General features: G+C 41.5%; 19 protein-coding genes and 1 pseudogene across 30 annotated transcripts; 8 read left to right on the forward strand and 12 right to left on the reverse strand.

Moving 5' to 3' along the window:
* The first annotated feature begins 211 nt into the window (after positions 1-211).
* LOC146690457 (gamma-crystallin M3-like) lies at positions 212-975 on the forward strand. The gene is made up of 3 exons (XM_085435542.1): positions 212-271; positions 364-606; positions 697-975. Exons 1-3 carry the CDS (start codon positions 239-241, stop codon positions 973-975), a joined length of 555 nt encoding a protein of 184 aa, XP_085291668.1. The 5' UTR covers positions 212-238.
* Positions 976-2,686: 1,711 nt separating this feature from the next.
* Positions 2,687-3,430, forward strand: LOC146690458 (gamma-crystallin M3-like). Its single transcript, XM_085435544.1, has 3 exons — positions 2,687-2,716; positions 2,830-3,072; positions 3,155-3,430. Exons 1-3 carry the CDS (start codon positions 2,687-2,689, stop codon positions 3,428-3,430), a joined length of 549 nt encoding a protein of 182 aa, XP_085291670.1.
* Positions 3,431-4,441: 1,011 nt separating this feature from the next.
* On the forward strand, positions 4,442-5,518 carry LOC146690459 (gamma-crystallin M3-like). The gene is made up of 3 exons (XM_085435545.1): positions 4,442-4,453; positions 4,560-4,802; positions 5,243-5,518. The coding sequence occupies exons 1-3, from the start codon at positions 4,442-4,444 to the stop codon at positions 5,516-5,518; spliced, it is 531 nt and encodes a 176-aa protein (XP_085291671.1).
* A 2,579-nt stretch (positions 5,519-8,097) lies between these two features.
* On the forward strand, positions 8,098-8,875 carry LOC146690460 (gamma-crystallin M3-like). Its single transcript, XM_085435577.1, has 3 exons — positions 8,098-8,112; positions 8,242-8,481; positions 8,597-8,875. Exons 1-3 carry the CDS (start codon positions 8,098-8,100, stop codon positions 8,873-8,875), a joined length of 534 nt encoding a protein of 177 aa, XP_085291703.1.
* A 2,399-nt stretch (positions 8,876-11,274) lies between these two features.
* Positions 11,275-11,996, reverse strand: LOC146690461 (gamma-crystallin M1). Its single transcript, XM_085435576.1, has 3 exons — positions 11,988-11,996; positions 11,653-11,904; positions 11,275-11,550 (listed from the first exon to the last, which is right to left on the reverse strand). Exons 1-3 carry the CDS (start codon positions 11,994-11,996, stop codon positions 11,275-11,277), a joined length of 537 nt encoding a protein of 178 aa, XP_085291702.1.
* Positions 11,997-13,975: 1,979 nt separating this feature from the next.
* LOC146690462 (gamma-crystallin M2-like) lies at positions 13,976-14,747 on the reverse strand. Of its 2 annotated transcripts, none has more exons than XM_085435020.1 (3): positions 14,727-14,747; positions 14,350-14,592; positions 13,976-14,248 (listed from the first exon to the last, which is right to left on the reverse strand). In XM_085435020.1, exons 1-3 carry the CDS (start codon positions 14,733-14,735, stop codon positions 13,976-13,978), a joined length of 525 nt encoding a protein of 174 aa, XP_085291146.1. In that variant the 5' UTR covers positions 14,736-14,747. The 2 variants fall into 2 exon arrangements, with proteins under 2 accessions (XP_085291146.1, XP_085291145.1); XM_085435019.1 differs by having other exon boundaries at positions 14,353-14,592; positions 14,727-14,735.
* A 1,417-nt stretch (positions 14,748-16,164) lies between these two features.
* Positions 16,165-17,203, reverse strand: LOC146690463 (gamma-crystallin M2-like). Its single transcript, XM_085435547.1, has 3 exons — positions 17,140-17,203; positions 16,797-17,039; positions 16,165-16,489 (listed from the first exon to the last, which is right to left on the reverse strand). Exons 1-3 carry the CDS (start codon positions 17,146-17,148, stop codon positions 16,214-16,216), a joined length of 528 nt encoding a protein of 175 aa, XP_085291673.1. The 5' UTR covers positions 17,149-17,203; the 3' UTR covers positions 16,165-16,213.
* Positions 17,146-19,851, reverse strand: LOC146690464 (gamma-crystallin S-1-like). The gene is made up of 4 exons (XM_085435546.1): positions 19,729-19,851; positions 19,288-19,530; positions 17,915-18,196; positions 17,146-17,204 (listed from the first exon to the last, which is right to left on the reverse strand). Exons 1-3 carry the CDS (start codon positions 19,849-19,851, stop codon positions 17,924-17,926), a joined length of 639 nt encoding a protein of 212 aa, XP_085291672.1. The 3' UTR covers positions 17,146-17,204; positions 17,915-17,923.
* Positions 19,852-20,559: 708 nt separating this feature from the next.
* On the reverse strand, positions 20,560-22,222 carry LOC146690465 (gamma-crystallin B-like). Its single transcript, XM_085435084.1, has 3 exons — positions 22,196-22,222; positions 21,733-22,017; positions 20,560-20,832 (listed from the first exon to the last, which is right to left on the reverse strand). Exons 1-3 carry the CDS (start codon positions 22,220-22,222, stop codon positions 20,560-20,562), a joined length of 585 nt encoding a protein of 194 aa, XP_085291210.1.
* A 774-nt stretch (positions 22,223-22,996) lies between these two features.
* LOC146690466 (gamma-crystallin M2-like) lies at positions 22,997-24,880 on the reverse strand (annotated as a pseudogene). The gene is made up of 2 exons (XR_014915813.1): positions 24,036-24,880; positions 22,997-23,272 (listed from the first exon to the last, which is right to left on the reverse strand). The product of XR_014915813.1 is annotated as a gamma-crystallin M2-like (transcript).
* A 1,884-nt stretch (positions 24,881-26,764) lies between these two features.
* c9h2orf80 (chromosome 9 C2orf80 homolog) lies at positions 26,765-31,435 on the reverse strand. Its single transcript, XM_085435548.1, has 8 exons — positions 30,986-31,435; positions 30,817-30,898; positions 30,645-30,727; positions 30,324-30,414; positions 30,108-30,185; positions 29,914-30,001; positions 28,862-28,962; positions 26,765-26,982 (listed from the first exon to the last, which is right to left on the reverse strand). Exons 1-8 carry the CDS (start codon positions 31,024-31,026, stop codon positions 26,914-26,916), a joined length of 633 nt encoding a protein of 210 aa, XP_085291674.1. The 5' UTR covers positions 31,027-31,435; the 3' UTR covers positions 26,765-26,913.
* Positions 31,436-35,065: 3,630 nt separating this feature from the next.
* Positions 35,066-47,524, reverse strand: sgo2 (shugoshin 2). 3 transcript variants are annotated; one of them, XM_085435555.1, is made up of 9 exons: positions 47,276-47,524; positions 42,615-42,731; positions 42,345-42,520; positions 42,128-42,202; positions 40,959-41,032; positions 38,544-38,686; positions 36,629-38,455; positions 35,413-35,533; positions 35,066-35,329 (listed from the first exon to the last, which is right to left on the reverse strand). In XM_085435555.1, exons 2-9 carry the CDS (start codon positions 42,697-42,699, stop codon positions 35,224-35,226), a joined length of 2,607 nt encoding a protein of 868 aa, XP_085291681.1. In that variant the 5' UTR covers positions 42,700-42,731; positions 47,276-47,524; the 3' UTR covers positions 35,066-35,223. The 3 variants fall into 3 exon arrangements, with proteins under 3 accessions (XP_085291681.1, XP_085291682.1, XP_085291683.1); XM_085435556.1 differs by lacking the exon at positions 47,276-47,524 and adding an exon at positions 47,141-47,261; XM_085435557.1 differs by lacking the exon at positions 47,276-47,524 and adding an exon at positions 46,883-46,933.
* A 2,924-nt stretch (positions 47,525-50,448) lies between these two features.
* pikfyve (phosphoinositide kinase, FYVE finger containing) lies at positions 50,449-82,837 on the forward strand. 5 transcript variants are annotated; one of them, XM_085435554.1, is made up of 43 exons: positions 50,449-50,571; positions 52,963-53,159; positions 54,715-54,870; positions 56,953-57,062; positions 57,935-58,106; positions 58,343-58,550; positions 59,919-59,945; positions 60,169-60,258; positions 61,461-61,617; positions 61,720-61,877; positions 62,386-62,497; positions 62,728-62,875; positions 63,112-63,276; positions 63,671-63,730; positions 63,814-63,943; positions 65,302-65,482; positions 65,612-65,686; positions 65,818-65,925; positions 66,011-66,151; positions 67,193-67,319; positions 67,400-68,277; positions 68,378-68,785; positions 70,759-70,859; positions 70,946-71,017; positions 71,118-71,289; positions 71,525-71,703; positions 72,930-73,043; positions 73,310-73,418; positions 73,490-73,644; positions 73,759-73,855; positions 74,373-74,430; positions 75,722-75,853; positions 75,936-76,056; positions 76,529-76,624; positions 76,720-76,800; positions 77,531-77,625; positions 77,724-77,783; positions 78,039-78,215; positions 79,916-80,019; positions 80,094-80,222; positions 80,463-80,724; positions 80,809-80,883; positions 82,329-82,837. In XM_085435554.1, exons 2-43 carry the CDS (start codon positions 52,976-52,978, stop codon positions 82,442-82,444), a joined length of 6,300 nt encoding a protein of 2,099 aa, XP_085291680.1. In that variant the 5' UTR covers positions 50,449-50,571; positions 52,963-52,975; the 3' UTR covers positions 82,445-82,837. The 5 variants fall into 5 exon arrangements, with proteins under 5 accessions (XP_085291680.1, XP_085291676.1, XP_085291677.1 ...); XM_085435550.1 differs by lacking the exon at positions 50,449-50,571 and adding an exon at positions 51,025-51,147; XM_085435551.1 differs by lacking the exon at positions 50,449-50,571 and adding an exon at positions 51,025-51,147 and having other exon boundaries at positions 68,378-68,776.
* A 2,412-nt stretch (positions 82,838-85,249) lies between these two features.
* Positions 85,250-119,003, reverse strand: ankrd44 (ankyrin repeat domain 44). Of its 3 annotated transcripts, none has more exons than XM_085435570.1 (28): positions 118,421-119,003; positions 110,293-110,376; positions 109,043-109,121; positions 108,562-108,632; positions 105,431-105,631; positions 104,852-104,939; positions 104,501-104,643; positions 103,563-103,775; positions 102,532-102,610; positions 102,326-102,440; positions 102,151-102,233; positions 99,208-99,271; positions 98,685-98,753; positions 98,186-98,326; positions 97,032-97,097; positions 96,271-96,382; positions 95,350-95,421; positions 95,054-95,255; positions 94,144-94,231; positions 93,929-94,046; positions 93,460-93,682; positions 93,198-93,285; positions 93,001-93,084; positions 92,767-92,912; positions 92,597-92,679; positions 92,347-92,429; positions 91,995-92,086; positions 85,250-89,516 (listed from the first exon to the last, which is right to left on the reverse strand). In XM_085435570.1, the coding sequence occupies exons 1-28, from the start codon at positions 118,445-118,447 to the stop codon at positions 89,257-89,259; spliced, it is 3,174 nt and encodes a 1,057-aa protein (XP_085291696.1). In that variant the 5' UTR covers positions 118,448-119,003; the 3' UTR covers positions 85,250-89,256. The 3 variants fall into 3 exon arrangements, with proteins under 3 accessions (XP_085291696.1, XP_085291695.1, XP_085291697.1); XM_085435569.1 differs by having other exon boundaries at positions 99,208-99,316; XM_085435571.1 differs by lacking the exon at positions 118,421-119,003 and adding an exon at positions 111,102-111,208 and having other exon boundaries at positions 99,208-99,316.
* A 4,996-nt stretch (positions 119,004-123,999) lies between these two features.
* sf3b1 (splicing factor 3b, subunit 1) lies at positions 124,000-140,463 on the reverse strand. Of its 2 annotated transcripts, XM_085435558.1 has the most exons (24): positions 140,380-140,463; positions 138,849-139,021; positions 138,537-138,638; positions 138,296-138,410; positions 134,931-135,010; positions 133,423-133,608; positions 132,874-133,336; positions 132,678-132,790; positions 132,385-132,582; positions 132,192-132,293; positions 131,473-131,652; positions 131,287-131,373; positions 130,674-130,944; positions 130,258-130,403; positions 129,855-130,001; positions 129,493-129,618; positions 127,636-127,857; positions 127,366-127,548; positions 127,170-127,281; positions 126,459-126,579; positions 126,250-126,381; positions 125,858-126,130; positions 125,482-125,698; positions 124,000-124,618 (listed from the first exon to the last, which is right to left on the reverse strand). In XM_085435558.1, the coding sequence occupies exons 1-24, from the start codon at positions 140,405-140,407 to the stop codon at positions 124,460-124,462; spliced, it is 3,936 nt and encodes a 1,311-aa protein (XP_085291684.1). In that variant the 5' UTR covers positions 140,408-140,463; the 3' UTR covers positions 124,000-124,459. The 2 variants fall into 2 exon arrangements, with proteins under 2 accessions (XP_085291684.1, XP_085291685.1); XM_085435559.1 differs by lacking the exons at positions 138,537-138,638; positions 138,849-139,021; positions 140,380-140,463 and having other exon boundaries at positions 135,356-138,363.
* A 2,039-nt stretch (positions 140,464-142,502) lies between these two features.
* coq10b (coenzyme Q10B) lies at positions 142,503-155,957 on the forward strand. Its single transcript, XM_085435560.1, has 5 exons — positions 142,503-142,720; positions 147,368-147,523; positions 148,764-148,956; positions 151,736-151,837; positions 151,975-155,957. The coding sequence occupies exons 1-5, from the start codon at positions 142,623-142,625 to the stop codon at positions 152,140-152,142; spliced, it is 717 nt and encodes a 238-aa protein (XP_085291686.1). The 5' UTR covers positions 142,503-142,622; the 3' UTR covers positions 152,143-155,957.
* Positions 155,958-163,183: 7,226 nt separating this feature from the next.
* hspd1 (heat shock 60 protein 1) lies at positions 163,184-172,127 on the reverse strand. Its single transcript, XM_085435561.1, has 11 exons — positions 172,065-172,127; positions 170,245-170,420; positions 168,115-168,450; positions 167,940-168,035; positions 167,735-167,828; positions 165,788-165,956; positions 165,570-165,669; positions 165,238-165,483; positions 164,985-165,159; positions 164,714-164,892; positions 163,184-164,595 (listed from the first exon to the last, which is right to left on the reverse strand). The coding sequence occupies exons 2-11, from the start codon at positions 170,416-170,418 to the stop codon at positions 164,437-164,439; spliced, it is 1,728 nt and encodes a 575-aa protein (XP_085291687.1). The 5' UTR covers positions 170,419-170,420; positions 172,065-172,127; the 3' UTR covers positions 163,184-164,436.
* Positions 172,128-172,603: 476 nt separating this feature from the next.
* hspe1 (heat shock 10 protein 1) lies at positions 172,604-176,251 on the forward strand. The gene is made up of 4 exons (XM_085435564.1): positions 172,604-172,738; positions 174,643-174,798; positions 175,883-175,972; positions 176,053-176,251. Exons 1-4 carry the CDS (start codon positions 172,619-172,621, stop codon positions 176,101-176,103), a joined length of 417 nt encoding a protein of 138 aa, XP_085291690.1. The 5' UTR covers positions 172,604-172,618; the 3' UTR covers positions 176,104-176,251.
* Positions 176,252-177,565: 1,314 nt separating this feature from the next.
* On the forward strand, positions 177,566-186,125 carry mob4 (MOB family member 4, phocein). Its single transcript, XM_085435563.1, has 8 exons — positions 177,566-177,678; positions 178,351-178,413; positions 180,102-180,202; positions 180,658-180,700; positions 180,999-181,085; positions 181,182-181,261; positions 181,931-182,042; positions 184,294-186,125. The coding sequence occupies exons 1-8, from the start codon at positions 177,619-177,621 to the stop codon at positions 184,426-184,428; spliced, it is 681 nt and encodes a 226-aa protein (XP_085291689.1). The 5' UTR covers positions 177,566-177,618; the 3' UTR covers positions 184,429-186,125.
* Positions 186,126-186,163: 38 nt separating this feature from the next.
* rftn2 (raftlin family member 2) lies at positions 186,164-212,645 on the reverse strand. Its single transcript, XM_085435565.1, has 9 exons — positions 212,181-212,645; positions 197,709-197,889; positions 195,452-195,560; positions 195,048-195,222; positions 194,634-194,852; positions 191,561-191,667; positions 190,257-190,360; positions 190,088-190,169; positions 186,164-189,179 (listed from the first exon to the last, which is right to left on the reverse strand). Exons 1-9 carry the CDS (start codon positions 212,317-212,319, stop codon positions 188,994-188,996), a joined length of 1,302 nt encoding a protein of 433 aa, XP_085291691.1. The 5' UTR covers positions 212,320-212,645; the 3' UTR covers positions 186,164-188,993.
* Positions 212,646-250,342: the final 37,697 nt, after the last annotated feature.

Below are 250,342 nucleotides of genomic sequence, written 5' to 3' on the forward strand. Positions count from 1 at the left end.
GTTGAAAATGCATTCTGTAAAAAGAGAAAAGGCCTTTCTAAAGACTGCTGGTGCCCAGTGTCTATAAAAAAAATGGACCTAACCTTTGCTTTCTGTGGGCCTCACTAGCAAGTTGCTGAGTAATGGGTTCTCTGGTGTAGGGGAGGGGTTTCTTTACGTTTGGTCAGGTATAAAAGAAAAGGGTTAAACCAGGTAGAGAACAGGACAGAACAGGAGTAACTACTCACTTGCAGGCAACATGAGCAACACTGGCATGAACATGAGGGGCAAGGTACAGATTTCTTTCTTTTTTAATCAACAGTGATTACTGCTTCCAAATAACTGCTGCTTTTTAAAGAAGGATTTTATTTTGCTGTTTTTCAGATCATCTTCTACGAGGACAGGAACTTCCAGGGTCGCTCCTATGAGTGCATGAGCGACTGCTCTGACATGACCTCCTACCTGAGCAGGTGTCACTCCTGCAGGGTGGAGAGCGGATGCTTCATGGTCTATGACCGCCCCAACTACATGGGAAACCAGTATTTCATGAGGAGGGGCGAGTACGCTGACTACATGAGCATGATGGGCATGTCAGACTGCATCAGGTCTTGCCGTATGATCCACATGGTAGGAAAGCTGTGCTGTGGATATAATTTTCCTCCAGATAGGCTTGAATTATATATTCAAATTCTTTGTTGTGAACTGTTTCCCCTACAGCACAGAGGCCAGTTCAGGATGAGGATCTATGAGAGGGAGAACTTCGGTGGTCAGATGTACGAGCTGATGGACGACTGCGACAGCATCATGGACCGCTACCGCATGTCCGACTGCATGTCCTGCAACGTGATGGATGGCCACTGGCTGATGTACGAGCAGCCCCACTACAGAGGCAGGATGATGTACATGAGGCCCGGAGAGTACAGGAGCTTCAGGGAGATGGGAATGAGCGGGATGAGGTTCATGAGCATGAGGCGCATCATGGACTCCTGTTACTAAATGTTCACTGTCCAATGCCACTAAATAAAATAATTTTACAGTACTTTGACCTTTGTCGAGATTATTAATTAACTCATCATGAAAAAAATGATACATTGTTGTGATACATATATATACTGAAAATATTTGAAGTTTTATAATTTTATCTGCAACAAACACAATAGCAAGCAAATATTGATTCTAAATTGTATTCAGCTGATGATACCTGATAATATAAAGTGTGATCTTGAATAGAATACCAATTAGCATTTTCAAAAACTGAAAGATAAAATCAAAATAAGGGAATTTTCAAACAATTGTCAAAGTAACATGTTTTCTGTTTATGTCATGTGTAAGTGTCATCTGACTGACACTAACTTGGTCATAAAAACATCTGATGATGCTAATCTAGGTTAAATTTTTTAGCTTAAAATTTGGTTTTATGCATCATTAATAGTTTAAGTTTCTTTTATTCTTATTTTCTTATTTTTAATCACTAAATGAATTCTGAAACTATCTGTCCAGTATTTAGCTACAAGCTACAAGTGCTTAAAAATTGCTTGAGGATACGGTTGAAGTGACTCAGACCTACACCCTATAATGAAATTGTAAATACTGTGACATGTTGTATATTTATTAATAAAAAATTTGTTGCCATCATATACATGTATTGGGGTTTGTTTGTTTTTTCGTTTTAAAGGTGATGTGTCTAATATAAACAATCCCAGAAATTATTCAGTTTTTAACAATGACTCTGTTTGCATCAGGAACAATACAGACAGTGAGTCATTATTTACTGTGTTTGGATAATTGGTCATTGTGTTTTTACTCCTGAAGTTAAAAACAAGACACTTTAAAAAAATCAGACATTTATTTAGATTGTTGTACTGTGAAAGTTAATTCTAACATGTTGCATATTAAGAAAATACTGATTGTGCCATCTGTTTCCACTTGTATTATTATTTTTATTTATTATTTGGTGCAAGAAAAGACAATGGTTGCCATAAGCTCAATTCATAAATAAAGAGCCAAAAGGTTCTAAAAGGCTAAATCTAAATACAGAGTATTTAGATTTAGCCTTTTTACAGAGTAAAATACAATTATCAATTTGAGAAATATTTATATTATTTAAGAAGGCAATCAAATCAGATACTACAAGAATCGAACACTGCAAAATTATGCAAACATAATGTTAAAAACAGACACATAAACCATGCTAAAACTGAATATATCTATAATCCTCCAAATAAATGATCATGATGATGACAATTAATAGTGCAAATTCTACAAAATGTTTTTCAGTTTCTGAGTTGCTGATTTTAACTTATGTCCAGAAAAAAATGTGCAATAAACATCTACATTCCATTAGCATGCACTGTGAGTTCTTTCTACTTTACAAAACCTTAATCAATTATTTTTATGTTACTCTGATTGAAGGTCTCTGGTTTAATGCATCTAAATGGGCACGACAACCTTAGAGCTGAGAATAGAGGCTTTGTGTTACTCGTCAAAAGGTCAAATTTCTAAAGTCTTCGCTTGCCCAATCATGTGATTATATGACACAGTACCGCATGCTGGTACAGCTCTCTATACCATGTTGCTGGGTCAGGGGTTTAAACAATGGGGGCCCACTGACTCTGTAGGGTTTGGTCAGGTATAAAAGCAAGGGTTAAACCAAAGAGGACAGCAGTGCAGCAGTAGCAGTAGCAACAGCAGCAGCTCATCATTAAGTATGTCCACCACTGACATGAGCATGGGCAAGGTGAGCTTATGAACATCATGAACGTCATATGCACTGATGTTGTAGAGCATACAGAATATAGATCGTATTATTTCGGTGAACTCTAAATGAACTAATGCACTCCTTTTTTCCAGATCATCTTCTACGAGGACAGGAACTTCCAGGGTCGCTCCTATGAGTGCATGAGCGATTGCGCCGACATGTCCTCCTACCTGAGCAGGTGTCACTCCTGCAGGGTGGAGAGCGGCTGCTTCATGGTCTATGACCGCCCCAACTACATGGGAAACCAGTATTTCATGAGGAGGGGCGAGTACGCTGACTACATGAGCATGATGGGCATGAGCGGTGGTATCAGGTCTTGCCGTATGATCCCCATGGTAGGTAGAATGCAGCATGAAATCCTGTTTCTAGTACAAGTGCAAACTCCATAACACATTATTTTTCCATTCTCTCTAACAGTACAGAGGCCAGTTCAGGATGAGGATCTATGAGAGGGAGAACTTTGGTGGTCAGATGTACGAGCTGATGGACGACTGCGACAGCATCATGGACCGCTACCGCATGTCCGACTGCATGTCCTGCAACGTGATGGATGGCCACTGGCTGATGTACGAGCAAGCCCACTACAGAGGCAGGATGATGTACCTGAGGCCCGGAGAGTACAGGAGCTTCAGGGAGATGGGAATGAGCGGGATGAGGTTCATGAGCATGAGGCGCATCATGGACATGTGCTAAACAAATTCACAAAAAATAAAAGATAAAGACAAAATCTTACATCAGTGACTTTTTGTGTTGTTCTTTATTATCTCCTCTAATATAGTGAATAAACGATCATTAAAGGGGTTTGAAAGGGGAAAAACACAATGAAATGGTTACATTATTCTCTAGAGACACACACCATCACCATCAACTTAATAAAATAATAAATACACCACATGAACTTGGGGGAAAAATTTAATTCTCTATAAATAATCAAAAAGTGTGCCACAGTTTTATAAACTAATCCCAGTATTATACACAGCACACATTAAATATTGTTGTTCTATTAAACCACGTCAAAGTCTAGTTTTGATTAAAAACCTCTTTATTGCAGATCAGTAAGTTATTGAGCAGTGTTAACTTAAAACCCCAAACAAAGTAAATATAATATTTAATTTAATCGTTTTTTCCACTTAAACTTTCACTGAAATGTTATATTATAGTATGCCACATAATACCTTCAGATTACGCCTGAAATGAATGTTAAATACAAACCAAAGAAAAGCACCACCTTGTTATAAGTAAGCATGTGTGTATGTGTCTAACATCAACCAATTATTTGCTACAGTATAGATAAAAAAAAAAAAAACATGAACCTTTATAAATTAGCTTAAGCACCATTGCATTACCATTTACATACATTCAGGGTGTAGTATCAGTTTAACAACAGCATTTGTGGTACTAGCACAAATAACTACATTTAAATACGGCTCTACTACTTTTTGAGTATATCACCACAAAATAAAAACACTAAATCATTTTCAAGGTAATCACAAAGAAACTCTTTTGATCTAGAATAATAGAGCCTGTCAGAGGATGCATAACAACCCTTTGCCATCAGCATTCACAGAGGGACTAACATTGGATGCTGCTGACTCATGGTTTCCATACAATGGTGACATCAACTGTCTGGATGTCACGTTAGCTATAAAAAAGGCTTAAATCTGGGATAGGATTGCTATAGCGTCATTCAGTCTATCAGCCACGATGCACGGCAAGGTACGTGTATTAGAGAAAATAGATCAAAATTTTTATCTTTCTGACCTAAAACAAAAGCTATGATTTTAAAATGTTTACTGAATTCTGCCTCGTCTGTTGGATCCAGATCATCTTCTACGAGGACAAGAACTTCCAGGGTCGCTCCTATGAGACCAGCAGCGACTGTGCTGATATGTCCTCTCACCTGAGCAGGTGTCACTCCTGCAGGGTGGAGAGCGGCTGCTTCATGGTCTACGACCGCCCAAACTTCATCGGAAACCAGTATTTCATGAGGAGGGGCGAGTACTCAGACTACCAACGTATGATAGGTTTCAGCGATTGCATCAGATCCTGTCGTATGATCCCCATGGTACAGTACCGAGATTGCTAAACTTTCATATATAAACTAATACGGCCTAATAATAATAATAACATATGTGTCATATGTGATATGGCTTTTGCAAAATGTCCATCAACATAGTTCACAGAATGAATAGTATATCAAAGCCTTCGTCTCTTACATACGCTGGTCTGGGTTCCTTAAATTGGTAATAAGGCTTAGCTGGTTTGGGGCCTCTGTCATTAACTCTCTCACACTGTGGAACAGTTCGTCCATTGAAATCAAAATAGCAACTTAAATATTTTCTTGAAGCACTATTTTAAAACTTTTAGGAAATTTTTTTATGTCTCTCTTTTCAATTTCTTTCTTTGAAGCACTTTGTAACTTGGTTTAAAGAATACTTTATAAATAAGGTTTATTGCTAAGATTATTATATAAAATAATTCATCCTTACATTGTAATATTAACAGCACAAAGGGTCCTACAGAGTAAGGATATATGAGAGGGAGAACTTCGGAGGTCAGATGTATGAGCTCATGGACGACTGCGACAACTTCCAAGACCGCTACCGCATGTCCGACTGCCAGTCCTGCAACGTGATGGATGGCCACTGGCTGATGTACGAGCAGCCCCACTACAGAGGCAGGATGATGTACCTGAGGCCCGGAGAGTACAGGAGCTTCAGGGAGATGGGATATGACGGAATGAGATTCAGCTCCATCAGACGCATCAATGAATCCTGTTAACAACAAATACATTTTAATCTCGTAAAGAAATAAAAGAATTTTCATGCACCAGATGGCATACACAATTTGTAATAGTGGTAATCAATTAATGTGATTTAACTATCCTTTTACATTGTGTTATGTGATTCCAAAATTGAAATAAACAGTAGAAAATAAGATTTGGTAAAGTCTTGCTCCCCATCATTATTTTCTCCTAGGCATTATTCAAATATACATACATCTTCCAGGTTTTCCAGGCGACCTCGTCTCTTCTGAAGATTATTGTAAATATGGTTGGAGTTATTGATGATTTTTAAAAAGTGATTAAGAATATTTTCAAGTATCTTTGAACATTTTCAGTTAGACTCATATAGTTATTTAATTATGCCTGATTTGTTTTGTAGCATATAATGTAGTGACTGATCAGTTCTTAAAGGCACAGTCCATGAAGCGTTCATTCTACCTTAACATAACGGACTCCATCAACATGTGCTAACACAGATTTGTGGCATGTGAAAAAAATGTCCTTCTCTTTCCTTGTACTGCACTTTTAATATAATGGCAATATTCAAGTCTGTACACATATTCATTTGATAGCATCAGTTGACTCAGAAGTTAGTTATTTGTTTTGACGTGACCATCAAAAAGGAAACTTGGTCTTTGTGACTCCAATTAAAAGCCAAAGGTTGTTGCACGAAAGTATTTTTCACATCAAAAAATGAAAGATGTTTTTCTTGCGACTTGCGACATCAGATTTCTTCCAATAAATATTCACAGTAAGAGCACTGTTTCGGTCATTCTTGTCACTTTCAGAAGAAAATACAATCTAGTTCTGATCCAGTTATATGGCCATGTATCAACATTGGCCTTATAACAAACCTTGTTTTTCACATCATATCCGAGAGCGAACACTTATATCTGACCCATCTGTATCAGACTGCCTGAAAAAGGCAAACAATGCTTGTTGTTGTCTAAAAATTATTATTATAAGTCAGAAATAATCTCATAAGAAAACAGCAGCTGGAAATGTGTTAAACTGTAAAGAAAACTAAAATATGTAGAATTTAAAGCTAGGAAACCTTAAAAGAAGAAAGCAATAGTTACTCTACCTCACCGAGGATCTTACTATCTTACTTTGATTTTTAGAGATTTTGATTTATTGTTTTAATGGCTTAAGTCAAAGAGTATAACTCCAGATCGTAACAACCTACATCTATACCCAGTGTATTGTTTTTATGTGAGAAATTACAGTAATATAGAAAAAGTCTTTTTTTTTCTCATACAAACATATGAAGGAAAGTCATGGGAGGACTGCATGGACATCCACTGTTAATTTGTCAATGACAATTTCATTAACAAATAAAACATTTCATCAGCTATAAAACATTAACATTTCCACTTTGAGGTCACCCACTGGTTTTGGAACACATTTTAAGACGTTAGTGCTAATGTTTTGGCCAATGTTTGTTTGTTTGTTTGTTTGTTTGCTTGCTTGCTTGCTTGCTTGCTTGGGGAGCCAAAAGTGACCAGGTTTGGATGACAGAGTGGAATCCTAAGCCAGGTAGAAATGTGGAAAAGCCTGGTTAGCATGCTGTACAAATAATTCAATTTCAGTTCAGTTCAATTTTATTTATATAGCTCCAAGTCACAGCAGCAGTTATCTGCTACTCAGTGCTAACAGCCTAATAAAGCACTATAACTTCCCTCATCAAAATGCCCACATTTAATGGAAGTGAGACCATACTGTACATCACATGAAAACATTTGCCAAGTAATTCCATTAAAAAAGCTCCAGAAGACACCAACAAAACAAATGCAGTTGAGAGGTCCAGTTCAGACAACAGCCATTGTCTACAGCTAATAGTGTCAAGAGACATGTCAATCACACAGCCATGCATATAACTCCAGTATTCAAGTTAATGGGTTAAAAAAGAAGAAATCACCTGCAGTACACTTGTTATGAAAGGGCTTGAATATCATCTACAAATTATGTAAGGATTAGCTTCATGAATAAATCACCATGATATCCATGAAATTCATTGGCAACATCTCATTCATTACATTAAACTAAATGAGGGCCAAAAAATACTTGATGGAGACATATTTAGACTAACATATCAGTAGATTATCTGTCCCTTATAGGTTTTATAGGTTTACTCAGTTTTAATGAATTGATTCAATCCTCTATTGAGTCCAATTAAATTTTAACAGATTTTAAAGATTTGGTTTTTGGCTAATTTTGGCAAAAAGAACAAAAAAACAGAATGTTCTTTCACCTGTGAAACATTAGAGATGAAAACTTTAATGAGGCCTTCAAAGAATGCTATGTTTGTGGAAAACACGCTCTCTCTGTTATTCAGCTGCAAAGACAATACACAGCGGGGCCTCTTCTCACAAATGCAACCCCTGCAAATCACGATCCGTTGAAGGTCCCTTTGAATTGAAACGTACACGGGGGGCCTCTGCTCCATGTTGCTCTGTCAGGAATTTGAACAATGGGGTCATGTATCTTTCGGCGTGAGGTCAGGTATAAAAGCAACTCGTGGGATGTCGTGAAAACTGTGCAGTCCTTCTGAGCCTAAAGAGTCCTAACTGAAACCATGACCATGGGAAAGGTGTGTGCAGCTTTGGCTATTTCATTGTTCGGATTTTTTGCATTTGATTGGATGCTGAACAAATGTGGATGCGATGCAAAAAGTACGATATCAAATAGTCCTTGTTTTTTCTCTTTTTTTCAATTTCAGATCATCTTCTATGAGGACAGGAACTTCCAGGGTCGTTCCTATGAGACCAGCAGCGACTGTGCTGACATGTCCTCCTACCTGAGCAGGTGCCACTCCTGCAGGGTGGAGAGCGGCTGCTTCATGGTCTACGACCGTACCAACTACATGGGAAATCAGTTCTTTGTCAGGAGGGGAGAGTACTCTGACTACCAGCGTATGGGCATGAGTGATTGCATTAGGTCCTGCCGCATGATCCCCATGGTACTGTAAATTGAAAACTCCTTCTAATATTTGACATATGGTGTAAGATGCTGAACCTGGCGAAAGCATATTAACGAGATCTCTTTGATTCATTGTTATTCATTTCAATTTACAGCACAGAGGCCAGTTCAGGATGAGGATCTATGAGAGGGAGAACTTCGGAGGTCAGATGTACGAACTGATGGACGACTGCGAGAACATGATGGATCGCTACCGCATGTCCGACTGCCAGTCGTGCAACGTGATGGATGGCCACTGGCTGATGTACGAGCAGCCCCACTACAGAGGCAGGATGATGTACCTGAGGCCCGGAGAGTACAGGAGCTTCAGGGAGATGGGAATGAGCGGGATGAGGTTCAATAGCATGAGGCGCATCATGGATTCCTGTTATTAGAGCACCAGTGTATAAAAGCATGATTTTAAATAAAAATCTAATAATTCTCTTTTAATTGAATTTGTCACTGAGTGATCGGAAACTTGCACAACAAACCAAAATAAGACACGCAAACATAGGCTACATTTTTGTATAAATTAGCAACAGCTAACTTTTAAGTGCTATGCTGTGTATTCAGTTTAACAGCAAACCTTTAGGGTCACTATGCTGCACACCACCAGATGACAGCATATCACCATTTTTATTGATATCTGTAAATGTAACCACAGTAAATGGTTACATTTAGGCAAATTATAAATACATTAAATACACCGCAATATTAGAAATGCAGAATATGTGAATGCAGTCCTTCTGTTCTGCAACATTTGCCTTTTTATTCATGCAACGACCTGTAAAAAGGCACAACAATTTAAATTACACATAATTTATTAATTGTGCCAATGTAATTTTGAATATGAGGAAATGTATGCATAAAAAGCAGCATACAGAATAAATGGCAACTAATTCTTTAATATTTTTCAATAGCATATGCTGTTTCCCTTCTAGTTAGAATAATTACAATTTAATTAAATTAAAGCTGGCAGGTTATAACACATAGTCACATATATAGGACATGCTATTCATAAAATGCATTTACGGGTTCAGCAGAGTTGAGTATATGAGTTTTTAATATGTCATCGTGATGTGCAGTATATCATCAAAAGGTTGTGTGTAGTTGTGCAACGTGTGACCTTCAGGCAGCTTCATGGAAATGCACTGTATGGGCTCAGGAACTCTTCCAGAAATCATTGTCTCTGAGCACAGTTTGCTGTGCCATCTGCAAATATAGGTTAATGAAACATATCATCAGGAAAAACACTGAAAGCTGATTAAAATGGACTGAAGCAAATTGAAAATTTCCTCTGTTAGAGGTCAGATAAATCAAAATTTGAAATTATTTTTGCATTACAAAAAGATCTTCGTTTGATGTTACTGTCATGTTCCCTTTGTCCTCTCCAGTTGGCTCACTACTTTCTATCTATCTCTCTCTTATAAGCACTCTACCTCTCCTCTGTCTATGTGTGTGTGTGTGTGCGTCTGTGTGTGTGTGTGTGTCTCACTCAGTCTCACAGTTGCTCCTGATGTCGTTGTTGTGACAACTTTTTAAGGCAGTGGTGGCTGACCTTCAGTCCTCGCTGGTTTGTTTTACAGCTTCTGTACATGTTGCTACTTTCCTCCAAGGAAGAATCTCACTCATTGTTTCCCTGTGAACTTGTGATCCTCCCAGAGAAACCTGTGTTGGTGATCTGTAGAGAGAATCTGTGGGAAATTGTGGCTCTGTGGAAAACCTTGCCTGAGGGGACTGGGACCATCGCTACTGTTGATCTTCTGTGTTACGCATTATTCACTGTAAATAAATGCACTGAACTTGATATTGAGTCCTGTGTTTGAGTCGACCTAGATCTGTGATGTTCCTTGTTTGTTTGTTTGTTTGTTTTCATTTTACCAAATTAAACAATTAAAGAAAAGCTATTGAATTTACTTTTTTATTAGATCATTTTTATTTTTTTATTTTAATAAAATAAAACGTAAATATTAATATAGTTTATTTTGCTAAATTAGGCTAATTAGGCAAATAATTATTTTGGTGTTTTTCAATAGGAAAAAAACGGGGGGAAAAATCGAAAATCGAAAAAAATTGTTTATTCTCAATAGACCTCTATATATTTCTATCTATATATTTCTTCTCCTCCTCCTTTGTGTGTGTGTGTTCAATGAAAAATGGGTAAATTAGGTGTATTTTTCTTTGGTGCTACAAACAAGAGTGTAGATATTTTGATTAGTTGTTTAGTTGTTCAGTTTTTAATTAAATATAATATTTATAATCCAAAAAAGTACATTTTTGGAAAAATATTGACAATGCATGATGAAGTGAAATATTAAGTGACGTTCTGGGCTAATACATCAGTTTTAACAACATTACTGTATCTGAGCTTCGTAGGCCAGTTATTGCAGATTTGAATGCTTATGCTGTTGTTGTATTTACAGTCTTATTTGTCCTAGTTGTTATAGTCTTTAGTTCCAGAATAAAAGTTCGTATGCTAACTGAGGATGGCTAAACGCAAAAGCCTAGGGTTGTTCTATAGACTTAGCCTCATCATTTACTGAATGGAAGCTGTCTTGACTTTGCTATGAAACTGCTGATCGTTCTTATTATTTTTTAAGTTGAACCTGATAATTATGTATATATTTAGTTATTGAGTAACACGTAATTTGGGGTATAGTTAGGGAATGCTTTCTTGCAGTTAGGTACATAGATGTAGCTACATAAAAAATGTAGCAAGATAAAGAAAGTGCATGTGACAAATGTGGTTATGAAGTACACATTGCTTTTATTTACTGAAGTCAAATACAGAAGTCTAGCACATATCAGTGATACGCCTCATGCTCATGAACCTCATCCCGCTCATGCCCATGTCCCTGAAGCTCCTGTACTCTCCGGGCCTCATGTACATCATCCTGCCTCTGTAGTGGGCTTGCTCGTACATCAGCCAGTGGCCATCCATCACGTTGCAGGACATGCAGTCGGACATGCGGTAGCGGTCCATGATGCTGTCGCAGTCGTCCATCAGCTCGTTCATCTGACCACCGAAGTTCTCCCTCTCATAGATCCTCATCCTGAACTGGCCTCTGTGCTGTAATTAAATGTAGAGAAAATGTAAGTATGATTACTAAGGCGCATTTTAAAAGTTAATAATGAATCAAAATTATAGTAGCAAAAGTGAAGCACGTCTTACAAAGGGGATCATTCTGCAGGATCTGATGGAATCAAACATCATTCCCATGCTCATCATGCGCTGCATGTCATGGTACTCGCCCCTCCTAAGGAAGAACTGCATGCCCATGTAGTTGGGACGCTCATAGACCATGAAGCAGCCGCTCTCCACCCTGCAGGACTGGCACCTGCTCAGGTAGGAGGACATGTCAGAGCAGTCGCTCGTGCACTCATAGGAGCGACCCTGGAAGTTCCTGTCCTCGTAGAAGACGATCTGAAAAAACAAAATGATAAATCAGTAAATCGATTAAAGAAGATTATTTTTGCTTCCTTTTACAGTAAAAATCATCCCATTACCTTGCCCATGATGGTGGTTAAGGTTGTTCCCAGTGGATGGTTCAACTTGCTCTGCCAACTCCATGATTCCAGGGCCTTTTTATACAAAATCCCAGGGGCCATGATGTGTTGTTATTCAAATGTGCAAAGCTGATGAATTAGCAGTATTACTTTTGCTGAACGGGGCCTATAAATGACTAACAATGGTTCTCCATCCATACATTTCTGGCAGCAGTCATCCGTATTGTCTATTATAAGCATATGCTTTGTGTGTGTTCCATTTTGAGTCAGAAGGCTCTTCACATACAGTTAGTAATCAGGGATGGAAAGAACATGACATCAGGCTACATCTGTGGTAAACTTCTGACAAACTGTGGAAAGATTCCGTTAATACAAAGAAATAAATATACTAACTGCCGGCTTTCAGGACTCTCGATAATAAGAAATATGTTCCGTAACTTAAAAGACTGAGCTTCATTTAAAGGACAATCTGCATGTTTTATTAAGTTCTTACGGATGTTATTATACTATAAGATTAAAGTGGGATAAATAATCATGAGATGAAAGGCCATACACAAGCTACAGTAAGATACACAGCCTTTAAACAAACACAGACACAGCTATCAACATTCTAATCTCATAAAATATAGTAACTAATTATTCAGTATTCTTACTTTTGATGAGTTACTAAAAAAGTTTAAAAAGTAGGTTAGCAGTAGATGGATTTATGCAATATTAAAAGTTCAGACAGTTTATGTACATATACCTATGGAGAATACTTTAATTTGCATTCACACAGCTTAATTCTAAAGAAATTAAAATTAAAAATGTGTCACTCCTCTAATTCCATCATGCAACATCTGGTTGTTCCTTTTTTGCAATACTTTAACAGCAGCTGGCTGGAGAAAAAGCATTAGCAATATGGTGATATTGCACCAATTCATTTCAGTTGCATTAATTTACTTTTTCATTTGCAGGCATTTGTTTAAACGTTTTTGCAAATTTGGATCAGAAACACTCATTTCTATCACTGATCTGCCTCTTCTTCTTGCACTGTAACTAAAATTATATAAAGACACTATTTTGAAAAGTTGAGTTTATTAGGAAGTCCTGAAAAAAGACTCTGTTGTTATGATTGGGTTCTAGGCTATATAATAACTATACAGTTGTTCAAGTGAGACGTATATATTAGACGGTTCTTCCAAATTCAATTCAACTAGTTTGTCGTAAGTAGAAATACTGATGAGCCATCGTGAACATCGTGAGCTGGGATTTTGAAGAAGGATTGCTCCATGTGGTCTACAACTTTGATAAGAAAAATCTAAAAGAAAATCACATCTGGAAACATATATCTCCTGACTGACATTAGGGCTTTGTTTAACTTTGACCTAAAGAGTGGAATTTGGGCGATTTCAAAAGAAATTACAATATTAAGTTAATAATATTAATATAAAAATTCAAACATAAGAAAAGAAGTTATTTTATTAAGTTTATAAATACTTATGATTACCAACATAATAAGGGATTCAGCAATGTCGATAAGAAATAATGGTACAAATACCTAGTATTAGTATGTAGAATATGACAGATAGTCATGAAATTAATGTATCATTGTGTTATACACAGATTCTTTCTTTTATTCCAGAAAGTACAACAAGTGAGTCCAAACAATAATGCTGTAGATGATTTTGTTGTTGCCTACTTGATGTATAGTTTATTTGTTTAAGATCAGCTGGACTGGCCAGGGTGTTTTTTTTAATTACATCTAATTTAATAAACAAAAGTAGGTATTGTTCTTCACAGTACCTACAGAGTAAGTACAGGATCTGCAGACCAAACAGTCAACATGTTACCAGTCTTTTGATGGGTCCCGTTATGTACCCGCAACAAAGCAATCACAGTTTCAAAGCTGAACAACTCAATCAAAACAAATTCACAAGACGAGTTAAAAATTCAACATCTTTAATAAACAAAGTGCTTTATATTTACAGCAAGGTTTCAGTTGATGGCTAAAATTCGGTGACTCTCCTGAAGGAGCCGACAATGGCGCATGTGGCGCACCAATCGCGGTACCTCCTGTACTCCCCGGGTCTTAGGAAGTACTGTCTGCCTCGGTAGTTGGGGTACTCGTAGAAGATCCAGTAGCCATTCATAACATTACTGGAGTAGACATGGCGGTGATGGAAACGGTCAGACACACAGGGACAGTCATCCATGAACTCCATCATGTGACCACTGAAGTCAGGCTTCTCATAGATACGCAATCTGTAGGAACCTCGATACTGTAGGGCCAGAAGAGAATCAGCAACATGTTCAAACCTTTGCCATATTTCAGTGAAACCATTATGTCTAGGTGTATTTTTCAGCGTTATGTCTGTCTTACCACTGGAATCATCCTACAGGAGCGGATACAGCTGCTGAAGCCCATCCACCTCTGGTAGTCAGGATACTCTCCCCTCCTCATGAAATACTGGTGACCCATGAAGTTAGGGCGCTCATAGATCATAAAGCAGCCACTCTCTACCCTGATGGAGTTGCAGCGGCTGAAGTACAAGTGAAGGTCTGTGCAGTCATTACTGCACTCATAGGAGCGACCCTGGAAGTTCTTGTCCTCGTAAAAGATAATCTAATGAAAAATAAAAGAGTCGTAGCTTCAACTGCTCAGTTAAGACTTTCCAGCAAAAAAAAAAAGTGTAAAAGACCACCAACAAATTTAACTAACATTCAATGTGAGCAGAGAGAGACAAAACCAGTACTTACCTTGCCCATGGTCTCCGTTGGAGAGATTCCCCATGTTTTCAGGGCTTTTTATACTACCTTGCGACAAACAAATGCATTGTTATTCAAATTATCTCATAGTTATAATTGAAGGCTACTAGCACATGTTTACCTTTTTGTTAGAGCCCAACATTGGGTGAGAAATATGGATCTGTATTTGAAAAAAAGGATAAATTAACTGGTTTGGTTTTGACATGCATGGACAAAGGAAAAGACTAGTATGGTATCCACACATCCAGTGGACAATAGCTGCAGAACAATATGGAACAGGGCTTTGGCATTAAATATGTTGTGTAACAGAGCAGGAAGCCATTTACTCTCCCTCTACCTGAGCAACCCTACCATATGCAAATAAACAAGCATGTGTATACTGTGCTGCCAGTCTTCATGTGACATAGAAGATAACAGAAGTTTTGTATATACTTTTACAGTTTACTGTATGTTAAGCAATGTAAAATTCACTATTTTTAAATGATTTAGGACTTTCACGATTACTTACTCACTGTAATTTGACTTTCTGAAGACTCCCCCTACAGGAGAAATGGACCTGGACACATAACTCCTATTATTTTTATTTCTTGGTATTACCACCAGCCACTAGTCAAATATAATTAATTACTTATAACATTTTGTTATGCTGAAAACTGTGCAATAGTAAATTTCACCTTGATTTGAGCCTTTTTTTCCTCTCCCTCTCTCTTCAAATGTAAGACTTATGTGAAAATGTTACGGTTTCTGTATTTAATATCACTTAGCAGTGTAGTTTATCAATCACTAAAAAAGTTAAAGTTTATATTATACTTATTTTCCAGATAAATTTTGTTTAACTTTTACGTTTTTTGTTGTTTGTTTAAAATCTTTAAGACAATCTTTAGCATAATGAATGTTTTTGGTCCTTGTGAGCTGTTTCAAAGCAACTGTCAATCATAACAGTGTAATGTGTCTGACATTATATTTAAACTGTTTAAAAAACATGTGCTTATGTTACCATCTTTGCCAGATCAATCTCATTCTTACATTGTTTATTCCATATTTTGTCATTTGTTGTCAGAGGTGTCCAGGATCAGTTTCCTCTCCTACACCGTGCAGCGTAGTGTTTAACACTAATCGTATGGATAAATTCTCCCACCGCAGACCAGCTAATCCTATCGAGCCAACCAACTGGGAGAGGTATTGTTTGCCATGGTATGCCTAAGCATAGAGGAGATTAAACTATAGTGCCCAGTTACCCAGAAGCTGGTAGATAAATTGTTTCACCACTGGCCCCAAAGAGTACTTATTTTCCATTCTGTAACATTTGATTGCAAGAAAAAACTCATCTGCCATCTTAAGGGTCCTTTGCAAAATATTAATGAAGTTTTGTAGTGATACATGGAAATAAAAGATGCTTGTTTTATTAAGCAGTTAAAGTTTATTGGGAATACAGACAATTCAAGTCACTGAAAGATGCATTTAAATGAAGCTTGACTTCAGTTGAAGTCAGTGATTCTTCTGATGGAGCCGATCCTTGGGCTGATGCCTCCCCAGTCACTGTACCTCCGATACTCTCCAGGCCTCAGGTAGTACACTCTGCCCTTGTAGTTAGGTTGGTCGTACAGTAGCCAGTGGCCGTCCATCACATTGCAGGAGTTGAAATCAGACATGCTGAGTTGGTCTTGGACATTTGGACAGTCATCGACCAGCTCATGCATCTGCCCGGTCATGTCAGCACGCTCGTAAAGCCTCATCCTGTAGGAACCCTGGTGCTAGCAAAGAAATTAAAAAAAAACTCTTATAATCTCCCCAATCAGGTCCTTCTTTACATGCATTTAATTACTTAAAACATTTTTGAAAAGCAAGAGTTGACCGGGTAACCTATAAGGATTTAAAAACTAGTCCCTTAATATAATATTTTTGTCTATTAACATCTTGCAAAAGAGCTTTCAGTAAACTCTATCAATTTATAGTTTCTGAATATCTGCCCATTTAGCAGTAACCCAATATGGGTTTCTGGTAACCTGATGGATATTATGGGGTTATAACAGAGTCTTAAAGCAAGTCATTATGACCTACCTGTGGGATCATACGGCAAGATCTGACACAGTCATTAATGCCAATCATACGCTGGTTATCAGAGTACTCTCCTCTCCTCAGATAGTACTGATTGCCCATGTAGTTGGGCCTCTCATACACCATGAAGCAGCCACTCTCCACCCTGATGGAGTTGCATCTGTTGAAGTAGGTGTGAAGATCGGCACAGTCGCTGCTGCACTCATGAGAGCGCCCTTGGAAGTTTCTGTCTTCGTAAAAAATGATCTGCAAAAGCAACAGGCACACACGGACACTTTTTTACAGAGTGCTGTTAGAAGCCACAAAAACAGGAGTTTTGTAAAACCACAACATTTAGTTTCTTTACCTTTCCCATGGTTGTGTTGGCATCAGACTCTATTACCAGTGCTGTCCCTGAGCCAAGCTACTGTGCTTTATAAAAAAGAAAGAAAGAAAGGACTGCTGTGTGATTGCACAGCATAAAGTATTGTCATTTAAATATATCCCCACAGTGATGATGGATCACAAGTGGGGGTGGGCAGATAGGAAAATCTGTTTATGTATAGATGACTCTTGGTGTGTGTCGTTATTGTTCTTTCCTCCATGTTCATCACAATTTCTTCCCGAAAATGCTGTTGTACAATAGGATGATAGTCACATAGTCCTGCACAACATCAGCAGAATAATACTGATATTTAATAGAGCCAGCACATAATTTGCACAAGCTGCCAGCTGTTTGCTTGTTGGGGTTTTTTTTTTATGTGAGTCAACATTTCTAAAGTATCAAACATGTTGGCTATGACTTCATATGAAGGACTTACAAAAATGTCTTACTCAGATCAGGTTACCACCATGGACTAATCTGTTTGTTTGAAACGTTACAGTACTAACAAATCATGCTTTGATAAATGAGGTCCTCCTCACAACTGAATGGACTATGACGACTCCATTTTGCAATTGCTTTATTACAATGGTGAGTCCAATGGTGAGCCCAAGCTTTACATAAGGGAATGTTCTGATGCAGGACAGTAGTATTTTGATTAAGTGACAAAAACTGTTTTCTGTTTCTTTCTTTAGTGTTGCAAGCATAATTATCTGAGTATGAAGGCTCTCTAAAATGTTCATGTAGCTCTGGCAACTACCAAAAGTGGTCAATAGTCCATGATGCGTTTGATGGATCCGACTCTGGCACTCCTGCCACCCCACTCACTGAACCTCTTATACTCTCCAGGCCTTATCAGGTACATCTTGCCCCGGTAGTTTGGGTGCTCGTAGAAGAGCCAGTTGCCATTTTTCACGTTGCAGGAGAAGATGTCATTAACGTGGAAGCGATCCATGACACTGGGACAGTCATCCACAAGGTCCATCACCTGACCCCCAAACTCGATCCGCTCATACAGGCGCATGTTGAACATCCCAGGGTCCTAGTTTTGAATCAAAGATGGTCATCATTTACTCAGCTGCACCTTCAGGAACTACCTCTACAAAAAAAAAGTTGTTATATTTGTAATGACTCTCGAATGTAATTATGGAATCTTCTATTTTGCTACAAGGAAATAATACTGAATGAGTTTGGGAAACTGATTTTTTGAACGACAATGAAATAATATGTTTTTAGCTTGCTAGCTAACCTAGCTAAACATGCTAATGTACCTACTTTGGTCAAAATGAAAGACACAGTTCCACTTCCTCAGATTGCACAAAAAGTGAAGGCAAAAAATACTTAAAGTGGACTTTAAAACATGTGTTAATGGCTCATTTACAACTAGAGTCTGCAAAACCTGTGAGTGGAAATCCAGTACCTGGGCCAGCCCATCTTCAAGACTCTAAAAACTGTGGTACAGATTGACTGGATGGATATTTTCATTATAAAGTGTTTTGATAGGCATTAGATTTGTGTCAGCATTTATTCACCTTTATAGAGCAGACTAATTCTGTAGTTATTTAAATAAAGTTATAATTAGCAAAACGTCATGTATTCATATCTGATTTGACCATTTTCATGGTAAAAGTTACCCTCTTTTTACATTTTCTTCAAAGAAAATCCAAAGTAAAATTAAATTCAAATACTGATTTAGCCTTTCTTTAAGGTGAAAGAACAGTGAAATCATGCTAACATTTAAAATATATTACACCAAAGGCAAAATTAGTCCTACAACAGTTGTTTTTGGAAGATCAATAGCAACAATTAAGATGCACCCTCTTGTATAAAGATCCATTTGATTTATATAACAGCTTGGAATAAGTAAATTAGACATAATATGCTATTACTTAGAAAATATTAAAAACAGAACGGCAGCTAAGATTATAAATGAGTCTATAATGGAGACTGTTTTTAAACCTGTAGGTTAAAAAGTGTTTGCAAAATCTTGAAATACATTTTAAAAACAAAGGTTTAAAAATTGTTTCAATAAAAGTTAGGTCTGGTTAGTTTACATTCTCACAATCTATCAAGAGGCAGTGTGAACTCTAGCGAATGTATAAGGCTGGGTTTGGCCAACTAACAGTAGCTCACCGTAGGGATGTGACGACAGGAGCTGACAGACTCGTTGACACCCATCCAGTGATGGAAGTCCGGATACTCTCCTCTCTTCAGGTAGTACTGGTTACCAGAGTAATTGGGTTTTTCATAGATCATGAAGCAACCACTCTCCACCTTGATTGAGTTGCAGCGGCTGAGTCGGCTTAACAAGTCCTCACAGTCATTACAGCACTCAAAATGGTGCCCAGAGAAGTTGTTGTCCTCATAGAAGATAATCTAAACATACAAATCATATATTTTTCAGTGTTTGCACTGCAAATATGTTCATTGGAAACAAATATTATCATATTTGCTTGAGTATTACAAGCATTTTCATGGTTTTAATGGACATCTCGGTACAAGTTGTGAACACTCAGGAAGCCTATTAGCATTTCGTACCCCACCTGCTTGTTTGCCCAAAACTGTCATTTTTACCTTCCCCATGTTGGCTGCTTCTCCTGCCCTGTGCCTAGTCTCTGTATGATCCATCCAGCTCTTTGAAGACTCAAACCTGTTACATATATAGTGAATGTGAAATGCAGACTCTGCACGTGTCATTCATATTGTAATGCCAGGAATCTTTGGCATTTGTGCCGTTGTGTTATCCTGAAGAGATGTTTGGGGATTATGTATGTACAGGTGAGCGCTGACTGGTCCAATGTCAACTCTGAATGGGTGCTGTTTGTTGTTGCACTGCTAAAATTTACCTCAGACTGAGGGTTTATGCTCCACCCACGTTCACCAAGATATCTTCTAAATGTTTACATTCATAAAAACCTCCAGTTGTTTTGTTTGGAGCTACTTGATTAGAATATTTTTTTCCCATGGTAGAAATGAGTCTGTCTGTGTTTTTGTCAACAGAATGATAGTTTGTGTTTTATGTAATTTTTATTCTACCACTGCCATCTGGTGGTGAGCTTTATTTCTGACCAAAATAGAAACAATGTTTACATTTTTACTGACAACCTTTCAAAATGCTTGTGTTAATTTGTAGGATATTTGCTCATGTCTAAACAAACACAAAGGTCCAATAGATAACACTTGAGCCTGGGTGAGAAAAGTGTTAGTGCTTGAATGATTTTATTCAATCCTCTTATGAGAGTTAGGATGTCAGGCCACAAGCCCAGCACATTCTCCTGGGGAAAGATGCCCTCTAGATGCAGAGAGCAAAAACAAAACAGAGTACACTTGAGCACTGATGCCATTTTATTCAGTGTGTAAAACAAGGCAAAGAGTAGACATTTCACAAGAACTGTCCTTCCGTCTTTATAAATCCATGAGACGTCGGATGGACCCAACCCTGGAGCTAATGGCGTTCCAGTTGCTGAAGCTCCTATAATGGCCAGGTGAGAGGTAGTAGTGGCGCCCCCTGTAGTGGTGTTGCTCATACATCAGCCAGTGGCCATCTATCACATTGCAGGAGTTGAAGTTGGAGAGGCGGAAACGGTCCATGAGATTAGGACAGTCATCCGTCAGTTCCATCATTCCACCTTCCATGTCGAAATGCTCATACAGCCTCATCCTGAAGCTGCCACTGTGCTGCAGAGGTCAGGAAAGTCAAACGGTCACATTAGGTTTGTTTTTTGTGAAATCTGTTCATGTGCATAGCTGTGAGTTAGATGATGCACCACATACCTAATAAAATATCTGCAATAAGCTGCTTAGCCTAGCTTAGCATAGATACTGGCACTAAAAGAAGAGAGTAAACACTGATGCCTGTTTCTAGGCCATTTCTACTCTACACCACTGGTAGGCATGGTACGTGTTAATTAATGTTAACATACCAGTACCACCATACTTTTTAAAAATGAAATATTAATATCAAGTATTATGTATTACAAGTATCACAAGTATCTGATAATGTAAACCAGTGCAATTAACAGACTGATTTTCACTCTAATACATCTTAACAATTTACCCAGCTTGCCACTGTCCATAAAACGGGAGAAAAAAGACAGTAACAAGCTAGCGTGTGGCTACTATGGTTGACGAAAAGGATATTACATCATGGTCCTCTACCCAGAAAACAAAAGTTCTCTGGTGGGATAGGATAGTTTATATTTTTTAAACCAAAAACACCTCTGAACACAGATTGCTGTAGCAAAATTAGCCCATTTATTGGCTGATGCTACATGCTAAAAGTCAAGTATACAGTCTGCTGCTTGGCAGTTATGTTGGAGGACAAGCAAGCAAAATTTAAAACATTAGAATTAACAGAAGAGCACAAAAGCAGCACTTTATCAGCTTTGGAGCAGTCAGCAGTGACCTCTTTAGTTTAAGTGAAATCACCTTCATTTCTAATTTCAGAGTAGTTACTTTTTTAATCGAAAAAGAAAATCATTGAATAGTTTGTGTATGTTTTTCTGTGCGCTGAATCTATTATTGTAAGAGGTTAAGATGCAGTATGACACAGTGATGGTATTTTACTGAGGTTCTTACCGAGGGGATCATGCGACAAGATCTGACACAGTCATTCATACCGGTCATGCCCATGTAGTCAGAGTACTCTCCCCTCCTCATGAAGTATTGGTTTCCCGCGTAGCCCGGACGGTCATAGATCATAAACATGCCACTTTCCACTCTAATGGAGCGGCAGTGGTCAAACATAGAGTGCAAGTTGGCACAGTCGCTCATGCACTCATAGTAACGGCCTCCAAAGTTCTTGTCCTCATAGAAGATGATCTGACCGAGGGACAGAAAAAGGCATGTAAGCTCATTTTTGATCTACAGATATCCGTCATGTAAAACGACATACAAACCTTTCCCATAATGCCTGCTGTTGTTGGTCAAACTTCTTCCTGCGTTTTTAAATCCTAAAATTAGCTTCCATCTTTATATACAATACCCTTTTAGGAGCAGTTGGTGTTATTTAAATGAGGCGTGGTGTCAGCAGAAATATTACAAGAGTCTTCCCACTCCTGTTTGTCATGTCCTGTGTTCAGGTTAACAGATGCCATACAGCTTCCAGCAAGAGCTACAACATGTGCAGGCGCTGGAACAGTCACAGGTCTTTCAATCTTCATGTGTTTGCTTTAAATGGGCTGGATTCAGAGTATGAAGGGTGAGTAAATGCCTATAAAACGTTTCTTTTTGCTGGTGTGTGTTGATATTGATTTATAATTTTCTGTAGGAGTGAGACTGACTACTAGAAAAACTAAAAACCGTACTTCCAACAAACATTACACCAAAAATTAGCCCTTTTTTTAATCAGGAGAATTCAGAAAGTAAATAATTACCTTATTACAAAGAGTTAGAGACACTCGTGCCAGTGAGTGTGTTCTAAAACTCTCTGCTGCAATTTCACTAAATTTTATGCAGTAAAAATTAAGCAGAACAATGCCATGTTCATTTTAATTATATTAATGCCACATGGCAACCTCCTTATTGAATGTGCAAGTATGTCAAAATGAGATAAAGGCTCATTCTGGCACAGGAAACTATTAAGGTTTCAAATAAATGTGTCAATGTGTGGAATGTCCATATAATAAATGATGATACTTAAATGCTGGAAATGTTTCCACAAAATTTATGTGTCATTTCATGTGATGTTAGTTAAATCAGTCAGTAACAAAGAAAGCACAGAAAGTAGTTTAACAACAGCTCCATTTATTTAGGAAGTTATATCTTAATAATGCCAAGTCAATCGCTGAGACACGTTACCATTTTTATTTCGTTTTGTTTTTCTATAGCGATTCAATCCAGATTAGAACTCTGTGATTCTGCGGAAGGAGCCAGTGGTGGCGCAGGTGGCCCCCCAGTCACTGAACTTGCGGTACTCCCCGGGCTTCATGAAGTACTGCCTGCCACGGTAGTTTGGGTGCTCGTAGAGGGTCCAGTAGCCGTCCATGACATTGCAGGAATAGATGTCACGGCTCCGAAAATGATCCTGCACCGACTCGCAGTCCTCACTGAACTCCATCATCTGACCCTGGAAGTTGGGTCGCTCGTAGATGCGCATGCGGTAGGGCCCCTCGCTGGTCTGGATGAACATAGCAGTAAGGTAAAACACAAAATTAGAGTAGCATCAGTACCTCTGCAGCTCTGTATGGGTGTGTGTGAGGGGAAGATTTATTGGAAATTGACATAGCTTACTCTTAAAAAATAAATGTGTCTAAAAAAAAAAAATGTCAAAACCATTGGGTTTTTTTTTATTTTAAATTTGTAGGACTGCATTAATATATCATCTAAATGTTGGCCTACATTGGCCTTGTTCAGTGATATCTGCATGTGAGCAAATAAAATTTCATTAAGTAATGTCAGAGGCTGGTATTTATTTGTCGTGCCACATCAAAAGAATAGTTAAACATAGACGTGCTTAAAATAAAAAATAATAATATACAGATAATACATGGAACCTGATTTAATACAGTTTTACAATGTGTCATAATTATGAGAAAACAGCAACAACAACTTATTTGACATTTATAATTGACTTTTATTTACTTGTTTGCCAAACATTACCTTCTCCTACACCTGACCTTGAACTATTTCATGTAGATTCTTTACAGGGAAAGCACTTTTCAGCAACTAAATCTAAACTCTTATTAAAGTGCAACTTTAGTTGGAAGGAAAAAATATCTAATATTTTAATCATGTTATTTGGCTTGTGCACATAGAAAACAGTAAAAATCAGTGGTTTAATCATCTAAATAATGACATAAAACCACTTCTAAGTCAGAAAATGTAATTCTCAAATGACATTTTTCATAGTATTAACTGCACATAGTTTCCTGTTCACTCACATAGGAGAAGGTACGGCAGGAGCGGATGGTGTCGTTGTAGCCCATCCAGCGCTGGTAGTCTGGGTACTCGCCTCTGGTCAGAACATACTGGTAGCCAGTGTAGTTGGGCTTCTCATACAGCACCCAGCAACCACTTTCCACCTTGATAGAGTTGCAGCGGCTGAAGTGGGGGTGCATGTCAGGGCAGTCGGTGTCGCACTCATACGAGCGACCCTGGAAGTTTCTGTCCTCATAGAATATGATCTAAAGCCAGGGGAGGAGGAGGAGGGTGGACAGAGGCAGTCACAGCCAAGTCTGGTGATGCTGTACTACAGATTTCAGTCGAGCCTGTATGTGTGATTCTGGTAGTGTTGATCATGTCATGGGTTGTTAAAGTCAGTTAAAGGCACTGTCAGTTTGTCGGTGTGTCTGGCAGTTTAGTTTTTAGAACCTAATCATTATTTGAGAAGCTGCAACACAACTTGTCAGCTTGAAGAAGCCCACTTCTAAACAAAATGAATCTCTCTTACCTTACTACTCATCCTGCAGTGTGCTGGAGCCAGTCACCTACAGAAAAATGGTGGTCTCACAAAGCGGCACCAGAGCCCCGCTATATAAACCTCAATCAAAGGGTTAGTAGATCCCACTTTAGCTGTTTTTTCAATGAGTGGGGATTTAACGTACTGGCATCGTTGCCAAGAGTCTTGATCCTGCGCATACAGCGAAAATCCCTGAATCATCAATGTAAAAGTCCTACCAGGCAAATTACTGACCCACTGTGCCCTCTTTATTGATATGGACATTAGAGACACATTTTATCCACTCATCAAGGAGATTAATCTTTGCTCGCAGAATGTCAGAGGTAATCACAAAATGAATCAGCCTCTATAAACATTTGCAGAAATTCCAAAAAAGAAAAATGTGGATTTGTGTGTTTTATTTGTATGAGGAAAATGGGACCAGGCACCTTCAGTGTAAAGTCAATATCAGTACCAAAGTGATATTTAGGTGCTTTTACTTTGTGTCACTTTGGAGTTTGTATTCAGGTACACTTATTTGACAGTTTTAGTAACTCTACAAACAATCTGATATGTAATTGTAAAGAGATACCAAATATCCAGTTTTTCTCTTACAATGGTAACGAATGCTTCTAAATATTACTGGGCATGGATTAGGACTGATTCTAAAAGTCAATCATTTGAGATTTTCTTACATTTCTATAACAATTCAATTGTATTTATATAGCCGCAACAACAGTTGCATCAGGGTAGTTTATACTGCAAGGTAACAAACCTACAATAATCATTTATCCACAAACTGATTCTCTAAATTAATAACATAACCCGAGGTAACAAAAATGATTTCATTGTTTTCATCAAAGACAAAACTGGAATGTTTAACAGGTAATAAGTGAATCTTGTCAAAAGCATAAACTTATATTGCTGTATGCTATGAGGAGTGCCTAGACTTGTACATGGGAGAAACCAAACAGCCACTCCACAAACGCATGCCACCTCGACGGGACAAGGCTCAGCTGTATATCTGCACCTAAAGGATAGAGTTCACTCTTTTAAAGGTTCCCGGCGTTCACATTTTGGACAGAGAAGAAAGATGGTTTGAAAAAGGACTGAAACAGGCCTCTATGTCTACTGTGAATGACCGTCATTGAACAGAGGCCTACGACACACTGTCTGCCACCTACAATCCAGTTTTGAGATCCCTTCCCAGGCGCCTCAACCCCAACTCATCAGGTGACTTCAATAGGTACATGAGAGGTTGAGGTTGTCACACAGGTGTCTCCCGAAACCTCTGTTGGTAATGACCCACGCCTTTTTTTCACACCCTGGACCTTTTGATGACATACATGATCAATAGTGTTTCAACGACCCTTCACAGAATCGATCCTGAGGGTGGCTGTAGCTCAGGTGGTAGAGCAGGTCACCTACTAACTAACTGGGAGGTTTGCGGTTTGATCGCAGTCTACATGCCAAATATCCTTGGGCAAGATACTAACCCCATGTTGCTCTCTGATGCATCCATCGGGGTATGTAGGAATGTTAGATAGTAAGTGCTTAGGGGGGAAAAGTACTGGTGTGACAAGTTGTGTAAAGCACTTTGAGTGCTCAGATAGAGTAGAAAATTGTTATATAAGGATCAGTCCATTTACCAATCCCTACTAGGGTTTAAATATCCGGGACTCTCCACCTTTTGGTTTTAGAACTGAAGAAACCTCTTGGATGAGAAATAAAAACGTCTTCAAACAACTTAAAGAAGTCCAGTCCAGATAGATACCAGTGACAGGTTGAGCCAATTTAATTTTGATGAAAATTAGGTCAAGGTCATATCAAATATGAAAATCAGTAAACCCTGACCTTGTGTATGAGCTGTGTCTTTCTTGGTGAGGACAAGCCATTTTTAACTCCAAGAGTTGTATTTTTCCTGGGTAAATAATATATTTTTAAAAATCTCTGACTCCAGTGAGACCATCAGTAGTTTGAGTCATTGCACATCTCCAGCATCACCAAAGGCTGTTTGACCAAGAAGCATGGAGTTGTGCTTCAGGTCATCAGACCTCCATAATCGCATAAACTCCACCAACACAGTCTGGTATGGCACTTTGCGAGGAGTACAGAGTGAAGGAAACACATTAAAGCATGACATTGAATGTAGTAACAACTTATTCATATAATGCATTATCAAATAACACAGAGCCCAGTTGACAGAAAATACTTCTCTGTTTATGTCTCTTTTATTTCTGAGTACTTCAAGTGCATTTTTGAGTTTAAGTGACATTTTTAGTTGAGTACGTTAACATTCAACTGAGCAGTTTTACCATTTCATGTTAGTATTATTGCTCCAGCTCAATGTCTCTACTTCTGGCAGCTGCTGGAGGTTGACGTCAGTTGTGCAGAGACTCTTGCGAGCTTTCATAGTGCTCAGTCCTTTCCTGGTGAACATCACTGCTTTCCTAAAAGTGAAGCAGAGCGTATGGGAGGTCTTTTTAGATCCACAGGGTGGCAGCAGAGGATTTTCAATGCAGACGTTGGAAAAAGAAATTACTGTTCAAATATTTCCTTCTTGGCTTTGGCCATTTCAAAGCCTAGTCTTTTCTCTGAAATATTTCTGGACTGATGTTGAACATTTCAAAATTACTTCCTATCGCTTTTCCTAATCACTTTTCCTTAACTTAGACTGAAAATGCCATGAGGTCAGGGAAATGTGGGAATACTAAGAAAAAAAGAACCGCATTACCCAAACTGTATTTACAGGAGACTAAGAGGGCCTACAACAGTGGCACTGAGGACCACCTGACATGTAACAACTCAAGAAAGGTCTGATGAAGACTACAACAACAAAGGGAACATCTGCAACATCTGAATGGCAACACGGAGGAACTAAATTGTTTCTTCTTCCAATTTGAGGCCAAAAGATTTCATAGATTCACTCTGCAGGAATAGGATGTGCGTTCAGGTCAGTCAGCTCTAGAAATGCATAAAGTCAGCTACATTTACCTAACTGATTAAGAGGTGATTTGAGACACTGGTCCTGCATCATATCAAAACCAGCCTCTCTTCCACATTTAGCTCACATCAGTTTGCACACAAAGCTAACAGACCCACCGAAGAGGCCATCACCATCCACACAGCACTAAACCACCTGGAACACAGAGCTGGACATCCTGTGGACATGCTAATCAGCATGCTACATGACTTGGCCTCTCGATCCCCATCGGCAACAGGACCAAAGACTTCCTCACCAGCCGTTCACAGACAGTCAAACTAGGTCCTCACCTCTACTACTCCATCACTGCGTACCTGTCCGCTCCTATAACACCATAATTAAATTAGACACAACCATCATTAAGCTTATCACAAGAAATGAGTCAGCATACAGAGAAGAGCTATGAAGACTATCTGAGTGATTCTTGGTGAATAACCAGAGACTCATCACCACAAAGACAACTGCATTATTAGTGGAGGAAATATGACACAGTTCTGCCCCTCTCTGTATAAATGGAGCACGCGTAGGAAGGGTGCAGACATCCTGGGGGTTTCATATACGAGGACCTCTCCTGGTCGGCCAACACCACTGCAACTTCCAAAAGAAAGTGCAGGAATGAGCGATAAGAACTGCACAGAAAAGAACTGACTGCTTGTTTCTGAAGGAGAGTGCCATATCACGCTACCTCAGCAGAAATACCAAAATTGTCCAGGACTTCACTCACCCGGGCCATCATCTATGGCAGGTGTTATAGGCCAAGACTCACACGTCCAGATTTAGCAAAAGGTTGTTTCAGCAGGCGGTGCGGATGTTAAATAAGAAAAAAACCTAAAAGGTGTGATTTTATTTATTCTACGTGCTACCGTCTCGTGTTTTAGTCAACATCTTGTCTTATACCATGGCACCATAGAGTATTATTTTAATTTGGCTCTATGTACAATAAAGGCAGTCTTTAATAATCTGCTTGATGTCAGATTATTAAATATCGAGGTGTGTCTGATGTGCTGAAGCTACTGTCTCTTGAAGATGCAACCTTCACTTTACTTTCATCATTGAAATAAAGCTGCTTGTCTTTATTTGTAATTGGGGGGGGAGGTGGGGGTTGCACACAACGAGACTTAGTAAGCAGCAGGTGTTAATAAAACAGAGTATGCAGCTGAGTTTAGCAAGTGGTTAAAAGTTTAAAACATATCTGCATGTTGTATATGGTATATGATGGGAAACACAGGAGCCATTTACATGATTTGTACTGACTACTGAAGTATTTTTCCTTGGTATTTAGAGATCTTTTAGAGTTCTTATTTTGCCTACCACACATATGGTGATTGCTCAGATACGGTACTCACACTGATGAAGGACTGAGATGAAGTGGAAAACGAAGATGAAACTTGCTTCGGTGGAGCACTTGCCTTTGTCTGCCCGGACAGCCATCGTTTCAGCTTCTGATCTGCAAGAGTTTCGTTTTGGGGTTTTCAAAAAACAAAACAAAAAACAGTCCTTCAGAATATTAATGGCTCAGTCACACTAGATTGAAAAACCTCCCAGGATGATTGGAATGAATTTTCTTTCACATTTGGCATTTGAAGCAACCAACTGGTTTGAAACCATTTTTGCTCACTGGTCACCTGGTAGGAGCAAACCTGCCTCCCAGCAAATAACTGCTGTCAATTGCAGTCAGCCTGAGTCTGCAGAATAGCTTTACTCAGTCACTACTGAACTGAAGTACATGTTTGAGTGCTTCTGTTTTGTATTCCTTATATTTCTACTTGGCTCAAAAATCAAACATTCTGCAAACTGATAAATACTTTTAAAGAATAACGTTTGGCAAAAGAGCACTTTTTGCAAAAAATCAAAGAAAAAACAAAACAGAAGTCATAAAAGTTCATGTCGACAGAATAGTACATTGTTGATGATGTTGTCTATATTGTTTAAAGAAACAAAACACAGATCAAAGAAGATTAAAACTCAAAAGAAGGAAAAGTTCTTGCTTTTGTTTTTTTTGTTTTGTTTTTTTACTTAAAGTTTCCCAGGAAACTCAAGATAAATACTGCTGAGTACACTACTAAGAGGTCAGAGAGGTTTTGCTATACTCATTTATCTGTTGAGGAGTGTGTCTCCAGAAAGAGTAAAAAAAAGAAAAGAAAATCTTATTTTAAGTTGCTTATATTTTATATGTACTCATAAAATCTAAATATTCTTGCCAAGCACCAGACGCACTCCGTTTTGAGACTTGTTTCAAGTATAGACTGTATTAAAGTTGCCAGCAACTCGCGCCCGCTTTGGTTGTACAAAGCAGTTTAATTGTATAGAAATCTATTTGATTCCCATTTGAGAAACAATTTGTATCTTTATTCTCTTGTCACTACCATAAAGGCTAAACCAGACAACACACACTTACTGTGTTTCTTGGAGTGGTACACGGCCTTGTAGGATCCAAGTATTGCAAACGGATGATAGGACAGAGTGATGGGATAGACAATTGAGCCCTTGGGTTAAGAAAAAGAAAAAGGAATGAAATGTTTTTAGGCAAAATTATGTTTCAAAAAGGATAAAACAGTTGCAGCCACTTTCCTAACTAGGACACTTTTGTACCTTGGACTTCTGGTTGGGGTATGAAGCGGCTGGTTTACACCTGTACAGAGTCAAGATTTCCTCCACTGGCAGGCTACTCTAAACAGAAACACACAACAGCTAAAATAAGCAGTTTAGGCATTAAGTGCATCAAAGTACTTTCAGGAAGGTTTTTCGAGAGTTTACCTTCAGCTTTTAGATTTATTAAAAGTTGCATTTACATGTAAAAATCCTTACCATAATAATCCCAGCAAAGGATGACAAGATCATAGCCTCCCGCTCTAAGCGATTAGGATACTGGGCACTTCCTAAACTGCATGTTGCTCCACTGTGGTGCAGGAGGAAGGTGATGAAAGGCAACCAATCCACCAACTGACTCTATTCATTTGCCTTTGTAAAAGCACTGTACGGCATCATGTGTTATTACAGCTGCTTTTACCAAAGTTTTGTTTATTTTTATACTTGTTATTTAATTTTTACTAAATTTTGTGAGCATAATAAACATAATTCAGGATTATCAATGATAGAACGTTTAACTTTAAAAAACAGAAAACGTACATGATCTCTCTGTCGAGCACATGTCGTCCTTCCTTCTTCTCCAGCCACCAAAGGGCAACACTGATTGCAAGATCATAGTGAGCCTACAACATGTCACACAGAAGTTGCCAGCTCTACTTAGTTATACATTAAAACATTATTTTAGCATTGGTTGCTTCTGCTGAGTTTTTACCAAGTCATCCAGCGCTGTGAAAGTTCCCTTGCCCTTCGGATCAAAGGCGTCTTCCCTAAGTTTCTGTCCAATGTAGTTGTCTCTGTTTGGGAACAGGAGAAAATGAACCAGTTGCCAGTTTACTTACCGACTGCACGGTATGCTTTGTAACATTTTAGCATCCACTCACATAAGGGCCTCAACATCTCTTTTGAGCTTGTTTGCCTCCATTTTCTGAATGAAATCCTTTCATCTAGGACTCCTGCAGAGAAATCAACACATGTAGAGTCCACAGTACATCTTCTACATCTTAACTAGTCACCTCAGAGTTTTGTGCAATTTGTTGTTTTATTCATTTTTGAATGATAAAAGTGTAATTTTCCTAACAACATGTAACCTAACTGAATGTGAAACCATGCTTTTAATGTTTCAGTTAACATATTCAGACCCTTTGATGTGCCTCCTGTTCATTTTTATTGAATTCTCCAGTCACTGGGAGACTTCATAGAGATGGGCATCTGGCCAGTTTGAGCAGAAATAGTGCACACCAGGGAAAGGACCAACTTACCAGGAACCAATCCTCGATAAACAGAAGACTGTGCAAGAAAGTTATAGAATTCGATGTTGCATGCATGATGGCTTCTCTATGTGTGCGGCTGCTGAGTTCTACACCTGCAGGTTATTGAATTTATACACAAAGAATGTAATTGATTGAGTGGCAATGAATATCTGCACCCATGAAATGAAATTATTTGCTCCTGGCTGCGTTTTTTCTCACCTGCAGTTTTTGACATGAATATAATTCCTTAACAGGGTACCGTATCAGCTTTTGTGTTTGTCAGAAAGCTCTGAAAGGCCTCTGTGAGCACATGGAAAAGGATTACAAAAAATATAAACTCTTTGCACTAATAAACTAGAGGCAGTGTGTGTGCTGATACCATCCTTAGAGTGAAGCAAGGTAGTGGTAGTATAACGCCAATGCTTTAAACCAGGGGTGTGTAACTCCAGGCCTCGAGGGCTGGTGTCTTGCAGCTTTTAGATAGCACCCTGGGTCAACACACCTTAATCAAATGATTAGTTCATTACCAGGCTTCTGGAGAACTTCATGACATGTTGAGGAGGTAGTTTAGCCATTTGAATCAGCTGTGTTGGATTGGATCAAGGACACATCGAAAACCTGCAGCACACTGGCCCTTTAACACCTGTGCTTTAAACCTACAGACCACGTTAGAGCAGGGGTCTCAAACTCCACTCCTCGAGGGCCGGTATCCTGAAACTTCATGTGTTCCTGTTGCAACACACCTGAATACAGTTAATAGGTCATTACCAGGACTCTATAGAAGTATAGAGCATGCTGAGGTGGCAGTTCAGTCAAGTTCTAGACTCTTGCTAATGACCTACTAATTGTATTCAGGTGTGTTGCAACAGGGACATGTGGAAAGGTTTCAGAACACCAGCCCTCGAGGACTGGAGTTTGAGACCCCTGCGTTAGAGAGACTTATGATGCCAGTTTACTGACACCACCCATCCTATGTGAAGGAGCTCAAGAAGTTTTGTCATGGGAAATAAGATATACTGTCCGCAACCAGGCGTGCAAATCCTCTAGACAACTTAAGGTCTTGGTCTATAGGCAGTCACCATTCTGCCGGCACTCAAAGCCATCATGGCTCAAGTTTGCACTGTCGTCTTCCTGCAGGACTGCTCACTGATGTGCCCAACCAGCCTCTGCATTGGTTAAGTTCCCAGAATGATCTATGCAAACAGGCAACACAAGACCAAAACGCAAAGTGGCTTCCAAAAATTTCTCAACTAAAGGTCTAAATACCTTTATAAATTAGATATTTTAGTTGTTGATTTTTAATACATTTGCAACATTTTGTTATTAACGATTAGTATGCAAAAACTGACGTGGGACAAATAGCCATTTCAATCCTTTAAAATTAATACCAAAACATACTTTAGTGGAACAAAGCAAGTAGATGTGAATTCTATCAGATGAGATTGGATAGTTTATCTCTTAATCCAGTGGTCCCCAAGGAAAGGCTTAATCTCAGACAGTATTTCCGCGGACCGGCCTTAAAGGTGTCGCAGACAAATACAACAAAATAAAATGTTACGACCAAGCAAAAACTGTGGTATTTTGTAAATATAATGATAAACGCGAGTTCACTGTGTCACTTTATTATCAGCTTCCCCCTGAGATGCGCCAACTCTCAATGTTGTTGGCGCATTTCAGGAGGAGCATTTCCTCTCTGCCCCATAATGGTCTCTAGTCGCTATGGTAACGTGTAAACATTTCTTTCAGAATAATACACACAACTACACGGGTAAAGAACCAGGGAAACCAAGCTAACGATAAAAAAAACCACGAAAACCATAAATATCACAGCCTCAACTCTCGCGGCCCAGTACCAAACGACTCATGGACCGGTACCGGTCCGTGGCCCGGGTGGTGGAGACCGCTGTCTTAATCTATCAGGGTGGCAATGAGCTTGCATCAGGCAGTTCACTTAAAATACAGGATTGATTAACTGATGATCTCACAGACAACCTGACACCCTTACTGGGCTCACTTCCTCTCTAATCAATGATTTCCGAATCCAAACTAGAATTCCTTTTCCCCGTGTAGCACATTTTAGATAAAGACAAAGAACAAACAGCAACACATTAAACACATGCACGTGTTTTCAAGAAAGATACTCACTCAACTGGTCAAAAGGAGATTACAGTACTTCACCTGACACGATCATACAAAATCCTAAACATAGACGACTGCAGTCATGCGACACTGAATGCTTTAACCTTTCTAGGTGGGACACAAGCTTTTAACATCAACGTCCAGCAGACTTCTCAGATGAACAGCATAGCCTGAATAATTTACAGACCTGTCAGTCTGATCATTACCAAACCAGACATCCCAAGGAAACAAGTGAAGCAGGGTAGGTAGAAACACAGAGAGCAGTGACGTGCATAAATGTGCCTATTGCAATCAATATAGGAGCAAGGGGAGAAAAACAACATAATAGCATATTGTAACTTTGGTACAAGGCTAAATTAGTACTTACACAAATGTATGTATGTATAAGGAGGAAAATATCAGAATACTACAAACCAGTACTGAATGTCCTCATATGTGGATCTCATTTTTCTCAGAACCAAAAATCTGGTTTAAAAAAATCTGGTAATTATTTGTTTCTACATTCATCAGGTCCCAATCAGCCCAAATAGCAAAGAGAAATTAAAAATGCATGCTGTGGAAGAGTTCAGGTCTTAGGAGGTTAAGGAAACCTATATATTGTATATATATTTATTAGTTTCAGATGTAGCCATTCTTGTATTTTGCTTGTTTACATTATTGTATTTTGCACAACTCTGTTGCTTGTGAAGCTCGCACACAAGAACTTCACTCACATGTGCTGTACCAATGTACCTGCACATGTGATGTGACAATAAAAGTGATTTGATTTGATTTGAAACCGCAGCATTTTAGCAATGTAGTGACTGAGGTAAACCTTATTGTCTCTGCCAAGTAGGTTATGCGTGCATGTCATCATTCTGTCTGTAAACATGTTAGATCAAGAAGTTTTGAATGAATTCTAATAAAACTTTATAGGAGTGTAGATCATGTTAACAATCCATTAAAATCTGTCAAGTTAATGACTCAGCTGTTGTCATAAACAAAGCCTTGTAACTTTGTACTTGTGTTAAACATTCTCAACACAAGTACTGTAAAAGGATTCAAACTATTATTTCATATTTGATCCCCGACCTCTCCTTCAAGGTCACTCGACTGTTCTGAATGTCAACGATAGCGCAGAGCTATTTATCAAAACAATGTTTCTTACTGCTGTTGTTTGTATTACCAACATACAGCAATGATACATGGCGATTCTAAATATCAGATTACTTTATTATGACTTTGACTGTCGATTACAGTAACAGGTTCTAATTATTTGAACATTTAACAATATGACAATGTCCCTGAGGTATATATTTTTTCCTTTTTGATGCCAGTTTGACATTACTAAAAATTACACAAATTTTACTAAATGCTATACATGTGATATATGTGCATAAACAAAAAACCCAAATCCCTAAAAGTCCATCAACTGAGCTGTGCTAGCATTAAAGATAAGATATACATTTTAAACCAGATTTGGGAAATTCTCTTTACAGAAGTTAACAATAATGACTATAATAGTTTTTTAGTGACACTTTGTCTTGTTGAGTGTCAGCAGAACACAGCTTGAAGAAAAGACTCAAGAACAAATACTTCAAATTTCTACTTTAATGTGAAATGTAAAGCACTTAAAGACACACAATACTTTCTGGTCGAATCTGTAGAAAAATGATTTTAGCAAACAACTTTAATAAGAAAACAGCTTAAAATCACTTTTAAAAACAGTAAAATGGAAAAAAGACAAATTATCATTTGGCAGTCGTCGTCGTCATCTTCTTCTTCTTCCGGCCATCCTTAAACACAGGAGAACTCAGGAATGTGGTGTCAGTGAATTTATCTCCACGCCTTATTTTGCTGATAGAAAACATAAATGAGGTTAATACTGTGCTGTTCTGGGTTTTCGCAGGGCCACAGATTTTAGACAGAAACATCCTCACCTGTTGAGAGGCGGCTCCTTGTAACTCACGGCACCCTTCCCAGGTCTCCGTCTCCTGCTTCTCTCTCCATTTTCACAGTCTGGTGTTGTCAAAGTGTTGGTTACTGTCGATAAGACTCTGCCTGCGGGGACAAACAGGTACTGCTAAGCACAGCATCATAGCATGCTGCATGCATATTACTCTGTGCTTTGCTTCTCAGCTACCCTCTACATTTACTCATACTGCATTAGGGCTGTTCGATATAACGATATATATCGGATGACGATATAAAAACGTCTATCGTTTCATTTTACACTATCGTTCGTTTTGTGGTGTCGCAAAATAAACTGTTTACGGCAATATTTTTTCATGGATTTGATGGTCACTGTAGTGGCTATATTAATTTGTTAAAGTTCTCTCTTTCTCTTATATTTTATATAACCACACTACGGACGGACAAGAGCCTGTTTTTATGCGTTGTCATTAGCAACAACGACGGTAAACCCATCGCGTGTCCGCTTGTTTATTTTCCACATAAACCTTTCACAATAAAGCTCAAGATCCTGTTGAGACTTTTCAAAATAAACTGGATCACGTGAAAGAGTATGCAGAGTGTTTACGGATGAGAAGCAAAAAAAGAGTCGTCAGGTGCTAAAAAATAAACCTTAGACTCAAACGTTAGAACAGGCTTTTCCCCGCCGCACGCCGTGTAATAAATACTCACAAAGAAAATGGCGGCCGTTACAACTTATGTCTAAAAATGTATAGTTTCATACATTGGTTAAAACACTCGACTCCAGGTACGCGACGCCCAGCTGGAAACACTTCACGCAAGTCGAGCTGCCCGAAATTCACAGAATTTACAGAAAATGTTACATTTTTGTGATTTATATCGTTATTGGGACGATAGATGGATATGAGGATATGAGATTTTGATCATATCGCACAGCCCTATACTGCATTATGATAGCCAAATTCACAATCTGTCCTTATGTATATACTTTTCTGTTCAGATAAATGTTTTGGGGACATTTGCCACAAACATTAATGTCTTAAAGTGACAGGGTATTGAACCTTTGACCTTTGTCTGCTATGACCTCAGTGATAAACAAAGTACAATTATTACCCATCTGTCACAAATGAAAGCTAAAAATGTACAAACTCAGTAACATAAGAGCTGATGACAGAGCTGTGCTTGCATTAGACTGCACTGCTGTAAATAAAGACTGTTCCACACCTGGAGAGGCTTCAGCCGTTCCAATTGTCGCGAGCCTGCCTGGTGTTTCCCTGCTTGGAGTGGCGGGTAGAGAGTCCACATCGAAGTGAGCTGTGCTGTTATCCACGTCCAGCCACGGCGGCAGCTCATCCATCAGAAGGTCGCCCACATTCTGATGAACTGCCTGGTCGCTGGTGTCCACCGTGTGACTGCAGGTGTCCGATGCATTCGACATCCTGGTGATGTTTTCAGAACTACATCCACTTCTGTTCTTAGTTTTTCGTCTGTAGACAACAAAAGTCTTCCTGGGATATCTGGTTTCCGTGGCTGTGTTCAGCATGAATACATTTCTAGATGATGTGGGACTCGAATCCCTCCTGGACTGCGAATCATTCAGATGTTCAAAGATTTCATGCTTTTCGCTGATGACAGACTGTGAGTCGAGCATTTGTAAATCATGTAATTGATCTTTAGCAATTTCAGAATCAAGGCAGAGAGCGGAGGCGTCTCTAGGGTCAGGAAGATAACATGTTTCACTCTCAGATCTTAAGTCTTTGTTGTCTTTTTTCTTCGTCTTGTCATCTAACAAGTCATCACCCTCTTCTCGCTGCACCACTTTGTTCCTGCTGGGCTGCCCTGTTTTGTCTCTCCTGGATTTTTTAGGTTTTTGAAACTGTGATCCTAAAGCCGCCTGCCAGTCTAGTGGCAGTGCTTCACCACTGTCACTGCTACTTGAGTCTTCTTGACAGTTCCCAGAGTCCTGAGTGGCCACCCAGGATCGCTTCCCAGAGCGCCGAGTCTTTGAACGATTGCTTGATTCTAAACGTCCAACAACGCTTTTCCTCATGACTGCTTCTTCTGCCTGAAAACTGGATCCTGTAGGAGGCGCCACATCATGCTCTGGTGAGTCACTGTCGCCGGTTATTGAGATAACAAATGTCTCCCTGCATCTTGATTTGTGACCTCCCCTAGAATTAGTCACAGTATTAGTTTTGCTAAAGGACAGACGCTCCGCATGCTCTGACTCTGGTTGTGCACAAAGCAGAGCGTCCTCAGAGACTTGAGACTGTAAGCTTTCGTCTCCCGCTTTAGGTTTTTGGACTTTCTCCTGGTGGGATTGGCTGCCCTCACTTTCACCAGACGGCACAGTGAAAAAACTTTTCCTGGTTACTGAAGAGGCCCACTTTCCTTTAGCTCTGGACTTCCTGCATGTTATTTTGGAACTTGTTTCTTCAGCCACACTTCTGCTGGTGCTTGAAAACCTCATTTTAGGATCAGAGAAGTAATCTTCCACATCCATTTGGTCTACATTTGAGATGTTAGTGCGGTCAGAAGATTTGACTTTATCCTTTGATACTTTCTGATGCTTGCCCAGTTTAGGAATGCGAGTGACAGTGGCAGTACTTTGATCCTTCAGCGGCTTTTTATGTGCTTGTAACAAAGATGCAGACTTCTGCACTTCTATACTTGAGCTGCAGCTTTGCTCCTTGTCCTTTCTGCCAGAGCTGACTTTTTTTTTCGCTTTGGTTTCCACAGTGACTATCTCAGTGGCTTCACTTAAGGTCATCTCCATGGTTGCATTGAGCAAAACAGTTTTCTCTTGATTTTTGCCAAGCTGTGTTTCACTTTCCATGGTGGAGACACTGGGAAGATTCTGATCTCCAGAAAGGGATGGTGTGGATTTTTCACAAGTCTGACTGTTCTGAACAGAGACGACGGAATGAATATCAGCCTGGGACTGAGAGGGATTCTCCACATCTTCCCTCGGAGTATTAGCCATGCCAGACGCTTCTATGTGGGCAGCCTGTGCACACTGGGTGGACAGCCTTTTTTCAGCTTCTGTGTTATCTGCACAAAAAGCAGAGTACATCAGCATTTCACATCATCAACATTTTACAGTTAACACTAAAACTTTCAATGCTTAAATCACGCCTACCGTTGCAAACATCAGTCGACTTTTCACATGTATTCGGAAAAGTGGAGACGTCCTCGTTGATGGTTTTTTCAAGCAGGGCAGATGTTGTGATTTTGCTGGTACACCACAAATTCCTTGAAACATCTGTCTGCAGCGGTAACTGACTAAAATGGGACAAAAAGGCAAGATATTAAAAAATATATATAATTTTTTTTTCTTTCAACTCACTAGTGAATGCAGGTGCCACCCTTTCAGCCTCCTGGTAGACTCAAACTTGTCTGAGATTTTTAGGAGATGCATCTGTGGAATCAACTGTGAAATCCTACATTGCATTCACAAGCTTGGGTCCACCTGACAGGGCGATGACAACACTCCATCAGCTCTTTTGCAGCTGAGAGGTAAAAAAAATTTTCACACTCTGGTTTAGTGACAGCAGTCTGACACTGTTATTTTTATTATTATTATCATCATTTCTCACAGCTTCTCTCCACACTGTTAATGGAAGTAGTAGAGCAACTTTTCACAGTGCATCAGGTAACATATATTGAGATGTCTTGCAGCTATATTTTGGGGGACCCTATGCAACTATAAGAATGTCTCCCAAACTTGACAAATATTACCGTAACCTACAGTATACAGTAGGTTAGCATAAACAGAACGTGTGATAATCCACTTGTCACTTGTTGTTATAGAGCAAGATCTCGCTCTATGTCGAGGCTAAGGTATTTTAAGTAAATGCTAAATTGACCACTGTTAGGCCGTGTGCATGCGCAAACATTTCTGTCACTGAAAACAGAATTTTACAGTCAAGTCCTAAAGTATTTGGACAATGACACACTTTGCACAGGCTCAAAAGTAATTTGACAAGCTACCAATTATAAGATTGCTTTTAATACTCAAATTTGTTGAAAATCCTTTTTAGTTAATGACCGCCTAAAGTCTAGAACTGGCAGACATCACCAAATGCTGTGTTTCCTTTTTGGAGTTGAAAAGTTAAATGCTCCATATTCCTCAAGCAAAATGAAGGTAGCACATAGCTCACACGTTTGATCTAAACGCAAACTCAATGGCATGACGCTGCAGGATGCTGTGGTAGCCATGCTGTTTCAGTGTGGCTTCAGTTTTGAATGAATCCCTAACAGTGTCACCAGCAAAGCACCATCACACCTCCTCCTCTATGCTTCACAGTGGGAACCATGAATGTAAAGAACATCCATTCATCTTTTCTGCACAAAGACACAGGTGGAACCAAAGATCTCACATTTGGACTCATCAGACCAAAGCACAGATATCCACTGGTCTAATGTCCATTCCTTGTGTTTCTTGGCCCAAACAAATCTGTTCTGCTTGTTGCTTTTCCTTAGTTGTGGTTTCTTAGCAGCTGTTTGACCATAAAGACCTGATTCACACAGTCTCCTCTGAACAGCTGATGTAGAGATGTGTCTTCTACTGCAACTCTGTGTGGCATCTATCTGGGCTCTAATCCAAGGTTCAACACAACTTCTGCACAACACAACTGATGGTCCCAACCTCATTAAGAATCAACTCTGACAGGCACACCTGTGAGGTGAAACCATTTCAGGTGACTACATAATGAAGCGCACTGAGAGAAGGCCGAGGGTTTGCAGCGCTGTCAACAAAACAAAGAGTGTATACTTTGAGGAATCTAAAAAATAAGACATATTTAGATGTTTTTTTAAGATTTTTTGCTAAATAATTCCACATATCTTGCTTGGTATATTTGATGTCTTCAGTTTTTATCTACAATATTATTTTTACTACAAAAAGTAGTAAAAATAAAGACAAACCATTAAATGAGGTAGTGTATAACACTAAAATGGGTCTTAAAGTGTGAAAAATAAAACCCTGGTTTTTCCCCTTGTACCATTAAGGCCATTCTCCCAACACTTAATCTCGATTTAACGGGTGGGTTGAGGCTGATACTTTTTCCACATAAATCTGGGTGGGTTTGGATAGTTTCCCTGAATAAATCATCATTTAGAAACTGCATTTTTTATTTACTTTGCCCAACATTAAAATTTGTTTGATGACCTGAAAAATGTTTTTTTGGTTTTTTATTTTTGCAAATATGCAAAAAACAGGGAGGGGCAAATACGTTCTCACAGCACTGTGTAAGAAAAGCAACTGAAGCTGTCAGTAAGATATAAACATTGTATTCTTGTCCGTGTCTATTCAATAATGTGCTGTTTTTAAAAGTGATAAATGTTACTAAGTCTGTCACTGACTTTTATGGAAACATGACCAGGCTACACATTCTGACACACTTAGGTGGCGTCACTGAAGTGACCTTAATAAAAAAGGAGTGCAAGTCTGAAAAGTGTAAAAGAAATGTCAATGCCATTCAGAGATGCCTAAGCTAAATCAGTGGTTCTCATTGCAAAGAGCCGATCACTGTGAACTCAGTTCATTTCTGACCTTCCAGCTGCAAGATTTTCCATTCTGATGTCACCAGATGAGATCCGGGAATCTCCTGAAAGGCTCTGAGAATCCTGTGAGAAGCAAATGTTAGTATGGTTTGATATTGCAATGCATTTTCTTCTACTTTTGTTCAAACTTAAGTGGCTTTCCGTCTAAACTTTTCCTAGGATCCAAGAAATGTTCACACAGGAAGCGATTCACTTGTACCGCATCATTTCATAGCTGACAGTTGGTCACTCGTTGACATTCCAGGCTTAGTTGTCCAGATAATCCTCCAATGCAATTACCAATCAATCTTAAAGTCTCACTGTGAAATTAAGTATAGTTCAAGTTGGGACCCAAACACTGCACACCAGCAGCAGTTATTTCATGCTGTTTCTGAATGTCACTGACTGTCTATGGTCTCCAGTTGCCAAGTCACTGCTAATCTTTTCCTTGGTGCATCATTAACCCCTCAGAGGATGAATGTTTGACTGCCAGCGCTACATTACAGAGTGTGTGTGATGCTAAATTGCAGAAGTGCAGCCAATATTTCATTACAATCACTGCAAGCCAGCACACATCATGCGCAGCTTCTTACACATCTGAAGTAGCTATGGGAAACTTTTAGAGCCCGACCGATATATCAGCCAATATTAGCAATCTGTTGATAATCATTTTCATTTATCTGCTGATAAATTAAAATGTATAATAACCGTTCAACCAGTTATAGTAGTGACACTGAATAGTTTGTCCGTCAGCGGTCAGGCAGAACTCAAACAAGTAATCCACGACTTGTTGTGCATACTATCGTCATAAGGACTCATAATTAGCTACAAAGGATCAGTTTAGGGAAATTTGTTTTCTGTGCCTGAAATTAAAAAACAAATATGGATTTTTAAATAATCAAATATCAGTATCATTACATGTCTTTCAAATCCTGTATTGGTGAGGCTCTAAAAAAAAAATCATCTGTCAGCTGACAAGTTGTAAAGATTAAAGATAAGTTGTAGAGTTGTAGAAGTTAAGAGTTTGTCAGCCTTGAACAGTTCTGAAGTTATGTGCATCAGTAGGAAACCCTGCATTGTGCCAGTTTTAAGTAAATTTTTCAGCAGCGCTCACCAAAATGTCACAAATATGTCAATATGCTGCAGAAACTGTAAATATGTATTGAATGAAATCCTTACGCTGTCAGAGAACAGGTCTGCCACCATGTCCAGGTGCTGCAAAGCATTACTACGGAAGTTGTTCAAGATAAGGAGCTGCAAGAGGAAAACAAGACGCTCTGCAGTCAATGCAATCAATCCAGCGGAGCATCGCTGCACTCTTCTTTGCATCATGACCAGTAACTGTCTACTCAGAATTTTAGTGCTGTAGAAGAACACAAGCAAACGACAAACGCACCAGTTTTCTGTGCTTGTATTTCTTGGTGGCTAATTCAAAGCAGAGAGCGTCCACTTGTTTCTGCAGGTACATGACCTCCATCTCCAGCTGGCTGCTTCTCCTCCTCTGAGCTTGCAAGGCCAGAGCTAAGGCTTTGTTGTTGGTCTTCAAAGAGACCTTGAAGAAGGACGAGGTATCTGGTGCGGAAACACGACAGTATTTGTGTTTGGCATTTACATGAACTCTTCTTTCAGCAAATTTCTGAGATCCAAAAAAAGCAAACAGACTCACTGAGAAGCTTATTTTTTATCTTGGATGCTGCAGTTGAAGTCTGCTTGGTAGCCTTCGAGGCCATCATAGTCTTCAAAGAAAACATTATCAGATGAACAGGAAGACTCGATCAAAAACCTGAAAAAGATACACACGTTAGTCATTGTACACAGTAATTAAGAACACCCAGCAGCATGCATGTGTTTGTCTTTCCTGTGATGCTGTCAAGTCACCAGAAACTGTATTTAAAAGATAGACATAGGCATGCTGGCATCATCCACTGCTTAGTCAAGTCCTGATGTGAAGCATCAGCCTGATCATCTTGGCATTTTCAAATCGGACATGACAGTGGATCTATGGAGGGAAATTAGGCTACGTTCACACTGCAGGTCTTAATGCTCAATTCCGATTTTTTGATCAAATCTGATTTTTTTGTCTGCTTGTTCACACTACAAATAAAATGTGACAGCAAACGCGCTCTAGTGTGAACGCTCAAAGCAGCCCGCATGCACAAAAGAAGACGTCACACACAACGCGCTCTGTTTAGACCCAGACCAAACAGGATTGTTTGACTGATGGACCTTAATATAAAGACGTGTTTCAGACTTTACGTTTCCCAATTTAGCTTTAAGTTGTAAAGTTATTTTGTTATTTACATAATAATGTAAATAACCTAATAATGATCCTTATTGCTGTTTTAGAGGAGCGGTGCTTCAAAGGATGCAGATTTCTGTCAGAATCTGCAGATTATACAGTATAAATAAAATGTTCACATTTCTCCAACGTTGTCTTCCCAACAGTTTCACTGGTTGGCCAGGAAGCGTTCGCGAGGGCGCTGATAATTGGCGTCTGTCTTGTGTCAGTGACGTAAAAGACGGATTTAATGCGACATGACCGTTCAAACAGCAGTCGCTTTCTAAAACATCAGATATGTATCGGACTCAGTACCACATACGAAAGTGACCCAGGTCGGATTTGAAAATATCGGATTTGTGCTGTTCACACTGTCAAACCATGATCGGATATGGGTCGCACAGGGTCAAAAAAGTCAGAATTGATGCGCTTTCGCCTGCAGTGTGAACATAGCCTTAGTCTCAAAAGTGTTACAGCCATGTAAGATATGATCCACAAGCATAAACACAGATTTGTGTGTAACTTTGAGTACCCACAAATCCCACACACAAATACAGAGCAATTTGAACGCACAAAACTATTGTACAAACGCATGTATCAAACCCTTAATAAACAGTGACCATTTATGCACACATTTTCAAGTTCAACTTATCAAAACTGATTGTTTTTGTTTACTACAAATATTTGCAATGTTCATTTCCTTTGCTTACAGATCGCTAAATACACGTGCAAGAAACACCTGATGTGTACAAGTCACGCTGCATGTGCATGTGGAGTTTTGAGACACATTTCACACTGCCAGCTTGCACGTCCAAAAGTGAAAGCTGGATTCAAGTGCTATTGGAAAACTGGGACATCTGGGCTTCCAGCGGATTCTTGTTGTTTCAAATAAAACACATATTTATTTCTAAATAAGCAAAACAGTTCATTACCCCTCATCCACTTTACCAATTTACCAGTTAAATGTGCCATACGTTAGCATGTATGGCATATGTCTTAACTAACCTATCGCCACTTAGTGGACGATCTTCTGCTGGGAAAAGGGTCAGAGCACAGCTGAAGATGGGAGAGCACCCTGGTTGAACATTCCTGTGGCTCATCCTCTGAAGTGAATATGTGCTAGCTAAGCTGTTGTATATTTTGAATATAGAAATGATCCCAGTGATGTGAGATAACACTTTCATATTCATCCAATCATTCCTCAATAACAGCAGATTAATGTTAACATTATCTGAATGCGTAATAAACAGTCGATCATTGTTATCAAATCAGCTGTATCAGCAATACAGTTTGAAGAGTATGTCTGCTGTTCCTAAACTATCACCATTTTGTCAGAATGATTTCCCATCGGAAGATTATTCACTAAGGTGTGACAGCTTATTATATACTACTGCATGGCATATTTAATTGATAAATGTATCATTTGTAGTAAAGAAGTGATGAACTCCTCTGTTTGTTTAGAAATAAACACCCATTTTATTTATTTATTTATTAAACACAGGGAACCCACAGGTCCCAGTTTTTCAGCAGCACTTAAATGCAGTTTATATTTGTGGATCTGTGGGAAGCTGGCAGTATGAAGATCCTCAGAATTTCACATGCAAAGTGATGTTCTATGTGTATCATGCAATATGTGCATTCATATTTTTGTGAGCAAAAATCCCAAAGCAAATAACTTTAGGCATTTTACATGCAGGGAGTTTTCCGAAAGAGAAAATGATTAGATTTGTGGAGCTAAACTTAAATATGTGTGCGTAAATATCACTCAGGTTTTGCATTTGTAAAATAGTTTTCTGTGTGTTCACACTGCCCTACATTTGTGTGTGGATTGGACCATTTTTTGTGAGTATTCAGAATTACAACCAAATCTTTACAGACATTTGTAACTTAATGCATGCTTGTCAATCATATCACATACATTTGTCAACCTTTTGAGACTAATTTCACACAATATTGCTCTGAGAAACTAACATTGGTTTTGATAGGTTATTGGCTAAAAGTTGCTTCACTCTGTTTTATCTTCTCTTCTGACTCAAATGGGACAAAAATAGTAGAAAATGAAAAACATACTGTATTTAATATGACGTAAAACTAGTGACTGAGACAATAAACTCAACAAAAAATGTTTATAGATGTCATAAATCAGTGAAATTCTAGAATCCGACCAATATATTAAATATTAGTCTAACTTAGCTCTTATAACAGCATTTATAACAGCTATGAAATTAAACTGTTAAGAGTGTTGACGTTGTACAATGTGTAGAACACCACAAAGACAACAACCAGCTGATCCAAGCAGAGTCGGACAGAATGCAGACGCATAATTCACAGCTAGTTGTGACAGTAAACAAAACTATTTTTAAAATGCACTGTTATATTATCTTAGTAAGGATTCATAAGGAATATTAGGGAAACTTGTTTATATTTTGTGTGTCTGAATGAAAGAAAGCTTTTTAAATCATCAAACATTAATATCAGTATTGATCTTTAAAAATCCTATATCAGTCAGGCTCTGCTGTCTTCAAGTCAATTTCTCTGAAACCAGACTTCTTCTTTTTTTTTTTTTACAAAAATAGTGGTCACCTTTTGATGGCTAATAGAAAAAACATGCAGGTTTCTGACTTGCTAACTGGATATCACCAGTTAAGTCATATCATAAGGGACATCCACACAGGAAAAGGTGATTTGAATTTTATTGAAATAATAATAATAATAATAATAATAATAATAATAATAATAATAATAATGGATTGCATTTATATAGTGCTTGTCGGGGCCCTCAAAGCGCTTTACAATACCACTATTCATTCACTCTCACATTCACACACTGGTGGAGGCAAGCTACAGTTGTAGCCACAGCTGCTCTGGGGCAGACTATTTGTGGCCATCTCAATAGGTGTGGGCAATGAATTATCCAAAGGGGACACATGACAGACTGGGACTGTTTTGGAGGCCCACAGCAATAAGATTAACTCGGTTCTGCTCAAAATTGATTTTATCTCTTTATAGGCTTATTGCTGCAGTCTACCACAACAGTGCCAAATTTTTATGTGGTCCTTTGGGAAAACTAATTACCCACCGCTGCCGTATAAAGTATAGAGAAATGATGGTGACTTAATAATGGGGGCAAATCACGAGTTAAACTTTTCTCAGCTTTAAAACGACCCACTGAGGCAGGCAGCAATGAGGGTAAAAGGTACTGTTGACTGGTATGTGAGGGAGTGCATATGCCAGATGGTTACCTAGGCAACCAGAGGATGGTATAGCCACTAACAACCAAACGTTATCTTAAAAATCATGCATGACAATGTGGACGAGGTTTATTGGCACAATGACTATAAAATTTGAAAAGTGCTTGTCATTAACAGTTTGGGGTTTCTTTTCATAAGAATAACTTATTAATACTCTGTATCTACTACATTAACCATCACAAATAAACGGGTCACAATATAAAGGAAAAACGAGGCGAATCTTATAAAGATGTAGCCCACCGCATGCCACCACAGCAGCTTGTAGTGTCCCCTCCCTCTGCTTGAAGGATGAAACAATTCTTCCAAAATGTATTCTGTCATTAGATCTTTCATCCCATCACTGTCAAACTTCCCATAAGCGAAGTTATCATATAAGTTATAGTATATAACTTATTCAATATGTACCTCTCAATGGGTGAAGATTTGCAGTGACTCTTCTCTATTACAAGACACGTCGACCCAAATCATGCAGTAGCATAACTAAACCGACACATTCTTTCATTGTACGTTGTCAAGGATTCATGTTTTCCTTAAACTGTCTGGATATCTTTTTTCTTACATAACTCGTCTTGTACCTGCTTTCAACAATAAAAAAATACCCATGTAACCCACTGTGATTAAGTAATAGTTTTTAAATAAAACAATCATAAGATATGTGATTACCTCAGCTCACAATCCGGAAGTTTTTTATAATTTGTCTGCACTGCGCTTCTGTTAACATTAGCTTAGCTTACTTAGGCTAAATCTGCTAGCACGTTCGTGTAACCGGCGTATTCTTGCAATTTGGTCAAAACTTACGGTAACTTCAGCCACTGGTAAGACTTGCCTCTGGAAAATCTTAGTAACTACCCTTCATAGCCACGTAAACTGACGTTCAAATCGATTCAAACAAGGCTAATCGTGACTTTACTGAATAAAAATGTTACGCTGCTGATTGCATTTTAAACATAAACAAAAAGTCAGCCGGGCTTCCACGCAAGCGTTACAGGGCGTGTCCAACAATCTGAAAACCAATCAGAAACGATGTATGCTGTTCCCCGAACTTGTTTTGTCAGGCAGCTCAAAGCTAAAAGTCACCAGGTTTTAGCGCAGATGTTTAACTTTACTGACAAACTTAAGTTAAGAGCAGAGGCGGAGCCAGACATTTGAAACACCCAGGGCTTAGCCCTAAAGGATAGTATGCATGTGGGATTTTTTTTTTTTTTTTTGGGGGGGTAGAAATGACTGAAAGATTAATAGGCTCTGTTTTGAGTTTTGTTCAAAAAAGAATGACTTCATATAGGGAAAAAAATATATCACATATGCAGGACAACTTAAACTAGTTTTTTAATTAAGCAGCAAGGCAGAACAAGGCCAGGGCTGTAAAGGCACGAGGACTAAACCCCAATTCAACCAGACCCAGAACTGATCCGGAATTAAAACAGGACTACAACAGTTCAAAATCAGGACTACTGAGGACTTAACCAAAACAGAACCAGAATCAGAACTAGATGATAGTAGCACTAAAAATCATCATAGACCTGCACTACACTTATTTTTTAATTCTACCAAAGTCCACTATTTAGATTAAGAAAAGTTTATATAATTATTTAGCCTTGTTGTGCAAACAAGCCTGCATAACTTAATAAATGTATAACTTGAAAAATAACAAACCTAAAAAGAAACACTAGGTACGAGATACATGAGTACCTATGATACGGTGATACTTTTGGTAAACAACCATTTGACTAACATGTGTGTCTCACCTGCTCTTGTTCCATCTCTGTTCTGTCCTCATCCTCCTCTCTCTCCCTCTCTGTTCCTCTCTCTCCATCTCTGTTCCTCTCTCTCCCTCTTTGTGCTGACAATCATCAAATATACAGTTGAAACCAGATATTTACACACTCTTCAGATCAAAACACAAACACTTTTTTAATTGTAACATCAAATCAGACTAAATGTTTATTTTTTTAGATTGATAAATATAAAAAACGTATTTGTTAACTTTAAGAGTAAAGAGAGAAACTATCTGTATTTCTTAATGGCACCAAATTGTATTCAAAACTGAGCCACACTTATGGAGCTCCACAATTCTTTTCCTGTTGTTTTGGTTGATAGCTCTTGATTTTCCCATTTCAAAGAAACAGTCTCTGTGTTTTGCCTTATATGCATCCACAGCTGTGCCACCAATTTACTCACATGGACTCTACCAACCTATCAGAAGCTTCTTCAGCTCAGAATGGAACGTCTGGAGTTTCTAATTAATTAACAATAAACTTAGTGTATATGTACTCCTAAATTTGATATAAGTGATAAAAATAGAGAGCTCTGTCTCTCTTTATTCTGACATTTAACTAATTCAAAAGATATTTCAATATTTATTTATCCAAAACAAAACAAGTTTACTCTAAATTGATGTTGTACAGTAAAAAAATGTTCTTGTGTTTTCCATAAAGTGTATGTAAATATCTGGTTTAAACTGTGAATATACTGCTGTGTATTGAAATTCCTCTTGTTTTGCATATACATGAAATATACTGAACAACATACAAAGCATAATATATAAAATACTACCAGAGTTTTTTCTTTGAAAGAAGCTCCTTATGTCCATTCTTGTATATCAGTACATTACTGAAACCGATTTATTAAGCCGTGGAGGGTAACAACTGAAAATATGAAATAAACACACATGTAAGCTAAGACTCTCTAAAGAAACAGCATTGTTGTTTTTCAGCTTTTCATTTCACCATTTGTTGATTCACTTGAAGAGCAAGTAAGTAATATGGGTCAAGTGCAGTATAAATGATTTGCTTTGGAACCTGGTCAAACTTCAGTTCTTGTCTGTCTGCCTAGCTCCGTTTCTCCAACAGCGCACTGGCAGGCAGCAGCTGCCCCGCCCCGCTTAGTGTCTGAGCTCGGATCATACCAATATTAGGGGGGATTTACACACAGTCCTAAATTCCCACAGTGTGCACTATGTGCTTCGAATATTGTGTGTAGTTTTTTGTTTTATACAGTTGTCAGCCAGGCATCTAACTATGAAAAAATTACACTCCAAAAGACCCCGGGCTTCTGAAAAAACAACCCGGGCTTAAGCCCAGTAAGCCACCCCCCCCCCCCCCCCCCCCGCTCCGCCACTGGTTAAGAGTGAACTAATATTAAAAATAAACCGATAACAACTTATTTCATATAAAAGACTAAATTCAGAGGTTTAGTCTTCGAACAGTTTGGCTACACAAAGTTTGTCTGACAAAGCTGAATGTAGGAAAAGACAAAAATGATAAAATTGAAAGTTTTAGCTCACAGAAGAGACACTTTTGTGACATTAAATAAATAAAAATAGAAATAATCCACAAAATGTTCCCCTTTTCACTCAAAAAATGCAATTTTACATTGTATGAGTTATCCATTTACAAAAGGAAAAACAAAAGAAGAAATTACATGAAGAACAATAAGAATAAGTACAGCGGCATTTTTTAACAACATAAATACCACAACATTTTTAGTAAAAGTTGGTCAGACTTTGTAGTTTTCTACAAAAACCTCTTATTTGGTTGTACTGACTTTAGCGAGAAGCGTTTTACCTTATCAGCTTGACTGCTGTTGTGGTTTAGACTGTTGTAGACTTTTTTTCTTTCCCCTATTTGTATGTGTGTTTATATACATCTCTTAATTGTAATTATTTTGTAATTTGCTTATTTTGCTTACTGTCACATATACTGTCACACACATATAGCTATGTGACTCAGTCTGCTACCCTGTGTATCTGTTACTGTTTATTTGTATGGAGAATCAAATAGCCATAAAAATGTAATAGAAGTAAGGTAATGGCTGAATGTGTTTAGCTGCACTTGAGACATCCCTGTTCAAACAACATTGCTTTTAGTCACCGCTAAAGTAGGAGACTGCCGCCTGGCTGCCATCCTCTAATGAACGCCTCCATCGCCGTCTCTATGTTCGGCTTTTGCGCCTGGCTGGTCACAACCAGTGGTGGGAGTCGATTGGATAGGTCTGTCTGGTGTTTCAAAGGAGTCGGGGTTTCCTCCAGGTGTTTTACAGCTGCCTTGAAAGCGGAGGTGCTCCATACAGTGATGTCAGTCTCCTATAGTGAACGGGTAATTCATAGTTTTTGCTGTCACGGCAGTTACCCAGATTTTACGACCAGTAGAGCCTACCGGCTAGTTAGCATACGAAGCTAGTACTAACTAGCTTGGCTAAAAACAGTTGTAGCTGCTTCTGTACTGTTCGTCAAGCTAGTTGATCAGCACGGCTTGAGTTGAGTCATAGTTTCCGCCTACAAAAAACAACTAATTCGTTAAAAGACATTTCAAGATACTTGTAATTATAAAGTCAATATGCTACAATTAAAATCTGGTGATATAAGATACGTAAAAGGTATTAGTTTAGGTAGTTAATAGCGAGCTAGTGGCTAACTTTGACGACTAGTGAAAAAAAATGTGGAAAATGGTGATGGATATCTGTGCAGTCTATGAGCGTATCCAAAGACAGCAATCTTTAGCTCTTTGATGGGGCTGAGGGCTTGGTCGTGTCAGGACACTGTAGTGACGCTTCGGCCTATTTTGATCACATGATAAGGTGGTGGATGTGGTGCCTCTGCTACTTCTGCTTTCACTACTAGTATCTAAAATGGCTTGTATTGCAAACTCAAAGTCCGTGGCCTTCTTGAGTAGGTAAGTAAAAAAGAGATTGGTATCGGCTTTTAAGCTTTGATCACGGAGAATTTTAAGAAGCGGATGCGGACCAGCCGAGAGTCTTTCTTGTCACGAGGTCGAGTTCATGTGTGGGACCGTCAGCGATCAAATGTTAGATATGTCAGCTTTAGGTTGCAACAGCAGTGTGTGAAAGGAGATACAAAGATGTTGTTCCCGTTGATGAAAAAAAAGAAATTTCAGAATTACAGAAAAAAAATCAAAGTAAAAAACCTGATAATTTCTTCTTTATTTTTTTTTATTTTTTTCTTTTTCTTCTTTTTTGGAAGTGATAATTTCTTCTTTATTAGCAGACTCTTTTCCAAATATACTATTTGAAAGAAATTAAACAGGTTGCCCTAAAATGTGGACTTCCTTGTTCACTGTGGTATACATTGAAATGGTTGCTGGAGTTGAGTGGTTACACCACAGAGTGAGGATCTGAGCTCTTGTTTTGAAGTTTGCAGTCACAAGGTTGTGTGTCATCAGTTTCAACATTGGTGGTGATGGTGTTGGGCATACAGACTTCCTGTCACCACTATTAAAATTGTTGGTCACGCTGAGCCTATTTCAACAGGTTTACTGGGTACAATCTGAGGGGACCCAGCATGGACAGATTATCCTATAACACAGACTCAGTACAGACTCAGCTACCAGGTCATGCAAATTGTATACACTGCACATACCCTCCCTAAGCAAAGACTTTGGTTGCACAATAACACAAGGATTTAAAGTCACCACTAAGGATGGAAAAGTCAGAAAATGAATAGAAGGAGACACAAAAGCATAAAGCTCAACAGTTTTCATCTTGTTTTCAATGTCAGGCTGTAATTGTAGTTTTTAATGCCCTAAAGTTGGGCATTTTGACATTGGAGTCCTTGGATTTGACTTGCTTATGGTGAGTAGCTACGTGAGGAACTACCATTCTGGCAGGTCTGTCTTGGCTTCATTTTCAGCCTGGAGTTTGCCACTTGGCATATTCCTGCTATTTCTTGTCATTCAATAAATAAACATATATGTTATGCTTGAGGAAATGAAAAGCAAAAACAAATGGCTAAAATACTTTTGTTACCATGGTCATCATTTTTTCCTTTTTCCTGGGTAGCTTATCCCTGTTAGCATCCACTAATATGTGGTTAAATATCTCATACCAAGTTTTAACTTTTGATAGCCATCAGCAAGCTTCTGGTATAATTCTGGCTGAATATTTAACCACTCTTCTTGACAGAATTCATTTAAATTTGTTGGCTTCCTGCCACAGAACTGGCTTTTAAGCATAGTTTTAAGTATAGGACTTTGAGAAGGCAATTCCAGCAGCTCAATATTAACCTCCTTTGTCCATGGTAAAATCAGCTTTGATGTATGTTTTGGATCATTTTCCTGTTGGAACACCCAGCTGTGTCTAAGTTTAAACTGTCAGAAGCCCTCGGACAGTTAGACCCTTTCAACCAGTCCGAAGATGTTAATTGTAAACTGAGAGGAGCTTAAACAGCTTGTTTCAGAAAGTGGACAAACTGTAAGATATATAAGGATTATTTTGAACTTTGAATCATGCAAAACTGCTCTCGTAGAAAAACAGTGTAGTCCTTGAAATGTGTAATGTGTATTAGATGACAGAGCGTGCAATTTGATTGTTTTTAGGCAGGGTAGGTGCAAGAATCTTGGAATTAAAATAGTCAGCAGTTACTGATATTTTTGCAGGTAAGTTTCTAGGAACTGACTAAAGACTGAATAAGCTAAATGTGTTCTTGCTTACATGTGCATTCTTCAGTGCATACCTTTTTCCCTCTATGGCAGGAGGAACAGTGACATGGCTACAGATGACAAGTCCTCGTCCTCATCCTCAACGGACTGGAGCGTGGAGCCAGCTGGCATCTCACCCACCAGCCCCTCCCACCTGACTCACTTCAAGCCACTGACTCCAGAGCAGGATGAACCTCCCCTCCGCTCTGCATACAGCTCCTTTGTCAACCTGTTTCGGTTTAACAACAAAGGTGAGGAAATGCACAATATAATCAAATAGAAGCCCAAGAATTTCACTTGAGTTAGTCCAAAAGCTACACTCTGTATTGATTTTTATTTCTTTAATGTTTGAAAGTTAGAGAAAAGTGAGACCGCTCACTGATTAACAGAGATTACATATAGATATTTTGCCTACCACTGTAAACACAGTGTGATAAATCTGTAGTGGAAATTACATCTTACAGTATTTTTGACTCGACACAATATTTTATAGAAGATGTTTATCTGAACCGGAGCCAGGACCCAGTTAGCTGCACAAGTCATGAATTAAAATTCTCCAATAAGTCTGGTCCCCTAATTTTAGTCATGTGATGCAGTCATGTGACCAGTTGTTTTGTTTGCTCTGAGTTTTGACAGCCCTATTAAAGATCAATATGAGTGTGTACATGCTCCAGATAGCTTTTCTTCAAATTCTTTAATTCTCACTCACTTTTGCAACTTTGTACTTTTTTTTTTTTTGTTACTCACAGCAACAACTCCACCTCATTGTTACGGTAGTCCATTTAAAAAACTCGGTGCTTTTCCTCGACATTTTGCCGCGACGTTTCAAAGAGCCGGAAAGTAAATAAACGGCAGTCGAATCGTCTTGCGTCTCACGCATGCGCAGTACTGGAACGTAAGCGTTTTCGGCTGTTTCAATGTGGACGCGCAACTCTGTGAAAACAACTGAAAACGATAGTGTGGACGTGGAGCGTTTTCAGATGAAAACGCTGTTTTCAAACGTATATTTGATCATTTTGAATTGGCTGCCAGCAACATATATAACAAAACAAGGGGCAACAAACTGGAGAAGTTGTGTAATATTGAACACATCAGTAATATTGCATTTCAGAAAAGCTGATGCGTTCACTACTCTTGTTAACCGGTACATAATTTGATTACAGATTCAGAAATTTCCACACAAAGAAGAGTTTTTATACATAAGGGACAGTGAAAGTCCCGTGACGGCTGTGATCTGTGTGACTGTTGTAGAAATCACAGCACAGACTCAGGGGTACTCCTCTAAACCGCTGTCAGTAAAAGAACTTCAGCACTGCATATGCAAATGTCTCATGTTAAGATTTTACCATGCAAAGAGTTTAGTTAAAAACTTTTTGCATGGTTTAGTTAAAATGGAGCTATTAAACTACCCTGTCATCTGACCAGTTGAAATCCGTTTTTTGTTGTTGTTGTTGTTGTTGTTGTTTTTTTGCATCATTCTGTTTGTTATCAGCACACAGTTAAAGAGTGAATCCGATAGAGTGCCTTATTGCATCTGTGAAGGCGCCTCTATTGCTCAACAAAATATGCAGATTTTGGAGTCACATGAGTCTGTAGTAAAAGAGGTTGGATTCACTCACATTAGAGAGAAACCTTTTTGTGGTTGCATTTAATGCATTTAATTTTCTAATATCCTGATCTTTAGACTGAACAACAGTCCTTTACTGTCAGATTTCTTATCTTGAAATTGATGACTTTTTACAATTGGCTTTGATTTAACTGCAAACTACTGGACTTAATTATTCAGCACATTCTCTGTGTGTTCAGATGAGGGACGCCCTCCTTCAACAGCCTCAGAGAAGCCAGACATTCCAGCCCCTTCTCCTCAATCAGAGAGGAGAAGCTGGTCCACCAGTCCCTCTCACTCAAGGACGCATCGAAAGCAACATCCCGACCACTACAGACGCACCTCAACAGCCTCAGGTAAAAGTCACACACTGGACACTTCCTGATATTCGAGACAGGTTTGGTTTTTTTATGCTTACAAATTAGTCAAACTCTTTGAAAGCTTTCAAATTCAGCTCCACACTCTGTTGAAAATGAACAGATAGCTGTGAGACGAGAAGAACAGGATCATTTCCAGTGCTGCAAACCTCTTAAACATTTTGATCTTGTGCAAAACCAATAAAACATGTTTTATTGTCACAAGATCATAAAATGCATTTCACAATATTGAATTGAACTGCATCCTGCATTTGGTTCCAGTTTTTGATGGGGAAGAATAATAAGAGTCGTCTCATCCAATAAAGCAACAGAAGCAACAACCATATTGCATATTATAACATAAGAATACAAACAAGTCATTTGCCTGTCACGGGCTATAGTGTCTGCACGTGTTGTGGTTGTGATGATCAGTACAACTGATAAGGTTTTTGTCTTCTCAACTAAAATGCTGAGTAAATATTATTGTGTGGTCTGTTCTGGTAAGACTGCTTGGCTGTCATCTGTGAAGAAACACTGCACACTCCTTAAACACTGTTAGTTTTGTACATGCCAACAATGACACTTAAATGACAACAAAACACTGATTCAAACAAAGGAAATTTATAAAGAATTCATAGAAGTGGTCAGGAAAGTGGAGCAAAAATAAAGCTCATGGCAGGAAAAAAGTGTCTGTCTTGTTGTTTTTTGTGATTAAGTTAAAATGTCTTCTGCCTGACAACACCACCAAACTCCCCTAATTACAGTTTCAGAGGCAAAAAACATGTTCTGTGTAAACCTTTATTAGTGTTAACTCAGTAGAGAAACAGGTGTCTGACTAGAAATGTCTTTGTTAATGAAGCACCAGCTTCTGTGTTTCTTTTTTTGAACGAAAACCTGCAGATTTGAATGTGAGTTGATCACAGAAACAATTCTGTGAGCGTTTGTGTAACTGTCTTGATGCATGCTCAATCATCCAGGTAAGTAAGTGCCAAAAAGTTGATTCTGTTCATCTGGACGTAGTGTTTTCAGACGAAGTGACTTCTTCATCCAAGGACTGAAGAAGTCACTTGGATGAGTGACCAAACGTTTCTCCCACTGAAAACGTTACATCCAGAAGAACAGAATCAACTTTTTGGTGTTTGTGTAACTGGTTGTGTTTGAAATCATTCCCTGCTGCTTGTGTCAGGGGTTCTGTGTAGCAGACGAGATATGAACTCATTGGCAAAATGACACAAACACTTTTGGAAACTTGTCGAGTCACTTTGAATCATGTCACTGTCATGCAGTGAAGTTGTGACAAATCAGCATCAACAAGTTCCTTCTTCCTCACAGTGCGTGATGGTATACAATCCCTGGATAGTGACCTGCTCAGAAGAGCTTTCAGAGCACCGTATTTACACTTACTGTACGATCAGACGGCAATACAAAATATCTAATGGAAGTGAGTGATTTGGGACACAGCCATTGTTATGTTGGAAAGAGAAAACAAAAAAATGATGCACATGAGCGCTGTAACATCCATTCTCGTGTCTTTTCTGATTGCAGTGGATTGGCCAGGTGAGGGCTCTTCTGCACTGTGTGGTTTTACTAAAGCTATTTTGTCTGGACTGTAGCTGCTCAGTCTGAAAAAATAGCCTCTGTCTGTGTGTGTGTGTGTGTGTGTGTGTGTGAGATTTGCCTTTTAAAACAAAGCGCTTCCTTTTAGTGTTTGGTTTGCCTCTCAGGTACTAATAATTGGAATGTAATTTGTTATGATTGATTTTTAAGCTAACATTTCTAGTCATCATGCTTTTTTGCCAAGTTATTTATTTTTTGTTTTTTTATTTTTTTATTAACTTGGATTGTGTCATGTCACATTTGCAACTTTAAAGGTAGTTGTTCATTGTCAAATGTTTCTCATTTAGCTGTGTAATTACATTACCTAAGAGAAGCCAATGTAGCATTTATTCAGATTAAATATATATATATGTATTTTCTTTTTTAAAAGAGGAATATTTGACAATGCGGCAGGACTTCTTTATAGACTTATTTATTGTGCTCACTTGTTCTGTTTGTTCATTTGTTTGCATGGATGATTTTTAGAGGGAAGCGGGAAATCTGTTGCATCTCTAAGTAATCATGACCCTCGTACTGCTGTGCAACTTCGCACTGCACTGAAGCGGCTGAAGGAGATCATGGAGGGAAAGAGCCAGGTAAAACAAACTCCTCTATATTTGGAAACATTTGTTTACCTTTGGTATTTCATTATAATATGCCTTTTCTAGGAAAAGTGTGAATGTTCAGTCCAGTTCAAAGGTTTTGAGCGCTAAAAGTGAACTGAGTTTGTCTGTTTTTAATCAACAATGGCATAAATATGGCCCAAGCCATGCAATACCTCTCTAGGGCTGTGCCATATCATCCTCGATAATACAGTAAGCATCTTTACCCGATGCAAAAACAGCATATTGCAAAGTTTTTGTTGTAGCGATGCCATGCATTTATCTTCCCCATTGTGCACAACAATAAGATAACCCTGGTGTACATAAAACAGAGCACACTACTACAAATGATGTCACTGAAGCACTTGGTAGTATGACCAAACACTGGATGGAAATGACTGCAGTTACATGGTGGGAAAGCAGGGCCCAAGATATGACATCATGTCACAATCTTGCACAACTCCTGAAGACAGGGTTAGCTTATTTTAGTTATTATTGAACTACAGTGTTCAGTAGTAATTTTGTACTTTTACTGCTGCATAATGCTGCTGCATTTTTACTTAAATACAAAGGTGGTAAAGCTTCTGGGCTGCTATCCCTCAAGACTTTCTCCTTTGAAGCAATGTACTATCTGGGATTGTAACATCTAGTTCTTTTATTGAATGAGAATGCTGCTGGGACTTTTTTTTTTTTTTTTTTTTTTTTAAGAGAATTAGGAAGTGAATTAGGAACTCAATTTTTCCCTATATTATCAAAAATGTGGTTCTTGCAAATTTCCTTGGACTATCGTGATGTCATCTTAAGGTCATATCACCCATACGTCTCTGTGGATGAAAGCAGCATGCTGTGATGTTGTCCCCCTTCAGGACAGCGATCTGAAGCAGTACTGGATGCCAGATAGCCAGTGTAAGGAGTGCTATGACTGCAACGAGAAGTTTACCACCTTTCGCCGCAGACATCACTGCAGGCTGTGTGGGCAGATCTTCTGCAGCCGCTGCTGCAACCAGGAAATTCCCGGAAAGTTCATGGGCTACACAGGTAGGGTCCAGATATTACTTGGTTACGAATGTATCAGAAAACTGTTTGTAATCCACCAGAATATCTTGCATTGTCATTTTACATCATCCTACATTAATGTTAACCTTGGTGGAAACGTTCCTCTATCTAAGCACTCGTGACACTTTTGTGAGAATAATTCCTCCCATTTCTATTATCTGTCACTCTTTCCTTCTTTACGCCTCTTCCTGTCTTGGTCGGCCTCTCTGTGTTGCCAGGAGACCTGCGGGCGTGTACATACTGCCGTAAATTAGCATTAAACTACGCTCACTCAGCTGACTCGGGCTCCATCGGCGAGGATCTGAGCGCCTTGTCTGACTCTCCCTCCTCTGTGTGTGTGCTGGAGCCCAGTGAACCACGGACGCCATTGGGTGGGCGCAAGTCCAGCAGGAACATCTTCCTTGAGGAGGACCTGACCTGGCAGAGGTGACACAAATGCACACTTGGTGGCAAGTTATATCTGAGAAATTTTAATTTACATACCCAGATGGAATTGAGCTTGTAATATACTGTATGTAAAACCTGATTTCTGGCACTTATGTTTGAATGATTTCCAGTTGAGTTTGAACAAACGCAGGTAGAATACAGGCTTTCTGCATGATTCCTTCACTATCAGCTCTGAACTGATGGTTACAGTCAAAGAGTCAAAAAAGTGTCCTCCTGTCTTTTCCTGACCACTCTTATAAAAATACTTCATGTTGTAAAGTTTGAGTACTCACAGGGACATAAAAGAAGAGACACGCACTGCTCAGAGAATCAGACTGGGCAGTCATGTGACACCTGTTTTTAATGCTGCTCTGATGAGACATGGGCTACTGGAACAAGGCTTACATGGATATGGGAACATGGAAGTGTTGGAATGCTACTATGCCAGCCAACTCAGAGACTTGGCTGGCACAGGTAGTAACTATGAATGAGAACAAGTCTGTAATGACTATGAAGTACCTGGTAGCTCATTAGAAGAAACCTGCTGTCAAAGCAGGAGATTCAGGGGAATAATAGTGGTCAGTATGGACATAATGACCCAACCCTGGTTAGAAGAGAGCAGTGTGGCTGAGAGAGATGATGCTTAACCACCTGCAGCAACAGATGTATCTATTGAGGGCGCAGCTCCCCCAGCTCACCGACAAGGCCCTGTCAGAGGAGATGCTTCAATCCAATTCAGTTTTATTCATATAGCACCAAATCACAACAACAGTCGCCTCAAGACACTTTATATTGTCAAGTAAAGACCCTACAATGGCAATCGGACACTGTTTGACTGTAGCCCAGTTCCTCCTGCCTCCACGCTGCACCTCCAGCCGTCATACTTCTTCCTGTTCACTAAAGCCTGTCATGAAGGGTCCGTCTCTTAGTGGAATCATGCTGTTTGATGTCTGCTCATCTTTTCCTTGCTGGATTTTCTGCTTCAATGTGAAGTTTGTAGATTCTGTACTATGTGCTTGGTTAAGACCCATCAAGCTGAATCATATTGCACATGCCTTTAACATGTGATTCTAATTATTTAAGAATCTGCTTAAAGCATAACTAATCTCAACTTTCCTTTTGAAAAATGGTTGACGATCTTTTTTTTTATTTTTTAAAAAGATATCTTTAGCGTGCACAGAACAGACCAGACAAATTGTTAAATGAGTCTTCAAAGACTTATCTGTTTCAAACTTTCTCCAAGCATATGTGCATTTTACAACTTGTGCTTGTTTGGTTGCAGTTTTAAGCCTGTGTGCTCCCCTGCTTTTTCTCTGTCAACTTCCTTCAAAGAAAATCTGTTTCCTCTCTCTCTCTCTTCTGGCATAGAAAAACTCCTATTGGGATGAGAAAGACGTGAGTCTTGCTGTTTGTTTCATTCTTTTTCTTTTCGTTTCTTCTTTTTTTCCACATGTGTCTCAGCTTTAGCGGTCAGTTAGCAGAGGCTAATGCTTTCTAGCTCTGTAAAGAAAATAGTCTTCTGCATTCTGAAATCTACTGATCATAAATGTGGGCGGAGAACAGAAAGGAAATGCAAGGACTGCAGGAAGAGTCTAAATCCAAGTTTGTGTGTTGTTAGTATGATTCACCAGGAGCCTCAGAACAGCGGCCTCACTTCAAGGCTGACCACACTGCAGGAAGACGTAGGAAAATCACCTGTGAGGAAGAGGTCAGTCGCTGCTTTTTGTTTGCGTGTACAAATTACATTATGCACAGTGTGTTCCAGTCTCGTTCCGCACAGGTAAAGAAGAATTTTGGTTTTCTCCGTGTTTTCTTCATGCCAGCAGGGTCTGAAGTTTTTTGTTTGTTTTTTTTAGATCACCTCAATCTTTATCCAAAAACAACAAGCTATCCAGATCATTGCCACATCGAATAATTCTGTTTCCTACTTCATTCCTACATTTCTCTGTCTCCATTTGTTACTGTTATTTTTGTTATTATCGTTCAGTCTTCATTTAGTAAGGTCATCTAATGGAAATTGAGTTCTAGGACTGGATTTTCCAAAGCTGCAGTCACACTGGGGGAAACAGTTATTGTAGACTGTGGCACAAACAGAATTGCTGTGACTGAGTGCGAAGAGCTTGTGATCTTGTTGCATTTTAAATGGTTGCTTTGAAGCCAAGGGTCAGGGCTGCGACCACTCTGAGACAGTTGCTGTCTTCAAAGAAACTTTGGTGCATCAAGAGGACAATAAAATATCAATAAGTCTGAGTCAGACTGCTGTCAGTTTGAGATTGAATTGAGTTAATTTGGTAATTCCACGCATCTGTTTGTGGTAACAATTGTAATACACTGGTGAAAAGCATAGTAGTATTTCTGTCTATTGCAAATCTGTTGCACATAAATTCACACTAAACATAAATCCACACGAGTCCTGCCAGAACCTCCGAGATTTGAAATCAAATTTTCTCCACCAATAGTGACGTTGCTGCAGGACAGCAGCTGAACTGCAAAAACACACACATGCTCAGCAACCTATACGAGTATTACTAGAATGCAAGCAGTTGAACTGAGTCGTTTGTTGCGACTGAAGTTGGGCTCGTCGGTGCAGACTGACTCAGAGTGATTTCAGGGAGTCAGTGTTTCTAAATAAGACAGGAATTATTTTTGATAACTGTCACCAGTTTGTCTGAGAGTGTTTCCACTCACTGCAACATGAAATATTGAGATCATGACCAGAGAAGTAATTTTCCAGAGGCAACACAGTTAATTGTATCTTCTGTTCTTAGCAGTAGAAGTTTATAAAAAAAGATTATTGAGCTCAGTTTTTCAGCTTATTTGTGTCTCAGTCCAGAACAACCTTGGGTAAAAACATCTGTACAGTTTAAATAGCTAGAAGCCATGAATGTGAGTGGTTCCCGTTTCTCTCAGATCTGCCAGTGTGACCACCATGACGCTGGATCGCTCTGTATCCTCTATGGTGCCTTCCTACGACAGCTCAGTCAGCCCGCCAACCAGTCGATCCATGTCGGGGACCAAGAGCGGCACCAAGCTGGACCACAGTGAGGAGGAGCGAAAGATCCTGCTGGTAGCTGATTTTTCCTTTCTCTTCTTCTGATTTCATGGTTCACGGTTCCTCGTTGTTGTAACACCATCTGAGTGATGCCAACCAGTACAACATGTCTTGTAGGATTCCTCTCAGCTGAAGGATCTGTGGAAGAAAATCTGCCACAATAGCACAGGAATGGAGTTTCAGGACCACAGATACTGGCTCAGGACTTACCCAAACTGCATTGTGGGAAAGGAGCTTGTCAACTGGCTGCTGAGAAATGGAACCATCTCCACCAGGTACGATTGCATTGGAGCAGGGCTGAGGAACTCCAGGCCTCGAGGGCCAGTGTCCTGCAGGTTTTAGATCTCACCCTGGGTAGACACACCTTAATCAAATGATTAGTTCATTACCAGGCCTCTGGAGAACTTCAAGACATGTTGAGGAGGTCATTTAGCCATCTAAATCAGCTGTGTTGGATCAAGGACACATCTAAAACCTGCAGGACACCGGCCCTCGAGGCCTGGAGTTGGACACCCCTGCCCTGGAGAAACAACAATGCTTAATTTCTTCTAGTGCGTTAAAGGTGTGTGTTTCATAAACATCGTTGGACAGGTCTTTGGCATCTGCATCTGCATGCGCATGATTAGGAATTCTTCTAAAAGTTTCTAATAGTTTGGTAAATTACTTTTTATGTGTACATGCATGAACGGTTGACTGACTTCCCCTGCTCATTTTGATAAAAATATATTAACATGTTAAAAGCTGCTCTCTCTCATGTTTTACTCCGGTTTTTCCATGTTGCAGGGCACAGGCTATTGCAATAGGCCAGGCATTAGTAGACGGTCGCTGGATCGACTGCGTCACACACCACGACCAGCTGTTCAGGGACGAGTATGCACTCTACCGACCTCTTCAGGTGAGAGCTGCTTCCTGCTGATACGCAAAGCCTGCAGATAGTGAGGGAAAGCCGAATTACAGAAATATTTTAGGATACCGTCTAAGTTGTTTTACATTTGCTGTAATCCGCATTGACTCATTGCAGCAGTGATATTGATTCAATGGGGTGGGCTTGATTGCTCAAGGGGGTCATATTATTTCAGTGAAGGTTAATGTGCAGACTTTGACGTCACGCTGTTTGATCTTTAGAGCACAGAGTTCTCAGAAACCCCATCTCCAGACAGCGATAGTGTCAACTCACTGGAGGGACATTCAGAGCCATCTTGGTTTAAAGACATCAAGTTTGATGACAGCGACACAGAGCAGCTTGCAGATGAGACTGAGTACGCCATGCCCAGTACGTATCTGTGTGACACTTTATTCAGTGTTTTATCTTTGCAACTGAAGCCTCTTTGCATGGGGTTTGGTTTTAATGAATGTAAATATGTTGCAAACTGTGGGAGCTTTTTGTATTTCTACTAATTTTTTAATTGACACGTCATCTACAAGCTCTCACATTTTACACCGTATTTACCTTCATATCGTTTCTCTGCATTCCAATCTGTGTGTGTGTGTGTGTATGCATGCATCTAGACTCTGCCAGCCCCAGCAAGAGGACGTCAGTTAGCAGTTCCCATTCTGTGGTGGATAGTGACTCCGCCGCCTCTATAAACCTTAACATGGAGCAAAACAATGTCAACTTTCATGTTAAGAAGCAGTCCAAATATCCACACGTGCCTCCTGCTGCTGAGCAGAAAGGTAAATATTCCCTGCTGCGATATGACCTGTACGTGAGGATCCTTGGCCACAGTGACATCGTCTGTCATTAGGAGTTTGTAAATTGGCCATAGGTGTGAATATGAGTGTGAATGGTTGTCTGTCTCTTTGTGTTAGCCCTGCGACAGTCTCTGCAATGAAATTGTTTTGTGAAGCAAAGTATTTATGCTGGGTCTGTGGTAGAAGCAGGGCCTATTTTCTTCCACAGAAGTGCAGATAACATGCAGGTAATTCCACGTGCTGTCTCAGTTTTTTGTGCTGATGGATTTCATTTCCTGTTTTTTAGATTTTTTAACAAAAGGAAATGCCTGAGTGAAAATCTAATAGTTGTTTGGGAGTGTTTAAAAATAACACTTTCTTTTTGTTTTTTAAACAGAATTTCTTTTGTCCGAGGATGGAGTGCAGAACATTGTCATAACTGATGCATTCATCAAAGGTACGAACTCTGCAGATCCTCACTGATTTAATTAGTAACTCACTGGCATATCTGACTAGGCAAACTTATTATTCTTGCCACAGAGTCTCTGTTCAACCGTCGTGTGGAGGAAAAGGCTAAAGAGATGATGTTCACCCCACTGGGTTGGCACCACAGCTCTTTGGATCAGCTCAGAGAGGAAAACGGGGAGAAGAAGGCCATGGAGAGGCTGCTGTGAGTGGATATGGCACCACTGTGATTATAGAGCAATAGTGTCAAAACTAGGGCTGCAAACCACAAACTACCAGTTTGCATTCACTATTTACTTGCTATAGAATAGTCATTTGATATTGGCATGTAATAGATATAGACATATAACATTAACTCACAAGAAGAGGTACAAATAGATAAATATAAACAAAAACACAAGTGTATCAAATTAAATCAGATGTAATTTAGGACACCATGTTCGAACCTAAGGGTGTCCATAAGTGGACATGGCACCAGGACACCCTAGGCTGCAGGTCGATGATCGATTTTGTCGATGACCAGACCTGCGGCCATATGTGCTGATAAAGAGAGGGGCTGAGCTGTCAACTGATCGCCACCTGGTGGTGAGTTGGATCAGGTGGATGCTAAACGTATAGTGAGAGTGCGCTGGGAATGCCTGGCAGAGGCCCCGGTCCGAGAGATCTTCGATACGCACTTTCGGCAGAGCTTCAACAGCTTTCCGAGGGAGACTGGGGACATTGAGCCCCAATAGGCCATGTTCTGCACCTCCATCGTCGAAGCCCCTGCACGGAGCTTGGGTCGTAAGGTGGTTGGTGCCTGTCGTGGTGGTATTCCCCGAACTAAATGGTGGACACCAGAGGTGAAGGGAGCCACCAAGCTGAAGAAGGAGTCCTATCGGGCTTAGTTAGCCTGCGGGACTGTAGACAGCCAAACAGAACGCAGCTCAGGCAGTGACTGAATCCAAAACTCGGGCGTGGGAGGAGTTCGGGGAGGCCATGGAAAAAGACTTTCGGACTGCCTTGATGAGATTCTGGCAAACCGTTAGGTGACTCACGAGGAGAACTGCTGCTGACTTTAGACTGAGAACATTGTTGGGCGGTGGAAGGAAAGCTTCGAGGACCTCCACTGGCACGTCTTCCATAGTCTGGGGACAATGAGGAGAACTCGTCTATCTCTGGGGACGAGGTCACTGAGGCAGTTAAACAACTCCTTTTATGGCAGGGCCCCTGGCGTGGATGAGGTTCGCCCTGAGTTCCTGAAGGCTCTGGATATAGTAGGGCTGTCTTGGTTTATATGCCTCTACAATGTTGTGTGGACATCAGGGGCGGTACCTCTGGATTGGCAGAGACTGGGGTGGTGGTTCCCATGTTTAAGGAGGGGGAAGTGTTCCAACTGTTCGGGGATCACAGTAGTCGGCAATAAGTCAGACTTTCAGGTGGGTGATGGATTCCAGAGAAGAATTCGGTAAAAATAAGGTAAAAAGCTCCAAAAAATGGTTTGAAGATGACAGTAACTTAGAAGGTAAGCTGCTGGCATTTCTACATGGTAGAAGGTTTCTAACCACCTGCCTGTCTGTTTAGTTCAGCCAACCACAGCCACATGATGGCGCTGCTGCAGCAGCTGCTCTATAGTGAGTCGCTATCTCTGTCCTGGCGGGATATCATCGTACCCGTGGTCCGGCAGGTCGTGCAGACGGTGCGGCCCGACGTTCGCAACTGCGATGACGACATGGACATCCGGCAGCTGGTCCACATCAAGAAGGTTGAAGCCAAACTTTAGCCGCAACCACTGTATTCATATTTTGTCTAATTAACTAAATAAACAGTATAGTCAGCTCTATGAGTAGCTGAGTTACATACAGTTATAACTGAATCTTTATTTGTGGTTCAGATTCCTGGAGGCAAGAAGTTTGACTCAATGGTCGTAAATGGCTTTGTGTGCACAAAAAACATCGCCCACAAGAAGGTAGGGTCAACTATTGTGATCATATGAATCTGCAGTTATATCAAGAAATACAGTAAAGGAATGTACCAGTTGTTGAATGAAATATGTGAAGAATAGCTGATAGTAAACTAATCCGTCTGACCTGCAACCAGATGAACCCCTACATCAAGAACCCCAGGATCCTGATGCTCAAGTGTTCCATAGAGTACCTGTACAGAGAGGAGACCAAGTTTACCTCCATTGACCCCATCGTCCTACAAGTGAGTCACTCCAGCAGTGAAACAGCAGAGGAAACGAGCCTTTTCTGTGCTTTTCTGAAAGAAGCTTTCTTTGTCTCTACCTCAGGAGCGAGAGTTTTTGAAGAACTATGTGCAGCGCATCGTGGATGTCCGTCCAAACCTGGTGTTGGTGGAGAAGACGGTTTCTCGTATTGCTCAAGACATGCTGTTAGAGCATGGCATCACACTGGTCATCAACGTCAAACCGGTCAGTTTAACGTCAGTGTTCCACTCGAAATATATAGTTTACTTTCTCTAGTTTTACCTTTACCAACAACAGTTTCACCATTAATGCCACTGTCACAGTGGCATTAATGGTGAACTGAGAAAAAAGTATTCATATAACATGTTGTATGCACATTTAATACACCGAGAAATAAAATTCTTTCAGTTGGTAAGATTATAAAATTTCTGTCACCTGCTCATTTTTATCACAGTTTTGGGTTTTGAGTGCAGCCAAAATCACAGCAGATTGGTAGAGGCATCACATCCTGCCTTGATAAATGTTGTGGAAAGGTGCTGGACATGCAGGTCTGAAATAAATAAATCACTGTGATGCACTTAGGTGGGCACTAAGTTAAATTTGTCAACTTTGAGATGTAATCTGCATGTAAAAAATGGATGTAGTCATGACGACTGACCAAATCACAACAACAGTCGCCTTGAGCTGCTTTATATTGTAAGGTAAAGACCCTACGATGACGCAAAACCCCATTAATCACATGACCTCTGTGATCCAGCACTTGGCGACACTGGATCTGAGAGGGAGATGCCTGTGACCATGTAAACGTTGGCAGTGTAACACATAACTTGTCGATCACAAGGTGGGACAGCCCCAAAGAATGCCATGTATCCCGTCTTCCTGTACTCTAAGCGGAAAGTGTTTACCGAGGTCATGGATCAAAGGAGCCGAAGGGTCATTTTCTCATAGACGTCGGTATAACCAGATTTCTCTTCGCAACCAGAGAAATTACCCTCTACTGTCTTTTTCTTAACTTTTGAGACTCATTTTTCTCCATCTTTAGTAAAAAGTCTGTGCTGTGAGATGAAACAATTGCTAGTGTATAATGTACGTGGTCACCTCATTGCTTCTTGACTTTTCTTGTGTGTATGCTCTTTTACTCTGATTCATACATTTTAAAGAAACAAAGCTTGGTCTGGAACATCATCATCATCTAATGGACCTGCTAGAAATGTCTTTGAGGAGATGTCTTTGCTCAAGTGTTCATTTTTTTCCCCTCCTTTTTAGCAAGTTTTGGACAGAGTGAGTCATATGACTCAGGGAGACCTGGTAATGTCCATGGACCAGCTCCTCACCAAACCTCGTCTGGGGACCTGCCACAAGTTCTACATGCAGCCCTTTATACTGGCAAACAGTAAGAAGCACACACTCCTCTCAGTGGACCCTGCTGCAATGATAGGTCATTGCTGTCATTCTCTCTCTTTGTCCTTCCAGGTGAGGTGAAGACATTGATGTTCTTTGAGGGCTGCCCTCCTCATCTTGGATGCTCCATAAAACTGCGTGGTGCTTCAGAGTACGAGCTGGCCAGGGTGAAGGAGATCATCATGCTGATGGTATGCGTGGCCTACCACTCCCAGCTGGAGATCTCGTTCCTCATGGATGAGTTCGCCATGCCGCCCAGCTTGGCACAAAGCACTTCGTTCCCCTGTCTGCTGGAAGGCGCCGCTGCTTCAGAGGAAGAGGAAGATGGAGAGAGTCCAGGGAGCGAGAACAATGAAGAGAGCCCAGGGAAAACTGCAGGAAGTGAAGATTCTGCATCTGCAGCACAGACTGAGGATGAAGGGCTTCTCTTAGACTCTTCATCTAAAAATGGAGACCTAGAAGCTCTCCAAGACAAATTGAACCCAAAATCACCTACCCCATCTGTCCGAAAGGATGAGGCTCCTGCAGAGACGAGGACCTCCTCTCCATTTTCCAACCCTCCTGCACCGCCCTTTTCTGTGTCCCCTCCATTCCTCATGGAAGAAGACCAAGAGATGACAGGCTCCGTCACGCTGATCGCAGCATCTGATGGGGATATGGGGCGAGAGGCAACGCTGCTGAAGCAGGAGTCGTTAGGTTTAGAGGATGGTGATGGATCAGAGACACCAACTCCTAAGTTGTTCAGAGACCCCCTGCAGGATGACACGGGGATGTTTTTCGCAGAGCAGGTGGCTTCATCTGACGACCGCCTGAAGTCCATCTCTGCAGTGTTCAAGCAGGAGCTCAAGGACGTCATCCTGTGCATTTCCCCCTTCATCACATTTAAAGAACCATTCCTTCTCACACCAGCTGGCATGCACTGCCCCAGCAGGGACTACTTTCCTGAGCAGGTACCTTAGTTTACTTAGTTTCCTGCCTGCACTTTGGCGCTGTTTCCGAATTTTTCCCTGATTCACAGACCACTAATTTGAGTTTTTCCACGCCTTGTAGGTCTACCTTTCTCCTCTCCTCAACAAGGACCTGAAGGAACTGGACGTGCGCAGAAAACGGCAGCTCCTTAAAGACTCAGCCCCCTCCTCACTGGTTGGAGGACAGACCAACGGCGTTGTGCAACCGAGGCCCATTGAGTTCCTGCCTTGCCACAGTCTGACCAGCACCCGCATTGTAGAGCAGCTGAGCAATAGTCAGAATTTGGCCGAGATGTTGGCGGACTACAGAGCAAAGGGGGGTCGCATCCGGCAGAAAGAAACCCATGACCCCTTCAACTCTGCCGCAGCTGCTGCCAGTAGCCAGAGCCGGGGGGCTGATATACCAGGCAAACCATCAGTGAAGAGCGAAGGAGAAGAGGAGAGGCCGAGCAAACAGAGCGAGATGAACTGGGCCCCCAAGGTGAGCAACGTAAGGCCGATCATTCTTCACCAGAACAGAATTTCAAACCATCAAAATGTATTAATCTGACACTGCCAAGCACAGTGAGACACTATTTGTTTAGCCTCCATATATTTGTAACTTCTGATAAATGATGTATGCTTGTGTGATGTGTATTTACTGCCTGAACATGAGTTCCAGCCTTGAGGTTTCAGTTTCTCAATCGTTATCTGGTGAATTCAGCTGAGGAACAGAATCTAAACAGATACTAAAAGTCTGATGTTGTTCCTTTGTGAAGTTGTCTATTGTTTGTTTATTTCATTGTCATTATTTCTCAGAGGTTTGTTGAGGTGAACTAGGTTTAAATCTTCAAAAAGAGTATTTACTTGTAGATATTTAAAAACAACAGTTTGAAGGACGCAGCCTACTAGGGTCTATTTAGGGCAAAAACATGTCCATATATGGAGCTATATTGATACAAATGCTCTTATCATTTAAAATATTTTCTCACCACACACCAAATTTCAATCAGAGGAAATGCAGAGGAAAAGGTGGGTTTAGTGCACAAGATTCTGTATTTGCCGTATTTGGGAATATCTTTCTTTGTGAAATTTTAGTGAATTGACTGTTGGAGGTTTAAATGAACTGCAGTAATGCAAACACACACTATGTGCTCAAAAGTCGGGCTGTGCGATATGACCAAATTCTCATATCCCGCTATAAGACATTTACCGTCTCGACAACGATATCTATTACAAAATTTTACATTTTGTGTAAATTCTGTGAATCTCAGGCAACTCGACTGTGTGAAGTGTTTTGAGCTGGGCTCGTGTACCTGGAGTCGAGTGTTACATAAGTTGAAACAGCCGCAGTTTTCTTTGTATTTATTACACAGCGTGCTGCGGGGAAAAGCCTGTTCTAAGGTTTATTTTTAGCACCTGACGGCTCTTTTTAGCTTCTCTGTAAACACTGCATAGTATTTCGCGTGATTCGGTTTATTTTGAAAAATCTCAACAGGATCTACAGCTTTATGTGGAAAATAAGCAAGCGGACGGCGGAGCCACTCAATGGTTTTACCGTCGTTGTTGTTAATGACAAGGCATGAAAACAGTCGCTTGTCTGTCCGTAGTGTGGTTATATTAAATATAAGAGAAAGAGAGAAACTTAAGAAATTCTACAGTGACCCATCAAAACCATGAAAACATATTACCGTAAACAAACGATAGCGTAATATGAAACGATAGATGTTTTCATATCGTCATCCGATATATATCTTTATGTGGAACAGCCCTACTCAAAAGTACTGGGCGAGACCTTTGAATTCAGGTTTTTGCAGTTCAATTTAGGTATTTAAAATCAAGCAGCTGGCAACAGTGTCTGTCATTACAAGCATTAATAAAGAATGGGTGATTCTAAAGAGTTCACTGAATTAGAGTGCGATACTGTAACAGGATGCTTCTGTTGCCACAGGTCAGTTTGTGAAATGCCTTTTTTTTCTAGATATTTTACAATCAATGCTTTGAGTGGTATTGCAGACTGGATGCATGTAGGAACCAAAGCAACGCTGCCATGAAGTGGCAGACTCTATAAAGATACAGATGTTGTCACTGAGCGCTGACATCATAGTAAAAGTAAAAGCTGTGTTTCAAACCGCTTCCGACATTAACATCAGCACAAAACCGCTTCATGTCATGGGTTTTCATGGCTGAGCAGCATCTGTAGACGTCACGTGTAGGTGTCCCAGTACTTTTGACCGTATAGTATATTTGTAGTACAAATTGCTCAGCATTATGCTTGATGCTGTCACTGGTTCGTGTGTTTAGCTGCCTGTCTGTAGGGGTATTAAAAACGGCTGAACTAATGTGCAAAAGCACATTCAAGGGAACCTTTTAGTAGAAAGTGCCTTTGCATCCTAGTTGCACTGCTGAGCCAGGACTCCTCAGCTTTGATTTAAGAAGTGTATCGAGGTGTTTGAACTTATTCTTTACTTTTCTCATCCTCAGCTGGACTGCCTGAATCCCATCAACCATCAGAGGTTGTGTGTGCTTTTCAGTAGTTCATCTATTCAGTCCAACAATGCACCCAACCCCTGTGTCAGCCCATGGTAAACCGGTCATACAGAGATAACCTGTAAATATGATCCGAAATAAAAGAGAGAACCTGGAGTCACTGCCCTGTGTTTGTCAACAGGATTGTCACGATGGAGTTTTATGGCAAGAACGACCTCTCTCTGGGTGTTTTCCTGGAACGATATTGTTTCAGGTACGACAACAAAGACGTGCCTTAGATTAATGAGATGAGATTTAAAAAGTTGGATTCTTGGAACATGTTGTAATGTGTTTGTGTGGATGTTCACCTGCAGGCCATCCTACCAGTGCCCCAGCATGTTCTGTGAGACTCCCATGGTGCATCACGTCCGTCGGTTTGTGCACGGCAACGGCTGTGTGCAGATTGTGTTGAAGGAGTTGGACTCCCCTGTGCCTGGTTATCAGCACACAATTCTCAACTACTCCTGGTGCCGAATCTGCAAGCAGGTCAGTAACAGTTCAGATAGACCATCTGGGGCCTTACTGTATGGTGTGTGTGTTCGTTTTCTATGGTCGAGCAATTAATCAGTCAAAAGCAGCTTAAAGTGTCCTCTGCTGTGTTTGTATCTTAGGTGTACTCTGCCAAATGTGATGCCACTGAAAATTCCACTATTTGTATGAATGAATGAATGAAAGTGGTGACCCGGTCTTCTCACCATGCTTCTCTTCTCTCTGTCTGTAGGTGACACCGGTGGTTCCTCTCTCCAATGACTCGTGGTGTATGTCTTTTGCCAAATACCTGGAACTTCGCTTCTATGGTCACCAGTACTCCAGACGGGCTAATGCAGAGCCCTGCGGGCACTCCATCCACAAAGACTACCACCAGTACTTCTCATATAACCAGATGGTGGCTTCCTTCAGGTAGTCATTCACACTACTGCATTATAGCCATTATAGTGTCAAACAACAAATGGGTCAGAGAACAGAATGCAATGATCTCATGAATCTCATAAAACCTGTATTTTATTCACAGTTTACATGACGTTTACACCGGGAAAATGTTGCATTTTAAATTTGATGTCAGCAACAAGTCTGAAAAAAGTGGGGACAGGGCCATGTTTGACATCCACTCTTGTTTTAACAGTTCTTAAATGTTTGGTAACTGAGGCGAACAGTTGCTCAGCAGCCTTCTTTTGCCTATTTTTCATTTCATGATGAGCCAAATGTTTTCAGTATGTGAAGGTTCTGGACTGCAGGCAAGTTCAGCACCCGGACTCTTTACTACAAAACTATACTGTTGTAATACATGCAGTATGCAGTTCACTATTGTCTCGCTGCAATATGCCAGCAATTCCCTGCAGAAGACCTGCTCTCTAAAACTTGTATATACCCTTCCCAATGTGAAAGCTGCCAATTCCAGGTTACCTTTTGGATTTGTCTGACTCCAGAACAGTTTTCATTTTCTCCCGAGTCATTTTGAAACAAGCTTTGAGCTCTGGCTTCTGTTTAGCTTCTTCATTGCATGATAGAGTTGCGTTTGTGGATGGCATGGTGAGTTCACAGACGTGCAGTGACAGAATCATGCCTGTTTTTAACGCAGGGCCTCTGAGGACCTGAAGATCACAGGCATCCAGTATTGATTCTCTTAATAAAACAATGACGAAACACACACGTTTGACAATAATATACATTACACCACATCTCATGATAGACAGTACAGCTACTAAAGTACACAGACACACAAAAACACACATTTCAGTAATTTGTTGTTCACTCCCTTTTAAATCCAGTTTACAGGTTAATTGTGTTGTCCACCTTCTATACTCCATGGCCCAATAAATGTTTGTTTGCATGATTTGATTACTTCTTTGTAGCAATAGTAATTCTGATAAACACATAATACATAAATAGCACCAGAAACTGTACATATCCTTACCTTATAATTACCAAATTCCATCATAACTATTTATTGATAATATCTATGATAATAACCAGGAGTTTGGCCTTAATGTAGTAATTATTTACACATGGCTATTCATTTAAGTTAAAGTGTATTTGTATAAATGGTTCACAACAATACTTGTCTTAAAGCACTTTTAATGACAACAGTTTCAAATATGGGACTCTGTTTTTTCCTGTTTCTTCAGCTACACGTCTATAAAGTTGTTGGAGATTTGTCTTCCTCGGCCCAAGATCTTCATCAGGAACCTGGGACCATCCAAAACCAACCTGCAGCAGGACCTGAAGGACTTCACTCAGAAGTAAATACCACTGACCTAGCTTCAGCTCAAGAAATTAGTGTATTTCTACCACTACATCCTATGTAACAGCTGTAATGTTAAGAGAATTGCAGATATGAGATCTGATATACCTCAACTTCAGATAATTGATATGACTATTATGGAGGGTACCCTTTAGATTGTTACGGTTTTTACTTACTTAAACACCGGAACAAGGTCTCAGTGCATGAGGTAGGGGTGTAGTAGCATGTTTACAGTAACCTGCAAATATCCCCCCCCCCCCCTAGAGTCACACAGGTGTACTTGGCCATCGATGACCGCCTCACATCCCTGAAAACTGAAACCTTCAGTAAGACACGTGAAGAAAAGATGGAGGACATTTTCGCTCAGAAAGATGTAGGTTCTCCCCACATCAGCGTCTCTTGTTGCAGGGGGTGTCTTGGGCTCATGTTGGTATTTATGTGCAGATGGAAGAGGCAGAGCTGCGGAGCTGGATCGAAAAGCTTCAGGTTCGACTGCAGGTGTGCGGCTCAGATTCTCCTCAGCAGCTGCAGGCTGTTCTCGAGTCGCTGGTGGTGAAGAAACAGAGTCTGTGCGAGATGCTGCAGTCCTGGAACAGCAGGTGAGAGTCGGAGAATATCTGACACGTGCTTTATTACATCATCCATGCAATATAAATGTCATGTCACCATAGCAACACCAACACTTGGTTTTAATCCTGATTTCATACTTTCAGACTTCAGGATTTGTTCCAGCAGGAGAAAGGCAAGAAGCGCTTGTCTGTACCCCCCAGCCCAGGCAGACACAGGCCAAACACCACTGACGACAGCAAGGTCTGTAGCATCATTCAGTGAATGTTTGCATGCACTTCACTCAGTCACCCGTTTGCTTTACACGCTGTGTAGTCAGAGACCTGGGCTGTTTGTGTTTCTTAACCATGTAGTCTTGTCCTTACGACATAATGTTTTATAACTATGATGTAATATTATTGACTATAGTGACAGGAGTCAGCATCAGTATTGGGACACTGTGGATGGGTGGTGCATCCAAAACTCAACCTAAAAATCTGAGTTTACATCACTTTTCACAGAACAAAGGTTTTCAAGGTGTGAGGGACGCGTGAAAGGGACGTTCATGAAGGTTAATGTTAATGATCCGGTTTCTATTGAAGGCTCCTAAAGGGAATTCTTCTCCACATCTTCTTCCTCACTGTGTAACTTGACAACAAACCAATTAGAAAGAATTTGAGACGTTCTTTCTGTTTTGTTTGTGGGTTTGAACAAAGCTTAGATTGTAGCTTCATGGTCCCCGTACATGCGATATAACAATAGTCTTTTTGTGTTTTAATAGAGTGCTGTGGAGTCCTCCCCTCGTAACCCATCACCGGTGGTACAAAATGGTGAGAAAGGTGAGTTACTGCTTTACTGAGTGTGCTTTTGTGACTTCTCATTTAAAGCATTAATGTGAAGTCTTCACTTTACAATGTAAATCACCTCGAGGTGACTGTTGTTGTGTTTTGGCGCTATAAAAATAAAACAGAATTGAATTCAATTGTTTGGATTTCAGATTTTTGTGTGTTTGTTTAGATTTGACAATTTTATTTTAAAAAAAGAACCAGTGGGATACTTGGTGCATATTGTCCCAGGAGTCCCAAGCATTTACGTTATAAGAAGGTAGTATCCCAAAAGGTTGATTCTGTTCCTCTGGACGCAGCGTTTTCATTGGGAGAAACGTTTCGTCACTCATCCGAGTGACTTTTTCTATCTCAGCTGAGCGTTTCTCCCACTGAAAGTGCTACGTCCAGATGAACTAACCCTTTACTTACCTGGATGATTGAGCCTGCATCAAGATGAAAAGGCAGTGTCCTCTTGAGGGGAGGTGTAGGCAATCCATTTCTTCCACTTTTGTAAAAAGTTATTTCCTTTCTCAGCGACAGAGTCATCTTCTCCATTAAAAAGAGGTCCCTCCCTCGCTAGACTTGGAAGGTTAGGTTTATACCAGAGCAGCCAATCAAAATAGATCTACTAGAAAGGGAGTGGAAAGTGACAAAGAAGCCAGGGCACAGTAGGAATGTTTTTAAATTGTCAGTCGTGAAAAGCTGCTCTTGTAAAGCTTTAAGATAAACATGAAGCTGGAAATAATAATAGGTCTCGTTTGAAGTAGAGTTGAGATAAAGAGTTAAAACAACAGTAAAGAAAAAAGCATGTAAATATAAAAGTCAGGGATCATCGTGGTAAAAGCTCTGTTTCATTTTAACTCTTCGCCCCATAAAGACGACATTTGACGATCTCGTTGTAATGACGGAGTTTGACACCACGGTACATATCAATAAAGATGTGCTTTGGCGACCATTAGAATATTTTTTGCGTTTTTTTTTCCCCCCCCCCAAGGGTAACTGCGTAGGCAGAGACCACCCTCACTAACTTCTGATGCAAAGCAGCCATCGCGTTATGTAGACGAGCCTAGAATATGAAAAACGCTCAGTTCCGAAAAGAACTTCAAGAGACAGCAACTGTTTTTATTCATGTCAGAAAGCGGGGAGCTTTGAGATTTCAGAAGATAAAAGCATAAATAATTTTTTCTACAATTTCCAGGTTAGGGTGAGATCTGCTCAATCAGTAATATCCCTCCATGTTAAACCTTACTCAATGAAGCTGTTTGCGACACTTTGTTTTTTCTTCCCCTCTCTTGTCTGGCAGAGGACCGTCACCTCAGTACGCTGTCCTCCTCCACTGTTTCCTCCTTGCTGCCATCACCAGGAGATCCTGGAGCCGAGCCGGTCACACCTGTCCCCTCCTTTATCGAGCAGGACTCTGTCAGCATGTCAGAAGGTTCGCACTCCTCCTCTAATCTTTATCGTATTTCGTGCACCGTTACCCCTGCTCTACATGCCGTGTGCGTGCTCACTTTCAGACGTCTTTGACGGACACCTGCTGGGCTCCACTGACAGCCAGGTGAAGGAAAAATCCACCATGAAAGCAATCCTCGCCAACTTCCTCCCAGGAAACAGCTACAATCCCATCCCTTTCCCATTGTAAGTACTGTGCTCTAGGTCTGCGGGACGTTCACTTAGTCACTGATCACATATTGGCTGAAGTGGTAGATATATTTGATACTAAATAGAGAATTAGATACTTGTATAGTAAACAATACCATTAGGAAAAATAGTGTACTGTACTTAAAAGATGGACAAGGCCACTATGACATAAGCCATTTGTGTTTGGACTAGACTCAGCGTTAGCATTTTAGCTTCCACTATGTTGCTTTTTGATCCAGAAGTGATCCAGTTTAGATGAGAGGGTGGAGCGCTAGATTATCATCTAAGGCTAGGAAGCTATTGCTATAAAGGGTGGGGTGTTATTATAAATGAAGAAAATGTGATTGTTGAAGCCAGTTAAAATAATTCCCAACTTTGCTTTAGCCATCCAAAATAAAACCCCAAAGAGGCGTGGACCACCTCACGTTCAGCAGGCGTTGTTTCTGACTGCTGTGTCACATGTTTACAGTGATCCAGATAAGCACTACCTCATGTACGAACATGAGCGGGTTCCCATCGCAGTGTGCGAGAGAGAGCCAAGCTCCATCATCGCCTTCGCCCTCAGGTGACCACCTGCTTCCCTCCTCTCTGTTTTTAAATTGGCACTATTGATGTCACGTTTGGAAAAATATGCTAAAATATACGATTGTCACCATTCAGCTGCAAGGAGTACAAAACAGCACTGGATGATCTGTCTAAGGTGTCGAACGCAGGAGGAGAGGAGACTTCACAGCCCAGCAGGTACGCTGCATTCCCACCGGAGCTTCAACTCTGTGCCTCAAAATCCACTGTGCAGCTGTTAGCTTATTTCTGTTATCTATTAATTATGTTTGCACTTAATTAATGAACACAATACATCAGAATATGGTGAAGAATTAAAGGTAACGTCCTTATTGTTAACAATCATTTAAAATGCTAAGGTACTTTAATTTCATATATCCTCTTTAACCCCAGTTTAATTACGGAGCATCTCTCGCAGCTTTCCAATCCCATTATTTTCGTTTGTGACGAAGTGGCATCATCACACAAATCAAAAGAGAATAATCTGGCTGTTGGCTCTCTTCTTCCAGCCAACAGCCCAAGTGCCAATTTCTCACAATCTACATTTTTAAAATAGTTATTTTTATATATGTATTGATTGTGGTTAAATAGGAGCATTTAGCACCTTTAGACCCTCGGGAGATGGGGGAGACCAAAATTGATACTGGACTCTAAGTGAATGTTGGATAATAAAGTGATGACGATAAGCCAAGCATATCAACTGAAGTCATTAACATGACTCTTCAGGACTTGTTTCTGCTGCCTCCAAGTGGCCAAACCAGCCACACCAGAGTTGTGTTGTGTTAGAGGATAGTAATGCTTTGAAAAGCCCAGCAGTGTAAGAGCAAAACGTACTCTAAAACTCAAATGGTTCAAATTTTAAACAAATGAATTCAAATGTGAGTCGAGTTTTCTACTGTCTGGTCCTCAGTGGTGGAGAGAGCCGGGTTAAGAGCAGCCCTGCCAGGCCCACCGAGACGACAGCATCACAGCAGAGTCGCAGCAGCACAGACACAGATTCTCTCAGTAAGTGTTCACATACAACACAAAGTCAGTGAAAGAGCAAAGGCTGTAGAGGCGTACCTGGAGGTGCAATGTTTCAATTCTGTCTCTGTTTTGTGCAGAAGAGGCCGACTCAGCAGATAAGCAGAAGAAACAGGCCCTAAATCCACACGTTGAGCTGCGTGAGTGTTTTATTATTACTGTTTTCTTAACTGCTTTTCCAGTCGGGGGCTGAGAGTGGTGCACACTGGACAGGTCACCTCACGGCTTCACGCTTACTGTGGCAGAACGTGCAGACGTCAAACCAAACCTTGTTGGTTAGGACACAATGCTAACCACTGCATTACTGTGTTGCACACTCTTTGGTTCAAGCTGAATGCTATCCCTCTGATAAATGTGTCTAAGCCTGCTGTTCCTGACTGCCTTCTTATTTTCAGAGTTCTCCGATGCCAACGCCAAGTTCTACTGTCGGGTCTACTACGCCAAGGAGTTTCACAAGATGCGAGAGGAGATCATGGAGAGCAGTGAGGAGGATTTCGTCCGCTCGCTGTCCCACTGCGTTAACTGGCAGGCTCGTGGGGGGAAATCTGGAGCTGTGTTCTACGCAACAGAAGGTTGGGGCTGATATCCTCACAGATACAACATAGATATAAAAGGGGCACATGAGCTTGCACAAGTATGTATGTGCACATGTGTAAAAGGAAGCGTGCTTGTGCTTTTCTAAATAAAATAGTAAGTACAAAATGGATGCAAAACATCGTGACACTTGTGAATATGGCAAATAATAAAGTAAACACTATATCTGTGTGTGGCAGGCACTGAGGTGTCCTGCTTTATTAGGACTGTGTAATGATGGTGGCTGTAGCTCAGGTGTAGAGCAGGTCATCTACTAACCAGAAACACAGCCGCTGTGCACAAAGCAGACTTTCCTGTAAACGCCTGGCTGAGAGCTAGAAGCACACTGGACCTTGTAAATCTTTAAGAATGGTGCAGGCTAAATCCTGACAGACAGCAGTGTCATTCCAGCAGAGCCAGCACTCTGCATCCGTGGCATTATGAAAACAGTCTAGAACATTCAGTTTTATCCCAGTATAATCAGGTTCTAATGACTAACCCTCTGGATTCCTGTTATTTTATAATTAGTGCCATGAGTGGAGCCACTGACGGTAGTCGCTGTGGCAGTTTTAGTTTGTTAAAAAGACTCATTCATGTAATTTAAAATTTGTAAATGTAAAGAGATTATGTAACTATTAAAAGGTTCTTATCAATATCTTCTGTTTCCACTGATGTTAATGAAGATAGATGCACGAATATAGAATAGAATAAACCTTTATTATCCCCCAGATGAGAAATGTCGGAGTTACAGAGCTCTTACAGCAAGGGAAAAATGAAAAATAAAAGGAAGACACAAGGTGGTCCTATAAACATAAGCAAGTTTGTATATACATGTTGTCACCTCAGCCCTCAACATACATCTATGTTGCAATGGCTCGTCTTAACTGCACTCTTTATCAGACAGAGAACTGAAAGACAATCAAAAATACTTCCGGCTTCTTGCTGGGGATCATTTTCTGTTTTTAATATTATTTCATTCATTTCACAGGATCGAAAACAGGGTTTAACCAATCATGAGAGTTTCAGTTACACTGGATGCTGTTAAAGGATGAGTGATGAATGAATGGGACCGTTAAAGTACTTTACTTGAGAGTCCTCACCCAGTTCTTCTCAGCACTGTGGAACTTTTTCGTGTCTTTCAGCTTGTTTTGGGGTTTTGGGGTTGGTGGTTTCATCCCTGGCTACCGTGTTATGGACAAGTTGTTGGTCAGTGAGTGTGCGGCGTCCCTCGGGTTCCCCCACGCTCGTAATGTTCAATTTGAAAGTCACCAAGATGGCAACAGTGAAAACCCTACGGCTACTTACTAACCACAAAAGCCATGTCACGGTGGCTGTGCCCATTGTTTATATACAGTCTGTTTATGCCCCACACGTTGAGTCACCTCTCCCACATTTTGATTGGCTCTAATGGGCCTGATTAGAAATATGCTCCCACCTATGAATGCAGCCCTACCAAACCTACGGATCAGCTAAAGGCAAAGTTAAAAAGAATACGAAAATGAATACAAGGACCATAAAATAACCTTTATTTGTTTTAAAAACACGTCTGGTATGCTCCACACCTGCTCTCCGATTTAGGGACCTGGTCACTAACTATTTTGATAATGGAAACGACGCCAAACCTCTGCTAGCTTCAGACACTTCAGGATGCATGTTTTGTTCTTTCCTCTGATGTAAGTCCTGCTGTGTGTCTTGTCAGACGACCGCTTCATCCTGAAGCAGATGCCCAGACTGGAGGTCCAGTCCTTCCTGGACTTTGCACCCCACTACTTTACCTACATCACAGGAGCTGTGCAGCAGAAAGTATGCATCATAAACACTCGCACCGTTTCTAACCATCTGATTGCAAATGAGTAACGAGCGTGTTTGCACCACAGCGGCCGACGGCGTTGGCGAAGATCCTGGGTGTGTACAGGATTGGCTACAAGAACTCTCAGAACAACACGGAGAAGAAGCTGGACCTCCTTGTTATGGAAAACCTGTTTTATGGACGCAAGATGGCTCAGGTCAGAGATGTGGTGTCACTCTGCCTCTCAGTGCAGATAGGACAGGACACACTGTTTATTCTTGATGTAGAACATGGAAAGGACAATACTTGTAACATGTTTGTCCATAATTCATCAAAGTGTGAACAAACGTGTTTACAGGTCTAACACAAATCTTAGATCCATCACAGTTTCCTCAGTAGTGGCTGTTCGGATCATGAGGACCTTTTGACCTCTGTTGATGCTGTGCCGTCCCTGCAGGTATTCGACCTCAAAGGCTCGCTGAGAAACCGCAATGTGAAGACAGAATCGGGCAAGGAAAGCTGCGAGGTGGTCCTACTGGACGAGAACTTGCTGAAGCTGATCCACGACAACCCGCTCTACATCCGATCCCACTGCAAGTCCATCTTACGAGCTGCCATTCACAGCGACGCCTACTTCCTGTCTAGCCACCTCATCATCGACTACTCCCTGCTGGTTGGGCGGGACGACGCCACCGAGCAGCTGGTCGTTGGGATTATAGGTGAGAGGAGGAGGAGGAGAAGTGTTTTTTGGAGACTTTTGTTGGGGTTTTGTTTTAATTTGTTCCCCTCTCTCGTTTCTGCAGATTACATCAGGACGTTCACCTGGGACAAGAGACTGGAAATGGTTGTTAAATCCACTGGAATCCTCGGAGGCCAAGGTAAATGTCATAAAGCCCACAGAAAGTATGGCTGCATATGGAGGGATGGATTACTTAGGCTACGTTCACACTGCAGGCGAAAGCACATCAAATCTGACTTTTCTGACCCTATGCGACCCATATCCCATCATGGTATGACAGTGTGAACGGCACAAATCCGATATTTTCAAATCCGATCTGGGTCACTTTCATATGTGGTACTGAATGCGATACATATCTGATGTTTTAGAAAGCGACTGCTGTTTGAACGGTCAAGTCGCATTAAATCCGTCTTTTACGTCACTGACACAAGACAGACGCCAATTATCAGCGCCCGAGAAGACATCGTGAACGCTTCCTGGCCATCCAGTGTAGATGTCAGTGAAACTGTTGGGAAGACAACGTTGGAGAAACGTGAACATTTTATTTGTACTGTATAATCTGCAGATTCTGACAGAAATCTGCAACTATCCTTTGAAGCACCGCTCCTCTAAAACAGCAATAAGGATCATTATTAGGCCATTTGTAAATAACAAAATAACTTTACAACTTGAAGCTAAATTGGGAAACGGTAAATGGTAAATGGCCTGTATTTGTGTAGCGCTTTACTAGTCCCTAAGGATCCCAAAGCGCTTTACACAACCAGTCATCCACCCATGCACACACACATTCACACACTGGTGATGGCAAGCTACATTGTAGCCACAGCCACCCTGGGGCGCACTGACAGGGGCGAGGCTGCCGGACACTGGCGCCACCGGGCCCTCTGACCACCACCAGTAGGCAACGGATGAAGTGTCTCACCCAAGGACACAACGACCGAGACTATCCAAGCCGGGGCTCGAACCGGCAACCTTCCAATTTTAAGGCAAATACTGTTTGCTCTGGGTCTAAACAGAGCGCGTTGTGTGTGACGTCTTCTTTTGCACATGCGGGCCGCTTTGAGGGTTCACACTAGAGCGTGTCTGCTGTCACATTTTAATTGTAGTGTGAACACACAGACAAAAAAAATCGGATTTGATCAAAAAATCGGAATTGAGCATTAAGACCTGCAGTGTGAACGTAGCCTTAGATATTTGTGTCCAGCTCGTGTAGGGGCTGTGAAACGTCAAGTCACCCTTAGTGTTAAAGCTCGGTGTCAAATCTGAGCACATAGACGTGAAACCTAAGATAAATAAACTTTAACACAAAGCCAATGAGAACAACAGAGAGAAAGTGGCAATAGTGGAGTTACTCTCCAACATATGAAGCCTGAGCTTTTAGCTCACAGGAGGTTCATGTGTTGGCTTCAATAATTTAAACTTCAGCCAGTTTTATAAAACACTTTGAGTGCTTAGGTAGAGTTGAATATAAATGTATATGTGTATATATGACAGAATGCTTTTGTTTTTCTTCTTCATCGGTGTACTTCCAGCTGAATTACAATCCTCCTTCTCCTCTGACGTGTTGCTATGCTTTGTTTCCAGGGAAGATGCCCACTGTGGTTTCTCCGGAGCTGTACAGAGCTCGCTTCTGCGAAGCCATGGACAAATACTTCCTGATGGTCCCTGACCACTGGACTGGTCTGGGAACTAACTGCTGAGACTGAGTACTGATCAACAGAAACACAGCCGCTGTGCACAAAGCAGACTTTCCTGTAAACGCCTGGCTGAGAGCTAGAAGCACACTGGACCTTGTAAATCTTTAAGAATGGTGCAGGCTAAATCCTGACAGACAGCAGTGTCATTCCAGCAGAGCCAGCACTCTGCATCCGTGGCATTATGAAAACAGTCTAGAACATTCAGTTTTATCCCAGTATAATCAGGTTCTAATGACTAACCCTCTGGATTCCTGTTATTTTATAATTAGTGCCATGAGTGGAGCCACTGACGGTAGTCGCTGTGGCAGTTTTAGTTTGTTAAAAAGACTCATTCATGTAATTTAAAATTTGTAAATGTAAAGAGATTATGTAACTATTAAAAGGTTCTTATCAATATCTTCTGTTTCCACTGGTGTTAATGAAGATAGATGCACGAATATAGAATAGAATAAACCTTTATTATCCCCCAGATGAGAAATGTCGGAGTTACAGAGCTCTTACAGCAAGGGAAAAATGAAAAATAAAAGGAAGACACAAGGTGGTCCTATAAACATAAGCAAGTTTGTATATACATGTTGTCACCTCAGCCCTCAACATACATCTATGTTGCAATGGCTCGTCTTAACTGCACTCTTTATCAGACAGAGAACTGAAAGACAATCAAAAATACTTCCGGCTTCTTGCTGGGGATCATTTTCTGTTTTTAATATTATTTCATTCATTTCACAGGATCGAAAACAGGGTTTAACCAATCATGAGAGTTTCAGTTACACTGGATGCTGTTAAAGGATGAGTGATGAATGAATGGGACCGTTAAAGTACTTTACTTGAGAGTCCTCACCCAGTTCTTCTCAGCACTGTGGAACTTTTTCGTGTCTTTCAGCTTGTTTTGGGGTTTTCAGGCTTTCCCAAACCACTTCATCACATTAATTGACCTGTTTCTAATAATTAAATCTGACAATAAGCACACTGTCAGACATTTCTGTTTTCTTCTGTGGGAAATGAGAAACAAGTGTTTTTGTGTTGTTTTTAAATAGTCCATACATTAATCCTCTTAATGCCCCTTTACTTGTGATTGGCTAACATCTGGGAGCCTAGTGAGAGGTAGCAAGCATTGCAACCTGTCTGTACTTCATGGGTGTGCTGTGCCTGTAGCATTGACCATATAAAGCATATGCTCTGAGAAACATGAACACGGACAGTGTAACGCAGGTGTCAAACCTAAAGCCCAGGGACCAGAATCAGCCCAACAATCAGACCAATGAGGAGCACGACGTCCGAGCAGCATTGAGGAGAATTGAGGCAGACGGCATCACCGGCTGTCTGCTGCGCTGACCAGCTAGCAGGTGTGTTCTCTTCCATCGTCAATGAGTCCCTGGCGAAGTCTGTGGTCCCCACATGCTTCAAAAGATCCACCATCATCCCTGTGCCCAAGAACAGCAAACCCTCATCCCTGAACGATTACCGGCCAGTTGCACTGACCTCGGTAGTAATGAAGGTGTTCGAGAGGCTGCTGAAGAACATCATCTCCTCCTCCATCCCAGACACCACAGATCTGCTCCAGTTCGCCTACCGACCCAACAGATCCACAGAGGACGCCATCGCCCACGACCTGCACACCACCCTCAGCCACGTGGACAAGAAACAGGGTAACTATGTGCGAATGCTGTTTGTTGATTACAGTTCAGCGTTTAACACAATAGTGCCCTGCAGACTGTTCACAAAGCTGAGGGATCTGGGACTCAACAGCCGTCTGTGTGCATGGGTGTTGGACTTCCCCACTGGCAGAACTCAGGTGGTGAGGGTGGGTAGATGTGTCTCCGACAGCATCACCATGAACACAGGAGCACCACAGTGGGGTGTGTCCTCTCGCCACTGCTCTACTCCCTCTACACTTCAGACTGTGTGGCCACCCACGGCTACAACACCATTGTGAAGTTTGGTGACGACAGTGGTGTTGGGCACCATCTCCAACAATGATGAGGCGGCCTACATGGATGAAGTGAAGAATCTGGCATCATGGTGCCAGGACAACCACCTCCAGCTGAACGTCAGCAAGACCAAGGAGCTGGTGGTGGACTTCAGAAGGAGTCAGCACAGAGACTACAAGCCCATTATCATCAATGGAGCTCCAGTGGAGAGGGTGCAGTCCTTCAAGTATCTCGGTGTCCACATCTCCTCAGACCTGACATGGTCTGCCCACATTCAGGTCCAGACCAAAAAGGCCAGGCAGCGCCTGTATCACCTACGACAACTGAGGAAGGTCAGGGTGTCTCCAGAGATCCTCAGGACTTTCTATGCAGGTGCTGTGGAGAGCATCCTCACACAGAACATCACATCCTGGTCAAGGAGTGTGTCAGGTTACATTTCACTCTGTGTTATACTTGTATAACTATGCATGTGACGAATAAAGAACCATTAACCTCCAATCAGGCCCGCTAGGGAGCTCTGGAAAATGTGAAGGACAGAAATGTCGGACTTTTAACTGTATTTTCAGCTTTTCCTACTGATAAAGACCCCACGGTCACTTACAGTATACTGAAGTAATTCAGTTACACACATCTGTAATTTTACACATTTAAAATCTGTAAGCACAACTTGTGCTTTCTTTCATTTACTACAGCAGCATTTCTTTATCATGTAGAGACATATTGTTGAAATTACTCTTCTCTGTCTTAAACTAATCATTGATTACATGAGTAGTTAGGTTTCTTTACACTGACAGAAACTGGGTTTTCACTGGTCTGGCCAGATCAAAACAGGTTGTATGTGACCCACAATGTAAGATGAGTCTGACATCTCTGGTGTAATGAGTCTCCTCACAGATTGATGGAAAAAGAAAAGAATTGGCATGTTTTTAACTCCAAACAGATTTTTATTGTTGTACAGTTAATATAAAACAAAGTGGAGGTGACAAACAGCCCTCAGCATGCCATACTGCATCAGGAACTGCTATGAAAATCACACGACGATTGTCAGGCCTGCTGAAGCTCATTTTCTGGTTGAATACTGGCGGACAGGCTCTGTCTCTCAGGGACAGCGGAGGCAGTAAAGACTGTGCTTGCTAACAATATGTGTGCTTATCTGGCAGCTAACAGGATTCACAACTCATTACATTTTAAATCCAAAGTCAAACAAAACCATCTGGGATGGAGATTTCTTCATACAAAGCTTTCCCTTACAGTACATAATGTAAAAAGCAGGTGGATTTCATATCAGTACCTAAGCTAGTGCGCACACACACACACGCACACACACACGGCTGGAGATATTGTCTTTTTTTCTTATTGTCAACAAATGACTGATAACTAAGTCCTTGCTCTGAGCCGCAGGCCTCGACTGTTGTTGCAAAGTTGAAATCGATCTTGCTGTAGTAAGACTCACTCGTGTAACAATAACAGAAGACTAAAAGGCTTTCCACTCGGAATACGTTGGAAATCAAAGGCTTCCAAATACTCACTCAACTGGGTGAGTATTACGAGTTAATCATCTAGCAGGAAGAGTATGAGGTCTGACGGTAAAACCTCCTTAATTTATTGCATGAGGAACAAAAGGATTTATGGAGCAGTGGATTTGTTGACAATAAAATTAGGGGGATTAAATCTCCAGCCTTTAACTCTCTCGGGTCTAAGTTGTCACAGGTGGTGACCCCGACCCTACCCTAGGCAAGCAAACATCATTTTTTCCTTTTTATTACTTTGTTCTCCAAAATCTTGGCAATCAGGGGCCAAAGAAAAAATCAGTTCAACTGACAACACGAAAAACAATTCACATTTTTTGCAAAAACTCAAAAGCAAAATGATGACTTAGACCTCAGAGGTTTAAGGTGACAAAACAACCAAAACTGTGTCAAACACTGTCATTCAATACAACATAACCACTCATATTTAGCTCAACGCATTAAAGAATAATTTCACACAATTTCAAAAAAACTGGTGGTACCTGGTGGTGCTCAGCCACGCCTAGTTTTCGTTTGTCCAGGTTTTAAGATTTGCACCTCCACAGAGAGGAGAAAGAGCTCGCTGTTTTCACGGTTTCAGTCATTTCCCAACTTAAACGATGAATCAAGTATTCCTTCTTTCTTCTTGCAGTGAGATTTATATTTATAGGTCCATTCAGTAACTGTGCTTTCAGTCACATCATATGACCACAGCAGCACATCAAGTCTGGTTTTACAAGTTTGACCTTCAAATCCATTTAGCAGCTCCTCATAACTGACGGCTGGTTTGGAACTTTCTTCTCACTTTTAAAAGTGTCTGGTGTGTACAAAAGGCGAAAAACCTACACAAACAATAAAACGGTAGAGGTCTGAGGTAAATCTCTCAAAGCATGGCTAAAATCTGCACCACTGTACCACCAACACTTTTCCTATTTTGCAATAATAGTGAACTCATCCTTTCCAACTACTAGCACAGGATATGTCATAAAAGAAAAAAAGACTCATCAAGGCACTGGACACATTCGAAACAATGGCACATAGCTGGCAGAGCGACAAACAGTGGGGAGGAATGTGAGGAAAGTGGTCAAAGCCCTGTGTTAATTTACATTTAAGTGCTGGCATTGTTTGTACCATCGTGTAATGGATCATATATAGCACAACAGAGCTAAACAGAGCTTTTCATTGCCTCAGAAATTTGGTCTTTGTTGAGAATCTGGGCATTTACGATTAAACATTAAAGTACAAAAAAAGAAGCTTTGCCTGGAAGTGTGCAAGCATGCACAACACAACAGGTAGGGATGCAAATGGAGTGAAAACAGTGCAGATGGCCATTCAAGGCCAGAGGACAAAATGCATAAATCTTAGTCATAATCTCATCTTTCAATCTGATCTCCACAGACCTTATATTCATCACTAGGTACATCCCCATTACCTTATCACATCACTCCATTAAAAGTACAGATGGTGCTTCAAAGAATCAAGAGAACAGCCTTTGTTTCATGGCCACAGGAAGTCATTCAAGTGGTGGACACAAGCGTCTTTATCTCTTCAGTCTGGTTTTAAACTGGAAGAACCCCCAGGCTGGTTTTAGCATAGCAGCAATGCTAACCCCCATGGTTGATAGCTACAACTCCACCTGTGATACATTAGTTCTTGACTTTACACCACATACTGACAATACTGAATGTTTTCAAAAATGTCCCGAACAACAACATTAGATACCACTAGCTTTGATCTAATATAGTAAAAACACTTTGTGCTAATGTAGCAGCTATTTTCTTTAGGCTAACAGCACTGCTAATGCAATCCTTTTTTTAATTGAACTAGGATTTTGACTTATCTGTGTAGCTACTATACTACCATAAAATGTACCACGCTTTGATTAATATAAAATTAAATCAGATATAAATGCATCCTTCAACATGAAACATGAAATGGCTAACATAGCAAAAGATTTGTCAGGATTATGCTAACGTAGCATGTATCTATGTCCTCTTGAGGCTAACGTTAACTTATTTAACATTAACAGACTATCATTATTACTGTTCATCTCTTCTGAACACAGCTTTGTGCCTCAGTGTTTGCATTAGCATTTAAATTTATGCTGAAACACACGTGACTGTGGAACTGAAACGAACTTGGGATATTTATTTATTAATTGACGTGAGGGAATGTGGAAAGAAGTGGAAAAACTTCAGGGACAAATATGTTTACCCAGGATGTTTCCATCAGCTGGAAACATCAGTGGACATACCCACTTGGTAATTAACATGTAATGAACCAGCACAAGCATAAATGCTGACGGCCACTTACGTGGGTTACACATGGTAAGCTCTACCATGATTTACCACAGAACTCTAAATCAGGCTTGAGGAATCTTTCGTCAGGGCTGTGTCATCTGGATTTCTCGATGTAAAGGTCATTGAGATGTACCTAGTGTTTCGTATCCTCTATTCTGGTCCACAGTTGAACTAGGAACGTCTTTCGGAGAGGCCACACAATTCCCATTCTATCCAAACGTCATCCAAACCAAACAAAAACCTACAAATTTGTGCTTCAGCTGTTAAACAGTTAAAAACAAGCTCTATGTACCTGTTTATGTGACCTTTTGTCACATGTTCATTATTTACTCGTGGAAGTCAAATATTTGGTACAACAAGCCTAAAATCATAAAAAGTTTAAAATTACACTCTGATTTCTTAATAGTCTCCTTCGTTTTGTACAAACAGTTAAAAATGGCTTTTTTTAAAAAGACAACACGAGTCTCCGCAGCGAGCTGCTGTGCCGTGCAGAGACTAAGTACCGAGGTCGTTTGGATTTAAGCACCCGTGAGTAGAAAGAATGAACCGTGGTGTAAATTAACACAAGCATGCAGACCCAAACTGGTCCAGATCGAGTTCTTGTTCACGGAGCGACTCGTTGGGCTCCAGTCAGTCAGTCCTGGGCAGTGCAGCTGCTCCCATCTTGGTTTTTCTTTTAAAAAAAGAGCATTACAAAAAAAGAAGCTGCAGGGTCTCCAGCCTGGCGTCAAAGCAGAGCGATTCAGTTCGTGTTCATGTTCCCAACATGGGGAACAGAAGATATAGACACTGCATGTGGAGCACCAAAGGTTCAATATTAAACAAACAGAAGACATGAGAAATATGAATATTATTTAACCATCTATTAGAAAATATTCCAACTCATCTTACGATTAATTATTGTCCACAAGTTATTTATTTAATATTGAACTTTTATGGGCTCTATGAATGACCAAGTCTCTATCCTTCTCCCTCAGTTGTGCACTCAAACACTGCATCATTCCTCGCCGAGGAGAGAGGTAAGACGTTCACGTGCACTCTTGGAGGTAGGAAGCTAGAGAGTCGGTTTAGAGGGGTCAGAAAGTTTCGGAATCCTCTGAGTCGTTCTCTGTGGTTCCCTCGCTGGATGGTCCCGAGGGGTTCCTGGGGCTGCGTGTCGCCCGAGGGCCAGTGGATAGGCCTTTACCCCCCTGGTGGGGTATATGCCTCAACAAGGACCCTGGGGAGGGAGCTCCAGAGCTGCAAGGTGAGCAGAAAGGCATCATGGTAGCCAGAATGAGAGCCAAACAGTCAGCCACCTCTCTACTAGGAGCACAAGCCAGAGCAGGCGTCAGACCTGAGGTAGAGCGACAGAGAGAAAGAACGGAGACAGAGGGAGGGAGGACGACAAAAACGGACAAAAAGGAGGAACAGAGCGAGACGTGGACAAGGAGGAAGCGGAGGAAGGCAAAGCAGCATCGGAGCAGCATCCCGTTAGAGTTCAGCCAGTTGACAGTGTGAGCAGACAGAAGGGGACAGCGACAACAACAGCAGCCCGACACCAAAGTGGACAATAAATAAACAAAGCGCAGTATAGAACAAAATAAAATAAAAACTGGAGACCTCATCTCATCTAGCTGCAAAACAGACTCCCATATTAAAAATATGACTTTATATCAAAAAATGATGTGTTTACTTGCAGGAAAAGATGTTGGTTTTTCATTTCCATTGTATTTATACAGCACCAAATCACAACAGTCACCTCAAGGCATTTTATATTGTGAGGTAAAGACTCCACCATGACAGAAAGAAAACCCCGATAATTAGACAAAACCTTATGAACAAGCACTTGGCAACAGTGGAGAGGAAAAACTCCCTTTTAACAGGAAGTAACCTCTGGCAGAGAGCGCATCCACCTGCTGTGATTGGTTGGGGATGAGCAGAAGGAACTGTACAGGAGGTTTGTATTCTGTGTTTTTATATTTTAAAGTTTAAGTTTCATTACAACTTTACCAATCTCATCCGAGCCTTGTTTTCCCACAGGTTTCTTCCTGTTAAAAGAGTGTTCTTCCTTCCCACTGTCGCAAAGTGCTTGTTTATAGGGGGTCAGCTGATTGTCGGGGTTTCTCTCTGATATTAAAGAGTTTTTAAACATTTTAAACATATGATTTGGTGTCATATAAATTAGGGCTGTTCGATATAACGATATATATCGGATGACGATATAAAAACATCTGTCATTTCATTTTACACTATCGTTCGTTTTGTGGTGTCGCAAAATAAACTGTCTACGGCAATATTTTTCATGGTTTTGATGGTCACTGTAGTGGCTATATTAATTTGTTAAAGTTCTCTCTTTCTCTTATATTTTATATAACCACACTACGGACGGACAAGCGCCTGTTTTTATGCGTTGTCATTAGCAACAACGATGGTAAAACCATTGTTTATTTTCCACATAAACCTTTCACAATAAAGCTCAAGATCCTGTTGAGACTTTTCAAAATAAACTGAATCACGTGAAAGAGTATGCAGAGTATTTACGGATGAGAAGCAAAAAAGAGCCGCCAGGTGCTAAAAAATAAACCTTAGACTCAAACGTTAGAACAGGCTTTTCCCCGCCGCACGCCGTGTAATAAATACAAAGAAAATGGCGGCCATTTCAACTTATGTCTAAAAATGTATCGTTTCATGCATCGGTTAAAACACTCGACTCCAGGTACGCGACGCCCAGCTGGAAACACTTCACGCAAGTCGAGCTGCCCGAGATTCACAGAATTTACAGAAAATGTTCAATTTTGTGATTTATATCGTTATCGGGACGATAGATGTCTCATATTGGGATATGAGATTTTAGTCATATCGCACAGCCATAATATAAATACAATTTTATTCATTCAGGGTATGGAGACACTATTTTTTCAGTGACATTAGCAAAAAGCTGTCCACGTGTAGCTCTACGAACAGCGTGTATTATTATATTCAGTGAAAATGAATCTTTTGTTTTTATAGCTTAACTATTTTTGTTCTTACAATTACCCTTAATAAAACAAATCCTTAGGCCATAGTAGTGAAAAGAAATGGGGTTACAACTTAATCTAAAACTCCAGTAACTGAATATATACAAAAGTACTTCATCCAGTATTGCTGATCTAAGCTAATCAATTATGGACTTTCAGGTTTAAATTGATCTATAGCCAACAAAACAAAGAACAAAGAACAAAGAAAGCTCACAAAAAACACATGAACAGCTTTAATCCGGGTTTCCACAGCTTCATATAAAAACTACTGGCCCCCAGTCGCCTGGTATCAAACACCTGTGGTATCACAGTCCTATGTATCGCATTCACATGATTTTCCTGGCCTCTGACCTTCCCGTAGAGCTCAGATTTGAACTTGTGATTTTTAGTAGATACACCTGAAGTATCAATTTCTAAATCTTATGTCAATTCATGCTCTTCTTTCATTTCCTGCCATCAAATAAAAGCCAAAAAATATCACTCCATCAAAGATTTACTTTGATCATTACGTTTTCCTAGATATGGGTGGACTAGTTATTGTGCCGACCTCGAACAGTAACAGGCCTGCTTTCTATACCCATCCTGTCTGTCGCTATGTAACAAACCCCAAATTCACTTGAAAACCCTTCCTGCACTCTATAAAACTCACCTAACTCTACAACGAGTGGTAACCCTTTTAAAAACTGTTTTGTCTGCAGCAAACGTGGAAAACAGCATTAAAGCTTTTCAGTAGACAAGCTGAGTCCATGCTGAGAGAAGGAAGACATTCATGCAGGTGTGCAGTCAGGCCCTGATAAGTACTGAGTTTACCGTACCGTTCTCATCCACCGTCTGAACGTTGGCTCCTCTGGACAGCAGCTCCTGGACCACCTGCTTAAGACCGCTACGAGCCGCCAGGTGCAGAGGACTGACAGAAAGTTACACATAATGTCACTCATGGTTACACAAGTACTCTTGTTTAACTGAACTACATCACCTCTAGTGAAACAGGTTTTCAAATTTGTTTAATAAAATGTTCACAGTATCTGAAAAACTAATTTTATTTATTTTACTTGGACTGATCCTGGACCAAATCTTTACATACATCATTTCAAAAGCTCTTGTTTACAGTGACACATGTGTTTCCTATATGTACAGACATGAGGGCCAAAGTATTTTCACACTCACGTTTGCAGCGCTGCATTCGTGGCATTAATGAGCGCAGTGTCAGACAGCTTCTCGAGGATCAGCAACACACAGTCTTCCTTCCCCTGGAAGAAGAAGGACTCAAGTTAAAAAGTCCTCCAGAGTTCTGCATAAGTAAACAGCACTGAGGTCTCATCTGTGAGCCTTCCTTTCAGTAAAACAGGTAAACAAAGGTCCCACAAAACTGGGCCAAACACTAATGCTGGAGCGTGGTGCCCCCTTGTAGACGTACATTACTGCAAGCCAGGTGCAGGGCGGTGTTGCCGTCCTTGTCAGTCAGACTGAGGTTGGCACTGGCGCTGGTCAACAGCACCTCTGTACGAGACAGAATACAGAGCACGTATAAAAAACAAAATCACTGCTCATTTTCTGAACATAAGCACATGTAAAACAACCCCGTACCAAGAGCCCCGACCCTGCCCCTCTGAGCCGCCATCATCAGCGCAGTGCGACCCGACTGTTCTGCGACGTCCACAGGTGCATCGTGGGAAAGGAGCAACTGGACACAATCGACATGACCGGCAAATGCTGCAGCATGAAGAGGAGTCCTGAAAGAGAGAGGATGGAATGAGAACATATGGTGCTCGGCAGCGTGGGAGGAGCTGCGCTGGCGACATGTCCACACTCGCTTCTTACCTGCTCTTAGCATCGCAGCAGCCAGCAATGTCTGAACCCATCGCCTCCAGCAACAGCGATGCACATGGCTCGTGATCATTGGTTCTGAAAGACAAAACACAAACAGGAGTTCAGCGACTGAAATCGGCCTCTGAAAAGCAGGAAAAACACTATTCCAGTAGCAAAAAAGACGACTCCGGGATATCAGTGTGACTTACACAGCGCAGTGCAGAGGGGTGAAGGGGTTCCCATCAATACAGCGGCAGCCTTTCTGTTCTAGCAGGACCTCCACACACCCTTCATGACCTACACACAAACACACACTTTAGGGAAAAGTTTCCTAACTGGAGGTCTCGTCCTGTTAAATGGGAGTTCTTCCTCCCCACTATCACCAAGTGCTGCTCACAAAGGATTGTCTGTTTTGAACTGAATTTACTTTTTTTTTTTAAATTTAAAAACGTGTCTGCAGGTGCCACTAACCATAATAACAGGCCCAGTGCAGCGGTGTGTACCCGCTGTGGTCTCTCAGCGGGGGCAAGGATGGCGCCTCAGAGCAGGCGATGCTCAACAGCTCACTCAGCCAGGAAGCGTGGCCTCGGGCAGCGGCCAAGTGGATGGCTGTACGACCGCGCGAGTCGCCGAGCAAAACCGAAGCCTCCTGCTCCAGCAGACACTGGATGCACTCCTCCTGACCACACAGCAGCTGAGACAACAGAGCAGAAGCTATATAAGAATCTATAATACAAATCTGAAAGAACATTTCCTGTTTGTCTCTTTTTACAAGTCTTCTAATGAATAAAGCACATTTCCAAGAAGGTCCCTCCTAAAAATGTTAATGGGAGTCTAATAGGCCCTAATATAAAACTTATTGCTTCTTTCTTGTCACAAATGAAAGAAATTATAAATAGAGACTGCACTAAATCCACACAAACACAAGTTCCGCGCTCACCCCAAGGTGCAGCGCTGTGAGGCCGTGGTTATCGGCCACATTGACATTGGCTTCCCTTTCCAGCAGCAGTGACACGGCGTCGACGTGACCTCCGGCCACCGCGAGCATTAGAGGAGTCCTGCAGACGAGGACAACATATTTAAGAGGGAAAACGGAAAGGGACAAATCGCACGAAGCAAACAGGATGTGTGGGGGCAGGAGCGAGGGTCACTCACTGTCCCTGAGAGTCAGCAACATCCACGAGGTCTGAATTATCCGATTCATCCAGCAGGAGGCGCACACACGTAGTATGACCATTCATCACTGCAAAGAGAACAAAACACAAGGTGTCACAAATGTACAAATCAGCTCTGTGACACAAAGGTTGTGATGACTTCTGTCACCACAGTAGAAAAAAAAGTATTTAACCACCTGTTTTTTCAGCCACATGGGGAACAAACTCTAAATTTAGTTCATCTGAACTGTAGTTATAGGCAACCCAGGCTCGTGAGCGGCACATACATGTGCTTCAAATGAACAATAAGGACTCTTCCATTCTAAGACTGCAGATATCTGAAGCTACAGAGAGCTACATTCAGTCCAAAGGTTAGGCATCTCAAGTATGTTCAAATGATGCTCACATTGCTGGAATAAGAGGACACAATAACTAAGATGACCTTTGATACACTAAAGAATCCTGCCCAGAGGTGCACGAAAAACAAGTGTTTCCTATGATTCTGAAGTAATGAGTTAAGGCTGGAGGAAGAGGCCAAAGCAATTTCAGACATAAGAGACCCAATAAAGCTTTTCCACATAAATAACACATCTTATACTTGGATTTCCATCTAAATAAACAACCATCCCAGGGTTTGGTAATCAGCTGTTTGTAGTTTCACAGTCCACATGTGTTTAAAAAAGCTTTGGCAGAGGGATTAAAGTGTTATATACACCGACCATATGCTGATTTCACTACAAATTTTCACATATAGAAATTATATTTTTGATTAATTTTTTTATCTTTTGGAACAAAATAACAACATCCTTGCTCTTGTTTTGAAAATTCAGTCTCCCAGACCAGCTATCTTATTTCTATTCCTGTTTTTCTACAAATTGCCAAATTGCATGCTTCCATGTTTCTAAGCTCACCTGCAAGGTGCACCGGGGTGCGTCCATACTGCTTATCAGTAGTGCGTGGCGATGCTCCCTGGCTGAGGAGGGTGTGAACGCAGTCAGAGTGACCACGGAGAGCAGCCAGCGCCAGAGCTGTCCTCCCCATCTCGTCCCCTTGGTCTACCTCTCTCTCCCCCTGCAGCAGCACCTCCAGGGCCTGAGCATGGCCATGGTATGCCTGAAGAGAGAAATTACTGTTTAAAAATGTAAATTAAAAAAAAAAAAAAAATAGGATAACCTACTACAAATCCTTTTATCCGTTTAATACTGACAGCGAGGTGCAGCGGGCTCCTGGCATGTGGAGATTCAGAGTCATCTTGGTGACCGCCATCTCTGTCCAGCAGCTGGAGGTCAAAACAAAAACAACGTGAACACAGTCACAGTCTGTTCATGTGCTTTATCAAATTTAAGTAGCTCTGTTTTTCAGGGATTTACTCAGAGCTCTTTTTTGTTTGTTTGTTACATAAAAGACTTGATGCTCTAACTTAAAACACCCAGATTTCTGGCATGTGGTGAAAAAGTGATAGGCCATGATAGGCCAGCAGAGAAAGAAACTCCCTCCAGACACTCCCCAACAGTACAAGCATTTCCTCAGTAAGGCTTCAACCATATTCAACAACATGTGACAGGAGTGTGAGCATCTGTGTGAGGACTTTAGTCTGGAGACATCCTGTTTGTGCAGAGTGAAGGCAGTTTGATTCAGTCAGGGTTCAGAAATAGGGTCCAATCGAAATGACTTCATTACTGACCATTACCTTTTTATACTTTTGCTACCCATTTAAACCATTGTTTTTAGTCAGCTGTTTTTAGCAAATTATATTAACTAATCAGTAAATTTGTTGTTTTTAGCCTGCTACTTTTTCAAAGACAATTAGTTTGTTGGCAAATTGTAACAAGCTAACTTACATTTAGCTAGCTGTTAGCTTACCTGTTACTGTCAGCTAGCTAATACTATGTCAGATTTGTTTCGGGGCTCTTTGGTTTTTATTAGATTTGACTGACTGAGAGAGCTAGGAAAGGGGGGCAGAGAGCGGGGACAATATAAAGCAAATTTTCAGTGACTCTCAGAGGCTACGGTGACCACCGGTCTATCCCTAGCTGATGCTACTCTTTCCCCATTAATAGCCCTGGTTGGGGCACACTGGGGTAAGGGGCTAAGGTGTGCTATGTGTCACACGTTTGTGTAAACTGACCAGTTCTAGACAGTGCCTGTGTCCATAGGCTGCGGCGTAGTGGACAGGGTTGTAACCCTGTTTGTCTTTCAGTGAGGCCGTAGCACCGCTCTGAAGCAGGAACTCCAAACATCTGCAACACAAACATGTCATTTCAGAAGGCAGCTCGAACCACAGAGAACATGCTTAAAGCACACAAGCTTATGACATCAAGATAACACCGTTTTAAATGTTTTATGTGTTTTAAATGTATAGTGGTGAGTCTTGACTGGAGCTAAATGTCAGTTACACATCACACATGTATGCTATAGACTTTGTGTTTAATGATAGTCTTTTATCGCCATTTGTTCTTTTTATTTATCCAATTTTGTTTTCTTTTTTTTACTTTTTTGTTTCTTTTTTTCATTAATAAACTTTGAGAAAACTGTGAAAATCACCTGTTATATTTCCTGTTCCATTTTTTAACATTACTATTTACTTTGATATATTTTGATAGATTTATTTCTTTAAGCTAATCACATTTGGCTACATAGTAATAGAATTTATTAATTTTCTATACTACTATATGCTAATCATTTATTCATTACCTTCAGTGAATCAGTTTTTTTTTTAATCTAAGTATTCAGTCTATTTCATCTCTTTTTGGAGATGTCTCAAAAATGTCGTTTTTGTTGTTTACAATTTCATTTAAACAGATGCGGTTCTACCTTTCAGTTTTTGGCATGTATTGTAGATTTGTGCATAGCTTTGGTCAAATTTCAGTAGATTTTGTTCCCACTCACAGTGCTGCCTCCTTCTCCCTTTCTGCCTGAACGCCTTCACTCTCTGGCTCCAGAGCAACACGACGTCTATGAGGGAGGAGACAAACAGAGGATCAGGGTAAAAATCAGATGGGCGCAGAGATAGGATGACATTAAGTATCAATATACTACATACATACAACACGCATTAACAAAACAAAAACAAAACAGCCTAACTATGTGCTAACACGCTAACTGAACTAATACTGAACGTAAACCTGCAGACCATGCATGACTCAGTGACAGCATCACCTCTGGTTACCATGGAAACAGTAGGTATGGCTCAGCAGGTTTCTTTATGTGGTAACATAGGACAGCTAGCCAGATTTGTGATGCACCATGGAGGGGGTGTGAAGAGCTCAGCTCAGCTCCCAGCCAGGCGCTGGATAACCTGTTAACGTCTGTCTCCACTCATTTTTGTGACTGAGGTAAACGTGGAGGACTCTGCTCAACACATCTACTGAGATGCACTGATAACTTCTTCCACCTTGTGGAAACCCAACAGTGAAATGCTGCTTATACACTGATCAGCATTAGTATTTATCATTGTAATATAGTAACCAGACGTATACTGTTTCTACACAAATGCATGCAGCGTCTTTGAATGCTTGTATTGGTGCATTTATTTCTTCAGCGTTACCGTGACAGTATTAGCCAATGTGCTCATTTTAAACTAGTTGGCCTTCTCCTTTAAATGTTAAATTAACTTTTAAACCAGATGTAGTGAAGATGGTTTAATGTCAATGCAATACTTTAAAGAAATGTGTGAATACAATGTGAAAAAAGGATTATTGCCTGAAGCTTTATTTTAGCAGTACATCCAGCTGCAAACTCAGGCTCTCAAAGGAGCATTCTGCTGTTTTAAAAGCCACAGTGTGCTCAGTACAAAGATCAGAGCAGCTAATAAACAGAGTGAAGCAACAAGAGAGTCACATAGTCCCCCAAGGAACTGTCTACAACACAGCATTTTAGACTTAAACTCAAAATCAAACCGAAATAAAAAAATAATATGAATATAAATATAATTAGATAACTTTGGATTGAAAATGCCAACAACTTGACCAAGTTCAGCATATAAGAAGAAAAAAGAAAGAAGTGACTGCAGCTTTATGTAAAGTTTTTGAATGCTTGCTCACCTTCTATCCAGATCTGAGGCAGCAGCATAGTGCAGGGCGGAGCGCCCCCACTGGTCTGTGGCATTTATGGCAGTGCCACATGCCAACAGAGTCTCCAGACACTGATAGTGACGGCTGGCAGCCGCATAGTGAAGAGGAGTCCTGGAAGTGAGAGAAATTCAAATGAAGACAACAAAAGTAACTTCATTCAAAATGCAATCAAAGGGAAACAGATAAGATAAGATAAGATAACCTTTATTAGTCCCACACGTGGGAAATTTGTTTTGTCACAGCAGGAAGTGGACAGTGCAAAAGTTATGTATCAAAAATTAGAATATAATCAGAATAAATAAAGTACACAACTGTACAGAATAGAATAAAATACTATATACAGTAGAATAAAATAGAACAAAATATACCATACACAAGAATTTGAAGACCTGCTTTTTTTCTTTCCTTTTTATTTTGACGTTTCTTAAAAAGTTTAGAAAGCTGTTCTCCACACAGCAACATGAAGTACCTGCCACACTTATCTCTCCTGTTGTGGTCTCCTCCACTGCTCAGGAGCAACTTGACACAATCCACATTACTGCACAAAAACACAGAGACGGCAGTTATTACTCAAAATGACGCTTACAGGTGAAGGATTTATGATCCTTAGGCAAAAGGAAAATGTTTGGTTACTGAAAAACATGCAGCATAACACTGAACTGCTGAGCCAGGTTCTGACAGAGGCTCCTGCCCATAGGGGGCCATGTGATTGTTGTAAGGTCTTAACATAATCAATAAATAAAACATAATCAAATTAATGCCATTAACACCATGACTTGTTCTCATATTTAGACCATCATGCCGAGGCTAACACAGGCACTGGTTTTATTCCGTTACCACAGCAGCTAATGTTATCATGTCCTGGCTGATGTCAGAACACAAATGATTTTCCATTTCTGGAAGATTTTATCATATTTGTTCCACCTGGCAATTTCTCCTCAGACCTTTGCTGCACTGACTATATTCTCATATCTGGAAAGTAATGGACTCACCCTCCGGCAGCAGCAGCGTGGAGGCAGGTCCTCCCCAGCGTATCTGGAGTGTCTATCTGAAAGCCTGCAGACAGGACCGAGTCGTTACACATTATGCTAAACCTCCGACCTGATGGGAGCAGCGCAGGGAAACGAAGGAGGGCCAGACAAGACAGCAGCAGCCATCACAGAGAGAGAGGAAGAGAAGGAGGCGGAGAGGGAGACAGGGGTTAGTGTGACAGGTGGGGAAACGAGGGTTACACAGACGATCATGCACATAGAGGAAAATACAAGGACAGGTTACACACAGAGAGAGCCACACATCTTATCTTCAGGTCAGAGACACATTCAGACAGCCTCACAGGATAAAGTGCAACAAGACAAACGGCGCAACGCAACACAGCTTGAATTAAATGGACGTTTGACACTGTAGGGTGATTAGGATTTTTACAGATACGCAGATAAATAAAGTCATCATCAAATTAATCCATTATTATGGTTCTGCAATGTTTACATGGGACGTTTTAATCAGAGGAAACGTACATTTATTTAGAGGTAAAGCTCGTTTACATTTATAGGGTTCACCTTTTGTCTGCTAATAATCCAGCAGATTACTCTGATTGTTCATCTATAGACATATTCTGCCTTTGCATTAAATATAATGGAATGAAGTAAGCACCACAAAAACTGAACAAAACTCAACAGTCATTTCTTTTTTGAAACATTGTGATTACTTAGTAGTTTCATGTAGGAACTGGGATTTCTTTTGGCACACCACCCCGTGCTAAAGTCACCACGGCACCATGAAAACACCAAAGTCACCCAGTAAAGATGGCGTCCACCATGAAACTGCTCACAACTACGTTTTTTGGAGTAACCTAGTTATTATTCCTGGAGGAGAAATTACTAGTAAATTTTTGGATGCATTTCCGAGAAGGCATTTTCTCTAAAACTGGTGGACTCGTGCTAAAGTCGTGCACATTTCTTTCCATCCTGAAACATTTACTCAGTTTAGCTTCTTAAATATGATCCTTTTCAGTTTCTCCTCCGAACTGCTCATTTTAATGTTATTCTTTAGACAAAACAAGCCATGCAAAGTCATAATTTGAAAGAAATTGTGGAAATGAACAAAAAGGCCTTTAAAGAATATTTGAAACTTGTAACGGGCTGTTTCTATAGCACTGAATTATAAGTCTTACCGAGTCCAGGCTCAGATTGGCACAGGCTGCACGTACACGTGTACGCTTTCTTTCACATCCACATGATTATCAGAGTTAGACCTACAATTGCATAGCTGACAGGAAATCACTCTTGAGATCCACGGTATGAAGGATTTTGAAATCCAAGATTTAGCTGTGGGTGCAGCAAACACAGCATTCCTGACCAAACCCAGTACTGCAGCTGCACAACACACAAACACATGTAAATGACTTCTTTGTTGTTCGCTGCAGCAGCTCAGCAGAGCCATGTGAGGAGCCCAGTTTCATCCACACACAAGCGCTGGCGCCTTGTTAAATCATCAAGCTAACTGGAAGCACGAAGAAGTCGGGTCTTTTCTCAACTTTTGTTTAATGCAAAGTTTCTTCGTCTGTTTTCAGAAATAAAAGTTTAGCAGATGATATGAGAAGAAAATTATTTTACAGCACAACCAGCAGATTACTCTGATTGTTCATCTATAGACATATAGATATAAAGCAACACGGAAACTTTCTGATGTAAACAAGATAACTGCTGATAGAGGAGAATTCACAGGGATGCACTGTGTCCGGAGGGAAAATGAGTAATGAGACTGAGGCCTTGTCTTTTCAGGAGCATTGTGACCTGAATTTGGCTGGAGCTGAACGTGCCTGTGCAGAACAACAGCTGGACTCAACGCTCACTGAAGTTACACTCCAAGATGAAATTAAGACAACAGAAGTCCTCAGTCAGCACACTGAGGGCAACGTGCACATACGTAGAAATGCTGACTCGGCGTTCTTGGAACAACAAACAATAGCAAATAATTTCACTTTTTTAGACAAAAGCACATAAAACACTGTTTGTGTTTGATTGACTCAAAATGCTGTTAATGAAAATAGCATCCGTTCATGCATTTTTCATCAGCTGTTGCTAGCTAGTTTTTTTTTTTTTTCAGAAACAACCAGTTCACCCTCCTCTGCTCTGTAGGCGCTTGTTGAGCAGCTACACTCTGTGCTCGTGAACTCGACTTCCTGTTCTCTGTGGACACGCTGTGATGTAGCTGACGAGTACATATAAAGAATGCTTCCTGTGACACCAGGAAAAAAAGGACCATGTAGTGCAGGCTAAAGACCAACCAATGTATCAGCTGATGTTATCTATATGCCAGTCTATCAATGTCTGCATTTATTTTTTTTAATAAATAAGAGATGGGAGAAACCTTCTTCAGGGAACTTATGAGTGTTGAAGTTGGATAGTTTGTCCACCAGAGGATGTGCCACATGTTGCCCACACCTGTTTGAAGTCCCACAAACACAACAGCCAGCTGATCGTATCAGGTCAGGCAGACAAATATTAGAGAGATCTTTTTATGTTTTGTACGTCTCAATAAGACGGGAAACATCATAGGACAATATATCTGAATTTTGAATTTTAAATCAGCTAATTTTGTTACTAATGTTAGAAAATACTGGCAATCACCAAGGTCACCACTCAGGTATCAATTTCAGAATACTAGCTGACTTCCTTCTTGTGTTATTGCATTCAGAAAATGTTCAGAAAACATGACCTCTGACATTGAGGTCAAACTCGTCCGAGATTATTATTAGACACACTTATGGTATCAATTTGAGCTTCTACATTGCCTCATTCTCAACTTTTCGCATTTACAAACATTTACTTTATTTCAAGCTTTGACTAACTTTGAAACTGTAGCACCACAGGGCAGAAAATAAGGCAAAGCTAAGTTTAACTAAATCCATCATGCACCATTTCCCAGTTAGCTACCTGACGACAGCAGCTTCCGGCAGCAGTCAGAGTGCGCATTCAAGGCAGCCAGGTGAAGAGGAAACATCCCGTGGACTCCTCGCCTTTGGAGAAAGACATGGGTATCTCTTTATCTGCATAACACGTCATTGTAACCAATAAAATTCTCAACAAGTCAACAAATAAACAAACAAACCTGGTGCAGTCGGCTCCGCTGGTGATAAGCGTGTTGATGAGGAGCTCGTGGCCATAGCGAGCAGCAATGTGAAGGGGAGTGTTGCCATCCTTGTCCACACTGTCGATCTCTCCGCCTGAAACAAAACGCGAAAAAAATAATGACCCAGTGGAGTTAAGGCAGCTTTAAGACACCGCGAGACAAACACAAGCATAAAGAAGTCTCACCGTTCTGGATGAGGGTCTGGGAGCGAGTGAACCGTCCGTGAACCGCAGTCATGTGGAGAGGACTCTTTCCATCCCGACTCTAACGTGGACAGAGAAGAAAAAAAGCTTTCGAATGAAACACGGACTTCAGACTTCAGTGTTTTTAATGAGCACCCTTAGCAGAAGAACACCCCCAAAGCGTAATGTTGCCACTTCTGTGCTCGACTCTGGGGACGGTGTTCTTTGGGTCACATTCAGTATTTTCTAGAATATTTTTACATTTCGTAATCCTCTCATTCAACATTCTAGAATCCTGGTAATATTTATCATTTAACATTCTGCAACTTCCCTGTTGCCTTTGGTGGACAAATTATGCAACATCAGCACTCATAAGATAACTGAAGGGTATTTCTCCTGTCTCTGCTTTACTTTGCAAAATTTAATTAATCAGCAAATAGCCACAGTTCATTTATTTAAACACTTTAAAATCATTTTCAAGAAAGCCCAAAATATTGACTAAAAAAGTTTTTAGCTTTAGCATTTAGCATGTTGTACCAACTAGCATGTCCACAGCATGTCTTTATCCTGTCTTCCTGCTCTCACCCCAACCGGTTGCAGCAGATGGCCCCGCCCCTCCCTGAGCCTGGTTCTGCCGGAGGTTTCTTCCTGTTAAAAGGGAGTTTTTCCTTCCCACTTTCGCCAAAGTGCTTGCTCACAGGGGGTCATATGATTGTTGGGTTTTTCTCTGTACGTATTATTGTAGGGTCTACCTTACAATATAAAGCGCCTTGAGGCGACTGTCGCTGTGATTTGGCGCTGTATAGATAAAATGAAATTGAACTGAGCTGAACTACTCGAACTGTCGACACAGACACTTCAGGTTCAATTGCAGCAGCACTCGTTTACCACAGAATACTAAAACACCTCTTAATGTGTCTAAACTTAAGTCTGTATTTTTTTGTTCCATAAAAATAAAAATAAACATCACCATTACCCTCGATATACAATAATAGCTGGGCTCCAGTCTTGCCAGTAACTATATTTCTCTGTACCTGTACATTGACTTCGGCCCCATTGTTGACCAGGAACTCCAGGCAGAGCGCTCCGTGTGTGGAGGCAGCAGCAAAGTGCAGCGGGGTGAAGCCTTTGTTGTTGGCCTGGCTGACATTGGCCCCATAATCAATCAGCTCACTGACAACAGCGTCCTGACCATTGAAACAGGCCACGTGGAGAGGCGTGTTTCCAAATGCATTGGGCTCATCTATCTGTGGTCAGAGAAAACAGAAACATATAAAGACTAGGTAAACTCTTTCAAGGTGCAAAGGGAAAACGGCACAATCAGCTCAACGTGACTAGTACTTGTCAAATCAGTTATAACTCCATTAAAAAGCAATAAAGCTAGTAAAAATATTTAGGGCATATTTGGGTTAGATAATAGTTTATGTTTAGATAAAAGTAATAGACTGTATGCTTATGCTATATGCTAGCTAAAAGAAGTGAACGAAATGGTTCACTTACTGAGGTCAGCAGCATATTTCTGAGGTATATAAGAATGAGCTGGCTCTAACTTGTGAACGATGCAATGAATGCTGGTCATGTTAGGATTGGTCTGTTCACTCAAGAAGGGACTGTCTGTCTATCTCTGTAGGGCATTCTGAAGTAAACAAGCAGGCGTATGAGTGACACGCAGAAGGAATGTTTTGAGGATTTCTTTTTAGATTCAAGGAAAATCTGACTCTATGTATCCTTTTTTTCCCTCTTTTATTTAGTTAGTGGTAGTTTTCACATTGAAACAGCAGAGCTACAGTGATGGCATTTTGAAAAGCTGGAGTGGGATCTAACTACTCTCCACAACATCCTCTCTACTGTGAGGGATCACTCGAAGCACTCGGAGTGAAAGTAAACTTCTGAATGTATTTTTGTTTGCAATGTGGACTGTTTGAAAATTAGGGACAAAAGCGTGTGTTTACGTGGGTGTATGTGTCCTGACCTCAACAGATAGGTTGAGCAGGTGTTTGACGACGGCAATCTGTCCACTGGAGGCTGCCGTGTGAAGCGGAGTGTATCCTCGTTTGTCTTTGCAGCTGATCTCTGCGCCTTTGTTTACCAGCAGGCACACCACATCCAAGTGACCTGAAGGGGGATTATAAGAAACACTGACACTCAGCTGATTGGTCGTCCTTTTCACCGAAGCACTGCTCCGATGAACCGCTGATGTCTTTGTAGACCTTAGAGGTTGTTGTTATGTTTTTGTTGGTAGGTTTTTGTTATGTTTGGACTGGTTTTCCATTTCCTTTATCTCTGTGACATGTGCTTAACAACCTTCACTTCTGTCTCTTACCCATGAAAGCTGCCCAGTGCAGAGCTCGGCCATCCTTTTTATCAAAGGCATTGATGTTGGCTCCTTTAGTGAGGAGAAGGTTTACCATCTAACAAATAAACAGAAAGGACATGAGAAGGAAATATTAGAGGGAGGTGTGCGCAACAGGATGTGTGAGCGGGCGGGTCTTTTTATAACAGCATTGTAAATCCATCTCATCTCTCAGCCCAGTCGCCGCATAAACACACCGGAGGGCCTATCGAGCAGAAATGAAGGCACCGTCCATTCAGCTCCGCTCCACAAATCTGCCGCCTCTCATTGTTAATTTTAGATCTGGCACGCTGGTGAATGATTCTGTCTAAGATGAGGAGTGCTTCAAAATGCACAGCCCACTTAATAATCCCAGTGACACAGCTGCACTCGCCCACCTGTTTCCTTCAACCAAGCTATTCAACCAGAACAGCACAAAGGACGGTTACGTCACAGCCTGTTTATTTGTGAACTGCAGTGTGAAGTGCAACCGAATGCGGCCCCACTCTGCAGCTTACGTGCTGATCATTTACTTCCAGTGCTTAAAAAGACGGCTCCAGGCTGCTTTACCTCAGTGTGGCCGTTGAGGGCAGCGTGGTGGAGAGCAGTGCGTCCACCACGATCTGACACGTTGACGCTGCTCAGCAGTGGGATGATGATCTCAGCGCATCGCAGCGCGTTATTCGCTGCTGCGACATGCAGCGGCGTCTGCCAGTTCTTGTCCCGCGCGTTCACGTCAGCAGAGTGGCGGATCAAGACTCGAACAGCCTCCTGAGGAAGAATTTGGAATTTTGCACATACCTGAATCATGTGACACCTGAATAAATGCAGTCCAAGCCTGCAGATAAACTGATCAGTCAACTGATATCTCAGAACATTATTTAACTAATGAAAGTAATGCCATTAAAACAGGGTAAGCTTCCTCTTTGTAAATCCCCTCCTGACTAACGTACTGAGACAGTTTTTACTTCAGCTCTTTTCTTTAGCTAGCGCTATCTAAGTGGTGCTAATCTTTGAAATGGGAGGAATTTTTTTAAAGTGGCTTTGAAACAAATAAATAAAGAGTTTTCTTGTAATGATGTGAGTTTATAGGTTTTTTAACGGAAGACACTCCCACTGAGATGTCACATGAAGCTCCGCATAGGCATCAATGATTTTACAATTAGCCTTAATGTTCTAATTAATATTAAAATTATCAGATATTATTTATTCTAATCTTTTTAGTATATTCACCTCATTTAGGGATTTCCTCATACTTCATGCTGTTGTTCCTATAACAGTATTTATTCTCAGTAATCAGCACATCAGTGAGAACACAGTTAAACCTGTAACACGTCCTAGGACTGTTTAACATTAACTGAGCAACATATTTTCTGTATATACAGCTGTGCAAAAGTCTTGAACCACAACTTATTTCCTTATATTTTGCTTTCAGGGAACCAGACTTGGACTACTTAATCGAATTAGAAGAAAGTACATGATAAATGGACCGATTCTTACATAGCGCTTTTCTACTCTACTGGTCTGCAGTACGGGGGCCCCACAGGGAACTGTGCTGGCACCGTTCCTCTTCACCCTGTACACTGCAGACTTCTCCATCAACTCCCCACGCTGCCACCTACAGAAGTTCTCTGATGACTCTGCCATAGTCGGCCTCATCACAGGTGAGGACAACTCAGAGTACAGACAGTGGACTCTGGACTTTGTGGACTGGTGTCAGCAGAACCACCTGCTGATCAACGCTGGGAAAACCAAGGAGTTGGTGGTGGACTACCGGAGACGCAGACCCACCACACTGACACCGGTGAACATCCAGGGAGTGGACATTGAGATAGTGGACTCTTATAGGTACCTGGGTGTTCACCTGAATAATAAACTGGACTGGAGCCACAACACTGATGCTCTTTACAGGAAGGGTCAGAGCAGACTCCACCTGCTGAGGCGGCTGAGGTCATTTGGAGTCCAGGGAGCGCTTTTAAAGACCTTCTATGACTCTGTGGTGGCATCTGTCATTTTTTACAGTGTTGTATGTTGGAGCAGCAGTTTATCGGCAGCTGAGAGGAAGAGGTTGGATAAACTCATTAGGAAGGCCAGCTCTGTTCTGGGATGCACCTGGATCCAGTGCAGGTGGTGGGAGACAGAAGGACTCTGGCCAAAATAACATCTCTGATGGACAGAGTCTCCCACCCCATGCATGTAAATGTTGCTGAACTGCAGAGCTCCTTCAGTGACAGACTGCTGCTGCATCGATGCATGAAGGAGCGTTTCCGCAGGTCCTTCCTCCCTGCAGCTGTCAGACTGTACAATCAGAACTGCTCCCAACAAACAGATGTTTACATCTGCGCTGTAACTGCAATAATTTAATCAACCAATTCGCACTACAACCTGCTTTACCTCTTATCTGTAGTTATTTTTATTTCACTTAATAATAGTACAGTACTCTGTTTATAGTAACCATTATCCTTAATCTAAATATGTAAGAAAAATTGTGTATGTTTCTGTTCTGTGTCCTGTGTACTGTTTGTTTGTATATGTGTCTTTCTGGCTGCTGTTACAGCCAAATTTCCCCTTGTGGGACAATTAAAGGATTATTCTGTTCTACTCTGAGTACTCAAAGCACTTTACACAACTTGTACATTCACTTGAGTACTTTTGGTGTCGAACTCCTCGAGGGCCGGCGTCCTGTAACTTTTCCATGTGTCCCTGCTGCAACACAGCTAAATAATATTAGTTGGTCATTAGAAAGACTGTATAGAACTGGACTGCAGGTGGCAATTCAGCCATTTGATTCATGTCACAGCAGCTCCTGAGTGAATGAATAAGGTGCAATAAAAGTACTTTTAGAAATACATTTTTTCTTTAAAACTTGCACTTTTATTTAAATATACTTGAGTAGGGTTAGGTGTCAGGTGTGTTGCAGCAGGGACACATGGAAACACTTCAGGATACTGGCCCTCGTCATTGTCATTCCTGTGCTTACTATCTAACATTCATATGCATTCATACTCCGATGGATGCATCGGCGTTAGCATCTTGCTCAGGGATATTTGGCATGCAGACTGGAGCAGACTGAGATCGAACCCCTGACCTGCTCTACCACCTGAGCTACAGCCAACCCCAGAAGCTTGCCAAAGAGAGCTCAGGCTATGTTGGTGAATTAGGATGTTCATTCCAGACATTGACTTTCAGCCTTGTAAGAATTGTACAAACTCTGCTTTATCCTTACAAACTATATTTCCCTGGTTGTTTGGTCATGTTTCAACTTCCCATTTCCCTGGCAAAGAAATGAGGGGTGGATCAAGACTTCTGAACAGTTGGAATATCTTGCACTTAAATGTAAAGACAGTGATCAGAATTTGAAAATAAAGTTAATCTGTCACATAAATACATACAGTCTAATAAGCAAGAGCTTGCTAAAACTCTAACCACTCTTAACGTGTACATATAAACCCATGATACTTGGTATCTATAAATGGGCACACAGCCAGTGGATCCTTCAGCTAGTCCTGCTATGATGAATTACCAGTATGGATACTGGGAGTTATGCAGCCAATGAATTGCTGTAACCCAGATTCCTTAAGATGGAGAACAGCGTGAGTTCTGGTTGAGACCTGAAAAGAAAAGTCATCTGTCTGCTTTCATGTAAAACACACCGAGGTTCCCTGACTGCACTGCCTGTGTGTGTGTGTGTGTGTTTTCACCTCACTCCGAGATGCAACAGCGCGATGGAGAGGGGTCAGCCACATGTTATCTTTGGCGTTGACACGTGCCCCTGCAGAGCAGAAACACAGCATGGCAAACACGGAAAAGATGTAACTTCACGTTTACAAAGCACTCTGGAAATTTCCTCACAGCTCCAGGAAACACCAGCCTTCCACTTCCATCAACTAACATGAGCCTTAGATGCATCCATACGGTGATTACTTTCACCAGAAAATGATGAAGCATATTGAGGGCGACAGTCAGGACGCTAGTGGCCGGGCTACGTAAAGTTTTAGCCAATTTAATATTATCAAAACAATGTAGGGGTTTGTTTGTGTGTTTGTTTTTAAATTGGACACGAGCTAACTGTATTTTATCTGGGATGCTTTAAATGTCATAAAGCTCCACATCTACATTCATTCAATAAAAAACAACAACAAAAACAGCTGAAATCTGCAAGAAAGACGTGGCGTGTTTTACCCGAGAGGATGAGGAGTTCGGTGATCTCGCCATCGCCCAGGAAGGCTGCTGCATGCAGCGGAGTGCGCTTCTCTGCATCCTGATGGAGGAACAGTGGTGCGTTATGAGACAAGTGACCCTCCCACATATGAGCACATGTCACACAGTTACAGTCCTAATTGTCTTCTGGCAATTTTCCCTCTGTGATGGTTTCTGTTATCTGCTTGTATGACTTTGCGGCTGTTTGATCGAGTCTCTGTGGTTGTTGTCGTGGGGGGGGTTGCCCCTTTGTGGTCGTTTCTGTGTCTCTGTGTGGCAGTTATATGTGTCTTTATGTTTCTTTGGGGGTGTTTTTTGTCTATGTGTGGCTCTTTTGTACATGCTTGCAGTTGTTCTGCATTTTTCTCGAAGGCAAAGCCAGTCTGCACAGCAACATTTAGAGCGCTCTGTGGAGTTTTCCTGTAAACACAAAAGCCTCTGTTTACATTTACCAAACATACAGCGTACCATCAACAGATGGATCTGATAACGAAATCTATAAGTATTTAAATCCAGTGCTATTTCCATTCATGCAGCTGGTATGAGGTCACAGATGAGTAGAGGATCAGTGACCTCGTGCTCAGAGCGTCTCATTGAATAAATGCCCATCACACTGGCTGAGTGGGCTGACATAAGCAGAGAGGACAGCCCCGACATGTGTTGTGTATTTATACCCATATGAGCAGATGTGTAAATAAACACTCACCCTGAACTCTGGTTTTACTGATTCTTAACTCGGAGCCCTAATTCCCTCATTCTAAAACAGGAAGTGGGGGTTGGAACGAAGAAAAAGGTGGTTGCCACCGAGTCCAGTTTTATTTCCCTAAAAGCTGACTTTGGGCAAAGGAAACTTTTTCTGCACTAAAACATGCACGCTTACAGACGATGGCGAGAACACAAGTGCTTTGTGTGAATATTTGTGTCCTGGATGAACAGAGTTATGGTGAAACCACTTAAATTAGATTGATATTCTTTATAAATTCAGCACATGCAGGGTGAACTTCTTATCATGTGTCACTTATACACATCTGTCATGTTTATAAATGTAGAAACCAAGAGCTAAAAAAAAAAGAGCTCACTCTTCCTCCACTTCACAGCAGCAGCCAGTGAGGTAAATACCTGCATACAGTTTATTTGTGAATACAAACCATCTGCTCTGTGGAAAATATGAATAGGTGAGTGTTTCACAGGCACAGAGACAGAATGCCTGTTTGGTGTACATGTGACCATACCAGAGCGTTGATGTCTTCAGACTTGTATATGAGCATACGGATCTCTTCAGAATCTCCACTGAAGATTGCCTGGATGAGAGGAGGCTGTGGGGACGAGAAAGAACAGTCACGTGACCACTACGGCCGTTACAAAAGGCTATGATCCTTCCCACGGTATGAAGTGCTGCCTATGTGTGCAGTACTTAAAGCTGCAGCGTGTACAAAAACTGCAGACTGTACACAAAAGAAATGCAAGCCTTCCCTTACTTCTTATATCTCCCGTTTCTCTGTGAGACAGAGAAACTACTGTGGAAAATTTTTGGTAGATACACATCACAAAAATAAAAAAGGGCTCAGTGTCTCCGATGCCCCTATTATTCTTTTCAGGATGAGAGAGGTGAGGTAAATACAGGCCCAAACAGCAGATATCAGAGGCTTTTGAGGAATGCAAAAACACAGAAAACTGGGACAACATGTGGCGGACTTAAAGGCCAGTTTTTAGGTTCAGGTTCATGCAGGTTTTGCTAAACAGTATTAAAGCCAAATATGTTCTTTAAATGTTTGTATTAAATAAATAAATACATTTAACAATCAAAATTGTCACGAGTGAAACAGCAGCCAATGTCCAAAGGCAAACCCTGAAAAGGAAGATTCTGACAAATTAGAACAAGTTCTGGTTCTTTGGAAGCAAAGTATGGGAATATCATTTTTCCTGATTACATTTCTGTTAACGATTAACCTGTTTTGAAACAAGCATGGATTAAATTCTGAAACACAATCATGATCTATGCACTGACATTATATAAACTCATGACTTTTTAAAACTGTACCTCTATTTTCTACTTTAGCCTATGAGGATTGCAGGTAATGTACCCAGTTTAGGTTCAGTTTATCTCATTCTGCTTAATCTATTAAATTATCAGCTAGCTTTATTTTGTTTAGGTTATTGTATCTAATGTAGGGCTGCTCGATTATGGCAAAAATGATAATCACGATTATTTTCACTGAAATTGAGATCACGATTATTTGACGATATTTATTTAACCCTTTAAGACCTACTATAGAACCAAGTCCACCAGAGCTTATATTATTTATTTATTTTTTTACATGTTGTAGTGCCATTTGTGGGAGCATTTCAAGTTGCTATACATCAATACAACTGTTATAGCCCATATTTTAATAATATGTATGCATTAAGTCCATAGTAATTACATAAATTGCAAAAAAGTGCAATAAACTACAAAAAAAAATTGAAAATCGCTTTTGTTTTGTTTACATATATTTCTACTTGGAGAAGTTTAAGAGGTTTATCCCTCAAAACTTTAAATACAATAAAGTTGCAAAAAATAGTTTCCCACCACAGGAAATTTATTTTGAGTGTCTTCATAGTTTTATTTTGGAGATACAGCAATTTTTATATACTGCAGGAAAAACAAAAAACAATCCTATGATGCAAATTTGCAAAGAAAACAGCATGTGCATCATTTCACTGTGGGAAGTGTTACGAACAGCTGATAGGAACGGCAAAGCGTGTTTCTGGAATATTATGTTTTTGTTCCTGCAAGCGCTTTTTATGCAATTTTTGCAAAGCTATATGTGGAACGAAACCGTGACCGAGGACAAGCTGATGGCATCAGATGTAAGTACAACTCCTCCGGTTTCATATGCAAAACAAATTATTGCGCTAGCTTACACGGTTCAGGTTCTACAGGGATTTAAAAATAGTTACGCAAAACGGAGCGTGCTGCTCTGACCGGCTTTAAAGGGTTAACAATGACTTTAAAAAAATAATATAAAATAGTGTGCAACACCACTGAAGTTTGTTTTGTTTTTTTTAACTCTTTTCAACCAGCGGCAGTCACTCTCCTCTCCAAATAACTTCTGCTTAGCTTTCCGAGCTTCCCTCGGGTCCTCTTAATCAGCGGTCTCCACCCTTTTTTGCGCCACGGACCGGTTTATGCCCGACAATATTTTCACGGACCGGCCTTTAAGGTGTCGCGGATAAATGAGGGAGGGGCTAATAATCGGCTCAGTCATTTTTAATGATCGTTGAAAGCCCAGATCGTAATCGTGATTAAAATTCGATTAATTGAGCAGCCCTAATCTAATGTACAATAACCTAAACAAAATAAAGTCATTATCACTGGTGTTATACTATTTGGGCTAAAATAGCAGGTGATGTTAGCTTGTTCAGGCTAGCAAAGGAGCTAACTATTCTTTTTTTTAGGCTAGTATGTTATGTTGCTATGATATCATTGTCATAGCAACATCAGTAGCAGGTTAATATCATTACAAAAAATTTTAAGCATTAATATCTAAATATGTTTCTTTATTGTTATTTTTATAAATTATTAATATTCTGAAGGCGGCAAATTTGTATTGGGGAACAAGAGTAACAGGATGCTAAGGACTACCAGTTTTTAGAAAATGATTTTTTTAAAGACAACAGCAAATGCTCCCATTTGAAAACGTGAAAAACAAACAGATATAGCTCCTTTACTTAAAAAAATACTAAAAACACAATTACAAATATAGTCAAAATGTCTCAATTTAAAATTTTGCAAAATTGAAACCGAAATGTAGATGATGTGTAGATTGTGCTCATTGTGTTATTTATGAACCAGGCTGAGCAGAGGGAGGCCTCACTTCACTTCCTGTGCGTTTCTGCTACTCCTGCCTCACTTCCTGTTACACAGTCTCTCCTTCTCAGAAACCTGAGAGAGGAACCAACCACAGAGAAGTTTTTCACTTCTGCTTTAAAAAATACAGCACGCCACAACACTTCTTCCTCATCGGACTGTTTCATTCCCCTGAATGTAATTTTGCTGCAGCATCCATCATCTCACTCACTGCTGAGAGTGAAGGCAGACACGTGTGCACAGCATGTCGCAGGACTGTAGCTGTTACTTTTACTTGCAGTACACAGGAGTTGCTTTTCTACCACACTAATGTTTAAAGCTGCTAGTTCAGATCAGATCTAATGTGTAACACTGACAGAGTCACACAATAATGCAAATGAGCTCATCTATGCTCGTTCCCACACTCACAAAGTTGCAGTGATGGAGTCAGGATTATAGGCATATTTAGCTCGATGCTTAGTGGCTGTAACAAAAACACTCAGCTGGCATCTCTCAGGAGTTGGCTGGTACTGCCACAAGAAGGCAACGATTCATAGGATGTGTCAGGGGAATACCTTAGTAGAAAAGCTAGTGTCCTCTGTTGGGAACTCTAGTAAATAAATCCAATAACTCAGAGAAATGCTAAGTGAGAAATGCAGTGAAGCTTGAGGAAGACAGGTTTAGACAGGAAATGACATCAGGACTTGGCTTTCTGCACTAGTCTTCCTGGTATATCATCCCCACAGGCTATTTCAAACACAGGAGCTCATTATTGCAGCTTGCACACATACACGCACGCAAACACAAACACACACACACACACACTTCCCATTAGCCTTAAGGCAGAACCAATGTGACCAACATCCCGTTAGTAACCAATAACAATGAGAAAATGCTCTTCAACGTGCAGTGTCAGCCTGCTGGTAACAGCCAAACATATTTGGCCATAACATATGCCTTTTTGTGTTAAGGATCTAATAATTATATATTTTAAATAAAAAGTCACACTTCTTCTATTCTCAAGTTCAAGTATGTCAACTGTTTAAAAGGCCCAAACTCTATAAATCAGAGAAATCGAACACGTGCTCACACAAGAGCTACTAGAAGAAAATTTTTGCAGTAACTCTGAAAGCTGATGAATATTTTTACTACTTTTTTGGTGGTGACTACAGACCAAAGAAAGTCAGTGACGTTCAGCAGTTTCAAGTGACTACTGGCAAAAAAACAAAACCACTAGTGCCTTGAAGTAGGCATGTCCCAATATAAACCTATCTCAACTTTGAGGTGTGCAACCAATGAGACTGCAGAACACATATGACTCTGTAATAAATACTTTAAAGGTTCTCCATTCACTAAAATTAAAAACAAAAGACAATGTTGATCTCTTTAAATGTTACTGTTTTATGACATCTACACCTGGTGTAATCCTCTACAAAGCCTGGATTTAACAACAGGTTATAGGGATGCGGGAGATGTTTTTAACACTAGTTACTAGTCAGGAGCCATTGTTGTTTGTGGAGTAGCAATGCTTCCAAAGGCTAATGTTAGCTTAACATTTATGAAAGCACCTGACCTTATTTTTCTTTGGTCTAAATCAGTAATTAATAGAACCCTGTTTGGGCCACAAACAGCAGAAGACGTGGAAATTCACTGAGCTTTATTTGTTGGTGCAAAAATGAAGCCAAGATGAAAGTTCCTTAAACCTAAATTCCACGTGAAGGCCAAAGACGTGGTTGCAAGACGACTAATGTTGTCCAGTTTAGATTCATCAATCAGCTACCATTAACATGTTTTGGCTTGTGCTATCCTGTTTAAGCTAATGGAGTGCTGCTTCTAAAAGCAAGCTGGGTCATTAGCATTCAGTACATGTGTTTTTTGGGGGAATTTCTGAACACTGATTTTACTAATCGTGAACAAGAACCGAGTGGAACCAGCTATTAGAACCTGAGGTTCTGGGCAGGACAATCCTCTCTCCACCTTATACTGCACAAACATCCTGCATCTGATTACCAATGTTTTCATTCCACTGGCATCCTCCAAACACACTAGCAGGCTAATCTGAAATATATGTGCTCTGCAACAATGCCTTAATTTCCGCTGATGCCTGAGGTAACAGGCCTCATACTGGCTCAGTCTCTTCTCCTCAGGCTCAGTGGCACACTTCAGACTTCCTCAAACAGTGAAAGCGTAACAAGTTTCTTTTGTCCTTGTAATTACCTGGAAACGTTCCTTGTAATTTCCTGAACACGATCCACTATTCAGCTTTGTAAAGACAATCCTATGGTTTGGGGCTAATTATAAAGAAAGTTGAGAACGTTTTGAAAGTTGAGACAAAATCGTTCCCATTTACTTCTGTTTGCAGTCATTTTTAAAGAGGTCTCAATGTTTCACCTGCTTCAAATCGTGTGCACATCTACAACAGACACATAACTGTGCTTTGGCACAAAGTCAGAAGTCAACGACTTCCTGTACTTCCTTTGTGTTCTGCGATGAGTTTTTTTTTTTACCCCACAGAGTCTTTCATTTCCACGCACGCACAAAAAACGAGAGAGAAAAAAAAAGTTGATGTTTATTCACAAACACATCCGAGGAATTTTAGACATGACGTCAACCTCGGAATCAATTCAGCAGATGACAAGTTAAAAGAGACGTTACAGCAGTGGGATTGTTATGGTACCCGCTGTTGATAAGCCCGGGATGAAAAGAAAAAAGTTTGAGGCATCCAGTTATCAGGCATCATCAGCATGTCTGAAAATAACAGGAAGTGCTACACTTCTAGGTCATACACACAGACACACACACACACACACACACTCTGACAGCAGCTCTTGCTTCCCTCAAGACATATCTCACATGGCCACATGAGAGCTCTGCAGAGAGATGCTGAGTCAGTTAACGTTGAAAAAAAATCTTAATGTGAGATTATGAAGGACCTCTGAGGGTCGTGATTCTCAAAGTCCTGTTTTAATAGGTGGTTTTGCTTTTGAATTTTTATTTACAAAATCACGTACTTTTACACTTCCATGCTCACATCTGCTCAGAGAGGTGTGTATCTGTGCTGCTGCCCACAGAGAGATCTTTGTAGTCACTGTGTATCTCTTCATTTTCTGCCCATATGTAGCTGGTTGTCTATGTGCAGCCATCATTTGTCTATTTGTAGCTGTTGTGTGTCTTTGTTATCAACAACTATCTCTTTGTAGCCAGTAAGTGTCTCTTTGTAGCAATATTGTGTCCTGTAGCTGTTACAAGTTTCTTTGTAGCCTTTAAATGTTTCTTTGTCACGTTTGTGATTCTTTTTGTAGCAGTTTGTCTAATTGTACTTTTTAACCAGTGTGTGACTGTAAAGTAACATAACAGTCGCAGACTGTGCCCGAGTTTTAAATGTAAATGTTCAAATTTATATTTCTCTGAACACCTTTAGGGCTGCTTGTTTATGACTTGTTTAAATAAAAATTCTTATTTTTCAACCTCTGCTGAAGAGTACTGTACACATCATGTCAAGTATGTCTCCTTGGGACAATTTAAATTTTTGGAGTTGGAGGTCATTTTGGAGGTCCTTCACAAGGAATCTGAAACATTACAGCACTGCTGACATACAGCCAGTAAGCATTTCTAACATTTTCATTGTGGGGCACAGGTACAGGGACCATACAAATGCACTCTTTGTCAAAATGCAAGCTATTAAATTCCAAGGCTTGGTGCAGCTTAAAACAGTGCAAATAATGTATAAAGTAAGAAATAAATTGCTTCCAAAAGAAATCTGTAAATTGTTCATAGAAAGAGAAAGTGGGTATAACTTAAGAGGGAAATGGAATTTAAAAATACAAAGTGCTAGAACAACTTTAAAAACTACGTCTATCTCAATTGCAGGAGTTAAATTATGGAACAGTCTAACAGAAAAGAAAGTAAAAACATAAACCAGTTTAAATTAAAATATAAAAACCTAATTTTAAATAAGTATAAGAATGAAGAAAACAGGGTTAACCCAGGACGGTAATGTTGCTGGTAATGCTGTTTCAGTTCTTTTTGGGGGTTTTTTTGTTTGTTTGTTTGTTTTTCCATAACTTGTGAATCTGCAAAGTTACACATTCTGTATTTTTCATATGAAAGAAACTATACTGTGGTGGGGTTTGCTTATTTCTTGTTTTTGATTTATGTATGTTTGTTTTGTTTTGCTTTATTTTTGTTTCATATGTTGTTTGTTTAATTTAAGACTAAAAGAATTTGCTCGATTTGTTGATATCTTGAAATTAACAAGAGCCAAACTGATAGCTGTGAATGACTTCAACTAATAATTCAAACCTCAAATTTAGTCTGTGTACTTTAAATTCAAAGAAAAAAGAAAAAAAAGAAACACTGTGGTTGAAAAATTGAGTTTCAAAAAAATGGACAGGTTAAAATCATTTTAATATTATACTGAATAATTCATCAAGTAAATATTTCAGCCAGAATTCTACATAAAAATTGTCTGATTAAATCGCCTTCAAAGTAAAATATTCTCTAAGCTCCTCTTCGACATGTTCAAGGTGAAACAATCAGTCAATAAACAGAAAAAGAATTTCTTTAAGAAAAATTTTAAAACAATACCCACTGAACGAAGATTTTAGCTTTTTCAAAGACAACTTTAAATTTTGCGGTTTAATTACAGAGCACAATAGCTTCTGATTATCAGCTAGTTCATTAATTCACAGTTTACCACTGAACAGATTAGAAAAGCACTATATAAGAAGAAAAGCAGGATCTATAAGAACAAAAGACATACTTGGCTTTTGTTCATTTTTACCAAGAAGCAAGTTTAATAAGTCAGTTACAGATTAATTACACTATACTGTGTGCACCAAAATGCACATTTTATATGAGTGTTTTTAAAAGATTTTAAATGAAATGATGATAAATCATCTCATGGGCAAAAGATGGCCCAGAAGTAGAAGCAATACAATTTACATGGGCTGAGTGTTACTACTCTGCAGGCTTTCAGAAACTGGCCAATGGGTTTGAAGGCGGACTTTTAGGGAGGGGACCTTAAAGAGGAAGGAGCTGAAGCAGCCTGATTCAGACAGGTTGCACTGAGAGGATGCATAAAGAGTCAGTGATCCATACTTACAACTGTGAACTGTGCGAGTCTATTTTAGCAAAGTCCAAGAATACAAAGCTTGAAAGTATTGTTTTCAAACTTAGGGGCCTTCCCTGGGACATACTCGGGTACTTTGACTTCAACACAGTAGTTACTGAAGACATTAACAGCTTACAGGAGGAAACAGAACAGGAAATGTGAGACAGATGAGCTGTCACCATTTTAACGACATTTACAACAAATAATAAGGCCATTTTCTTTTTTTTAGTGTTATGCTAATTTATTGATAGAGTCCTGTGCCCAATCTGTAGGGAAGGAATCTATTTTATTATTTTCTAGGCTGTATAAAACTAAATAGCACAACATGTGCTACTGAAACACTTTCCTACCACACAGGAGGAGAAATACTGTGCTTCTGCAGATCTGGAAGCTAAGCTAACTGGCTAGCTGGTCCTACCTGGTCGGCCAGTTTGAGAACAGCCATCTCTGGGTCAGCTCTGGCTGCACATCCACTCCCTCCGACACCGCAGCACCATGCACGGTGCGATGCTGAGCCCCGCTCCGCCTCTCCTTTCTCCGCTCTTCCCACGGGACTTGAGGCGACTAGGTGTAGCGGTGTGGCTTTGTAGCTCTCTAGGAGTCTCACGGGCAGACGCTGAGGGTGATGGAGGCCGGGCCGAGCACCAGGGCCATCAGCCCCGTTCCACTGACGCTATCTGCGGCTACGCTGCTGAGCACAGTCGGCCGCTCGGAGTCGCTGGGAGGCGGGGAAGCAGGAACGGCTCGACCGACCGGTGTAAACAATCCGCATTTATGGCTGCTGCTGCTGATCTTCTGTTGATGCTTCTGCAAGAATATTCCAAGCGTCTCTGCGAGCTGTACACCGCCCACAGAAGGCTCTCTATCCCCCAGACTGCACAGCCTGTAAGCCTCCCAGAGAGGCAGCCAGGGTGAAGTCAGCTGAACGGAGATCACACAGGAAGTTCGTGCTTGTCTCTTTAGATGCAGAAGTGGAGGAGAAGCTTCCTCAGCATCAACAACAAGCAGAATACCCCTCGCTGCTGCCATCCACTGGATACAGAGAGAGGCCGAAACGCAGTTACACGATCCAAAAATAAGTAACACAAAGCATGAAAAATGAATGCGTGTAAAGAGAGATGGCTGTGATGACTGCAGTGATGTAGGTTATATAAAGACGTAGTGTAATTTTCATTCCAGATATTTGTTCATGAATTAGTCCCACTTCAAGTGACAAATGTAATTTCTGATAAGATGGGCAGACATCAAGCACCATGTAGACAGAGCAGATTGTTCTTTGTGGACTAAAACCAGTTTAATCCATCCATCCTGCCTGGGAGCTCCATATTCCACATCTGCTATCCATCCTCTGCACATGTTCATACCATCTCAGGCTTGCCTCTAACGCTGTCTCCAAAATGCTCAATCTAAACTGTCCCTCCGATGTACTAATTTCTAATCCTGGTCATACTGAGATGAAAACTTTAACGTCTTCAGCTCTGCCACGTCCAGCTTGACTTCCCATCTTTTTGTTAGTGCTACAGTCTCCAAAACACACTACATGGCAGCAGGTCTCACTACCATCTTGTAAACCTTCCCTTTCACATTCATCTTCACCCACTCCACTTTGTTTGCACTCTCTTCTATACACTTCATTTCACTTTTATTTGTAGAGCACCAAAATCGCAACAGAAGCCACCTCAAAAAGCTGTGGTCTTTAAGGCAAAGACCCTACAATAATACTGAGAAAACCCCAGCAATCAAATTCCTCCTTTGAGAAGCACTTGGCGACAGTGGGAAGGAAAAGTTTTTAACAGGAAGAAAGCTCCGGCAGAACCAGGCACAGGGAGCGGCAGCTATCTGCCCTGACCCAGATCTTTGTGCTTTGTGCTTCTGATGGTTGACCCCGGGTATTTAAACTCATTTACCTTCACTCTCTGTAGTCCTTGCATGTTCATCTTTTCACTGGTCTATCTCTCATTCACACATATGTGTTCTGTCTTGCTTTTACTAACTTTCATTCCTTTTCTCTCCAGTGCATACCTCCACCTCTCCATACTCTCCTCCACCTGCTTCCTACTCTGCAAACATCCTGGCTGCCATCATCATCAACCTGTCCATTGCCGCTGTGAACAAGAAGGGGCTCAGAGCCAATCCCTGATGTAATCCCACCCCCACTTTGAACACCTCCGGCACTCCTTCCAGACATCTCACCACTGTCTTGCTGTCCTGACTTCCTCGTGCATTTCTACAGTTCCTCTTTCTCAAGATCCACAAAGAATTGACAGTCACAGTGCAACTCCCGACCTCTACACTTCTCTATTAACACCCTCAAAGCAAACATCACATCTGTAGTGCACTTTCTTAGCACAAAGCCATTCTGCTGCTCACTGTTCATCACCTCTCTTCTGCTCTACAGTTGTGGTGAACATTTTACACACTCCTGGTGTACAGGGACCTTGGTGGTCCGATCCTGGCTGCTCCAGTCTCAAGTCTGCATCCCTAAGTAACTAACTCATCTCACTTCCTGCCTACATTCTCCCCCGACACCACCTTGCAGTCTCATATGTTTTTCGGATTGCACTTTCTGTAGTAGAAGTACTCCACCTGTGTGCACCTTCCTACTTTCTTATAGATCATCCAACTTACTCCAGATTTCCTTTCTTTTCTACCTGAAACCCAACCTTTAGTGCACTGACCCCCACTGCTCCTGGCTTTGCTTCTCTTACACCTGGTCTGTGCAAGTCATATATCTATCTTTCCTTCTTTCCATCGTGTTATCCAGCTCTCTTCCTTTGCCGATCACAGTCCCTACATTTAAAGACCCAACTCTCAACCCCAAACTCCTGCCTTTCCTTCTCTCTCGTCTCTGAAGATGCCTTTCCCCTTTCTTCTTCTTCCATTGTCTGCAACAAACATAGTTTATGAACAGTGAGTACACTGGCTTGTGGCCCAGCCATGGCTGGGTTAGACTAAACTTTAAACCACATCTTTACCCTAAAACATTGTGATTTAACTCATGTAGACTTTTTTTTTGTCCCTACAAGGAAGTTTTAGAGGGCAATACTTAACTTATGACTTACATTGTTATCCTGAATATTTCCAAACCTAAACTTAAGGTAAATATTCCCCCTAAAATATAACCATCTACCTTTTGGGGACTGACTTTTTTGTCCCAGTAAGGAAGTTAAGAAGCCACAGTACAAGTACACAGTCTGTGTGGTTTTCATGCATTTCTGTTAGTTGTGCGTTCTAAAGGTTATAACGGAAGGAAACTGAAGGAAGTACGGTGCTGTGCTGTCTCTTGAACTTTTACTCACAGAGAAATGTCTCAATAGACTCTGGATGGTTCTCGTAGGGTAAATAATAACGACACAAGTCTTTTTGTAGTCCAATGAAAAATTTAGCCAAACTGAGACCTTTAATTTATGAACAAATGTGTTAGCAAATCCTGACATTCAGAAGCTGATACAGCAAAATATGTGATCATACCAGTCACTTCCATAACTGTTGCATGAGACAACACAAAAATCAAGCCTATATTATTCTAATTTTAGCCAAATGTAATATTTTTTTAGGTAGAATATAACATGTAAGTTTACATACATGCAGCAATGATTTGCAAATCTCATAAAACCATATTTTTTCACAAAAGAACAGAGAAGATATGTTGGATGTTTAATTGGAGGGGGGGCGGGGGGGATCACTGTGTAGCAACCCCTCTTTGTTTAACAGCAGTCCGATTCTTGTCTCATATTAGATTGTAGCTGCTCAACAGTCCTGACTCTTCTGCTATAAAGTCATTGGAAAAGCTGAAGTATGCAGTTTAGCATTGTCTTTCTGAAATATGTGAGGCCTTCAATGAAAAGTATGTGATATGGATGGGATTATATCTTTCTCTAAAACCAGTATATACCTTTTAGCATTACAGACATCCCCTAAGTTTCCAGATGGAACTGAGCAATGATAACAAGCCAGGTGGTCAGTCTATTCTTTAGTCTGGAGGATGCCCGGTTCATGATTTCCAGAAACGAATTTCAAAGTTCAGTTTATCGTGGGGCGATCGTGGCTCGAGTTGGCAGTTCGTCTTGTAATTGTAAAGTTGCCGGTTCGAGCCCCGGCTCCGACAGTCTCGGTCGTTGTGTCCTTGGGCAAGACACTTCACCCGTTGCCTACTGATGGTGGTCAGAGGGCCCGGTGGCGCCAGTGTCCGGCAGCCTCGCCTCTGTCAGTGCGCCCCAGGGTGGCTGTGGCTACAATGTAGCTTGCCATCACCAGTGTGTGAATGGGTGGATGACTGGATGTGTAAAGTGCTTTGGGGTCCTTAGGGACTAAGTAAAGTGCTATACAAATACAGGCCATTTACCATTTTTTACCATTTATCTGAACACAGAAGAGTGTTCCGCTTTACCTTAGTGGATTTTCAATAAGCTTTCACCCAGGTGTTTCAGGATTCCTGATTCCTGAGTCCATGCAGTGATTACCTTAACATAATCATGCCGTCTGAGTGCTTGGAGGTCATGGGCATCCAATATTGATTTTATGGCTTGACCGTTGTGAGATTTCTCCAGATTCTCTGACTCTTTTGTACTGTACATGAGGAGGAGGAGCATCACTGTGAAACTGTTCCATAATTAATAGGCAGTGTTTTGCAGATTGGGGAAGATCTGTCCACTGTTACTTCTGAGAAACGATGCCTCTCTAAGATGCTCCTTTTCACTCAAGCAATGCTACCAGCATGTTGGCACTTACTATACCTCGTCAATGTTTTCCTTAAAAACAAACAGAAGTTTTGCTTGATTTACTCTGCTCTGCAGTAGCGTTGCTTTTCATCCACAGATAAAAATAATTTTTATCTTACCCTGGGTCTTGACACAGCTGTTCCGATTGGGTGCTGTAGCCCCTGGTTTTGATGACATGTGGGATGGTGTGTGGCTATTTACCACAAGAGGGACATCCACACTTAGTGGCATCATCTAGAGCAGGGTTAGGGAACTCCAGGCCTCGAGGGCTGGTGTCCTGCAGGTTTTAGATCTCACCCTGTGTCAACACATCTGAATCAAATCATTAGTTCATTCCCAGGCCTCTGGAGAACTTCAAGACATGTTGAGGAGGTAATTTAGCCATTTGAATCGGCTGTGTTGGATCAAGGACACATCTAAAACCTGCAGGACACCAGCAATCGAGGCCTGGAGTTACCTACCCCTGATCTAGAGGCAAGAGCAGAAAACCACTGGCTGAAACAGTGTTTAAAGCAGTCTGAAGCCTTTAATTTGTCTCACAAGGATTACTTGTATTTACACTGGCCTCATTATTTCAAACACCTTTAATGTGAGCATTGCATTTGTTTTTATATATATATATATATATATATATATATATATACACACACACACACACACACCAGTACATTTCCTCAAGTACTCGACTTTTAAAGCACCACATTTATGATACGGGAGCAGATGTCTTATACGATGCTGCTTATAAAAAATATGTTTTGCTTTTGATACATTATAAAATTCAAACTAAAGCAGAATAGATGAATTCCAGTGAACAGATAAGAACTCAGTACATCCTCCTCAGCTCAGCAGAGCTTCACTCTTTGTGGAGGAATCTGGGTCAAACAGTCTGGATGAGTAGCAGCAGTGAGTGAATAGAGTACCTACAAGGAGGGGGAGGTGTTTTAAATTGAGAGGCTGAGTGTTCATGCATGTGTGCAGGGAGGTTACGTTTTCAACTCTTTTATTTTTAATGGATTTTATTAATGATATATAATAGAGAGGCAAGGAAGATGGGACAGGTCGTCAGGTGCTGGGAGACTTCTAATTGATATGGAGAGCCGATGAGCTGGAGACTCATGCTGCAGTACTGCTTACAGGTCAGGACCCGGAAACCTCAGTTATGCTGTCAAACATGGTCAGACTACCACCGCTGCTTATCGCTGACCATGTCTGTATTAATCTCCATATTCTGCATTTAAATTATATAAATGAAAAAATCTCACTGAAAGGCAGAAACTGATTTTTATACACAAACATTTTATTCAGTTAAATAAAGCATGGATCTAATAAGAACAGAGGTGGTGTGAAACATGGAAAAAGTGTGGCTGGTACTGAGTCCTATCAATTATCAAGACACAAAGAGAAACAAACCCAGATTTAAAACATTGTAAAGACTGCTCTGCATTTAAAAAAAAAAAAAAAACATAGCTTGTCTGACTTCAGCTGTTTCTTACAGCACACTAAAAAAAAGAAGAAAGAAACGAGGGGGGGGGGGGACACAACAACAAAAACCCCACACATACAGACTCTACAAGATTACTTTTCATGTCCAGTTCAGAGTGAACAGGAGAAGCTGAATGTGACAAACACAGCTGCTAAATAAATGATGGAGAAAAGTATGTATGTGTATGAGTGTGTGATTTTTTTTTTTTGTATTCTTTTTTTGGGGGGGGGAGAGAATTTTTTTAAATTTTTATTTACAAGGTGTATTCGAGCTCGTAGCGGACGTAGACATTTTTGTCGTCGTTGTAGACCTGTGGGTAGTGAGCAATCAGGGCGTCCTGAGAGCCGATGTAGATGGAGTTGTAGATCTTCCAGTAGACGTCCCTCACTTTCCTGGCTGGATGGAACAGACCCTGCAGAACGCCAGACAGTTTTTGAGTTTACGCTTTATACAAACACAATGATTCAAACTTTTAAAGTTAGGCCCATTTTAACCCCCAGGTGACCAGAACTTAGTCAAAACTGCTTCTGATTCTTTGTCTCTGTTTATCTCTCTCTAAAGAAAGAATTAAATATTCACTCGTGAAAAGCAGCACAGAGAGCAAAGCTGGATTTCCACGGGAACAGCTGTAAATCCCAGCACTGCTGAGGGCTTAAAGAAGCTCTAATCTTCTGTCATGCATACAAGATGCAGCTCTCATTGCTTTACACTTCACACACTCTATACTGCAGGTGATGAGTAGAGTATAACCAGTAAATGATTTAGCCACATGTAATAACACACAAAGTGTGAATTCAGATTAAGAGGTCGAGGTAAACAGCATCTACAATGTTGACAGAAGGTTCGAACCTTCTGTCAACATTGGAAAATACTTGCATTTTGTTAGTTTGTAGAAATATGTGGAAGTGTTACTGCTGTATGAAAGCTGAATAGGTTCATGAAAAGGTCTTTATGGAGCTAAGCTTTGTGATGTTTGACTCCTGATAGTGCTGAGTAAAAGAAGAACACTTCTCCATGTTTCCACAGCAGAGCTCTATCAAATATCCTCCCTCTATAACTTTACTGTGTAGCTCTTAAGAGACGTGTTTATATTAAAATGCAGCTGTACGAGTAACTCCATTTCTTGTCCCGGTCTGCTCTCTTGTGGTTGTAGCATGTGCATGTTTGAATCTGTGTGACTTTTCTGTATGAATAATCTTTTAGCTGACAGCACTAGTGTGCAGACAAAAATCCTGACACACATCTTTTTTCATAATTCCAATTTCTGGTCCTGACCTGTAAGCAGTACTGCAGCATGCGGCAGGGCCCGAGAGCGACCCTCAGCCCCTCCAAAGCGCCCATCACAGCCTGGATGACGTGAGGTGACGTCTCAAATACGTTGGGCCACACGTAGTTCAACAAGTGGTTGAGGGAGTCCTCGCAGCCAAAACCGTAGACACCGAGGGACATGTGCTGAACCACAGCACTGGCTGTCTGTCTATGGACCAGGTCTCTGCAGGGGGGGGGGGGCAGAACACAGAAACACATAAGGTGCAGGATTCACTGATGTCTTTAACCCTCACGTGTGGGTAAAGAGTTTGAAAAGATATGAATACTTCCCCTGCCACAGTTTTTATCAAAACTAATCAGTCAAATTAAACCATGCTGATACCTGTCCATGAGAGCATCCTCCAGCAGCGGCGTGACGGCATAGATGTAGTCTTTGCCCATCTCTCCAATGTACTCGAACAGGAAGGAGAGGGACTTCAGTACACCGTTTTGCACGTTGAGCTCAGGCACGCGGTATTCGTTCATTAGGGCCGGCAGCACCGTGAAGGGTGAACAGGTCTCAGCAACGATGGCGATGGCTACGGTCGTGCAGACCCTGTTCTGTCGCTCCTGGACTTTAAGGTTATTGAGCAGAGTGGCCAAGACATCGTGAGGACTGCAGGGAGGAAGGTCAGAGAGAAAAACATTTTAGATCCACTTTAATGCGTACAGCCGAGACAAAACGAAGATGAAACCTTACATGTAAAAGGTGTGTACGTGACAGAAGGTACTCACCCGATGGCTTTGGCGATATAACCAAACGTGTTGACGGTGGCTCTGCGGATTGCCTTTTTGTGTGCCTTGAGCAACTCTAGCAACTCGAAACAGATCCTCATCCACTCCCTGGCAGACACGTACTCAGCACCCCTAAAAATACACATAAAAGTTAGAAAAGGACACAATCATATCCACAAACCTTGAGGTTGAGGCTTGTCACCACTGACCTGTCAGCGATCCTGCCCACCAGGTCGATGCAGTTCTCCTGGACTTTCTCATGTCTGTTCTTCAGGATGGGAGTCAAACGAGGAAGCAGGTCTTTGATTGGTGGGGTCATCTTGTGCATGCCTAAAAATGAGGTCAGATATCAGCACGGGTCCTTTTCCACACCCTGAGATGGGACTGAGGTGCAGGTAAACTTTGTTACTTAGAACAGAACAAGAGGTGGGAAGATCTTACTGTAGCTGTTGCTACATTTTTATTATCAAACTCTCAAAGGTGCACTGATTGCTATCGAGCTTCAATGACAGTCAAACTCTGTACCAAAGCCTAGTACAGAGCCTAGGGGCTCTACAAATTATTTGTAGAGCCCCTAGGCTCATCCACCGAGATATAAGAATTAGGAGGGTCGCAGCTGTAACTGCTTGCTAGGCCTTCAGCTCTGTTTCAGTTGTGGTGAGTGTTCTAATACAAATTAGCAGGTATGTGCATCTGTGTGAGACAGCTGTCCACTTTATGAATGCTGCTTGCTAGTGTTAGCTGATAGCTTAGCACTCCACCCTCTTGTGTAACCATGATCACTTTTGGCTCCAAAAGGAAGACGGAAGCAGTCAAAACTAACAACTGCGAAGTTCAGGAACCAAGATGAAACCAAATGTGAAGACGTTTATTTACATCCTATCAATAAAATACACCTGTGATCGGTGAAGATTACATACCAATGACGTTCACAATGGCCTTCAGCGCTCCAAGGATGCTGCCCAGCACCTCAGGGTACTCCTCTCCCAGATACTCGTACAGCACGACTCCCAAATGACCCATCAGCTTCTCCTGCAGGGACAGGGACAAGCAGAAGAGGTCAGTGTGTGGACTCTGTTACATATTTGTCTCGGATGCTGTATAGGTTGAATGTACCTCCTGGCACGTCTTCATGACCACGGCCGTGCGGGAGATCAGGTCAGCAGCTTGCTGACGGACCTTGGCCGACTTGTTGTTGAGACGCCACAGTACCGTACCACAGATCTGTGGCAGGTAGGGTTTCACGCGCTTCCCAAGAGCATTCACCACTGTACCGAAACCATTCAGCATGACAGAATCCTGCAGACCAAAGAGCATGGAGTATGAAACAAAACAAGAAACAAAATATTGTGAAAAAACCCCCACTTCTCTATAACTCCCTCTCACCTCTGTCGTCTGCTCCTGAAAGGCATACAGAATACCGTCGATCAGCTGCTCCTCCAGCTTGTGGTCGATGTCAGCTGCGCCCAAGTTGCCCATGATTTTTTCAATGGTCTCCATCACCATCTTCCTGTACTGTTCTGCCTCGTCTTTCAGGTCATCAACGATACGTGAGATGATCTCTGCTGCTCCCACTTTGTTAGCCAACTCCACTGTGGTGTCCACCAGCTGGATAAAGAGATAATAACTTGAGACGAGTGTGCAAAGCTTCAGACAACTCTAAGGACACGGTGTGTTTAACTGCCGACTAGATTATAACCTAAATGTCTATTTGAGTTGTGTGATCAGATCTGTTTGTCTATTTTGTGCACACCATTATTTTCCACTAGTAGAGTCACATGACAGGCAGACGACAGAGTCGATTGAAGCAAATACAGGAAACCCCGAAGAAGAAGCTGTGCCCGGTATCGTAGCTGTGTCCAAATTCAGGAACCGCATCCTCCAGTACCCGCATTTGTAGGCCGATTACGTTACAGCGACACGACAAAGACCGCCCAAATTCGAAGACTCCGACAAATGCGCCCTTCATTTCCCCAGATTTGAAGGACGGGTCGGGTGTATACCTGCTCAGTTTCCAACAATGGCGACAGCTAGTTAGTTTTAATATAACTCTTATTATTCTTTCTGGGCACAAAATAAACGTTTAACATATTTTCAGGCGGGAATGTAGCTGTGTAAACCTCAAATATCTGCTCGGTTTATCAAGACACCACATATTTTCAAAAGTGCTCTGACGTTTTCGGAAACATCTGTTACCCACCAGCTGGGGGCAAGGCTCACTAGAGCCTGTGAGAACACCGGACTCCCAGCAAATCGTTTTCAAACCCAACGCCGTCTTTCCCTACTCAGGTTAACATGATACATAAGTCACTTAGATCAGCGGTCCCAACCCCCGGGCCTCGGACCGGTACAGATCCGTGAGTCGTTTGGTACCAGGCCACGAGAGTTGAAGCTCAGGTGTGAAATGTATGGTTTTCAGGGTTTTTAAATCGGTTTTCAGAGTTATTTTGTTATCGTTTGTACCGTTAACTCGGTTTTCCTGGGTCTTTTCACGTGTGTTATGAATAAATCTTTTTTTCGGTACCGGTACTAGTTTTATTTTGTTGTATTTATCCGCGACACCTTAAAGGCCGGTCCGTGAAAATATTGTCGGGCACAAACCGGTCCGTGGCGCAAAAAAGGTCTGAGACCGCTGACTTAGATAACTTAAAAATGTTATTGTTTGGCTTTTTTCAGTATTTTATTTGTTTCTGAGTAAATCGGTTTGGCTGAGATTAAAGTTATAGTTTTTACACAGCTGAATAAACATCAAGCAGACAACTGATTATCAGAAGTGTGAGATGCTCAATATACTCCGGTCCTGTTATATTTTAGATAGCAAGGAGCAGACGGCTGAGTTTATTAAACTCCACCGAAACAATCTGCAAATTTCATTAAAATTTTAATAAACTATCATCTTGTCTTTATTTTTAGTTAGCACATACCTTAAACACTTCTAGCTGTAAGCTAATGATAGTTATATAAGAGCAGATGCATGCTGGTGCAATAAGCTGTACGTTTTACGTCCAATGGACATGATCTGATTAGTCGACTAAACGCAAAAATAATCAGTGACTAGGAGACTATCAAAATGATAGTTTGTGGCAGCCCTAATCTCATACATCAAAAACACAAAAAACCCACAAACGGGCTAAGATCAGCAGTTTTAGGAAAAAGAGCCAACCACACATTTCCTTTTCTAAGCTATTTTGACAATATTAGATTTTCAAATATATTTTAAGCTAAAGAATATGTTTCGCGAACCTGTCTGTAGTTGCGTCTGTCCAGAGCCATCCTGTGCTGCCAGAAATGCTTGAAGAAGGGGGGCAGGATTTCAGTCTTGATGTAGTTGGCCTCGACACCATCTGTGCCACAGCACTGCTTCACTACCTATGAGGCAAGACAGAAGGGAAACTGATGAGTTTCTTGTGACATCCAGAAAGATACCTTAATGTAACCAATGGGTGCAGAAAGACAGCAGAGGGGACATGCTAGCAGCTGCTCTGGCAATCCTGGTGCTCATGTAGCAAACAATGTTCATCACCTATGTGGCTGAAGAGGTGAGAACGAGTTACAGGAAGTTAGTTGACAGTTTGGAGGTGCTTCCTCACAGACAGTCCCCTTACCTTGAGCACAATCTTTTTCATCTCCTCGTCAGGGGACTGAAACTCTCTGATGAGGATCAGCATCACCTCTCTGGTGTAGTAGTTTGCATACTCAGCATCCATCAGTGGGATGAGGTAACCAATAGCTTTGAGGAAAGCAGCCAGACCCTGGTGACCAAAGGGGATAACATAAGACACAATCGCAGACATGTTTCACATATTTTCCCTTTACAATAACTGGTAATGTCCGACGCTTCCAGCAGCATATTAATGGTCTCTCATTAGACCTCTGCTGACAGCAGCAGCTCCTTTGAGGAGACTCTATAGCAAGCAAGTATTCACACTGCAGCCACAGGCAGGCTTAGTGCTGGGTGCTGATCTTGCGCTCAATGCTGTGAATGCTTTTTCCAAATTTCCTGCTCACCTTTCCTCTGTGTTGCCTGATGCCTTTCCACAGTGGCTTCAGCACAGAGTCAAAGGACTCGATACCGTATGGTGTGGCAGCTTCAGCCAGGGCAGCTATAGCCAGGGCACTGATGGTCCTCACCTTCTGCTGCTCATCCACAAGCCCTGCAGAGTCGAATAGTCGATGGTCAGAGCTCCAATGCATTTTAACAACAACAGCAAACCACGTATACTCAAAACAAAACACGTCATGTGAATGAAAAATTGGGCAAATTAGCAGTTACGCATTTACTAGTTAGAATAGTTAAAGGTGTACACCTGCATTCTGCTCAAATTCACAAACTGAGAACGTACTCATCCACATAATAAGCCTGTGGATGCCAGTGCTTTGAACTCTGTACTATTTAACGCTACGAACAGTTTAAGTTCACTTACCATGTTCAATAATCTCGACCAAACTGCGAAGGTGAGGCAGAATGGCGCAGCCCATGAGGATGGCGATTTGCTGCACAATCTTGATGCCTGTGTGCCGAGCTTGCCAGGACTTCTTGCTTTTACACACAGCTTTCAGGAAAGGGAGGAGAGAGGGGATCCCGAGGGCGGAGGCTACAACAGCAAAGGCTCGGGCGGTGGTGTTTCTGACATACTCGTCCATGTTGTCAATATCAGGTCGCATCGTGGAGATCATAGTAGCTAAACCAGCAGCCTGAGACACACAGAGGAAAGACACCAAGCTTTCAATCATTTAACCTCACAAACATGTCTCGAGCCAAGTTTAAATGCTGCTACAGATCAGAGATATGCTGAGCAGACATGGTGACAGAACATAAACAGCTAATGATGGCGGATTGTAACCAGCGGGTGCAGGTTGAGAACAGACGAGGCATAAACGTCCCGTCTGCTAGCTCTCATGCTGGTATTAATCTAGCGAACGACTAGCCCTCATCTGACCACGGACTGGCTGAACAGGCGAGAATGGTTCGCACAAACCACAGTCCATATAGTTTATGGGATAAAAAGACAAAAAGAATAAGGTGCTCCATGTTACCTTTGCCAAGTTAGAGATGATCTCTCTGCCTTCCACTCTGGCATAATAGTCTTCATCGATGAGCAGCGGCTCAATAACCACCAGGATCTGCATGCAGAAAAAGGACATTTAGATTGTCAAAGACACTGAGAAACCACTGAACATTTAAACTGAGCTGTCACAGATGATCGTTCACATTGAGCCCACCTTGTGAACATATGGTCGGACCAGGTCATCCAGTTTGTAGAGAATGCGGTCAATGACTTTAACCAAAAGATGGCGCTCCTGATCCTCCAGGGTGGGGGACATGAGCAGGGGCAGGATCTGGTTGAACAGGGGACCTGCTCCGAATTCGCGAGCTTTATCTGTGATCTGACGCAGAGCAGCCTAAGAGGAAAGAGAAGGTCAGCCAGTCAGATAATGGTCAAATTCTGAAGTATATTTGGCAAATCTGTTACTAAACAACACAGGAGAGACTTCATACTCAAAGAAACCTGAAACAAAACCTGTATGAGAACTCTACAAAGATGGTGACAGACTTATAACTTGCAGACAGGAAAAGCTTTTTAAAATCTTATTTTGGGGCAAAATCAGCAAAACCTTTTTAAAAGTCAGATTTGAAGCTGGGGTTTTATTCCGCTGTGAACAGTGATTAAAACTCTAGAGGAACCTGGTACTTGTCATGATAAGATGAGACCGGGTGGTTTCTGTGTGCAGCTCACAGCAGAGCATGAAGGTCTACACTGTGACCTCTGCTGTAAGCAGCAGCTCCTCAGAGAGAACGTTGTGTAGCGAGCAAATATTCACCCTGTAGCCACAAAACCTCGGTGCTGGGTGTTGATCTTGTAACTGGAAACTTTAATGCTGTTCCAAAGCTCAAGTTTGGCCACAAGCAAGAATGATTAATCAAAGTATTAAAACCCAACCTTTCTCATGGGAGGAGTTCCATTTTTAATCTTCAGCAGCAGCTTCATAATCTTCCTTTCTTTCTGCTCCTCGGGGCTCAGAGTGGACTCATCCACCTCCACCTAGCACCAAGACAAAAACCATGAACCTCAGACACAACAAACACCTGGCTCACACTGACTGTGCCATTATTTTATCCCTGCTGATGCTCACCAGCAGTTTGTCAAAGTACTGGATGTCATCAGGTTTGAGGAAAGGGAGATTTCCTGAGGGCTGGTCGTTCATCTGTTTTGTGGTGCGATCCTCTGCCTGCATATGGAAGCCCGTCATGCCTCCAATAGGTGTGGGCGTGGCTGCCAGCTTACGGGCCGGGGTACGGATAGGCACGTAGCCTGCAGGAGGCGGCAACACCTGTGAAGAAAAACACCTGTCAGCACTGCAGTCTAATAAATGACCTTCACTAATGCTTGTTGCTGGAAAATGAAATGCATCAAATAGACGTGGACCTTGTAGCCCTCTGGGAACATGGCATCCAGCTCCTCGTCTGTTAGAGGTCGGTTCCTCTCATCAATTTCTCTCTCCCACCTCCATGCCTGCAGCTGCTCTGGAGTCATGTGTGCTGAAGAAAACAGAAGATTAATTGTTTATAATCAAGTAGAAGAAAGACTAATAATAATAAAAACAAAGAGTAAGGCTGTTTACCTGTAGTTGGGGTTTGCAATTCCATAGCTGGTGTGCCTATGGGAGTTTTTCCTGGGGTAAAAAGTGGTGTTGAGGAGCCCATCTGACTGGCAGGGGTTTCATCCCACCGAGACTTCCTCTTACTGGCTCCTGGAGTCGGAGTTTCGCCCACTGACTCTTCTCCTCTATCTGTTCTTGGGGTCTCAGCCCAGCCGCTCCCATGTCCTGGGGTCTCCCTCTCAGTCTTTGGAGTCTCGTCCCAGCGATTTTTGCGAACGCTTCCTGTGGCTCCCCCGTGACCAGGTGTGGCATGGCCAGGCGTGTCTCTCCCTGGTGTGGCAGCACCGGCAGGCGTGTGGCTAGGAGTCGGGTCCCACATTCGGGAACTGGGAGTGGCCCCTGGGGTTTCACTGCCTTTAGGGCGGCCGGGGGTTTCATCCCATCGGCTGTTTGAAGGTGTGTGTGCAGGGGTATGTCCAGGAGTCTGCAAGGGACCAGAAACATCAGTGAGAAAACTGATATGCAAGACAGATTTATGTTTTATTACTGGGTGATATTCTTTAAGCTTACTTCAGCACTGGCATCAGCTTGGTCCCAGCTGGACATCTTTTTGGGTGTAGCATTGGAGGGGGTTTGGTCAGCTGTCTGGTCCCAGCGACGCTTACGTTTAGGGACAGCTTGGGCAGCAGCAGACCCATTAACAGCTTTCAGGTCCCCTGATTTGGCCTTCTCTGCCAGCTGCTGACGAATCTCTCTCTACATGAACAGATGCACAAATGTCAGGATAAATACAGAGTTCATGGATATGAAAGACTATAAAGATATCTGGTGACTGTGTCTGTTCATTTTATCTAAACAGAGACAGGTCGACAGTTCAGCCAAGGGCATAAAGGCTTAAAGAACTCATTTGAAAATGATGAAATTTCTATGAATCCTGTTACAGCCTCACACCCAAGAGCTCAACTCTACTGAACACCTATGGATCATTTCATACAGATGACAGCAAGTCTCAAAAAGCTTAATTTGATTTGTGCTGCGGTGTTGTTTGCATGTGCACATGTGTGTGGATATGAATGGCACACACTTTGTTAAAATTAATGATGAAATAATTTAATTTAAATTTTTCTCAGCTGAAAATATTTTTTTGTCAATTACTTTATGACTAATAACTTGGCGACATAAGCACCTTCTCCAACAGGGAGTCTCACATTCTGTGGATTAACTTTGGATTCACTGAACTTCAGCTGGTAACAGTAGTCCTTGTTCTGCAGCCGTACTGAGTTTGAGGGTAGCAGTAAATGAAGTCCTCCATCTGTTGCAGGTTGCAGTTAAAGCCCCTTTTCCATTAGTTCCTACTCGGATCGACTCGTCACAGTTTTCAATTAAACCTTAGTGCCTGTACCATTTTTTAGTACCTGCTTGGCAGGGTGTCCAAGTGATCGGAGCGGGTACTAAAATGTGGCGCCGTCACACTGCAGTGGCATCACTCGATGAGTCATGAGTGTCTCCTGCCATTTTTGAAATCCAGGAACGAGGGAATCGGCTGCACAGAAACAACACCGCGGTCCCTGATGATGAGTCTGATGGAAAGCCACAGACCGAGCAGCAGGTATGCCGTCGTCTTGACGTTCACTTTTGTTGTGGTGTTCATTTCGCATACAAATAACATCATGGGACGTACAGCCACGTTGCTATAACAACCCCACACACATTATGCGGTACTCGATTATACTGAAAAACGAGTCGAGCCGATCAGATCAGAGTAGGTATTAATGGAAGAAGCGCTTCAAGAGAAGAAAAGGGACCACTGCAAGTGCAGTTTACAACAGTGGAGATGAGTCTTCACTATACCAGATCATCTTTGTGGCAGTGATCTGATATTTCTACAGACACTGTGTTGGTTTGCCAACCATATAAACACATCAAGCAGGAAAGAAGGATTTACAAGGAGTGTTTATTTTTCCAGGTTCAGTTTTGGTTTGCGGTTTCTCATTTAGGTTTAAATTAGACTTAAAGGACTGTCATCTGACCGTTTCTGATATCTGATGATAATAATGTGTAGATAAACAGCATCTTACCTCCTCTTTGGACAGGTTCTGCTCCAACATGACGTCCACATACGACCTAACCTGCAGCTTGGGATCCGGTGTTTTGCCCCCTGCGCGAAAGAGCATGAACAAGAACATAGGATACTCATCAGCGTACGCTCCACAACCCCGAGTTATTCCAAACACAGCAAGCACAAACACAGCCAGCTAGCCCTGACTCTTGTTACCAACAGTTTAACTTATGTTCCTGCTCTGATAAACAGCTGACTGACAGTCCTAATAAATTACATACAAATGTACATTTGGCTTTCTTACATACAGTCATAGCATTCTAATGAAAAACAAGAAGATACATAGAAAGAAGAGCTGAGGTTGTGGTGTTTTCTTTAAGTGGATTAAGAAGTATAGCCATCACTGATGCAGGGGTCCTGGGCTGTGCTCTTCAGAATACGTACACTTTCAGTGCCAAGGGTCCATCTGCAGTCAGACTTCAACCGGCAGAAAAGAAGCCTAGAAAATTTCTCTTTACCATTAGTAACACTTTGGAAAAGGGTTTGAACTCACACACAACAGTATACCATTGTGATGCATTGATTTAAGGCAAAAAAAAAATAAAGCATCTTCTTGGGGTATTAGCACAATCTAGAAAAAAATCCCATGATATTTTGGTCCAGTTTCCCAGGTATTTACAGTAGCAGATAAATATGAAGTCAAGACTTTGAGGCTATGCCTAAGAAGGACATTAGCACAATAAAATCAAATGTGAGTGTTTGCATTCAAAACTAGAAAAAAAATATTGATAATACCAGAGTCACATGGACTCATTATTTAAACATCATACATCAAGATCTTGACTTCCTTTTTGGGACAGAGATAAATTTATGTAATCAAATATTTGGGCAGTCTGCTTCCATTACGGGAATATTTTATGTCAACTTGTTGGAATCCAATAAGCCAAATTCAAAAGAGGCTGCTGGGAGAACTGAGGTTTGTTGTAGCTGGGTTGCATCTGATTCCCCTCACAGCCTCCCACCAAAACAAGCAGCCAATGGACCCTGACCAAACTGACAAGTGCACCGTTCTCAGTGTTCCCCATAACCTACACAGGATGAGTTGCTGCACCCTTAACAGAGTGCAGTACAGGACTGGCAAAGCAGTACTGCTGTAGGAGAGAAATTAAGGACAGTTAGTATGGGCCTGTGGTATTTTGGTACACAATTTTCTTGATAACATATTTCTATTTTACAGAGAGAGTTGTAAAATAAAACTCTACTGAAACAACAACTTTGTACAAAGAGCCCTCTCTACATGCAGGTTGAATATACCTAGACCAAACCTGAGACATTCAGGCCATTTAAGCTCACAGTGTCAGGGGAAGTGAAGATGCAATAAATATGGAAAGAGGTAAGATAGCTGGCTCACAGCTACAGTTTCTGGTTTTCAGTCCGAGCACTAGTCGTCATGATAAGCTACACAGGCTCAGCCTAAAAGATGAGAAAAATGTGTAGGAAAGCTGGCCACATTGGAAAGAATAACTTGTCATTAGGGCTGTACCCGAATATTCCACTATTTGGAAATGTATGAACTGTGTGTGTATTCAGTTTACCAACATGGATTTATAAGAATGTGACAATAATCTACACTGCAACAATGATCATCTCACCTCACTGTTATAAATAAGCAACTGCCACAACATGCAGAAAGTCAATGGACAGTACTGCTCTATGGCAAAGCACCTTGCTGTCCTGTGGTAGCTGCACCCACGGAGCCTAAACTTCTGACTTAATTACAATGACCCTTTTACATACTACCACAATCCCAGCACAGCCATTATCCTTACATGCGTGTGGTGATTTTGTCTGACTTTGCCACAGTAATAAAAATACTGGCAGCTTCCAGTGCTACCTCTCATCCACCTAGTAGATGCACCTTTGGTATAAATGTACAAATCCCATGTTTGCATTCTCAGGTTATTGCAATCAGAAACTTCGTGGTTCCCACGCTGCCCGCCCACCCACCCTGTAGGGTGACAACAATACCCCATGAGTCTTTTGCAGCAGAAGGGTACAATAAGCCGATTCTCCATGCTTCCTTCCTCAAGACAATCACTGGATGTTTATTATGTGGGGAGAACTGTACCATCTCAGCTCATCTACCCGACATCCCTCTCACTCACAGCAGTGATGATCTTGCTTAGCTTACTTAACCATTTCAAATTCATACCATTTAACATTTTTAGCCTCCTGGCGTCCACATATGTGGACATCACATTTTGGGTTGTCTAGACCAAAATACTAAATTTTGCTCTACAAGGGCCTGATATCCACTTACGAGGACATTATACTGCCACTGTTCTATCAAAATTTAAAGCCAATGTGCTCATATATGGATCTAATTTTTTTCAGAAACAAAAATCAGGTAAAATAAATAAATAAATAAAAAAATCCATGTAATTCTTTGTTTTTACATTCGTCAGGTCCCAATCAGCCCAAACAGCAAAGAGAAATTAAAAATGCATGCCATGGAAGAGTTTGTGTCTTAGGAGGATGAATATGAACGTTCTTGCTGTACTACGCTTCACTCAAATTTCTGACCGATTATGTTTAACACTCATAAAATCTGAAAAACACAAAGTTTGATCAACTCTGAATTGCTGTAGCTCAAAAATATGATATTCGGGACAGCCCTACTTGTTAGGCAGCGCTTTACGCTGAGGCCCAAGACAATTTGCAGTTTGACAAGTCTCTCAAGTTTCTCTGTTAACTCTTAAAGAAAATAAAATTATGCTTCTGGTTCAACTACCACCAGAGCATATTAATGATATTCCCCTTATATATTTTATATTCACCTATAAAGCTGTGCCCAGTGTGGTAAAGCACAGGACGTGGGCAGCTAAATGAGCTAACCTTCATCCTCAACTTCTGTGACAAGCGGACACTGCACTTTCCCATCATAAATCACATTGGGTTGTTAACCCTTCGACCCACACACAACCCATCTGCAACCCATGTTTGTTAGGCAATAAACACCTAACCACCTCTCCCCCTGAAAAGCATGGTAACCCTATAATACCTTTAATGCATGCACCAAATTAAAATCCCAACAACACTGTCCCAAACTGCAATTATGGAAATGAATTGTGAGCCCACACTGACATTTGTTGGAAACAGTTGGAAATTTATAGTGGGAGAAAAACAGCGACACAAAATGTACATGAGGAAAGGATTGACCACAGGGAAGGCATTGAGTCTGGGAGGCAAGCTATTGCATTGTGGTCGAAGGGTTGAACAGTAAAAACTATTGGTGCAAAAAACAGAAAAAAAGAAAAAGAAAAAAGGGGGAGGAGGCAAGGAACTTGGGAAGATGTAAAAAGGTCACAAAAGAACAAAATTTACCATCTGCAAAGGGGTCGAGACGCTCAGGAGAGATGATCATCTGTCTGCGCCGAGCCTTGTATTCATCCTCCCGCTCTGCAATCTTCTGTGGACGATGCTCTGCAAATGGGTCGTACTGCAAAGATTAAGCACAAAACATGCGATGATTAGTAAAATAGGATTTTGTACAAGCCTGTTTTTTCATTTAAAAAATTAGATCCCGTTTTAACTGGAATTTAGCCCAAACAGTGAATGAACATACCTGTTCATCTGACTGTGGAATGGCATTAAGTATTGCCACTGGCGCGTGGTACCCTGGCTTCTTTTGTCCCAACAAGCTTGTTGACGTATCATCTTCATCGTCCTGAGGTAAGAAAGAGAATAAATGAGTCTATTCAAATTTTGCCAAACTGGCAAGGTTCTCCTCAAATCCCCAAAGCAAGCAGAGGGGAGCAGTCAAGCTCCTTACAAAACTGACAAAGGACAACCCGTGGCTCACAAAACAGCATTCTTGGAAGAAGCTACTTTGTTTGATTTGGAAAAGGAAAAAAAAAACAAAAAACCAAATACTTGCCTCCTCTTGCTCATTGGCAGCAATGGAAGTAACGTATCCTGCAAAGCGACTGTCGCTGCCTTCATAGATCTCTGGGTCAAAAACGCCAGTGGAGATCAGGCCCACTCCCTGCTCTCCATCCTCCAGCAGGGAGGCCTTCATCCCCTGGATCTCCAGGATCTGGGCCTCGATATCTGTAGGGGCACAAGGAAACATGGTGAAAAACTACCTGTATAGGTAAGCATGGATGACTGACATACACCCCGATATCAGCAGTGGTGAATGGAATCTATAAATATTATATTTACTGAAATTTATCTGAGGCATGACTTCAGTTTGTGCTGGATAAGGATGTAAAACCAGTGTGATAGAGCGTACTGTAAAATTTGATAACATGCCCATATATATATATATATATATATTTTAATTTAGTTCATCCCTTGGCACAGGGAAACAAAGGAATGCTTCATAAAAGGAAAAAAGAAAAAAAGCCTTTAGCTCTTCATCGTGGAATTTTTGTACATTTAATTAGAAGGATCTCCAGTGTTTCTTAGCAAAGAGAAAAAACAGATGGGGTATTGTACTTGCAAACGATGCTCTCAAAGAGATTTAGTCGTTAAAAAATGCTTTAACCCCACACAGAGAATTGGACTGATTGGCAAAGACTAGCAAACGGGCCTTTATTTGCACTTTCACACCTTAAATCAAGCTCAAATACTTCCTTACACTCTGCCTGTTAATATCACCGTATATGACTGTAGTTTTTGATGTAACCATGATCTGTTCCAAGACATTGGAACAGTCCCGCACTACAATTAAGTTTGGCTCACTCTGTTTATTTACTTTACTGTGAGGTTGCTTTAATCTTATGCATTTATTTTATTCTATTTTGCAGTACAGGGCTTTATGAATGCACGCCTGTGAACAGCGCTTTAAAAATAAACGTTACTGACATAATTTCTGCTTTCACAAACAAAAACTGGGTCATGTAACTCTCAGTCAAGTCATGTCCAAAAAGTGCATTAGAATATTTTACAGAAAAGGGTTAACTATTACCAATACTTGCTACAGAACACCGACTTTGAAGCTAATATCAGGGTCTGCTGCCGAACACCAATTGCTGTAGGCATGGTAAACGCTTGTTAGAGGTTGCTAATGCTAACTCGGTTAGCCACGAGAATCACTGAGACGTTAAAGAATTACCATCCCTTGGATTACACAGTAACAACAACAAGTAATACTAGCTTAAAGGCGTATCTGACCAAGACAAAAAGCCCAAATGGCGCCTACTATTGCATGCAACTGTGCAATAAGCTGAGAAAAATAGTCCACTCCAGCTAACAAGAAAGCTAAGCACTAACCACCAGCGCCATTATCTAAAGCTCCGCGTTGCGTCGTATAAGGCCTGGTGCTTATCGCCTTTTTCGCAAATAAACAGGAGCATTACCGTCAACAGAAATACCAGAAAATTCACCGCAATATTTACTGACACCATAAAGTAAAATACATGGTAAAACAGAACATATTTATGGAGGTTTTAGCAGTAATTTACCTTCGTGCGTTTTGGCGATCTTCGCCATTTTGGTGGCGGTTGTTCGAGACTGAAAGCGGATGTGACTTAATTCAGAGTTCCGTGTCTTTCCAGCTGTTCTCAGACCAGTTTCCAATCGCTCAGTAGTTATATTGCTAGTAGTAGCATAAGTATTAGACGTAGTATATTGACATACTTATAAAAGTTGTAGATACATTGAAGCAATTAGTATGTAACTTTCCGTCCATGTTTGATGTGTAATGTCCACTAGCCTAATTTTTTTTAAAACCCCATTAAAAAGTCTTAATTGACGCAGCCCTCCAATTGTCCTTCCTCATTTTATTCAGATTTCCCAGGTGTTTTTTAAGACTGCTAGAAGCAGCACTCTGATCCTTTAAGGACAGACGTTTATCAACTGAAATGGAGAATGTCTGCTGACAGAAATCACCTGAGTAATATCTCCTTGCACAGCTCCTTCTTTGTCTCCTGGAGTAGCCTACATTAAATAATTGGTCTACTTTGTAAAAACGTATACCAAAAAGCCTGTAATTTCACTGTGTATGCCACAGAAGTGAAAGGGATAATAAGACAGGTTTGGTTGATTAGAAGACTTGTTTTTCACAGGGGCTATTCTGGCATGCAGCAGTAGGTAAACATAAGACTTTTCTAACACCTGGTTCAGAATTGTAACTTCAACTTAAGGCATTTAACCTCTCGCATTACTAACATCTGTGTTTACCTAGTATTTCACGTGAAACTAGCTTCTTTGAAAGAGATGTATGGTTGGTAAAGTTTCTTCCCCAAATGTCTGCACAAAACACCTGTGATTATAGTTTATGTCCTTTTCTCATAAATGCCCAGGTGTTATTTCTTAGATTTTCTTGTGCCCCTATTGGCTAGAGGACCTATATCTGAAACACTGCATGGGAGGCTGTAGCTCACAAGGTATAGCAGGTCATCCACAAAGGCTGGTGGCTAGATCCCTGGCTACATGGAATATCCTTGGGCAAAATACTGAACACAGAGTTTCTCTCAGATGCATAGGAGTATGAATCTGTGTGAATGTTGGAAAACAGAAAAAAGTGCTTGCATGAATGGCACATGCTGTATAAAGTGCTTTGAGTTTGAGTGCTCCAGCAGAGTAGAAAAGCTATATCCATCTACTACAGACAATACTTGTGGAGCTAATTGTGAAGCTTTTTCCTTTTCACAGAAAATTAAATTTAAGGAACCAGTCGTGCATTTTGGTTATTAGAAAAGGAAGCTACATGACAGAAGGATGAGGAATATAGCTGTGGGGAAAGTGACTGATTAGATTGAAAACAGTTGAGTTTTACCTGGTGGCTCAGCAGAAAGATGCCAGAAGATGCATGTCCTTGCAGGAAAAACTTGTACCACCAGCTGTGAGGTACTTGACACAGAAGGCAAAGTTTGGATAATAATGATGCCGCCAAAGTGTCCACAAACAACCCTGACTGGGGAGAAATGTTTATACAATTGACAGTTTCTGTGTTTAACCTGAAACCACACTGAACTTTTTTTTTTTTTTAAACTTTCATGAACTTTACTAAAGTGTATGTTATAACATATATTTTGGATAAGAACACCAGTGCTGATAAGGATATATCATTTCCTTCAATATTTATTCATATATATAATAAATGCACCTTACATGTTAGTAAAACAAATATAATGTATCACGATAAGCAAAGAAACTTTCATAATTTACCCCTGAATTGATGTATAAGTAAACAGCTCCCCTTTCATTTTTAAAAAGATTTTAAAAAAAGCACACAGACAGAAACCTGTTCACTTTCACTTTCAATGTCTTCCTTACTGCAAATAAATTTAAATATTTCTTTCACTTTGTTATTCAAAAATAGTAGAAACTGTATTCTAACAAATTTGCCCAACAGAGCAGGAATAAATGACAACAAAGAAGGTGTAGTGTAGCCGACAGGTCAATACGTTGACCTATTGATAGTTTTGATATACAAAGACAAACAGGTTTCACCCGGTTTTCTCAGTAGTGCAACCCGAGCCAACAACTCGTGACTCTATGCGCGTGCGAGCTCGTGCACACGGACCTGAATACGTTGGCGTGACAAACGGCGGGACCGCCCAATAAAAACATTCGGTGGCCTCAGGTCGTCCAATGGCAAGCGGGTTAGGCCAGTTGAGGGTCGGGCCAAACTGCGCGTTGAGCTCCTTGTCAACTGGTTGATAGCGAGGGAGTGAACAAAGCCGTTAAAGAAGAAGAGAAGATGGCGAGATGCGGTCGGAACTTGAGGAAAGTAGCTGAGTGCATAAAACAGTTACCGTCCACAGCCAACCGGGATATCCAGAACAGAAGCAACGTTAGGTAAAGTGTTTGACTTTTTCAAGTTGTTGTCTGAAACGAGACGGTGTAAAATATGAAGACATAGCTCTAAAACGAGCATTTATACCAAAGTTAAACTTCTGGTACGGGGTAGCTAAACACTGCCGCGGTGTACGATTCACGGCCCTATTTGACTCAAGAATCTCGTTGAATTAGTTAACTACATCTCTGTAGATGATAGAAAGTAGTGAAATGAGGGTCGAGTAAAAGCAGTATTGGTCTATCTTATAGCAAATGTAGTACAGCCACGATGTTGCAGTGATAAGCCGCATAGCACATTACATAATAATTTATATTCACTGAAACATTAAATTGTCGCTCTTTCACTTTCACGCATAGAAAAGTAAAGCTGATTTCAGTTTCTTTTACTGGACTATATGCATTCTCCTGTGGGGAGCAGCAGTCTTAGCGTAAACTACAAAAATGCGCGATAATTTATGTATTGATTATAAACCAGGCTCATTAATTATTACTATGTCTGCGTAGTGGGTTTTTTTTTTCTTTTACGTCCCACCACTGCTGATAGCACAGCCAAGTTGAAGACTTTACATATTTAAATCCCCACGATAAAAAAATTTAGAAGCATCGTAACGATTAGCATCGATTATCTGTGATTTGCAAAACAGTGTAGTAAAAACGACATGCAGGTACAGTCTGAAAATATTCCTAAAACCGTTAAGTCCCATTTGGTAAATGAAACCATCACCAGAACCTGTAGCAGCTTTTCACCAATTATTGTCTCACATGTGATGCATATATTATATTAAGTTTACTGTTTGTCAGTCATTATCTGTTTATACAACAGCCTCTCTTTAACATCAAAAGCTGACTGCGAAAGAGTATATTATAAACCATGCAGATATGTTTAATACTCCGTATTGTCACTAAGCAGACAGTGTTTCAGATGATTAGTCTAGGTTCCTTTTTCTATTTCAGCTAGTTATCTCTTATATTGGTCTTAATCCAGTCCCCAGTCCATTCTCTCAGCCATTTTATCTCCCACCCCCCTCCCTTAAGTCATCTTTCCTCTGATTGAACAGCGGGTGGGTGGGGTGTCTCTGCTCACAGCCAGAGCTGTGTGCCTGAGATGACCATAGTAAGGCTATATGAAATTCTAAGTTTAGAGCAGTCTGAAGTCTTAGGTTTTCGGTCACACGGTGCACTTATACATACACCGACCTCATTATTTGAAAATTCGGTCATTTTTAGTATGAGCATCTGCTACTGTATGTGGTCTATATATTTACTCATCACAAGGTAACATTACTTGTTACCTTAGCCTAAACAAGAGCACATTATCTGCTCCCTTAAAATTAAACAAGATAATGCTTTTATCTACATTTTCCTAAAGAAGTGTTAAACAAATCCAAAGTGTGCTACTTTAATTAGTTTCTCAGTGTATTTGTATACTTCCATGAACTCATTGTCCAGCTCGTCTGTTGTTTGGGTTTAATTCTGCTTTGCACCTTTGTGGAGTTTGAGGTGTCTCATTCACCTTTTGCTCTGGGCCATTCTCAGCCTGTACCCAGGATACGTTTAGAGGTCAGGTGTATCATATTTCAGGTAGTAAAACAGGAGTGAATAGGCTCCTGTTTAAGGGCAGTGGGTACATTGGAATTTGATGCAGTGGGGGATGAGTTACTATGGGAATGGAAAACCTGATTCATTTGGGAACAGGTTACAAAACTCCATACCTGTGGGAATTGTATTCCTCTAAGCTCATTGAATGCTTATAATTGCTGGCATATTTTTTCTGACAGTTGTGAGTCAGTCTTGTTGCACACCTGTGCCACAAACAGGCCTTTATGCTTCTTATTTCACAGCCTGTTGCTGTCACATATTTAACTTGTTATATTGTCACACCAAAATGTTTGAAAAAGCATTAAATTTATTGTAATTATCGATGTGTTATTGAATTGCTTCCCGTCATGCTGTGGCAGGGGTACTCTGGAACACAGAGCTACAGTCAGCCACAATGGACAAAAAAACCCCTCTTAGACACACTCCTAAGGAGTGGCCAATGAAAATGCGCCTACAGGCTGCTTATGCCTGAGTAACAGGATCTCTAGTTAAGTTGCTGTGGTGAAGGTTATGAGCCAGTTTAAGTTGTCCCATTCATGGTGTCATGGGAGAGCTGGGGCAGGGCTTTTCACCTGATCCAACCTTCTCTGGAGCTACTGCTACATGTTGCCTTGAGGAAGGATTACATACTTGATTAATTGTAGAGTTGATTAAAGTAGAAAATATATGTGGATTGTGGTTGTCCACAGTCCACATATATTTTACTTATATCAATATAACATTATAAATATAACCTAATCATCACATTGTAGAAGCTGGAAACAAATGCTGATGTGATGTTAAGAGCTTTATAGCGTACAAGTAATGAATCACCGAACAATGTAGGGCGATTATTTTAAAGGGTACATAGCATTTTTTTCTTCTTTATTTTCCATCTTATGTATCTATCTTAAATATGGTCATTAATTTACAGGTGCTCACTCTTAACAAAAAGAGACCACTCTAAAACATTTACTGTTAAAATATTTATGAGGGTGCAACCAATCATAAGAAAAGAGCTAAACTAAACCAACTCAACTAAAAGGCTTGTGTGAGACAGAGGATGAACTACATGTGTAACTGTACCTGTGAAAGATGTACAGGGATAATTGTGATCTATTCAGTTGTTTAAGAACAAAAAATTGAAGCTGAAAATGTAGGTCCACTTTAAGTATGAACTAATTATCACATTTTTTTCTTATCACCATATAGCAACCCTTTTTTATTTTTCCTCAGTTAACATCATGAATTGTTTCACAGATATTTATGACAAGTTGGAACAAGTCGAGCCTTTCTGTCAGTGAGGTGTAAGACAGTCTTAACAGTCTAAGAAAATAGCCTGGAAAAAAATGTTGAGAAATGAGAAAAGGAGGGAAGTGTATGTAAAGACTTAACTGATTTTACTAGTTAATGATTTTTTTTTTGTGTGATCAGCTGCCTAGAACTGCTAATCATGTTTAATTTACTGCTAAAACAAACCAAAAAAAAACCACCACAGAAAAATCAAACAAAGAAATCTTTTAGGTCTCAAAAGAGACTTTAAAGATCACTCATTCAAATAGTTGTAGATTAACTTTCACAGTGAGGAAATCTTGAACGAGTGAGAAAATATTCTAATCTAAGATCTTGATTATTGTAAGATGCAGACACAGAGACCTGGAGAGCAAATGGCTGAGTAGTCATTCCTGTTCTATCTCTTTGAAGTCTGCTTGCCGTCTCCCACCTGGGTTACATGGATAGTTGGTCACAAAGGTGTCTGCACAGACCCTCCCCTCCAAAGCTTAAAGTAAAATCAGTGTCCTTGACCTTGTTACGTTACTGCCATCTGTATTTGTGTGACTTGTTTTATTTGAGTGACAAATGCTTGGCAGGCGTGGCGAGTTTCCTCTCCCCAGGCTGGGGCTGGGCTATGTTTACAGGTACTGCAGGATAATCAGCTGGTTATATGCTGGTATAGATCAGGACTTCCTGTCCCGCTTAGCTTGATTATGAAAAATATTACAGCTGTGCACCCTGAGGACAAAACACATTCAAGAGTGGAGGCACAAACATTAAAACGGCTTTTCAACTGACTCCTTCCTGTGACCCAGACAGTTCCTGTCAGAGATCTATTTATGCTGAAGCCTCCAGGAACAGAAACTCCAGGATGCGAGTTCCACCTGGAAGCTTTTGTATTGCAGACAGTGTGATAGTTATATACTACCCTCCCTGTGAGCTCTCTTTCAACTAGAACCTCGGACACTGCACGGGTCAGTCAACTGGCCATCATGAGAATGGAAGCACCGAGTTCCTGCAGACTTTATCCCCTGACAGTTGAGTTATTTAAACAGAATGGCTGTTTCCTGGGTGTTGACAGAAAAAGAGAATTTGGGGTGTTTTATAAAACTCAGAGGCTACTCGCTGTCATTAAGCAGCTTTCTGTGGCCTCAGATTGTTTGGGTAAAAACTAGACCTTTTTGGATGAGAAACTGCAGTTTTTTGAGTAGCTGGCAGAATGTTGATCCAGAAAGGAGTTAAAAACATTCTTGATGTCATAACAGCAGCTACTGGAACATTTTCACAGTACAAAATGGAGAGGAGGAAACAGTTGTCTCTCAGTCTGGCTTTTGAGGCCAGGAGGGGAATTAAAGAAAGGTTTTTCTTAATGTTTCTGGGTGCCTAACATTCTTTATATCGTTTTACGAGGGAGGCCACAGTCTGGTGCAGGAGCATGACATGTGCTTCACTGTGTGCTTTAGCCTGAACAAGAGTAAAGATGAAGAAGAACCCACAGTGAGAGGCATGAGCTGTGGGTACTTAACAGTCCAGTATTTCCCACTGCAGGAAGCACAGACCAAACACAGTCACACCCTGTTTGTTGTGTTAAAAGGAATTTAAAGAATAATGAAATGTCAATGTTGTGTCAAAACTTGCTTGTGCTGGCCATTCTCTGATCTCTGCTGTTAGACTGGGGTCAAATCACACAAACTTTCCAAACTGAGAACAACAGATCGATGCGCCCTGGTCTCCTCTGCTTTCTGAGAGCTTATTGCGTTGTTGGTGACTTGTTGTTTTTTGTTTGGTCATCAGATACCTTTCATCATGCGGGATCCTGATGATGCGTGCGCACCCACTGCTGAGTGCAGCCGTGCCAGGGCGCCCCATTACACTGCCTTCACGCAGCTTCTTCAACCTCGCAGATTCCTTCTCCAAGAAGAAGGAGTACTCAGAGAGACGCATCATTGGGTTAGTCTGGATCCACTTACAGTGTTTTTGTCATTTTTATTTTTAAATTAATTTATTTTTTGCCTCAAGACACGTTTGGACAGGATTTTTATCTCAGGAGGAGACAGTGTCTGCGGGCAAAAACTTGTATTTTGTATAGAAACAGTTTTTTCAGCTCTCTCCTGCGAGTGTTTTTTTCCCCAGCTTGTATTTAACCACTTAAAGTCCTTAAAATATATCTTTAGCTCCTGTTTGTGTTTGTTTGACTGAAATACGCTGACCCTCCTGAAAACTTAAAAATAGTTTCACAGGCAGCTTTTGAAAAAGGATGGAAAAACATTCATCCATCAGAATGGCTCCAAGCTTTCTAATTCCTCTCATAACTGGCATCGGTTTTTGGCGGTAGCACATTGTTAAACAATGACGTCATGATTTGTAGAATGCCTGAGTCACACGCAAGCCCTTTGACTTCTATTTCTATCCTGTCCTCTGACTCACAGATAAAAAAACAGCTGAAAAACATGTTTACACACCCAGCAAAATGATCAGAAATCAGTAATGGCACTGATAAAGAACTGGACCTATGAGCACAATCAATAATGCCACCAACAAAGAGAAAATCTTAATCAATATCCATAATTACTTCTCAGTGTCTTTCTGTGATATCTAATCAGACTTTACGTCTGGGTTGTCCTGCTGCTGAGCTTTTATGTCCATTGCAGAAGAGATGAAATGTAACCAAACCACACGGCTACAAGGGCTGAAATTGAAGGTCCAAAATATGATATAATGCACCAATGTCAGTGATCTCCAGTATTAGCAACATGCGGTGCGCTCAGCTGCTCTGAAATGCCCTGTGTACCAGTGAGTGTTGGGAGTCTGGTCTCTGTACCCTACGTGTGTGTGTGACGCACTAAATGTCCTCCTGTGCTCCTCAGAGAGGTCATAATCACTAAATCTGCTTGTATAAATAGACATGGGCACTGGCAGCTATTTTCCCTCAGCTGGACGTCTGGAGTTATGTAACACAGTGTCTGTACGTGTCTGTCATTCAACACCTCCGACTTTTGTTTTGTGTGCTTTACTGCTCTTCTTTTTCCCTTATTCCAACATCCCCCTACTGACCTATTTGAGCCTTTTCTGGGTCAACGCTGTTGTATTATGGTTGGTGTCTTGTCACACAGTTGCTGACCTTCATCTCCTTGGTGATGTGCAGCCTTGCGTTAACATATTCGCTCTCTCTGTTTCCGTGTCCCTGCAGGTATTCCATGCAGGAGATCTATGAAGTGGTGGCTGAGGTGGAAAACTACCGCCTCTTTGTTCCCTGGTGCAAGAAGTCCGAGGTGGTCTTCAAGAGATCCGGCTTCTGCAAGGCTAAATTAACCGTGGGCTTCCCCCCTGTAGTGGAGAACTACACCTCCCTCGTCACTACAGTACGCCCTCACCTGGTCAAGGTAAGATACTGCTTCAAGCTCATGGTTAAAAAACATCCACTGTTGATGTTAGTACTGTGACATTATTAGGAAAACACAGAGTAGGTAAAGGAAAACACTCAATCTAAAAGAAACAGACTAAAACGGTAAGAATGAAAAATTCATTTAGATGGACGTCACAGATTAAGCTGGTTTCAAGTCAAAGTCAGGATACGGTTTTTGAATGAAGATTGGCACGACAAAGCATGAGCTCCCATTTAGTAACCTTCATAGTAGCTGTATGAAGTCGTCAGCCTATTCAATAAACACTCCATTTTACAATATTTTGAGTTTTCTGGCAGTTATTTCATGGTTCAGGCTTTAAAGTGTTAAGAAAAAGAAAAAGGTCTGCAGCTAGTCAACACAGGCCAGCGGTCTGTGCTGGGGAGACACTCTTGGTGCCTATTCAGCTGGACTCTACTAGGTTACCGTCGTTTTCCATTGCAGTGGAGTACCACCTAATGTGTATGGGAGCATTATAGAAACATGGCAGAAAGTCTGACATCACAGGATGATGGTTGATCACACACACACACACACACACACACACACACACACACACACAGAAAAATATTTAGTATACACATCCAGAAATGCATATACTATTATATATTGTACATATATTTATTAGTTTCAGATGTAGCCATTCTTGTATTTTGCACAACTCTGTTGCTTGTGAAGCTCGCACACAAGAATTTCACTCACATGTGCTGCACCAATGTACCTGCACATGTGATGTGACAATAAAAGTGAATTGATTTAATTTGATTTGATCTATTGCTTTTTGTCAGACTCGGGGACCACTGTGTTGCTTTGTTTTTTTGCAGCTGTTTTTCCTCATTAATGGTGGTATTGATTTTTGTGAAAGAAGTGCTCTAATGATTCAGTGAATGACGCCATTGACTGGCCAATGCGTGGCACACAGTCTGTCATTGTCACCTTTTTGGATCGCCTCAGATTGCTTGAAAGCCCAACCAAGTTGATACTTAAACTGCCCTGTACCAGGTACTATCACCTAATGGAGAATCCTAAAAACCCTGTCGTTTCGAGACAAGTGGGTACTAGTGGAAAAGGGCTGTCTGTGTTAAGTCCTGATTAACGTCTTCCTGCAACGTTGTATATTTTTGTCTCGTTCGTTATTTATCCCTGTTGTCATTACACAACATGTGATGGAAAGTTGGCCACACAAGAAGGGGGTGTAAAAAGCTGGCTGTCACAGAGACGTGAAGGCTGGCACAAATAGCTGAATAACAATTGAAAAAAGAGGAGACAATACCTGCCCCTGTCTCACCTCAGCAAAGCTGAACAAACAAAGGCTGAGGTGAGTGTGAATATCAGAATCAGAATGGGTTTATTGCCAGATGTTGAGGTTTACAACATTAGGAAATTGCTGCGGTGCTTCAGTGCAGACAATAAGAATTAAAGTGCTAAGTAGAAAGAAAGATATGTGCATGAGATATACATGAGATATATACATGAGAATAAGAATTATGAGTGCTACGTAGAAAGATATATACATGAGTGCAGGTGGTGATCAGTGCCAAACATGAAATGATGCAGTGACACAGCGTAGGGTCATGTGTTAGTGGTGGGAACAGTCATATGGTTATTGTTCATGTGTCCAACAGCAGAGGGGAAGAAACTGTTCTTATGGCGAGAGGTTTTGGTGCGAATGGACCGGAGCCTCCTGCCTGAGGGGAGCAGGTCAAACAGACTGTGTCCAGGGTGAGAAGGGTCAGCTGAGATCCGAGCTGCACGCCGCAATGTCCTGGAGGTGTACAGGTCCTGCAGAGATGGGAGTCTGCAGCCAATCACCTTCTCAGCAGAGCGCACAACACGCTGCAGTCTCTGTTTGTCCCTGATAGTGGCTCCAGCGTACCACACGGTGATGGAGGAGGTGAGGATGGACTCGATGATTGCAGTGTAGAATTGCATCATCGTCCGTGTTGGCAGGTTGAATTTCTTCAGCTGCCTCAGGAAGTACATCCTCTGCTGGGCTTTCTTGATGACGGAGGTGATGGTGGGCTCCCACTTCAGGTCCTGGGTGATGGTGGTACCCAGGAAGCGGAATGAGTCCACAGAGGTGATGGGGGTGTCAGTCAGGATGATGGGGGGGGAGTGGGGCTGTGTGCTTCCTGAAGTCCACAATAATCTCCACTGTCTTCTGGGCATTCAGCACCAGGTTGTTGTGGCTGCACCAAGACACCAGACGTTCAACCTCCCTCCTGTAGGCAGACTCGTCCCCGTCCGAGATGAGCCCAATGACGGTGGTGTCATCTGCGAACTTGATTAGCTTGACAGACTGTTATCATTAGAAGATAACACTCAGACGGCACCTCTCTGAGGTGTGAAAGGTGCGAGAGACGTTTGCAACACTATCTGCTCTTTTCAGGCAGATCAAGGCAGGGTTATCAGCCTTAAATTCAATGTCTGTAAAATGTAAATAGAACAGACTGCCCTGATTGGTGAACTATCACACTGACTGAAAATCATTCAGGCTGGAGTGAGAAGCACTCCACACATTTTGGGTATGAGAGTGTAAACTGTAAATATCACCCTAGTCAAAACAGGCCGTCTTTGAAGCTGGGATTAGGTGCAAAGTTCAGCTGGAAATTCTTTTTCCTTTGTTTGGCTGCTCAGAGGGTGTTTGCAGTGTTTTCTGAGGCTGTAAAGTTACAGTTGTTGCTCTAAGCAATTCACAAATGCAATGTCTCTCCTGTTGCTGACTGACCGCAGAAAACCTGTACATGTTGCTTTTCAGGCATCGTGCTCAGAGGGTAAACTGTTCAACCACTTGGAGACGATGTGGCGTTTCAGCCCTGGCCTCCCTGGGTACCCCCGGACCTGCACTGTGGATTTTGCTGTAAGTACAAACAGCTTGTTGCAGGGCAACATACTGGAAAATGTCCACTATGTGAGAATGTGCTCTGTGATCATGTGTTTCATACAGTCACAAAGTTAGAGACTCAGCTGCTAACTTTACCGTCTCCTCCTCCTCAGATCTCCTTTGAATTTCGCTCCCTCATCCACTCCCAGCTCGCTCACGTGTTCTTCGATGAGGTGGTGAAGCAGATGGTTTCTGCGTTCGAGCGGCGTGCCTCCAGTGTTTACGGAGCCGAGACGCCCATCCCGCGCGAGCTCATGTTCCACGAGGTCCACCACACGTAGCGACAACCTCCCTCTGCTGCACAAACACGAACCCACAAACAACAACGTCAGAGAGCCCGAAAAGAGACTGTGTTCCAACTGAAAGTGCCTTTCTCACAACAATGAAACCATTTCCTGTGTCAGATTTTAAAGCTGGTGTGGATCCTCCAGCTGATTTTCACCTTGGTGCTAATGCAGGTTCCTGTATCAGACCTTGATCTGGTAGTGAAACTGAGCCCGCAGGTCAAATGGAGGCCCCACGGTGCGTCAGGCCAGTGCGTCATCACTTCTGTACACATTAGCTATAGGGCTGCAGGCACACAACTGAAAACGGAGACAAAGCAATGATGAGCTGCAACATGCAGAGTTTATTCAGATATTTTAGATATTTACTTTTGCACACAGATTCTCTAACGTTACATTTACCTGCACCTAACAGCCCAAGACATGAAGATATTCAGTTTCACACATGACACAGGAAAGCAAAGAGTTCAGCTGGAGCCAGACAATGACTGAAATTATTCTGGAAGCTGCTGAATAATTTAAACCTTTTTTTTAAGTAAGCTGTGTTTCCATCAGATGGACCAGAGTGTAGGTTAAGTTCCAGAGGAAAACGTTTCTGCTTACACTTCTCAAAAGTACAGGAACGTCAGAGGGGAGTGTGGCGTGTGATTGGTGGCGTACTCTGGAGTACTGAATTACCACCAACTACTGGACTTTTTTTTGTGTACAGTCTAATGCTAAACCAGCTGTCACCTATTTATAAATGGACTAATTTGCTGCTAATCTGTATGAAGGAACAGTTTAGTTCCTGGAACTCTGGACACTGAATGGAAAAGCAGCTTTAGAAAGAAAAAAAAAAAACACAGGCTCCAGCTGCTTGAGTGTGTGTTGTGTTGTGTTTTGTCAAAATGATTGTGAAACTGAAGATTTTTTTGGTCTTGGACTGTTGGTCGCACATTTGAAGACATTGCAGTGCACTGTGTCAAAACACGCAGGGCTTTTCTCAGTATTTACTGACAGAAATTGAGGATTGTGAAAGCAAACATTTATTGTGGCTAGCCTAGTCTGCTGATGAGCACCACTTGAACATTTCTCACCCCGTATGGTTCTTTTAGTGCAATGGAAATGGAAAGGCAGCTTAATTTATATTCCAAACACAGAGGCAAAGAGCATTAGACCAACATCACAATAAAAGCAGAAGAAATTCACTGAATGTACAGCAACGTGACATGTAAAGTATAAAATTTAAAAAATGAAAGACATAAAGAAAGAAGAAAAAAGGTCCCAGTGAGAGACAATACAGGATGTAGTGACGCCAAAACAAAGTGACGCAGTTTCAGGGAAGCACAAAGTTACTAATAATGCCCAAATGCCGGAAAGCTTTCCTGCCTTCCAAAATGCACTTTACTGAAGTACGTAGTGTGCACACAGCTGGGACATACTGTGCCATAACATTGCACCTTGAACTCTGACCCTCTCGCTGTATCTGGCATGGGATTGTAGGTCAGAATGGCCAGAAAAGCGCACACACATACTCCGTACCCCCTCTGGATACTGTAGAACATCCTGGTATTTTGGCATTTATATTAAATCTTTTTTCTTTTCTTTTTTTGTGGCAAACTCCATAATGAGTAATGGAAGTCAGAACCAACACCACTGAAATCCCATATCTTTGTACCAAAGGTAGAGCAGAGTCCTGCCATGTGCCCATGTTGGGGCACAGAGACTGTTATGAATCCCCTGTTTTAACAGAAATTCTGAAAACAAACCAACATGTTGTATCATGGCCAGCAGATTAGACACTCGCTGGATGTCTAACTGCTGACAGACTAAGCTCCTGTTATTTAGCTGCTTTATTTTCAGTGTGGATGGACACTGGACTTCTATCATTACTTAAATGGTTTTTCAATTTCAACAGCAGTGGGTGGAGATATTTGGGCTTAAGTGTGCAATAGCAGCAGTGTGTTGTAGTCATGCTGAATGCAGCCGAGCAAGCATGTAAAACCCACTGCTGATGTCAGGGCCCAAAGCAGCTGCTAGGCAGGAGCTCATTTTATCAAACTAATGAGAATTATTTTTGGTTGTAGTGTTGTTTTTGATTTAACTCCTGCTGTATGCAGATTAGCTAGTTTGAAACTGGGGATTTTTTTTAGATTTAAAGAAAAGCTTTACATTACGTGCTGAAGTGGCTCCATCTTCAGTCACAGTTCTGTTTATTTGTTTTTGGAGCAAGATGTTACCATGTTTGAGGAAGAGCTGGTTTAGTGAGCAAGCTACATTAGTGCTCAGTAACACTCTGTGACTAATCAAAACTACTCTGATGTTTTGGTAAGAGGAAGTCCCTTTCAATGAGATGTAGTGGACCCTGACTGACCACAACTTCTTTCAAAGTAGCCACTCTCTAAGTGAACAAGTCATACACTCATTTAAAGTGTGTCTCTTTTTTTGTACCAGGCTGTAAACATATTTTTGTCCTGCTGTAAAGTTTGTTTTTAGCATTTTTAACATGGAAGTCCACGAGGATTGGCTCACTTCTGGGGCCAGCTTTAAGTGGCCACTACAGAAAATGCACTGTTAGGCAATTCAGCTTTGGCTTCATTCATCATCTCCCACCATGTTATTAGCAGCCTCCATATATGGTCATAAATGTGCTTCATGTTTGACCTCTGACTGATGTCAGAGTGGTTCTCCTTCAGTGTTGACCCCTCACAGCCCAGTAAAAATAAACTAAGAGCTAAGCGAGCTCTATGGAGAATGTAAAGGGGCGTAGCCCTGCACATGCTGGCTCAGTCACCCCTACTGTTGCTTTGCTTCACACTGGCACCTTTCAGTTAATTACCGTATGAATGTCAACCGCGTCCCACCAGCCAATTGGAAAAGCGAAGCCTTGACTTCTTAATAGTTTATTCAGTGGTGTCTGGTTCTGCAGGATCACGTGTTTGTGTGCATGTAAGGATTATTTAAAGGTAACTTAGTTTGTGCTGAATTAGCGGTGATATGTTTTGTAGGCAAATACAAATCAATAAAAAGGGAATTGGCTGCAAGGGAATACAACTGTGCGGCAAGACTTTCTGTTGATCATGAAACAAAACCGTGAGAAAATGATACTAACCCTGATAAATGCTAACCTAAGGAAGAGAAATTGAATGTTTAAATGCAACACATTGATTCAGAGAGTGCACTGTGATCATTATTATTAGCAAACAGCTCATTGTTCAGTCAGAAATGGCTTTTACCATCACACAACCAGCATGTTACCTGTAGCGGTTTGATAAAATGGGGCTCAGATCAGGATGTTTCCGTGATGAGTCCGCTGACCTGAAACCTTCCACCTGTCCGACACACAGCACCCACAGAGTGCCTCCAGACCTGCTGGCAACATATTTATCTTCATTTGTAAAGGAACAATAGACTCATTTTATCATATTTATTACTTAGTTTAGGTGTAAATGCAAGCACTTCACTCTGGGAGCCAATGTTAGCATTTAGAAGCAGTATTCCTAATACAATGTCGTTTTACAGCACTGGGGGAACTCCTCCATCAGTGTTGCTGTATCAGTATCGTCATGTTTATACACTGCTCTGCATTTGCCTTTTCTCTGCTTACTATAACCGCTTTACTGCTTATGAATGCTAACTAAGGTGGCTTCATGTGAAGTGTAAGTGTGTGAATACTAGTTTTAAGATCACATTAGAGCTACACACTGCTGTTAAAGAGTATGATTATGGATTTGTGTCAGCTTGTTTCATGCAATGTGGAAAGGACGTTTTGTTTGTGTTGAAAAACATGGACCGACTGCATGATTTATAAAGTATTTTTTCTAAAAAACAAACCTGGGTTCTCTGGTGTGTTTCCTCCCTCTGGGCTGGGACCAGACAGAAATAGGGTCATCATGTGAGCATTGAGAATAGACCTGCTGCAAGTGAAGCGTCTGAACAGTCTGTCATGAGCTTTGGAAATGTCACTGCAGGCAAAGGCCAAAGTAGAATCTGAAATTTCCCTCTGCCCTTTCAAAGCTAACACGGATCACTGGGAACATCTGAAAGCAGACTCACAATTATTACTGTGACATCACTTGATTGGTAGTTGACCTACTCGTACAGTTACAGGACATTTTAAAAGGTGGCTCCTCGTGAACAAAAGCCAGAGATTTGAAAACTGGGGACAGCGTGTGTAGTTCATTCACAATGATGACTGTGACATGTGAAACTGAAACCAAAAACTCCCCAGATTAACTCGTAAAAACACCCCACACAGCTCACATCTCCTAAGTTCAGCATGTAGCTCACTGAATTGTGTAAAATTATTATTTTTTTGCAAAACAGCTCAAACATGCACTGTGAAAAATATCTGAACCTTTTCATGTGTAGTGTGTCACGTCTTATTTATAGCCTAAAGCACATTTAACCAACAGAAGCTGACCCGAAGAGATTCACGGGCAAAACAGCACATGTAGAGAATAAACTGCTTTGGTGTAAAAAGTTAATATTTGAGACAAGTGGTGAGTATTAAAGATTTCTAACTGCTCACCCACTTTGTCACAGGCAGCAGCTAATCAGTGATGCGCTGAGGCCTCTGCCACGTATAGGTGCTGAGGACACCATATATGCCCACACAGCCATGCTCAGTAGCGTTGTAGCTTTAGTGGAAGGCTGTGCAACGTTACAAGATTACTTGCAATACCGGCTGCAACTGAGTACATAATCAAATGTTACATCAGGGTTATGGACAGCCTCATCTTCGTCTCCCTAATTGTGTTACATAATGATTTTGTAACCAGTAAGAGGAGAGATCCACCCAAAGGTGTTTGTTTCCTGCTTTGCATAATTGGTAAACAAAACAAAACCCTATTTGGCTAATAAACAATAAGCTCCTGCTAGAGCTGGGCGATATGAGATTTTTTCATATCACGATATGTTTTTTTCATTTCAGGCGATAACGATATCTATCACGATATAAGCCAAATAACTATATTTGTAAGATTTAAATGTGCCGTTGCTCACAAGTAAAATGTGAAATAATCAGCAGCTTGTTTTTATTTAAATATTTATTTCCCATAATAAGTTCAACAGGGTAGATGTACTTAAGGAACATGAGACTTTTTCAGATAAATAAAGGCAAATATTGCAAACTACACAAAAGGCAGCCGCTAAAGCGTTTAAGTTTCAAAATAGAACAAACGAAACAGACTAAATTGTCAATTCCACTTAGAAACAAAATATTAATTCTAAAAATAAATCTTAGTTTGTTTTACAGAAGAACAGACAAAACTGACTAACTTTTGTCAATATCAAATAAACTGAGAACTAAAAGGAAATTCTCAATCTCTCCTTGTTGTATAGCTGAGCTTTTCAAACAGTTTTAACAGTTACTTTAGTCTGACAAAAGCCGAATGACGAATTAGCGCTTCCAGTCAGAGACTGAGGCTACGTCCACACGTACACGGGTATTTTTGAAAACGGAGATTTTCCGTTTTCGTTTTAAAAAATAATCCCGTCCACACATAAAGGCAGAAATGAAGGAAAACGCTGCTATGAACATGCCAAAGCAGCAGGTGGCGCTAGATTCCTAACCGTGCAGAAATGTTGGCCAATCAGAAGTCTAGGTGGGAAAAACTAAACAAAGCTGGGGCATAGAAGCAGAACCGAGTCGTATGTGTGGACGGACAGTAACTGTGTGTATATGTAAGCATTTAAACACTGCAGAGAGTAGAATTAACAGTATTGTAGAAATTCATTTCACCGAAACAATAACGTGGTGCACAGTGTGACGCATGCACCAGTTTATTGTATTTCCAGACTTGCTTTCGGCACAATTTACAGTGCACGCTACTCTGTTTTTTGTCAGACTTGAAATAGCCGAAATACCTTCACACTACGGAACTTCTATGGCTCTTCCGTTCGACAATCTCTCCGGCATTGGAACCATCATCTGTTTTCTCTTTGGTCACGCTCGGTTGATTTTTCTAGTCGGCACACTCATTTCCTCCATTAGGCGCTGGCTGCTTCCCAAACAAACACACGTGCGGCTTGGCACTTGTGCTGTACGTAACAAGTCACGCGACGTGACGCTGCGGCTGTGATTGGTTCGGCTCTGCGCTACTTAATTTGGATTGGCTGACCTGTTTTTTTTTTTTTTTTTTTTTTTTTAAGAGGACAAGAGCGGCGAAGTCTATCGCGATAGTTGAATTTCTCTATCGAGTAAAAGTTATATCGCGATACATATCGTTATCGTTCTATCGCCCAGCTCTAGCTCCTGCAGATGTTTCATAATAGAAGCATTATTAAGAAATGAAATGTTTTCTGTCTAGGGAAGTGATAGAGGGCTTTTAATGAGTCTACAGTTTATAGTGCAGGAACTTTAACAAAAAGTAATACAATAGTACAAGTAGTGCTTTTAGAAATGAAGTCTCTCACTCTGAATGTTGGACATTCAGAGTGAGAGACCCCCGTCTGTATCACCGTGTCATCTATTTGGACTAAGACTCCTATTAAAGCACATGTCAGTGAAAGGAGCTCCTTTCATGCACTACAGTCTGACCCAGGTGAGTATCTGTGACATAGCTACAGAATAAATATTTACATACAATTTCCTAGAAATAATTCATTAATCATTTGGACTAGAAGTACTTTGATGAAACTCCCCTAACCTGTCACATTGGTTTGCCCCAAACCGTTGGCTGTCAGGCAGGTGATTGAGTACCAGCACTCACTGGTACTCAATCACCAATTCTGCCAAAAACTGATTGCGGCTTCTACCTTGTTACACGAATGTTGTTTGTGGCTCAAGATGACTTTATGTCATCCATAAGGGATGCATTTGACATATGTTTCACATATTATAGGACAAAACTTACTTATAGCAGTTTAAATACGAACAATCAGTTTTTGGCAGACAATCACTTTTTGGCACAACACCTGTTGTGCGATCTAACATTACAACCGACCGCACAGCAAGTACAAACCATGGCTGATGTGGGTGCTTTCACTTGAGCTTAGTTTGGCCCAGGAAGATGGCGCCTCAACCAGAAATCCTGGCCACGCCCCCTCTCGTGACATCATGCTCATCTACCAGTTGGAAGGTTGGTGAACTGATCTGTGGCTCCTCCAGTCTGCACGTCAAAGTATCCTTAGATACTGAATAAATGAATAATAAATTAACTGAATAATAAATAAGTCTCAGTGTGTGTTTGGGTGAACTTGTAGGAGGAAGTGTTTTGAGTGCTCAACTTTAGCAGACAGGTGCTATATAATTACCAGTCCATTCCATCCATCCACCCATCCAGGGCCGCGGGGACAGCAGCCTAAATCTAAGCAGATAAGCCCAGACCTCCCTGTCCCCAGCCACCTCGGCCAACTTGTCTGGGGGAACACAAAGGTGTTCCCAGGCCCATGTCCTGGGTCTGCCCCGGGGCCTCCTCCAGTGGTGGGACATGCCCAGACTCACCCAGGATGCATCCTTGTCAGATGCCCAAACCACTTCAACTGGTTCCTTTCGATGTGGAGGGGCAGCGGCTCTACTCTGAGCCCCTCTCAGATGGCTGATCTTATCCTATCTCTAAGCGAGAGGCCAGCCACTCGGAGGAGGAAGCCCATTTCTGCTGCTTGTATCCGCGATCTCATTCTTTCAGTCACTACCCACAGCTCATGACCACAGGTGAGGGTAGGGACGTAGACTGACCGGTAAATTGAGAGCTTCGCTTAGACCATTTCTGAAATAGTGTGTAGCCAGCATCTACAGAACTTTGGAAGGCCCTGAAAGAAACCCAGAGGATTATTCCTAAATAAAGGTGGCCATACCGAGATGGTCTTTTTAGGATTGTTGTTGCCTTAGAAACTGCATTTCCATGTAGGTTTGCACACTCGAGTAAATCACTGAAATGAGGGGTAACTCAAAACTTTTGCAAAGTGTTGTACTATGATGAGATTCTAAAAAAAATAAAACATCTCATTCGCTTAATAAAGTGATGGTAATATAGCTTTAGGTTTGTAGTTTTGTTTTAAAGGCAAAAAATGCTAAATTGAAACATAGCAATTGTTTAAAGCCTAACTTGTGTCTTCTCAGCCATCACGGCAGACGGACGTCCCTCCCTGAGCCTGGTTCTGACAAACGTTTCTTCCTGTTAAATGTGAGTTTTTCTTTCCCTCTGTCGCCATGTGCTTACTCATAGGAAGTCATCCAATTGTTGGGAAATATCTCTGTATTATTGTAGGGTCTTTACCTTACAATATAAAGCACATTGAGGCAACTGTTGTTGTGATTTGGTGCTATACAAATGTTATATAAAGAAAAGCTTGAATTGAACTGAGTTTTGTTTTTGTTTTTTTTTTACTTTTATTGCCAAAAATAACAAGGCAATTCACATCAACAACATGACCTGAGACCAAATCTGCTGCATATAATGGTGGGGGTTATTCAAAAACTTAAAAGAAAAAACATATATACACATATACATATACATACATACCAATACCTAAGCACAGATTTAACAATGTTAAGGCTTGAGTGTCCTTTCAAGATATTTTATAATTAGTCTCCATTTTTTCTCAAAGGTTGGCACTTTTAGTTGTAGTTGAGCTGTTATCTGTTCCATCGTATAGACATGTCTAGTTTTCAGAAGCCACTGGGCAACCGTGGGTGTTTCTGGTTTGAGCCAGTGAATTGTTATCATTTTTCTTGCAGTCATAAGGAGGAGATGCAGGAGAAAGTGCTGCTCATAGGAGAAACCATCACGAAAGATATCCAACAAAAAGATCAGGGGATCCATTGGGAGGTTGACTGACAATATGTTTTGTATAATGTTCTTGACATCCATCCAGTACTGTTGTATGTAAACAGAGTCCCAAAAAATATGCGTCTGGTCCCCCACAAACCCACACCCTCTCCAACACTTATCACTGACACTACTTTTGGATAGAAAGGTTTTCAGTGGAGTTCTAAAAAATCTTAATTTAACCTTCCAGTCAAATTCCTTCCACATCTGACTACCCACCCCTCTATGGCAGCCACAACACACACTCTCCCATGTGACATCATCCAACATTATATTGAGCTCCATTTCCCATTGTTGTTTTATATGATAGGCATTATCAGACATGTCAATCAGCAGCTTCTGGTAAATCAAAGACACTTGGTTTTTCAATGTACCTGACTTTTCAAGCAGTTTTATAAAATGGTTTTCCAACCCGATTGGTTCTCTTCTAATATTGTCCCAGTCTTTATGCTTTGTAATGTAGTCCCTTAACTGTAAGTATCTATAGTGGTCCCCTGGGGATAAAGCATATTTAGCCCTTAGCTGGGCAAAACTTTTAAGAGTATTCTTTTCAAACAGCTGATTGACTGTAATCAATCCTTTCTCCACTCACCTTTCAAAACTCCGATCTGACAACGATGGAAGGAACTCGACATTTCCATTTATGGGAACAGCTCGAGACATGGTCAAATTCCCTTTTAGCATTTTTAACACTTGGTTCCAAATATTTACAGTGTGCTTGACCCATGGGTTAGTTATTTAAATTTTTTTCTGTGATTTTGGATTGAGAAATGGGAGACTCCGAAGGGAGATACCTGGTAATGAATACTCTTCCATAGATACCCACTGCATTTCTGAATCATGAATAATCCAGGCAGCCATTGATTTTAATTGAGCTGCCCAGTAGTACATTCTGAAGTTTTTTTCCTTTCCAGACATTAACATTTTGAGTCTGACCCTTGGTCGTTTATTCTGCCAGATAAATTTGGATGTAATGCGTTCTAATAATTTGAATGCAGACTGTGGGATCAAAATGAGTAGGTGCTGAAATAGGAATAATAGGTAGGCGTGGAAGAATATTCATCCTTATACATTCAATGAACTGAGTTTTTAACACAATAAATGGTTCAGCCATAAACTAGGACAGCAGTCTCCAACTTTTTTTGCGCCACGGACCGGTTTATGCCCGACAATATTTTCACGGACCGGCCTTTAAGGTGTCGCGGGTAAATACAACAAAATAAAACTAGTACCGGTACTGAAAAAAATAAGATTTATTCATAACACACGTGAAAAGACCCAGGAAAACAGAGTTAACGATAAAAACGATAACAAAACAACGCTGAAAACCGATAAAAACCCTGAAAACCATACATTTCACACCTGAGCCTCAACTCTCGCGCCCCGGTACCGGTCCGAGGCCCAGGGGCCGCTGAACTAGTACACCTTTTAATCACATGTGGGTGACACAGCTCCAGTCTAGCTGTGCCTCAGGGGTGGGCAATTCCAGGCCTCGAGGGCCGGTGTCCTGCAGGTTTTAGATCTCACCCTGGGTCAACAAACCTGAATCAAATGATTAGTTCATTACCAGGCCTCTGGAGAACTTCAAGACATGTTGAGGAGGTCATTTAGCAATTTGAATCAGCTGTGTTGGATCAAGGACACATCTAAGACCTGCAGGACACCGGCCCTCGAGGCCTGGAGTTCCCCACCCCTGCTGTACATAATGCCATCGGTGGGTCGGAGTCATTTTGCCAAAGCATAAGTAGCTGACAAAAAAAAAAAAAAAAAAAAAAAAAGCCCTGTAGTGTATTCTGAGGTCCTCTGGCCTGGTGATGGGGACATACTGGGTTTCTAAATGGTCCTAACAGCTTCATAGAGGCAAAGTGTGCTCACTTTGGTCCCAAAGTTATAGAGCCACTCCTGATTTAGTGTGACGATTATTAACCGTTTACTGAGGTTAAACATTAAAGCCAACTTTGACAGGAACTACTGTAGCAAAACACTCTGGGTACAGTGACCTCTCCGCATTCAATAAGGCCTGAATGGTTTGGAAACAGGTGGGAGCGACTGGACAAACTGTGTATATGCAGAAATCTGTACTTAATCCTCCATCTGCTAATGTTTATGCACAAGTTTCATCTGTATCGTTTTCATGGTTGTACTAGCAAGACATCTTCAGCTTCTGCCTGGATGGTTGAACAAAAGGTGAGCTTTGGTTGAGAAGACAAACTTAACCCCAACCTGCTTTACTAAAGGAAGCAGACTGATTTGTGGAGACTACATAGCAGAAACAAACATGAATCTGCACATCAGAATAAGAGTTTATTAATGAAAATTAAAAAAGAAACCACAATTAACATCTACACGAAAGAGTAGTGGAACCATCACTGCTGTTTGGAATAAAGTAGCAAGACAAAGATCACTCTCCGGTTGCTTTCTGTGAGTGCTGTGCCACGATGGAGGAAACGAGGATTTCACATCTACTCCATAGCAAAGGATCCCGCGCCCCTCACATACAATCAGCTGTACACTCCGATGCAGAAACGCGACTCGGTAAACATTCAGACTACACGGGCTCCTGACGACGCTCCACTTCTGGTCACTTAGGCACTCTTTGTCCAGTTGTAACAAGACAAGATGGAGAAAGGCTCCGTGTATGTACGAAAACTGCTTTAATTCAATCACAGATGAATTCAAGTCAATCACAGACAACACATACAAATAATTAAAAAAAAAAAAGAAAAGAAAAAAGACAAGAGTGAAGGACAGATGCTGAGGCTCTGTGGTCCATTTAAGGATAGTTACAGTTTATTCCACCCTGCTTATTTCCCTTTTGTAGCTCATTGTCAAACTCATTTTGGATTGTGTTGTAGAGGTTCAGGGTAACAAGGAGTTGCAACACTAAACTAAATCTGGGCAAAAATTCAGGCCGTCTACCTTTCAAAGAACATTGGACTTGTGCAAAACCCATACCCTCCATTTATGGAAAGCAATCCCATGTGAACCCAACATGAAACCTGAAACACAGCCTCCCGATGAGCAGGTGAGAGCTGTGCTTCTGAGTACAGCTGGGTCACTGGAAAGCAAAGGCGTGAAGAAGGCCGCTCTCACTCAGAGACAGCCGATGAAGAGACACAAGAGGACGGAGACCCAGATGTTCTGGAGTTTAGAAGTTTTACTCCTTGTTTCCCTACAACAGATGTAGTGAGTACAAAGTTTATGATCTAAAGACCCACACGGGAAATACATCAGGTAGAAATAAACTGGAACCATCCTCAAATATGAACACTGCTGAATTTCCTTCTTCACTGGTATTAGTTTAAGTCTGTTGAGCATTTGACGAGGAGTTAAGTGCTAATGGAAAAGGTTTGAGGAGGACTCTAGTGTAGCAGGTGGACTCGTGGGCTCAAGTCTTTTGAGCATTTATCAAACATTTGCATCTCTGACATATTCGTCGTCAGTCCGTCCATCACTGTGGGCAGAGCTCAGTGGGGGCAGTTCTCCAGCTCCACTAAGCTCCTGATTGAGTCTGTACACAAAGATCAGGAGGAGTGGCTCAGAAACCCATTCCACCCCCCATACCCCCCATGCCGCCCATGCCTCCCATGCCCCCTGGCATTTCCTTCTCCTCCTTGGGGAGCTCTGTGACGACAGCCTCAGCAGTGGAGAGCAGAGATGCTACTCCTGCAGCATCCATCAGTGCTGTCCTCACCACCTGTAAGAGGAGGAAATAAAAAGTTAAAGCTCCTCCATAATCTGCCATGAAAAAAAACCCAAAACAAAAAGCTATATAGCATCCATCTTGCGAGTGAATGTGATTGGCTGAGCTGTACCTTTGTGGGGTCAATGATGCCCTTCTCCACCATATTGACGTACTCTCCCTGCATGGCATCGTAGCCCGTCCCAGGGGATCCCAGCAGGATCTTTTCCACAACGAGTGAACCCTCCACACCTGCGTTTTTGGCAATGGTCATGGCAGGAATACGAAGCGCCCGTCTGATGATGTCCACACCTGTTTAGATCGAGGCGCTGGTTAAAACCGAAGCTCGTATGTAACCCTAGGAGTATGGGTGTTACCGAGAAGAGGCTAAAGCACAATCTTACCGATCTTCTGGTCAGAGTTGGCAGTTTTGAGGGCGTCGAGGGCGGGGATGCAGCGCAGCAGGGCACAACCTCCTCCAGGAACAATGCCCTCCTCAACAGCTGCCCTGGTGGCATTCAGAGCATCTGTCACGCGGTCCTTCTTCTCATTCACCTCCACATCACTTGTTCCTCCCACCTGAAATAGAGCAAAGGTGTCACAGCTTTGCCTCTCCACAGGAAAAACCACTCATCCACAAATGGTGCCGAATCCAACCTTGAGCACGGCGACTCCATCCGAAAGCTTTGCCAGCCTCTCGTTGAGCTTCTCCTTCTCGTAGTCACTGGTGGTGCTTTCCAGCTGCTCGGCGATCTCTGCCGCCCGTTTCTCAATCTCAGCCGAGCTGCCTCCTCCCCTCAGCAGCAGGGTGTCGTCTTTAGTGATCTGCACCTCGCCGACCTTGCCGAAGTCATGAGCCTGGATGTCCTCAAGAGCCAGGCCCAGAGCCTCATCCCCAAACACCTACAGATACACAAAGAACGATATACCATCAGATGGCAGTTCAGATTTATAAAGAGTTGCCACACTTAAGACTGATGAGAACCTACAGTCCCCCCGGTGGCGATGGCCATATCCTTCAACTGGTTCTTCCTGTTGTCGCCAAAGCCTGGGGCTTTAACTGCTACCACCTGAAGCCCAACCTTCAGCCTGAAAATAAATAAATAAATAGCTACTACACATTCAAAGTTCCCTCAGTGTAGTTTTCTCTTTTTTCCTTAAGCAGTTAACATGCATCTCAGTCCCCGACTTCACAACAACAATGTACCTGTTGAGAACCAAGGTGCTCAGAGCTTCTCCATCCACGTCCTCTGCCACGATAACCAGAGGTTTACGGTGCTGGTTGGCAATTTCCAGAGCTGGCACAATGCTCTGGACACTGGAGATCTTCTTCTCACTCAGCAGCAGGTAGGCATCCTGGAACTCACACTTCTGGCCTGGTAGAAACAGGAAGAAACAAGACTTGGCACATGAAAACCATTCACAGTTTAATGGTTACAAAACCTGCATGTTTTACTGTTAAATCCAGTCAGCACACAGTATCGATGTTAGACGGATAAGTTTGAAAGCATGCTTCTGTCTTTTTTTTTTTTTACACTTCAAATTTGTCTGTAAAGATTATATTTTGATGCAAGTGAAAACACTAACAATTCAATAAAGCAAACCGTTTCAACACTGTCACAGATAGGGATGGGTACCGTTCTGACATAAACGGTAGTAACCAGACCGAAAAGCAGCGCACATTTCGGTGCTTTATTTTCCTGAGCTGTGATACACTTTAGATTCTAGCCAATCATTTTACGTTTCCGAGGATAGTAGGCGGGGCCAGGTACGTACGTTCTTTTAGAGCAGAGCTACAGATTAAAAATGCCCAAGGCGAAGCGGTCAAAAGTCTGGCTGTACTTCACAGCAAAAGATGCAAACTCAGCAGCCTGCAACAAGTGCTTTAAGGTGATACTGTGCAAAGGAGGTAACACCTCGAATCCGATGAAACACCTGGCGACGCATAGCATTTTTTTAAAGTCGAGAAATGCGCCGTATTTGATAGCTTGCTGTGAGACCTCACACCGAGCGCATCTACTGCGGGTGGGTTGCCTGTTATCAGACCCGGAGTTGGCAACATCCCCCAAAAACCCGAAGAATAGAGTCCTGGCCCCTAGCCCTGCCAGTGTAGCAGAAATGATGACGGATGATGATGGCAGCAGCAGCCGTTCTTCTCTGCGTGAGTAGCTTAATGTTGTTCGTGTGTAATTTCCGTTGAGTACGCTAACCACGTTATTACATTAATGCATGTAAGGTGAACTAGCAAACATCATCATAGCTACATGATGCTGTCTTCTTGTGGAAAACAGTTAAACATGAGAGGTTTTTGGACAAAGTTTGTGTTTTTTTTCCATTGTTTAAGCACTGCTTCCAGCCAAGAGTGATACCATATATGCCCCATAGCTGCAGAAAAGGCTAACATTGTTATCTTTTTACAAAAAAAACAAACAAACAGCTGAACATGAGAGGTTTTTGGACCAATTTTGTGTTCTCCATTCTTTAAGCACCGGTTAAGCACTGGCACCGTTTCAAAAGTACCGGTTTGGCACCGATATCAGATAAAACCTAAACGATACCCATACCTAGTCACAGATAATGACTTGTGTTTAAAACACTGTCAGATGATCTTCTGGGGTGCTTGCCCTTTCCCTGATTATCAATGCGTTATTTCCAAATACCTTCTGCAAAGCATACACTTTCTCCAGCAGGGGGCAGCACTTAACAAGTCAGTGTGTTGAGATGTTTTTGGAAGCACACTGCTGTTGAACTTTAGACCCCATTACCTCAATGGACTTTGCCTATTTTCCAAGTCACCACTGAATACAAATGCCTTGTCTGGGCTCACTGCCCCACCTGGTGGTGCAAACCAATATTACATGAAATAACACATTTACAAAGTGTCTAACACAGATTCAGACAAAACCTATAAAATAAAAATTTAAGAAACTAACATGTTATGCTGGACATTCTAGTCAGGCAGCTACAAAGAGATAAATGGCAACAACTAAAGAGGATAAATAGTTTAGATACGGTTTGTTTGTTGTGCTCCTGTAGGAGGACAGTGGGACTCTTACAAGCCTTTCACACTAACTGGTCATTTTATAATGAGTGCACAGCACCGGTTTATCAGTTAAAACTTTTAGCACAGCTGAAACCTGTTCAGCAGCCTTACCTTTGGCAGTGTTGATGAAGTAAGGGGAGATGTACCCACGGTCAAACTTCATACCCTCAATGATCTCCAGCTCATCATGCAGAGTCTTCCCATCCTGGCAAATTGAACCAAACATTTACAAGCTGTCCTCAAAAATCAGACAGTAAATGTTCATTGGACGAGTAAATGAGGTTTTCTCCAGCAGGAGGAAATCTCTGAAACCAACCTTCACGGTGATGACTCCCTTGCGGCCAACTTTCTTCATGGCATTAGAAATGATGTTGCCAATCTCCACATCTCCATTGGCTGAGATTGTAGCAACCTGAAAGAGCAGACTCATAATTAAAACTCAAATCCCAAATGCCCGAGGCCCCATGGAGACAGCAGAAACATTACCATACCTGTGCGATCTCCTCGGGGGTTGTGACGGGCTTTGAAAGGTTCTTCAGCTCGTTGATGATGGTTTCTACAGCCATCATGACACCTCGGCGAATCTCCACGGGGTTCGCACCTTTGCTGATGTTGTCGAAACCTTCCTTGGCGATGGCGCGAGCCAGTACAGTGGCGGTGGTCGTGCCGTCGCCGGCCTCCTCGTTGGTGTTGTTGGCCACATCCTGCACCAGCTTGGCACCAATGTTCTTGTACTTGTCCTTCAGATCAATGCTCTTTGCCACCGTCACGCCATCCTTGGTGACCTTTGGACTGCCCCAGCTCTGCTCGATGATGACAGTGCGACCCTGAAATGAGCCAGAAAGTTGTGAGATGAAAAGTTCTGCACATATGTTTCACAAAGACAAATAATCACTTTCATCTCCAGTATTTTCTTAAGTCTATGCCATTTGTTGCATTGCAAGAGGCATTTAGCATAATGATTAATGCATTTTGTTTAACACTTGGCTGATGAAGGACTTAGGCTAGCATATCTGCTTTATTAGTCCAAATACATCTCAATTCTTTGCTGAAATTAAACCTGCTTTTGGCAAGAAATTCAGTGATTTCCCTTCTCTGCCTGTAGAGGGCAGGGTACCCCTTTGTGGCATCAAGTCAAAGTGTACAAATATCTAGCTGTAAGAGCCCCAGTTCTGCCCACCTTTTGTTCAAATATCTGTATTTATTAGTGCCAACCACTCAGTAAAGTTGGCCCAATGCAAGACCAGGAGCTGAAAGCCTACACCAGGGGTCGGCAACCTGCGGCTCTTTAGTCCTTGTACTGCGGCTCCGCGTGGTTTGGGAAAATAAATTAGAAGTATTTAGCTGAAGTGTATTATTTATTATTTATTTATGTTAGTTCTTTTTTTAACTTTTAGTTCTAAAGTGGAAGATTATTGTAATATTGAAATGTAAAAATAAAATTATATTCTATTATTTTTTCATCGCTCAAAATAAGCGTCACACTCGCGGAAGCCAGTATACCCGCCGAAACGCTGTGCATTTATCGAGACTTTCAACCCCAGGTAGGCCAATTACGGATCTTCGGAGCCACATTATGTCAGCAGCTGTTCTCCACCGTGAACTATGTTAAAAACAAACACCGCTCACGCCTCACAGATGACAGCTTACAGTCCTGCGTAAAGATGAAAGTGACTTCGTACAGCCCCGATTTGCAGACTCTGTGCGCAGAGGTTCAGGAGCAGAAGTCCCATTGTAAACATACCACAGCAGACCCGACGATGTTTCCGTGAACATGCTTTTCAGCATCTCTTTATTGACCACTTTTCACACACGGTTGCTGTACGCATACAGCCGGCTGTAGCTTTTCAGCTCACAGCCCGACACACATCAACACAACAGCAGAGCGAGCACAGACGTTGAGGTGGCAAGGTGTGATTGCGGGTGCAGCTCAGGTGCGTCTGCCTCCGCTGCAGCGGCGTTTCAGACCACGCCCCGCCACACACATTAACCAGGTAAAATACATATTTAGGCAGAATTTTGCAAATATCTATTTTTCATTTTTCAGCAGCATAATGCTTTTTTTCCCCAATTAGATTTTAAAAGTCAGGTCAAGGCTCCAACAGCCCAAAGGCAATATAAGGGTGGCGGCTCACAACAGTTTTTGTTTGCTACATGGATCATTTTAGTTCAGCTGGGTGTCTTTCCTTTTGTTATATTTCTTTAAGAGTTCAAAATGTGTTAATTGAATAAAATGTGATTTTCTCTGTAGCACTTCGTGGATTTCATAAGCAACACACCTTAGTTGTTCACACAAAGCACAAGGTAAAAAACAATATATACAGTGTTATCTTCATTTTAGATGTCAAAACGTATTAGCGGCTCCCAGTGTTTTCTTTTGTGTGGAAACGGGCTCCAAATGGCTCTTTGGGTCTTAAAGGTTGCTGACCCCTGTCCTACACCAACACTCAGTGTAAGATATCAAGGATCTTTCTGTACAGTCTCCTAGAAAACTGGTCTAATATTCAAGAAAAGAAAAAATAAAAATAAAAAAATTATATATATATATATATATATATATATATATATATATATATATATATATATATATATATATATATATATATCAAAGGGGGCGTTACCTTTGGGCCCATGGTGACAGCCACGGCATCAGCCAGCAGGTCCACTCCCTGCAGCATGAGGGCACGAGCGTCAGCCCCAAACTTCACATCCTTGGCGTAGGCTCGTGTGAGGTGGGGAGCCAGCGCGCGGCTCACAGGCCTCACCTGCCTCATGACTGTGGCTAAACGAAACATGTCTGTGGGAGGAAAACACAGGTTAGGCCATAATGATGACTCCAAGTATTCCAAAGTTTAATTACATTTCTTCGCATATGTAATACGTACACCCCTAGTGGCCGCAGACGGCATGACATGAGACTTGTGAATGAATGAATAAAGGAACATCTCCAGTTGTACTAAACAACAAGGGGGCAGAGTCCCCTGGACTTATCATTAATCTGCAAGTTTAATGGTTTTAAGTGTTACCAATACTGGTTTTGGCCTGCCTACCTACATATTAAAAGTAAAGAGAGGTGCAGCTGAATACATTTTATTAATAGTTGAACAACACAATCTGACAGCCAGAATATCTGAAAATGTGTCAATTAAGTGGTTGAAACTGGAAGATATTTCATTAACCTCCTAAGACCTGAACTCTTCCACAGCATGCATTTTTAATTTCTCTTTGATATTTGGACATAATGGGGCCCGATGAATGTAAAAACAAAGAATAACTAGTTTTGTTTTTTTTAAACACCTGATTTTTGTTTCTAAGAAAAATGACAGCCACATGAGGATATTCGATTAAAATTTTGATAGAACAGTAGCAGTGTAATGTCCTTGTAACAAACGAACAAACCAAAGAAAGAGCCTGGAACATTCTTTAACATTCATTAAGGGGTTAGTAAAAATGACAAGGTAGCCCCAGAGCCAACCTGTTAAAACCAGTTAGGAAAACCTGTCAGTGACTTCAGTCAGCCAGATCACACCGGCTTAGCGAATAATGACCATATTTTAATCATTGAGTAACATATCAATTATCAAAAAGTAGAAATTGTAAATTATTGGGTACTGCAAGAACAACAAGCTATTACGAGTTTAAACTGTGCAGCAGTAGTATGCAAGAGCCCCTTGTCGGTTATCGGCGATTTTTAAATGGGGTTTACAACCATGGATTGTTATTAAGGTCTAAGGACCACAGGATTGTAACCCCAGATAATCCATGTTTTTAAAAGTCGTGTACAACACCACCCCCGCGACTTTATCCCCATTCTTGTTGTAATTACTTGAGGTTAAGCTGTATTTAAGCTACTGAGCGACCAATAACCATAGTAAATTCAGTGCAGATGAATATAAAAAAATCAATTAAGTGTAACTACTTCAAAATATGTGATAGTTGACTAAAAGATGTTCTAAATGCTTGAGTCTCTTGACTGTTAATTCTATGCGCATTGACCGTGACTGGATTAAGAAACGTCCACCCCACGCGTGCGCTCTTCAGGTCGTGCGTCACAAGGTCAAATTTGTGAAAGCACGTGTGGAAGTGCTTTCTCCATCCCTGCTCAGCTCATACACGGTCTCACTGCGAGGTTTTAACTGCTTTTAATCACTCGCTATCTTCCTCTTACTCCACACGAGCAAAGCACATTTAACAGTCGAGACAATACACTTACGAGGAGAGCACAGAGACAGCTAGCCTGTCGGTTAAAGTCTGTAGTCACACTCGTGTGTCCTTGCAGTTAGAAGGGGAAGAAATATGTTAGCGCGGAGCTATCAAACTCGAGCCTCCTGAGCAGCATGCGCAGAATGTACTCTACATAAAAGCTAGCGCTATTCGCGAGTATTCGGGCTGTAACGTAAACTGAGTAGCTTCAGACACTTGCAGCAGTGTCCACACTTACCTGTGAGTTGAGGTAAAGGCTTGCTGCTAGCCGGTCTGCAAGACGGAATGATATAACGACTGGAGGAGTAACGGAGACAGAACTGCACATGGCCTAGCACATCCGGGTTATGTACCGGCCCGCCCAGACTGTGTATAAACCATAACTACCTAATAAAAGTGCTCTTCTTTTAAAATTCATAATGACGTGCGGGCACACGATTACTTGAATTATAGTTCTCGATAAAATAAAGTCAAAACAGTGTGTAAAATAGGCTAATTAGGATAGAAATATGTAGAATTATAAATTAATGCTCGTTCCTGGGCAAACGGTTCCAGAATTTTCTGGCGTGCCATTGGCGAAAAAAAAGGGTCAAAGTTGACATTGTGCAACATTGCCTCAGCTCGGAGTGTTTCAAAGACCGAAAAGTCACTAAAGCAGTTTTAGAAAATGTCCCGTACATGTTTTGCTTTTATTAAATAATGTGTGAGCTTTTAAAAAAATATTTTGATGTTGGCCTTGGGTGTACTAGAACTTTCCCTTGCGCCTGACGAGTTCAGGGCAGGTTAGTGCGCATGCGCATTCTGGATATTTCTTCACGTGGAGCTATCCTTCAGCGTACCATATTCACGCTCACCAAGGATTCGGGGTGCAGATTCACGCCGGCTCTCAGACCTCACACACGTCCAGAAATGGTAAGGTGCCTGGTTAATTTAAAAAAGGCGAACAAAAAACGAGCGTCAATCACCGCCGAGTTCTTTGATATAGGTGACGCAGTCAGTAGACGGTTTAAATAAACTGACCAGCTTTTAGTTATTCTTAGCCGCATGTTAGCTAAAGTGAACATCAGTGACAAGGTCACGCTGCAAGGGAGCTAAGAATGAGCTTAAACAAATGCACGTTTGTCTTAATGGCAAGCCACAAAGCCTAAAACTAGATGAGGGATCATAAGACCTGTATACAAGTACAGCTATGAGCGCACTGTTAGCTGAAGTAAAAAGGTAAGTAATTGCACTTAGTGTAGCCATTTATTCATTCATACACACACACACACACACACACACACACACACACACACACACACGGTGCAGCAAGTTTGCGTTTACCGTCAAGCTCAAGGTCACAAACCTCCAGGCATGAGATTTAGTGAGGAGCGACATGCAGTCCCATTGTTCCTGCTGAACTACTACTGACATCATGGCCTCTGAGTCAGGAGCAGCGGAAGTTTCGTTTGCTTGAAAGTAGTTTTTACAGCAGCATCCACTCAGATTGCATTCAGGACAAATGAGGTACTCAAGTACTTTATCCACCGCATTTGAGGAAAATTGAGTGCTTTTTACTGCAGTAAATCTCTTTAAAGGCTTATCAGTGTAGAGGGAGTTATACTTGTCTGTACACATTTGCTTTGGAAAAGTTGCATCACCCCTGTGTAGAAACATTGTCACAAGTAAAGGTAATGCTAATATTTAAAAATGTACGAAATCAAAAGTACTCATTGTATAGAACAGGTTACTACTAGAATTGAGTCTTGCCACTGGTCAGCCATCTTGAAATGTTATGAGACACTTAGGTGGGTAGTTCTTTTGAACCCTTGTTTAAGTAGAAACCATGTCTGCCAAAACTAGATCCTCAACTAGCTTGATACTCAATTTAAATGTAGATGTCTAGTATACATCTGGTTTTCTCGTCAGGTCATAAGCCAATCAAAACACTATCAGTGGCTAAAGTATAAGGAGAAAAGTTGGTGCATCTGACAGAAATGTGGGGCTAATCATAATGAGCTTATGCAACTTGTTAAGAACTTTGTGAAAACTGCTTCGTCTGGCCTTGGATTTTATCTGGTACCAGTGAGCAGGAGGATGTTTGATCCAGGCTCAGGGCTGATTGATGTTGGTTAGTTTGTTTTATCAGTGGAGAGGTGAAGAGTCCTTGGCCTGGACCCCTCAGACATAGTGTGGAAGCTCCGCCTCCTTTCCCTACTTATCAAACTGGGACCAGTCCCACTCCATCACCCTCCTCCATCACAGTCACAAATGACCTTTACTGAAGGTCACTCATGCAGTTGCTTTTAAACAAATGTTGTCCTTAAAGTCGTGACAGAAAAAAGTTGATCAGTGTCTCTTTGAAAGGCTGCACAGCTGCTGTCCTCCCTCGTGATTTCAGACTCAAGTAGATAAGTGAGGAAAAGTTAATTTTCAGTTTAGCGGAAACTGATTGACAAAGGCTGCCTCTGTCGCTGACCTCCACCCGCTTTCTTTAACTCAAACCCAGCAGTTTATTATTCACTCATGCATTATAACCAGCACGTTTCTGTATTAACTTACAGCTTGACTTAACTGTAAGCATGTGAAGCACTGAATCTAGTTAATGTTCACATTTTAAAACCTTTGCAGCAAATCTGTGTGTGTACAGATAACACATAAGTCAGGGGAGTGGGGCGTGTTACACAAGAGAGCCAACTTAAAAGTTTGGAGTCAAATTTGTAGGATTTTTCTTTTCCTCCAACTTTTATTTCTAATGATGAATCATTAGCTGCCCAGTTCACCTAAACATAGTGTGATAGTCGTGCTAATATGTCCTGTCTTTGTGTGGTCTCCAGGCTTTCAGAAAATTCCTTCCTCTGTTTGACCGGGTGCTTGTGGAGCGCTTCACAGCAGAGACGGTAACAAAGGGGGGCATCATGCTGCCAGAGAAGTCTCAAGGCAAAGTGCTGCAGGCTACAGTGGTGGCAGTCGGACCTGGCTCTGTCACCCAGGTAAGCATACATGGCATAGCTGCTACAAGAAGAGTGTATGGTTTTTATTTTATAAACTAAAGCTTGTTTTAGCAGTTGGTATTAAATTACATGAAAATCTCACAATTCACAATACCATTAATAAAAACAATAATTAAATTAAGAACTCTTAAACAGAAACTTTATTCCCCTCTAAAACAAGACAGTTATGAATCAGTATATCATGCTTGAGATGGGTTTTACTTTGAAAAGATTCCAATATTATAGTTATTGCTTATCCTTCAGTGTCCCTGATTGGGTTTAAAGCAGGGGTGGACAACTCCAGGCCTCGAGGGCTGGTGTCCTGCAGGTTTTAGATCTCACCCTGGGTCAACATACCTGAGTCAAATGATTAGTTCATTACCAGGCCTCTGGAGAAGTACGAGAATTGTTGAGGTCATTTAGCCATTTGAATCAGCTGCGTTGGATCAAGGACGCATCTAAAACCTGCAGGACCCCAATCCTTGAGCCCTGGAGTAACCCACCCCTGCTTTAAAGGGTTAGGCTGATGCAGCATAATTCTTTTTATGCGCACGACTCTTATTTCTGTATACACAGTTGCTCCTGCAAAAGCAAAACTGTTCAAAATAAAGTCTGTTATAGTTTTTACAATTTCTGGTTTTAGTTTTCTGAAGGTGCTGCACCTTTAAATATGATGCATTAAGAGAATAAAATCTGGACTTTACTATTTCCTGAACCCTGGTTACAGAATTGGGTTAGCACTGCTAACATAGTCAGTGTCTGGTTGACCTTCAGACCTGATCTAACCTAACCTAGGATTTTTCTCTCAATGATGCATTTGAAAACTGCAGTAAAAATGTATCTCTAAATACACAGTAGTGAACAGGACTCCTGCTGAAGCACAGATCCTCAGCCATCTGCCCTTTAAAAAGCTGTTAGGATCAGGGAAGCTACGTGTCATGTGACCATCCACTGCATGACTGTATTTTCTTGTAAATTATAGGGTGAAACAAAAATACAGATTTTTATTGATTTTTAAATATAAAAGACTCAGTAACAACTGTGGTGTTACTTCATGCCTAACATGTTTTTCTCCTTCTTTCAGAAGGGAGAAATCCATCCAGTGAGCGTTAAGGTTGGGGAGAAGGTTCTTCTACCAGAGTACGGTGGGACTAAAGTCATTTTGGATGACAAGGTGCGGTGCAGTTTCCTCAGACTCCGTCCACACTTTTGTGCTGAAATTAGTTACATTTTTTCTTGTCTTTTCTCCCATAGGACTATTTCCTGTTCCGTGATGCAGATATCCTCGGTAAATATGTTGAATGAGTCGCCAGTCCTCATGTAAAGTCCCTGACATCCCCGGAGAGAAGAAATTAAGTTCATTCATGTCTGTCTTTTTTTTTTTTTTTTTCTTCTTTGTTCCTGTAAATAATTCTAATCATGTTTTGTTACAATAATAAAAGTGAAGACTCATTGTTGGGCTTTTCCTTTGACACACCTCCACCTGAAACTGTGTGATACTTGTGTAATCTTGGCAGAAGGAAAGTTTAATAGGCTTTTGTTCACATAAAGAAAAAAATGCAAGCACAGAAAAAGCTAAACACAAAAGGTGCTGCTATAACTTTTAGCTGTTTTGGTTTTGCTGTAGTTTTAGGTTGGCAGAGGGTGTTGTAGTTTCAGATGGTGTTGCTGCACTTCAAGTGATTGCTTTAAACCTTTGAAATCACAGTAAAACCCCAGCATTTAGTAGTATAACATTTGTAACCATAGGGTTAACGTGGGCTGGAACCAGGAATGATGTAAAGTTTCTGTATTTTCAAAGCAGAGAAGAAACAAAAACGAAACAATGTGCGACGCTGAGAGATGGAGAAAGATTTGCGTAGCTGAAAGGGAAATGAGAAATTATGTTCAAAAGTAAGGACTGCACAATAAGTTACATCTGCTAAAGTGGAACCATACTGTTCTAATTAATGTTTTTAAATCAAATATCGAACTTATATATAATGTACTGATGAATGTGATTTTGTGGAAAATAATGCAAACCAGAAGTATATTCATTTTTGACTCATTTGAACTTCAGGCAAAACTGGTTAGTTTGTAGTAAAGTATATATTAGACCGGTACAGAGCAGACCAGTTGTTCATGGTTAATACTAGGTTATAGCAAGGGTAGCAGATATCAATCTATATTTAAGGTTATCTATTAGATTCACCCACTAAATTCTCACTTTTATTCTAACTTTCAAGTGTGTTTGGGTTGGGAAATCAGCCACATGCACCCTGAAATACCTGCTTATATCTTAAATGCATATGACTAAACCCACAACGAGCAGTGCATGTGGAAGGAGCAGCACAGATCAGCTGATCAAAACAAATTATTTATTTCTAAGGAATTCTTTTCTCAGCGTTACTAAATTCGATTTTAAGGTTTCCCAACCAGCCAAATCCCACTTGAGCCTGTAACTAAGGGACCCATGACACAGAAAAACATACAGTAAAACGAAAAACTACAGATTCCTAACTAAATCACAGCGCCTCTCTTTGTAGACAAAGTGAGTAAGCTGGGTTTCCTTATAATTCAGACTTTGAGGCAGTGCACCCAGATTTCATGCGTAGCTGTAAAAACATTAAACACTGTTTTTGGTGTTTGTCAGGTTGGTCTGTGTCTTTCTCATTGGCACTTTGCAGGTATGCGAACCCCCTGCATATTGGCTAAAGAAGAGTGCCCTATCACTGATACGGGTCTCCTTACATAAGAATGAAGTTTGAGCCTCTTTGTGTTACCGTATCCGCTCAGCAGCTACAACACCGCGGCTGACGAACATCCGGGTATTCTGTCGAGATGGTCATGGCGGAGGGTACTGCAGTTCTCAGGAGGAATCGGCCTGGAACCAAGGCGAAGGTGAGTTGTGGTCTGTAGAACCACTCCAGCATGAGTACAAGAACCCTCTCCGCGGCTGGGAGAAGCTGCGTCTGTGATGCTGTACAGCATTATCGTCCTCATTTTCGCGACAACTTTGTCGCAGACAGCGTATAGGAAGGGCCTGACCTGGAAATAGCCAGCTAGCTAAGATTAGCGGTTGCTCCGTCTAGTTCCTGGAGTAATGTTAGCGACTCTTGGTCCTGCTTTCCCTGTTCTGAATAAGTGTTCGGCTTGAATAATTCCTTCGCCAGTTTGATGATACATTTTTACACATACCTCGATCCACGCGTCCGAGAAAAATTGTTAATTTCGCCGGAGCTTTGCAGGAAATAGTCATATCCCAATAGACGATACATAACTATGTAGCTAGCTATCTGCCTTCGGAGCTCAGAGTAATGTAGGAAAACTATGGCTGTTAACTTAGGTACTAACGTTTTACCCTCCGAAAAACTTCACCTGTCACCGACAGTTTGTCATCCCGTTACCCCCCTCTCCGTGTGTGTCATATATGATTTATAAACTGCCAGGATTGGCAATTTCTTTTCATTTTACGTCAGATGACAGTCACATTATATAGACTAGCTTTTGGATAACTGGCGATACATTCCAAACACTGAGTGCACACTAATACTGTCCTTCTTCATTGTGCAGGATTTCTACAACTGGCCAGATGAATCATTTGAGGAGATGGACAGCACCCTGGCTGTCCAACAGGTGGGTTGACATTTCGTGTGTGTGTGTGTGTGTGTGTGTGTGTGTGTGTGTGTGTGTGTGTGTGTTCCCCACTCAATTTTAGACTGTCTGGTGCTGCTGTCTTATCGCTTGAGCTTAAAGTTGCTCAAATTAGACAAGAATTTGACTACATAGAGCTCGGAAATCGCAAAGCATGTTGATAGGCACCATGTTGTTCACATAAACAAAACAAAGTTAGATCCTAGCAGGCATTAGGGAGGAAAACGGGCTAATGAATTTAATGTTGCACTGTAATAATAACCTTATGTTTACTACGTACTTTAACTAAACTGTACTGTGAGTCTGAAGAATGAGTCATTCAGATGCATAGCAGTTTTGGCTTTTATTATGGCAGGTCGTGTCATTGCAACATTTTGTGGTGTGGTGTAGCACCAGCTGCAGGAGCTTTTTTTTGTTCTCCACTGATACCAGTCATTGATACCACCTTGACTTCTGTGTGTTCACTTTCGTAGCCCGGCCACGATCACACTATCGCAGAATCTGTTTTTCAAAATCAAAGCATGAAGACTTTCTTTGATTCCAGCTATGCTGCCAGGTAGCTACAACCCAGATAACTGACACACCTAGGGTGTGTAGCATAGCAACAGCCCTACAGCATGTAACCACAACAGTTAAATATAGTGTAATTATAACTTTGTGGTATGAAATTCCTGTGATCACACTAACATATTTTTCAAAATGTTGTTGAAGGTGATACGTTTCCTTCTTCCAACTGCTACCCAAGCCAAGCTCCTTGTTGCTGCTTCCTGTCTGGAAAAGGGTTTCCATTCTAGTCACATGTGCTGTTTTGTCATTTTAAAACGTTTTAAATGTTTTAAAACGTTTATATATTCCATTATCAACTCGAACTTGCTTGAAAAACAATCCCATTATGCATTACATTAGTGATGTCACAATCCTGAGCTCTATATTCGGTCAGTGTAAATGTTGTTAAAGGTTTAAAAAACTGTGGGGGGATTTCACACTCAACCTAGTGAAGTGAGTTTATATGTATAGTAGAATTTAAAACCAAACTTTTAACCAAAGAGCTCTCTAGGTGAAACTGGATGAAGTCCTGACACAGAAAAACATTGAACTGAGGGTCAGTGACTTTAATCAGCCGGTTAAATTTGACATTTTTGACTGTGCTTGCAGGCATCATGTGTTGTCTTTACATGCCTTTGTCGGAACATGATTTTGAGACAGTTTGCAGTGTTTGCTGCTTTTTCTGACTTTAAGTAACCAAAATCTCTCCAAATTCCTCTGTGCCTTCTTTTAAGCAGTAGGGTTAGCACTGTGAGCTTTGGATTATGAGCTGTGCTTGTTGTGACATCTTGTTTTTAATAATGTTGTCACTCAAGTTTTTCTCAACATTTCTGTTGTTATTTTCTTTTTTTCCATCTGACTCACTCCTAACGTACCGGTGTGGCTGACAGTAGCCCAAACATTTACACATGTGCTGCTCTCTGCTGTGTGTGTCAGCCTACCTGGTGCGGCTCTGACTTTATTCCAAACACATTATTGGTTTGGTGCGGCACTGTTCGCATTGTCATTGGCCTTTCGTGATGTATGAACACATTCACTGTGTGTTCATCATGTGTCAGGTGATGAAAGTCAGACTGGACTGTAAGTGAGAGTCTGTACTAATGTGTGTGTTTTCTCTGTGTCAGTATATTCAGCAGAACATCCGATCAGACTGCTCCAATATCGACAAAATCCTGGAACCTCCTGAGGGTCAGGATGAGGGCGTGTGGAAGTATGAGCACCTCAGGTAAGAAGTCTTGGGGCACATATTTCTAAACAGGATCAGAGCTGCAGACAAGCATTTATAAAATGTCCTTTTATATTCTGGCAGCTCCTACACAGTATAGCAAATATATACTGTACTTTTTGTTTCTAAAACATGAAATGTTTTGCAGGCTTCATTAGTTCTGTGTTCAGTCCTGTGCTTATTTCTACTGCGTGCAATCAGTTTTTAGTAACATCTCTGAAGAAATTATTAAATTAAGTTGAATATGTAGACCAGTGCCGTTTCTAGAGATTCTTTGAACCAGTTCTTTGTTCAGATATGAGGAGCTTTCAGATAAAAAGAAAGTGAAGTATAGGCGATCGCTACTTGCTTAAATCTTGTGCTCACAGTTGGGCTAAAACCTGGCTGCAGAAGAAAAAATCATGTGATCAGAGGATATTTTGTTTTAACTCTGCTTTCATTGGATCCTTTTGTAGGCAGTTCTGCCTGGAGCTCAACGGGCTAGCTGTGAAACTGCAGGTGAGTACACTAAATCACCACAAACTTCCTTTGGTTATTTTGGGGTTTGAGCATTCTTTCGTCCCTAGAAATTCGCCTTAATCCTCTATAGATCCCGAATCAGGTCTCATTTAAGGTTTAAAAAAAGATAGTGCAGTCTGCAAAAATGGTCATTGACACATAAGTCAGCAGCATGTAGGCTTGCTACTCTTTGTAAACCAGGAATATTTCTCTCTAGTGCAGAACGGTTCAGGAATATCAAGTAGTTGGTTTAGTAAGAGACTGTTAGCTGCAGTGATTTTGGTGTTTCTGCCTGCAGAGTGAGTGCCATCCAGACACCTGCACCCAGATGACAGCCACGGAGCAGTGGATCTTTTTATGTGCTGCCCACAAGACACCCAAAGAAGTGAGTCAAAGCTTCCAGCTGTCACTCAAGCTTTTCAAGCAGCTGCTCTCACATTGATGGGTTTGTGTTTGTTTTGTGATGCTGCTGCTTCCACAGTGCCCTGCCATCGATTACACCAGGCACACGCTGGACGGAGCTGCCTGCCTTCTTAATAGCAACAAATACTTCCCCAGCAGGTCAGTCGTTTTCCATTAAGCAGCTATAATTTATAGAATAGTATCAAATCAATTTCAGGTCATTGTTTAGCTGCTAAGCTGAATAACCAGACTGTTTCTGTTCACTCTTAATACTCTTGAGGCATCATTTTCAGCAGGCATCCGATTTCAGTATCCAAGCTCCAAAAGTACTCTTCAAGCTTCAAATTGACTCCAATAGGTGCTTCTACTAAAAAATCTCAGATGATTTAAAAAATGTGACCTCGATCTAAAGGTCAGAGGTCAAGTTCTCTAAAAACCCTTGTGAATGTGACAACTTGAGAACGAGGGGGGGATGTAGGATTTTTCAAATTCATACCACAGGTGTGTATTTTATTAAAAGTTATGCACAACTGTATTACTTTAAATTGCTGTTTGACAGGCATCAGCCACCACAGACATGACTTGATTACATGAGAGACGGAATAAAGTGTTGGAGGTGGGGTGGTAGTGGGTTGTAAAGTGGCTTTCATGTGCGCACACTGTAGACAGGCTAAAGCACATTTATTACAATGCCTTAGATGAGGTTGGATTTGTATGGAGAAAGTAATGGGGCACCTATACATTTCACCAGCAGCTGCTCAGCTATGGAAACCCATGCTGTGATGCTCCCAGTGCACAAGCTAAATCACCACTGGTTTGTGTCTACAGGGTGAGCATCAAGGAGTCATCAGTGGCCAAGCTGGGCTCTGTTTGTCGTCGCATCTATAGGATATTCTCTCATGCTTACTTCCATCATCGCCAGATATTTGACAAGTATGAGGTAGGCGTTTACAACCTTTGCTTCCCATCGCTCTCTGGTTGTTGCTGTCAAGCTAGAAATTCTAAAATGTGATTTTATTTTTTCCTTCCTGGTATATGGATTTGTTTTTTCTTTTTGCTGTTACAGAAATCAAACTTGAAGAGGTCATAAAGACTGTTATAGTCTCTCTTGTATTTTTAGTGTGTTCATCATTGGTTTTAAGTAAATGTGCTCTGTTCAAGTTAATTTTTCCCCATTTCATTTCCATTTCAATTGCTAAATTGATTGTAACAAAACATAGAAAAAGTGAGGCATTCCCCATCTTTGAGTGACTTCACACAATAAACTGTGGATCAGTTCTCTGCAGAAATCTAAATGATGCTTACGAACAATCACAGTGCTTTACCTCCACTGTGCTCGGTGGCAGCAAACTACACACAGACTCCACGTCAGTGCATCAAATCAAACTTTTAGCCTTTTAATGGTGACACTGGTGAGCAAGCACGTTAACGTTAGCCAGCTAGCTGCTGCGTGGGATATAAGCAGTTTGTTCACAATAGCTTAACAAAAGACTATTTATACAAGTCCATAATGTCTAAGGAAAGAGGAATTTGAATGATGTGTCAACTAGTTACCATCAGCAGGGCATCCCATCCAAGGAGGGTTATTTTGAGTTTTTCTTTTCAATTATTTGTCGACATGTCCAAATCACAACTCTGAAACTGTAAGTGAAGATTTAAGATTTGCACATTTGTCTTTTTTTAATCACAGTTCTCCTCCTACTTCATCTGCCTCACCCACCACTGCTGTGTCCTCCCTTATTTCCACCTTATCTCCTGAACTCAAGTCACGGCTCCAACATAAGAAAATGTACATAAACATGTCTATTTATTACAATATTGTTACAGTTTTTGTCAGAAGATGAAACATGAGACCCTGCTGTAGCCAGCTGAACAGCTGGTTATAAGCTAACATTATGCTAGCTAATGTTAGGTTCAAGTGTCGTTAAAAAAAGAAAAAGAAAGAAATCACTTGTGATAAGCTGTTTGATTATTCTTTATTTATTTATGAAGTGTTTGAAGTGAATTCAGCAGCAATGGCAGTAGGGCTGGGCGATATGGCCTAAAATCCATATCATGGTATACTTTGAAGCATGTGTGGTAACAACATATCGCGATATAGTCTTCTGTATAAAGTATTTTACACACTATAAGGCGCAGTTACAAATCCTTTAATTTCCTCAAGAATCGACAGTGCACCGTATGTATGAATTCTGGTTGTGCTTACTGACCGCAAACCGATTTTATGTGGTACATGGCGTGCAGAAATCTGTCAAAAATGTTTTAGTCTGACTTTGGTAAGCTATGAAGCCACACAGCTTGATGGATTGGTGGAGCATTACGGCTACCGTAGTCAGGAGCCTCTCGGAGTAATCTGGGTCCAAAACTACGTCTACTTCAGGTCCCAAAGTCAAACGAACACTGCGGCATCACTGAGAGTTAAAAACTGTTTCTTTCATCTTTAATAAAATGATCAGCATTGCTGCTTTACCAGGTGCAACAATTAAGTTTAACATCCAGACGTCCATGAAAACAGGATTTATTAAATTTAGTTAGAGTAGAGTTAAAAGTTATCAGGAAGTTAGCTCTCTAGCTTCCACCTAAACATGATATGGCATGTTCTGACAGAGATTTCTGAAAAAATTCAAATGTACTGCTCTGCTATCACTTCCAACATAAATGAAGACAGAAAACTAAACAGCAGTGACATTTGTAGGGTTACTGAAGTTGGGCTAGCTGGTATATAATGATGTGCTACGTGATCGTAGCGTCAGAGCTATGTTAGCATAGCATTAGCACAGTGAAGCTGGAGGATGAACGCTAACTTTTTTCCACTCAATAAAAGTTAACGTGAGGGTTCCTGATGGTTAGGGACAAATGCAATTGCATGGCAGGATGCTGTAAACGGACCAAACTTCTACCGTGTACAGTTTATACCGCCCAGCCCTAAATGGCAGCATGCTTTGTTCTCTGCCATCATGAGGATTAAGGTTCATATATGCTTATTTCTCAGAAAGTAAGAGGAACGTGATCATAGGACAGGAGTGTGTTCTGAATCCATAAAGTAGAAACACACAAATGCCTCTCACCGTTCAGCTTTAGAATAAAACATTTCCAGCAGTGGAGTCTCGTGGTCTGTTTCCAGCCTCTTATAGAACACTGAACTGGTAACACACTGGCTACTGTGATCATTGCTACATATGTGTGTGCAGAATGAAACGTTCCTGTGTCACCGGTTCACACGCTTCGTGATGAAGTACAACCTGATGTCCAAGGACAACCTGATCGTTCCCATCCTGGAGGAGGAAGTGCAGAACACCTCTTCAGCTGGGGAGAGCGAAGCCTAAGAGACAGCTCCTGCTGCTGCCACCATAAGGGAGACACATGTAAACATATTTCTACATTACAGAGGAGACTCATTCATTACACACACACACACACACACACACACACACACACACACACACACACACACACACACACACACACACACACACACCAGTGTATTGAGGCTCCCGTCTAGTAACACTGTCCATGTCCCTCCTCCCCAGTCACCTGTATCTCTAAAAGGATGTAAGGGTAAAGATGACCAGGAGCAGAGTTCAGTCATGCCTGCAGGACACAATTATTTTTTCTATTTCCACTCAGAGGTTGGGGGTACAGCCCTGCTCTCACTTCTCCTGTAGGGAAACCCTGTTCATAATCCCGCATGTCCACAGGATCCAGCTTGTGTGCTCACGGCTCCGTGGCTGCTTCCCAGCACGCTGGAGGCATTTAGTTTTCCAGCAGATGAAAACACTCATTTAGATCAATTGTGGCTGTACTTGAATTTAATGACCCTCTGTGCCTCTTTACTTCACTCGCCCACCAGTATAGCCCATCTCAGATTTATCTTCACTATATTTAGAATAAAGGGATAAATTTTTTGTTTTTTAGCACACATGAGCACCTATAATCTTATTTTAGATAAGAAATAAAGGAATCATAAATACCGTGTAAATAAGGACAACTTTAACAGCATTAACCATGAAAGCTTAAATACTGATGGGGGAACTGCAGTGTGAAAGGTTTTACCCTCCAGCAGTTCCTGATTAGAGGAGCATTCTTCAGATTTGAAGGAAATATGCAGCAGCTTTAAAGCTTGCAGTCAGTGTTTTGTATGGTTGGCTAACGTTTTAACGTTTGGAGCCCTTTTTAGTTCCCACACACTTTGACTGTCTACGTTATAACACCTTGTACTGAGCATAGAACACGAAGCAGTTCTTGCAGGTATTCATCCATCCTCAGCAGCGATGGAGCCGTGACACCACGCTGCCTCTCGCTCTGGACATCGCAGGCTAATCTTCCTCAGGCAGCTGGATTTGCAGAAAGCCTCTGTAACTATGGTGACCTGTATTGTTGAGAAAGGCCCACACTGACAGCTCTCCCTCCTTCTGTGTATATAAACCCTCTGCCACTCCTCCCCGTTTAAATTCACTCATGTTTTCTGTGCACTTTTCTCCTGACTGCTTCTGTTCTTTTTGCTTGTATTGCCTACCAGTCTGATTTGGGGGTGTCCCATGAGATGGATCACTAAATTAGCCTGCTGACTTAATAATGCTATTAAAACACAATGTAGGTGTGCGGTTCGTGTGGTAGTGAACAAAGAAAACCGTAATCTCTTAGCTCTGTATGTGTACTAGCAGTCAGATAGTCTCTTCGGCCTTTGACGTGTATAGGAAGGCTGTTTGGCTAACTCTGATCCTGCATCGTGACATGTCCCCACTTCATAATACTGTGTCCAGTGTGCCTGATGTTCTCATCTCCTGCAGCAGTGGGCAACGTTTGGCTGCTTTAAGCATTCAATAAGTCATCCAGGAAGGAGAGAACATCGGCCACATTTACATGTCGGAGCACAACCTTCTTTTACCCTCTCCCTCATTAAGTTATTTTGTGGGAGGAGCCTGATCCAACCCACTTTATTTTTTTTTATTGGACTAAAAAAATTTTTTGTTACTGTTGACATTTTCATGTCTGTTAATAAAAACAAAAAGACTATTATTCAGACGTGTGTGGTCGTGTGGTTAATCAGTGAGTCAGACATGGGAAATACTGTTTAATAAAAAATAACAGCCACAATAAAGGAAGGGAAATGTACAACTCTCGGAAAAGGGAAAAGCTAGAATATTAATACTGACAGTGAACACCCATTTAATACATTTCCATTCAAACTAAAACAGCACCTTATCTATAAAAGTCCTCAGATTAACCTGAAAGTTGATCTTTAAGGAGACCTGCTCTGCTTTCCTCATTTCCTGACGCACTGTTCTGATCATCGAGCTCATTAAACAAAGCAAACATTAACATAATGAGTTCAGGGTATGTACACGTTGGCCATTTCTACTGTTTGCTCTAATAAAGCCCCCTCAGGCTGCAAACACAGAAGCCCCACCCACCTGTAAACGCTTAACGAAGGGCAGCCAATCGTAATAAAGTTGGCTTAAAGGAAGCTAAAAGTGGCTTCAGACGGGATGAACTGAAGATCAGCGCTAATAAGAACGGTTCACTGGGAATAGTGCAATGTGACTGTTGAAACCAGTCCAAGATCAAATCTGAAAATGAGAAGAACAGGTCCGCTTAAAAGTCATTCCTGATTCATAAGGTCACTCCATATTTTTGTCCCAATTGTGTCCTATTATAAAGTAACTTCCCTTTATAAAATCCCAGAACAAACAATAGTTTAATCAGGAATTGGCATGGAAGCTCTCCCTCATCCTGAAATCTCAAATCTCCCTTCGAAAAATTAGTTTCCAGGGTCTTTTTTTAAAAAACATTTTGATACTATTCACACAACATGGCACCTGTTAGAAATTCATGTTTGTGGCATTTAACTCACATTTCTTGTATTTGTGCATCACAGACTGCAAACGACATCGATCGCTTCTATTTCAAAGCTCAGCTTTAGAAATGTTTTATATAAATGAGACAAATACACTTATCATCTAATATACTTATACACACACATGCACAACAGCAGAAAAAGAGCCCTCCATCCATTTAGGATGTGTGTAACACTGAATGTCTGGAAAGCAGCAGGAATATTAGCAGTACCTTTAAAATGAAGGAGGAAAAATAATACTTTTAAACACGATGAGCTGTATGAATGACTTCCAGAGTAATAGCTGAAAAAGCTGTAACATCTCAGAGAAATAGGCTTTTCTATACAAATATACTGTTTCAGGCACCTCGCTTTCATCATGTACTGGGGAGGTATATAGGTTAACTACATATCCGTACGGTGGCTCAAGTAGTTCAGTGACTTTTCTCTTTTTGTGTGGTTACCTGGTGAAACTACAAAACAATTGTGAAACATCATATGTGACAATAGAAACAAAACTTCAGTGGAGAGCTAAATATCAGATAAATGTATTCCAAAACATGTAAACTGTGTGATGATCTCATCATCAGAACTTGGATGTAATGAGCTGTGGGTGTAGCTCTGACTCAGACCATGTGCTCACCGACTGTATGAGTCGTCCTCTCTGACACTTGGAGTGACCAAACTTTACAAAGCGGAGCGTTTTCATCAGTATGATCCAAAATACGTCACTGAACTGGTGTTTATAGAGGTCCAAGCAGGGGGCTGTTTCCTCATAGACTTGTATAGGACCTGCAACCTTTGGTATCACCCCCTGGTGGCCATTAGAAAGAGTGCAGGTTTAAGGCACTTGTGTGTCTGCTTCACTTTTCAGACAAAGAAGCCACGCCCACCATTTATACCTGGTATGTTTTCAGCACAGAGCCTTCATCACAGCGTAAGAGCTACACACTGAAGTGGTGCTCCAGTTGCCCTGTGTCACGCACACCAACATCCCTCACTCTCCTCACGTCACACACCTGACAGACACTTCCAGTTCACCTTTAAACTCCAAATGCTCCCATCTCCTCCTTTCACACGTCAGAGCTGCTGCCCTGCATTGCCACGTTTTAGCGCAACACCTCCACCACCCCGGCATCTTCCTCGAGGCTCCAGGAGTCTTCCTCGTCGATTTTTATGAGCAGCACATTAGCAAAGAGAGAAAAGAACTCCGAGTCCAGACGCTGAACTTCTGCTGCTTTTCTGACTGAAAGTCAGTTATACACACACGCCAGCAGAAAGCGCACACAGCTGGGGCTTTAAACCAGTTATGAAAGAACAAGTCAAATTTTTACTGATCGAGCTCCATCGTGTACGATATTAAACCTAATAGAGCCACTGACACCACACAGTGATCACACAGGACGATGGCAGCCGCACCGAGCAGCTACATCCACACACTTCAAGCTGAGGTCACCGGTCATATGTCAAAGTCTGGAATGTGCTACTTTCTTTTTCCTTCCACAGTTTCTGGAATACATTTATTACTGACAACTGATTACTTGACTGAAGGATGTTGTCTCACTGATATATAAATCTAAAGCTGACATTCATGAACTTTCTCAGGAAACATGGATTTTAGAGGGCTGAAGTAAGAACAAGTAGGCCCTTTTAACCCAAACTGCCTGTGACTTTTTCCTATTATGTTTAGTTATAGTTCCACATCACTTTTTGTACTCTTTCTAAATAACTATAAACTAAACTAGATTTCTTCCTGCTTCAGTATGTTTCTGAGCTGTGAAGGAGCATAACTCCAGACTGTAAGCAGAAAGCAGAGCCCCGCTCCTTCAAGTTCTCACAATAACATTAACATATTTCCTGTGCTTTATAATACTGGGAGCACCTGTTATTAGGCGTGCATCACTCTGCACATCTAAGTCCAACCGTTTTCTCGTTATGGCTTCGTTAACAACATTTTCAAAGTGCAGAGCCCCTCTACATTAAAGTCTCTGTCAGATGGTGAATAGTCTGAACCTTCCACAGTTCATATCTCTTTGCTTGGGTACTTCCACCTGCTTACATACAGGTGACCTCAGCTTTCCCCTCGTCCTGCTCAAAGCCACCTTCCTCCATGTGGGATAGGGAGCTGGGGTACCCTCCTCCGAACACTGGGAATCCCCCGATGCCTCCCGCAGGCAGAGCAAGGGTGTCTGGAGGGTCGGGGCTGCTGGCTGCCCGACTCACAGAGTGACTGGACACAGACTGGAGACAGAGAGGGACACCAGTCAGAACCCATAACAGACCATGAAATGACACAGATGGACTACGATTTAAAATAAAAATCTAAAGACAGATTTTCTTGAGGGCGGCTCTGCAGACTGGCGACTGGAATAAATAAAGCAGCTTCATGAAAACTACACCTGGAATAGTTTGCAGGTAACTGCTGTTTTGTTTTTCTGCCCTCCTACGAGTTTGCAGTACTACTGCAGTGAACTCCGAGTAGTACCGACTTTCTCCACCAGGGGGGGACTTTAGCCACACAGAGGATATTCCTGCTTATCCAACAGAGCCATTTTTCATTCATCTTCATCGGGGTGATGCTGGTAATACAGGTCAGCTCTTTACTTCCACTAAACACTGCTGCTGTTCTCCAGTCACAACATTAAATAAAAGCAATGTATACTTTCTAAAGAAAACTAGCATGTTTAGAAGTGCTTTCTTGAAAATCCCAAAGAAAAAACTCTTCAGCTTAATGTGAGGAAGCTACGCTGAGAGGTGGAATTATGAAATGTTGGCATGGGTAAGGAAATTAAAGGGAAATTTGCATCCCTGCTGGCGTCTGAATTTACAACCTCCTCACACACACTGTAAACCAAACTGACTTTGGGAAAGCAGGAGCACAACACTGACATCGCTGAGTGCAGTGATGTCTATTCTAGCTCTGTTTCGGGTCTCCACCTGCACCTGAGAGACTTATTAGCAACTGAAGTTGCTTAACATCCCAACGTGTTCACCAGCTCGCCTCTTTCACTGCTGCACAAGGCTTTTGTAGGTCTATCCAACAGAGAACGCTGATGCCAGATGCAGATTAAAGACCATTTAAACATTTGCTTAACGTTCAGCTGCCTCATCATGTTTCTTGGCCACAGCGAATGTGGAAAAGGTCTCACCTGGTTCCTCGGCTGTCCGGCTGTCTCACCTCTGACCGGCCTCTGGAGGAATACAACATGCTTTGTGGCCAGATTCCCGTCACTGCACACATCAACGGGAGCATGGTCAGAAATGAAACTGAAAAACATGTTTCAGGAGAGAAAACATCTTCAAAGCATCTTCTTCTACCTGTCGTGCCGGATGATGGGTGTGGGCAGCACGCACGTGAGCAGCCAGCCAAACTCAGCCAGAGTGTGGAGGAGTGGCCCGTAATCTGTTTTCACATTGGAGTCCTGCAGGAGAGCAACGTGTCCAGATATAACAGAAGGGCTCAGAAAAAGCAACCTCTCTGGCTAAGAGCCAGCCGTGAGTCTCAGTAAACACCACTTCTGGCTTGATTCCATGTTAACATTTGATTATTTTAGAGCCGGTCATTAAGGGGAGCCTTTGAGAGCCGGTTGCTCCAAAGCACACCTGCTTTAGGGGGCCAGGATCTGGTCTCTCAGGAGTTCCTTGGAAATGCGATGTAGTTATGATGATTGGTCTATACTGAGGAATGAAAAGCTGGCAATGATATTGTTTAGAAATGCTGTGGGGGTTTTCTCTCTCCATGGAGACACTGATAAAGTGGACAGCTGAGCTCAGAGAGCTGTGAAAGAACGACTGGATTGTGCTTAGTAAACAAAGAGTGTTTGGGAGTATTTTAGAGCCAACAAACATGGAAGAAGCTGCACAATTCTTTGCCTCTAGTCACATCCTAAGTGTATAACACTTCACACTGGACCTCAGCTCTGCTCTAAGGTGTCATGTCAGGGTCCTCAACCAATAAGCACAGCAAAGGTCTCAAACCTGTGGCTCCTGAAACGATTTTATTTAACCAGTTACTAACCTATGGAATAAAAATGAAATCAGTGGAAGAAACTACAGAATTTAACAAAAGTTGATTTCAGTTTCCAGACCGGATTTGCTGTGATGCTTTTTCTTCACTTTCATGCCTAAATATGTTTTGTGGCTCTGTGCTTTGCTCTTAACCGATCCCTGGTGTAACTACACGGTGAGTTGTGCATTAATGGCATTATAAGTTTACCAAACGAATATTTGTAAAGACAGACAGCAAAAGTAACAACGTGGAATTATCGAGTCAGCCAATCCATCACTACAATGATTTCTATTGATTAGATAAATACTGTCATATGGTGTATAATGTGAGGAGGTATGAAGGTATAAAAAAAACCAGATGCCTCACCAGCCGACCAGCTTCAAACTCTTCAAACCGTCTATTTGACTTTCTAATTCTGTCCCAGGTGCTCACAATGTTAACCACACGTACACATACGGGTCATTTTTTATCTCAAACTGTGTTAAAAGCTACTAATGTTCAAAAAGAACTTTTTTTTGTCTTGTTTAAGCCTCACAGTTTAACCTAAGCTTGCTCTTAAAGAGTGGATAAAACATCTCTGTTCCACAAACATCTCTCCAAAAATCTCACTGACCTCGATGACGGTCCACTGCTCGACAACAATTGTGTCATTGGCAGGAGGAGACGTGCTTCTCTCCTCGTACACGAACAATCCCTCCAGCGATCGAGGCACCGGCTCGCCTGAAACACACAAACAGTGGCAGTGACACAAACGTCTGTTTGGAAGACACACGGTCACGTTTTTGTGGTGAAAACAGAAAAATTCATCTTCATATTTTTGTGTGGCATGGTTCTTATTGATAAAGTCACAGTTGTGGAACTCAAACTGCTCAGAGGGCGCTGGATGACATTACGCAAGTCAGCTTTGTGAATCAAGTGGTCTAACTGTGCAGTTTCACAGCTAAAAAGAGCAAACAACTAAATGCTGCTATGAAAACGTACAGAACAACAATCAAACATTTACCAGATTCTTGACCTTGTCTGGCAGCACATACATGATTCACACCGCTGCAGCTAGCCAAGTTTCAGCTGCTGGGGAAATGAGAGCGTCGCTGGGTTGATAATGACCCAGTTATTAGAAATAGGTTGAGAGTTCCCACGTGTTCATGTGTGAGAGGACAGCAGCGCGGAGGGTTCGTGTTGTAGTCCGTCTGTACAAACCTCTCCATCACCCTGCACCATCAGCGAGCTGCCTAATGCTCCCCGATTCATTAGGAAGAAGGATAACAAACCCAAGTTATCTGATTCTATGCACGCAGTAAAACGACTTAAAATAAATTCATAAAAGACTAGAAAGTATGACTCGAGTTTGCACAAAATAAACTGTGGCCAAAATGAAACACATGAAAAACATATGCGATCCATTTCTATCTCATAAAAAACCCAAAAACCAAAGACTGACATAAACACAAAAAAGTCACTTCCTGTTTTGGTTCCTTTCTCCCACTGCATCTATATTTGGAGCAGTCTTCCCGACTTTGGCGACCTCGCTTCCTGTTCATCTGCAGAGCACAGCTCTGCAGCTTCACTTGGACTTATTCAAGGTTATTGGGAGGCTCGTTGTTCCAGCGTTTTGGACAACGGGGGGTAGAGCAGGTCATCTACTGATCGGAAGGTTGGTGGTTCGATCCTGTGCTCTTCCTAGTCTGCATAACCCCAAGTTGCTCTCCGATGCATCCATCGGAGTATGAATGTGTGTGAATGTGGTTAGTAAGCACTTAAAAGCATAGAAGAATGGATGCCTGTGGCATGTTGTACAGAAAGCTTTGAGTACTCTGGGAGAGCAGAAAAGCTCTATACAAGAATCAGTCCACTTACAACGTGACACAGGTGGCTTTAGATCAGTGTGACACATTTCAAACTTGTTTTAGTCTTTTTAACATTTTTTTGACAACTCTGGTTTCATTTGTGGATTTCAAGCTGACGTCAGACTAGTTAAACATTTGGAACAGGTTCTGACTTTGGGCCCATTTTACAGTGTTGTTGGGCTGGACGTTAGAATCACAATCGTGTTTATTGGCCATGCAAACGCGCAGACACATACAAGTTACGTTAGATGGTGACTCAAGCATAGCAATGTCAATCACAATAAGTACACAACACACACACACACACACGTGTGTGTGTATTGTGTATACATACACAAAGCTGTGTAAAGTTTAAGATTGGGTCTGAACTTGGTTTTGGACCATCTTATAACTTGTATTGGGCTGTGATGTTAAACAAATTGCTACACTTGTTTTGGACAAGGATGTGGAATGTTTTTATACCTAATCTTTGACTTGGTTTAGACTTGGATTGGCTTCTAGCTGTGGCTCTGGTTTGGGGTAGGGCTGGGCGATTTGACCCAAAATTCATATCTCGATATTTTTTAGCTGGGTGGCGATATAAGATATATATCTCGATATTTTTTTAAAGCCATAAGTTAAGAACAAAAAGAGTTCTTAGTCACACTGTGTCCCAGATGTCACACAGGCATTTTTATTTACATACAGCATAGATTTACATGAAGAAATTACTCAAAAATAAATTATCAGCATTTATTAAACAATCATGCTCCATAAATAAAAGAAAACGATGTTGTTTTTGTGCATAACAAAAAGCTCATAATTGTGCAGTCAAAATCTAACAGACGCTGAGCATAATAACAAAGACAGATTTCACAGCTGCTCTGTTCCCAACTTCTACTGCATGACTGACAGCCTTGAGTTTGAAATCCTCTTTGTAACCATGTCTCCGAACATGTGCCATTTATGGCCCTTATACACACACAATACAGTAATATTACGTCGAAGCACAGTACGTATCACTCCGCGAGGGTCCAGACTACAGTAGCCGTAATGCTCCGACAATCCATCAAGCGCTGCAGCTCCGTAGCTTACCAAAGTCGTAAAATATTTTTGACAGATTGCCGTCACCTAAAATCGGTTCGCGGTCAGTAAGCACAACCAGAATTCATACATAAGGTGCGCTGTCGATTTTTGAGAAAATGAAAGGATTTTAGGCCGTGCAGCCCCTGTGGGCTGCATGTCGTTAGCGTGGTTAGCTCGCTAACACGTTGACGCCGTCCAGCCCCACAACTCGCTAACGGAGATTTGCCGTGTCCATCTGGTCGCTGCCTGCAGGTGAAGCTATGGGCGAGGGGGAGTTGTATTCAGTGAAGGAGAGGCGAGGCCGAGTAACGTTGCGTAGAGACAAAAGTGGACGAAAGAGAGGCAAACTTGTGGCTCCACAAGTATAATTATAACGTAACATAGACTATATCAAGGATATTGTCACATCTTATATCTTGTATGAAAATATATCGATATTTTTTAAAAACTCGGTATATCGCCCAGCCCTAGTTTGGGGCATAGTAGAATGGTTTGAAACTTGGTTTTGAACCTGACTTTTGGCTTGTTTCAAACTTGGCTTTGGTCTGGATGAGATTTTGCAATGACTTTGAAAGTTGGTGTTGGTTCTGAATCTGAATGGGTTTTAGACCATTTTCAAACTGTTTGAACAATACCTGTTGTCACCGGACAGCTGAGGTTTCTTCAGTCTTTTAGTTTTGGAATCATGACTAATGTTTTTAAGTGCTCAAGCCTGCAGAGGACAAACATACATGCACCGCTCCGTGCTTGTTTAACATCCACCATCAGACCAACCTTTAGGTGTGTCCCAGTAAACAAAGGAGTCTACCAGAGACCAGCCTTTGCGATAGTAGGCGGCAGTCAGCTCCAACCAATCAGCCTCCAGAGCACTGACCACGTGGCCTTTCCTGGAAACACGCATGGAGAGTGCCCCCTGGTGGTACTGACAGCCCAGAGAGTCCAGAGGAGCACAGCCAGGAGCCCATGAGTGGAAGAAGACCAGCAACCTCAAATCTGGAAGGAGAAGGAGCAAAAGTATGACTCATTTTACCATTTTTCTTAAAAAAATAACATAAAATACAAGGTTCAAGGGTGAAATCTTCTCGACCATTTGACAGTCTAACACATAACACCATTATTGTCACCATGGATGTGAACCTGAGGTCACACAACCAGTCAGAAAGTCCCCACATGAATATCTTGTCTTACCGGGACTGTAGGTGTTGTCATCCAGCTCTCTGTCTCCAGGCAGTGTTTCAGGAGGTGTACGTGGAGGCGAGCGACAGGCCCTCTTTGGACTGTGCACCCGGCCATTGGTGATCCCACTCACCTGCTGGAGGACGGAGCCAATGAATCGAACCCCTCCCCGTGCACTGCTGTTCACCTACAGCAAAGATAAATACAGATTAAGAAGTTTAGATGAGGTGAATGCATTTTCCAACATTGCTTTCAAACATTTTTCAGCCATTAAAAGTATTTATTTATTGCTTTTATCATACATTGACCACTCATTTATCTTGAATCCATTGAGGATGTCTTGATCGTAACATATATACTAAAAATCCCTTCTTTGATACTTTGATCTGACTAATGCACCGGTAAAGATGGCTGACCCTATCGATGAGTGCTCTGACAGTGTCAGCCGTCAGCGAGTCTCCAGGTAAAGGCCACTCCTCCACCCTCAGCACCGGCACGCTGTGATACATGGATGCTGTCTGCTTACTGAAATCACATAACAAAGATAAGTGTTAGACCCCAGGGAGACTTGTTCAGCAGAGTCCAGCTGTCACAGAGCTGCAGACACAAACAAATAAATCATTTACATGCTCAGCAGGCTGCTGCTACTGTAGTGATAAGAGTACGCACAGACCGTTGTAGCACCGTTTCAACATGAAGGTAAACGTTTCACTTTGTTCTCGTCAGTATGAGGAGACAGCGACTCGATACGAGCATAACACCACAGTCTGCAGGAAAAAATCCCCCCACACAACTAACAGAAAAAAACAACACAACGCTCCACAAACCTATGTATTTTTCGGACCATAAGGCACATTAAGTGAAACAAAGCAGTCAGATAAGTCAAACTTTACTCAACTCATTCTTCTTGCTTCCTCCACTTCCGTACCATTGATTCATTAATGTTGAATTCTCTCCAGCTGCTCTATTCCCATGTTGTTGCAGTATATTAATGACTAACCTCGTATTGTGGATGGATTATCTCAGTTGTTCTCGAGTGGAAAAAAGTTAGCGTTCATCCTCCAGCTTCACTGTGCTAATGTTATGCTAACATAGCTTTGTCGCTACGATCACGTAGCACATCCTTATATACCAGCTAGCCCAACTTCAGTAACGGACTAAAACATTTTTGACAGATTTTTGAGCGTCGTGTACCACATAAAATCGGTTCGAGGTCAGTAAGCACAACCAGAATTCATACATAGGTGCACCGGATTATAAGGCGCACTGTCAATTTTTGACAAAATTAAAGGATTTTAAGTGTGTCTTATAGTGCGGAAAACACGGCAATACAGTGGTCCCTCGCTATAATGTGGTTCACCTTTTGCGGCCTCACTGATTCGCAGATTTTTTTGGTGCAATTTTGCATTTTGTTTTTTGTTTTGTTTTGTTTTACAGCACATTGTGTTCTGTGTCCCGATCAGCTGTAGACCATTGTCAATTAACCTCGTGCTGTGTCTCCTGTACAGTACAGAATGCGTTCAGCTTGTCAAATTTACATAAATCTTAGATCGCTACAGTGTGACTCTGAAGTGCTGCACTTTTTAAGTTTTCTCTCCAACAAACAACAATGTCGATGAAGCGTTTTGCACCGTCAAAGGCTCCTGCGGTAGCACCTAAAAGGCAGAAGAAGATGCTAACCATTGCACATAAACTGGGACTTCTGGACATGCCAAAGGAAGGTAGAAGTTACCATTCTACTTGCTTCCTCCACTTCCGTACCATTGATTCATTAATGTTGAATTCTCTGGCAGCTGCTCTATTCCCATGTTGTGGACCTGAAAACAGGGTTTGATCTTTGGTTTCATTCTATAATACTGGACTTATTTTTCTACGAAGGTTTGAACTTTGAGAGTGTTTAAACAAGAGAGAAAAGTGTGAAAATGTTCGTGCCTCGTATTGGTTGATTTGTGCAACTTTACCGTCATGTTGCTAATAATCATGTTTATTTCCTCTGTGGTTGATTTTAGTCTCCTGGTATTTAGTCTGTTCGTGGTTGTTTTGTGTTGCTGGTAATCATTTTTAGACTCTTCTGGTTAGTTTGGCTTCCTTGGTGGCTGTTTTATGTTTCTCGGTTTCATGTTTAGTTTCTTTGTAGTTTTTTTCCGAATGGTAGTCGTGTTTAGTCTTGGAGGTTTTATTTCTCTTTGTAGTCAAGTCATGTTTATTCTGTTTGCGGTTGTTTCAGCTGTGTATGGTGATTCTGGGTCCCTTTGCGACTGTTGTGTGGGTATTGTGGTTTTGACCTTCCTGGCAGTGGGTTTTATATCTCTTTGTGGTGGTTTTGTCGCCCCCTTGGGTCCCTCAGCAGAGCCCAGTAGGCTTGAGAGATCAGACATACTCCATCCTCATTGGCTGCTGAGAGATCCCTGTTGTCAGGTGAATTTTAGCCAACAGAAACTGAACAGTAGTCAAACCAAAACACCGTCTCCTCTCTCTGCTAGCACGCAAGTCAGACCTCCTATCAGCAATCTGCATTAAATATGCAGCTGACTTCATTTATCTTTCATATACCTACTAGACAACATCATGGCAAAAGCTTTCTTTGACCATGACATACAAGAAAAAAAAAAAAAATCAATAATAGGCCAGTTTTAAGATAAATTTGATGACGTTGGACTAGGACTGGCGTACCTGGGTCTAGGACGGGCCAGGATGGCGCGGTAGAGCAGGCTGAAGGGAAGCGAGCGAGTCCGACCCACAGACAGGATGATGGGGTGAAGTGCAGCCAAGAGGTAGCCTTGGGTGTAGTATGGCTGTAGGGCCTGAGGCAACTCAGACAGCGAGGACACATACTGGACTGTCGGACGGCTACCTGCACACACAGACATCATCTGCTCAGTTTTCAAACCTGCGCTCAGAGTTGAATGACACATCCGAAGACTTTGACACACAAACCATTTATTGATTATTCATAAATCAATCCAACTTTTATGACGTCTGAAAATGACATGTGACCACCGGCTCCATCAATCACCTTCCATGATCTACCATCAAATAAACACCTTTCCCCTTACGACTCTAAAGCCTTAAGGGGAAGAGATCCTTTCTGTTTTCATTTTATCCATTTGTGAGCCATCAGAGGTGTGAAGTGAGCAGAGAGAGCTGGAGAGTTTGTGAATGGCGGAGTCTTGTGCCATTTTTCCTAAAGTCCTGGCTGGAAATCCATGCGGCTATCACCATACTTCCTGTGTCCACAAAGAGCAACTGTTCAGAGGGGTTTGGCTACACGCCGTTTGTGCGCAGACACACACACACACACACACACACACACACACACACACACACACACACACACACACACACACACACACACACACACACACACACAGCATTCCAAGACTTTAAAGAACAATTTGCACATTTTGGACAAAGGATGATTAAAAACAAGGAAAGAAAAAGGACACAAATGATAAAGAGCAAGAGCCTTCAGAGCCTTACTCCTGTTTATACAGTCACATTGTGGAGATTCATTGTTTGTTCTGACAAAACTTCCACTAATTGAGCTTGACTGAGGGTTAGGGCATGTCAGCATCAACACAGCTTTGTGTGTTCTTCTCATTATTCTGTGTACAACTCATGTTGTGGGTGGGTACTGATGTTTAGGTAGAAAATTAATGTGGTTACAGTCTCCTGATGTCAACTCATCTTGTGTGTAACAGTATTACTAATCTTGCGAGATACAAGTTTACACAAACAATGTGGGGAATTCCCGTCTCCCTTACTGGGACAAACTCTGGATAAGACTTAAATTTAGGGAACAGAGTGAAAGACTGTACAGCAGCCTGTGAAGCGATGAAAACAAGACTGTGTGTGTGTGTGTGTGTGTGTGTGTGTGTGTGTGTGTGTGTAAAAGATGGCAAAAAAAGCATTCACCCCACATTCTCGTGAACAAACACCCAAGAGACCTGGGAGACCAGCATGCAGCTGACATCACTGCAGCCTCTGAATGAGCTGTCTGGCTGGCTCCCTTCATGAGAATGAAGACCACCAGAACCTCAATAAAACCAGTAAACACCAGGGTCGGGCGACTGCTGCAACAGTTTACAGGCATTCCTGTGGGCTTAAACCCCGCTTTCAATGCTTGAGGTGAATTTAAATTTAACACATGTTGTAGCTGCTGGAAAACAGTGATGCAGCTCTAAAGAGAACTTGTGCACAGGACAGCAGTCATGAAATGAAGTGAATCCAAGTACCTCAACACAGAGAAAGTCCCATAAAAAGTGGTAGTTTTCCTGGAATTTATGAACTTTTTTTTTTTGAAAAACTTTTTGAACTTTAAAATATAAAAAAAAAGAAAGAAAAAAATCAGACGTACATGATAAAAGTTAAATATCGCTGTTGTAGCAAGTAAATCCTATATTTTGATGCTACTGGTTGCTACTTGTTTGTTAGTAGGCGTTGCTTTTACGTGCACTCAGTCACAGTTCACCGTGCCAAATCTTTGTTTTCATTTATATTCACGATATTTATATTCAGTCATTTATTTCTAGGGGTGGGTTTTGATAATTGATTTATCAATTAAAATCGATTCTGGCTTGGATAACGTGATATTGATTCATTAAAATCCTGAATCGATTTTTTAATATAAATTTATTTTGCCCGAAACGCCAGAATCTCAGGTTAAACCTCACAACAGTTCAACAACCAGCAAACAGCTAAAACAGTAAATGAGAGCAGAAACACGGATTCTGCACAAAGACGTAAACACAAAGCGTGGACCCGCCGATGGATCAGAATCAGTGAGATGTCGCCTTTCTCTCACCCGATGGCACGACACGGTCGGGGCTGAATGCCGACAGCTCGCTGATTCTGATCTGTCGGCAGGTCCGCGCTTTGTGTTTACGCCCTTTTTGCGCTGATTCTAAAGCTGTTAGTTTGATCTCTCTCCAAACAATATTGACCGAACCAGCAGCAAAAGAAGATCCAAACTACGCTTCACATAAACATCGTCATGGATTCCCTCCGACTTTTGCTGTTTTGCTTCCACCACACGTCATGCACAGCTCTCTCTCTCTCTCTCTCTCTCTCTCTCTGTACTTCAAGAACAGTTTCCCGTCTAAAAATCTGTTTTCTACATTATTCGCTTGCTTGTTACGCACAAGTCTACCGTTGTTTACAGCGCTGTCGGCCGCTGTTTTTTTTTTTCCTTTTTCTTACTTCTGAAAAGAAAACCTAATTTCTGCTGTTCAACAGGCTTCTGAACAAATGTCAACTTTTTAAAATTATGCAAAATGCAAAACGCTCAGCTGTGTCTCTAATAAAACCGCTGTAACGTCAGAGGTAATGTTCATATGTTGATTAATGGTTTTCTTTCGTTTTTGATGTACTGCAGAATATTTTTATAAAATCCCAGGCCAGGAAAATCACCTTCATGTTTTTCTGTTTTATCTTCAGTTACTTTGACACAAAGGCATCTGCTGTGACGCTCACACCTTTGATAAAGTCTTGCGAGTGTCAGCTTCCTTTTTATAGATAGAAAAATATGTTAATGTACTGATCTGAATTATAATATTTCTGACTGTCTGAGGCAAAATTCTCCAGATTTAAATCAAATTGAATCGAATCTAATCGAATTGAATCGTGGATCGAATCGATTCGGGACCTTGTGATCGGAATCGAATTGATTCTAGAAATCAGTGACGATACCCAGCCCTATTTATTTCCTTTGCAATGCCCGTTTATCTTTCCATTTAAACAAAGACAATATTTAACCAGACTGAGCACAGCAGAAAACCGTTTGCCCCGTCTCATCAGCAAGACCTGAACAGAATTAACCTTGACCCTACATAACCTCATACCTGCCTGTCATAACAAGTGCATAAAATGAAATACAACCCCCTAGTGGTGATAAAGATAGGGGCACAAGAAAAATGACTCCTACACCAGTTATCTTCCTATACTACTGTTTTTATTAGCTCGTGGTTTGTTTGTTTTTTTAGACAAATATGAAATTGTAGCAGCTTTTGTTAATGCTTTTATTTAAAGGTAGCAATTTATCTTCGGTTCTTTAGGCTAATGTAGCAGCTAATGTTCAAAGGATTAGGCTAGTATATCAGCTAAAATTAACTTGTTTTACATGCTGTTAAATTGTTTAGGCTAACATAGCAGCTAATGTTATCTTGTTTAACATAATGTAGTACTTTATATTAGTGCCTTTATTTTAAGCTAGGAATGTGTCTTGTTTAAGCTAATTTTAGCTTGTTTAGGATCATGTCACATCTTATGTTAGCTTGTGTAGCGGAACATAGTGGTTTACATAGTTTGTTTAGGCTAATGACGCAGCTACTGTATCATGAAATGAGGCCTGTGATATAGAGTGGCCACATCAGAAAAACAGACCACCACAACTGGAGTTCAGTGCTCCCAGGACCTCTGTGTTAGCATCCAAATACACCTCTAAACAAGGCTTTTGTGACAGCCTTTTGCTCGTCTCCTCCCCCGTTTCAATCCTCACACCCCCTCCCATTCTGCTGCCACTTGGCCCTTGGACCCGCACACTGAGGCCTCTGTTCAGTGGGGTATGGGAGAAAAAGGAGGAGGTGGTGGAGGGGATGAAGAAGGGAAGCTTAGAAAGGACGTGGTAAAAATGTAGAAGCCGTTCAAGAGGAGTTGAATAACAGGAGGGCACACAGAGGGGTGACAGAGCTGAGAGAAAGGGAGGTAAAGCCAAAGGGAGATGGAGGGGGGAGCGGGTTACAAGACGGATTTCACAAACCCATGTGTGAAGGTGTGAAAAAGGGAAAGCTGCCTAGCAACGAGGAGCAAATAAATGAAGAGCGACATCCACACTACGAACCTCAACACGTCTGTTTTTTCAAGTCCTTGTATCGTTTGTAGTCGAGGAATAAAAACGATCAGCAGGGAGAAAATCTAAGGTTCTGGAATTACAGAGCCAAAGCAAGTTACACTTTCTGCATTAATTTTAGAGAAATCTATAATACTGTAAAAGCAACAAATTAAGGTCACTTGAAGACTGTGTGCGTGTGATGGGGATTAACAAAGAGTTTGTTCCTTTATTAAAATGCCCATTTAATGGTATGCAACAATTCAACAAAATCAGCTGCCTCTGCGGTGAGTCGTCCACCCCGTGGATGAAGTTTCTTTCTCAGACCATTGTCTGATGTCCATGTCAGTGGGGAGTCTGTCTGACTGAGACACTCCCAGAGGAGACAGTGAATGACACCGAGGACCACCACATTAATGCTTTTGGCACATAAATACCACACAGGGAGAACAGGGACTAGTATGTTTTGAACTTTATTCTTATGTGAAGTTATTGTCCTCTATTAAACAGGGTTGGAGGGAATAAAAAAGACCCAGCATAGCATCACAATATGGCAAATAGGGATACCAAAATACTTAAAATACTCTGGGGCACTACAAACGAGAGGGTCACCTCATGCTCAGGGCTCATCATGAGCTGAGCCCAGCCAACACTGGGCACACTTAGCTGACAAAACTACCTCATGACTTCACACAAGTGAAGAAAGGAGAGCAACCTTTAGGTTAACTGCAGTCGCTCAGAGAGATTGTTGAAGGTTTGGACTTGAATAATAGTTTAACATGAATTTCTTTGTAGACAGACGACTGCTGTGTGATTTTTAATGATTTATCACAGTTAATTGATGTATTTCCAAAAACAGATTGCATGTTAACTTGACCCCATCCAGTTGCAGACTGATAGCAGACTGACTCCAAGTTATGGCAGGTTTTAGTAACAATGTTGGTGTGATTGATTGATCTCACTTTGAACCCCCCAAAAAAAAGAAATAGAAAAAAAAAAGAAAAAGAAATGTCATAACTTATTATTGAATAAAACTGATACTGACAGTTTAACTTTCAGGACATTATTAACCTTTTTTTTTTTTTTAAAAGATGATAAATTGCACGTGTTATTGAAAGATACTAAAAATCACAACAATATCATATTGTGAGCAAAGTATTGTCAAATGGTATCTTGGCTTGTCTGGTGATTCCCTCTTTTAAATGGATCGTAGATAGAGTCATTATCTTTAACGTATCTTTTTTTTTTTTTTTTTTTTTAATACCAGCGTAGTCTCACAATTAATCTGTGTAGAAATGTCGGCCCCAAAAAAGGATGCTATTACAAAACAGTAATAGTAAAACACACATGCACAGAAGTCTCTATCGCTACATGTTTATTAATTAATTATTAACGCAAACAATATTAATTGACACATTTTAGTTTTCAAAGCCACTATCAGCTCATCTGCTTCAAATACGAATGCTGCTGGTGAGGAACAGTAACTGATCAGCAGGATCAAGAGGTGAATGCAAACCTCTAAGCTGTGATTATGGTACAAACAGTGTGTGTGTGTGTGTGTGTGTGTGTGTGTGTGTGTGTGTGTGTGTGTGTGTGTGTGTGTGTGTCTGCAGTCTCCTGCAGCAGACCTCATACCAGAAAAAAAGCGATCCAGGGCGTGTCTGAAATCAGTGGGTGCTGCACAAGTCCTGACATGATCACTGTTTGCCTAAAATCAGATCTGGATAAAAATGAGGAAAAGCCAAAACAGCTTGAATGAGCTCTTTAGTTGTTAACTCGCTTCATCAATTATAGGAAACAAATACCTCCAAACTGCTGAGCATTTGATGTCAGCTTCCTACACCATGTAATGTCTCCCGCTGGAGAGACCAGTCCACTGCTTCAAACACATCATGTAATAAAATGAGGCCCACAGATGGTTTCCTGTCATCATCTCCAGCTTTTTGAGTCAGGGGCAGATCTGAATACTAGAAAAGCAGCTTTCTGTTTCTCAGTTGACCAGTAAGCATGACTGCTGACTGTTGGCTGTTAACGTGCTCAATGCTAATGTTAGCTTTCCTAACATCAACCCCCCCCCAAACAAACAAAAACAAAAAACACCAACAACACATGTACTTTCAATATGTATCATTTCAGATTATTCATGTCATTCATGGTTACATTTTTAGGTCTGCATTACCTTTCAGTGTCCTTGAAATCTCCTTCAAATTTAATACCTAAAACACAAACTTTAATCTGAAAGGATCTGTCGTGGACCTTTAAATACTAGGATTAGACTGAGATTACAGACAACTGCGCTACCCTCTGGAGATAATAAATAGACCTGGCAGGCAGAAACAGTAAACGCCTCATCACAACTGGGACAGTCATCTAAGGCTGAGGTCAGTCAAACCACTTCACAACCCAATCCTCTCTCAGAGGAAGGCGATTGAAATCACCGTCAGTCATGAATAAACATCACTCCAACCATCCTCCAGTTTATTGATGTGGTCCTCACGTCACCTTACATCACCATCTACTCCCTGATTTCCCTCAGTCCTGTTCAGTTGTTGCACAAAGCTAGTCCATGAGCAGGGAAATACAGGACAAGGCTATTCTTCTGTCAACACTGCTTCTAGCCTGTACAGGAGTAACTCACTTGTTACAAGAACAAACAGGAGTTTGAAGGAGCATGCTACACAGGAACCTATAAAGCTACCTGGCATTTTTATATGAGACAAACAAACATAAGAAAACAAACTGCGCGGAAAACTGCTTCAAAAAGCGAAGGTAACACCAGCAATCTGTTGGGACGTTTACCGTGTAGCTGATATGAGCCCATTTAAGTCCACTATTACAACAGGCTACATCATCCATCACTTTATGTGACAGGCTGAGTTAAGCTTAATGACGCTCTGTTTCTGGAAGACTAATAATTTTCTCTTCATTCAGGAAGTCGTAAACAAGCTCTCAGGTCTTAAGAATATGTTGATTTTTTTAAAATAAAGAGCTATATATAATTTTTGAAATTATTATTATTTTTTAATTATTATTATTTTTCTGTGCACCTTCTTGATTCGCAGAATCTCTACAGCTGAGGTAAACAGTGCAAAGGAAAGATGACCCATGGACAAAGTGTAAACACATGCCTAAACAAAGAGGAATCATTTAGAGATGATTTAGCCATCATTTAAAACGTTTTTAGAAAGTTTCATTTACAGATGGAAATTCTGCATTTTAGTGTGAAAGCTACCAAAAACAGACGGGAGATGCTGCAAGTTTGTTGGCATAACATGATCGGGATGCTCAGCGCTGTCCGGATGTAAGATGCACTGTGAGCAGTTTGCTATGAAAAGATCAATAACTACAAAGACTCAGCTCGACATGCTTTCTTTCCCCTACAGAAACAGAATATGCATACCATATATGAGATATATATATATATATCCCTCCGCTAGTGATAACCTCAGGAAGCATTAGCCATTAGGCACTTTGATGTACTGCCTCGGGCTCCAGGCCCCAAGTCCAGTCTCCTCTCAAAGTGGAATCAGGCCAAGCTGACTGGGAGCACTGGGAGATACATGATGGGTGTGTGAGTGTGTGATCGCCACTACGTGTCCCAGAAATGCTTCACTGCTTCAAGGAGAGGTGATGATGTCCTTGAACAAGGGGTAGAATTTCATTTATTTATTTAACACACACCAATTAGTTAAACTGCAGGAATGTCTTAAAGACATAAAGACCTGGATGGCCGCTAACTTTCTGCTTCTTAATTCAGATAAAACTGAGGTTATTGTACTCGGCCCTGAAAATCTTAGAAATATGGTATCTAAGCAGATTCTTAATCTGGATGGCATTACCTTGGCCTCCAGTAACGCTGTGAGGAAACTTGGAGTCATTTTTGACCAGGACATGTCCTTCAACGCACATATTAAACAAATATGTAAGACTGCTTTCTTCCATTTGCGCAACATCTCTAAAATTAGAAATATCCTGTCTCAGAGTGACGCTGAAAAACTAGTTCATGCATTTATTACTTCCAGGCTGGACTATTGTAATTCATTATTATCAGGATGTCCAAAAAACTCACTGAAAAGCCTTCAACTAATCCAAAATGCTGCAGCAAGAGTGCTGACAGGGACTAGAAAGAGAGAGCATATTTCTCCTGTTTTGGCTTCCCTTCATTGGCTTCCTGTTAAATCCAGAATTGAATTCAAAATCCTGCTCCTCACATACAAGGTGTTAAATAATCAGGCCCCATCTTATCTTAATGACCTTGTAGTACCATATCACCCTATTAGAGCACTTCGCTCTCGCTCTGCAGGCCTACTTGTTGTTCCTAGAGTATTTAAAAGTAGAATGGGAGGGAGAGCCTTCAGTTTTCAGGCCCCTCTTCTGTGGAACCAGCTTCCAGTTTGGATTCGGGAGACAGACACTATCTCTACTTTTAAGATCAGGCTTAAAACTTTCCTTTTTGCTAAAGCATATAGTTAGGGCTGGACCAGGTGACCCTGAATCCTCCCTTAGTTATGCTGCAATAGACGTAGGCTGCCGGGGGATTCCCATGATGCATTGAGTTTTTCCTTTCCAGTCACCTTTCTCACTCACTATGTATTAATAGACCTCTCTGCATTGAATCATATCTGTTATTAACCTCGGTCTCTCGTCCACAGCATGTCTTTATCCTGTCTTCCTTCTCTCACCCCAACCGGTCGCAGCAGATGGCCCCGCCCCTCCCTGAGCCTGGTTCTGCCGGAGGTTTCTTCCTGTTAAAAGGGAGTTTTTCCTTCCCACTGTCGCCAAAGTGCTTGCTCATAGGGGGTCATATGATTGTTGGGTTTTTCTCTGTATCTATGAAGCGCCTTGAGGCGACTTTTGTTGTGATTTGGCGCTATATAAATAAAATTGAATTGAATTTATGAAATCCAGTTGTGATCCTACTTAAAAAAATAATAATCTAAAGATTTTCATACATATTTAGTGGATTTTGTTTCCCTCAAAAAGGCCCTCTGAGCCAAGGACAGGACCCTTTAACAATGAGGTCTTGTTTTCCCAGCACAGGCACCACACTCACCCTCTCTGCTCTGTTCAGTGAGAAAGCAGTGAGGCTGAGCTAACAACAACGAGCAAAGCTCTTAAACCCAAAATGTGACATTTGGGTTGTTCAGAGTACTGTTGAGTCAGTTCAGTTTTACTTATATAGCACCAGTTCAGGACAACAGCTGTGTCAAGGTGATTTTACATAGTAAGGACCCAACTACCCGCCTCCACCATACAGCTTTGTAATGTGTCACTTCCTGTTTGCCAGTGAGACACCAATGTCCAGTGTAACTCATCCTTATTCAGGATGAGCCAAATTACTGACAAACTAATTAAATGAATAAACAGTATTCTGGGCAAAATGAGAAATGTTACATTTAAATATTTTTATAACTGGATGAGAGCCGACTTGCTCACTGCCCCACAATCTCACTAGTGCACTTCACTGTGGGATGTTTCCTATGTTTGCATATTACATTTCCCAACATTTGGCATAATACTGGACAAACAACACAATTTTTAGAGGTACTAACAAAAATCTACCTAAATATTAAACAAACATAAAGATACCCAGCGATTCAACTGCTTACCTCTGTATATTGTGTATTTTATTTTATATATATGCACGCACACACACACACACACACACACACACACACACACACACACACACACACACACACACACACACACACACACACACACGTATATATATACATATTTGGTATACATATTCAGTAAAGCGCATACATTCTTATATTTGTACATATATTTATCCTCATAATTCTCAGATTCTTATTGTATTTTGCACACCTCTGTTGCTTGTGAAGCTTGCACACAAGAATTTCACTCACATGTGCTGTCCCAGTGTACCAGCACATGTGATGTGACAATAGAAGTGATTTGATTTGATGTGTTTCATAAATAAATATGCACAGGCATACAGTTCAACCTGACCTCTGGTGGCTGTAAGACATCTGCAGGCCAGGTGCTCATCAGGAATGTTAGTCATGCTCTCAAACATTAAACCTACATAAAATCTGTCCTTAAAAACAATCCAACTGAAATCTGATCACCAGCCAGTAAATGTGGTGCACATTTGGTGGCACAGATTGGCTTTTTGAGGATCATTTTCATGGCTCATTTGGCAAGAAAAAATCCAACTGACTAAACCACTACAGACCCCCCACACCCCCCCCCCCCCTTTTTTTAATACACAAAATCATAAAATGGGGAGATTAACAGTCTGTACTAGACCTTCACAGACTGGAATCATTCCAGTTTATCTTTAGCTGTGCCAATTATGGAGCTTCACACTCAGCAAGAGATATTTGCACATTTCAAGTGAGATTCCATGACACGGATCCAAGAATACAGGAAGCCTGAACATTAATGTGCTATTCTCACACTTAACTCACAAAAGAAAAGAAGCCCCCTTCAGACAAACAGTCATAAACATGCAGCGCTTCTGAGCCTTGTGTCGAGGTTTGATAGAGATATAAGTGACCGAGATTTACAGGATAACTTCAGATTGTTTATTAATACTCTTATTGTCATTTAAGCCCACTAGCCCTGGTGTGATCCATCACTTTGCTGCTGAGCACAAATTAATTTTGTGTTACAGAAATGAATCCACTGTGAAGCAAGGACTCCTCACAAAGCTCATTATTGTTGTAACTCGTGTGAACCAGAGTTTGTCTAAAGTAGATCTATGACTCACACACACTCTGTCTAAAATACTGTATTTATAAGTGTGTCTGAGGGCAAAACCCATGACTGCCCGCTCATGACTGGCTCAGAGAACCAGAAGATTTAAAATAATTTTCCACAGTGGGTCATGAACCCACTGCTGGTGGGTCATACACAGAGCTGTCAACAAGAAAAATTCCCATGGCAACATTAAAGATTCCACAGAACATATAGAACAATCCAACGAACCTGTTACTTTTATTCACCCATATGTTATGTAGTATCTAAAGTATACTAATAAAGTTAATCACCATCTGAACTACTTTTTAGAACCGTTCATTAAATACAAGTACCAATAACATGCTACGAAAACACCTCACTACAAGTCAGACTGTGTATTATTAGTAAAGTGCAGTTAACCCTTTAAAGCCGGTCAGAGCGGACACGCTCCATTTTGCGTAACTATTTTTAAATCCCGGTAGTACTGCAGCCACGTAAGCAAGCGCAATAATTTTTTTTGCATATGAAACCGGAGGAGTTGTACTTACATCTTATGCCATCAGCTTGTCCTAGGTCACAGTTTCCTTCCACATATAGCTTTGCAAAAACGGCATAAAAAGCACTTGCAGCAACAAAAACATGATATTCCAGAAACACGCTTTGCCGATCCGATCAGCTGTTCATAACACTTCCTACGTCCATCAGCGTGAACTATCGCATGTCTGCCATTACCTGCCCGAAACCGGAAGTGATGTCATTTTGCGGAAATGTACGGTAGTTTTTTTTTTTTACCATCGGGGCCTCATGAGCCTATACTTGTGTTTTTAAGAGTTATGTTTGACTTTATGACTTTCTGTGTCGTTTCTGGGATGCTTAGGACTCATATTGCACAGCTGGAAATAGTTTATTTTGATGCATATGCTGTTATTTTGCAAATTTGCAGTATAATATTTATTTTCGTTTTTCCTGCAGTATATGAAAATTGGTATATTTCAAAAATAAAACTATGAAGACACTTAAAATAAATTTCCTGTGGTGGGAAACTAGTTTGTGCAACTTTTTTGTATTTACAGTTTTGAGGGATAAGCCTCTTAAATTTCTCTAACTAGAAATATATGTTAAAAAAACAAAAACGATTTTAAATTTTTTTGTAGTTTATTGCACTTTTTTGCAATTTATGTGATTACTATGCACTTAATGCATGCATATTATTAAAATTCGGGCTATAATGGTTGTATTGATGTATAGCAACTTGAAATGATCCCAAAAATGGCTCCACAGCATGTAAAAATATAATATAAGCTCTGGCAGACTTGGTTCTATGGTAGGTCTTAAAGGGTTAAAGTAAAAGTAATGATTCTGATGAACAAATGTTCAATCAGTGTTATACGGATCAATATTACTGCTGCAGATGTTTAAGGCTGTGTTCAGATATTATGGTTAACTGTCACTATCTAAGGCAGGAGTTAAAATCTTAATGAAACATTAACGTGGCATATTAGCAAAAAACAAAACAAAAAAAATCCTATACTTAGCCACTAATTTTATAATACATTTCACCAAAACTACTACTGTTACTACTACTACAAAAATAACAAAGATTATAATAGTAACTATAATAGTGCAGAGAAATCTGCAGCTTTATCAGTCAATAATGACAGCTCAGACAATGGTAGCTTCTACTGCTACCTTCTTGCAGACAGCACAACAGGAGCACTTTGCTCCCCTGACCTCCTCTAACTTTGGCCGCAGTACTTCCCCCCCAATTCATCATTGTGCTGGCCTGACGTTAACGTGCTCAGCTCCCATTCAGAACTTAATCACCATTTCCTTCCAAATAGGTCACAGTGAAAACAGCCAGTCGGGAGACCAGATGAAGGGATTAGCCTTGAAAAACAGCAACCTTCGCATATGTTCAAATGAAACTCCACATCAGAGCAGGTGGTGTATTTAGTATTTAGTATTTATTTATTTATTGTCATTGTCAAGAACAATGAAATTGCGTTTGGGGCTTCCATACAACCCAAAAAAAAGAAGAAAATAATAAAATGGTGTTGTTTACTCTGGAAGGATGCTGCATTTAACTGCATAAGAAGGTACGTCAATCTGTGTGTCCGTGTGTTTGCTGAGGTAACAAGTGACTAGCAAAGGCAGGGAGGAGGGCACAAAAACAAAAAACCTTTGGTGACCTATTTCATGATAGGCTAGGCAAACAGCCCTGTTACCAGGAGAAACCAAGAGTTAGATGCTAACTCATTACATGTATGCTAAACACTTGAAAGTAAACTAACAGGTCATTTCCTTTTTTTCTAAAACAGTGATCTGGACATCAGATGCTTCCTGTCTGGCTGTAAGGTGCTTTTATTACACTTTTCCCCGGGGAATAACAAACTACAGTATCATAACGTTTGCTATTTATGGTTATTTTAGGGCCAAATAAACAAGAGGAATGCTTGAATTAGAAAAAGGAACACTTTCAGGCTTTTGTTAAGAGGAAACGGGAAAGAACCTGAACTATTTGTTCAGCTGAAGGGTCCATTAAAATTAACAACAATGGTTTACTTTGAGGCCAGTGTAAGAGGTACCAGAAGTAAACTAGAGATGCAACTGCAAATGAATTAGGTGGACTTGTCTTATCTAAGCAACAGCCCCAAAAATATGCACTTTATACATTTATAAAACAGAGGAGAATACAAAAAACAGCCAAATGTTTAGTCCTTTTAATTTGAAAAACTGACAACAAGCCTACAGCTACAACAGCTGACCAAAAATGTTCAATCAACATTTTGAATAATCAAATCACTGCCTCAGAACATCTCACAGCATACTTGATTGTAAGGCTGGGAGATTAGCTAAAAATTAACCTCTTCAGATCCTCTAACCGATATAATCTGCCCGTGTTGATTGCTGTTATTGGTTTTAAATTCTGTTAATACTTCCCCATTGTATCTTGTCACATGACTCTGCCCTGTCCAGCCTGTGACATGGTGACAGGAGGAAAAGTCAATCACCGAGCAGACACTAATACTACTACTACTACTACTACTAATAATAATAATGATGATAATAATAATAATAATAATAAAAAACAATAATAATACAATGATATTTTTGTTTGTTTTTAAGTTGCTTCATTTGTTCTGAGCATCAGGTTAAGAATCCACCAAAACTGTTGCCATCCATTTGCTGTCAATCAATTGATTAATCAACTAATCGTTTTAACTTTGAAGCACTTGGAAAATGTTAAAAGTTAAATGTAAAATTTTTCTCATGAATCATTTGCTGTATAAAACAGTAAACATGTTCCAATATCAGTATAAACAATAAGATTACGCAAATAGATTTCTGATAAGACAAAGAAAACCTGCTATGTGCTCATGAATATGATGTTGCAACACAAAAAGCGACGGACTATCAGAAACTGTTAGTGGGTCATTTTCTGTCAGTCCGTTTATCTTTGCTGTAGTTTGTATTCAGAGTGTGAAGCAACAGAGGATGAATATCATCGTTATAAGAAATATGTGCAGCTCTAAAACACTGATGGGACATCTTCAAACAAGACATTTTCTGTCAGCTAATCGATTGATGGATTAAATATGCCACACGCCTACCTTCCAAGCTGAAGTCTAGCAGTACATACTCGTACACGGTGTCTGTTTTGGTCTCCACCTGCGGTCTCTTCAAGGTGGAGTAGATTTTCCCGGGGCTGCTATCCTCCGGGTCTTCTAGTTTTCGCAAGCCGCAGCCCATGGCCTCCAAGGCGGGGACTGGCGTTACTGTGGTGGGAGCACCGGAGGAGACTCAGCCTGTCTTTAGCTCGCAACTTCAACTGGACCGCCCCATCCCGCCTCGGTCCACGCTGTTGATTCCTTGGAATTTATTTTGAATTTCCACTGAAAAATAGCAGGAAAGGCTTTTGCTCGGTGGTTTTAAGAAAAGAAGTGAAAAAAGCCCGAGAGATGACTTCGTAAAGCGGCTAATGCTTAAAGAGTACGCCGCTGAAGTGGCTGCACGTCAGGAGCGTGAAGAGGAGGAGCGCGAACCTTGGAGAAAAGTTTCCCTCTACAAACAAGTTAGCAAAAAGGCACCAAGAACACAACTTCCGCTAAGATTTCAAAATAAAATAAGAAAAACAGGAAACGGCTCATTTCAATTACATTTGAATGCACGCTGGGGTTTGAGGATTCTACAAACACTACTGCTTTGCTTTATTAAGTGGTTCACTTTCATACCGTCGCCATTTTTGGTGAATAAAAAAAACAATAAAATATTTAAATTATAAAAAGTATCAATATAAAAGCTGCCATAAAAACTTATACTTGTTGCTCATGTGTCATCTGAGATCATAACATTAGTAAATATCAAAACTTAAAAGCACAAGGAAATGCAAAATATTACTATTATATGCTATACTATTATAAGAAAACTAAATGAACCAATTACTTCTCAGAACCAAACAGAACAAAAACCTAGACCCAAGCACCCAAGAACCGACGACCATGACTAAAAGGGTATGTTTCCTGCTTTCTTGTGTTTTCTGTTTTGCTGTTGTGTTGCTTTCAAAGACTGTGCGGGTGTTAAAGCCTCTTTTTAGTTTACTTTGGTCTGTTTGCTTCATGGAGGCCATTATGTGTCTCTCTGTGTTGTTCTGCACGTTTTTATTGAAGGTTTTCTTTCTGTTTGTTGTCGTTTTCACTGTTGGGGTCCGTAGTCGAAAATATAAAGCATTACACTTTACTTTTCTTAAAAGTCACGCAATGCATTACTTTCTTACTCTCCGAAGAAAGTAATTTATTACACTACTCATTACGTCACGATTGTTTTACTCACTAACATAACCTGAAGTGTGCAGTCACATACCATTACAGTCTTCCACGCCAACGCATACACTCTTTCTTTTATTGTTTAAGTTTGAACACAATGCTGCTAACATAAAGCAAAAAGTGGTTTAAAGCCAGTCCAAAGAGACTTCAGTGTCCCCACGGTGATTCCACCGTAGAGACATGTAAAGGTAGAAATGAAGTCTACAATGCTACAAGCCTGACTCCTTGTCCCTCAGCAGATGTTTGCAAACAGTCGATGTTGTGTTAGCAGTATAATACTTTGATGCATTTTGCACTTTACCGTTGCACTTTGTCCTTTGCTGATATAAAAATCTGCAAATCTCTGCTTCTCAAAAGTTAGATACCGCTCCACCACTGTCCTCCTCACTGCACACAAACCACAATCAGCTGACTGTAGCACAACTGAGCAGGAAGAAAAGGACACATTCGATGCTGGTGTGTAGACAACTCAACAACCTTTGTGATGCAAGCAACAAGATAATTGTAACCATAAAGTGATTACTGACTTCAGTACAATAACTTGTTGCACTGCAGTGACAAATGTTACACTGAAACATGTTTTTCCTCCCTCCTTTGGCCATAACGATGAAAGCATGTTTACAGCATTTTGAGCCCCTTATGATAGTTATTCTGACTCGGAGATATTGACTAAAGATACTTAAAAAAAGAATTGTTGGGTAACTTTTAGTACTCAAAGACACTCATCCTTTCTAAATAATGAAACGACAGCAAAATAACTAAAGAGAGTCTGAGTTAGAAGTTTTTGTCGTCATAAAAATAATAACAAGTAGAGCGGAAACCAGAGAGAAATTCAGGTGTTGGAGACGTGTGACCCAGCTTAAACTGTCGAACACATTATTAAGGAGCAGTTCTTTGGAAAAATGTCATGTGTGTCGTTCCGTCACTAATGAGGGCGCCTCCTGTGCATCAGCCTGCTGTTCTGACTCCTAATAGTCTTCAGTGGAAATCACAGAGTGACAGAGGTCTAAGGTCAGCATTGTGAAGGTGTGTGCAGGGGTCACTGGCTCAGTCTTGCAGTTTGATGCCACATGTTCTGCTGCCCTCCAGCTCTGCTCCAGATGTTTTTAATTAGCACCCAAAGATGAAGCGACAGCAGTCAGCCTCTCAGTTCCAGATAGCTTAAAGAGTGTGAATCCATACAGTGTGACACGAGCATGCTGGTAAAAAGGGCTCTGATTAAATTACGCACTGGCAGCTATGTCAGTGAAAGCAGATGGGCAGATGGCTGACAGCGGGACAGGGAGGCGGAGGTGCGACAAACTGTTCAGTGATTGTGCGTGTGGCTCTGGGAACTACACAGTGTCTTGGATACATTAGTGAAGAGCAGGTGATGTGGAGTATTTCCCTCACTCGATGTTTCCTCTGTTAATGTTGACTGATTATTGAGAGTTTGGTGCACTGAAACCCTAAACTGTTGCCAGACAGACTGTGAGACAGCTGGCCTTTTAGTCTGTGTTAAAAGCTTGGTAATAGTTTTCATATTAGTGCCACTTCCTCAGAGCTCTGGCGCAGCTGTAAGAAAAACCCCAACTTATATCTCCTGAGTCTGGGACCCCAACTCTGTTCCTAAGTTAACTCTCCAACCCCCACCACCCCATGCAATATGATCTTCTAACACATGAATAAAGTGTTATTTTTTTATCTGTGTCTCAAGTAGGTGTTTTACATTTCGGGTACCTCCTTAAGTGTATCATTGGCAACAATCAATGCAGAGGACTCTAGAAGAGAGTTTTCACCATATGTATATGAAAGAGTAGACACTGTGGAAAGGCTGTGCAGTGTAGGAGATGCTTTTTTTTGAGACAGCCATAATACAAACTGACATAATTTGGAAATCTTAGTTTTCTATAAAACGTTTATTAAAGTGACTACAGACCACAGTAAGATTATATTAGCAGGCACCTATTAATATATAAAATAATTATGGTGTAATTTAACCTACTAAGCCCCGAACTCTTCCACAGCATGCATTTTTAATTTCTCTTTGATATTTGGGCATATTGGGGCCCGATGAATGTAAAAACAAAGAATTACCAGATTTTTTTTTTACCATATTTTTGTTTTTAAGAAAAATAAGAGCCACATATGAGGATATTAAAATTTTCATAGAACAGTAGCAGTATAATGTCCTCGTAAGTGGATATCAGGCCCATGTAGAGCAAAATTGAGTATTTTAGTCTAAATAACCCAAAATGTGATGTCCACATATGTGAACACAGGGTCCTAGGAGGTTGAATTGATATCGTGCCTGTTTTTGCTTCGTTAATGATGTTTTCACTCATGTTAACTATTGTTTGGTCTGAAGGAACGAAAGGAAGGAGACAAAGGAAGGAAGCAGCTTGATGGATGAAGGGCATTATGAGAGGAAAGGAAGACAGCTGCAGAAATCACAAATATACACAGATATTTGACATTTATAAACTGTGTGTAAAAATATGTTTGTTATAATTGTCCTCCAACTGTCTGTGTGATCTTATTTTTGGGTCACGCTTGCTCCATGTGGGTTTTTTTTTTTTTTTCATTTTTACCCAATGCACTGCATACATAGAGCTGCATAATACTGATTAATTAGAATGCTTGACTCAATTAGGGGTCAAGTTCAGTGTTACCTGGCTTTATGTTCAAAATTAAAACAAACAGCTTGCAAATGACTACCACCTCAGCCTCTCCGTTAAAGGGAAATGTACCAGAATGACATGAAAATAATGTGAGCACAGAAAAAACCCTGCCAGACACATGATGACCAAACCCACAGGGATTTGGGATGAAACTTCTAAAATAACTCTGAATAGTTTAGGCCTGTCTGAGCCTCAAGCAGGAAAACCACTGTCATCCAGGAGCTCCACCCAGTCAGGATGTGCTGAGAAGGAAACCCGGGGTCCTCCTCCACTAAACACAGACTGGAATACAGGAAGGAAGGAGACAGTTTATACGGCAGTACATTAAACGTTTATGGCATTAATGTCTTCCTCCTAATAATCCCATAATTACTACAGACATTATTTTTATGTAGTGAAAAAACAGCACACAAATGAATGCTATGTGGCTTATTAGTAATATGGTTTTGTATAGAATAACAATTTTATGAAACGGGCTTCTTTACTTCAGTGATACAGTACAGGTATAGCATCAAAATGCACTTAAAGTACTAATGTAAAAGTACTCAGTTCCAGATTCAGAGGCATCCCCTGCCCCATATCTATGTATCTTTAATTCTTTTCTCTGCCTTTTTTAAACATTTAATTTGAAATTTTTTAATTCTATCAGACTTAAAATGAAAATATATTTAGCGTATAACTCATTGCAATCTTTTTTTTAAACAGGGTTTCTTGAGATTTACAGTAAAGCAACAGATGCCACAAAGTATACTGTCAAGGTACAAATAATTGAATTTTGTATCATTGCCCTAAAGATGAAGAGGCTGAGTCGCTCAGAGCTGATGGTTGGGTTGATGGCGCCATCTAGTGTTAAAAACACACACATATGCATTTTAAACTGCTGATCATGTGTTGCTTTAGCTTATTTTAGAGACCAGTGGACTTCTGTATTTCTGTGGGCTTTTTCAGCTATATTTATTTGTTTATTTACATATTTATCTGATTATTTTACTTCCTAACTTTTCAGAAGAAGAAGAAGAGGCAGGTGTACAGCCTCTCTGTATTCTTGATAAACTTTACTTCTCACCATCATTTAAGAAAATGTTTTCTTTATTTTATTTCTTTAGTTTCACACTACTTTTTTATTCCTTTGTAATCCCTGCCCTAACTCCTGCCATCAAACACAAAGTGACAGATCATAAGACATCATGCATCATATATTGTCATGGTCTGTGTGCAGCAGGCAGGAACGGAGGACCCAAGTGCAGGACTCAAGATGGCAAAACTAAACTCAGAACAGCTTTATTTGGTGGACGCCAAAAAGAACAGAAAACTAACTAGACTGGGAATCATGACAAGGCTTAACAGGCAGACAGAACACACAGCCAAGTATGAGGGTACAACACAACGCAGAGCAAGGAAAATTGTGTGTGTAAGGTGTGCAGCAACATCTCCTCAGATGGACAGGGATGCTCAGAATGGAAGTGCTGTTTGTGTAAATAAAAGCAGTTGGTGGTGGTGTAAAGTATTACCTTACTAACTTCTGACAGGCTGCACAATGAGCAGACGTCCAGGACAGCTTCCTGTTGTCTGTGCATTATTGTTTAAAGAAAAACATTCGGTCTCAGCGTGATGCTGAAAAATGAGTTCATACATTTGTTATGTCTAGACTGGATATTACCAAGTTGTTCTAAAAGGCCCATGAAAGCCTTCAGCTTCTCTTCATATTAGCTGCCCTCTTAAATCCAACATTGAATTTAATCCCAAATGATCTAAAAGACCTTGTCGTTAGTCCCAGTAGAGAGCTTCGCCATCACACTGCCAGCTTACTTGTGTTTCCTGTAGTATTTAGCATTATAATGGGAGGCAGTGCCTTCAAGTTTTAGACCCCTCTCATCTAGATCCACCCTGGTTTCGGGAGACAGACACTGTCTTTACTTTTAAGAATAGGCAGTAAACTTTATAGTTAGGGCTGGATCAGGTGACCCTGAACCTTGTGGTTATCCTGCTATAAGGTCAAGCTGCTGGAGTCTTCTTTAACTTGTGAATTTACATGTCACTATTGCATGTCATTAACTTTTGTCTGCTATTTTGTGTACCTTGTATTTTGGCCTGTTTTTCCTACTAAATAAAACTGAAGTAGTTATTTTTGAGAATCAGAGAGAATGCTTAACGTTCAGTTCCCAGGTTTACTCTAAAATGAATGACCACTAACCGAGCCAGAAATCTTGTAGACGTGGGTGAAAACCTGAATTTTACCAGTCACAGAAAGACTGACATTTAGCCTACTATCACCTTAACATTCTAAGAAATAATTGCCATGATCAGAAGAAGTTTGGTTGACTCAGAAGTGAACTTGGAGTTGGGACACGTTTAACAGGTTTATCTACAGAAAGTGTGAAGGGTTTGGTGATGGGGCTCACAGAGCAAGGGCAGCTGGGCTGATGATGGAACAGGCAGACAGTGATGGCTTCCATCGGTGTTTCAGAGCTGTGACAAAAGAGAAAACATGAACTAAAATAAAGAAAGGAACTATCAGTGCTACCACTAACAAAGCTGTTTAATCAGCAGAGGTGGGAAGTAACAAAGTACAAACACTCATTTACTTGAGTAGTTTTTTTCTGACTACTTTTTACTTTTAGTTCCTACATTTCAAACAAGTATCTGAACTTTCTACTCCTTAAATTTTCTTTTACTTACTTACTTTAATTACTTTTGGTTTAAGTGGGAGCTATTTTACAGGAAGGGCCAGAGTCGTCTCTATTTTTTGAGGCGACTGAGGTCCTTCAACATCTGCCAGAAAATGCTGAGGATTTTCTATGAGTCTGTGGTGGCCAGTGCGATCCTCTATGCTGTTGCATGCTGGGGGAGCAGGCTGAGGGTCGCAGATGCCAACAGACTTAATAAACTGATCCGTAAGGCCAGCAATGTTGTGGGGATGGAGCTGGACTCCCTCAAGGTGGTGTCGGAGAGGCGGATGCTGTCCAAGATAAAGACAATGTTGGATAACACCTCCCACCCACTCCATGACATGCTGGTCAGTCACAGGAGCTCGTTCAGTGAGAGACTGAGATTACCGAAAAGCACCACTGAACGACACAGGAAATCATTCCTGCCTGTGGCCATCTCCCTGTACAACGCATCCACTTAACACACTGTTTGCTGCTACAACTACACATGTTTCTTTTCCAAATATTTATTTATAAGTGACTTATGTATGTATGTATGTATATATATGTATATATTGTACTATTCTTAGTTAGCGTATTGTCTGTCTTGTCTTAATGTTGGTTTAAAATGGAGCACTGTAACAAAAAATAATTTCCCCCAGGGATCAATAAAGTATTCTGATTCTGATTATTATTCCTCGTCTCTGCAACACTGGAACGACTGCAGGTATGTATGGTTAGGCTACTTCAGCATCTAGCTAGCTGTACAGAAGATGAGTGAGCATTTATGCTTTGAAGTGACCTGAAACAACATGTTAAAGGGAATAACATGTTGTTTCAGGTCATTTCAAATGCAGCATTTCTATGAGTTCAACAAACATCAGCAACACACAAACTGTTTGTGTTCAGTTTGTTGCAGAGTGTGTTGCTAGCTCAAGGTTCAGAGAGCTAACTTCACTCAGAGATGGAGTGTCATGGTCCTGGGTCGGTGACCCAGCGCTTTTAGTTTGTTATCATTTTCTAGATGATTGTTTAAGTTCTGTGTTATTTTCGATCTGCCTCTGAGTCTGCGTCTGTATCTGTCTGTCTATGGTGTCTCCCCATCTGTTTGTGAATCTGTCTGTTTAGTTCAATGTCTTGTCTGGTTCCATGTATCTGAGTTTCCTGTTTTATTGTGAAGGTCCGTGTCATATGTGAGTGTGATCAGTTTACGTTTCCCCTGTCCCGTCAGCCCAGATTCCTCCCAGCTGTGTTGCCCTCCTGTCTCTCATCCCCTGATTACTGGTGTGTGTATTTAAGCCCTGTGTGTTCTCCTGCCTGTTGCCGGTTTGTCTGTGTAACTCCGTGTCAGTCTGTTACCCTGTGTTCCTCGTCTGCGTCTCTCTGCTATTCATCATCCGTTGTCATATGCTCCCAGGTCTGTTATTTTTAGTTCTCCCAGTTTAGGTTTCTTTAGTTGTTTGTTATGCCCCACTGTTTGTTTGCCACTACACCTCTGTAAATAAAACCACCGGTATCTCATCCACTGCCTGCATCTTGGGTCCTCCTTCTAAATCCACACGGCTCGCCTCGGCAGCCGTGACAGTACGAACCGGCCACTATGGACCCAGCAGCATTCAACCCGCCCAAGGAGCTCCGGGAGGACATTGTTTACTCCGTGGACAAATTAATCAACGCGTGGCTGGAGCACGAGGGGAGAGAATTTCGCCAAGCCGTGGCTAATCGGCTACAGCGCTTGGTTTCTGGTCTCCCCTGGCTGCTCAGCTCACTTCACCCGCTCGCACAGAATTTCATTCTGAATGGACTCCGTCTTCACCCCCCGGCTGCTACCACCCACCCTGCAGCTCATGCTTCACTGCCCAGTCCGACAGAGGATGTTCTGCCCGGCCCATCAACCCAGCCTTCGAGGGGGAAACGGCGCTCACGCTGCCGACGCTCCTCGCCACAGTCGGACCTGGGGATTTCCGAGCAGCCAGCTGTGGTGAGTGGACAGGACAGTATTATTGGTCTGAACTGTGGGACCGTTTACTCAGGGGTGATGTTCTGTACGGCACAGGACAAAAACTGTTTATCGCCAGAAGCTCAGTTAGCCGCCCGGCCAGAAGCTCAGTTAGCCGCCCGGCCAGAAGCTCAGTTAGCCGCCCGGCCAGAAGCTCAGTTAGCCGCCCGGCCAGAAGCCCAGTCGCCACCTCCGCCACATTCAGCCTCACAATCCATAGCTCGATTAGTCACAGCCAGACTTATTACAAACCCTGTTACAATCCATGGCCCAGTCAGTAGCCCGGTTAGCAGAAGAATCATTAGCTTTATCCTCAGTTCAGCCTCCTGTTCAGCAGTCACCAGCCCTGCATCCTGTGTCAGTTGCTCCACCACCTGTTCAGCCATCACCTTCACCTACTCCTCCTGTACAGCAAGCCATGTCAGTCCAACCCATAACGGACAGTTCAACAATTCCGTACTCTAAGCAGAGAGACAAACCCAAGAACAATGTCGACATTCCTCAAAGGCTGGCCAGTTCTGAGACTGAGATGCACTCCAGGGCCTCCCCAGAGGCTGGGTTTCAGCCCCCATCAGACTCTGGACCCCTGGAGTTTAAGAAGCCAGCTGAGGACTGCACCCAGCTGTCGCTGCCTGAGCAGGGTCAATGCTCTGCGCAGCTGCAGGCCGCTATGTGTTTGCCAGAGGCCCGTGTGCCTGCTGGTTCTGTTGCGTTCCTGCCAGAGGCCCGTGTGCCTGCTGGTTCTGTTGCGTTCCTGCCAGAGGTCTCCGCACCTGCTGGTTCTGTTCTGTGTGTGCCAGGGGCTCCAGTGCCCACTGGTTCTGAGACTGTTTTTGCTGGGGGGCCCGAGGAGCCCGTCCAGCCATCTGCCTCGTCAGCTGGGGGGCCCGAGGAGCCCGTCCAGCCATCAGCTGCAGTCTCATCGCCAGCTGCAGTCTCATCGCCAGCTGCAGTCTCATCACCCTCGCCTGCTGCAGTCTCATCACCCTCGCCTGCTGCAGTCTCATCACCCTCGCCTGCTGCAGTCTCTTCACCCTCGCCTGCTGCAGTCTCTTCACCCTCGCCTGCTGCAGTCTCTTCACCCTCGCCTGCTGCAGTCTCTTCACCCTCGCCTGCTGCAGCTTCATTATCCTCGCCTGCTGCAGCTTCATTATCCTCGCCTGCTGCAGCTTCATTATCCTCGCCTGCTGCAGCTTCATTATCCTCGCCTGCTGCAGCTTCATCATCCTCGCTTGCTGCGGCCTCAGAGTCTTCGGCCTCGCCTGGTCCGGTTCCTGCTTCAGCATCGCCTGGTCCGGTTCCTGCTTCAGCATCGCCTGGTCCGGCTCCAGCATCCTCAGCCGCTTCGCCTGGTCCGGCCTCCGCTTCAGCTTCCTCATCAGCCGCTTCGCCTGGTCCGGCCTCCCCTTCAGCTTCCTCATCAGCCGCTTCGCCTGGTCCGGCCTCCCCTTCTGCTTCAGCCTCGTCTGGTCAAGCCTCCTTGTCTTCATCCTCATCAGCGTCGCCTGGTCCAGCTTCCGCTCCAGCGTCCTCATCCGCTTCGTCTGGTCCAGCCTCCGCTTCCGCCCCGTCTGGTCCAGCCTCCGCTTCCGCCCCGTCTGGTCCAGCCTCCGCTTCGCCTGGGGTTGCAGGGGCCACGCAGCCTTCAGGTCCCCTACTACCACCTCCACATCGTCGGTCATCTGCCAGGCCGCTTGTTGGGCATCTCCGCCACCGTGGACGCCCTCCTGAACGCCGCCACTGCCTTCCGCGTGGCCGGCCTCCGGACTTGTTTCCACGCCACCGTTGCCGTCCGCACGGTCGGCCCCCAGAACTGTTTCCACGCCGCCGTTGCCGTCCGCACGGTCGGCCCCCAGAACTGTTTCCACGCCACTGCCTACTGCGTGGCCGGCATCCGGACCTACCCCGTTGCCATTCGCATGGTCGGCCTCCTGAACTTGACCATCTGGGTCTTTTTGGACTCTGTCCCTCCGTCCTGGGCCCCCTCCGCCCGCCCTGGTCGGGTTGTTTTCTGTTTTATTTTGGTCCGTTTTTTCGTTTCTGCTGGGCTGTCTGGTGCCAGCCCTTGAGGGGGGGGTACTGTCATGGTCCTGGGTCGGTGACCCAGCGCTTTTAGTTTGTTATCATTTTCTAGATGATTGTTTAAGTTCTGTGTTATTTTCGATCTGCCTCTGAGTCTGCGTCTGTATCTGTCTGTCTATGGTGTCTCCCCATCTGTTTGTGAATCTGTCTGTTTAGTTCAATGTCTTGTCTGGTTCCATGTATCTGAGTTTCCTGTTTTATTGTGAAGGTCCGTGTCATATGTGAGTGTGATCAGTTTACGTTTCCCCTGTCCCGTCAGCCCAGATTCCTCCCAGCTGTGTTGCCCTCCTGTCTTTCATCCCCTGATTACTGGTGTGTGTATTTAAGCCCTGTGTGTTCTCCTGCCTGTTGCCGGTTCGTCTGTGTAACTCCGTGTCAGTCTGTTACCCTGTGTTCCTCGTCTGCGTCTCTCTGCTATTCATCATCCGTTGTCATATGCTCCCAGGTCTGTTATTTTTAGTTCTCCCAGTTTAGGTTTCTTTAGTTGTTTGTTATGCCCCACTGTTTGTTTGCCACTACACCTCTGTAAATAAAACCACCGGTATCTCATCCACTGCCTGCATCTTGGGTCCTCCTTCTAAATCCACACGGCTCGCCTCGGCAGCCGTGACATGGAGAAAGATAAGAAAGACAGGACAGGAGAGGAAGAAGAGGTTAGATTTAAAGGACTGCTCAGTGGGGTTGGATAAACTGTATATTTAAAGCTTACATGTAAGTCCTCATGTTTGAAACCAGATATCAGGTCTGTACACGTGACATTATGTTTTTTTTTTTCATATCATGAAACCTGCTGCAAAACAAACTTATTTAAAGTCTGAAAATCATGTAGTGCGAGCAGAATCATCTGAAGCTCAACGTGGCACAGAACAAAGTTTGGATTGTGGACTTTAGGAACACCAGGAAAACTTTGACCCCTGTTTCAACCCAGGGGGTCAATGTGGATTTTGTGGAGGACCATAAATACCTCGGATTATATGTAGATAATAAACTGGACTGGGTTAAAAACACCACTGCACTTGTTGCACCCTCAGAGAGACATGACTCAATTCTCCTTTTTCTTGCAACTTTATTCCCCTCAGTTCAGGTTTGGAGTTTACAGGCAGGAGAGCGTATCATCAGCAAAACATCGCTCCCTCACGTCTCAGACACTGTTTACTTTTTTTCTGCGCTCACTGATGACATCACACATCTGACCTCTGACCTCCTGGAGCCAGTAAACTACAAAAAATAACTAGAAATGTGTCCAAAACACAATTAAATAAGAATAGTCTTTAAAGATTTTCCCAACAGTTCAGAAAAATTTAAGTTTTATAACTACTTTTAGAGCGCAACACCCTCCCCCACAAAAAAAAATGTTGCCACACATTTTCTTTCTAATCTCTGACAATTTACCAAAAATAGAACATTTAACCAAAGATGAGTGAGCAAACAAGTATTTCCCCACATATTACACATTACTGGGTGAGAGGCTATACCATCTCTTAGTATCTCAGGACAAGTCTCTCATGGTCACGATACAAAACTAAATGTTCATAGTCCTTTTGTACTGAAGGGTGGGTTGTCCCTCGAAGCATTGGTGGGCCCGCCAAATCTTCGCAGTGGGACAAGGAAAATACCATTTACACCCCAACATCATGTGATTACACACTTCAAAACCATGAGTTCATTAAACCCATATTGCACTTACCACTGTCTTAACTCTCTGACGCTAGAATGATAAACCTTCCCTCTATTTATTATAGTAATAATGCTCAGAGTACCTGTTTCTCTTTTAACTGTAACATGTGTCAATACCACATCAACATGAACTACAACTGTAATGTTACGCTTAGATTAAACTCTCTTGTGAAGTTGACTCTGTGTTTTTCTGTTATATCTATTCATACTGTGAAGGATACATGAATGATGGTGGGACAGAGGAATGATGGATGCCACTTGAAGGGCTGTTCACACTGACAGGGCATGTGCTCCATTGCTGGACGGTTGGCTGGCCTAGTTTTTCATATGTGTAGACACGCCGGGGCTGTCTCATTCTCTTTGGCTTGTGCCTCCATGTCTCAGCATCGCTCTGCTCACTCTCGGGTCCGACAGCTGGAACTTCAACCTCCTCCTCCAAACTGTGTCTCTCCTCCACCTGTTCCTCTTCAGGATGCCCCTCTGCTCTGAAAGCAGGCTCAGACTTCTCTCCGAGTGCGTCACTCCGGGGGCAGAAATCCTCTGTTTCTGGATTGAGGGGTGGATCAGCATATCTGAGTGCTGTCCACATGTGACAGTCGTCTTCACTAGAACTGCCTGTGTCTGTTTGGTCAGTATCGGGCTTGGTCTGATGTCTTCTTGCTGACTGTCTCTGTTTGTTTCCACGGCTTTTCTCTTTCAGGCTGCTTTCACACACCCCAGACTCTTCAACCAGGTAAGGACACGGCAACAGTAGGTTACGGTGTAACACTCGTCTTCTTCCTGTTCCCTGCAATGGCTCAACCACATACACTGGACTATCAGGACCTTTCCTCTCGGTGATGACATGAATCATATCCTCCCAATAGCTGCGCAGTTTCCCAGGACCTCCTCTGGGTGTGAGATTTCTCACCAAGACATGGTCACCTGGCTGAAGCACAGAGCTCCATGCACGTCGATTGTAGTTTTTCTGTCCCCTTCTTGCACTCTTTCTCATGTTCTGCCTCGCAATTGTATATGCCTCTTGCATAACTCCTCTCCATTTCTCTGCATAGCCACTGTGTGACTGACTCTTCTCTTCTTCTCTTTTTGGGAAGAGCAGGTCGATAGGCAATGTTGGTTCACGGCCAAAGAGAAGGAAGAATGGAGAAAATCCTGTTGCTTCGTGCACAGTCGAGTTGTAGGCGTGAACTACTTTGTTCAGATAGTCTTTCCATCTTGACTTCTGAGATTCCTCAAGTGTCCGGAGCATACCTAGGAGTGTCCTATTGAAGCGCTCTGCAGGATTGGCCTGTGGGTGGTACGGGGAGGTACGAGAATGGCTGATACCGCAGTAGCCTTGAAGCTTGCGGAAAAGGCTGTTCTCAAATTCTTTCCCCTGGTCATGGTGTATTTTGGATGGGAAACCGAAGCGCATGATAAAGTCATCAAAGAGCTTTCTTGCTGCAGTCTTCCCAGACTTGTCCCTTGTCGCATATGCCTGGGCACATTTGGTGAAATGATCCACAACTACGAGTATGTATTCTTCACCTCCTGTGCACTTGTCCAAATGCAGATAGTCAATGGATATCATCTCAAACGGCGCAGAGGTTTCAATGCTCTGAATTGGTGTTCTGGTTATTCTGTTAGGCTTCTTCTTCTTTATACAGCGACACACCTGAGTGACATAGTGCTCCATTTCCTGCCTCATTTTAGGCCAGAAGAAGCGCTCCCTGGCGAGAGCAACCATCCTGTCTGCTCCTAAATGTCCCATCTCCTCATGTAGATGTTTATAGACCATGGGCTTTAATGAGTCAGGAACAACAAACTGTTTTCTCCTGGTGGTCTCACGCCTCAGAATGCCATCTCCATCGATCTGCAAATGGGGCCACTGCCGAAGAAGGTACCTAACTGCCTCACTCTCCGCCATCTTTTCTTTATGCTTCAGGTAGGTGTGTGTTCTTTTCAGGGACAAAACTCTGTTTATGGTTATGTCTGCATCCTGGGCGTCCCTGATGTCGTCAACTGCAAACGGCTGAATTGGTTCTGAGACGATGCATCCCTCTGGCAGCGCGTTGACATTACAGGTGACAGCTGAGATCCAGTTCACTTCCCCTGTTTTCTCTCTCTCTAGGGCTTTCCCAACACATTCAATGTCATCTTGCTGACACTCCTCTGTGCATTCCTGCATGATATCTTCAATGGGCTTTCCTCTTCTTGATAAGAAATCTGCATCTCGATTCGCTGCCCCTGGCCTGTACTTAAGAGTGAACCGATAATCTGCCAACTCCGCCACCCAGCGGTGTCCAGCTGCATTCAGTTTCGCTGACCTCATGACGTATGTCAGCGGGTTATTGTCACTGTACACAGTAAAATGAGGCGCATGAAACAGATAATCACGAAAGCGTTCTGTTATGGCCCATTTCAGTGCCAGGAATTCCAGCTTGCCTGAATGTAGCTTGTAGTTTTTTTCTGCAGCTGTCAGTGTCCGTGATCCATAGCCTATGACTCTCAGGGCAGTCCCTTGACGCTGGTACAAGACTGCACCCAAACCATCCTCAGAGGCATCTACATGAAGAACAAATGGCTTCTCTAGATCTGGATATGCCATGATTGGTGGGTTTGTCAGCTGGTTTACCATTTTGTCCAATGTCTCTTGGTGAACTGTCATCCACTGGATTGGATGGGATGGTGGCAGCTGGGCAGATTTGCGGTGGCACTCCTTACTCTTCCCACGCTGCTTGTGTTCAGACTTAGGCTTTGCTAAGAGTTCATAGAGGGGTTTGGCTGTCCTTGAGAAGTCCTGTATGTAGGGTCTGTAGTAGCTGAGGAAACCCATCAACTTTCTCACCTCTCTCACGGTCGATGGTTTCTCCTGTTTCAGTGCTTGCACTGCTTCAGCTTCTTTGGGGTTCATCTTGTATCCCTCTGCTGAAACCACTCGCCCCACATAGCAGACTTCACGTTTGAAAAAGTCACACTTCTGTGGCCTTAATTTGATACCACATTCTCTTTGGCGCTGCAGCACTCTCCTCACATTTTGGATGTGTTGTTCGAAGCTTGAGCTAAAGACGAGTACATCATCCAAATATGGGACACACATTTCATCCCTGAGGTCTCCCAGGCATCCCTCCATGTAGCGCTGGAATGCTGCTGGGGCATTAGTAAGGCCGAATGGGACCCTAACCCACTCATAGAGTCCCCATGGTGTTATAAATGCGGTACAGGGTCTGCTGTTCTCACTCATGAAACCCTGGTGATAAGCCTTTCCCTGGTCCAATACTGTGAACCAGGAGTTGCCCCCAAGGTTTTCCAGGATCTCCTGTATTCTCGGGATGGGATGTCTGTCAGGCAGTGTCTTTGCATTCAGGAGCCTATAGTCTACACACAAGCGAAGGCCACCATCTTTCTTCCTGACACATACCACAGGCGAAGAATATGAAGAACAAGATTTTTGGATCCAGCCCCGATTGAGTAAGTCTTGTATGTGTGCTTTTACCTCCTGATAAAGGTGTCTGGGGATTGCATTATATGTCTTTTGCACAGGCACTTTGTCTTTTAGCTGTATCTCCAGCTCTAGATCTTTAATGCATCCCGTGTCCCAGTCATCTTTTGCAAAAACATTGCATTCCTCCCTCAGCATCTGTTTTACCTGCTGCTGTTGGTCACTTGTCAGATGGCTCAAATCCGCTGGTGGGTCCCAGGGCTCAGTTTTTGTTGTCTGACTGGACTGCACTGTGGGTAAGGAAGTACTTGCGTCTGATGTCTTAGAAAGCTCACCCTCCATACATTTTACATGTGGCATGTAGATAGCATCAACATTGTGCAGCCACCCCAGTGTAGTGCGACCACAGAGGGTGATATCATGGTCAGTCATGTTTTCCACAGTCACTGCAACTTTAGCATCACCTTCTGAGGGGAGCTGAATTAGCTGTTCTCTAACAACTAGGCCTGCTGGCCATGGTGTCTCACAGTTCGGCTCCAACACTGCATGTGACCCACTCAACACACTCTTATTTAGCCAACCACATTGCACTGTCATCATGTTACGCTTCGGGATGGTCACAGGTCGCCTTCCTACTCGGGCTATGTGGGGATGGCTGTCAGGCATTTGTTTCTTTAGGACAGACAGGACAGCTCTTGCAGTTTTGCGCCCCACCTCGAATGCTGAGCACAATCTGTCCAGCATATGCCCTGGGGGGATACAGTCTTTGCTGGTGTCATTTCTCAAAGCTAATTCTTCTATCACATTAAAGCCGATGATGGGGCATTCAATGTCACCACTGGCGACTAGGATTGGAACTTGGACGGGCCTGTTGGTCATCCCAGCAACAGCATTTTTGGATAGGCTGAACTCAGTCTCTATCCATCCCTCATATGGAATACTGGTCCCATTAGCAGCTGAGAGCTCTAAAGCTCCCTCTTCGAGCAGCTCTTCCACTGACCTCATTTCAGCATCAGGCAGGTGTTTCTTTCTCCAGTTCGTCCCCACTATCGATACTTGTGAGCCGGTGTCCCACATTATTGTGGTGTCCACACCTCCTAAGAAGCCACGGACCTGGCATCTTTTGCCTACCAGCTTCGCCATTTGTTGCTGTTTACCAGTGAGGGGTGCCTTGAGGCTGAATGGGTCGGTTTGGTGCTTCTCCCCTTCAGGGTTAAGTATGATTTCGATCTTACTTGAATTAGCTGAGCACTTTTTCCTACGACAACCTGCCGCCCAGTGTTCCGTACTGCCACATTTGTAACAGTGGTCACATTTGTTTCCTGTATTGGATGATTGACACTGCTGGCACTGTCTAATGTTTGTGCTCCTAGGCTGTGATTGGTATTTCCGGTCAGGTGGTTCGGCCATTCTCATGTGCTGAGGCTTAACGGTCTGCTGGAGGCTGGCAATGTGAGTGGTGAGGTTCTGCAGAGCCTCACATATAGCCTTGTTGCCTTGATCAACTTTATCCATTAATGTGTCTCGTTTGACCGCTCCACCTTGCCTGTTCTTACTGTCTGATGTGTGCATACTGCTTTCTTTCTCCACCTCTTGATCTTCCCCACTTACTGCTGCAACTTTGATCATCTTTGCTCTTGATGCAGCTGACAGCTTATTCTTTCTTTCCATTTCCAGACTGTATGCCGCAGTCATTTTTTCCAGAAGAACCTCATCTGTGATTTTAGGATTTTGCAGGTATAGCTTCACATCAGCTCGGATGGTGTCATCATGGAGGTCAGTGAGTACTGTCTGGAGAAACTGATTTTGGATGAGCTCCGAACTGTACTTTAAACCAGACTTAACTCTCTCTGAAGCAAGAACAAGTTGTCTCAAATCCATTGCTCGCATCAAAAACTGGATTGGAGTTTCTTTTGGCTCCTGTACAGCACGTGTGAGCGAATGATACAACTCTGTGGCATCTTTCTCAGTGTAATGAGTCCGTAATATTTGCCTGAGAGCTTGCAAAGTCAAATCTACTCTACTCTCAAGGTAGCTTTTCAGTTTTGTTCCTGGGGTTATAGCTTGAATGATGGCTTCAACAATGTCTCCTTCATCATATCCCCTCTTCAATGCCCTCTGGATTTGTCTTTCCAAGCTAGTGTATGTTAATTTGTCCTTTTGGTTTGGTTCTCCAATTTGTCCCATTATTTTCAGATCCCGTCAGTACAGTGGGTGTACAAAAGGGACACTTTGAGTGGCGACCGGGGTGACTCGTGTAGCATTCAGATGAGAAACACTTTCTCTCTGCTCGTCTGAATTACTGGGTGTTATCACATTTTCAGCCACAGGGTGGTGCTCTTGTACCACTTGTTGAGACAACGGGGCATTACTTTCGCATCTCTTTTGCTTCACTTCATTAATTTTGTCATCTAATTCCAACAACAGAGACATTCCTTCATCTTCTCGTGCAGTAACATCCTCTCCCTCTAAGTACTGGAGAATACGCCGCCTCAGTTTACGAGGTAAGTCTTTTTCACTTTCATCCACGGCTAAACTGAGGGCAGCACAAATCTCATTCAAATCCGGTGCTAGCAGTGTAAGTAACTTTTCCTCTATCTCCTCAAGAAGTTGCTCCCAATCAGGAGACATCTGCTGTACTTTAGACATGACGAAAAACTTTTACCTTCACTGCCTTTTCTTGGAGGGATGGGACTGCCTTACGAGTTCAGGTGGGGGGTAGTGAGCGAGGCTAGTCACATGTAGCTCGTCCTTCTTTGCGGTATAAACTCCAAACCGGGCGGAAACACCAAGATTATGTTGCACCCTCAGAGAGACATGACTCAATTCTCCTTTTTCTTGCAACTTTATTCCCCTCAGTTCAGGTTTGGAGTTTACAGGCAGGAGAGCGTATCATCAGCAAAACATCGCTCCCTCACGTCTCAGACACTGTTTACTTTTTTTCTGCGCTCACTGATGACATCACACCTCTGACCTCCTGGAGCCAGTAAACTACAAAAAATAACTAGAAATGTGTCCAAAAACAAAACACAATTAAATAAGAATAGTCTTTAAAGATTTTCCCAACAGTTCAGAAAAATTTAAGTTTTATAACTACTTTTAGAGCGCAACACACTTTACAGGAAGGGCCAGAGTTGTCTCTACTTTCTGAGGCAACTGAGGTCCTTCAACATCTGACAATGCTCAGGATTTTCTGTGAGTCTGTTGTGGTCAGTGCTATCCTCTTTGCTGCTGCATGCTGGGGTAACAGGTTGAGGGTCGTTGATGCCAACAGACTCAATAAACTGATCTGCAAGGCCAGTAATGTGGAAGATGGAGCTGGACTCCCTTAGGGTGGTGTCTGGGAGGTGGATGTCGTCCAAGGTACGGACAATGTTGGATAATACCTCCCACCCACTCCATGGCATGCTGGCGTGAAGAAGTCACAGGTGAAGAAGTCACAGGAGCACGTTCAGTGATAGACTGAGATTATTAAAAAGCACCATTGAACGACACAGGAAGTCATTCCTGTCTGTGGCCATCTCCCTGCACAACTCCTCCATCTAACACACTGTAAACTCTGCAATAGTTACATCCTTTCTGCACATGCCCTGTAGTAAAATAGCAAATGACAAAGTTCACAGGTTAGAGTCAAATGTCAGTCATTTATATTTATTAGGGATTAATAAAGTATTGTGATTCTGCAGACAGGACAAACCGTGTACTTAGAGCTGGGCGATATAACGATAACGATATGTATTGCGAAATAACTTTTTCTCGATAGAAAAATTAAACTATTGCGATAGACCTCACTGCTCTTGTCCTCTTAAAAAAAAAAAGAACAGCCAATCCAAATAAAGTAGCGCAGAGCCGAACCAATCACAGCGCACACGTCACGTCACGTGACTTGTTACGTACAGCACAAGAGCCAAGCCTCACATGTGTATTTGTTTGGGAAGCAGCCAGCCACCGTGCCGCCCGGGTAATGGAGGAAACGAGTGTGCTGACTAGAGAAAAATCAACCGAGAGCTTGGGTGACCAGGTTACCAAAGAGAAAACAGATGATGGTTCCAATGCCGGAGAGACTGTCGAACGGAAGAGCCATAGAAGTTCCGTAGTGTGAAGGTATTTCGCTTATCAAGTCTGACAAAAAACAGAGTAGTGCGCACTGTAAATTGTGCCGAAAGCAAGTCTGGAAATACAATAAACCGGTGCATGCTCAATCTCTGACTGGAAGCGCTAATTCGTCATTCGGCTTTTGTCAGACTAAAGTAACTGTTAAAACTGTTTGAAAAGCTAAGCTATACAACAAGGAGAGATTGAGAATTTCCTTTTAGTTCTCAGTTTATTTGATATTGACAAAAGTTAGTCAATTTTGTCTGTTCTTCTGTAAAACAAACTAAGATTTATTTTTAGAATTAATATTTTGTTTCTAAGTGGAATTGACAATTTAGTCTGTTTCGTTTGTTCTATTTTGAAACTTAAACGCTTTAGCGGCTGCCTTTTGTGTAGTTTGCAATATTTGCCTTTATTTATCTGAAAAAGTCTCATGTTCCTTAAGTACATCTACCCTGTTGAACTTATTATGGGAAATAAATATTTAAATAAAAACAAGCTGCTGATTATTTCACATTTTACTTGTGAGCAATGGCACATTTAAATCTTACAAATATAGTTATTTGGCTTATATCGTGATATATATCGTTATCGCCTGAAATGAAAAAAACATATCGTGATATGAAAAAAATCACGCCCAGCTCTATGTGTACTGTCAGTATAGAGGATGGAAATCAGCCAGGACACGTTATGAAACATCTGCTGACATCTTATTGAATTCAGCCGTGTACATCCACAGAGAGCAGCAGTAGCCCAGATCAGCTGATCACAGCCTGTACATATGGAAAATCTACTGAAGCTCTGATTAGAAATTACTGAGTTGTGATTCTTTTCCTCACATTGAGCCAATAAAACCGAATTTAGGGTCCCACCACCTGCTGAATCCCTCTGTTTAGACGAAAAGTCAACCTCTGCAATGTTGGCAGTACAAGTAGGATTAAAAATTAGACGAAAATAAAGTTTGTATTCCCATCTACTGATTTTATTTTATTATTACATTAATATAGCAAGAGGTCCAGTTAGCTTTGCCCTAAATATCTGGTAGAAACCAGATTCCAAAGAGCTGCTTTTTACTTTCTTACTTTGAGTACAGAGCCTGTATTTTTTTTTTTTAACTTTTCCTTGAGTAAAGAAGTTGAATCAGTACTGTAACTTTTACTAGACTAGTAAACTGCAGACTAGTAGAATACAGACATCACTAGTATCTATACTTCTACTTAAGTACAGAATGTGTGTACTTATTGACACCTCTGATAATCGGGTGCAGAGCGGAAGGCTTCCTTATATACACAGATGGGTAATGAGCTTAAGGAGAGCAGGTGCAGCAGACAGAGATCTGTTGAGAACTGGAAAGACGACATGATTCCAGGAGGACCTCACAGAGACAGTAAGACCTGCTCACTCACACACATTCACAGCAAAGGAATGAGCGGGAGAAGGAGAAACAAAGGAGAGAGGAAGAAAGGAGGAAGGAAAGGAAAATATGGGGACCAGGGACATTAGACACTTGGAGGATGTTCATTCAGCCTTTTTTACTTTGTGGTAAATAAACAAACCACAGATATGACCCCAAACCATTTTATGTTACATAGCTGGACATTCTTGCTTGATAAAAAAGAAAAATTATTCAGATTAAAGACATTTTTTCCCAGATCGAGTAAATGAAAAAATATGGAATTATCTTTTTAAAACAAATACCTACATAAATCTGAATATGCAAATTAGTCTGCAGTTAAAAAGTGAAATTTTGCAGAGCTTTTGCACCTGGCTGATTGAAAGGAAGCATGGCAAGAGAGCTGTCGGTTAATACAGTGGAAAAGATTAAAGAACGAATTTAAGCCGTAAACCCAACATGGAGTGTGCAAATACAAATAAAGCAGGAAGATTAAGAAAATAATAATATACCAGTAGATAGGACACTGCAATATGCCTTTGATATCTGAAAAATGCACAACAAAATAAATGAAAAATAACTGTCAGCAGTCAGTGTGACAGAAGTGAAGAAGGTGGATTTATGTCCATAAAAGCCAAGAAAACCCAGCATTGATAGCTAAACAGAAGAAAACAAGGTTAAAGGGTGCAGAGAGAAGCAGTGGTGGATTGTGGATGACTGGTGCAAAGTGATGTTCACTGATAAATCTGTATTAGCTAAGGAGATGATGCTGGAACCTTTGTGTGGTGGCATTCCAGTGACACGTGGAACAGGCATGACTACTGGAAGAAAAGAATGAATTCACCCACTCATTTGTGATATGGGTTTGCATGTCAGGGAAAAGCCCAGGGGAGCCATTACCTCAACTGTAAGTGCACAGCTTACAGATTTTGGACACTTTTGTCATCCCACTGACAGAATTTAGGCTCACTGGAGATGCATTCATTTTTTAGGATGAAAATGCATTTTGCCAGACATCAGTTCTAAAGCTTTTCTCGGGAAAGGCCTCAATGAAATGGCCCACAAACAGTCTAGATCTCAGTCCAAATGAACATTTATGTTGGAATTGGAGGAAATGATCCATGATAAAACTGCATCCTTCCTGTGACCTCTGTTTCAGAAAGTTGGAACCAGCATGATGGAGAATATCGTTTTTAATTAGCATAGCCCAAAGAGTTCAGGCTGTTATAAAAGCCAGACGAGATGGAAGAAAGTGCTAACAGTATTTACTTAAGTTTCATTTATGATTCTATTCTTTTTTTTATGTTCCACAACCAGGTCACCGTGTCCATTTCACACTTTGCGTGTGAAAGAGACGCATGCAGAAGTTGCAGTAAGCTGCAGTACCAGCAGAGGGAGATATTTTATTTCAAGCCAGCAGGAAAAGCATTGAAAGAGAGATTACTACATGTTTACAAAGACTGTAGAAAACTCGACAGCTCCCCAAAAATGAAGCCAAAACGTCTCTATCGCCCCCTGGTGTCTGGCTGTGGTATAGGTCATAAACCCCGCCTCCTCCATGTTAGCGGATGGGACTAAAATAAATTAATTCTCCTCAGATAAATTTTTTCCAAAGACTCTTTCTTTTGTTATCAGTAGTTCTCATCACACTGATTTTGTCACGGTTTAGCATGGCAAACCGTGGGAGGTGTGGGGAAGGAGGACCCAGGCGCGGTGCTCTATGTACAAACAGTGCGTTTATTTACAGTGTATGGTACAAAACAACAATAAATCCCCCGTGCTCTTTCCCTGACTCCCGTGTCGTGTCTCTCTGTGAATAGTCCGTGTCTCAGTGCTCTCCGCTCCCGTGTCTCAGCACCACTCGTGCTGGCTGCTGTCTGGCGCTCCACACTTCTCCTGGGGACACAATAGGGCTTTGGAGCGTGATATCGCGGGAGCTGGGCCACGCCCCCTCCCGCCATGACAGTAGGCCAAAGAAAGTACACGGAAGCGTCAGCTATGGTTCGTACGTGCTGTGTTGTCGGTTGCAACGTTAGATCACACGATAGGGAAGGCAAGAAGCTGGAAAATGGGCTCACTTTTAATAGTTTCCTCTCCTGGAGGCAACGGGAGGGATTTCATGTATCCGATATTACTAAACGAAGATGTCAGGCTTGGATTGCAGCGGTCAGATGAGCGGATATCGAGTTCTCTGCCATCCCCAATTTTTTGTTGGTTTGCTCGCAGCATTTTCTTTCCGGTGAGTTCTAAATAAATTCATATCTCTCTTAATAGGCTTTTAGTGTATTTCGAATGCGCTGAGATCATAGATAATTAGATAAAACATCGTAATGTGTGATGCTATAGAATCACGTCATGTTGACGGAGTAGCTTATTATTTGGCATTATTGCAGGCAAACCAGCATATGAAATATGAAACAGAAAAGAAAATTATGTTTATTTTTTTTATTCAAGATCTGTTCACCTGTACTTAGCAAGTACATACACATGAAATGCAAACTATTTACATGGCAACGCACAGCTGGCAACCTGGCTGTATCTTGGTCATATGGTCAACGTACTCACAACGTGGAGGCTTAAAAACGGCCAAATCTTGTACCCAACTAGAACTAGATGTGTGTCTCCAGGAATTTATAATTCCGAAAATGATTCACCGTGTATGCGCTGACTCCACAGACAGGGTAAGCGAAGATATCGGGATAGGACAACGGCGGTAGGCTGTCTGGGTTTCCACTCCACTGCCTTATTTCATACGGGTCCACATTACCGATGCACGCTATTTTTTTCCAAGTATCATCTCTTGGCGTCTGGGCACAATCGGTCGCGATACAGCCCTTTGTCTTTTGCGTTGATTTTAAGCAAGGTTCTGGCAGTCCCGCTTCCAACACAGTGTGTTTGATTTGAGGCCTTCTGACATGGTGCCACGATCCCACAATGCACTGCGGCGTGACGTCAACTCCAAAGCCCTATAGACGCAGCCGTCAGGACACATATAACCGCGGGCATACACACTAACTCAGTTCAACTGGATGACTAACGTAGAGTCTCATGGAATGATCCCATGTCGGTGGGAGCTCCAAGACTCTCCTAAGTAGCTCCCCTGACGAGGCCTGATCAGCAGCAGGTGTGTGGCTTCGGGTGTGGCCAGACCGTCAGCAGGGCCACACCCACCAGGCCTGAAGGCGCCCACCGAAACACAAATACATACACACGCAAACAAGGAGAAGGGCAGCAACACCAAATATACATATAATAATAATAATAATAATAATAATAATAATAATAATAATAATAATAATAATAATATAATTCATAACTGTTCAGGGATCCTGGGTCGCTCAGACCCAGGACCCTGACAGATAAGTTTGATTCTAATTCCTACCGTGGCTATGTTAAATTGGGGTGTAATGTCATCATAACAGCTTTGACTGGCAGCTGCAGTCATGGAGAAACTTGTGTATCTCTGTTCGGGAATAGCAGATAGAGCGTAGGCTCTGAGAGGAGGGCCAGCGTTTACGTTACAAAGACACGAACGACTGTTTTAACCTGACATCCTGAGCGTCTTGATGCATGCTCAATAATCCAGGTAAGTAAATCTCCAAAAGTTGATTCTGTTCATCTGGACGTAGCGTTTTCAGTGGGAGAAATGTTTCGTCACTCATCCAAGTGACTTCTTCAGTCTCAGCTGACTGCAGGTTTCCCTAATCTTATAAACAGTACATTTGCATAATGACTGAAACCAGCCCAGTGAAGGAACAATGGGCTGGGAGGTCAGTTCCTTTATCATAATTATGCAAATTCTCATAACCATTGATCAAGGCCCGCTGATCAATGGCCACTGATCAATGTCCATTAGTCCCATTCACAGAGAGTTGGGGAATGGCTGCAATCACAGCATTGTAAGATGGTGACAGATAGGCCCCCTCCTCGATTCAGAGATGGTCTTTTCCTTTTCACGTAAATGGCCTCCTTGACTCCGCGCTCAAACCAGCGTTCCTCCCTGTCCAGGATGTTACATCCTCATCCTTGAAAGAGTGTCCACTGGCCTGCAGGTGTAAATAGACTGCAGAGTCCTGGCCTGACCTGGTGGCTCTTCTGTGTTGTGCCATCCGCTTTGCCAGAGGTTGTTAGGTTTCCCCAATGTATAAATCCTGGCAATCCTCCTGGCACTTAACAGCGTACACTATGTTACTCTGTTACTCTGTGGGAGCGTGACACAGTCGCTCCACCTCAAGACACTACTGCGCAGACTCCAAAAATGCAAGATGGCAGCCTCCACAAGCGGGATATTTTGGCTTCATTTTTGCACAATGTCGCGTCGTCCATGTTTTCTACAGTCATTGGTTTACATATACATACATATCAGCCACCTAGCTTAATCCTTTTTGGTGATTAAGGACCCTGGAATGTACGTCATGCCTTCCTCTGCTCTGCTGGTAATGCAAATTCTCTCCACTCTGGTTTTTTCCTGCTGTGGAGAGGTGAAGAGTGAAACAGACACGCTGAATTGGTCTATCTATTACACACTTTGCTGTGATATTGGATTGTGCTTGGTTTTTTCCTTTAACGAGGGAGTTCTTTCTCCCCGCTGTTGCCAAGTGTTGTTCACAGGGTTTTCTCCTTGATGACTGGATGAATTCCATGAATTCTAAGCTAACTTGTTCCTTAATTCTGTAACAGTTACACAGGTGTAATTAATTTTGAGAGATGTTTGACTTAAGAGGTAAGAAAAGGATTTCAAAGTACTTGTTGTTAATCTCTGTCTGTCTTCCACAGCATGTCTTTATCCCGTCTTCCTTCTCTCACAACCAACCAGTCACAGCAGATGGCCCCGCCCCTCCCTGAGCCTGGTTCTGTCGGAGGTTTCTTCCTGTTAAAAGGGAGTTTTTCCTTCCCAATGTCGCCAAAGTGCTTGCTCATAGGGGGTCATATGATTGTTGGGATTTTCTCAGTATGTATTACTGTAGGGCCTACCTTACCATATAAAGCACCTTGAGGCGCCAAATCACAACAACAGCTGTGATTTGGCGCCGTATACATAAAATTGAATTGAACTGAAAAGCTGCCACAGAAATGTACTTCTTCTGAGCAAAGGAACCAGAACACAACATGAAGACATTTGAAAAGGGAGATTCGTGTTATGAAGAAAGAAAACTCCTTCATTCTGTGTACAGCAATTTGGTGAACAACAGTTGCTCTGTAGTGCAGGTGTAGGAAGCTTTTGTCACTCAGACCCAGGAGACAGAGAGAGACAGATTTGCAAAACACCCTGGGATATGTAGAAGTTCAGTTCTCAACACCTGTTCTTCTTTCTCTTCTTCACAGGTGAGTACTCCCTGTGGAGCATTCGGAACACTTTGACATACAGATCCTCCCCCACACACAGCACAAGGGAATATTCGAGAAAACTTGGAAAATTGTTTTTTTTTTTTTTTTTCAGAAGTAAAGCACCAAAGCCCAGTTTAGCAACAAAAAAAGTATATTATTTACCAGGCTTGATTTGATGGTCTTAACACGTACAGAAATAGCTGTTCTGTGTCAATGCTTCCACCTTAAGCTGTATAAAAGTGGGTTATCTGCTGACTGATAGGTGGAGTAGTGTTTCAGGCAGATTTCTTTTAATCTACTGAGATTATAACTGGAGCCAGAAGGCAACATGAAGAGCAAGGAACTAGCAGGAGAAGAATTTGCCTGAAAGAAGACGAGAACAGAGCAGAAAATAGATGTGCCAAGTACAGCAGCAGGGAAAAAAAAGAAGGAACCACGGGACAGGTCACGCATGGAAACCTGCTGGATGTGATAGCAGAAAAATATTTTGATCAAGGCCAATGCAGACAGAAGAGAAGGGTAAACATCAGACATGTAGAGGGTGTACTGTAGGATTTAAATCTCTCATCAACAGCAGTGCAGAGAGGTAGTGGAGATGAGACCAGTTTGAAAAATGACAAAAAGGGAAAGGAAGTGTGTTCCAAACTGTAGTAGCTCATCAGACCAAGCATGCAGGGTGTTATATGTGATGGCCTGGGTGCTACCTCTGGACCTGGCTTAGTCATCTTCATGGATGATGGTGCAGGTGATGACAGCAGCAGGATTTTGCACACAAACAGTCCTTGTTATGTACTCACTGTCACTGCTATGCACCAACTCACACCATAGACTGTATAAAGATAGTCAGCCATACAGCTCTCCAAAAGCCAAACCAAGATATGAATAGCTATTGTACACATAAGTGTATCTCCAAAATGAGTCAGTCACCATATGTTTTGGTAAAATGCCCAACTTTCAGCATCTTAGTTGGATTTAGATTTTAAAGGACTAATTTGAAATCATGATTGTTTTTTCTATTTCAAAGATCCTCCATCTGTGATGTAGCTCACTGCTTTCTGCTTATTGAATCCTCAATGTTAGCATTTCAGCTGCTGCCGTGCTGGTTTTCTGAAGCCAGAATTGACCATATTTAGACCCCAGAGTAGCTTTCTTTATCAGCTAATGCTAACAAGCACGGTTAGCTATCTGTTCCTGTAAACTGTATGGGTGCACTGACACACAGACGTGGATGCAAATAAGAGACCAGTAACGCATTAATAAACCAGAATTTTCACCACACAAAACTTAATGGGCAGGCTGCACCTCACAGCAAGCTGTGTTCCTTAATCAGGCACTAATAGCAAAGGCATGGTTGAGAGTTCGAGTCCAGTTTTAATGGGAGGCCTAGTAGACAGGTGCCATTAGAGGAACTCCAGCTGTTTGGCAGTTTAGCATCAGCTTGATTTTCTAGCTCCAGAGGCTGTGGCCTGTGCATCACCTAATGCCTCCTACTCTTCAGGTGTATTGCTGCCCTCAAATTCTCTTGTCAAAAAGCTTCATGTTTTCCACCATCAATGATTGCATCCAGGCTCTGAGGAGGCAAAGCAACTGCAAACCCTGATGCCACCTCCATCATGCTTTAGTGCAATTTTAAAGATATTTCAGAGTCCTTTAATTCACACCATTTTTTACCCAGTGTCACGGTGTGTGATGGCAGACCGTGGGGATGTGGGGAAGGAGGACCCAAGTGCTGGACTCTTTATGATGAACAGTGCGTTTATTTACAGTGAAGTAAATATAACACAACAAATCCCAGTGCGCTCCCCTGACTCCTGTGACTTTTCCCAAAACTCCGTGTTTAGTGCTCTCCGCTCCCGTGTCACCACACTCCCCGTGCTCGCTGCTCTCTGCTGTTCCACGCTCCTCTGGGGGAAACAATAGAAGCAGCTGCCAGGACACTATAAAACTGCGGGCATACACACACTGAACTTGTTACACTAAGACACTGACATGGAGTCTCACACAACGATCCCACGTCAGTGGGAGCTCAATCACACTCTTAGATAGCTCCCCCGACGAGGCTGATCAGCTGCGTGGCAAACAAAGGGAGAGTAGCGACTCATAGCATGTTAAATAAGATCTGATAAAGCACAAAAGGAACGTGAGACACTGCAGAGAGCGAATGTATCTAAAGACAGAGTTTCCATGACACAGAGAAGGAGCTTGTAGGATCACATGAGCTGTTTCTCAGCATCGGGAGTTTGTTTTTCAAGGTCCTGACGAGAACAGCACGCACCCTTATGCTAGGGTTGCCAACTCCCTGAAAAATAAATAAGGGACACCTCGTGGCCAGGGCCGGGCAACCCAGTTGTCTTCACCCTTCCCAGTGTGGTAGCTCTTTTTTTTGTGTGTGAAATTATTTTTTAACCATTTGACTTGAATTTGATTTAAGCAGATGCATATTCTTTGTGATATGACCATATGGGAAACAAATGATCATTTAGCCATTTATTTTTAGCTCAAAATGACAACATTAACACAGTAAAACAGGTCTCTTTCTTAAACAGAAGCCTGTCATGCTTAACTTTTGAGAATATAAGTAAATCTTTCTTTAAAAGAACTCTGTCCTGCTTAACTTAAAATTATATAAATTAATAGAAAGCAATACAACAAAAATATTCTTGTAACAGTGCACATATAGTGCATTTAGTACAATTGGCTTCAGTTGAGGTATTATTTCAGCTTTTCTAATGCTAATCAGCTGCTCCTGTTTGTAAACCCGCTTGTTCCCATGATTACGCATCTTAACTCATCATCATTATTCATCTATGTATTACTTTTATGTATTAGTGATCTATTTGTTGTAATCATCTATCCTTGGAGTTGTTTATTACACAAAATAAATTATAGTATCACACTTCTGGCCACATAGCGCTGATATTCACTGCACATGCCCATATTAACCTTAACCAGAGGGTTTAAAAAAACAAACCAGTGTTTACATGCCATATCTGCTTCTGCCATGGCCTGGTGGACAAGAAATTGGTTAAGGGTTCCCCGAGCTTTCACGCCCCTCATGTTCTTCATGTGCCCACCACTAGAAGCATGCCTATGGAAAAAGTGCTCCGGCACAGTGCAGTGCGCTTTAAAGGTGTTATCGTGCATTTTCCCAGCCAGGTGGTTTCCTTTTCCCATTCCTCCCTGTACTTTCGCAGCCTTTTTTTCTTTCTCTGGGCGAACAAACATTGCTGCTCTAATGCTGGGCTTACACTGTGCGATTTTTGGCCCATTTTGAGACGATTTTTGAGTCGTGCGACCGATTTGGTGATCGGCCCGATTTTGGTCTTCATCGTGCGTCGTGTAGTATACGTGGGGTAACGAGAAGCGATTAACACCTCGAGCAGCTCCCGATCATCAATCGCTCGTGAGCCGCTCACACTGCTCACGCGCAAACAGGTAAACGTCGGTGAAAAAGATGGAGCAGCACGGCTGTGCAGCGTGTGATCTGGACACAAGCGATGGAGGCACAACTTGTAGAACTTTGGAAAGCTCATCCGAGCCTTTTCGATGTGGCCTCACAAAATTATCACGACCACAACAACCGTGAAAATAGTTGGATTTACACTGCTGCTCAATCACAGCTGCCTGATCATGTTTTTCATTAGCAATTTAGCAAAGTTGATGGTGGTGGCGTGTCTGTGTGAGTGAAAGACAGAGAGAGAGAGCGACAGATTTTCTGTTATAACCTTCATGTTATGGACGCACAGTGTGAGCACTCGGGTCGCATCAGAGCATCGGGCGGTATAGTGTGAGACCCTGCATCGTGACCTACCAACTTCTAACCCCTGCGAGTCAATCGTGCAGTTTGAGCAGGAGCTGAATAACGTGACTGAAAAAATCGCACAGTGTCTGCCCAGCTTTAGGTGTACTGTCGTCCGAGACTTGCACCGCAGTGTCGGCGTTTGTTTCCCTGTTGGCCATGCTTCTTGTTGTGGTCATCTGTTGTCTTCCGGTATTTTCTCCATAAGCGACCTTTCCTCGACCAATGAGATGAGCGGTAATCTGAATTGTCATACTCGAATTGTCATAAGTGTGCTGTCAGCTCATTGGCCACAAAGCAGGAGAGGGGCTGGGAATTATGTTTTCAAACAAAGCGTTAATTCCATAAACATTTATAGACTACTTTTGATTCTCACTGTATTACGGGACAAAGTGCGTCCCTTATTAGCTCAATACGGGACGTGTACTTTTGTTTCTAAATACGGGACGATTCCGTTTTTTAAGGGACGGTTGGCAACCCTACCTTATGCTGACCAACATTTTACACACCTGCAAGAAGCCTTTACTCTGACTTTCTCACACTGCGGTGGCAGCATAGCATGAAGGCACGAGTTTCAGCAGAGGGACACTCTGGAGCAAAGTCATGTTCCCGTTTTTATCCTTTGCAAAGTGTCACCCAGGAGTCAAAGCACAAACTTAGCTGGCACCTCTTCTCAAAACTGGTTTGTCAAGTCGCAGCAGCAGTGAGCGTGCTCACATTTGAATGTCAGTCATAAGCCTGGAATTCCAAGTTTCAGCAAACGGGAAGCTGAATGAATCTCCACTTTGGAGAGAAGTGGCCTCGTATCATCTTCTAGCTCTTTTTGCATGAATTAAAAGCCTCACATTAAAAGATCACATTATTAAAAACAACAGTAAACCTATTATTCTAAATGATAAATGATGCCACGTCACACCTTGAAATATTTTAGATGCCTTCCCTTCACTTTAACCCTGATGCGACCGTATTAAGGACGTCACTGTGACATCAGACAGAGCCAAGAGTGGAAGATTGAGATTACTTGTTCACACGCAGACCTGTATCATGTGAAACTTAGCCATATTTAATTTAAGCATGCATAAATAGAACACTAGAGAGAAAATAAAGAAAAGCACAATTCCAGTTTACCTGCACGTGACCTGACACCTGTCTGTCTCTGTTGTGGTTTCATGGGTCATGCTACCTTTGCCTTATTATTCACCTTTTCTCTGTCTGTTTTTGTTTAAAGAGGGTGACTAATAAATCTTTAGAAAAAAGATTATAATCTTGGAACCTTGGGAACATTTCTCTTGTTTTACCCATATGCTAAATCCAGTTTCCCCCTATTAGCTACCATTTTGCTCTGCACTCCTACTTGTTACAAGGAAGCTATTGCCCCTGTGGTAAAATAACTTACACAGCTTGAATAGGCAGGCTTTGTGCTTTCAAACAATACATAATTTGATTTACCAATAGGCCAGCGTCAATCAATTCAAATTACTTTTATTGCCTAAAAGAGGGGTGGGAGACATTGTTAGCAAAAAAAGGGCTTAGCTGTGGAGTCACATCTATGTGGGAGAAGGTGAATTCAGCATAAATCAGACGATCTGACGGATGAGAACAGTGGATTGATAAGACAAAGGGAAAAAAAAAGTGCATTTCAAGTTTAGAATACAGAGTAACTTAGAGACTTTCACTCGTAACTTTTAGAAAGCAGAAAGAATAAGTCACACATGCAACATCCATATTAAAAACTTCCTGGATTCCTGCCACTGCTCCCAAACAGCTGATGAATGAATCACTGCATCCTGCCTGAGGCTCTGACGAGGTGGCTGAGCCTCACCACCATCTAAAGACGTCAGATTAACATTTTCAGAGCTGATTCTGTTTTCTTCCTGTTCCCTTTAAAAAGACAGAGACTATTAAAATATTCTGCAAGGAAGCAGAAAAATCCAACTTAGCGGTAAGAAAAACGCGGATTTGTGTATTTTCCTTTTTGTGTTTCTACGTCCTTTGCGTGCCAGTGCTTGCTCTGAATACTGAGGAATAAATAGTGAGATAATTACAGTAATGTAAATAACTAATAAGAAAAGATTCCTCTCTGCTTTCTCTTATTCTTTTCCCACTATCATAAAGTTCTTCATGCTCTTTCATGTTCCCGTCTCTTTGACCCAGGAGTTCATAGATAAACTTTATAGTTTGTGTCTATTTGAATATCTTCTGTTTGCTTTCTGTTACTATATTTTCTTCATGTATTTCCTAAGTGCATTTAGTCTGAAGCTCTTAGTTCCTGAGTACAGTTTTGTTTATATTGCTTTCCTTTTATTTGATTGATTGATTGATCATACTTTATTCATACTTTATTTCTCGTTAAGTCTCCGTTTCTGTTCTTGTTCCTGTTGGATATTGATAATCTTTTGTCGCTCGTGTCTTGCTTTGACTTTTACTTCCTTTATCTTGTTTCCCATGATTGGTTACACCTGTTTTTTAACTCACCTGTTCCACATTTACTGAATCAGCCTTTGTGTATTTAAACCCTCAGTTTGTGTCTGTCCTTTGTTGTGTTGTCTCTCATTGCTCTGTGTTTTGTGAGTACTTTAGCCTCTGAGTATCCTGTGCCAACTTTTCCAGGACCCACAGAGCTCCTGTAAAACTTGTATATGTACACGTCACATGAGCCTTAGGGGGTCTCCACCTCTGCTGCTGGCTTGGTCAAAGTCAGTCCTCAACCAAACCACTTGACGGTCTTCCTCGCTGGTTGCCAGCCTCCAGAGGAGAATCGTGACGTGCCCCATCTCCTTCATCGCTGCCTGCTGCCTCCTTGACCTCCAGTCTCCAGCGTCCTGCATTTTGGCTCCACAATATACTGTTTATACAGCAGAATATGATACAAAAATGTCAAGCTGTTCCTTTTATTTATTTTTGTTAATATAAACACAGCCTTGAACAGATGAAATAGGATGGAAAAGTTTAAATCTACAGTAGAGATTTTCCTTTGAATGATTTTGTACTAAAATAGATTTAAACTCCAGTAACAGTAAAACAAGCTTCTCCATGTTCCTGGTTATCATGGAGACAAGCTTCATAACCAGAACAATAAGTACCACGCTATCTATTACATGTCTAAAAACAAGCAACGGTGATTACACCTCCGCCCACCTGAAAAACCCTGACACTGTACGTGCTACTGTGCATATTAAAAACACACACCGTGTAAACAGAAATGTACAACCAAAGGAATGTGGTAACTTAAAAAAAACATACACAATCTTTAAAACTGTATCTGGAGGAACAGATACCATAATCTCTATAACATTGCTTTATGGGAAGAGCTTTCGAACTGGTGTAGCAACCTTTATTCAGCAGAAACAGAATGATGTGGTTTGCATAACTGCCACCTGCTACACAACAAATTCAAGGGAAGACAGCTGACCTCAACTTGAATCACAATGCATAATAACAACCATATGTATGTGTTGTGCTCGCAGACAAACGTAGCCACGATTATAAAATGTAGGATTCATCTCTTTGATAGAAACGTGCACAAAGCAGGAAAGAGATTTTCTCACGGTGCACAGGTGGATTCATGAAATCAGCAGCACTGGCACACCTGGAGGCACTGAGAGTGAGTGCAACACATTTTCAACACATTCAACTGAAAAAGAAAGAAAAGAGAAAAAGTATTTGCATATATTTCATTAAAATTTGTATCTGTGTATGAAAATGCTGTGTGGTCTATGTGCATTGTGCAGATACCTGAAGGTCTTTTCAGTTTAAAGAGATATTATTGACAAAAGATATAATAAATAACTAAATAAAGGGCCAGCAGCAGCAACAAATATTGAGAACCGTTTAAAATAAAAGGGAAACAATAAATATTGAGAGAACAAAGTTTTTAATCTTCAGGATTATTGTACATCTATTTAAATGATAAATTAACAGTTATGTTACAGTAATGTACAAAGTCACAATAAAATCCCCATGCAGCATTTCCTGTTTGCCTATAAGTTTTAAATATAAGCAATGATGTATATTCTATTTTTTAAATATAATATTTAATATATTTGCAAGAGTTTCAAGTAAACTTTTGTCATTTATGGGTTATTGTGTGCAGAATTTTGAGGTGAAAAATGAATTGAATACATTTTGGAATAAGGCCTTCTGATCAATCTATTACCCTTTAAGGAGGGGTCAAAGGTCAAACATGACAGCACTACCCATATTGGTTTTGATAGAGACAGTAAAGCAGGGAGAGAGAGGGGAAGACATGCAGCAAAAGGTCGGGGGTTGGACTTGAACCCGGGCATACTGCTCGCGGTCCTTAAGGCATGTGGTTGCCCACTCACCCTGCTGAGCTAAACCGACGCCCCCTTGTACAGTATTTTACAGACATTATATAGACAATACACGGCGCACTTAGTGTCATAGAATTATAGTTTCTAAGTTTCAAGGTTTTTTGTCAGTTTTGGACCAATAAGTCATTAAGATGACCTTGAAGGCCTTGGTGGTTGTAAGCCAGATTTTAATGTTAACATGGGCTCGCTCTGCAACTCTAACACATTTTATCAGCATGCATTCAAAGTTTCTCAAGGTATCGTGCTCATAGACAGAATGAAGAAACACAAGCAAACGCTACCAAAACACGACGTAATCGTAATTATTAAACAGAAACTAGAGTTTGAAATGATAATAAAGGGAGGTGCTGTGGTGTCAAGGCCTCAGATGCAACCCATGGTGGTTCAGAGGGGGTCAATATTGGCCAGATCAGGAGTTTTTCTGTCGTTCGGTGGTCAGTAAATTGTTCTTTTAAATAAATTAATGGGTATATGGTGTAACATTCCTCTTATCTAGACAAGAGTAGCTGCTCTGGTTGCCCCCAAAGGCTGAGGAGGATGCTGATCTAGTGCATACCACAGTATGTCCCAGTGCTATGTGTGGCTGTCACCCCAGCCATCTGAACCAAACCAAGAAGAGGTAGGAATGCGTTCCAGTTGTAGTGTTTCCATGGTCAGTTACTGCCATCCAAAAGGAGTGGACGGGGGTGACGAACCCACATGGCATGAAAATAATCATCTGTGCTCCTTGAAGTGCACTGTGAACAGGTGTCTGTGTTACTTAAACTCATTTAAACTGCAGGTAGCTCAAAGTCAAGTCTCATCACATGTACTTCCCAATGTGTGACTTGGCCTCCAAATCACAAATGTCACTCTTCATCATCTGCTTAACCACCGCGGTCTTTGTGTCTTCAGACAGACCAGTTACCTGCATTAACCCGAGCTGGGTTATTCCAACAATAACTTCTTGCAAATGTGGATCGTTAACACTTTCATTACCAACCTGCATGACATAATTATATTTATGTTTGTAAAAATATGATTGTATGAATTCAGCTAACTTTTTCGATGGCCCTGACCCTCAGAGCTCACCCATAGCACCACTGCTGTCCTTGTAAAATTCCTTCAGCTGCAACACATATGATAGGCTCCTGTCAAAATCACGGCTATTTAAAGTCACCCGTGACATTTCAACAGTATTAAAATCGAGGCCATTCATTAAGCCTCCACTTATTCTTTCTGAGCCATTCCTTGGTGGATTTGCTGGTCAGCTTAAGATCATTATCCAGATCAAACGTCTACTTTGGAATCTGCAATTTTCAGACAGCTGGTGTCACAATATGTTCAGGCAGCATCTGATATGTTGGAGAATTCATAGTTTAAATAGGCCTAATAGGCCTAATCTCATACACCTTATACTACTATAAATAGATTTGAAGGTGTGGTAAATGTGAGTTCAATTCCACCATCTCCACACCATCTTTCTGTGTGGAGTTTGCATGTTCTCCCCGTGTTTGCGTGGGTTCTCCCCGGGTACTCCGGCTTCCTCCCACAGTCCAAAGACATGCACTTTGTGGGGATAGGTTAATTGAAAATCTAAATTGCCCATAGATGTGAATGCGGGAGTGAATGTGAGTGTGATTGTCTGTCTCTGTGTGTTAGCCCTGCGACAGACTGGCGACCTGTCCAGGGTGTACCCCGCCTCTCGCCCTATGACAGCTGGGATAAGCTTCAGCGCCCCCCGCGACCCTGAAAAAAGGATAAGCGGAAGCAAATGGATGGATGGAGGTGTGGTAAATGTCTGGTTGTACTCTTTTCATGTGATATACCTTTACGTTGCTGTTCATGATGAAAATGAATACAAAGTGGCAGTTTTATGTGGCATTTGAGTATATAACAAATAAAATTTGTTGATATATAATAATGTTTTCTTTAAAAGTCATCAGCTTCCTTGGGATGGGCTTAGTTTTCATGAAACCTGGAAACTACAAGGCAACAATCTGTGCCTCCTCTCCTTTTATGGGAAAATATAAACAAATGAATTCCTTCTTTCTCCGAACAAACCAGCTTGCATACTTACTAGCAGCGAGGTGCCACTGGCCAGCTTTATGCACTAATAGGCCTCACCCACTGACCAAATTCCACAGCTGTGTGGCTAAAGGTCCAGCCATACACACACACACACATTCATATCTACTCAGTTGGGAACACCTTCAAATAATAATTCAGGGGATTCAGTGAGTTTAAGCCAAATCTCGACCAGCTTCAAAGTGTTTCCACTACATGAGAAAGGTGCTGAAGTTCAGCTGGGATTTAGGACTCTTTCATGTTGGCTTTGTGGCATAAAGGTATATTATTTCACATGAGCATTGTAAGTATACTCTCTCTGCAGGATCTGCTTAAACAGGAATATTGTTGATATATAATGGCAGAGGCTCACAGTCACACCTGTTTAAACGCAGTCAAATTTCACATTATTTATTATTTAAACTGGGATTTTTAGGCTCCTCGAATAAGACTGTTTGGATTTCATGATGAGTTCGAATTAAAAATAATTTTTGAAAGTATTTGGAGTTGACTGCCATGACACTTAACACATATATTCATGACTCCCAGAGGATGAATCCGATAAAGTGACTTTCAGCTGCTCCCTTACTCACAGCAGGTAGCTTCACATGTTTGAACCAACAGATTTTCTTTCTTTTTTTCTTTTTTTCTTTTTTTTACACCAGATAGCCTTCCTGCCACAACTCCAGAGAGATTTGTGTCTCCTACCAGGATTGAACCAGGGATTTTCCACGTGGTAGGTAAAAAAGGAAACGACGAGCAAACACTTTCGATGTATGATGATAATCCCTTTGCTTAGCAGTGCTGCTTTTAATGACATGATAGCCACGTTCCCCAGAGGATGAATCCTATGGATTATGAGGATCTCCTGACTTTTCTTCAGCACCTCATGGTGGTTTATGTTAGGTTATTAATAAAATGTCGAGGCAGTGAGAGCCCTGAGATGTCTCAGATATTCTTGTTCCCCAGAGGATGAATTATGTAGACACTGATCATACCTTTTGTTTTTAATGAAATGAAGACTTGTTAATTTTTCTCCCAGATAAATTCTACCCTTTCTTTAAGCTTCCAACTTGATGATTTCTGTCTGTAGTATCTAAATCAGATGGTCAGCACCTGTCACCTGCTTTGAATAATGTGGTTGGCTGGGGTTCCGGCTTCCTTCCACAGTCCAAGGACGTGTGTGTTAGGCTGTCAGCTGTCCGGGGTTTACCTCGCCCGAGACAATAAATGGATGGGTGTTTTGCATCCGTCTTTCCCAATACTTTGTGGCATCTGTCTGCATCAGTTCACCCTGTTTATACGTCACTGAGAGAGCAGTAAATCCCTGTTGCTGCCTCTTGACCCTGATCTCTGACCTCCCTGGAAGAGGCTGCTGCTGTAATGAATGAATAATGTAACACACTTTTATTGCACCTCTGCACTAGTCATTACTGGTTGCCTGTCACTCTAAATCAGCATCCACTGA

Source organism: Copadichromis virginalis, linkage group LG16 (assembly GCF_057382275.1).
Source record: "Copadichromis virginalis isolate Kocher_CV1m ecotype Utaka linkage group LG16, C_Virginalis_male_GT1.1, whole genome shotgun sequence".
NCBI classification, from domain to species: Eukaryota; Metazoa; Chordata; class Actinopteri; order Cichliformes; family Cichlidae; genus Copadichromis; species Copadichromis virginalis.

What these genes read in the sequence shown, in the direction of transcription:
- LOC146690457 (XM_085435542.1), top strand. Translation starts at nt 239, where the DNA reads ATGAGCAACACTGGCATGAACATGAGGGGCAAG. An exon ending in GCATGAACATGAGGGGCAAG is followed by an intron (nt 272 to 363) that starts GTACAGATTTCT and finishes GCTGTTTTTCAG; the next exon opens with ATCATCTTCTACGAGGACAG. An exon ending in CTTGCCGTATGATCCACATG is followed by an intron (nt 607 to 696) that starts GTAGGAAAGCTG and finishes TTTCCCCTACAG; the next exon opens with CACAGAGGCCAGTTCAGGAT.
- LOC146690458 (XM_085435544.1), top strand. Translation starts at nt 2,687, where the DNA reads ATGTCCACCACTGACATGAGCATGGGCAAG. An exon ending in CTGACATGAGCATGGGCAAG is followed by an intron (nt 2,717 to 2,829) that starts GTGAGCTTATGA and finishes CCTTTTTTCCAG; the next exon opens with ATCATCTTCTACGAGGACAG. An exon ending in CTTGCCGTATGATCCCCATG is followed by an intron (nt 3,073 to 3,154) that starts GTAGGTAGAATG and finishes TCTCTCTAACAG; the next exon opens with TACAGAGGCCAGTTCAGGAT.
- LOC146690459 (XM_085435545.1), top strand. An exon ending in CCTGTCGTATGATCCCCATG is followed by an intron (nt 4,803 to 5,242) that starts GTACAGTACCGA and finishes TAATATTAACAG; the next exon opens with CACAAAGGGTCCTACAGAGT.
- LOC146690460 (XM_085435577.1), top strand. An exon ending in CCTGCCGCATGATCCCCATG is followed by an intron (nt 8,482 to 8,596) that starts GTACTGTAAATT and finishes TTCAATTTACAG; the next exon opens with CACAGAGGCCAGTTCAGGAT.
- LOC146690461 (XM_085435576.1), bottom strand. An exon ending in CCTGCAGAATGATCCCCTTT is followed by an intron (nt 11,551 to 11,652) that starts GTAAGACGTGCT and finishes ATTTAATTACAG; the next exon opens with CACAGAGGCCAGTTCAGGAT.
- LOC146690462 (XM_085435020.1), bottom strand. An exon ending in CCTGTAGGATGATTCCAGTG is followed by an intron (nt 14,249 to 14,349) that starts GTAAGACAGACA and finishes CTGGCCCTACAG; the next exon opens with TATCGAGGTTCCTACAGATT.
- LOC146690463 (XM_085435547.1), bottom strand. An exon ending in CTTGCCGTATGATCCCACAG is followed by an intron (nt 16,490 to 16,796) that starts GTAGGTCATAAT and finishes TTTCTTTGCTAG; the next exon opens with CACCAGGGTTCCTACAGGAT.
- LOC146690464 (XM_085435546.1), bottom strand. Translation starts at nt 19,851, where the DNA reads ATGACACGTGCAGAGTCTGCATTTCACATTCACTATATATGTAACAGG. An exon ending in AAGCAGCCAACATGGGGAAG is followed by an intron (nt 19,531 to 19,728) that starts GTAAAAATGACA and finishes TTGTATGTTTAG; the next exon opens with ATTATCTTCTATGAGGACAA. An exon ending in CCTGTCGTCACATCCCTACG is followed by an intron (nt 18,197 to 19,287) that starts GTGAGCTACTGT and finishes ATTCAAAACTAG; the next exon opens with GACCCTGGGATGTTCAACAT.
- LOC146690465 (XM_085435084.1), bottom strand. Translation starts at nt 22,222, where the DNA reads ATGACAAACAGGAGTGGGAAGACTCTT. An exon ending in ACAGGAGTGGGAAGACTCTT is followed by an intron (nt 22,018 to 22,195) that starts GTAATATTTCTG and finishes GGATATCTGTAG; the next exon opens with ATCAAAAATGAGCTTACATG. An exon ending in CTTGTCGCATGATCCCCTCG is followed by an intron (nt 20,833 to 21,732) that starts GTAAGAACCTCA and finishes TGACCTCTGCAG; the next exon opens with CACAGTGGCAGCTTCAGGAT.
- c9h2orf80 (XM_085435548.1), bottom strand. Translation starts at nt 31,026, where the DNA reads ATGGAGGCAAACAAGCTCAAAAGAGATGTTGAGGCCCTTAT. An exon ending in TCACAGCGCTGGATGACTTG is followed by an intron (nt 30,728 to 30,816) that starts GTAAAAACTCAG and finishes GACATGTTGTAG; the next exon opens with GCTCACTATGATCTTGCAAT. An exon ending in CATCTCAGTCCTTCATCAGT is followed by an intron (nt 26,983 to 28,861) that starts GTGAGTACCGTA and finishes CTTCACTTTTAG; the next exon opens with GAAAGCAGTGATGTTCACCA.
- sgo2 (XM_085435555.1), bottom strand. Translation starts at nt 42,699, where the DNA reads ATGTTTTCTTTGAAGACTATGATGGCCTCGAAGGCTACCAAGCAGACT. An exon ending in CAGACCTGTTCTCTGACAGC is followed by an intron (nt 41,033 to 42,127) that starts GTAAGGATTTCA and finishes TGCTTCTCACAG; the next exon opens with GATTCTCAGAGCCTTTCAGG. An exon ending in AAGGAGCCGCCTCTCAACAG is followed by an intron (nt 35,330 to 35,412) that starts GTGAGGATGTTT and finishes GTTTTCTATCAG; the next exon opens with CAAAATAAGGCGTGGAGATA.
- pikfyve (XM_085435550.1), top strand. Translation starts at nt 51,104, where the DNA reads ATGGCTTGTATTGCAAACTCAAAGTCCGTGGCCTTCTTGAGTAG. An exon ending in AGGAGCGAAAGATCCTGCTG is followed by an intron (nt 61,618 to 61,719) that starts GTAGCTGATTTT and finishes CATGTCTTGTAG; the next exon opens with GATTCCTCTCAGCTGAAGGA. An exon ending in AGCTGGTCCACATCAAGAAG is followed by an intron (nt 65,483 to 65,611) that starts GTTGAAGCCAAA and finishes TTTGTGGTTCAG; the next exon opens with ATTCCTGGAGGCAAGAAGTT.
- ankrd44 (XM_085435569.1), bottom strand. Translation starts at nt 118,447, where the DNA reads ATGGCTGTTCTCAAACTGGCCGACCAG. An exon ending in TTCTCAAACTGGCCGACCAG is followed by an intron (nt 110,377 to 118,420) that starts GTAGGACCAGCT and finishes TCGTCCCCACAG; the next exon opens with CCTCCTCTCATCCAGGCAAT. An exon ending in ACGAATGCAGCGCTGCAAAC is followed by an intron (nt 92,087 to 92,346) that starts GTGAGTGTGAAA and finishes ACTTTCTGTCAG; the next exon opens with TCCTCTGCACCTGGCGGCTC.
- sf3b1 (XM_085435558.1), bottom strand. Translation starts at nt 140,407, where the DNA reads ATGGCGAAGATCGCCAAAACGCACGAAG. An exon ending in ATTGCAAACCCCAACTACAG is followed by an intron (nt 132,791 to 132,873) that starts GTAAACAGCCTT and finishes TGTTTTCTTCAG; the next exon opens with CACACATGACTCCAGAGCAG. An exon ending in TGTTCCCAGAGGGCTACAAG is followed by an intron (nt 132,583 to 132,677) that starts GTCCACGTCTAT and finishes TTTTCTTCACAG; the next exon opens with GTGTTGCCGCCTCCTGCAGG.
- coq10b (XM_085435560.1), top strand. Translation starts at nt 142,623, where the DNA reads ATGGCGAGATGCGGTCGGAACTTGAGGAAAGTAGCTGAGTGCATAAAA. An exon ending in CAGAACAGAAGCAACGTTAG is followed by an intron (nt 142,721 to 147,367) that starts GTAAAGTGTTTG and finishes TTTGGTCATCAG; the next exon opens with ATACCTTTCATCATGCGGGA. An exon ending in TCAGAGAGACGCATCATTGG is followed by an intron (nt 147,524 to 148,763) that starts GTTAGTCTGGAT and finishes GTGTCCCTGCAG; the next exon opens with GTATTCCATGCAGGAGATCT.
- hspd1 (XM_085435561.1), bottom strand. Translation starts at nt 170,418, where the DNA reads ATGTTTCGTTTAGCCACAGTCATGAGGCAGGTGAGGCCTGTGAGCCGC. An exon ending in AGCACCTTGGTTCTCAACAG is followed by an intron (nt 165,670 to 165,787) that starts GTACATTGTTGT and finishes ATTTATTTTCAG; the next exon opens with GCTGAAGGTTGGGCTTCAGG. An exon ending in CCATCGCCACCGGGGGGACT is followed by an intron (nt 165,484 to 165,569) that starts GTAGGTTCTCAT and finishes GTGTATCTGTAG; the next exon opens with GTGTTTGGGGATGAGGCTCT.
- hspe1 (XM_085435564.1), top strand. Translation starts at nt 172,619, where the DNA reads ATGCGCATTCTGGATATTTCTTCACGTGGAGCTATCCTTCAGCGTACC. An exon ending in GACCTGGCTCTGTCACCCAG is followed by an intron (nt 174,799 to 175,882) that starts GTAAGCATACAT and finishes TCCTTCTTTCAG; the next exon opens with AAGGGAGAAATCCATCCAGT. An exon ending in AAGTCATTTTGGATGACAAG is followed by an intron (nt 175,973 to 176,052) that starts GTGCGGTGCAGT and finishes TTTCTCCCATAG; the next exon opens with GACTATTTCCTGTTCCGTGA.
- mob4 (XM_085435563.1), top strand. Translation starts at nt 177,619, where the DNA reads ATGGTCATGGCGGAGGGTACTGCAGTTCTCAGGAGGAATCGGCCTGGA. An exon ending in GGCTAGCTGTGAAACTGCAG is followed by an intron (nt 180,701 to 180,998) that starts GTGAGTACACTA and finishes TTCTGCCTGCAG; the next exon opens with AGTGAGTGCCATCCAGACAC. An exon ending in CCCACAAGACACCCAAAGAA is followed by an intron (nt 181,086 to 181,181) that starts GTGAGTCAAAGC and finishes CTGCTTCCACAG; the next exon opens with TGCCCTGCCATCGATTACAC.
- rftn2 (XM_085435565.1), bottom strand. Translation starts at nt 212,319, where the DNA reads ATGGGCTGCGGCTTGCGAAAACTAGAAGACCCGGAGGATAGCAGCCCC. An exon ending in AGCAGTGGACCGTCATCGAG is followed by an intron (nt 190,361 to 191,560) that starts GTCAGTGAGATT and finishes GCTCTCCTGCAG; the next exon opens with GACTCCAATGTGAAAACAGA. An exon ending in CCCATCATCCGGCACGACAG is followed by an intron (nt 190,170 to 190,256) that starts GTAGAAGAAGAT and finishes TGATGTGTGCAG; the next exon opens with TGACGGGAATCTGGCCACAA.